Raw genomic sequence first — 278860 nt, forward strand, 5'->3', positions numbered from 1 at the left:
AACCCTGTAGACACATTTGCTTGGAAGGCATTTGCCAAAGTTGCAGAGTTGACCTTTGTTTTTTTTTTTATTTTAATTTTTTAAAATTTTTATTTATTTATTTGGCTGTGTTGGGTCTTAGCTGCAGCATGCGGGATCTTCGTTGTGGCATGCGGGATCTTTCGTTGCCGTGCACGGGTTCCTCATTGTGGTGCACGGGTTTCTCTAGTTGTGGTGTTCAGGCTTCTCTCTAGTTGTGGTGCACGGGCTCCAGAACGCGTGGGCTTAGTAGTTGCAGCACGCAGGCTCTCTAGTTTTGCCGTGTGGGCTCAGTAGTTGTGGCGCATGGGGTTAGTTGCCCTGCAGCATACGGGATCTTAGTTCTCTGACTAGGGATTGAACCTGCATCCCCTGCATTGGAGGGCAGATGCTTAACCACTGGACCACCAGGGAAGTCCCCAACCTTTGTTTTTTTAATGTATTTTTTGAACTCTTTTTAAAATTGAAGTATAGGTGATGTACAATATTATGTAAGTTACAACTGTACAATATAGTGATTCACAATTTTTAAAGGTTATACTCCATTTACAGTTATCATAAAATATTGACTATATTCCCTATGCTTTACAATATATCCTTGTAGCTTATTTCATACATAATAGTTTGTATTTCTTAATTCCCTACCCCTATATTGCCTCTCCCCCTTCCCTCTCCCCACTGGTAATCACTAGTTTTTTCTCTCCATCTGTGAGTCTGCTAGCTTGTTGTATTTTTTGGATCCCGTATATAAGTGATGTCATACAGTACTTGTCTTTCTCTTTCTGACTTATTTCACTCAGCATGATACCCTCCAAGTCCATCCATGTTGCTGCAAATGGCAAATATTCATTCTTTTTTATGGCTGAGTAGGATTCCATTGTATACATATACCATGTCTTCTTTATCCATTCATCTGTTGATAGACGCTTAGGTTGCTTCCATACCTTGGCAATTGTAAATAATGCCGCTATGAACACTGAGGTGCACATATCTTTTTGAATTAGTGTTTTTGTTTTTTTTTCATATCTATACCCAGGAGGGGGATTGCTCTATCGTAGCTCAATTTTTAGTTCTTTGAGAAACATCCATACTGTTTTCCACAGTGACTGCACCAGTTTACATTCCCACCAAAGGTGTACAGATTTGAGCTTTGTTGATGTGCTTTTGTTTTCTAGAGGATGGGACAAAAGGTCCACTAGAGGTGGAGACTCTGAGAGAAAATCCTCCTGGTAGTGAACCTGTCCCCAGGTCCCCAGCTCCAGGGAACTGCAAGGAAGGTTGCCTCAGTGCCAAACAAAGGAGAATTTGTAATCACAAGTAGGCCCTTAAAGAAATTTACAGACCAATTTCACAACATTTAAATGGTTTAAAAAAAATTCAAGCTGTAAGTTTAGATTTAAGTGGTTCCGAGGAGGAGAAAATAATGGCCCAGGCACTTGGCAGAAGCAAATGCAAATCCACTCTGGAAAAATATCCCCTTCATCCCGGGCACCAAAGAACTCCTACAAATCATTTTCCAAGGGAAGTTAGTAACTCATAATGAAAAATAACTAAACCCAAAAGGACATAAGACACTGTGAATGAGAACCAGAAGAAACAACAGCAGAAACAGAGCCCCAAAGAATTCAGTATTGTAATTACCTGACACTGATTACAATTATGCTTACTATACTTAAAGAAATAAAAGAAATTTGAAAATATATCAGAAAACAGGAAACTATAAAAATAATCTAACATATTTAAAATAGAGTTTCTAGAAATTAAAATATAGAGTCTTAAATTAAAAACTAAATAAAATAACTAAATAGTTTAAGAAGCAATTATTCTTCAGAGAAGAATTCCAGCTAATAAGAGCAGAAGGAATGATATACTGTCATCATTTTATAATCCTAACGAAATAATTGATCGAGGCAGTAGTCATCAATGACTGTCAGAAACATTAGCTAAGAGGCTTATAGATGAATCAAGCTGACACCATGTGCATATACTGATAAAACTTAACACCATGAAAAGAGGAACAACCAGACCTTATGTGCTTCTTGATGGGATACAGTAGGAAGTACAGAGCATTATCTACAAAGGCTTCTTGCCAAAAAACCAAGACTCTGCATATAACTACCAGTTTACAGGAAATATGAGAAACAGGACAATATGTTAAACAACACCATGAGAATCAAGAATAAAAGAGGATCAACATTCCAGTTTCTGCAACAAATACATTGCAAGAAAAAAAGGGGGAAGAGAACTGTTATAGGTTAAAAGAGGTTTAGGAAATGTATCAGTCAAATGCAATGTATAGCCTTGTTTGGATCCTGAATCAAACTACCTAGAAAAAGACTTTTATGAGTCAACTAGGGAGATTTGGACACTGACTGGATATTATATGATATTAAGATATCATTGTCAATTTTGCTGGATGTAATAATGGTATTACAGTTATGTTAAAAAGATACTCCTTATCTCTTAGAGACACATACTCGTGTATGTATCAGTGAAAGAGTATAATGACTGGCATTTGCATTAAAATAATTCTGTGGGAGTCTGGGAGAAGTGGTGGGAGTATAGATGAAACAAAATTGACCATATTTTTAGTTGAAGCAGCATGAAAAATACATGGAGATTCATTATACTTTACATTTGATTGTATTTGAAATTTTTCATTTAAATTTTCTTTTTAAAAACTCAAAGAAAGTTTAAACTTAGCTGAAGATAGGATTAGTGAAGTAGAAAATACATAAGAAGAACATACCCAGAATGAAACACAGAGCAACAAAGAGAAAAATATGGAAGAGAAAGTAAGACATACAGAGAGTAAAGTGAGAAAACTGGTTAGAGTCCTGGAAACAGAAAGAAAGAATGAAGCAAAGATAATTGTTGAGCATATCCTAGAACTAATGAAAGATACAAAATCCACATATTCAAGAGGCCCCCCAAAATTTAAAGCAGAATAGATGCAAAAGAAGTCTATACTTAAGACATATCACCATGAAATTAAGTGACACTAATGAATAACAGCAGATATTAAAAGCATCCAGAGTATGGGTTGGATGGGTGGATGCATGTGTCAGAACTCATTGACCTACAACACAGGCCCATGCATTTCACTGCATGTACATTTACCACAATAAAAATAAAATTAGGGCTTCCCTGGTGGCACAGTGGTTGAGAGTCCGCCTGCCGATGCAGGGGACACGGGTTCGTGCCCCGGTCCGGGAAGATCCCGCATGCCGCCGAGCGGCTGGGCCCGTGAGCCATGGCCACTGTGCCTGCGCGTCCGGAGCCTGTGTTCCGCAACCGGAGAGGCCGCAACAGTGAGAGGCCCGTGTACCGCAAAAATAAATAAATAAATTAAATTAAATTAAATTAAAAGCTGCCAGAGAAACAGATCACCTTCAAAGAAGTAGCAGTTGGACTGAGAACTGACTTCTCAAATGACACCAATGGAAGCCAGAAGACAATAAATGATATTGTCAGTGTGATGAAAGAAAATAACTGCCACTGGGAATTTTATGGCTAGTGAAAATATCTTTCAATAATGAGGGGAAAATACAAATATTTTCAGACCAAACAAACAAAAAAAAACAACCCCCCAGGAGGGTTTGCAACCAGTAAAGATATACTTCAGAGGAAAGGACAGGGATACAAGATGGAAGGTCTGAGATGTAAGAAGGAATGAAGTGGAGAAATAGGTAAAAATCCTACATGATTATTGACAGTAGAAAAAACAGTGCTAATATTTTCTGGGGTTTAACTATTAAGATGGAATCAAAACACACCAAAGCAATAACACACATTGGGAACTTGATGAATAAAGTAAATTGTTCAAGGTTTCTTGTATTGTCTGCATGGAGAGTATGCTGATTATTATGTCTTTTGGCTTCAAATCCACCCTTCTATATACCACTGTGATGTTGGAGCTGGTATTCTGAAAACCACATTTCATTTTTTTTCTTTTAAACAGACTTTATTTTTTTACAGCAGTTTCAGGTTCACAGAAAAATTAAGCATAAAGTACAGACAGTTCCCTGTCCTCACACATGCAGAGCCTATCCTACTATCAACATCCCACATCAGGGTGGCACATTCCCTATAATCACTGGACTTACATTGACACGTCATCACCCAAAGTCCACAGTTTACATTAGGGCTCACTCTCGGTGTTATACATTCTATGAGGGTTTTTTCTTTCTTTTTTTTCCTTTGGCCATATTTGCTGTGCACCAGTCTCACCAAGGGGCCCTGGCTGTGCTAGGTGTACAGGAAGAGCCTCTCACCCATGTCAGTGGTTACTTGGTCGACATGGAGGGCCAACAAAAGCATGGCTGCAGGCCAGCCCAAGTGTGGACCTGCCCTATTGGCCACGGGTGCTGGTGCCTCCCTGGAGACCTCCTTGTGGTCCATGGGGATCTTGAGTTTCATCATCTCATACTTCTCAACCTCATCCTGCTCACTCTTCACCAGCAGCACCAGTCTCCTCTTGCATCTCTTCCTCCTCTTCCCCCTCCTGTTCCCACCTCCTCCTCCGTCTGCTGTTCGCCAGGCATCTTAGTGTCCTTCAAGGTCTCTCCTGTGGCCGACTGGGAGGTCTCTGCTGTGGCCAAACAATCCTGCCTCACCTGAAACCAGCCACCTGTGTTACCTCCACGGCCAGGGCCTTTAGTTCCCACGAGTTTTGACAAATGTATAATGACATATATTTACCATTAATAGTATCGTACAGAATAGATTGACTGCCCTAAAAATCCTCTGTGACCTGTCAATTCATCCTTTCCTCTCCATTAACCACTGGCAAACACTGATCTTTTTATTGTTTCCATAGTTTTACCTTTTCCGCAATGTCATACAGTTGGAATGGTACAAGCTGTAGCCTTTTCAGATGGGCTTCTTTCATCTAGCGATATGCAGTTAAGCTTCCTCCATGTCTCTTTGAAATGCCCACGGTCACGAGACCCCTCCACAAGACCACCAGAGACAAGAGTCAAAGCCAAACGGCAAGGGTCATTTATTGCAGGTTCGAACCTGGACCTCCGCGCACTCGTTGCCGGTGACGCTAAGAGGTCCCGATGGAGTTTAGTACAGCTCTTTTATAGACAGGTACAAACAAGCTCGCGACCTTCAGGGGTGGGGGGTACTGATTGGCTAACTTTTAAACAAAGACATTAGTCACTGATTGGTTAACTTTTAAACAAAGACACTAGTCACCGTCTGATTGGTTGGATGGTTGCAAAAGGGGGTTCAGCAAGCATAGTTACAGAAGCGAGAGCGGCTGGTTAAGTTTCGGTTTCCTGAGGCTTTGTTTTTCAATTAGGAATACTTAAGATGGGGCCATAGTTACAAACAGTACAAACAGGAAGATCGATGCAATCCTAGCAGCGCTACGGCCTAATGGCAGGGCATCAATTCAGTCCTATTTCTACCAAAGTAGAACATAGCCCTTCATCTTCATGGCTTGATAACTCTTTTTTTTTTACTGCTCAATAATATTCCACAGTCTGGAGGTACCACAGTTTATTTATCCATTCATCTACTGAAGTACATCTTTGTTACTTCCAGGTATTAGCAATTATAAATAAAGCTGCTATAACATCTGTGTGCAGGTTTTTGTGTGCATGTAAGTTTCCAATTCACTTGAGTAAATACAAGGAGCATGATTGCTAGCCTGTATGCTAAGAGTATGTTTAGCTTTGTTAGAATCTGCCAAACTGTCCTTCGAAGTGACTGTGCCATTTTGCATCCTCAACAGCAATGAATGAGAGTTTCTGTTGACCCACATTGGCATTTGGTATTGTCAGTGTTCTAGATTTTGGCCATTCTCATAGGCGTGTAGTGCTATCTTGTTGTTGTTTTAATTTGCAATTTCCTAATGACATATGATGTAGAGCATTTTTTCATAAGCTTATTTGCCATCTGTATATCTTCTTTGGCGACGTGTCTATTCGGGTGTTTTTCCCAATTTTTAATTGGCTTGTTTGTTTTCTTATTGTTGAAATTGAGAGTTCTGGGGTATATTTTGGATAACATTCCTTTATCAGATATGTCTTTTGCAGATTTTTCTCCCAGTATGTGGCTTGTCTTCTCATCCTCTTGATAGCATCTTTCACAGAGCAGAATTTTTTAATTTTAAGGAAGTCCAGCTTATCAATAATTTCTTTCATGGATGGCGTCTTTGATGTAGTGTCTAAAGTGTTATTGCCATACCCAAGATTATCTAGATTTTCCCCTATGTTATTTTTTTTTAAAAAACCTCTTTATTGGAGTATAACTGCTTTACAATGGTGTGTTAGTTTCTGCTTTATAACAAAGTGAATCAGCTACACATATACATATATCCCTATATCACCTCCCTCATATATCCCCATATCCCTCCCACCCTCCCTATCCCACCCTAGGTGGTGACAAAGCACTGAGCTGATCTCCCTGTGCTATGCGGCTGCTTCCCACTAGCTACCTATTTTACATTTGGTAATATATGTAAGTCCATGCCACTCTCTCACTTCGTCCCAGCTTACCCTTCCCCCTCCTCGTGTCCTCAAGTCCATTCTCTACGCCCCACGTTGTTTTTTAAGAGTTTTATAATTTTGCGTTTTATACCTAGGTCTATGATCCATTTTGAGTTAACATTTGTGAAGGGCGTAAGGTCTGTGTCTAGATTCATTTTCTTTTTGCATGTGGACGTCCAGTTGTTCCAGCACCATTTGTTGAAAAGATGGTGTTTTCTCCATTGTATTGCCTTTGCTCCCTCCTCTCTCTCTCTCTCTTGTTTTTTTTAGCTGTGCCTCGCAGCTTGTGGAACTTAGTTCCCCAACCAGGGATTGAACCCAGGCCCTCAGCAGTGAAGTCGTGAAGTCCTAACTACTGAACTGCCAGGGAATTCCCAGCCTTTGCTCCTTTCTCAAAGATCAGTTGACTATATTTATGTAGGTCTATTTCTGAGATTTCTTTTTTTTTAAAATATATGTATTCATTTATTTGGCTGCACCAGGGCCTAGTTGCGGCACACGGGATCTTTAGTTGCAGCATGAGAACTCTTAGTTGCGGCATGTAGGATCTAGTTCCCTGACCAGGGATTGAACCCAGTCCCCCTGCATTGGGAGTGCAGAGTCTTAGTCACTGGACCACCAGGGAAGTCCCTGTTTCTGAGATTTCTATTCTGTTCCATTGATCTATTTGTTTCTTCTTTCACCAATACCACTATGTTTTGGTTACTGTAGCTTTATAGGAAGTCATGAAGTCAAGCAGTGTCCGTCTGCAACTTTGTTCTTCTCCCTAATATTGTGTTGGCTATTCTGGGTCTTTTGTCTCTCCATATAAACTTTAGTATTGGTTTGTCAATATCCACGAAATAACTTTCTGGTGTTTTGATTGGAATTGTGTTGAATCTATAAATCAAATTGGGAAGAACTGACATCTTAACAATATCGAGTCTTCTTATCCATGAACATGAATATCTCTCCATTTACTTAATTCTTCATTGATTTCTTTCATCAGAATTTATAGTTTTCCTCATAAAGACGTAATATACATTTTGTTAAATTTATACCTAAGTATTTCATTTTGGGGAGTGCTAAAGTAAATGATTGTGATTTAAACTTCAAATTCCCCTTGTTCATTGCTGGTATATAGGCAAGCAACTGTCTTAAAGGACTTTTTTATTGTTTGGAAATACACATAATATGAAATGTACCACCTTAGCCATTTTTAAGTACACAGTTCTGTGGTGTTAAGTACATTCACGGTGTTGTCACCATCACCAGCTATCCTGTAAACACTTTTCATCTTATAAAACTGAAACTCTATGCCTATTAAGCAATAACTCCCTATTATCCCCTATCCCAACCCCTGGCAACCACCATTATACTTTTTGTCTGTATGGTTTTGACTACTCTAAGTACCCCGTAAAAGTAAAATCGTATAGTATTTGTCCTTTGGTAACTGGCTTATTTCACTCAGTATAAAGTCCTCAAGATTCATTTATGCTGTAGCACATTGCAGAATAATATTCTGTTGGATGTATATGCCACATTTTTCTTATCCATTCGTCTCTTTTTTTTTTTTTCCATTCATCTCTTGATGGACACTTGTGTTGCTTCCACATTTTGGCTCTTGTGAATAATGCTGCTATGAATATGAGTGTACAAATATCTCTTTGAGACCCTGCTTTTTTTAAAAAAAATATTCTTTTCCATTATGGTTCATTGTAGGATATTAAATATAGTTCCCTGTGCTATACAGTAGGATCTTGTTGTTTATTCATTCTATATATAATAGTTTGCATCTGCTAATCCCAAACTCCCAATCCATCACTTCCCCCATTCCCTCCCCCTTGGCAACCACCAGTCTGTTCTCTATGTCCGTGATTCTATTCTGTCTCATAGATGGGTTCATTTGTGTCATATTTTAGATTTCATATATAAGTGATATCATATGATATCTGACTTACTTAGTGTGATAATCTCTACTTGCATCCATGTTGCTGCAAATGGTATATATGGTATATATATGTGGTGTATATGTACCACATCTTCTTTATCCATTCATCTGTTGATGGACATTCGGGTTGTTTCCATGTCTTGGCTATTGTGAATAGCACTGCTATGAACATAGGGGTGCACGTATCTTTTTGAATTATAGTTTTGTCTGGATATATGCCCAGGAGTGGGATTGCTGATCATACGGTAATTCTATATTTAGTTTTCTGAGGAACCTCCATACTGTTCTCCATAGTGGCTGCACCAACTTACATTCCCACCAACAGTGTACGAGGGTTCCCTTTTCTCCACACCCTCTCCAGCAACTGAATGTTTATTTGATTGCTTATTCAATTGAGATGATCATGCGGTCCTTTCCCTTCATTTTGTTAATGTGGGATATTACATTGATCAAATTTTGTATATTGAATCATCCTTGCATTCCAGAAATAAATCCCATTTGCTCATGGTGTATGATCCTTTTAATATGCTGCTGAATTCTATTTGCTAGAATAGAAATCTTTATCAAAGATTTTTGCATTATGTTCGTACAGGATACTTGTCTGTAGATTTCTTTTATTGTAGTTCTTTGTCTGGCTTTGGTACCAGGGTTATGATAGTGGAAGTGGTGTGCTGCTGTAACAAAAACCAAAATATATGGCACTGACATAGCAATCAGGTGGCCAGCAATGAGAAAACTATACTGGAGGCTCAAAGGATGGCAATCTATTTGTGTTAGTAGACAAGACAGTAAACACTGTTCTGTTAGGAAAACAGAAACAATTCTGGGTATTTCAAATAGAGAGAATTTAATATAGATAATCATTTACAAAGTGCCACGAGGGGTGGAGTAGAAAAAAGGGGTAGATAAGGTTACTCAATGATTAGTAAGTGCAGGAAGTCACTAACTCTAGGGCCAGTGGAGCAAAGGGCGAAATGGTGTTACCTAGAATCTACCATTGCTGAGCACTGAGGCTGCTGCTGTTGAAACCCAGATGCCTGAACAGGAACTCAGAATCACATTGCTACCAATGTTACCACTGCAGCTCCCTCCAGCAGCTGTTAGAACATAACAGGACACCACATGATTAGGAAAGTAGTCCTACTTGACATTGGAGAAGATGTTCCAAAAGGGTAAGTGTGGAGCTAAGAGACCAAAGGCACTATCTGGAACATCATGTTCTACAATGACAAAATACTTGGTAAAATGATGCCTGTAATAATTTGGAAAACACAGTATACGCTATTGAGCACAAAGGGAAGAGGTTGGAAAGAATCAAATGGCCAGCATGCACTGGAAAATTTTGGATGCATTACAAAAAAGAGATGGGCTCAGGCGAGTACTGGCTTTTTTTGCAAGCAAATATTAAAGGGAATTACATGTCCAGAAACATTAGGTCTTAAACTGTTGGAAAACTCTATTGCTTTAAGACTTAAAACAGTGAGAAATAAAATTGAGAAGGCCCTGATCAAAAAGTCTTACTAATATCCAGCCTTGTGGCAAAACACAGATTAAGAATGTGTCCTCTCTTGAATTAAGAGACAGCAAAAATCTCCTCTAAGTTTTTGCAGCATTGCACTGCAAGGAAACCACAAACTGTCTCTGACAGTTCAAATGTAAAACCACTATATGGCTTCCAAATTTCTACTATAGAAAGTTGGCTCTAAAACTTGTATGGCCCCAAGGAGGGAATATTCTCCAAAGCCTGCGTGAGATGCAATCATGAGGATAGAGAATAACTAAACGTCCCACCCCATGCCAAAGGTGGCTCCTTGGAGAATACAGATAACAAGGTTTATTCAAATAGCAGACGCCCCACCCCATGCCAAAGGTGGCTCCTTGGAGAATACAGATAACAAGGTTTATTCAAATAGCAGAACCAGAGTCTAATCAGAGGAATTCCCTGCTGCACAGCAGGAAACTTCACTATGCCTGCCCTGCAGGATGCCCGTATCACTAAGAGCCACTGACTGCAGCGGGTCTTCCTTCCCTTCTTTCCTTTTCTGAGTGTCAGTGTTTATTTGCAGCTCTTCTGTACCTATAAGTGAGGGGGTGGGGAGGCATAGAGGAGCCACATCTGGAACTGAGGAAGAGGATTTCAAATCACTCTGAGATTTTGGGTTGAACTTGATGCAAGAACTAGATGGGAATTTGGGTTCTCTCACTTGAGGTGAGTGTGTTAGTATACACGTGTGAGTAAAAATAAAATGAATATTTGGTGACTAAAAGGATAGACTCTGGTAAAAGCCATATCATATGTTCACCAAACCGATTTCATTTTCTTCCTGATCCTACAGCTAGACTACATTTCCTAGTCTCTGCTGCAGTCAGATGGAACTGTATGACTGAGTTTTGTCCAATGGTGCATGAAGTGATGTACACTACCCTCAGTTCTGGCCCTATAAATATACTGTGTGATCACCCATGTTCTCTTCTGTCATTTGTTTGTGAACCCATGGTTCAAAGTAGAAATCATAATGTAACTAGAAAACATTTATAATTTATTGATAATGAAAATATTGTTATATCAAAACTTGTGGGATCGGGGACTTCCCTGGCCATCCAGTGGTTAGGACTCTGCACTTCCACTGCAGGCGGCATGGGTTCCATCCCTGGCTGGGGAACTAAGGTCCCACATCCCACATGCTGCGCAGTGTGGCCAAAAAGTGGGATCAACAAAAAAAGAAAGAAGAAATCTGATCTGATCAATATTTAACTACCAATTTACGGAAAATACAGGGGGACTGAAAACATTAAAAGACACCTGGGGATGCAATCAGCAAAAGCAGACTATGGAAAACAAGGGGGTAAACATCTAGTTTCTATAATAAATAAATGGGGCTTCCCTGATGGCACAGTGGTTAAGAATCTGCCTGCCAATGCAGGAGACACGGGTTCGATCCCTGGTCCGGGAGGATCCCACATGCCGTGGAGCAACTAAGCCCGCACGCCGCAACTACTGAGCCTGCGTGCTCCGACTACTGAAGCCCACACGCCTAGAGCCCGTGCTCCACAACAAGAGAAGACACTGCAGTGAGAAGCCTGCGCACCTCAACGAAGAGTAGCCCCTGCTCGCCGCAACTAGAGAAAGCCCGCGCAGCAACAAAGACCCAACGCAGCCAAATAAATAAATAAATAAAATTAATTAATTAATTATTTTTAAAAAAGAAAAGAAACAGTTCCTGGACTTAAAGATTTGGCCATTGGTGATATTGGTGGATTAAAAATGATCATAAGTTCTTTGCATCCATATCCACTTATGAGTGTAGCCACTCCTTGAATCTGAGATGGCCTGAAAATTTGCTTTGGCGCAGAAATATATTTGAGAAATATATGGAGAGAGAGGAGAGAAAGAGAGAGAGAGAAATAATGTTATGTGAATTGCAAGCAAGGCTTCAAGGGACCATGCAGCTTCCACCCTCACCCACTTGCTCCCCTGAAACTGCCATGTAATGAAACCCAGGTTAGCCTCTCGGAGGATGAAAGCCCACAAGGAGAGAGAGGTTCAGCTAAGAGCCAGCACCAAACTCCCACCATGTGAGTAAAGGCAACTTGTATCACCCAGCCCCCACTGAGCTGCCAGATGGCTACAGCTACATGATTGACCCAAGGTGACTAACAGAAGAACCACCCCACTGAAATTGGGTGTACTGCTTGAAGAAAAAAGCTTCTGAATATTTTCAAAAGCAGATTACAATTGTTGTTCTCACATATTCTTTTTTTTTTTTTGGTCTTTTTAAGTTTTAATACATATTAGACATCCACGTGGAAATGTCAAGTTGGCCCTTAGACCTATGGTCTTGAAGCATAGTGTGGAAGATTGGGGTTATTCTTCTGGAAGTCATCAGCAGATAGGTGGGCTTTAAAGCCATGGGCTGTGAAGGGGATAAGAGGATGTGACCCCAAAATATGCAACTTTGGCATAAGGATTATTTTGAGCTGGAGGCAGCAGACTCAGGAAAAGCTCTCTACCCTTCCCCTATCTGCCCAAAGGTAGGGTATAAATTTTCCTTTGTGAAGGTGTCCCCCCCTCTCCTCAACTAGACCAGGAAAGAAGAACAACTCTTAATAACCAGAGACACTTCTCACCCCACGACTGCACAAATTGGAGTCTGCACAACAAATCTTACTAAAATAACCCTTACCTTCCTTTCCCCCATATTTTTACCGTCTCACAATTTACCACTCCTAGAAGCCCAAACCCATTTTGCCTTTGCCTTATTACTTCTCCACAATTTACTGCTCTTTGTTAAAATGGTATATAAGCCTCAGGCTTAACTGCTTCTTTGGATCTCAGTTCTTTTCTATGAAGCCCTCCATATGCATACATAGTAAGACTTTTCTCATGTTGATCTGTCTTTTGTCAGTTTAATTTGCAGTACTCCAGGTATAAAACCTAAGGGCATAGGGGAAAAAAGGTTTCTTCCCCTACAGGCTAAGTGACATTGTCTGGTGAGAGAATCCAGGGAGAAAGGTCTAAGGACTGAACGTGGGGCCCTCTAACAATGAGAGATCACACAAAGGAGGGGATTCAGTGAAGAAGATAGGATAGCAGCCAGTGAGGATCAAGGAGAGCATGATGTCTCAGAAGCCAAGAGAAAAGAGGATTTCAAGGAGGAATGGCCAGTGGTGTCAAATGTTGCTGAGTTGCTCAGTAAGATGAAGACAGGGAAGTCATCACTGGATTAGCAGAAAGGAGGCCATGGGGGATCTTATAACAGCAGACTCAGTGGAAATATGGGGTAGATTCTGGATTGCCGTGGATCCAGGGGAGGAAGGGACATGTTGACTACTCTTTGGAGAAGTTTTCCCATAAAGAGGAGCAGAGAAATGGGGAGGTAGCTGGAAGGTGATGCAGGGGTCAAGGGAGGGGTCTATTAAGAAGGAAGAAAAGACAGCATGTTTGCATGCCAGTGGAGGACAGACTGACAATGTACGGGGCGGGTAATGGCAGAAACAGTCTTTGAGAAAGTTGGAGGGGATGAGACCCAGTGAAGCAGGCATTTGAAAGTCTCACATATTCTTAAACTGTGTATCCATGTACAATATACATACAGAAAAGTATACAGATTACAGGTATACAACTCTGTGTATTTTTACAAATTAAGCACACTTGTGTAATCAGCACTCCAATGCAGAAACACAACTTTACTAGCACCCAGATTCTTTTTGACCCCTTCTAGTTACTACTCCACCCCTCAAAGATAATCAAGATTCTGACTACAAACATCACAGATAAGTTTTGCCTGTATTCTACTTTAATAAAAAGAATCACACGGAATGTAATCTTCTGTGTTTGGCTTTTTTCTTTCAGCATTATGAGTTATCGTGTATAGTTGCAGACCATTTCTTCTCCGTCTATACAGCTGACCCTTGAGCAACACACGTTTGAACTGTGCGGGTCCACTTATATGAGGATTTTTTTTTCCCACTAAATACATAGTACAGTACTACACGATCCATGGCTGGTTGAATCCGTGAATGCAGAACCCCAGATATGGAGAGCTGACTGCGGATTTTCTTTTCTTTTTTTGGCTGCACTTCACGGCACGCAGGATCTTAGTTCTCTGACCAGTTCCCCAACCAGGGATCTAAACTGTGCCCCCTGCAGTGGAAATGTGGAGTCTTAACCACTGGACCACCAGGGAAGTCCCTATATAGATTTTCGACTTGAGGGTTGGTGCCCGTAACCCTCTCATTGTTCAAGGTCACTTGTATAATATTCAGTATTCGTTATCTATTGTTATGTAATACATTACTCCAAACTTGGGGGACTTAAAACAGCAAACATTTATCTATCAGAATGATAAGAGAGAATCATTCTATCACCAATAAAATTCTGCAGATACAGCTCTCTTAAAATCTTTATAGGTTTTCTGTGAATCTTTTTTTAAAAAATAAATTTATTTATTTTATTTATATTTATTTTTGGCTGCGTTGGGTCTTTGCTGCTGCACGCAGGCTTCTCATTGCGGTGGCTTCTCTAGGTTCGCAGGCTTCAATAGTTGTGGCGTGCTGGCTCAGTAGTTGTGGCGCACAGGCTCAGTTGCTCCACGGCATGTGGGATCTTTCCGGACCAGGGCTCGAACCCGTGTTCTCTGCATTGGCAGGCGGATTCTTAACCACTGCGCCACCAGGGAAGCCCTCCTGTGAATCTTATTGAGATTAACTACATCAAATGAAAGCCATATTCACAAATACTATAGATAAGGCTTTCTCTTCCTTGAGCTTCTCCTTTGATCACTGAGAGTCCTATTGTTAAACTGAACTATTCTCTGAGGCACTGCCTTAACTCTTTCTTAACAAAGAATTTATGTTCACCTCCTTGGCTTCATTTTCAGACCATGTTTTCTTGAGCATTCCTTAGATATGATCTTTGCCTGCAAGCCATTTTTTAAATATTAGCTTCATTTGTCCTTGGAGAGGCTAGGAATTTTCAAACCCAACAATCCCCAGATCCTTTTTGTTAGCATTCCTTCCTTTAGCTTATCTCTTTCTTTTCATATTTTACTATAAGCAACAAAAAGAGGGACTTCTCTCGTGCTCCAGTGGGTAAGACTCCACACTCCCAATGCAGGGGGCCTGGGTTAGATCCCTGGTCGGGGAACTAGATCCGGCATGCATGTCGCAACTAAGAGTCCACATGCCGCAACTACAAGCCACATGCTGCAACTAAGACGCAGAGCATAAATAAATAGATAAATATTAAAAAAAAAAAAAGAACTTTCCTGGTGGTGCAATGGTTAAGAATCCGCTTGATAATGCAGGGGGCATGGGTTCAAGCCCTGGTTCAGGAAGATTCCACTTGCCGCGGGGTAATTAAGCCCATGCGCCACAACTACTGAGGCTGTATGCCATAACTACTAAAGCCCATGCGCCTAGAGCCTGTGCTCTGCAACAAGAGAAGCCACCACAATGAGAAGCCCGCACACTGAAACGAAGAGCAGCCCCCACTTCACGCAACTAGAGAAAAGCCTGCGCGCAGCAACGAAGACCCAATGCAGCCAAAAATAAATAAATAAATTTATTTAAAAAAAAAAAAAAAAAAGCAACAAGAAGAAACCAGATGGCACCTTCAACATTCTGCTTGGAAATCTCCTCAATGAGGTCTGCAATTCATTAGTATAGTTTCTACTTTCCACCCCACTGCCGGTGACAATGTTGCTAAATGTATCTCAACAACAAGGACCCCCTTTCCTTCAATTTCCCTACTTTCCTCACTTCTCTTTATCAGCAGCCTCCTTAAAGGACATGAGGCTTTTACTAACATGCTCTTCAACATTCTTAGGTCTTTCACTAACACTCCTCAAATTCCTTCCGGCTGCTACCCAAGACCCAGTTCCAAAGTCTTTCCCACAGTTTTAGGTTTTTATTATGGCAGCACTTCATTTCCAGATTTTGGACAAACCCAGAAGCTAAAACCCACACTCAGGAGCCAACTATATATGCTGTTCTGTACCTTGTTTATTTTGCTTAACAGCTTTGGGTATCATCCAGTATCAATAGATATAGATTAACCCAGTGTTCCATTGTCTGACTGAACCATATCTTTAAAATGTTAACTTACTAATATTTAAAATTTAAATGATTAATATTTTAAGTGTTAATAGATTGGCCAATTGCTCTAAGTTGTGTCAGTTTACACTCACAGCAATGTATGGTAGTGACTGTTTCTCCAAATACTTGACCACTCAATGTGCTAGCAAGCTCTTTGACCTTTCCTAACTTGGTAATCAAAAACCATTTCATTGTTATTCTAATTTGCATTTTATTTATTATGAATAAGGTCAAGTATAATTTCATATATTTTAAAAGCCATTTTCACTTTTTCTGTCAACTGCCTAATCACAATTTTTGTTCATTTGGTGGTAATTGATAATTTTTTCTTTTCTTTTCTTTTTTTTAAGGTTTCTTTTCTTTTTTTTTGATGTGGACCATTTTTAAAGTCTTGATTGAATGTGTTACAATACTGCTTCTGTTTCATGTTTTGGTTTTTTGGCCCAAGGCATGTGGGATCTTAGCTCCCTGACCAGGGATTGAACCTGCACTCCTGCACTGGAAGGTGAAGTCTCAACCACTGGACCGCCAGGGAAGTCCCCATTTTTTCTTACTGATGTTTTAGAGCTCTTAAGAAAAGCAGACCTTCATCTGTCTTACATGTTGCAAATACTTTTTCACAGTTTGTCATTTCTCTCTCAAGTTTGTTTATACAAATGTTTTCACTCGAGTTTTTTATATATCTTGATATTAAATATTTTTTATATTTTTATATATCTCTTCCCCACTCCAAGACCATAAAAAACAAAACAAACGCCATGAATTATTTTACTGTTCTTTGTGGTTTCACGTTTAATACTAAAATACTTGATAGATCTGGAATTTATTTCGGTGTAAGGAGGGTGAGAATCGCACTTTTTCCCCGGCTGATTAGTCATTTCTTTGTACACAATTCATCCAACAATCCATCCTTTCCCTCTCCCCGTCCCCACATTTTCATTATTTTACATTTCTTATTATATCTTTTTTCCCTATTAAATCGTGACATCTTTTATTAGAACCGTGGAACCACGGAACTTAGGGCAGCGTCAAGAATCCAGCTACAAAGAAGGGAGTCTACAGGTCTGCGGCTTGCACGCAGAACTACAACCAATCTAGCCACTGTTTGGCGTTTCTTTCCTCCCGCAAACCTGCAACAAGGAGCAGTCAGGAGAAGCAGGCCCTTGAGTTGCCGAGTGTTTGGTACATCACTGAGTGTTCGTAAGATAACTGGGGTTGGGGGTTGGGGGGCGGGGGAGGAGAGCATGGGAGGGAGGCTGTGAATCTATTTTTCTTAGCCAGGCATTTTTTTATTTTCCAGAGTCTTGTCTGTCTTCCTTTATCTCACCCTAAGTACCCAAATCTTCCATGAAATGGGGTTACAGGGCGTCTCCGCCCCAACTCTTCCCGAAGCCCTTGTCGCCTGTCCTTGCCTACAGTCTAGACGAGAGGGCGGCTCCGAACGCATAGGGAATAGAGTGACTGGGATCGGGGGCAGGCGGGGGAGATGCCAGGGTTCGGAGGCGAAGGGCTGGAGGGGGAGGGGGGGTGGAGAGAAGGACCTGCGCTCGGCGCGGGCTTGGCGCCCCCGCAATGTCCTCGGCGCCCACCAGAAGGCGCCCCAGCGCTCTCCTTCCCCGCGCGTAGCCGGATCCTCCGCCGCAACCAGCCCGGGAGCTGAGCCGCGCGGCACCGCGAACTGAAGAGCCGGGCGGCGGCCCGACCTCTCCCGGCCCGGCAAGTGGAACAGGGTACCGGGGAGCCCCGGATTTGTTTCTGGGACTGGGGTGCGGAGGTTTCTGGACTCCGATCTCCACCCCCGCAGGAAACGCCCAGAACCACCCCAGCGCCTTGGTCTACAAAGCCCGGAGAGTCCGAAGGCGGGAGGGGTCGGGCGCGCTCGGGAGGCAGGAGGATCCCCCTCACTCTCAGCCTCACACCCGACTCCTCCATCAGGCCGCCTCCAGCCCCATGAGGACCCCCAGGCTGGAGCTGAGAGCCTGGCGCAGCCCGGACCGAAATCTTGCCGCGGCCTCAGAGCGTTAGACAGGTCAGTGCCCGGGCGGGATGAGGGGCCGAGCCGGAGGCGGGAAGAGGCGCGCACGCCGGTCCACCTTGTCCCCCCGCACAGCTTCCCGAGGCCACTCACGGGGTCACCTCCGCCGGGGCCACCCAGTAGCGCGGGCGTGATTCTGCATTTTTCATGACAGGCAAGGTGTGGCGCTGCCCTCTGCAGCCCAGCCGGGGCCAGGTGATGCTCGGACTGAGGGGTTGGGGGATGCGCGGGCCAGGGGAGGTGGCGGGCTCGGGAACACCCGCTGTTCTGATAAAATGGTACTCTTCTACTTATGAGCCTCCGCATCGAAACCACTACCTCCAACGTTCTCTTGCTTCAAGATGCCCGGCCTCAGGCGTGAGAGGAAAGCAAGATGCGGGAGAGGGAGAGAAGAAAGGAGGCCGGGAGACCCGAGGCCCGGGAAGTGAGGGGAGGGGACAGGGGTACCGATTCGCTATGCAAATCCTGGCACGCGAGATGTGGAAAGCCCCGGGTGGCCGGCAGGAGCCTTCGGAAGCGCGGGGGCCCCAACCCACGCCTTCGCTCCCCACCTTTCTCACTCTCCCATCCCTACCGCCCACCCAGGATGCGGCTGGGCCGCCGGGCCCTCTGTGTGCTGGTCCTGCTGCTCGCCTGCGCCTCGCTGGGGCTCCTGTACGCGAGCACCCGGGTCGCGCCGGGCCTCCGGGCACCTCTTGCGCTGTGGACGCCCCTGCAGGGCAACCCCAGGCCAGAATTGCCAGGTCTTGCCCCCGAGCCCCGGTACGCACACATCCCAGTCAGGATCAAGGAGCAAGTGGTGGGGTGAGTGCAAGGAGTCGTGGTACCGGCACGGCACTCGCTGGGGGGCTGCGTGGGAAGCTCTTGTTTCCTCCACTGCTGAGCTCTGATGCCTGGGCTCCCCACGACTGGTTGCAGAGGGGTGAAGTGGGAGGTGGAGGGGGCCACTGAGTCTTGTGCTGGCGGGGGGACAAATCTGTCCTCCAAGAACCTTGTCACGGTATGAGGAAGGGAGGGTGTGCCGTCAGGGGAGGGCCCTGACTTTCTGAGTCCTGGTGATTCCCTATGAAAGGAGAGTCCAGGTGGGGTCCTAATGGCGTGTAGGCAACTCTGAACACCTAGCAATTGGCCCTATTCTACACCTCTGTAAAATCCAGATTTAGGGGATGCGTCATTCCTTTGGTGGTTCCTCCTCCTGGGGACTATTTGAAGAGCAGTGTTTAAGGGGACAGATTTTGGATGGACAGGGTTGAAAGGCCAAGATGTAGGTCCTGTGTAAATGTTCTGTGGGATAAGTGAGCTGCATGGCTGGGCTCTGAGGACCCTTCCTCCCGGCTCCAGGCGGCTGTCCACGAACAATTGCAGTTGTGAGTCCAGTGGGGGGAGCCTTCACCTCCCCTTCCAGAGGCAGGTCCAAGCCATTGACTTCACCAAGGCCTTTGACCCTGAGGAGCTGAGGGCTGCATCTGCCTTGAGGGAGCAGGAGTTCCAGGCCTTCCTTTCAAGGTACCGGTACCAGTGGGAAAGGAGGGCATGACTCTTGTAGGGGGAGAGCAGGGGGAAGCCTGGAGGGTGGGTGTGGCAGGAGGGAGAGCCCGTCTCCCCCTGACTGCTCCTCTGTCCTCCCCCTCCTTCACTGCCAGGAGCCAGTCTGCTGCTGACCAGCTGCTCATAGCCCCTGCCAACTGCCCACTACAGTACCCCCTGCAGGGTGTGGAGGTCCAGCCCCTCAGGAGCATCTTGGTGCCAGGTGGGGAGAACGGTCCTAGGGGATGACCTAAGCCACGGTGGGGGGTGGCAGAGCCCAGGTTGGGTGAGGAAGAATGAGGGAAGATTGGAATGGGAGGTGGGAGACTTGAGGTCAGGGAGGGCTCATGAGGTGGGAGATGGGGACAGAAGGGACTCTAAGATTGTCAGGAATTATAGAAGACAGTGACTGGAGAGGTTTGGGGAGAAGGGTCTATTCTTGCTGACTGGCCAAAGTTAGGTGGACAGGTAGGGTAGGCCACAGAAGAGCTACTGCTTTGATGGGAAGGAGTAAACAATAAGTTACTCTAGGCTATGCCCCGCAACGTGCCCTGCTGTGGCCTCAACAATGAGGGATGCATGAGAAATTCTGTGCTGGGTGTGGTGAAAGAGGGAAGAGAAAATGAGGAATTCCAGATTGTCTGTGATTTTGATCCCCTCTCCTTCCTCCCAGGACTGAGCCTGCAGGCCACTTCTGGTCAGGAGGTATACCAGGTGAGAAGAAACAGGAGGGCGAGGAGGCCAGGTGGGCATTAAGGATGCCGGGAGGGCAACAAAGCTGCCAAAGGAGGGATGGAGGAACCAGGGAGGCAAGAGGTAGGTCTGGGGCCTCACTCTGCACTCTCCAATCCCCTCTCCCAGGTGAACCTGACTGCCTCCTTGGGCACCTGGGACGTGGCAGGGGAAGTGACTGGAGTGACTCTCACTGGAGAGGGGCAGCCAGATCTCACCCTCGCCAGCCCAGGGCTGGACCAACTCAATCGGCAGCTGCAACTGGTGACTTACAGCAGCCGAAGCTACCAGGCAAACACAGCAGACATAGGTGCGAGGCCCAGGTGGAGGTAGTAACAGGCTGGGTGAACACAGGGAGCCCAGAAAGGCAGGAGCGAGCAAGTGGCAGAGGGTGTGGGAGACACTCGGGCCATGGCCAGCGCTGCCCAGCCACACAATGGGCATTTCAGCTGGGCCAGCAGGGCCAGGGAGGGAGAGAAGGGGCCTTTGTTCATCTGGGGCTGGAGCAGGCCAGAGGGAAACCCGAGCCTTGGGTGTGTCCCCCCTTCAGGCCAACCATGGGGGCCCCAGGAAGTGACCTGCCCCAGGAGCCAGAAGACTCAAGCTCTATTCCCAGCCCACCACTTACTAGAGGGCAAAGGGCTTTATCTCCCAGAGCCCCCATTTCTCCTCTAGCAAAAGGGGCATAACACAGTCCTCCTGCTTCTCTCCAAGGCTTCTGTACCAAACCTACTCCCACTTTGGAGCCTTTGCACTTGCTGTTCCCTCTGCCTAGAATGCTCTTCCCGCAGATTTTTGCATAGCTGGCTCCTTCCTATCATTTGGATCTCAGCTCAAGTGGCTCCTCTTCACTATCACATTACTTGTCTTATTTTCTATTCAATACTTACCTGTATCTGAATTTTCTTACTTACTTAGCCTGGAACCAGACTGACTAGGTTCCTATCCCAGCTTTGCTGCTTAGCTTCTCTGTGCCTTCTTTCTCTGTGGTAGGAATCTACTTAATAGGGCCACTGTGAGGATCAAATGAGTTCATAGATTTAAGGTAACTTTAAAAGTGCCTGGCACATAGTAAATGCTCAATAAAGGTTAGCTTTTTAATGAACTCTTTTATCATCTTTCTCCCACCCATTAAAATGTAAGTTCCATGGGGATAAGAACCTTGCATTCTTGTCTAACAGGGCCGAGAAAAGTGCTACACAGAGTAGGCGCTTAAATATTGTTTTACTGAAAAGACAATGTTGTCCAAGCCCTAGGGGCCACATCTCATGTCCTTTCTTCCCAGTCCGGTTCTCCACCGAGGGACACAAAGTTGCCTTCACCATACGCATAAGACACCCACCCAGCCCTCAGCTGTACCCACCTGGGTCTCTACCCCTGGGAGGTGAGACTGGTATGCTCAGGGACATAGATCCAGCCCTGATGGGGAGCAAGTTGGGAGAGGGCGACAAGTTGGGAGACACCCCTGGGAGATGTCTTCCTGCTCTTCACTCCCTACTCTCCTCTGCACCTAACCCTGCCCCTCACTCCCAGCCCAGTACAACATCAGCGCTCTGGTCACCATTGCCACTAAGACCTTCCTTCGTTACAATCGGCTACGGGCACTCATCGCCAGCATCCGCCGCTTCTACCCGACAGTCACAGTGGTAATCGCCGACGACAGCGACAAGCCAGAGAGCATTAGAGGTCCCCACATCGAGCACTATCTCATGCCTTTTGGCAAGGTGAGCAGCCAGCGAGGCTGAACTGTGCGCCACAGGGCACCGGGAGGGGGCGCACCCTCAGTCTGCAGTCTCCACCATAGTGATTCCACGATTACCTGCCTCAGAATCGCCGAGGCGCCTGTTAAGCATGAGGATTTCTGGAATGTAAACTCCACGGGAGCAGGAATCGTGTGTCTTACTAGCGCTGCGTTCTGAGAATGGTACTTAGCACCTAGTGGGGGGCTCGGTAGACAGTTGATGAATGAATGAACGCATGAATTAAATGCATTCCGATACCTTCCCCCAGAACACTGACTCAGCGCCTCGCACAAGTGGGAAATGCATTTTTTACCTAGCTTCCGGCCATTCGTAAGCACTCGAAAGTTTGGAGAGGGGCATAGGCTGTTGAGAGGGGTCAGGAGTGAGGAGAAAAGGTGGCAGAGGGCTACGTTCTATCTCGACAGCATCGCCAACCGTACTTACCCCTCCCCAGGGCTGGTTCGCAGGCCGGAACCTGGCCGTATCCCAAGTAACCACCAAGTACGTGCTGTGGGTGGACGACGACTTCGTCTTCACGGCGCGGACACGACTGGAGAGGCTTGTGGACGTGCTGGAGCGGACGCCGCTGGACCTGGTAGAGGAGGGGCCTTGAGGTGTAGGGTGGGAGGAGAGCCTTCGGCAGACTAAGGCCGCGGCCGGCCAGTAGACCCGATTGAGGGCCGCCAGCCCTGGGACGGGAGGGGACGACGAAGCGGAGCCTGGGGCACTATCTGGGTCCTGCAGGGGAGAAGCGGGAAAGGACAGGGCAGGAGAGCCGCCCTGGGGGGGGGAGAGGATCCCCTTCCGGTCCGCGCCCCGCCTGCAGCCGTCCTCCCGCCCCGGCAGGTGGGGGGCGCGGTGCGCGAGATCTCCGGCTTCGCCACCACCTACCGGCAGCTGCTGAGCGTGGAGCCCGGCGCGCCAGGCCGCGGGAACTGCCTCCGGCAGAAGCGCGGCTTCCACCACGAGCTCGTCGGCTTCCCAGGGTGCGTGGTCACCGACGGCGTGGTCAACTTCTTCCTGGCGCGCACTGACAAGGTGCGCGAGGTCGGCTTTGACCCGCGCCTCAGCCGCGTGGCGCACCTGGGTGAGTGGCGCCCCCTCCTGGCCGGGCCCGGCAGGGATCCCGCGGGGCGCTGGGCTGGGCTCGGTGCAGTAAGGCGCCAAGGGCCCTGGGTACTACTCCCCGACCACCCCCGCGGAGCCCACGGCTGCTACCGGGGCCCCTAGAGCAGTTCTACGAAGATTTACCAAGACCTGTGCCCGGGCAAGAGAGAGAGCTTCCACCCTCTCAGCCCCGAGCATCATTTAAACCTCCACAGCCAGTACAACTGCTGGGTCCGTCTTGAGCTTCCCCACCACTGCCACCTGCACCTTTATCTCGCTCCCAGCCGTATCCCTTGGTTCAGACCACCTCGGAGCAGCCCATTCGGCATTTATTGAACCTCTGCGTGTGTGTGTTGGGGGCGGGGCAGGGAGGGGCGGGGAGTGGGGCGGAGGATCAGTTTTCAAAGCACAAGGTAAGGATATTGACTCCATTTTATACAAGAGTAAAACTAAGACTCAAAAGGGTTGATTTACATGCCCAAGGTCCTTAGAAATGGGGTCTTTGCATATGCACCCAGCATATCCCAAATCTCAGTTCTCCTTTAACGGTGGGGCCTCTGTATCCTCAAGACCCTTCATTGTGTACTCGCCTTTCCTCCACCCCCAGAATTCTTCCTGGATGGACTTGGTTCTCTTCGGGTGGGCTCCTGCTCAGACGTTGTTGTGGATCATGCATCCAAGTTGAAGTTGCCTTGGACATCAAGGGATGCTAGGGCAGAGACTTATGCTCGGTACCGTTACCCGGGATCACTGGATGAAAGTCAGGTGGCCAAACACCGCCTGCTCTTCTTCAAACACCGGCTCCAGTGCATGACCTCAGAGTGACGGCCACTCGGGGCCTTCCAACTGTCAGGCTGGGCCTATCTCCTTGCACCTGCCAGGAATATCTAGCAAAGCCCACCAGCCAGTGACCACTCCACTGACTGTCCCCAATCTCCTTCAGAACTTGATCCCAAATAGGGGCTTGTCCTGGTGACATTCCTCCTTTCTGCGAGTGCCCAGGGGCATGATGGAGCCATAACTCATCCCACAGCCAGTGCCAAGTCCTCCTCCCACCCCCTTCCCATAGGGCAGGAAGTGGGGGGTTGCTTTCCAAGTGCCAAAGAGCCCATGGGGACTCTAAAAACCTAAAGCGGAAACACTCTCATCTCCTTGGGACCAAGGGGGTGGGGAAGCCCCCAGTATATATTCCCAGGGCTGGGGCCTCCCTCGCATCCCTGGATCCAGGACTCTGTGCAGCGACTGCAGCCCCACCCCATGGAGAGAACTGGTGACGGGAGCTGGTGTGGGGACCAGTGAACATACAGGTGAAAGCCATTTTCAGTTGTGTCTCTGCAATGCTGTGCGCATGGAGGAATGGGCACCAAGGGTCTGTGTGCAGACTCCCAGACTCACTTCATGAACCCCAGAGACTCTCAGCTTCATTTTATTAGTTACATTAAGTAAGGGGGCTCAGGGACCCTGGCCCTCCTCACACACATGCTTTTGGGACCCTCCACACTCCACAGGACCGGGTCAGACCCACACTGTGCAAGTCTTTGGACCAGTGAGCTCCTGGAAGAAGGAAGGGACATGTCAGAAGTAGACTAGGTGCCCCCCTCCCTCACCCAAGATTTGGCAGACCTCTCAGGGGTACCCTGCCTGCTTTGGAACCTTAGTTCCTCAGTTCTTCACCCACAGCTGGGCCCAGTCTCCCTGGTTTAGTCTTATATAGACTAATCACTTCATCCCCACCCCTTTCCTTCATCTCCCTCCTCAGCCCCCTTCACAAATCCCTCTGCCTGGATCTTCAGTCACTGACTCACACCTCCTTTGCCATAGCCCAGCACCTCCTGGCTTCCACTCCCGTTGCTACTGCCGCCTCACCAGTCTCTCCAGGGCATATGCAGCTGCATCCTGGACACTCACAAACAGCTGTTCTGGGGTCACTCTATCCAGGAGTCCTGCCTGGGTCAGTGTCCCCAGCACTGAGGCTGTGTGGAGAAGGGGTCAGGCTCTCAGGTCCTACAACTACACCGTGTCCTCTTCCTTCCCCACAAGCGTCCAGTCACTCCCCACTCTCCAGATCCCTCCATCCTCCACATCTCACCATTACACTGAGCCAGGAGAAGGTGGATCCCAGCATCTCGGCATCGGCTGGCCAGCTACGTGGGGCGGGGCAGGGGGGGGAGGGCAGGGGGTTAAATCCTATATCAGAGAGTATTCGTGGGACAAGGGGACTTTCTCCTTAACCTACCCTCTCCCTCACCTGAACCACTTCTCTGGCCCCTGCAGCATCTGCAAAGGTGACACCACTGCAGTCTAGGACTACCACTCTGACAGGCTCAGCAACTAGGATGGCAGAAGGCAGGAGTACCCAGATGCCTCCATGGGTCGTGCCCAAATCTCCCTCATTGTCATCCCATCTCACCTGCATCAGGTGGGCCGTCTGTCTTTGGAGCCTCCTGTGAGTAGAAAAGGGTAGTCACCATCTCTGAGACACGAACATGCACCCCTTGAGCACAATGACCCCCCCCAGAACACCCACCTGTCTCCCACCCCCAAAGAAGCCACACGCCCCTTTGACCAAGTCCCTCACCTTGCCTCCTTCTCCAAGCCCCAGGTGCCACTCCAGGATGCGGCGAAACTGCCCACGGGTCCCGAAGTAGAGCGGTGTTGGATAGCTCAGGATGCAGAGCCCTGGGACCTGGAGGAGCTAAGGGGTCAGAGGGTCAGTGAAACATCCGGGTCTAATCTTCCCTTCCTTCTTCGGCTGTAGCCCACCCACCTTGTGACTCTCTCTGAGTGGCCTGTAGAGCTCTGTCCCCTCAGCCAGTCCAAGTGCCAGGCCCTGTACCCTGGGTGGGAAACTGGGGTCAGATTCCCAGCCTGACCTGGCTGGAGAGTCACCCCAAGCACTCTTTTCTCTTCCCTCCTCTCATCTTGACTCCCCTCATCTCTACTCCCACCTCTGGGTGCGGCAGACCACAGTCATCATGGAGAAGACCACACCTACAGCCAGGCCCAGGTCCACACTCAGGGTCACGACAGCCACCCATGTGACCATCCACACAGCCTGCAGGACATGGATGGGAGCGAAATGACCAAAAGAAATGCCAGGCCATCCCTGCCAGGGAAAGGGGTCCAGGGGCAGTGACTGCCGGGGCAAGTGATGGGGAGGGATGGCCCGGGAGAAAGTAGAAACAATGACAGAAGGAAGGAACGGGATGGACCTAATAGGGGATACACACCAAGTGTAATGACCCCAGACCTTGAACCATCTGGGGAGTTACAAATATTCAGGTCTAAAGAGGTTCAAGCTCCACCCTTCACCTTGTCTCTGAGTAAAGGGATTAGGAGGTATACATGTTGGGGGTGGGTGGGTTGCAGAACTTAGGACTGGGACAATTAGCTTCGATCAAGGGCAGAGGCTGGGGATGCTGGTAAATGGGAGGGGGCATCCGAGGGTAATGCTGCCATTTCTCACAAAGTCCACGCGGCTGATGCGCCATAGTTGTGGAAGTTCTCGCATCTGGAAGAACATCTGGCGCATGCTGGAGATGTTGATGCAGGCCAAGACAGCCTTGGGGCAGAGGAGGTAAGCTGACCACCCCAGTGTGGAGGGATGTCGCCACCCATCCCAGCCACCCCTCCACCTCCTCTGCTGCTTACCTTGGGCAGATAGTAGAAGAAGGGCCCCAACCACAGCAGGACAGACAGGACAACCATACAGGAGAACAGCCCTGCCAGCTAGCGGGAAGGAGGAACGGAAGCAAAGAAGGGAGGGAACCTCACCTACCCCCGCGTGAGAGTTGGTCTCCCTGCCTACTCTGCCTCATCCTCCTTGGAAGTCTCCCTCCTCCCAAATCCCCTTCCACACTGATACTCCTCACTCCTCAAGCCCCTGCTTGATATTCTGCCGCTCACACCTACCTTTCCCCTCCCCCAATTAAATGCCTGTCATTTGCTGGTCTGCCCCAAGATGCAGTTCAACATCCCTATTTTTGTAGCTGACCTCCATCTTTTTCTTAAATTTTATTGGAGCATAGTTGATTTACAATGTTGTGTTAGTTTCTGCTGTACTGCAAAGTGAATCAGTCATACATATATATATCTCCATTCTTTTTTGGATTCTTTTCCCATAGTCATTACAGAGTATTGAGTAGAGTGCCCTGTGCTATACAGTGGGTCCTTATTAGCTATCTATTTTTATATATAGCAGTGTGTATATGTCAATCCCAATCTCCCAACTTATCCCTCCCCCACCAGCCTACCTTCATCTTAAAAGCCACTGTTGGATGACCCTAAAAGCAGGTTAATCACATGCTTAGGGCACCAACAAAGTACAGGAAACCAAAAATATTAGGGAGAGACTTTGATAGGTGATATTTCTTTTTAAAAGAAAATGTCCTCACAAGGAAAAACACCAGAATTTTGTTTCTTAAATTTATTTTCCAGATTAATAGTGTTCTTATTTTGAACTACATATAGGGCACCATAAACTTTTTCAGTGCTTAGAATCTACAAAGGTCTTAATGTACCTTTCTTCTCTTCTATGCCTCCTACCCAGGTAATCCCATCTCCTCACTCACCTTCCCTCACAGAATTCCATCCTTCTCTATAGAGCTGCCAACTGGGGATCTGCCAATCTTCCACTTGTTCCACCACCACCCAACCTGGATGCCCCTCTCCCCTTCTCCTCACCCAAGGACGTGCTCTTACCTGTGTGTTCCCACCAGCATCCACTAGTAGGCTGGTTGTGGCCAATGTGGCCGAGTTGGGAAAGCAAGAGAAGAGGGAGGAGATGAGGTTGGAGACACCATGTGCAAAGAGCTCCTGGAGGGATGCAGGGAGATGAAGAGGAGACAAAGGCATGGCTGGGAGGGGGGAATCACATTAGGGGGCTGTCCCCTGAATGAGGTTGGGGTCCTCACTCAAAGTCACACCTGGTTGGAATCAATAGTGTAGCTGTACTTGTCTGCATAGATGGAGGCCAGGGAGGCAGACACTGCAAAGGTAACCAGTGCCATGGGCAACGAGTCGGCCAGAATCCTGGGCAGCTCAGCCAGGTTGGGGAGGAGAGGCTGGGGAAATCTAGAGAGAGAGGAATCCGTGGTGAGGATGGGTTGGGTATAACAAGGATACGAGCAAGAGAGAGGAAATGGCATAGGGCAGGACAGGGGAAGGCGCTGGGTGGGAGAGTTGTGAGAAAAGAAAACGGGTGCCTTTTCATTCTCTCTTACCCTCCGGGCAGCAATCCAACTATCTGGATGTTGTATCTTGTGTCCAGGGAAGAGGTGAAGCAGAGCACGGAGGCCAGAAGCACCTGGGAAAGAGAGCAAATTAGAGCATGGGAGGAGACAGGCCCCTGGCAGACGCCGGAAGGAGCTCAACATGAGAGGGGATTGCAACGCAGGTTAGGTGGTTGCAGGGGCCCAGCAACTGGGGCAGCTGGGATGTTTGGGGGATGGATGCCTAACAACTGGTTTAGAGTGAAGGAGATTGGGGATGGGAAAGAAGAATGATGTATGCCTGGAGCTATGGAGAGAGATGGACAGGAAGAAGTAAGGGGGGCTGCTATGAGGGATGCTGGATATCAAGAGGTACAATCGAGCCATTCTAAGCAGGGAAGCTGGGTTATATCAAGGGATATATGGGGTATCTGTGGAGACGAGGAGAGCCTGTTTAGTTGGGGCGGGAGAGAGAAATGTAGGTGGACGCGGGGAGGAGGATAAACCGTGAATTACAGTGCGGGACCGGTGAGGGGAGAGACGGGAGCGAAGGTGCCGGTGCCGTGGCGAGCGACACCGCAAGGGGGCGCTGTAAGGAGGAAGAAGGCTTTCTAAGAGGCCTACAGCCGGCTTTTTGAGAGAAGGGGGGACGTTTGGGTGGGGGATTCCCGAGGGTCAAAGTGTTCTGGGAAGAGGCCTGGGAAAGTACACGTGTAAGCAGGACCTCTCATCTGTGACCTCTCTGCACTCCATGAAGGGGCGGCAGCGGCCAGTTCCTACAGGACGGGCAGGGTCTGTGCGGTGCGCGGGGCTGGGACCCCATCCTCACCATGACGATTTCCCCTGGGATCGGGGTGGGTAGCCTGTCTCGGAACCTCACGTTCAATTCCTTGACGGGCACGAGCAGCGCCAGGCTGAGTGCCGAGACGGTCAGTTCGGCGGGACTGCTCCGCGGCAGCGCCGTCAGCACGGCGGCCAGCGTCTACGGGCAGGGGCAGTGAGCAGAGGGCCTGGGGCCAGGGTCGACTGCCCCCAGCGCGGACCCGCCAGACTGAGGCGAGGCCTCTCCTGGGTCCCTTCAGGGCTTCCACCTCCTCAGCGACCCTCATTCAGCCACGTGGTTCTGACCTTTTCTCCGCCCGTGCCACACACTGTCCCTCCACTCGCCCCCACTTCCTTTCTTTACGGGTTTCCCTCTTCCCGGGACCGCTAGAAGCCTCTTTGCTCTTCTGCCACCCTCACCTTGAAGAGAGCGAAGCAGCCGATCTGACGCGGGAGGGGCAACCCCAAAAGGCTAGGCAGTTGGGACACGAGCACGTGCAGGGCGGCCCCACTGGTCAGCGCCTTGACTACAGGCTCCGACAAAAAGGTGGCCAGGACGCCGAGCTGCAGCGCGAACATTCCCAGCTGCAGGGGAGAAGATGCGCCATCACCACTGGAGAAGGAGCAGACCAGCCCCGGCGCAGTGCACCAGCTTGTCCGCGCACCTCTCCCGCCTAGACCGGTGCTGGAGACTTGTCCCTCCCTCTCCCCTGGCCCAATTCTCCGGGCCCCCAGCGTGGATTCCCTCAGGGTCCTCCCCCAAGGTCCTCCCTCACCATCAGTGCCCCGCTACCGAAGGCCATGGCCGCAGCCGCACCAACCCGCTGAGCATCCAGCTGTTCCCTCTCAATGCCGCTCAGGTTCCCCTCGGGGGGTTCAGGCACCAGCCGCTCCACGGCCGAGCCCGTCATAAGGCTGAGTACCGCGAAAGTTCCTAGGGCCGGGGGACGAACGCAGAGATCACCAGCTGTGCCACCTGGGGCGCGGCGACAGCCCAGGCTTCGCGCTCTCCGCCCAGGATGCTGCCGTCAGACGCCCTCTCCTAGAAGGCTTGCTGCTCAGGTGAAGACTCTGGGGCCGAGAGCTGGTGCAGCAGCCCGGAACCAGCGGTGAGGGAGGAAAGGAGGGAGCACCCGCCGGGAAAAAACGGCTCCCAACTGCGTCACTGCCCCCTCCTGCAGACGCCCTGGGGACTGCCTGCTCCTTTGGGCGACAGAGTATCTCCTCTCCCCTCTTCCAAGTCGTAGAGACGTTCATTTTAACCAAATTTCATGGAGAGGAAAAGTCCGAGTAAACTCCCGCCTCTTTGCACCCACTCAGCACCCGCGGCGAGCACCGTCTAGGTCAGAGGTTCACGGCAGTGTAGCGGCAGAGGCGGAAGGGAAGGTGGGGGGCGTGAAGACGGGAATAAGGGCGAGGGAGCTTACAAGAACGGAAGCCTCAAACCCCTGTCCTTTCCACCCCACAGAGAAGGAGAGGAGTCACTGGGTCACTCACCGGTGGACAGGTGTCTCCCAGTACCCAACAAGGTGTAGATGAGGACGGGAAAGAAAGAAGTGTAGAGTCCGAACACTGGGGGCACAGAGGTCAGGAGGGCAAAAGCCATGCCTGGGGGAGCAGTGGAAGGAAAGGTCTCCGGTGTGTAGGTTAGGGGGCAGGGTGCCCAGCCTCCAGGACTGTCCTTCCCTTCCCGCACTCTTAGAGGCTGGCCCGGGGACTCTAAATCCCGCCACATGAGGGAACTGAGGGGTTAACGGGCCTCGATGGGAGGTCGTGGGGCGCACAAGGTCAGAGATCTGTGTCGGCCGCGTCCTGGGGGGCTGGCGTCCTGCCTCTCTCCAGTTCCCTGGGCCGGACCGTGTCCAAGACTTCGCGCAGAATTGCACAGATGAGGGGAGCTGGGGGTGGGGATCTGATGGAGCTCCACTGTCCTTACCCAGAACTTGGCCTCAGGTCCATGTCGCCGAGCCCTCAAGCCACACTAACCCACCACTTCGCTCCCGGTTCCCAGGCCCCGTGCCAACCCGAAGCCCTCTAGAGCTTGGGCCCCTGACAGGCTGCTGCTGGCGCCGCTCACCCTGGGGCACGTGCACGATGCCCACGGTCACTCCGGCCACCGCATCCCCGAGCAGCCAGGCCCGCCATTGGTAGTGGGGCAGCCAACGCAGCGGGGGCAGCCGCGCCCGCAGCAGGGGCCACGGCCCCGGTCCGGAACAGGCGCGGGCCCGCCTCTTCCAAAGCCGGCGCAGCCGCGACCAGCGGGGCTCCGCGAGTAGCTCGGGCTCCTGCTCTGCGTCCCCGAAGAGCTGCTGAAACCGGGCCTCGGTAAGAGGTTCCCTAAACTTGGCGCCCAGGGGGAACTTAAGGTCGGAAGCCTCTCCCGGACCTGGGCAGGTGCTGGCACCGGGTAGCCCACTCATTTTGCCCTCTGCCACCTCCAACTCCGCCCAGTCTTAAATACCCCTCCGCCCGCGGGCCCCGAGTCCCGCCTCCGCGAAGCAGGGTCCAATCCCGTCCCGGAGGGCGCCCTCTCTTGGGGACCTTCTACAGTCAGGAGCCGGCTGCGCCTTGGGGAGGGGGTGTCTCTACGTTAGGCGTTTCCTCAGACATCCTTGGCCAGATCGCTCGCTCTGCAGCCTGCTATGGGGGGAGGGATGGCCGTGGAAAGGGGTAGGAGCCAGAGAGGTAGGGCGAAAGACAAACGCGCCCCATCACCCAACACCCACTATTTACCGCTCCTAGGTCTTTTGACTCCCGCCTTCTCGCTCCCGGTTCCTTTCCGCATCTGCACCTTGGGCGAAGACAGACGCTGACTCCTCTAGGGTTGCTGGTCATTCCCAGGGCCGCTGCATTGCCCACAAGAAAGTTCAGCGGCGTTCCAACTTCCCTTCCCCGCCCCCCCCAGACCCAAATCCTCATGGGGCGCAGCTTGTCCCCAGAAAGTGTAAGGGGCTCCATTGGCCTCAGCTGTTTCACAAACTATCTAGATGGGAAGCAGCTGCTATTGGATACGGATGGATAGAGAACCGCCCTGCCACACACACACCTCTGCTGGGAGTGGCTGGGCCTAAATTCCCGGTTCAGGGCCTCAGGGGGAACACTGAACAGACAGAGAACTTTGATTTTATTTCTCAGAAGCCAAAAACACTGAAGCACTGTTTATTACATTCCAGTGCTATTCACAAAGTAGGCACTCAACAACACGTATGTGGTTAAATTAAGTACAAAAGGGTCACCCACCCACCTCATGTACCCCTGTGGTCCCTAAAGAGATACAAAGGTTCCGAGCTCCAGAATTCTGTTATTTGCCCCATCCCCTCCTCCTCACATGAATCCTTAGCAGCCCTCCCCAGTCCCTGACCCCAAAGCCCTGGGGGTGGGGTACAGTGAGGGTGGGTCTCCCCTCTTCAATTCCTCCTATTGTTCCCCAGAAGTCTTATCTGGGCTGTACGTCCTGTCCCCTCCACCTTAGAGGTCCCTCCCCCCATTGTGGCCAGAGAGACCTCAGGCCCACGGGGAGACTCCAGCTCTTCCTCACCCTCCCACCCCAGCAGTCTATTGTCTGCTGAGGAAGCTCAAGTACACGTGACTGGGCCCAGGGGACGGATGGACACAGTGGACACACCGATGCCCAAGGACCCAGGACAGGGCATCTGGACACAGATCTCTGCACGTTTGGCTCTCTGTCCCAGGGGCTGTCCCAGAAGTTGGGAGAGGTGAAGACCCCTTTGGGCTCTCCGCTCTTGGGTCTGTGGCTTGAAGAAGAATCCCTTCCTGCTCAGTATGGATATGCCTTACAACCTCCCAGACAGCAAAAATAAGGACACCCAGAGCCAGAAGGGGACACAGCACCCCAGCATCCTCTCACCTCCCCATGTTCCCTGAGCTGAACATGGTGGCCCCAGAAAGAAAGGTACATTGGGCATTTGGAGCTTTAGAATCTGGGTGTTGGGGGGAATGGTGGGAAGTCACCCCACAGCGGGCTTTCCAGTGGGGTCTAGAACAGAGACCAGACGGGAGGGAAAGAGGGGCTGGGCAAAGGGGAGGATACGTCAAGGTTCTAGGGTTTTCCAGTAGCCCTAAGCTCCAGGTCTAGACTGAGAGTTGCTGCAACCGCAGGTGAGGGACAAAGATAATGACATCTTTTATCTTACATCCCGCACCCTTCTCCTTTCACCAGGCCCCTCCTCAAGTGACTGATTTGAGGGGCCAGCTGATCTCTTCCGTACCCCTTTACCCCACTTACCCCTACTTCAGCTTCCCCTTCCCTCTGCCAAGACAGCAGCTTTAGTGATATAACAAAACCTTTATTCTCAAAAAACAGAAAAAAACAAAATCAAAAACAAAACCAATAGTTTCTGTCTGGCCCTTGCCCCAGCCCTCCTACCCACCCACATTTCCTCCTTTTGGGGGGGACCTGTGATGCATGCATAGGGGTGGGGGCTGAAGGAACCTATGTTCCTTGGGCAGAAAGAAGTCTTTCTGAGTCTAGGTTCCCTCCTCCAAGTTGACACTCCCAGCCTTGCCCACCCTCCAGATACACCAAGAGGGAGGAATTCTGGGGCGCTGCCAGAAGGATTGCCCTGAAGTTCCTGGGGGAACAGAGTGGCTGAGTCAGCACCACCCCCATGGCCTTCACCAGTTACAGCTCATCTTCATCCAGCTTGGCAAGTCTGGCTTGGCAGGGAGGGGCGTTTGGAATTGGTAGAACTGGAGGAGAGTCATGGAGAGCCTGGGGGATGTCACTGGAGGCCTGAAGAGAGACTCAAGTCAGAGGATCAAAAAAGTTCAGGAATCCACCCTCACTCCTCTCTTGTCAGTGTAAGCCCTAGTCGAGCCACCCCCTCTTGCCAGACATCTCAGATTATCTGAGACCATCAGCTTCTCTCAGGGTTAAACTGGAGTGGGGGAGGGCAAGAGATGGGAAGTAGGAAGGGGCAGACAAAAGGAAGGTGGTGGAAGAAAGGAATGATACGGGGGAAGGAGGTTTGGGGATCCTGGAACAAGAGAGGACCTCCCCATTCTGCCCTTACAACCAGGGAATTCCATTCCTCATACCTGTGTGTCCAGGGACAGGGGGACTCTGGCCACCTGCCCTTTGGGAAACAGCAGCAGGGAGGGAAGAGAGCCATTGATGGGTGTGTGTGTGCTGACCTGGGCCCGATCTCCAGGCCGAATTCTCCCGGGGCTCCCCACCCCAGGACCTCCTGGCCGTCCCAGGCTGTTTGTCTGGCTCTCCCGTCTCTGGTACTCAATGGGTGACTGCAGTGCTGGGGCAAACAAAGGGACAGAAGGAGGGTTACAGCAGAGACACGCCCTTTCCCAGGGGCTCTGCTCTCAAGGACTGTCGGCCAATGTAAATCGCTTGAGGCTTTAGGGGATTCTGAGTTACTAAATCTTGAGCTAGTACTAGAAAAGTGAGGATGAGGGATGGGGAGAAGCTGGGGTGAGGGCAGGGACTGGAGATTGGGTGGTGAGGGATTCAGGACATCCAAGGACCAAGGGAGGATGTCGGGGAGGGAGGGTGAGAGCTTCACCATTGAGAAAGTCCCGCTGGCTTTCCAGGATCTGAGCCACTTGCTTGATCCAGGCCTGACTGACCGCAGGGTCTGCAGTCTGCAGGACATAGCGCTGGATCCCACCCTCTGGCCCTCTGGAGGTCAGTGCAAAGCGGCAAGGGTCGCCTTGGAGGTTCCCCTCCAGTCCCAGGCAGCTCACCTGGATTGGCAAATAAGAGGTAGCCCCCAAATTCTTCAGGCCCTCTCTGGTCCCTGTCCCCTCCAACAAATCCAAAGAGGATCTGAGGGGCCACCATCCTCTCAGAGGCCTCCCCTATCCCAATCAGACCTCTCCCTTGGGACACCCTCCCCACCTTGATGCTGCTTTTGTACACATATCCAGGCTGCGTTCCACCTCTCACTCCTCCTCCCAGGGCCTCGCTGAAGATGATGATTTGCTCAAAGAGGAAGACACGTCTCTCTCGACCCCGAGAAGAGAGCAGCCCCCCAGCCTCAGGCTCTGTGACCCAGAATGTGTCCTGGCCCAAGAGCTTCCCCTGAGCAGTCAATTTGCCCTGAAACCAAAGGAGAGTGGCCTTTGAGAAAAACAATAAGAGAAAAGGGGCAACTCTCTGCTCCTCCCTCCTTCCGCTGACACTCCCAACCAACCATCTCCTGTCAGCCCCAAGAGAGTACAGTTCCCTGTAAGGATCTCCTGAGTGCTCAGCCTGGGGCAGAAGAGCATTGCTCCATCCCTGTACCTCAAAGCCCCGCAGTCTCCCCAGGGTCATCATGTCATTACAGCGCTTGGGTACGAAGCACATGACCTCCACGGCTTGCTGGGACACAAGTGAAAAGAAGAGCACTGTCATCATTGGGAAAGAGGCGTCTTCAGACCATGTCTCTATCGCCAACCAGCCTTCCCCTTCACCACCCGCGGAGCTGGAGGAACCCAGGAGACTAAGAAGATGAGGTGTGCGTGGTGTGTCCTGTGAGGTCTGGGAGTACTCACCTCCAGCTCTTCAGTATCCATCCCAGCTCTACTATAATACTTGAGAAAATCCTAAGACACAGAGAAGAAATGCTCAGGGAGGTTATGAGAACATCCTCAAAAGCCCTCACATCCTCCCCTGAGGACACAGGTGAGGGCCCCCCGGAAGTCTGGGTGGGGAGCCTTAGGAACCCTGGGGAGACGAACGAGGAAAGGGCCATCCCAACCAGCCGTGCCCCCAGGAAACAGGGGGCCCCGACCTTGAGCAGCAGCTGGTATTTCATGATCCTCTGCACTGGTTTGATGAGGAGGTCGTTGAGCTGCAGGCGGTGCCCCAGCTGCTGCCGGAGCTCCTGGGGACAGGGACAGATGGGGTGGTGTTGCAGCCTGGAAAGCCTGCTCATGCTGACGATTCTGTCCCCCTTTCCCCGAGGTATCTCAGCCGCTGACCTCAAAATAGCTGTCCCCAAATTCTGATACCACATGCTCTGACTTGGGCTTATTCTGACAGTACACCACGTACATATGCAGGCGGCGCTCCTAACAGGAGTCAAATTCAAGGAAGAGCAGAGTGAGTGAGGAGAGAGGGCACATCTCCAGAAAGTCCTGACCCACTCCCAAGCCCCTCCCCTCCTGGGCCCCACTCTCTCAAGCCTCACATGTTTGATGAATAGCTGAGCCAGCCAATCAGGATCCTTCAAACACCTCTGTAACTCCCGCAGGAAATAGCTGGAGGGGTAGGGAGGGAAAAGGTTGGTCAAATACCCCTACTCCAAGCAACTCAGAGCTGTCTGCCCTGGTAGTGTTCCCCGCGAAGTCTCTCCAAACATTCCTCGGGCAACAATGGGCCCGTGGGTAGGATACAGAGACCACCAGACATACGCCCCTTCCCCTCGCTCTCAGGGATCCATCACTCACTCTCGATGCCACTCGTAGATTTGCTGGATGTTCCCAAACACAATCCTGTCACGACCTCGAAGATTCTCGGGTACCCCCTGAGCAGCCATGGTGGCCATGTAACCCTGTGGGAAGGTTGGGTGGGAACATGAGTGTGTGGAGCCAGTCCTGGTGGGAACCTCCCCTCCCCAAGAAGTCCAGGATGTAGGGGAGACTGGGAAGGTGGGACAGAGGAGCAACAAGGCATCTCCTAACATTAGCCCTGGAGAGAGGGAAAGGGCTGGGCCAGGGCTGGGAAGGGAAAAGGGAGCTACCTCTACAATCTGCCCCAAGTCGTCCACGTACATTTTCTCTGTCTCTACCAGTTCACTCAGGACGTACCTGGGAAGAGAACAGGTTTAGCCACTTCCTCCCTCCTGGACTAGAAGCCCCTTCATTACCACAGCCAACCTCAGGGGAAATTCCAAGTCTCAAATCTAAAATGTGAGAGACAATCCTCTGGAAGTTGCGCGACTGCGGGGGTCAGGGATAGAGAGTGTGTGGACACTTACATACTCATTTCCAGAGCCTTCTTCTGGTCCTCTTCACTCTCAGGGGCTTGGGACAAAGTCTCCTCTTCAGGTGGCTGTAAGGAAGAACATCCCAGAGTAAGCAAATGGATGCCTCTTGGGTGAGGGGAGCCACGCCAGACTCATTTCTTCATACCTGCGTCTTATCCCCAGGGCCCCCCAACAATGTGGTCAGCAGGGTCAGTTCTGGCAGCTCCTCTCCTGTGGCTAAAGCTGGTTCCAGCATCCAGTTCTGGGGGCCAGAGGTCAAGTCTCAAAGGTCAGGGACAGTAGCTGTGTCTCCCCAGTGACCAGTGGCCCCCTCAAACTGCCCTCTCCCAGCACCCTTCATGGATGTCCTACATGCTTCTCTGGTGCTCCCTCCTCACCTCATATGGTCCAGCCTGGCCACCTTCTGCCTCAGTTTCCACACTGAGACAATGTTTAGAATGATCCAACCATCTTCTCAGGCCACTGACTGGCCCTGGGGGTCCCGGGGAACAGGGGCCAGAGCTGAGGCCAGAGCTGGGGCCAGAGGGAGCAGCCAGACCCGAGGCAGCTGAAGCCGAGATACTCCCCTCACTGCCAGCAATGGAATAGGATTCTAAGGGGGTGGGGTAGGGGGAGAAAGGGGGTGATAAATTTTGCTTCAGTTCCAGATTCAGGGTCCCTAGGGAGCTCCCAGAGTCTCTGCTCTGTGATGCTCAGCCCCTCTCCCTCAGGGCTCACTTTCTTGCCATCCTCATTGGAGTTGGCCAGGAGAGAAAATTTCACCAGGACACCCTTGGGAAGAAGGACAGAAAACACCTGGCTCCCTAGGCCTGGAACCTCCAGTTACATGTGGGGGTTCCCCCATATCTGAGCATGGCACCAATATGGGGGTGAGGGCAGCCATCTGGGAAGACACTGGAAGCTGGGGGTGGCCATCTGCTCTCCTACAACCCTCCCCCTTGCAATGGGTACAGACCATTCTCTGAGAAGGGTGGTGGTGGGGGGGAGAAAAAGAGCTTAAGAGCCCATCTGCCACCCCCAGACCCCTCCTCCACCAAGTGCACTAGTCACTATAAAAAGAAAAGACTTCTGCAGCCCACCTTCCCAGCACATGCACAAACCCAATAGAGGGGGCAAGTGAGGAGAGCTCATCGGTGTTATCCTTGGCCTGGGCTCAGGGACAGAGGAGCTGTGATTTGGGAAAAAGTCCCTGGTAGACCCCCCTCATCCCTCATTCCTCCATCCCCCTGTCCTTCTTCAGATCTGAAGTAGATTCTCAGCAAAAGGATTTCAGGGAAGATGTGGTCTAGGCATAAGGGGATTGTGGATGGGTTTTTCTCATACTCAGTTGAGAGGAGTCCCCTGCCCCTTCCCCAATTTCCTTAACTTTTAACTGTTAGAAATTTGAAGGCAAGAGGGGATCTTAGAGATCATCTATTAGGTCACTTTCCTGGAAAACACAGGTATAGTCTCCAGCCTCTAAATCCCTAGGGCCGGGACAGACACAAGTCCTGAACCCTCAGCCCGCCCCCCACTCAACACTGGGCCCTCGCGACCTTACACTCACCATGTCCCCCCCGGGCGAAGCAGCAGACGCATTTTGCCAGCACTTTTCGGATCACGCGGGGACAGGCACAGCGACCCCCCTTTTGCCCCCCCCGCATGGCGCCCGGGCCCCCCCACACCCCCGACCCGGGCGGGCCATGCAGGGGGAACCACGGGGGGCGGGGACGGCGCAGGGCGCACACCCCCCCTCCCTCCTACCCCGCTCCAGGCTGGGGGAGGCGGGGGGAGGGAGGGAATAGGAAGGGGGGGGTCCAGGGGTAGGCGGAAGTCTGGTCTGGAAAAGGGCTGGGGACTCTGCAGAGAGGGCGGCGCGGGGCCGGGCCGCCGAGCTGGGCGGGGAGCGTTTCCGGAGCCCAGTCGGTGCGGGGCCCAGGGTCCAGATGTCCAGCGGGAAGGGGAGGGATGGTGGAGGAGGCTGGGCCGGGATGCGGCAGCCGCTCCGGCCTCCCGAATTGGGGGTAGTTCTAGGCCTGGTCAGGGGAGGAGGCGGGGGCCGACTCCCCGAGTCACTGGCGCTGCGCGGGTCCCCGCCGAGCGGTGAGCAGAATAACAGGCCCCGCCGCCGGGTCGCCGCGGGGAGGGGCCTCTGCGGCCCAGCTCCGCCTTCTCCCTCGCTTTCCCCCTTCAGCCAGTGCTGGGTTCCCGCCCCAATTCCCCTCCCCCAGGCACCACCTCGTACCCACTCCAAGTCCCCAGCGCCTCCGCCCCTCCTCTCTAGCCTGGGCTCCCCAGCCCCGGGTTCCCCCTCCCTCCCGCATCTCCGGCTCCGACTGCGGAGCACTGGCGTGGGGGTTAAGCCCGGCGGCGGGGTCGGCTAGGGTCGCCCCTCGGCCTCTGCGGCGGAGAAGGGCGCGGCGGATGGGGCCTTAGCCTGTGCGAAGAGGTCCTGGGGTTGGGACTGTCTCTAGCCGCGCAGGGGTGGACAAGGTCCCCCAGTAGGGGATGCGTGAATGGGGAGCTCTTTGTGGGGAACACAGCCCGGGTGCCGCCCTCTCGCCGGACCCTTCTTTCCTCCAGGCCCCGGGACTCCAGCTGAGGCTAATCACCAATTAAGGATAAGTCCTGGAGACTCGGCTGGCGAGGGGCCAGGGGTGGGGCGCGGGGACACTACGCCAGCGGGGGCTCGGGACCCGCTGAGGTGGGGGACACACAGCAGGCTAGAGGGCGAGAAGAAGCGTGGAGGTCTCAGCGTCTATATGGGTCTCATGCAAATTAGATGCGAACCTTTATACTAATACGAGCAGCATATTTTTTAATTCGCCACTTTGCGCAGGATGGCAAACTGTGCCCCACCCCACCCCTAGCTTCTTACCGGGCAGCGGAGCCCAGGCGGGGACCTCGCGTTCGCGCTCCCCTCTCTGATTCCCCTCCATACAGTTAGATTCTGGCTCGGTCCCCCCCAGCCCTAGGGGGCTTCTCTTCGGGGGCTGCGGGGACAGAGTGATCGTAAGAAACCCGCCCTCCACGCCCAGCCTAGACCTCCCGCTTCCCCTTCTCCCTCCTGTCAAAATCCACTTTGTTATAAAAGGGTCTTCGCCAAGGCTGGGGTGGAGGGAGCAGTTTACCCAAGAACGTGCCTATGATCCTCTTAATGGAACTTTTGGATTCCTGCGACTACCCCCGAAGAATTCTTGTTTGCGGGTAAATTGAGTTTGTGGGGTGCAGCCATCCTGAAGCCCCCTAAAGACCCCCGACCCCACCGTGGTCCCCCTTTCTTACCCCCTCCTGCCCGGGTAGGGCGCATGCGCGCAGCATGCCCCCCATGACCCCCAGTATCCGGTCAGTGCGGCCAGGGGCGGGGCGGTCCGGGGGCTTCATGCTGGACCCCTACCCTCCTCCAAGTTTCAGAGCCGAGGGGGCACGGAAGCTGGGGGGCTCTGAGGCCAGCGTGCGTCCGGGGAGTTGCCGCCGCGGAATCCGCCCCCTGCCAGGCTCCGCCCCCACTCCCACCCCAGCCAAACTTTTCAAAAGGGGTAGGGTTGTTCCTTTCTCTGCAACTGTAGTTCAGCAACAAACCCCACTTCATCCTGACTCCGCTGTCGAAGCACGATCCAAGGCTTCGCAGTTTTTTATCTTGGAGCCCACTAAGTACCTGCCGTTTTCCCAGGCCCTCTGGAGGCAGAGAGCCTGGGGAGGCGCCCAGGGAGTTCCCGATCACCACCCCCTTCTCCCTCTCAGCAGGTCCAGCTCCTCACCCCACCCCCCCACCCCCCACCCCGGCCCACAGAACAGAACGGGTGTGGCATAGAGAGTTGCATATTTTACTTTATTTTTATTAAATTAAAAGCTACAGTCTGGCGGCGATTCCAGAACAGGGTAAGGAGGCTCCTTCTAGGGGGCAGAGAAGAGTGGGAGAAAGACTGACAAAGACAGAGACACAGGAGAGAAAGGACAAGGTTAAGGGAGAAGGGGTATTGTTTCTGAAGAATATATGCGGCCGGCTCTGCGGGGGCTCACAGCAGCCTGACCCCCCTCCCCGAGCAGAAATTCAGCAGTGGAGCAGTATTGGGGGGGGAATCAAGAGACCCTCCCCCCACCCAGGTCCTTTCTCAGCTTAGTCACTGGAGCACATCGCAAACCAGAAAAAGCCAAGGGCAATGGGGGGGCAGGAAGACTGGGAGTATGTACAGGGGAGGAGGGGAGCAGAGCCTGGGACGTCAGACTCTGCCAGAAGGGAGTGGCTCACACTGCACTGAAGCACTCAGCCTGTGGGGCACGGGGGAGGGGATCGCCCCTCCTCCTCTGAACCCCTTCCCCAGTCAGACAGTCCCCTACTTGAGTGATGAGGGGGACAGAGGGAGAGACAACAGAGGCTCCCACTGGGTCCTACTGAAGGAGAACAGCAGGGGCCTCCCAAAGGGGATGTCCTTCAGTCATCGGTGATGCCCTTGGCTCTCAGCTCCTCTTGCACCCGGGTCAGGTAGGTGGGGTCCGGGTACCCAAACCTGGGAGCAAAGAGAAATGAGGGTCGGGGTTAGACGTTCAGGCTTACTCATATTACCCCCAGGCTCACCCTCATTCTGGTGCCCCATTCTAGCCCCTCCCCACCTTCCCTGAGATTATCCAAACCCAAGATAACTGAGCCCAATTCTGCTTATTTTTGTAGGTTAAGCTGGGCACATTAGGACCAGGATGACTATAGGAGAAACTGGGACAGGCAATATGGTTGAATAGTTTGGGGGTGGTCCTCTCCAGTTAGGAGGCTCCCAGAGAGAAATGGGGAGAAGGGGTGGAGCCAAGGTAAGGGAAGAAGGCGTTTCGCACAGCTGTGGTCCCCCTGTGCAGCTGGTCTTGTGGTGGATGTCGTTCCAGGTGATGACATTCGGTCTCCCTGTGGTCATGGACGTGCCGATAGTGAAGGTGAGACGCTGGTCAAATGCCTTGCGGAACAGGGTCAGCACCTTGTTGCCCTCAGGGCAGTCCGGGAGGTAGGCCACCCGTGTGGTGCCAGGATACCGAACTCCTGGGTTTGGGTGTTCAGCCTGGGGCGGGGGAGGCAGAGTGGGCAGTGAGCAGCTGGGCATCTTAAGGGTCATTCTGGCCAGCCTTCTGGCTGTACACCCCCAGCTAACGCTGATGGGGCAGCGACAGCCTTCCAGGGAAGGCGCAACTCTAGGGTCTGGGCAGCAGAAGCCTGTTTCCAGACAAAATGCTCATCATTAAGAGGTTCTTTCTGCTGTCCCGATCCCTCAAGCCTCAATTCAGCAACAAATGAATTCTCAAAAGTAGCTAGGCCTTACTCTCCAGATAACTCAGCAGAAATGTGAAGACTGAGAATAATTGGTCTTTCAGCCTTCCCTTCTCCACCTGAAAACACTCCCAATGCATCTTCCACTGTCTAACCTGTTCTATTTTTCTATTACTCTCCTTCAGAGCTTCCTCATCACTCTGCAAACCCAAACTGGACATTACTCTTTGTCAAGCAGGAAGACACCTTTACGTTCTTGACCGCTCCTATTTTAACCTTCCACTGTCATCAAGGTTTTCCCTCTCATAAATCTGGGATGGAGTAACGCTCCCAGCACTGTTAAGGGGGGTCAGACCCTTCCCACCGTGCCTGTCCGCACCTGAGCCACCACGTCCACAGACTTCACCTCTGCCAAGAATAGATGTCAACATCCAAGTTCATCAAAGAAATAGAATTCAATTCCTTTCTCTCATACCTATTTTCACGGGTGCCTTGGGGTCATGGGGATGGAAAAGCTAGGCTTCAAGGGGGCCTCTAGCTCCAGGGCACTTGAGTGGGAAGGCATACCGGGAGACAGCAAGACTGTATCACATCTAACAAACATACTCCCCCTCCCCCAGTTTTCCTAGGTCAGAGAACAAGCGCAGGGAAAACCAAAGGGTAAGGGCAGGCCATAGGCTTCTTACCCCCTGGACACCGGGCGGGAAGACGTACTGGATGACGATGGTGCCGTACTTCTCATAGCTGGGTAGGAGGAGTGTGGCATCCTTAGAGACCAGCATCCGCCCATTCTGGGGCTGGTTGCCCACCAGCTGCCCATAGAAGCGGCCACACATGGGGCAGGCCTTTTTCACCTGCAGGGCCCGGGTGATGCAGCCCTCGCAGAATGAGTGCCGGCACTTCTCTAATGTCTTGGCATTCTGGATCTCCCCCAGACAGATGGGGCAGGTGCTCTCCTGCTCTTCTGCCTCCTCCCGAAGGCGGGGGGGAAGAGGAGGGGGCAGGGGGGGAGGAGGGGGGGGCAGCCCCCGTGCCCCTGGGGGCAGGAGTGGGGCTGCTCGGAGAGGGGGCGGGCCTGGGCGGTGCAGCTCAAGGTGCTCCCCCCCGCCCCCCAAAGCCAGGCAGCCCATAAGCTCCCCCTGCCTCTGAGCTTTCTTCAGCTCTTTCTCTGCCTCTTTGAGCAGCCCCTTGAGAGCCTTCCGGGCCAGGTAGAGCCCATTGGGAGGGGCTGGGGGAGGGCCCTGAGGGGAAAGCTGGAGGACATAGATGTCAGAAGTCTCGCCGTCTATGAGAATGGACACACGGTGCTCCTCCCGAAGCCGGGCCAGCCGGGCAGGGGTCTCCTTGCTGAGGAAGTCCCACACAGGCTTGGAGACAGTCACTTTGTTCTTGCAGGTGCCTCCACAGGCTGCCATTCTGGACAGGACGAACGACACTGCCCCCAGGGTGAAAAGGACTCAGGGTGGGGGGTCCCCATTTGACAAATATCAGTGCCTCCTACTTCCCGTTCCTTTCCAACCCTATATTATCTCCACTCACTCAGAGGTCAACCCCCAACTCCTCCCCCAAGTTCATGTTCTGTTTCCTCCTATCTTTCAAACTCCAGCACCCACTGAAGAGCAAGAAAGCTTCTATATCTTTATTATCATCCAAGCCGAGCATCAATCTTGGTCCTCCTATACTGCTCCCAAGATCACAGAAACAACCTGCCCCTCCCCCCACATCAGGTGAGAACTGAGTTCTGTAAAAAGGAAGGGAGATTTTTGCCCTCCTTTTTGCTCACTTTGATCCTGAAGAGCTTAGAATTGGCATGCAGGCTCTCTCTCTCTGTTCCTGCTCCCTACTTGTAGGTTGTGTGACCTGGTGGGTGGAAAGGGAAAGGAGGGAAAATGAAAAACCCCTTCTCCCATTTCCACAAGCCCCAACCCAGCAGCCCACTTAACAGAGACAGGATCTGGGTGTAAGTTACTGGGAATGGGATTACTTGGAACGTGGAATAGAGGCAACCAATTTAAAGGTGAAAGTTGAGGTTCCCATGAAAGGCAGATACCTGGAAAGCCCATGGACGATGAGAGCAGCAGAAATCCCTCTGTTTCCACACTCAGCTGACCAGGACTGGGGCAGGGGGAGTGGGGTGGGGGGACTGGGTTAGGATGACAAGTGTTACCATTTTCCCCAGTCTGCCCAGAAACAAAACCTCCTCTTTCATTTCCTCTCCTTGTCTCTTGCAGAATTCCATCCCCAGCCACTCTCCAAGTTGCTAAAGAAGGAACTTCAGCATGCTAACTTTCCTCTTCCTCAGCTCTGAGGCTCTTAAGAAAGCCTAGGGGCACGGATAAGAGAAGTCTGGAAGGGAAAAGCCCACACAGATAGAGGTCTTTTTTGCCACCTCCCTCAGGTCACAAGGACAAGAATATTTCCTTTGCTCCCCAATTCCTCGCCCTACTCCACATTCCCGAATAATTCAGCCCCTATTGCTAGGGAGCCTTCCTTGAGAGTTAACCCGGTCCCTTCTGCTGGAGTCTGCTTGGAATGCCAACAAAGTGGCAGCAGCCCCTGCAATAAGAAAGTTCTCGCTGTCGCCGTCACCTTTTAAACCCAGCACGTGAAGTCCAAGCCTGCCAGCTACCTAGGCTACATTTAGGGAGGGGTGGGGCTCAGGCAGAGGGATCCGCTGGACCAGCCTGATGTCTCCCCGGAGTCTTGCCGTGTTCAGCTACAGAGCTATCCCTACGATACCTCCAAATGCAGCCCAAATAGAAAGAAGGGCCATTAGCGTGACCTCAATTCCTTGACTGATCCATAGGGGAGCAGCTCTCCGTTTGTGCCTCCATCATAGTCCCCTCAAGGCCAGATGCAGCTCAAGATTCAGAAAGTGAAATTGGAACCCTAGAGCCTCGGCTCATACTGTCCATCCAGGTGGAACACCCTCTCCCCATCAGAGAGAAGCCAGGACCTAGGTGTCCTTTGCTCCGAGTCCTGATGGCACAGAAAAGGGAGGCGGGGCCACAGTTTATGCTGGGTCCGATTCCTCTGGGGCAACCCAGGCCGGACACGGGGCCAGTCCCTCTCGCCAGACAGAGGCCTCCCACAGGGGCAGCCAGGAAGGGCCAGGGTCCCTGCGGGCATCAACTGAGGCTTCTCCACCCCTCCCCCCACGACCCCTGCAAGACCCGACCCGGAACCACCTCCCACATGGCCCGCTCGGCAGAGCCCCCGCAGCCCCACAGCTGGGTGGGGTGGATGTCGGCCCGATCGCGGGCCCCAGAACCCCCGAACGGAGGCCAAGGCTGGAGGGTGACAGAAAGAGCATTAGCGGGGCCTGGAAGGGGGCCCCGGCGCCGCGCGCGGGGGAAGGAGGCGGAGGAGGGGGCGCAGGGGGAACCGGAGGGCGCGCGGGGAGGTGTGAGCGGGGCCCGGGGGGCGCGCGGCGGGTGTGGGGGGCGCCGGGCTCACCTACCTCTTGTCAGCGCCGCCATTGCCGGTCACATGACTGAGGCTGTTGCTGGGATGACGGTCTGGGCCTTAGCAACCAGGGTGGGGGGGAGACCCCGAGAAGGTGGCGGGGGGCGGGGGGGGAGTTTGCAGGGGGTGCAGACTGAGGGAAAGGGAAGGAAGAAGGATGGCACCCCCACTTCCCCTTCGGGTAATAATCACCGTTTGCTTTGACCCCTTCTATCCACAAGCCCCTGCTCTTCTGCCCCAAACAAAAATGGAGGCGCCGTCCCAATCTTCGGAGGCTTGGGGTGGTATCGTGGAACCGAGGGTGGGAGGTTAAATCTCTTAGAGACGCCACCCTTCTCGCTTCCCCCTCCCGGGAGGGGCCCCTCTCCCTTTTCTTTCCCAGCCAGCTTCGTGGCAGCTTCTGGGAGCTAGTGGTGGATGGGTGGGTGAGGAGTGTCGCTTAGGTAGATGGGGAAGAGAGGGCAATTTCTCTGTGATCCTTTTTCTAGAAAGGCCTTTGAGGAATATGGAGTAGGAAGAAGAGTAATAGTAAAAAGCATTGGTTCTAAAAAATAAGTCCAGGACTAAACCATTTCAATCCCCTGCCTCATCGCTTGCCTTTTCCCAGATTGTTACCTTCTGTGACCCCGCAAAACCTGCTCCCAGATGGGTATTGGTAAGTGTCTCTGATTTTTCTCTTTACACAAACAGGGATACTGAGGCTGGTGCAGAATGAGAAGTGAATACATCTTTTTTTTAAATGCCTTGGAGTGATGGTAGTATCAAGTCTATGGTTGAAATAGAGTTAAAAACTCTCAAAGAAAAAAAAAAAAAAGCTCTTCTCTCTTCTGCTTCCCACATCAGAGCAATCTCCGCCCCCAGTCCAACTCACTTCCCTGGGGCCACATCAAGCCAGGTTTTTCCACCAGCCAGAAGCACCGATGGATCTCCCAGCCTGGCAGCGACTTCTGATAATCCACCCCCTTTTCTTTACTCCCTCTCCATCTGGATGGTTGGTCACTTTCTTCTTTACTTTCCCAGGACCCTGCTGTACTCTTCCTGCCCTCCAGACAGAGGACTTCTTTCCAGGAAGCCTGCAGGAACACTGAATTCCTTCTCCTTTAGCTCATGTGTGCTTGGTGCTCACCTTTACAGAGATGGGAGTGTGATCTAGCCCAGAACCCTGGGGGAAGAGGGAGGGTCACATCATCTCAGCTGTCCCTGGCCCCCCTACAGCTAACTCCCACAAAATTGGGGAATGTTTTCCATTCCCATGCACACTCAACACCTTTTTAAGTTCACAGCCATCTATCTTGAAACCCACATCCTTAGGGACCCAACACCTTAAAGACCAATCAGAATTCTTCATCTGGTCTCTGCATCCCTAAGCCCAGGCTTCCAAAATAGCAAGAGGGAAAGAAGAGGCATTTCTGTGAAGGAATTTGGATTCAATAATTTATTTTCTATATAGTGACAGTAACGGGAGTAAATACACAAGATCTTTTTTATTAATTAATAAAACAAAAAAGATGAAAAAAAAACAGAAGCAACAAATGAAGAAGACCATAATGCTTATGATATACATCAGCCACATGGTCAGAAAACCCATTTCTAAAGAACAGTTGCTGGTGTCATGGAGTTTTATTGCATTCAACAGGGGAAAGGTAGATGGTTGGAATGAAAAAGATCCATCAGCCTCCTGACAGGAACATATTATAGGGACTCTAATCCTTAACTAGGGACTCCTCTTGTCACTTCCTTTGGAGCAGAAGATGGAGGGGCAGGAGGAATTCTCCTTTATGACCTCATGACTTCTTGTGAGACAGATCAGTCCAGGCAGATACAGAGCAAGAGTCTTTGTACCCCACAGGCCACGCGCTGGTGCCCATCTTTATGTTTTAGAGAAGTGCAGAAGCCTCAGGGGGGATGTAGGATCACAAGAAGAATGGCTGCCTGAGCCCCAAGGGCATTGCGGGGAAGGGAGTACACTATCTCAGCTCATCAGGGTCTGCTACATTCTGAGAATATCACGTATTAACTATCTTTGGAGGGGGCCGGGTTATGGCTCTGACTCCTCTCTGGGGGTGGAGAGTGAAGATGACAAAGGCGGCCATCTGTCCCCTGAGAGACACAGTAGCAGTATAAGACGAACAGAATAACAAATCCAACTGGAAAAAGGGTTTGGGAAGGAGAGGGGAAGTAAGTATGCTATGGGCACACTTCCAGAGAGTAGAGGAGGTTCCCACACGTGAAACTTCTTTTCTCTTGAAATAACCAGGGTTAACCCAGGTAGAGATATTCCCTTCTGCTCAGTCTAAAACCTTAGGGGTGGCTAGACATGAAGAAAGGAAATTTAACATAGGGAGTGAACCTTATACCCCTGGCTCATCCTCCCAGCCTCCAGAACTGGCCACACCCCCAATGAAGGGTTCTAGCTCCAGGAGGGACGTGAGGTCCTGGTGAAGAGCAGCGACAGTCAAACACCTTCACCCAGGATTCAACACTGTGGCTATCTCTGGTGGGGGTGAACGTGGAGTGAGGGAAGAGCCTGGAGAGTAGTCAACCCTCAACAGAGACCTCCAATTCCCTGCATAATCACAAGAGTCCTCAGAGGTCCCACCTCCATGAGCTGCCAGCCCGCCCACCATTCTCCACCCCAGCCGCATAAGATTGGCCATATCCCATCGTATGTGTGCATGCCTGCACCCACATCTGTAGTATTTTGAAAATCTTCCATCCCAGGGCCTACGGGGAAGGAAGTGTGCCACAGTGAGCTCTATAAAGTTATCAGCAAAATTCAGACACTCTTAGTTCGTCCCACACAGCAAAGTGCATCCACAGTAGCAGCTTGAGCCAGGTCCATCTGTCCAGTCAGGTCCTGAAGACGGCAAACAACACCCTTCCCCCAGCTCCTCCTATGTTATGGAAACAACAGGACATTTTACAAAGATCAAGGCACTTGGGAGAGAGTCAACAGTAACACTAATGAAGCAAGCAGACTTGTTGGAGGGGAAGGGAGAAGGAAAGGAAGAGGAGAGAGGACAATGTATTTCTGAGGGCCAGGAAGAGCCTACTCAACAAGACTGAGTTATCTGGATGGAAGAAGCCTGTAGCCTGAAGTTAGCAAAAGAGAAAGAGCAGAAGTAGTGGCCAGAATACCCACAATTCCCCCAAAGCCTCTCAGAACCCCACCACCTGGAACACACAGCAGCAGTCACCATGGAGTCAGGCAGTCTCTTAGGCAAAGATGTTGGTAATAAAATCCAGGAATCGCTTAGCATACTGCTCAGGATGGACAGTAGAAATCTCTGCCCCCGCCTGTGAGAGGAGGTATGGAACATGGTGTCAGGCCCCGCACCCCTCCCCGACTCCCCACTCTCAGTTCCACTCCAGATCATTTCCATACCCAACCCTTCATCCTTCTGCCACCCCACTGCTCTGGCACAAGAGGCTCTTGAATAGTCAAGACAAGAAAGGAAAGGCTTTAGAGAACCCTCACCCCATGCTTGACAGTTTTGGCTGCGTGAGCTGCTTTCTTCTTGGCATCATACTGTGTCAGGATGTCAATGAGGCCCATGAAATACACCTCCTTCTGAGGGGCCCCTGCAGAGAGAGACCAGCAATGAAGAGCAAGTACAGTCCCAATTCCCTCTCCCCAGGAACCAGTCAGATCTGTTTTGAAAAGCTAAACAGCCTCTCCACCCACCACCCTGGTCTCTGTCATCCAGGGACCACCCTCCCCACCCTTAAAATTTCCAGGCTCTTTCTCACCCTCAGCACTCCGGATGGCATAGACATCAATGAAGGATTCAAACTCTCCAGGGCCCAGGGGCCGGTGGGAATGGATGTAGCCGCCGATACCCTCAGGGGAAGTGCCATAGGAGCCCACCAGAGCAGGAGGTCCGGTCAGGGCACAGTCCCCATCCCCCTCTGACTCCTCCTCCCGCACAGGCCCCTCCTCCTCTGGTTCAGAGCCGCGAATGATGTCGTGGATGCCCAGCAGAAGGCTGTAGTCCATGATCTTCAGCTGCACTAGGAACTGAAACCCCACTGACAAATAAGAAGCCCCAGATCTCCCTCTCCACTCCCAGGTACCACCCTTATACCTCCATCCCTGAATTTCCGGGGCCCTCCTGGGGAAAGGAAGTGTAAAAATTGAGGGTTGGGAGTATACCATTGTCCTTTATTACCTAATTGTCCTGGGTATCTAAGAGCATTCTTTTAGCTCAAGCCAGCCACCCCCTTCATAAGTCACCTCTAGAGGATTTTCATGATTCTTATCCAACTCCCCTACATGCAGAGAACCCAAAGGGAAGGGGAGGAGTTCCCTTGTATTGTGAATGGGCAATTGCCCTGTGGGGAGCAAAAAAGGGAAACAAAGCCACTTCCCACAGCACCCCAACCCATCACCTCCACATCTCTCTTTAGCTTCTCTAGAAAGACTTTCTTCTCCTCTTCAGCAATATAAACTTTCTGGTTCTTGTTGAGAAAGTCCATATCCTTAAGGGTGGGCAATTCTTTAACCTGAGAATAGGTAAAGGGACATCTTGGGAATACAGCCCTTACCCCACGCTCTCAGAAAACCCTGCTCTATGTAGGGCTTTGTCTCTGACTGGGGGGGCGTCTAGGGGAGACAGATTTACAGCCCATCTCTCATCTGACTTGACACTACGATGCTGCCCAGAGCCTGTTCTTACCTCTGGTGGCTTCCCCAGACTCAGCCACTGCAGCTGTACCCCAAATCACATCCCCCTACTTTCTGCCTATGGTTTCAGTCCAGAACCTCCATTCTGACTTTTCTTTCTTCTGAAGCAAAAACAGCTGCTTGAAAACAGAGCTCAGAATGGGAGGCGGCTGGTAGGCATTTTGCTCTTGAAGTCTGACATTTTCACGCATCCCCAAACCTTCCACATGGACTAACCCATGCCAGTGACAAAGAAGCTCTTCCCACTGCCCCTTCCAAACAATCCCTGGATCAGGAAAAGTCTACATCTCTCTTCTTTTTGGTGGTTTAAGATAAGAGTAAATAGCTGGGGATCCCTACCTCTTTATCCCAAGAAGGTCCCTTTGAACTGCCCTCCCCCATCCCTCACCCTATCATCTAAAATTATATCACCTTCTCCTTATCGCTGGCTTCCCGGGACACTAGGGAGCCCTGTGGAGAAACCCAAAGACAAAGTCAGCAGAAGTGGCTAAAAGAACAGTCAGGACCCAGCTCCTAAGACAAGTCCTCGAACCCACAGCCTTCTTTCCTTTAAAATGCGTCATCCAGTGCCCTCCCTGGCCATTCCCCTCCCTCAGGTCATCAGGAGTCTCCCCTTCAGCCCTCACCTCCTCTCCTTACCTTGAGGTCATACTTCCTGTGCACAGGGAGACGGTGGCTAAACATGTTGCGCATCACAAGCATGTAGCTGTCTTCGTTGTCCACGCTAACCCGGTACATCCCCAGGAACTGGGGCAGCAGTGTGTTGCCATGGCACTTCACAATGTACTGGGGTGGAAGGGAGGAAGGAAGGGGAAGAGGCTGAGCAGCTCAGGGATGGGAATTCAAATGCTACTATTCCATAGGGATTCAAGTAGAGAGGTTACAGAAGCTCCGAAGGGGTGTGGGGACTTTCTAAAGATGCCCCTGGTATCTGTGCAGTTTCTGAATCATCATCTCCTTTCATTTATCCCATATGTATAATGTCTCTTAAATTTAAAGTGGGGCTTCCCTGGTGGTGCAGTGATTGAAAGTCCCCCTGCCAATGCAGGGGACACGTGCCCCGGTCCGGGAAGATCCCACGTGCCGCGAAGCGGCTAGGCCCATGAGCCACGGCCGCTGAGCCTGCGCGTCCGGAGGCTCCGCAACGGGAGAGGCCACAACAGTGAGAGGCCTGCGTACCGCAAAAAAAAAAAAAAAAAGAAAAAAATTTAAAGCACCATCTCTCCTTTCGTCTTTATTATTCTTTGAGATGGGGAAGGGTATGTGTTATTATCCCTCTTTATACTCAAGTAGTCACAGAACCAGCAGTAGAAATTACATCAACAAAATGATTTTATCTAGACCAGGGGTCCCCAACTCACGGGCTGCGGACTGGTACCAGTCCTCGGCCTGTTAGGAAGCAGGCCGCACGCAGGAGGTGAGTGGCGGGTGAGCTCGCCATCGCTCGCATTACCACCTAAACTATCCCCCGCCCCCGGCCCCAGCTCCAATCGGTGGAAAAACTGTCTTCCACGAAACCGGTCCCTGGTGCCAAAAAGGTTGGGGACCACTGATCTAGACCAATGTTCTTTGGTGGGCTAGACTCCCACAGTAAAATTGTTTGCAAAATGGCCTATAATCTGGATTCTTAAAAAAAATTCCTCTTTCAATGCTACAATCTCCCTCAGTGTTGCTGCCTACTTCTCTTCATAGCCAACCTTCTCAGAAAATTAGTCAGCCATGAGTCCACTGCCTCTGTCTCATTCATACCTCAAACGACTGAAATCAGATTATACCCTCATTTCTCCTCTGAAATTTCTCTACTCCTCACTGCCTCAAATCCCTCAGTTGCCAATCTCATGGGTATCTAGTCATCATCATATTTCAACTGGCTAGCACTAGATACTACTGACCAGCCTCTCCTTAAAACTCTCTTCACTCTGAGCTCCCATCATACCACTCCCCTCTATCCTCAAATCCTGTGTGGAATGCAGTAGGGCATAAATCATTAAAAGCATCTGACAACTCTCGCCAAAAAGACCCTGACGTGGTGCTGGCCCTTGGGGCTTCAGTCTCAGCCTCACCGTCAGCCACATCAGGGGAAGAGGTCTCTAGATCTGTCCCCTGGCAGGGAATTCTGGGGCAGAGCTGGGGATAGAGGCCTGTGGGAAGGAGGAAAACACAACCATAGCAGAGCCTCTAGGCAGCGGTGACTACACGGCCTTACTTTTGTTCCCATCTTCCCTGCTTGGGGCCGTGGGCATGGCTTTAGAGAGCCAGGGTAGTCTGGTCACTGGGAGGAGCAGAAGAAAAAGTTTTTGCTCCTTTGAACCTGATGGGGGAGGCCATTTGCATGTGGAAAATGCTCTGTACATTGGGGACTGCCTGTATTTGGAAGTTTCATTAACTCTTAGCATCCTGTTCTCAGCCTCCAAGCTGTATTGAGAAGTTACTAGTCTGTATTTTTATTAAGCCTTAAAACTTCTTTTATGTGCATTTGGTGCCAACTTTTTTGTAGAGCTGTATTAAAAACAGCAAACTTGTGCTCACGTCTCTATGTAACTTTGAGAGGAGCATTCTGTTATTTTTACAAGGCAGGAGTGTGTATAGCTGTTGAATTAAACTTAGCAATCACGTTAAAAAAAAAAAAAAAAAGCGTCAGACAACTCTTAGTCTCCTTTATGGGCTCTTTTCTTTTCTTGCTCCGGAGGGTTCTTTCCTCAACCTTCTTTTCATTTCACTCGACACATCCATAATCTTAAACCTGAACGAACTTTTTGGCCAACCCAATATAATACATTCATGGCGATAATTACCATCTATTCACCTATAGTTCTGAAATCTAGACTTCTAATCTAGTCCTCTTTTCCAAACTCCATACCCCAACCACTTATGGGACATCTATATCTGCATGAACTGAAGAAACCACAAACTCGACATGCCTAAATCCGAACTGTCTTCTTCCAAAAACCTGTTTCTTTTTCTGCTTCCCAACTCTTGGTCACTGGGCACCCAGTTATCCCTAAGCAGGAATTTGGAGCGCCTCTGCCTTAATTCTCACAATTCTCCCAAAGGTCTTTCCATCTCCACTGCATCATCCCTCCAGGCCCTTGTCATTTCTCACCTGGACTATTACAATTACCTCCTAATTGGTATCTCCACTCTCAGTATTTCCCTCCTGCAATCCATTCTCTAAAATGCTGACACAGGGATATTTCTAAATAACATATATATCACTCCCCTGCAAACCACCTTCAGGATAAAGCCCAAACTCTTCGTGTGGCTTATAAAACCCTCACAGCCTGGCTCCTGCCTAACTGTTTTTCCACAATACCTTATCCCAGCCACACTGAATTTCTTGCAGTTCCACAACACCAAGCTCTCTCATGGCTCTGTGCCTTTACAAGTGCTGTTTTCCTTTGCCTAGAGTGCTCTCTTCCTCCTTGTCCAATGGCTGGTCCCTACTAGTCATGCAAGAATCAACTTCTAGGATACTCCCTCTAAAAAACTCTCTTTGAGCCTACCAAGTGCACCTCTTGCCCCAGGTGAGTTGGGATGCTCTTCCTCTGCCACCCCAGAGCATCCCCTAGATACCTCTACTCCTTGCACGCAGCTTGCTGTGTGCTAACGAACGCTAGCTTACTGGCCTCTGCCATTAGAACAAGAGAAACTCAAGGGCCACGGCCATTTCATTCACCTCTTTCTCTACTGCCTCACATAAGACCTAATAACAACAGACATCCAATATTTGTTGAATAACCAAAAACTCTTTTAGAATCTTTCATTTATTCCTTGCTCATTGATTTTGGTGAGATTTTTCTTCAGTAGAAAGATATTCAGGCATGTTTTTACTCCCAAAATAGTCCAGAAACTTCACATTCCAAATTCATCTGATCAGATAGAATAGTTTCCCTAATCCCACTTAGGACTGGATATGATCATGGCTTCTCTCCTCCAATCTATCCCAATTGTGCACTTATCCTGGTTTTCTCCCCAAACTGCATTTATTCCTGATAGTACATTTGGCGTTAACACTTCATCTAATTCTGACTTAGTCTAAAGTTTATACTTTGCTATACATGTACCCTTTATGTATCTATCAGTTCACAGCGGTTTTAGATTAGAAGTGCCAAATACGAAGGAACACGAACTCTTCTATTTAATCAAACACAAATCGGTATGCAGAGGCTCTCTTTTTGAAATGCCTTGTTTTCAAAAGTATGATGTCAAATGCTTCTTGGGGATCAAAATGGGCTATAGGGAGAAAGAGGGATAGGAAGTCTCCCAAGTGCTCTCGAGCTGAGTTATGAGTAGGGAGGGGAAGAATGAGGCTGGAGAGAGACCTGACCTGATGGTAGTTGGAGAGGTTGCTATGCATGTCAGCAATGTCCTCACTGGATACTTCTTTGATGACCAGAGTCCGATCATAGGAGATAAGGAAGCGACCATCACTGCCTTCACTTTCACTCGGGGGACTTCGGGTAAGGGACACCTGGGGACACAAAATAGGCTAGAAGCTCTTTTCCTCCCCTTTATATGGAGATGCAAGTCTAGGACAGTGGCCAACTGAACACACCTGAAAGTGGATAAAATCTTGACGTAAGAGGATGAGCAAGGGTTCTAAATTTGGTGTCCATATATGGACTAAATGAAATTGAAAGCAAAAATTTTAATGTATCTACATTTCCCCCCAAGGACAGGGTTTATAGCTTTCTTCAGATTTTTTTAGATGCCTGTGACCACAAAAAAATAAAGAATACCTGTGAAGGCCCTCATTTCTCCAAACATGACTGTCCCACGGATTCCCCAGTTGTTAGGGAGAAAGGACTATCCTCACCCAATGGACTCTCACCAAGTAATCCTGGTCATCAATACCAAATCGATCACGCAGGTTCCTGAAGACCTGGGGACAATACTCCTTGAACTTGAAATGACTGGGCAGATTTTCCCTGCAATAGGGGTTTTCAAGATAAGAAACAAAGTAACAATATTACCTTATATTTATGTAGGGCTTGACACTTTACAAAGCACCTTCACACATATTACCTTATTTGACTCTCATAAAACCCTTGTGAGGTCCTTTAAAGGTGTATTATTCCCATTTTATAGAAGGGGAGACTGGCTCAGGGTGGTTGAGTGACCTGCTGAAGTCACATGACTGGTAAGTGGCTTAAGCAGAACCACGACCTACTGCCCATCCAAACAGCAGCATTTCCCAAATCTCAAGCAAGTCAGAGACATCCCTAAATAAGCAATAGGTCTTGAGTGGCATCTTCGGATACTAGGAGGGCTTACAGGACTCAGGTATTTCTTTCAGGGAGTCCCTCTCAGAAGCTAATGGTAATGGCATCTAAACGTATTTATTACTTTGTGAATCTCCAGGCTAGAGGAGAGGTAAACTAGTACACATAGATAAGGGTGTAAGGAACATTGGAAATTATTTCAGTGGTTTCTTTACAAAATACTGAATTTCTGCATAGGAAGGAAGGTTAGACAATACAATAACAACTTGTAAGTTGTCTTCTAAATCTAAAACCTTCAACTCATTCAATCCTAACTCTTAAAATTATTTATTCTCTCTTCTAGGAAGGCTGACATGAGAAGGGTGGGGATTCCCACATACCTGCGGAAAAGGTGATTGTTGACCTTGATCTTGGAGCTGGCCTTAAAGTCATCTGGCAGCAGCATGACCGGGGGAGGCACCTGGCTGAGCTCATTGATCTGATAAGCCAAAACAAGAACAGGAAGGCAGTGAGTAGGGGTGCGGAGAGCTACTTATACAGTGTGTCTGGGCAAGAGTCAGAAAAGGGCAAATCCAACCTCATTCCCTTAAAAACGCTGGTTATGCATATGCTTGACAAAGGTGAGAGTATGTGTCTGCCATCTTCTGCTGCCCAAGGCCTGCAGTGAGCAACCCTTGCACACAGCCCCTCACACTCCCGCCCCCATGGAACTTCATGCTCACAACAGTCATTTTATATCAGGCAAACTCTGTAAGCGACTCTGGACTATTTTTTAAAGCTGTGACAAATTCTAGAGAAAAAAAAGACCCTCAGCAGACTCAAGACATTCAAGACAAACAGTTCCATGCTCCACTGGAAACAAAAGGTGTCTTCAAAGTACAAGGAGAGTTAAGGGGACTCTGAGGGGTCGACAGCAGCGAGAATGAAACGTCCATATCCTGAAGGAGGCATCTCCTTACAAACAGGACCAGTCCTTCCAGACCACTCTGACCCAGTTCTCTGTAGTAGGTCCCCACCTGCCTAGGTGTAAGATAAAAGAAAAACAGCTGATTTTAGAGGGAATGCAGGCAGGCAAAGGATATGAGCTCATTAGGCATCTGTTCACTGAAGTCAAGCCAACCCACAGCCCAAAGGATGCAAGCATCACATGCGCTCCTCAGCCCCAAGAATCAGCAGTCTGCTGATTCAGGGTGGAAAGGGGGATCTTGCACTAAGAAGTGCCCAGAAGATGTGCCTTCTCCCCACTGTTGCCACAGTATCTTTCACGCACCCTTATCACTTGACTCTAGCCTCTAGTTTACGTGAGTTCCCCACCTGGGTTGTGAGCTCTGGTAAGGACCAGTTCTAGTCGTCTGCATCACTCAGGTGCCTAGCTAGCACAATATTTGGCCCACAGTGGTCCTGAAGTGTTTATTAACTGAATAAACAGATGCCTTGCCTATCCTTACTTGATCATTCGACAGAGGTTATGAAGTGTAGTCTAACCTAAATCCCATACACTGCAATGAAAAACCAGCTCCTCTCATTCTCAGTAGAAAAGGAGGACAGAACATATTCCTCCAGAGGAAAAAAAAAAAAAAACCCACTAGAGATTCCCAGCCTAAAATTCAGCTACAGTTCTTTATGCCCCCTCCTCGCCACCTGCTGTTAAGCAGGCTGAATCATCACTAACACATATGTTCAAGGAATTTCTCCATTCCAGACCCTTGAAGTAAATGTGTGCTGGCTGGAGGGTGGGGTATTGGGGCTAAAGTATATATACCTAGGGAAGCTGAGGCAGGTCTTATGTGTAATTCCCCCATCTTACCAAAGGAAAACCCTCCTTCTTAAGTTTCCCAAAGGGATGGATGGATGAGTCATAACAGAGGCAGCCCACCTCCATCAGCCTTGCCCATACCAAGTGCCTTAGACTGAGCTGGGAGCAGTCCACAGAGCCACAAATGCGAAAGGGAGCTGACACACCCCCAGATGACTTTCTAAGCCACAAATAAAAATGTGACAAAAACTGTATTCCTCCTCATCCCCTTCCACCTCCACAGCACTACCATGACTATAATGTTTCAAGGAAGTTGAGTTTTTAAAATATTGCTTGGGGGCTTCCCTGATGGTGCAGTGGTTGAGAATCTGCCTGCCAATGCAAGGGACACGGGTTCAACCTCTGGTCCAGAAAGATCTCACGTGCAGGGGAGCAACTAAGCCCATGTGCCACAACTACTGAGACCACGTGCCGCAACTACTGAAGCCCGCATGCCTAGAGCCTGTGCTCCACAACAAGAGAAGCCACTGCAATGAAAAACCCGCGCACCGCAACGAAAAGTAGCCCCTGCTCCCGCAACTAGAGAAAGCCCGCGGGCAGCAACGAAGACCCAACACAGCCAAAAAATAAATAAATTTAAAAAAATTTTTAAAAAAATATTGCCTGTCATATTCAAGGTTACTGCATCCTTCCAATCCAGATCTGAGGGAAGGGGGGAAATGGCTGTGCTTCCTTCACCTGAGGTATCCTCAGGAAAGTAGATGCGCCAGCCTCTTTTGGCCTCCTCCGGATTCCCAGGCCAACCATCGACAGCAGTTCCCCGATTCTAAAGTTCACCACCATAATGTCCCCATGACCAGAGCTCCTGAGCCAGCTCTTTGGTCAAAGATGACCCCCACTTACACCAAATACCATTACTCCAGCCAGCAATGGGTTGCAATTAAGACCAAAGGCTTACATACATTAAGTGCTGAGTAAGTGCAACCACTAGGCTCAGGGTGGGGTAGCTTCTCTGAAATGCTGTACCTCTGGAAGGGAAAGAAAGGGACATGCAGGATTAGAAGGTCCAGGAAGCCTGGAGCTTCCCCCAAAGCCAAGGTTCCAACGTCACTGACGGCGGCTGTAAAGCAAGGTGCAAAGGAGAAGTGAACGATTCCCTTCATCCAGTTACCCTCTCCGCTCCCTTTCTACACTTACACTCTCACTGGAGACCTCACCACCACCAAGCCAGAAGAGCTACTCTCCCTAATGTCCTTCCAGACGGAGCCGGGTCCCGGCCGGTCTCCGTGGCCTGAGGCTGGAACGGACTGGAAGGAAGCAGGGAGCTGGATTTCAGTTGGGGAAGATGGAACCAGAGTGGAGGAGTAACGGGCGAAGGGAGGGACAAAAGTCTACGTTAAAAAAAAAAAAAGGTCTAGAGCGAGAAAGTACGCTGGGTGAAACACCTGAGGGCAGGTGGGCAGACCAGAACAGCCTGGGGGAGAAGTGGCAGCGCTAGGGGCTCCGGAGGCGGGAGCCTGGAAACAGACAAGCCCGGAGGAGCTCAGGGATTCGGACAGGGCCTCCGCTGGGCCGGGGCCGGGGCCGGGGCCGGGTCTCACCGAGTGGGCTACGCCCCACAGGAACACGCCCATCAGCGGGTCGGCCGCCCGGAACACCTTCACCTTCTGCTGCACGAAATGCTTTTTCTTGGTTTTGGAAGCGAAGCCGAAACCTGTGCCGGAAGCCGCTGTCGGCGCCGGTACAGTGGCCGGCGGGACCGAGGAGGACGCCATAGTCTCCCGCACACCCAACCAAGTGAAAGCCAGAGCCGGCCGGCCGCGATGTACTCTCCCGACCCCGGAAGCGGCGCTCACCTGCGCCTCCGTCACGTGACCGGAGGCTGGCCCGCAGGCGTGCGAGTAGGGCGGGGCAGGCTGACTCCGCCCCCTGGCGGCCGCACGTCTGCCCCAACGCCCGCGCGTTGCCTGGACTCACCTGGCGTTGGGGAGTCGCACCGAAGCCTTTTGCCCTGAGGGCTGCGAGCAGTCCGCGAGGCCCAGACCAGTCATCCAGGCGTAGGGGATGCTGCCTGGACTGGCCTGATTTAAACCCTCGGTCTAGGACTTCTTTGCTGCAAAGTCGCCGCCTTCCGGTTTTGCCCAGTTTCTAGGAATAACCTCCGCCCTGAAGCTAACCCGAAAGCATTTCTTTACGAAGTAGGAGATCCCTTAAGTGGGTTTCGTGCGTTTAGAAAGACCTCTCAGGCATCATTCTGGAGGGTGACCAGAGTACTGCAAGAGTCTAGGCACGAGATGAGGAACTAAAACAATGATTATTGGGATGGAAAGAAGGGGCTGGCATCTAAAGGTATAGTTTGATGTCAGTTTGTAAAATCCGTAGTGGATGTGCGATTTGAGGGAAAGGGAGACATTGAGAATGAATCCTAGGCTTCTGGCTAAGGTGTAGAGAGATGGCGGTGACATGAAAAAGGAGCAGTTTTGGTTGAAAACAAGAGTTCAATTTGGACCGTGTTTGAGGCACCTGAGGGCAGCCGGACATATGGGCCCAGAGTTCAGCAGAATGTCTGGGCTGGGGATAAAAGTTTAATTTTTGCGAAGAATCCGTAGGTGAGGATGACACCTCCCAGGGAGGGCAAGGAAAGGCTGGACCCTGGTATAGGCCACCATGTGAGAGGCTAGTGGGAGAAGACTGAGAAGGGGTGGCCAGAGAAGTAAAAGGGGCCAGGAGAGCAGGGTCACAAAAGCCAAGGGAGTTGAATTTCGAGAAGGAAGGAATGGAGAGCAGTGTCAAATGTCATGGAAAGGTGAGGCAAGACATGGAAGGAGCAGTGCCCATTGTCTTTGGCAACTAGTGACCTTTGGAAAGCACTTTCAGCAGAACAAGAGCCAGATCCAGGTGGGCTGCGGGATGAATAGGAGGTGAGGAAGTGGGGAAGGGAAGCCTGGGACTTCATCAGGAAATTTGGTTGTGAGAAAACAAGGTGGGGAGTGGCTTATAGAGAAACAGAGTAAAACACACTTTTAAGGGAGACCTTACCAAGGACAAGGGAAGAAATCACTGAGACAGAAGTTAACAAAGAAAATGCAAACTGCCCAAGTCTGCATCACTTTTAGTTATTTTATATATTTTTTGTTTTAGTTTCTTTCTTAATTTTTATTGGAGTATAGTTGCTTTACAGTGTTGTGTTAGTTTCTACTGTACAGCTATACATATACATATATCCCCTCTTTTTTGGATTTCCTTCCCATTTAGGTCACCACAGAGCACTGAGTAGGGTTCCCTGTGCTATACAGTAGGTTCTTATTAGTTATTTTATATATTGAGTCTTTGTAAGTACCTCAGGAATGAAGATCTGGAAGGGCCTTGATTTAGTCCAGAGAAGGGAGATTTATCACTTGTCAGACGGGAGAAAGCAAAGGGGTCTGTGTAGACAGAGGTAAGTGTGTAGGTGGGGGGGGGGGGAGGTGAAGAATTTCACACACTCAGTCACCTTAATTTACCCTTTAAAACAAACAAAGTTGTTGCCTAAGAGAGGACGGTGAGAAGGGATCTTGAGGAGTGAGGGTTTAGACCAGTTGCTCTGGAGAGTGGGAGAGAAAACAGCGGGGACACACAGAAGGAACAGTTAAATCAGCACCAAAGGTCAAGTTACCTCTGGGGCTCTTTGTTTTTAATTGCCCTAGTGTTTTGGTCGTATGGTTTTCTCCACTTATCTCAGAAACTCTGAAGTAAGAGCAGAGAAGACAGGTAGGGCTATGCTCTAAAATGGGGGTTAGAAGGGTGATCGTGGTAGACAATCTTGGGACAAGAGAGCTGAGCTCTTGGCGAGGGAGGGTTGCAGACACACTAGAGGGATGGAACTGATGCTGGGGCTGAGAGTGGTCTGGGGAAAACAGTGAAGAAAACAGGATACCATTTTTTGTTAAAAATTACGAACAACCTAGATCCATGGATGTCCACCAATAGTGGAATGGTTGAATAAATTATAGGATACGTTTATGAAAAATCATGTATTTTTTTAATGAGGTAAATATGTATCTTGACATGAAAAGATCTCTAGGACATATTGTCAAGTGAGGGAAAAAAGCCTGCGTGTAAATATATGGAAAAACACCTGGAAGGATATATCCCACACTGTCATAATGCCATTACATGCAGGGAAGGGAGTGAGACTGGGGAGGGATAAAGACTCACAACACGGGAGAGCCATCGTTGAATTTATTTTATTTTAAAGGTATCTATGTACATCAAGTAAATACACACTGGGCTTGGTGCAGTTTGGTTTGTCTTTCACGCTGGCATGCAACATTTTGGCAGATGTGAGGGGGCAGGCCAGGTGCCCCTCGTGGAGACCCTGGCTCTCTGAAAAAAATGTGGTGAGGGGGGTGGGAGGAGGGGGATGTGGAGTGAAGCTTCTGGTGAAGGCTTTGTGTGTGTGTCGTTTCTTATTTATGTAAGTGAATTACATTTCCCTTACATCTTGCTAAAGAGAAGGCTGTTCCCTCTGTCACCTCTCTCCTCATCTGCCCTACACCTTCACATTTTCTTCTGTGTTTTAAAAGAGTCATTTGGTGGCAAGATTACATAAAGCTCACTGGATTCTTGGGTGCCCTGCTGGCCGACATTAGCACAAGTCTCCAGGTGCACAGGTATCTTCTTTCCTCTCCACTTGCGTCTGGAGACAGCCGTGGCTCACCAACCCCACCCTTTCCCTCTTTGCTTGGGGCAGGGGAGCCAGATTGAACCCGTTTCCTCAGAGCAGTGGTTTTCAATCTACTCTACAGAATCCTTGGGGTCTCTTAAGGACTGTTCAAGGGCTCCTCAACTAGTGAAGCATTTTCCACCAAACAACAAAAATGCAAACTGCCCAGGTCTGCGTCACTTTTAGCTATTCTTTATGTCAGGGTTCTATATAAGATTGGTTCTGAAAAATGTTTGAGTATCACCGCCTTGGATTTATGCTACACCCCTCTGGTATTTTTTTTTTCCCCTGCATTTCTCCTTAATTGCTAAAAAGGGCCTAACAGGTAAAGGGAGAAAGGACTTTTTTGCTTGAAGGAGTCACAGGCCAATACAGGCTGTATTTACCAGCTGACACTCACACTGAGCTTTCTTTCCTGACTTAGAAACTAGGTGATGGGTTGCCCTGCTACCCTGTTCTTCCAACCCAGATAAGACTGGCTATCTGGACACCAGGTTATATTTCTTGATTTGGACTGGCTTGTGACCTCCACTCTACATCCCTGCAGTTACCTGGAAAGCCACCTTAGCACCATGTGGTAGGACAGGATATGAAAACAAAACAATAGTCCTGTCAATTCCATAGGGAGTGGGGGTGCCCCCTGGGTCAAGCCCTTGGGCTCCTCCACCTCTGGAAAATCTGCCCTGCCCTTTTCTTTAAAGTGCACTTAATACCAGATGAGGACATTACAGAGGGAATTCTTTTTGGAAAAAAACATTTTTTAATGTGTATCATCGGGGAAAAGTCAGGCTCCAGCTTGAAAGGAAGGCATTTCGAGATACCTATTTTGCCAATGAACTGGAAGCCCCCAAACCAAAAGGTGGAGACGGGAAGAACATGCAGCCCAATATGGGACAGAGAAAGGAATCCAGCCCATCACTGTGGCAAAAAAATACTTAGGAATTTTCCAGTCTGTTTACCCCCAAAGCCAAAGAAGGACTCATTTTGCTTACGCTTGGCTATAACTTTCACCGTGGACAGATGAGCAACCATTTGACAGATTGTTGGAAATGGGTTGGCCTCCTCAATGTTTCAAAATAATTTTAAGCAGCTTTGGGTTCTGGTCATGAGCTCCGGGGTAGAGAATATCAAAAGGAGTTTTGAGGAGAAAGGGAAGTGGTCCCTTGAGCAATTCATGTTCTTGGTTGTCCAGGGGGCACAGGAAGAGGGAGGCAAAAGGCAGACTTCGGGGGGCAGAGGTGCACACCCAGAACCCCTCCGTTGGGGTGAGGGGTGTCTGAAGAAAATTCACCGTATAATTTAAGCAGTCCTTCCATTTCACCCTCCCCTGTGCTAAATGTGGAAGAAGAGGGAGAAAGAGTCTATTTCTGTATCTTCTCATGACGCCAAGACATTCTTCTGCTTAAGGCTTTGTGTACGTGCATGTGTGTGTGTGTTTGTGAAGGATCACAGCCCTCTAGCTCCCATTTTCCTTTTATCATCTCTGTGACTAACACCATTCAGTGTGAGAGATGCATATAGGAGAGGAAGAAGAAACACTGACCCTCCTCCCTATGGCCCCAAATGAGGAGGGTATACTATGCTTAGAAATTGCTAAATACATCATTAGATACTAGAGAGTATGACAGAGAGAAGAGAGAAACATAGCAGCAGCTTTTGATATATAGATACAGAGTACAAAGAGATACAGAGTAAGAGAAGACATCATACACAGTACAGTCGGACAACAAGGATTGGGGAAGGGAGTTAGTATCAGAGACCACAGGTTTGCAGCATGCTGAGAGAAGAGGCCTCAGTCCCTCTTAGAAACTGGGGAAGAAAGAGAAAGAGGTTGTGAGGAACCACCTTGCAGCCCGGTCACTGAAGAGGAACAGGGTGGCATCTGTACCAGCTTGGGTTTACAGTCCTGTTCCTTTGATATCAACAGCCAGACGCCACCCTGCCATCTCCTGCTCCTCCACCCACAGGCCTTCCCTAACTCTCCCTCCCCCATTCCCACTGCTTGCTTCTCATGCCTTTCTGCCTACGTGTGCCTGGCCTATTACTCTGGAAAACCCCTGGAGAGGGCTCAGCTTGGATGCCGCCCACTAGGAGACTGGCCATGTTCTCTCGTTTCTCGTTCTCCAAGGATCCAAGGTGGACAATAAAACAGGATCCCAGTGCCCGTTTTGAGCCATAAAGCAACCTGGCAAGAAGCCTGGTGACACACAAGAACCAGGAAGGTGCCTGTGCTGCTAGGAGAGCACAGGGAACAGGGGAGAGGACCCAGGACAGAGGTGAAGGTGGGGCTTGGAGGTGGGCACACAGCTGTTTTCCACCTCCACTAGCAAGATTGGAGGGGAGTACTGATACAGCAGCTAGAAGAACAAAAAGTTAGACTTCCTGGGGCATTTGCTAAAGCTCATTGGTGACATATACAGATATGAGGAGTATAGGACACAGAGATCTCCCAAGGTCTCCTAATAACCACTAGGTTCTGTGACCTGTGTTGCGGCTCTAGATGGACACTGCCCTTGCCCACTTCTTTTGACGTGTTGCAGCGACCCCTAGTGGCATAAAGGCGGTACTGTGGTTCCCACTACGGCCAAGCACAAGGGGGGAGGGGAGGCCAGTGCCTAGGGGACACCGGGCAGTTCTGATGTAGCCCCTGGGAGGGGACAGCAGGAGTTGAGGGACAACTATATAGTAAAAGTTTTGAGATGATTTTAAAAAAAGCAGGAGAAACAAAGAAGCTGAGGGCAAGAAAGGAGGCAACCTGAGGCTGGTCAGAGGAAGCGGCCTGAAACTACCTGAAAGTGCAGGTATGCAGCAGCCCGTGTGGGAGATTAGCTGGCTGCCGTCTCTTGGTGGAGAGGGAACAGCTTGGCCTGGTCTTCAGCCTCGTAGCCGCATGGCAGGTCACTCCTGGAAGAAGAGACCCAGCATAATCACAGCATTGTCAGCTCCGTATAAATGACAGCATTCCTGTCACTTTGCTCTCTCAGCATCCCTGTGAGATAATGAAGGGCAGGAATACAGGGCAAATCAAGGCCAGAGAGATAGAGCTGACTTGCCCAAGGTCACAAAGTTCCCCAAAGTAGGAGGGAAACCCAGGTCATCAGACGTCCATGGCGTTTTCTCCCAGCCCCCATAGCTGGCATGGGGAGGAGCCACAGGGAGAATTGGAGGCGGGGACAGTGTTCTACACCAAGGCTGGGGGTGACTGGACCTCCTGGACAACACAGTGATGGCGAGAATGGTTCTCATTTCCTCCTCCTTTCCCCAAAGTCTCCAGCGAACCTCTAAGTAAGGCATGAGGGAAATGTAACCATTTCTTCTGGTCCCACCCAGAGAGCCCAAGAGCAGTGGCAACCGGCGTACCTATTGTCATTGATATCTGTGGCATTTCCTGAAGAGAACATCATGGAGAACACAAGATTGGAAGAAGGAAAAGAGAGATTGCGTGTTACTAACGGTCTCCTCAAACCCTCTCTCATCCTAATCCCTTGGAGAAAAAGGTAAGTGTCTTGGCAACATAGCTGCCATCTGGGTCTGTGGCACTCGTCTTCAACTACCCCAAGCTGCATCATTATTTTGTTTGAGAAAAAGCCTCCCTGAGCCCTCACAGAGGAGAGGAGAAGGGGAAGGGAAGGGAAGGGTTGGGACAGGCACGTGACCAGAGGAATCCACTTCTAAGCGTCCAAGACCCTGAAGGGATGCAGTGTTTGAGCTGTAGGTGCAGGGTCACTTACTTTTCTGATACTTTTCAACTTGCCCTGGGGATCCCACAGGCTGGTAACCCATCTTTTTCACTCACCATTGTCCATGTTGGCCTTCTGGTAGGAAGCCAAGGGGCCTCCAGAAGACGTGGCCCCACTGCTGGTACAGGAGTTTGCAAAGCTGGATGGAGCAGAGGAGAGAGATGCAACCTCTGGCACCCACCTTCCACTATTCCGAGGACCACTGATCCACACTCACCCTCAGGGATGAAGCCATCCACCCCTCCCATCCCCAGAGACCAGAGGACAACAAACATGGCCTCAGGCTGGGAGGGCAGATGCCCACCTTCTAATCGAAGGTGTGAAGTTGAGAAAGGGTTAGACATGAAGCTACTTAGGAAAAGAACTAAGTCTCACCCAGTAATTAACCCAGTCTTATGCCTTATAGGGTGCAGAGAGCCTTGGGTTGGGACTTCAGCCCGCCCATGGTCACTCACTACATGTCTGAGGTGGAGCTAGGTGCAGCCTGCAGGTACAAATTCTGGTAGTTCTGGAAGAGGCTGTTGGTGTAACTGATGCACTCAGGGCTCCGGGTGCCATAGGCGTTGGTGGGTGAAGATGCTGGGTAGTGGCCAGGCCGGACGGGTTTGGCTGCGGCAAAGAAAGGAAAATGACCGTGAAGAGGCTCTTTGTTACCTTGCAGTTGTCCTGCAAGGTCATTTAGCTAGAGCTGAACTGAGTTGCAAGTAAGGTAATTCACTTTTCTACTGTTTTGTAGTGGTGGTGGGGTGAGGCTGGGGTGGGGTTACACTGAGGAATTTGCTGGGTTCCCCCAGGTGGTGATCCCTCCCGTACGCCTGCTGACGCCCACTCCCCACTCACCAATCTGGGCAGAATGGCCCCGTTTGCCGGAGCTCTTGTACCGAACGGCCTCCTTGATGCGGTCTACCTCCTGCTGGTACCGGCGCTTGTCCTTCATGGCGCCCTCCTTGGCCTCCTTCAGTGCACCCTCCAGGGCCTTAACTCTCTCAGCCGTAGCCCTAAGTCGTTTTTCCAACTTAGGAAGCTCACAACGCAGATCTGCATTGTCACGTACCAGCTGTGGGACGAGCCCCGGCGAAGAGGCGGGGAGAGAGGCGAACAAGGCAGCGGAGTCGGGGGTGCGGGGGGCGGGGTGGGGGGGAGAGAATAAGGAAAAGTCATGTCAGGGAAGGTGGAGACCATGTGGTTTCCTCCAAAGGCCTCATTCCCTTTACCTAATTGCTGTTCTGGCCAGTTCTTTCCTTCTCCCTTTAGCAAACGGTGGTCAGGCATTAAAAAGTTCCATCATTTTCTAGGCAGCAAAAACATGCCAACTCCTCTGTAGCCCAGAACTCTTGGGAGAGCAAGAGTTCCAGTCTCCTCCTGGCCTAAACACCACCAACCCCCCAATATCTCACAGCTGGTGCCAGACCAACAGCCCCAGGGCAACCATGGGAATGAGGCCCCTCCCCCTCCCCCAGAGATGGCTCTGTGGGCATGCACAGGGCGAGGCAGCAAGAGCACAGTAGCAGTTTGGAGGGTGGAGATGGTGTTGAGTGCAGGTTAGGTGCAGTGTAAAGCAGGAGGAGAAGCTGGAATACAGGAGCCCACGCACCACACACACACGCACACACACACAGACACAGATACACACACACACATGGCCGCCCCATAGGAAGGAAAGAAAATGTTTTGAAGTCTCACAAACATTTGTGCTCATTACCTTCATGTTCAAGGATTTCCTGGGCTGTCCCTCTTCCCATTTAAATTAAGCTACAGCGTGGTATTAACCACCTTGCATCCAGAAAAGACTTCCTGATCTTTTTACAAGGTTTCACACAATGACTAGGGCCCTACAAATTGCAGAAGGAGCCGGCCTTGGAAGATACCAGGTAAATCAGTGCAGCAGGGAACACTGGGAGAATTGTCCCTTTAATTTTGGACAATCTACAGATTATAAACAATGTTTTGCTGTGACAATAACTTAGCTTAATTTGTAATAGGGTTATGGCCCTGGCTATTTAAGATTCTGTTGACTGAGAGGTTTCTACATCACTCATGTTTTCCTTTCTAGTCTTGTGTCCCCTGAGGTAGGATATTAGGAGTCCTCTCTCCTATAGGTGAGTAGCTTTTGGTCTTTGAGACTTAGAACAGAGGCAGACCCTTCATGGGGGAAAAGGAAAACAGCCTGTGATTTCCTGAAATGTGCCACAATGTGGATGAACCTGGAGGACATTATGCTAAGTGAAATGAACAAGTCACAAAAGGACAAATCCCAGATGATTCCACTTAGGTGAGATTCTTAGAGTAGTCAAAATTATAGAGACAAAGTAGAATGGGGGTTGCCAGTGGGTGGAGGAGCAGGGAATGAGGAGTTATTATTTAATGGGGATGGAATTTCAGTTCTACAGGATGAAAAGACTTATCTCTGGAGAGGGATGGTGGTGATGGTTGCAAAACATTACAAATGGATTTAAGGCCACCAAATGGTGCACTTAAAATGATTAAAGGTCATACATTTTATGTTATGTGTACTTTACTACAATGAAAAAAATTGGGGTAAAAAAGCAATGTAATATGCATTTGGATTAAGAAGGAAAATGAACACAGAAATTAAAAAGAATGACAAAACCAATTACAAATGTTTCTTCCCTTTCAACTTTTCTATAATGTTGTTCACACTGTTTTATAATAGGTAAAGGGGGAAAGATGGTACTAAAGCCCTCTGTAGGTCAAAATAAAATAAATAAACCCTGTGGACTACCACTGGGCCACAGTTCTAGGATTTTCTTCATTATTTAAAAAAATTAGAAGATGTACTGGGTATTTACTATATATGCTGGGTATGGCACTGGGAAGAAAAGAAGTTTAAGCTGTAGTTTAATGAGAACATGAGTTTAAAACGAATTTTAAGGTAGATTCGAAAAGAAGGGAGTGAAGCATAGGTTAGGGTTTATTTTACAAGTCAGTTAAACCCTAACCTATGCTTCACTCCCTTCTTTTAAAAGAGCCAGTTAAAAGAGCCAGTTGACAGTCTGTTGCATCTGTCTTCAAGGCTCAGCTATTTGGCACTAGCCAGGGTGCTCCTGCTATGTATGCACCAAACATTTCCTGTCCTGACTCCTTTGGACTGCCCCTTCCACCTCCCCACCCCATACCTTTGAAACCCAGTCTTCCACCTAAGGAACCGCAGCAGCAAGGAGGGGGATAGAGAGGCAGCAACTTAATACACAGGAGTTTTCACTGGCCCTGACCAGGGTCCAGTTGGGCCGTCTGAGGACATCATGTAATTGCCCTGTGTGCCTGCCCCAGGCCTAGGCAGAGGGAGTCCTCTCCATGAGAGAAAGCCCAGCTTCCTGACTTCTTGTCTCTCTGCTCTCTGTCTCTGGCTAACGTCTGACCAGTATCCCTTGTGTACGGTCACGGCCCCATGCCTCTGAAACCTCTATCAGTTTCAACCTTTCCCTCCAACAGCGTAGGCCTGGGGAATTCCACTTTGAGCAGAGGCAGGCTGGGAGCTTTGGGAAAGGGAAAACAGGCATAGAACCAAGAACAAGGTAAAAGTGGAACCAAATACGGGATAAAGAAGGGATTTGTAGGAAAGGGAAAAGGGAAAAGTAAGGAAAACATGCAAGTAGATTTTCCTAAATCCAAGGGCCTCCAAAGATTTAGGTATCCTAGGCTCTCGGCCTCAAGAGTTCTCTTCACCCCTTACCCTCACTCTTACCTGTTTGTGAACCTTTGTAAGCTGTTCCAGGTTGTTCTCAAGAAAGGAAATCTTCTGCTTTTGGGAGTGAATCCCCCCACTGTCCTCGGGCTCCATTTCTGCACTCTGATGAGAGACAGAGGCAGGGGAAAGGTGTGGCTGTCTTCAGGCCAATCAGGTCCCACCCAGACCAGGTCAAGCCAGCCCCACTGAAGGCCACAGGGTCTGGAGAAGCCTGGGGAAAGGGGGAGGATACGGCGGCTGGGAAGACCCCGAGACGGCACTCACTTTCTTGACTCGAGTCGTGACGTCTTGAACGAACAGCTTGCGAAGGTTGTGGAGGGTCTGGAGTTCCCGGGCCTGGAAACAATGATGAAAAATTGGGGTCCTCCAAATACCCAGTCACCGTTCCCCCTCCAAAATTACTGGACCCTTCAGTCTCTCTAGACAAATGAGTCACTCATCCTTCAGGAAAAGGTGCATCCTGATCATGCCACAGACTGACTTTGCAGAGAAGGCAAGGAGGAATGGGGTTAGGAAGAAATCGGGAGGAAGAACTGAAGCCCTCCACCCATACCCTGTTAACCTGGCAGAGAAGGAAACCACTCACAACTGTCTCCTCCAGGCCCTTGAGGTCCTGCTTGGACTGCTCGTGTCGCTCATACAGAAATCTGGAGGAAGAGGGAAACAGAAGAATCCCTCAGGGCCTCCCTGCCTCCCTCTCTCCTCCCTCCTCCATTCCTTTGATCTATATTTTATTATTATATATTACACAAGTTACCCATGTTCACAGTGCAGAACTTAGAAAAGAAAAAACAAAGATAAGTAAATGAGTTCCATAAAAAGCCCATGATTCTACTACTTACAGATCAAACCACCGGGAACATTCTGGTGTCCATCTTTCCAGACTCTTCCATGCATGCATATCCCACATAACTGTTATGGGATTATACCATTCCTACTGTTTGTAACCTGCTTTTTACACGTCACAAAACATCCCCCACATCCTTCCGTGTCTGCTAATATTGAACAGAAGCCTCCCCTTTTCCCCCTTCCCCACCCCATCAAACTGTTCTTCTGAGGCACTTGTTTCCTGTGGTCACCATATTCACATCTAGATTGTGTCTTGCCTCTGCAGTATGTCTGAGTAGGGTCTGCAGGCAGACCCGTCACTCACGTCAGCTCCTGGAGTTTGGTGCTTTTCTCATGTTCTTCATTCTTTAGCTTCTCATAGTCAGCCTGAAGCTTCTCCAGCTCTAACTGGAGCTTCTGATTCAGGCTGTGGGGGGCAAGGAGGTATTGGGGAGAACAAAAAGACGTCAGCAAGAGGCAAAGGGAAGCCCAGCTCCTCAAACACTTTCCTTCTTCTATACCTTCGGGTATCAGAGGCAGACTCAGGCCACTGCTTCCATGACAGGGTGAGGGGCCCTGAGCTATCTAATCAGAATAGCCTTGCAGGTAGGGACTAGTCCTCACTCCTGGTACCTCCTGGAATTGGGCTGCAAAGTCGTGTCATTGTCAGGGGAATGACACATGGAAGTTAAAGAACCGGATCCTGGTACAAGAGGGAGCATCTGAGTAGGCACAGCAAGGGGAGGGGACCAGGTGGAGACGAGCCTCCCTGGGGAACTCTTACTCTTTGAGCTCATCAATGGTCTTCTGCTTCTCATTGATCTCGTCCCGGAGCCGGGCCAGCTGCCGGTGATGGGCCTCCCGGTGGCTGTCCATCTGCAGCTCCAGGGCCTTCTGCAAACAACCCCACCCCAAGCTCAAAGCTAGACTCTCAGACACCCGCTCAGTGAGGACCAGCACAGCCCTGCTGGGCTCCGGTCCTCCCCACGCCTTCCCCACTCACCTTCACATCTTCTGAGTCCTGTGTGTCTGGCTCCTTATCCTTCAGGGCCACTTCATGCACAGTTTCTGAGGGAGAGAGGGGAAGACAGCTTACATCAGACCTACCTCCTCCAGACAGAACTTCACATTGTGACCAGAGCTCCAGGCAGAGCAAGGCACGTCTACCCAGAATGGGCCCACAGGGATGTTCTTCTGGGTGAGGATGGTCCAATTTCATACAGCAGGGACACAGAACAATGCAGGGTTTATGGTTCATGGAAGCTGAGCTACGTGCAAGAGCGTGCTAAGGAGCATGTGAGCTGGACTCCACGATTTCAGTCTAATGCTTTGGTGGGTGTGCTGTTGGGTGGTTTCCTGTGATGTTTGTCACCTTCCCTCCCTGTCCCCTCTGCGATCTTAGATCCCAGGATGGGGGGTTGGACGTTTAAGAGGGCCTCACCCTGGGCTTGGAGCTTGGCCAGCTCATCACTCAGGGAGTCATAGGACTCTTCCAGGTGCCGCTTCTTGAGCTCCACGCTCTGCATGTATTCCGTCAGGGAGCGGATCTTGGCCTCATGCTGGTGGGGTGAGGGTTCATGAGAGGAAGAACATGGATGCAGCAAAGGACCCAATTCCAGGCAGTGCAGACCTCCATAAGCTCCAGCTATCCTCCCTTCCTGCTACACCTCCCATGGAGATGCAGGGTCGAGGGACATTCCTCTGGAGACCGGTCCTTTAGACCCTCTTGGATCAGAGGGCAGTATCCCCTGATCCTTCACTTATCTAGCCTGGACCCTCTCATGCTTCCCCCCAGCTCTTCTGTCCTTGACTTCAGTTGACCCTAGGCTCTTGACATAAACGTGGGTGCTAGGAGTTATCCCATAAGCACAGAGTTGCCCGTCCTCTCCCATGGCACCCAAAGGCTCTGGACCTCCGCACTCACCTGGGAGATGAGAAGCTGGCAGGATGAGAGCTCCCGCCCAGTCACTTCCATCTTGCGGTGACATTCGACCTGGAGGTTCTCCAGCTGCCGGCACCGTTTAACCACAGACTTGACTTCGGATTTGATTTTGCTGATGTAGAGTCGGGCCACAGTGAACTCCTCCTCGATGGCCCCGCTGATCTCAACCGGCTGTGGGAGAGCAAGGGAGGGAGGAGGTGCCTCTCTGCTGCCCGGAAGCCCTTTATCCATTTCCTTCTACTTGGCCTAGCCCCCAGGCACACACACCCAGAGACACAGGGACTTGGGTGGGACGGGTATGTTCCAGATGACTTCTAGCAGCTCTGTATCACCTGTCATTTCACACTAAATCCCTCTCTCTGTGCTTAAAGATCCAATTCTGACAGTCACCTTCTTTCATCCTGTAGAGCAATAGGATATTCTGTAGTCAAACTGACCTGCTTGATCACCCAGATGGGTCACTGTCACTGCCACAGATCTGCATATATCATTCCTAATTGTGTGCTCCCATCTCCAAATCCTGCTATAAGCACATCTCCACTGCTTCTTTATTCAGCAATGTGAATTTCAGTTGGTGTGTGGATTTAGACTGTGTATTTCAGTTGAGTCTATGCAAACCTCTACCTGCTTTCCTGTGTCTAGTTTGCAGGCGTGTTTCCTGGATCTTTGGCAACCCCACTTCCCAGTATCCCTGAGGACCTGGATTGTCTCACCGGCACCTCCCACCAGTGCCCAGAACGAGAATGACCTGAACAAGGCTGCCGCCCCTTTCTCCACTCACCAGCTTAATCTCCCCGTTGCCCACGATGACACTGAACTCACTCAGGTCCTTCATCAGCCCGTTCAGCACCTCAGCAATTCGTTTTCGCTGGTGTCCACTGACCTCCTGTAGCCGCTGCAACTCAGACTCCAGGGACAGCATGGTGGCCTGGGGACAGCCCTTCAGGTCATCCCATCGCCATCTTCCTGCTCCCCTCCCCAGCCCAGGCGGAGGCCTCTCCCTTCATGCATGACCCTGATGGCTGCGATGAAGAGAACACAAGCCCTGCAGAAGGGTCTGGAAGAGAGAGGGGTCAGAAGGGCCAAGTGCAGTGGCGTGATGGGGGAGTGTCCCACGACACACTGAACGGCAGTGCAAAGGTGCAAACGTGATCCTGCCCCATCAGGAAGCAGAGGTCCCTTTGGATGTGGAGGATGTTCTGAGGCCAGGGAGCTCCGAGCCGGCTACTCACCACCTTCTGAGACAGCTCATCCACCAGAAGCTGGTTCTGCTGGCTCTTCTCCTCCACCTCCTGGGACTTCTGGTCGTAGTTCATGGCCAGCTCCTCCAGTGCCTGCAGCACTTCCTTCACCTCATCTTTCGCGGCGTCGTTCTCCGACTGCAGGTGGCTCAGCTCCTGCTGGACCTTCTCATTGTCTCCTCGAGTGGACACCAGCAACTGCAAGGGAGGGGCGAGCCACGTGAGGAAGTCCTCTGCCAGCGACCACTTCGACGACCCCTTGGTCTGGGGAAGCTGAGCCCCCCACCCAGGTATAGGTCTAGGAGAGAAGCAAGGGCCAAAGCAAGAGTCAAGAGGAAGTGGGCTTTCCGCTTCACAGAAGTAGGGCAACAGAATGAAGAAGCACCCAGACTCCGGCATCCGTGCTTTAAGCAAAACCCCAATTAAGTTTCCAGATTTCTATAGTCTTGGAGGGTGACTCAGCCCTAAGCAGAATGCCCCTTCTTCCATCTTATCAGGAAAAGGTCTTTTTGATGCCTTTCAGGGATGAACACACAACCCTCTCCTCTCGTGTCTTGCCCTCCTTCCCATTACCTCTTCCTGGTCCAGCATCTGCTGCTTGAGCTTCTCTATGAGTTGGCTCTGCTGGTTGATCTCATCATCCTGTTGGAGGCAAAAGGGGTAAAGGCGGGGTGAAGGGAGCTACTCCTTCCAGTGTAGACTTACAGGGTTGGGGTACACGTGGATCCTGATACAAATCCAGTTAGTTTAGGCTTTGATTTAGAAACTCCACATCCTAAAAAAAGAAAGGGGTCTTTCCCTCGGCTTCTTTCCTTGACCCCTGCCCTCATTTTTTAATCCCTTTCTTCCTAGAAGTTGGTATAACCTTGACAATGCACAGCAAAAGCCTTTAAATGTTCATATCCTTTAACTGAGAAATCCCACTCTAGCGCTCCACTCTAATCAAATCATTCCAAAGCAAAGTCTTACGCACAAGAGACAAAGATAGTCATTTCAGAGCGATTTATAATAGCAAAAACAACCAACCAACAAAAAAACAAACAAAAAACCCTAGAAGGCTTGTAAATAAGTAAACGGTTAAATACATTCTGGTAAATGGACTGTTAGGCAGCTATTTTAAAAACTTTTATGAAGAATTGTTAACAAAGTAGGAAATTGCTCATTATATAATGAGGAATGAAAAAATCGGATGCAAAGTTACATATACAGTATAATCTCAATTGCATGGCTTTATTTCTGAATGGTGGGAGGAGATGATTTAAATTTTCTTCTACATATTTTTATTTATCTTCCACATTTTCCATAATGAACATTCATCTCTTTTAAAATCAGAAAAACGGCAGGATAATCTACTTCTTTAATCCCTCACTTACCATCCCACTGGGCTCTCACCTCTGTGCCCTGCCCGACTGTCCTTACCTTGTCATCAAGCTGCTTGTAGAGGCGGCGGATCTCCTCCTCGTACTTCTGCCGCTCCTCAGGCGCGATGCGCACCACGATGGATGAGTTGTCGTTCACGGGCGTTTCCTCACAGAGCTCAGCTCCCAGGGCAGCATCCTCCCCAGCCAGGCGCTCCGTCTCTGGCACGTCCTCTCCTGGCAAAGGGGTGGAACAAGGTGAGGGATGGGAGAAGGGACAGCTGCATCCGAGGGTCCTTCCTCCCTCACTGTACAATGCGGAGACCTCCAGGCCTCCATCTCTCTTGCCAAATGGACCGTCAATCTTTCGGGGGGTGGGGGTAAAGGCAGTCAAGCCGCTCTCGCTTTCTCTCATGACTGCTCTACTGCACCCCTCCGGAAACGCAGCCCCCCCTTGGAGATCGTAGGAGCCCTCTCTGGCTCCCTGCACCCACTGGACCCGTTGCTAACCACTGCGCCACCGGCTCAGCTCTGTCTCCAGCTTTGCAATCGTCTCCTTCTGAGCCTTTGTCTTCTCCTTCTCCTTCTCATATTTCTTCTTCCACTGCTCGGCAGTCAACTCCAGATTCACGGAGGCAGTGTTCTTAATGGTCTTTGCCCTGGAGAGGAGAACGAAGAGATGAGACCTCCATTAAGGCTCACAAGACCCTGAGGGGAGAGCGCTGCAGGGGCTGCGGCAGGGAGTGAGGGGACCCTGCCACCGACCGCTGTCCGAACATCAGGGTGGACTTGGTCTCCGCATCATTGTAGTTGGACGGTGAGCAGCAGATGAACATGGTTGTCCGGCAGTTTCCTCCCAAAGAGTCCTGGAGAATCCGTGTCATTTTGCTGTCACGATATGGAACGTAGCTTTTCTGGGGGAAGAGAGAGGCCGCAAATCAGAAAACAAAATTCAACGGGGGAATCAGAAAGGATGGTGGGGGAGTTCCCTGGTTGCCTAGTGGTTAGGCTTCCGGGCTTTCACTGCTGTGGCCCGGGTTCAATCCCTGGTCAGGGAACTGAGATCCTGTAAGCTGCATGGCACAGCCAAAAAAATTAAAAAAATAAAAATAAAGAAGGGACGGTGGTGCTGACTAGGGGCAGAGCAACCCATGAATTGGCATGATGAGGTGGGGCATTAGGAGAAGGCAGAAGATGGGGTGGGGCTTGAGGGCTGCGGACACCTAAGGAGCACTTACTGTGCCCTCAGCCAGCGCAGAGATCACGTTCCCCAGGGCTGACAGGGACTTGTTGATATTCTTGGCCTCGTCCAGCACAGCTCCCTCTGCTCCAGTCTTGCTGACCTACCAGGGCACGAAGGGGTGAGTATGTCGTGAGCGGCTGCAGAGGGAGTGGGCTCTCCCCACCTCTTCTCCACGTAAGGTGGCTTAGTCCAAGGAGACGGGGAGAGGGAAACAGGACAGAGAAGGCCCTTCCTCTGTTCCCCTAAACACTCTTGCTACAGACCTCAACACACACACACACACACACACACACACACACACACACGTTATACGATTCCATTTATGTGCAATGTCCAGAAAGTCAAATCCAGAGTCAGAAAGTAGATTAGTGGTTGCCAGGGGATGGGGGAGGGGAGAAGAGGGCACGACTGTCAACAGGTGGTGAAAATGTTCTGGAATTAGTGGTGATGACGCACAACCTGCCAATCATACTGAAAGTCACTGAATTATACGCCTTAAAAGGGGGAACTTTATGGTGTGTGAATTCTAGCTCAATAAGAAAGTTATTCTGATTTACAGAAAGGCCACCCCCCTCCAAGGCTTCCTTCCTTGCCCACCCCACCCCGACAGGACCCCCAACCTTCTCGCTCCCTGCCAGGTCCACTAGATACAGCTTCCCACTGAGCTTCTGCTCAGTCTCCATGTTCTCCTGCTTGATGTTGATGAGGAAGATGCTATGGCTTCGAGAGCTGTGTTCATTCATGTCTGTAGGAGGGAGGGTGAAACAGTCCCTGTACCACGCCCTGCGGAACGGAAGCCCTCAGCCCCGGCTTCCACGGACCACTGCCTCCACCCACCAAGAGAGGGGGTGTCCGTCGGGACTAGTCTCCCCGGCAGCAGGTCTCAGGGTCACACAGACAAGCGTCCCTCCTCCTCTGGAGGACACAGCCTTCCCTTGCTCACTTCCGCGTCCCTCAGCCCCAGAGGGCACAGAGGAGAGGCAGACCCCACGGTCAAGATCCCCTTGTCTCCCCACTCACTGGTGACAGCCACATGACGATTTGATTTCCCTTCATCAATCACATCTAAAATTTCTTCTGGGCTGGACACAAAGCGCTCAGTACAACCCTGTAGGGGGCAAATGGACAGTGACCCATGCACTTTGATCTGCAAATTAAATTACCTGCACAGTGACCAAATGACCTCTCCAGATGGTGCCTCTTCCCGGGCTCCGGACTCTCCCCAGCCCCTTGGCATGTCTCACCCCACCAGGATGTCCGCCCTCCAACTTCTGGGTGGGCCTTTGGTCTACCGTCCTCCTACACCTGCACTCTCAGTACACTGGCCCCACCTGGGTGTCCCATCCCCACTCTCACCTTGACAAACGGCACTCGGTTCTTGTCCTCATGCACAGACAGATTTGTCTTGGTCACTGAATCAAGACAATTCAGGGTGAGCAAAGCCAGCACTTCCAGCCCCTCACCACCCCAACCCCTGCACGCTGCAGTCTACTCGGATGGTGGATTCTTCTATGTGCAAGAGGGAGGAAGACTCCCCTGTGAAGCTTAAACCCCCTGCACGCGCTGAAGGCTGTTTTTCCTCCTGCAGGATTCCAGCCCCAGGGCTGCAGCTAGACTCAGGCTGTTTATATGTGGGCCTGGGCATCTAAGCTCATCTTCTGACCCTTTCGGTTTGGGGAAATTCTTGGTGAGTGGAGGCAAGGGACATGAGTACAAGTGTGTGTGTCCTTGTGTGCCTGCTGCATCACTCACCAAACAGTACCAAAACCCAAGAGCCCAAAAGCAATGTGATCTTTCTCTTCCTTGCCCTCCTCACCCCTACCCACCCACTGGGGTTAAACACCACTCACCATCCAGAAGGTCGCGGATTTTGTCCAGGTAAATCTCAAAGTAGGAAACCTGGTTGGGGAGAAAAGAGAAGTATGAAGTGAAGAGGGCCTATCTTAAATCTGATACAGGGATCTCAGGCTAACGCAACCCACTCAAATTGTGGTGGTGGGAGAGAAAGGGCAGAAGAGACTATGTTGGCAGAGAAGAACTTAGGTAACCACGGTGGAGAATAAGTTGGGGCGCCAGGATCTCAGTGTGTTCATACTAGATCTTCCCCTCCCAGTCCCATAAGAGGATGCCCAGCGGTCATGCCCTGATCACCTTGATGTGGAACTCAAGGTTCTCATCCATGGAGTAGATGTGGTTGAAGATGTCTTGGGCAATTCGAGGAATGATTCCCATCAGCTGAGGGTCATGCAGCTTTCCCTGGGGAGTAAGGGTATTCTGGAATGAGGCTGGGCTCAGGAGGGATCAGACAACTTGGAGGTATGCAGATGAATACAGAGATAACAGCTGCTAAGAAGACTATCTTAACTTAGGGGATGGTCACTACCTTTTAGTGGAAGGAGGAGGGAACTGAGCAGCTCTCTGGACTTTCATTGCTGCTGCTTTTCCAGGTGAAAAGAAGAAAACTGGAGTAGTGGAAAGGAGGGTGAACTGCAGCAGGCTGAAGGGATTCCATTAAACTTCCACTATAACGCTGCCCTCCGTTCATCCTCTGTACCAGGCAGCCCTCAATTTCTAGATCTTTCCCTACTGAGATTCCTTGGCCTCCTATTAACACTCCCAGCTCCTCATTCCCATAAAAGTCAGAACCCTCACCTCCATAGTATGTGTCTTCCCTGAGGATGTCTGTCCATAAGCAAAAATGGTGCCATTGTAGCCAGCAAGGACATCTGAAGAGATGGCAGAGAAAGAACACTGGTAGAGAGAAGTGAGGTAGGGAATGAGGAGCCTGAAAAAAATACATTCTAAAAATACATTCATTACCTTTGACAATCTGCATGGCACACGCATGATAAACTTGCTCCTGAGTCGTGTTTGGAGGGAATACACGGTCAAAGATATATGGCTTCCCCTGGAATGGAAAAAAAAGATGGCAGACATCAGTAGGCAGGTATGAGGGAGGAGAAACACCCGAAAAGGCACCCGTTCTTCAACCTTCTGTACACATGGACAATTATGGGGATGAGGGAAACCAAAGAGAGCTAAAATTTAGTACTGACATCAGGAGTTGTGTCTGTGGGGTAGAATGTCATTGAGGAGTGTCACACAGCGAGACTGCATGAGTGGATCTCAGTCTTGGTGTGATGATTTAGCACTCACCATCCCAGACCCCCAGCCTGGGAAGCCAAATGGGAAAAGACAAGAGGGCCACAGGCTGTGGAGAGTGAAGAACAATATATTAACATTAAAAAATCTACCACTGGGGGCTTCCTTGGTGGCACAGTGGTTGAGAGTCCACCTGCCGATGCAGGGGACACGGGTTCGTGCCCCGGTCTGGGAGGATCCCACATGCCGCGGAGCGGCTGGGCCTGTGAGCCATGGCCTCTGAGCCTGCGTATCTGGAGCCTGTGCTCCACAACGGGAGAGGCCACAGCAGTGAGAGGCCTGTGTACCGCAAAAAAAAAAAAAAAAAATCTACCACTAAGTTAAAAAATATCTTCCTCAGTAGATCCACATGTCCTGATATGAAAAGGCGTTGAAGATGTATTAAGTGAAAGATGCAAAGTTAGGGACAGATGTATAGTATGTTGCCTATTGTGTAAATGAAATACACAAATACCGAACTACTGAGCTGTTGTGGAAATATTAACACAAGCTCTCTCTTTGTGAAAAGAATACATGAAATCAGAAATACTAGGTTTCTGACTTCCCTGGTGGCACAGTGGTTAAGGATACACCTGCCAATGCAGGTACACAGGTTCGATCCCTGGTCCGGGAAGATCCCATATGCTACGGAGCAGCTAAGCCTGTGCGCCACAACTACTGAGCCTGCGCTCCAGAGCCCGTGAGCCACAACTACTGAAGCCCGCACGCCTAGAGCCCGTGCTCCACAACAAGAGAAGCCCGCACACTGCAATGAAGACCCAATGCAGCCAAAAATAAATAAATAAATTAATTAATTAATTAATTTTTTAAAAAAGAAATATAGATCTCCCTTTAGGGAAGCAGCTTTAAGTAAAGAGAAACTGTGAAGCAAGTCACTCAGACCTCCAAGTACTTTGTTTAATTCAGATAATATGTTATAAATCACATGTGCTGATAAGAATGCTAAAGATACAAAATATTTACAACCCAGGGAGCCAAACAGAATATATTTGCTATCTAGTCATATTAAAGGGAAGATCTCTGGTAAGATTAAATGCGACTATGCTTGTTCTCCATCATAAGTGACAAACTACTCAGTCGTGCTTTCCCGTCATTCGGTATAGACTATGACTTAGTTGTCAAATTATTTTACTAGAGTCCATCTTTCTTCAACTGATATGTAAACCTTCAGATCTATGGACACCAGAGTTTGGGAGACACGTTTTAACTAATTAAGAAAAGTCATACTTTATTATAAGGTGTATTTTTGGATCCTGGGACATAACAGGTCCTTCAATTTATTCATTTTCTATCCAATCACATTATAAAATATCTTATTAATGTTATTAGCTTCTTTGTTCAGTCTTTTGAGTTACCAAGTATGAAATCATATGCATGTAATAGTTTTGTCTCTTTCTTTCCACTGTTAATACCACTTATTTTATTATTTTATCTTAGAATCCCCCAAACAACATTAAATTGTGATCACTGGTTTCCTTTTTACTATGATATATGCTATTGGTGTCAAATAAACAGTCTTTGTGGTTCAAAAAATGAAATCATAAAAGTTGGCTAAAGCTGAAGATGTGGGTCTAGGTATATCTACAATATTGCATCAATATGTGTAGAATTTTTTTCCAGAAGGAATTATATAAAAGTATTAACAGTGGTTATTTGGGGGAGAGAAACTGGGAGAGAGGAGGCTTTCATTTCTCAGTCTGTATCCCGGAAAGTTTACATTTTTAAACCATGTACAAGTGTTTTGTTTTGTCTTGTTTTATTAATGCCAAAGAGAGTGAGACGATAGTGTATTATTTTGTTTCCTTCTTTTTACTTCTCTGCAAAAAGGAAAATATTATTTATACTAATAAATATTTTTTAACATTAAAATTTTTTTAAAAATCTGGCTTATGATAAATATCTACCTGGAATATTTTATCTGGTCTCTGTGGTGAAAGATTCTGAAGCCCAAAAAACAGAATCCACAAAGAGAAAGAAGTTGTGAAGGTGCTCTCTACAACTAAGGGAGTACTGTAAACTGATAGAGGCTTTCTGGAGGACAATTCTATTAAATATTTAAAAGTCCATGCTGGTCATACTCTGTCCCAGCGATTTCAATGCTAGGAATTTATTTTATGTGTGTAGCACACTTGCTTAAGCACTTAAAGATGTGTGTAGAAGGATGTTCACTGCAGCCGTTTGTATCCAAGAAAAACTAGAAACAATTCAAACATCCATCAAGAAGATATTGGTTATGATTCCTCCATAATCTACCCCCATTAAAATGAGCAAGGTTGGGGCTTCCCTGGTGGCGCAGTGGTTGAGAGTCCGCTGATGCAGGGGACACGGGTTCGTGCCCCGGTCCGGGAAGATCCCACATGCCGCGGAGCGGCTGGGCCCGTGAGCCATGGCCGCTGAGCCTGCGCGTCCGGAGCCTGTGCTCCGCAACGGGAGAGGTCACAACAGTGAGAGGCCCGCGTACCGCAAAAAAAAAATGAGCAAGGTTGGTTTACATATATTGACACGTCCAAGATTGATCATGTGAAGAAATAAAAACAATTTGTATAATGTGATTATACATTTTTAAAAAGCATATGGATAGAACAGTCTTAGAAAAAAGATACGGAAGACTGTATATAGATCTGTTAATGGTGGTTATGACTGGAGAGCAGAATGACAGGAACTTATGCTTACTACATTTTTTCTGTGATATGTAAATATTTTACAATGACAACATATTGCTTTGAAATTAAAAAAAGAAAATAGAATAGGTGATGTTACAGAAAAATGTGTAATGACAAGTTACGCACAAAATAATTTTAAGAAAAAAGTGGTTTTTAAAATAGTATGCAGTATAAAAAAACACACACAAAAGAGTATATGAAGGATTATTTCATGTCTGTAAAAAAATTATATATATGTATATATGTATAGCTTGCACAGAAAAACGTATTAACAGTATCTATCCTTGGACAGTGGGATTTTAGGAGTTTTTGTTGTTGACTTAGATTAAAACTATTCCAAAATGAAAATACATAATTTTTAAATAAGAAAAAAATTTAAACAAAGATATTAATATTCTTACTACATAAAGAACTCTCATAAGTTAGTGACAAGGGACAAAACTAACCAGAAAAATATAGACAAGAGTTAGGTACTAACAACAGAAGAAGAAATACAAATGTTCAATAAACATAAAGATGATCAACTTTTCTGAAGAAAAAAACCGTAACATCATTTTTCACCTATGAAACTGGAAAACAGAAACTTAATTGTAATATGCAGTGTAGATGAAGGCTCAAGGGGGTACAACTTCTTCGAAAGGAGCATGCTTATTCTTTTCTGGTAGGACAGTACATCCACACTTTTAAGGGGCAATTCAAAAATGCATAATCAAAATCCTTGGATTGTACATATCCATCGACCCAGATATTCTAATCCTAAGAATTTGTACTAGGGAAATATTTGTAGCAAATATTTAGCTACAAGAATGTTTATTATCAACACTGCTTATAATAATGAGAAATTGAAGACAACTGAAAGGAGTTACATTTAGGGGACTGGCTAATACAAGGAATTGATTACACTACGGCATGTACATATATTTTATTCTTTGCTGCTATTTAAAATGATGTCATACATATATACACTACTATGTCTAAAATAGGTGACTAATGAGAACCTACTGTATAGCACAGGGAACTCTACTCGGTGCTCTGTGGTGACCTAAATGGAAAGGAAATCCAAAAAAGAGGGGATACATATGGCTGATTCACTTTGCTGTACAGCAGAAACTGACACAGCAGTGTAAAGCAACTATACTCCAAAAAAAATTTTTTTAATTAAAAAATAAAATGATGTCATAATAGAACACCAATAAATCTCAAAAACGAGTTGAGTGAAAGAACTGAAACTCAAAGAGCACATACTGTATTATTCCTTTTATATAAAGTTCAAGAATAAACAACACTTATTTGTAGTGATAGAAGTCAAAGTAGCAGTTGCCTTGGGGTAATATTGACAGGAAGAGGGCAAAAGGGAGCTTTCAGGGGCAATCAAAATGCTCTAGATTTCAATCTGGGTGGTGGTCACACAGGTGTCAAAATATGTTATAAAATTCATCCAGCTGTTTGCATAAGATTTGTGCACTCACTGTATGTAAATTATACCTCAGTAAGTGCTATCATAAAATATCACATCACAAAATGATGTGATAATGGCTCTTAAAATATGAATTACGCACAACCTCATTGTTTATAAGAGAAATGAATATTAAGACTATGAAGTAGCATTTTCACCTATCAAAGTGGCCGAAATAAAATAGTTTGACGATGGGACTTCCGTGGTGGTCCAGTGGTTAAGGCTCCATGCTTCCACTGCAGGGAGCATGGGTTCGATCCCTGGTCAGGGACTTAAGATCCCACATGCATGCAGTGGCCAAAAATAGTTTGATGATGCATTGCACTGGCTGGGCCCTTAAATATACATAGGGTCGTTCAATTGTTTGTAATAGCAGATGACTAGAACGACCCTAAATATCCATATCCATCAATAGAGACCTGGCTAAATAAATTATGGCATATCCCTACAATAAATTATACAGTTGTTAAAAAGAATGAGATAGATATTTCTGTGCTGATATAGAAGGATCTCCAAGACTCATTGCTAAGTAAAAAAAAAGCAAGGTACAGAACAAAATGTATAGTATGCTATCATTTGTGTTAAAACAAAGTGCATGCATATATATATGTATTTGCTTGTAAATGTATGATATTCTTTTAGAAGGATCCACAAGAAACTGGCAATAAGGCTGCCTTCTGAAAGGGGAACTGGGTGGCTAGGAAAGAGGAGTAGGAAGGAGGCTTACTTTTCATTGTATATCTTTTTATATCATTTGAATTTTGTCACATGTGCATGTAAGACATTAAAAAATTAACTTAGTTTTTTTAATAAATAAAATTATGTAAAATATTTAACGATGGTGAAATAGTCATGATATTTTGTTGGTGAAAAAACAGGTTACAAAACAATATAGTTTATGATACACTTTTATTAAAATTATTATATGTATATATGCAGGAAAAAACTACTGGAAACAAATACATCAAATTGTTAACAGTATTTTTTGGGGGGGTGGGATTTTGAGTGAGTTTTAGTTTCTTCTATGTGATTTTCTTTGTTTTTAACTTTGTCAACAATTAAAATATATTAGTGTTGTAATCAGATTATGATTATGTTTAGAATTATTAAAGAAAAATCTACCTTGATTTTTTTTAAGATTTGAGTGAGTTTATGAATTGTTCATAGGACTTTTGTGAATTTTTCACCCTTTTTATCTATACCGTTCATCATTACACTTCATTACAAAGAGTAAAATTCTTATTACACAGAATAAAAAATCATACAGTATTACAATAAACAGATTTTATGTGGCCTTGACGCCTCTCCTTCTAAGTGGTAATATCTTTCTTTCAATTTGTTTTAGTCTATAATTGATCCTTGATTCTTGAATTGTAATCTAACTCAATATTTCTCCCATCCAGTGGCCAAGAAATAGAAACAAACAAAACATGTCCATCTCAGGCCAGTGACTCTCACCTCTTCTCCACCAATGATGTCTATCCGTGCTTCTTGAAGCCAGGCATGCAGCCAAAGGGGATTAAACAGAACTCTCAAGCCAACCTCACCCCTCCCTTCTTCCCTTCTGGGAACGTGGGGATTAACTCTCTCTCTCTCTTCTCTAACGCTCCCAGTTACAGGATTCCAGAGGGTGCTGTGGACTCAATGAAATGGAGGGCGCTCTCCAAGTGCTGAAGGCAATTATTGCCCGAGGAACTCCTTTTCCTCAGCCTAGGCTGGGAGGAAGGAAGAGACCAGAGAGGGAGGAAGGGTGGCATTCTCGGAACCATGAGGATAAAAAATATCCAAGAGCTAAAAATGGGTGCACTTAGTAATCTCGTGAGCAGAGAAAGCCATGGATACAATTCTAGGGTTTCTGGGAAGGCCTTCTACCACTTCCCTACTCTCAGTTGAGCCCTTGAGTCCCAAATCTAGTTCATTTCTTAAGATTTTTATATCTGTTGAAGTACAAATGTCTTTTAATTTTCTATTGATTACAGCCATGGTGAATTCGTTTTGTCAGATCTTTTTATGAGAATAACTAGACCAGCGGTTTTCCACTTTTTCCACTTCTAGACTACTCACATGGGAAGCATCACCATTATTCACATCTTTCATGACACATATTTATTCTAAGTCAGACGGTAGTACATTGTGGGAGATTTCTTATCAGAATCTGGGGAAGTGTACGTACAGTTAGCAAAAGCCATTTCTGATGCCCCCTCCCAGGACTCTGCCCAGGCCACTTTTCAGCCTGGATCACTGTGTAGACCAAGTGTTTCCTGAAAGCAGGGATTCCCTCTAAATCCCCAACATCAAGCATAGTCCCTGGCCCACAGGATGCTCTTCGTAAATATTTGTTGAAGAAGCACAGATATTGATGGAAGAAGAGAGCAAGAAGATACTAGGGACCTGGATGTTTGGATGAAACAACCAGTAAGAGGGGAAAATGTTAACCACTGCCCAGTTGTGTCAAAGGCTAGCTTGTGTGGAGACAGCACATATAAAATGATAATAACATCTAACACTTATTGGGAGTTTATTATGTGCCTGTCATAGTGTGCTAAGAAGTTTATATGCATTATCTCATTTAATGCTCACAGCAATCGTAGGAAGTAGGTACTATTATTATTACATTTTATAGATGCGAAAACTGAGGTTCAGAGAGGTAAGGTAGCTTGCCCAAAGCCAAACAGCTGAGAAATGGTAGAGCAAGGTTTCAAACCCAAGCAATCTGATTTCAGACCCACACTGCCAAAGTGATCCCAGAACTGACATACCAACACTGCGTCAGATCCTTATCGTGGCTTTTCCTTCCCCTACCCCACCCGCCCCCCTCCATGTGGGCATTTCTCCAAATGTTTCTGGACAGAGCTAAAGCCCTTCATCACTCCCTTTTGGCAACCTCACCCCCTTTTTCAGAAGAATGCAGTTCTCCCACCCATCCTCTCCAAGGAGCCTCCCTCACCATCTCTACCTCCAGGTAATAATCCAAGACTCTGTGACCCAGTACAGAGTCAGGGACTAGAAGACTGTTAGGTTAGAAACACTCAGGGAGACCCTCCACCTTCAAGGAATGCCTCTGAGCTCCACTATGTCTCCACCCACAGCAGTCTAAGCGCTCCTCAGTGCCTATTCCAGAGGGCTTCTCTTCAGAGTCCCCCAACCCAGGACTCTGTTCTCCTCTGACCCACTTCAGGCTACCTTGTCTCCTGTTCAACTGTGTTTCCCAGCACTTTCTGGAGTTTTCCACTGTGTGTGCTGACTAAAGCTAATGGGAGGGCCTAAGATCAGGGGTCCAAAGACGACCAACCTTTTCAACCTTTGCTAAAGCACTTGGTAGAGGCTGAACTTCAGAGCACCAGGACTGATTTCCATAGTGACACCCCTGGGGATTGTTGCCATGGTAATGCTGGAGAGACACTGGCCACAGTGAACATTACCTCCCCTCTCCATTTTCCTTTACAGACTCGCCCAAGGCTAAGGGGAGACTACTCCCTCTCTTCAGACATCAAAGGAATCCTGAGCCACCTCAAACAATACTGACCCTGTTCCAATAATCCTGCCGGTCCCAACCTGGCTCTTCCAAATGAGGTACTTGGTGACCCTGCTTTTCTGCCTCCTTAAGAACGCACTTAACCATCAGGAGACCTAAGGGAGGTAGAATGTGGTAGATACTTGAATGAGGGAGGGAGGGAGGGAGGGAGGAAGGGAAGGGGAGGGACAGAGGAAATTGGGGGGGCGGCGCGGAGAGGTTATGTGTTTCCCTGCTGTCGTGTCTGGTATAGATGCAACAGCTCAGACAGCAGGCACTCTGCCCACCAAGACCAAGGCAGAGAGACACTTAAATGGGTCCACTTAAAAAGTCACAGTGGATTCTGAGTGACCCAAAGAGCAAAACAAGGTACATAGCACACACAGACAGTGACCCAGACACCCTTCTACTATGACTCAGGCCATTAACTTGGGCAAAGCTCCATCCCCCAGATTCCTGGGAGAAGTCATGGGGGGGCGGTGTGGATAAGGCTCACAGGGCTGTCTTCCCAGCTTATTCTCCTACATTTTGCCAAGCAGAAAAAGCCCATGAACATTAGGGACTCTGTAGCCCAGAGCTAGCCGCAGTGCAGAGAGGAGAGCCTCCAGAGAAAGGAGCAGGGGTTGGGCTTGGAGAGATTAGCCTCTCCCACCTTCATCCTGCCCTCACCTTCCCAGACATCCTGAAGCTGCTTGCTCCATGAATTCCTCAGTTTCCCACACACTGGTCCCCAAAGGGAGCTAGAGGAAGACAGAAGAAAGGGAATGGGAGATTTCTTTCCCTTGTTGGGACCCTCAAGGCACTCCTCAAAATCACTTCTCCTATAGCCCTCATCCTCCGGAAGAAGGAATGAATATAGAAAGGCTGGGAAGGCAAGCTCCAAGGATGCTGCCTGAGACAAAATGGCCCCCCCATAAGCACTTATCTTGGCAGAAGAGATTGACAGGAAGGGCTAGGGCATGGGAAGATACAGAGCGAGACAAAGGTACAGCCCTGCAAACATCAGGCAAAACAGATAAGGAAGAAACAGCTGTGGAGTAAGATACAATCTGAATTGGCAGGGGTCCCTGGGCCTCTCTTCATCTCTCCTCTCTCCCAACCTCCACCATGTCTCTCCTGTTTAGCTAGGCAAATCAGACAGATCAACACAACTCCTCCCAACATCACCCCATGCCCTGCGCCCACCGTGCCAGGATGGATGGCCCAGAGAGCCTAAAGGAGTTGGTTCAGATTTACCTAAAAAACCCAGAGCAAGGAAGCTAGCCTTAAAAGTGGAAGCCTTTTGTGGATTTGTTCCTCCGTAACTACCTTTCTCCTATTTCTCAGCCTTTATGTCTCAGGGGGCCCTCAAGCTCTAACTCTCACAGCTAACGCCCACTGTCCAGACTATTCAGAGAAGAGGCCCCGAGGGTTGATCCAGGCATTATTTTAGCCTAGCCAGACTGACCAGACTGCAAGGTCTAACGTCCCTGAGACAAAGAGAAGCAGGGGCCCTCTCTATGTGGCAAACACACACATACATAAGCACACACACAGGGTGAAAGCACCCATTTGAGTCCATAGTGTGGGTGAGAGAGCCTGGTGATGGACTAGGGCCCTTAGGGACAGGACATGTAAGCAAGTCTCTTCCTAAGGCATGTTTACTCAAAGTCCCAATCTCACTGATTCAGAAGGCCCAGGCTCCCTCCCTTTTTTTTCCTTCATTCTTTTAACAAGCATGCTCTGTGCCAAGCACTGTGGATGAAAGACACATAAGAAGTGCCCCTGACCTTGAGGATGGTCCTTATATGGGCCTCTCCCTTCTCAAACTGGCTACAGTTTCCTGGCCCAGCACCCCTTAAGCCCGACTCCCTATTGGACTGAACCCCAGATCTTTTCACCCCATAGCCTGACAGTCCCAACCAATCTAGGAAAGGAGGGGTAGGTGAGGAATTCCCTAGGAATTCCTTTGGAGCCATCACAGATAAAAGCCCAGAACAGAAAACCGTGGAGGCAATGTGATACAGAAGGAAAGACGTGAGCTTTGGAGTCACAGATTTAGGTTCAGATCCGTGAATTAACAGTGTGACCTTGAGAAAGTCATTCAACTTCTTTGGGCCTCAATTTCCTCATCTGTAAAGTGGAAATATTAATACCTTCTTCAGAGTGTTGTTTTGAAGATTAAATAATATATGTAGAGTAACAAGCACACAGTAAATACTAGTTCTCCTTCTTAACAAGGTCTCTTCCATGGGTAGGGGCTGTCATGATGAGGTAGAGGAGATGGCTTGCTACTTTTTATTGGATCATCAAGAGAAAGGATGAATACGCAACTACTTGTTAGGATCTCAGGGTTTGGTTATTTTTATTTGTTAGGGTGAGCTGGGGGGTCTGAAATCCTTCTCCTACTGTACCTGGGAGAGAAAGGCAGACATTTCCTTAGGACCCAGAGGCTCCCCCACCAAACTGGGTGTGGCACCAACATATTTCTTTCTCTGAAAACCCTTCATCAGACCTGTGCCCTCCCCCCAAGTCCAGGCTGTAACTACTTCAGGGAATGATGGAGGCCTTGATCCTAGAGTCCACTCTCATTTATACCTCCGCAGAGACCCTGGACTGCCCACCTCTCATCTAGCCCATCCACTAGTCTCCCCCTTCCTGGGAGGTAGGGGTAGAGATCTGAGCCAATAACAAAGGGAAGATGCGCTTTCCCTAGGGAAGAAGGAAAACATCAGAAAAACATGGGACTGGCTCTAGGGGTGGGGACGCTGCAGAGTGCAGCAAAGGGGAACCCGGTCCCCTGATCGCGGGAAAGTAGCCCCCTCTCGCTCTGCAGAGACTCGGCCGCCGGCCTGGCCAGGCCACACCCAGCCATCCTGATGCAGGGAGAGGAGGGGCTGCGGCGAAAAGGATGGAGGATGAGCGGTGGAGAGAGGGCGCAGAGACAGGCAGGGGCTGAGGCTCGGCAGGGGAAAAGATTCAGCCTCCCGCCCCCTCTCCGAAATTCCCTCCAGGGGCGGCACTCACCCCAATAACGACGCTGTCGTCCCCTTGGAAAATGGGGATGAACTTGTCCCCCCGCAGAATCTCGGCCTGGTTTAGGGGCCGAAATCGGCAGAGCACCTTGATGCTACATTCGTTGTTGGTCTCGGCCATGGTGGTCGCCGGTGTGGGGCTGGGGCACTTCTGCTGCAGGGGTCGTATGTGCTCCGGGGGAGAGGGGCTCAGCTGAGGCCCAGGCGGAGGACAGGTGCTCGGTCTCTGGGGCTCAGAAAGGCGCGGCGGGCGCCTGGACGAAGGCTGGGGAACAGGGCCGAGGCGCGCTTCCTCGCTCCTGCGGCACCGGGATGCGGGAGACCTGGGCGTCTGGTCCTCTCTCGGCGCTCTGCCTCTCCGCCCCTTGCGCTGCAGCGCGGCGCTGCGGGCCTGGGCGGGGCGGCGATGGAGGAGCGGGGCGGGGCTTCCTTCGCTAGGGGCTGCCACTCCGCGGCGCCCACCGCCGAACCGTGGCGCCTCTGCTCTTTTCTCGCCTCCTCTCCCCACTCCTAACCCTCGGAGATTATCTGGTCCTCACCCCTTCCCCACCCCAGTCACTCACTGCGTCCCACCCCCTGCATCCCGGACCCGTCTGTCCCTCGCTCGGACTCCACCCCCCCGGAAGGGCTAAGGGATCCGAGGTGGGCCTGTCTACTGTCCGAGGAAGCGAGTCAATAGTGCTTACACCTTTATTCCAAGGCATCCTTCACCCCCATCACAATCCTCTCTCCAAAGTGGGGGCACACTTCTCCTCCCCTCTCCCCACAACCCTCGCAAAGATTCCCAGCCCACCACTCAGCCTTCAAGGGCAGCTGCCTGTACCCCTATGGAGGTGGGTGTCCAGGTCCCATTTTTTCAGAGAGGAGTGTCAAGGGAGGTCTGGGTCTTCCCTTCCCCTTCTACATCCAAAGGTGCACTCTACTCTCTCCCCAACATACACAATAGGTCCCCAGTTGGAAGGAAGAAAAACTCCTATTCTGGCCTATTAGAATTCAAAAGCAGGTAAAATTCTTATTTTTGCCTCATAGGTTGGGGTTGGGATGGAGGTGGGCAAGAGTAATTTTGCAAGAGAAAGGGAGTCAGAAAGCAGTGATGGAGGGGTGATGATGGCGGTGGGTAAGGCCAGAGGGGATTTGAGAAAGGACCTCTAGAGCAGACATCTGCATTTGGGCTTCAGGCAGGTTTAGGCACCTACGTGAGTGTTTCCTGTCTCAGTACTGTTGGACAGAGTCCCAACACACCAGCCCCTTTCTCAGGCCCTTCTTCTGTTTCTCTCCCTTCCCTGGGAAAAAAAGAGCCAAGGCTAGAGATTCTGTGTCCTTCCTCCCCTCAGGTCAGACTCCTGCTGCAGCCCCTGGACAGAACCACCTAGAAACTGGCCAGATTGATTTTTCTCCACGTCACAGGGCCTCTGCTGGCCAACAGAGTTAGACTGCAGGAGTTGAGGCTCTAGGCCAAGGGGAGGAGCAGGGTGATGGGAGAAGAAGGGAGGAGGGGATGGAGGTTCTGCCTAGCAATTGCCTGGTAAGTGTCTAGGGTCACTTAGATACTATACTATGAGGCAAGGAGGAGAGAAAGATGGCCTGGCCAGACAAGACCTAACCACTCGGAAGGCAGCTGAAGGGGTCTCCAAGTTGGACATATACCCCTAACTCACCTTGAATCTTAAGGAAACTGAAGGAAAAGGGTTCAGCATAAGAAGCTGGATGGGTAGGCAGTAGGACTATGGAGAAAGAGGCTTGGGGAGGAGCCAGGAGAGGACACATAGAATGACAATGAGTTCCTTTAAACTCAGAAATATAGGCATCTCTTCAGTCACTTGGTCTGGCACTATTTCTAATTGTTGCAGCATCCTGCAAGCTCAGGAAATAGCCCAACCTCAGGCGCCCAAGCGTTCCAGGATGGCATCCTTAGTGAAGGAGTTTCAAAATGCTAGTCCATAGAGGGTCACTGGCCAGAGAAAAAAGTTCATGTGTATGCATCCCTCCCCCCAAAAGCCACCACACAATGTGGAATGTGGTAAGTTTTTTTAATAAAGCTGAATTTGTTGTTTCAAAGGACTTTTATTCTGAGAGTACTGTATGTCCTTCCATACTTTTCTACTAAGTAATGATGGTAATAGTAGAGAGTAGGTTTTTTTTTTTAAATGTACTTACTTGGCAAAATAAAAAGGTAGCAATACTATGCCTATCTTCAAAAATGTTTTTTGTTGTTTTAATTGTATTGAACTGTGAAATTCAAAAGTCTGAAAACCATTAGTGAAGGGATTAAGAGCACAGAAGGTATTCAGACAGACATGGTGCTGCCAAGTGCCTATTCTATTTGAGGTAGAATTGCCAGATTTGAAAAACAAAAACAGGAAGCCCAGTTAAGTTTGAATTTCAGATGAAACGCTAATAATTTGTGTGTGTTAGTATGTCCCATACCGTATGGGACGTACTTATACTGAAAAGACTTAGTTGTTTATCCGAAATTCACATTTAACTAGGTGCTCTGTATTTTACCTGACAGCCCTAACCTGAGAAGTTTACTTAACTTTCTCATTCCTAACATGACTAAATCTTTACCAAATTTTACTTGTTATTGTTTCGAAGCCCTGGCTGTGCCACAGCATGCCTAGTTGTGTTATTTTTACCTAGTCACTTAATTTCTGGGAGTCCAAATTTATTCGAGAAACAGGAATTATAAAAGCTCTTTCACAGACTCGACGTAAAAACGAAAGAAAATAAGTCGTACGAGGTAACTCCCAAGGCGCGTTATTGTCAGTCACCCGCCCAAGCCGGATCGTCCAAGACTACATATCCCACAATCCTAGGCGACGCTTCCCCGCCACTACGTCATTCCCAGGTCGTGTTCTCGCCAATCCCTGTCACTCCAGGGGTGTGGTAGCGGGTTGTTCTCGCGACTTTTGCTTCACCCTTCCCCTGTACTACTCCTGTCGCGAGACTTCCTACTCCTCCGCCTCCTCCGCCGCTCCCTTTGCGGCCGCCTTATCCTGGACCCGGACCCAGCCTCTCCCCTACCCGAACACCGGCCCCGGCTCCACCGAGGCCCCGGTCCCCCAACCCCGCCTCGCCGCCGCCATGGCGGACCCTAAATACGCCGACCTTCCCGGCATTGTGAGTACACGGCCGGCTCTGGCTCCCCAAGACCGCGCCCCCGACCTCCTAAGGACCCCCAACAGACAGCAACCCGTGACCCTTCCCGCCTGAAACCCCTCCTCCGCCCCGAGGGCTCCCGCCGCTAGCTCCCCGACCGGCCGCTGCACCCTCCGGACTCCTTCGACCCGACTGGGCTGGGCCGTGGGACGGCCTACAAGGCCCCTTTCCGGCAGTCGCCGGTTTCTCGGCTCAGAAATCATCTCCAGGCACTTAGCATTGTGCTCGAGTGCTTCTGCCATCCGTGTCAACACCACCCGTGTCTCCCCAAATCTTCCCATGAGCCCCCCACCCCCTCCCGAGACACACATACCACCAGACCATTTGGTGATGGCCTTCACCCTGGCAAGAGTGAAGAGGTTACCGTGACAGAACCCCTCTTGTGCCAGATGGAGAACTATGTCCTCTGGGGAACCTCCTTCCCAAACCACCCCCGCACAGGCCGGCATGTACCCTCCCTTTGTGCTGCCCTGCCTGCATTCTCGGGGTGGGGGTTGGGATAGGACCTTGGGTACTAAGGTCCTGAGTCACTCTCAGCCCTTGTGCCAGGGTAGTGTGTACAGGGCCTAATGATAGCTTCTCTCCTCCTGACATGAGTGCCGAGGACCCGCCCCCCTTCAGATTCAGGGTGACATCTTTGTCATCACTTAACATTTACCGTTAACCATCAGATGTCCCCACTGTTATCCCCACCCCTCTGAGACATGGGAACTGACAGGCAGGTCACGGGGCAGGTGAAAGAAGGGGCAGAATCGTGGCGTCACAGCCTGCTTTCTCTGTTAACTCGTTCAAATGGAGTGGGGTCAGGGGTGTTGGTGGATGCTGGGTAGTGAGGTTGGGTGGTCACTGCTTCTACCTGCAGGCCAGGAACGAGCCAGATGTTTATGAAACCAGCGACCTGCCTGAGGATGATCAAGCGGAGTTTGATGCGGTAAGACTGTGTGCTGCCTCAGGACTCCTCTGGACTCTGATCTCTCTCCCCCAGGCAGGCCCTTTCCCTTTTCTGGTGAGCCACCCACAGCAATAAGCGGGTATGCCAACCCAGCCTGGGTGGTATGTATGTCGCAGGGCTTGCAAATGAGCAATGCCAGGAAGGAGAGTCAGGTCAGTGGAATTACAGCTAAGAGGCCTGGTACTTGGGCCTTTTAAATACAATTGAAATATCTTAAAACATGTTGGGGGCTAGTGACTTAGTTAGGGCTCTGGGTACTAGTCCATGGTAATGATTCATGAATCCTGAGCACTTAAAAACTGCTTGAGGTTAAGACCTAGCTAGGCCTTCTATTTCATAAAATATATTGCTCAGTACATGTTTGTTATTATCCTAACAAGAGCTAGACTTTGAAGTATTGAGGAATACTCTTTTATGTGAATATACAGTATCCATTGGCCAAGGAGCAGGAAAATGAATTCGAGATTTTAGAAAGATAAGGAACCTGGTTAGAGCAAAACAAATTTGAGGAAGCACATAAATCTTTCATATCAGCAGAGGAGAGGCCCTGGTAGCACTTTCAGATTCAAGAAGAACTCAAGGGGAAAGAATTAGTTATGGACACATTTTAACCATAAGGGAAACCACTTAGCATTATTTATTGAATGTGTTCATTCTCTGTTGATTTTTGTGCAATGCAGAGGAAGAAATGTCCCTGCCCTCAAAAATCACCCAGACTAATGGGGGAGTTAGGATACATGTAGGAAACATGAAAGAAAAAATTGAGTGAGTGAAATCAACATAGTAAAAATTCTATATGTAAGTGCCAAGAGGAGCAAAGATCTGTTAACATGTCTTATAGGATGTGTTTTAGGTTCTGTAATTTCCAAGGAGAGCTGGGCTAGGGTCACACTGATGGTGTGAGATCTCAATAGAGTTGTGACCAAGAGTCAGTGGGAACAGGCTCAGTATGTGTGTCTGTAAGTCCTGTGGTTATGTCTGTGGGGCTGGTTAGTTCTGGAGAATGCTGGTGGCTGGCTTATAATGTATGGCTTGGCGTACTCACTTATTCCTTATTTGATTTCCCCCATGTGGAAGTGGTTCCTACTTTGTGGGGAACACCTTCCCTGTCCCCTCTCAGAGTGGTGTGTTCCTTGTTGCTTCTGTACTTGCTGGCATGTCAGTCTGTCCCCCAAACTTGAGTATCTGGAGATAATGCAGATGTTGTCATTGCTCAGGACCTAGGTGTAGACCTGTCACTCTAAGAGGTATCTTATTAGGGAGCAGTCTCTGACCTCAAAGGGCAGGAGTATGTATGCTGAGGACTCCATTCTACTACCATAGTTCAGAGACTGTTCAACTCTGGCCTAGGCCTCTGCCTATAAAATATCAAGCCTTCATGGTGAGATAACGAGTGGAACTTTGTCCCTTTGTCGCTGGCTGTGATACAGACAGGTAATATAGCAGTCCCCTTTCCAAACGAAAAAATACATTGTAATTCTCCTTTTGAAGTTATGGGCTATCTCTTAATGAAAAGAACATGACCCTCATCCCACGCATGGAAGAACTGAATGTGCATCCCTGATTGGCTGTTCCTCCCTGCTGAGCCTGAGCAGCCTATTTTAGTAGCATCTAGTGGGGTGGCTGATGGGGAGAGCACACCGTAAGTGTTCATTTCCTGCAGGATGTAGCCCAGAATGCCAGTATAGAAGTATATAGGAACTGGATGGTAAATACAAGAGGAGCTAAGTTGCCTACGTCACCTAAGGCTCAGCTAAATGACTCTCCATCACTAGGGAGGAGTAAATGGGGTGGGGAGACCTTCAGCTACTTCAAGAGCCCTGGCGGGAGTGGGAGAGGCCTGAGATGTTTCCTGATGTCAGCTAATGTCTCTGGCCCCTGCATGTCCCTGTGGGCCTTAGGAGGGCAGCTTTCGGGAAGTCAGCTGAGTAATGGTTCTGCCACTGCTCTTAATACTGACGTATATGTGCAACTTGAGGAGCAGTGGGTTGTACTTAGACAATCCAGAAACCTCATTTCTGTGAGGCCTGGATTCTCACTAGCAGCCTGTCCCCTTCTCACTTACCTTCCCAAGACCTAGTACAGGTGACAGTGCACATCACCACTATTGTGGCTGAACCATGAGATTTCAGTCACCTTCTTCACTCCTGGCGAGAGCATGTTCTGCCTTAGTTTCCAGATTATTTTCAACTTTAATTTTATTAGTTTTTGAAGTAGGTAATATATGCACGTAGAACAAAAAGTGTCTCTTCCCACCGCTGCCTGCCACTGCTTAGTTCCATTGCCTGGAGACAACCAGTATGACCGGCTTCGTATGGAACCTTTCAGGGCGGTCTCCAGATTTTTATTTGAAGAAATAGTCAAGGGGTATTGACCTTCACTGTCTTTTCACTTGCTTTCTCATTGCTCCACTGTGGAAGAAATTGGGCTGCTGAAGGAAATAATATCCTATAATAGCCCCTAAAGATTGTAATTGCTAGTTTAACTTAAACATTAAAGTTTGCGATTCCCATGGTGGGGAGGATGGGGGAGGAAAGTAGTAGAAGGTTTTATTTTTGGTAAACATAATCCTGATTTTCCTGCTATCCCTTCAAAACAATTTTAGCAGGAACTAAAATATTCTAAAGTGAATGGGCCAGAAAACCGCACAGTCTAGCTCTTAACTCCTCAATCTAGGAGGATCCCCTCTGCATTTCAGACACTCCTGGGTTGATTGGGGTGATGGGCTTTTTGGAAACTTCTTAAAATGTCTTGTCAGGAAAGCAAATTCCCAATTGGAATTTCTTCCCCCCCTGGGCGCACAGCCTACCTTTGGGTCTGTGTGGCATTCTGCTCATGGCTTTTGAACTGCCGGAACAAGGGGAGTAAATTTAGAAAACTCACTAGAAATAGGATTTAGTTCCTCCCTTTATGCTGTAACTATCCCTGATGCATGTGAAAGGGAAAAAGTGATCTAGCCTTAGTTTGGTGGGTCTGTGGCAGAGACTTCAGTTCTCCAAAGGGTAGATAATGCTGAAAACTCCACCAGCCTGAGATGTGAAATAGTAGATTCTTTTCCTTACAGTTTAGGATATCACAGAGTATGCTTGATTGTATTCATTGACTATTGGCGCACTTGAACTTATCTGAGTTTTTCCTAATGCTTCCCCCATCCTCCCTCCTCACCACCTTGCCTGGACACTAGTTTGCACAAGTAAGACCATTCGATGCTTCTTCTCTGCATGTTTTTTTCATTTGCCATCTCGCATGCAATGCTCTGTCTCTGTGCTATTGTTGCAGCTAATTGTTTTAAATTCTAATGCATCTCTAGCTGGGTCACTAAGGGGCCTGCTGGCCTCATGGTTAAAGATCCTTAATCAAGGTTTAGAAGCACAGCTATGATTCATGGATCATTGTCTCTTCCCCTTGTGAGGTGTGCAGAATACAACTGTCCAATGGAGGATGGGATAGAAGCATGGAGACTAAGAATGCTTCTGGACATAAGGCATTTAAGAGGTGGAGTTGGAAGGGGGTTGCCTTTCTCCTCCACAGACTGAGTTAAGAGAAAGGGAGTGACTTTTAGCCATTCTGGACAAGGGTGGAGAACAAGGGGGACAGCAACAGTCCTCACTTCTTGACTGTATGTGGATTATACCTGGTAAAAACCTCATTTTAATATTCCCCTATGCTAAGCCTTTAGAGAAAAGTAAATGGGATAGGAAAGGGGTGTTTTATACATTTTTAAGGTACTAGCTTGGGTTCTTTGTGCTTTCGTGAGTCTTTCTGTTTCTGTACCCTTCCTTTAGAAATGGTTGGATGGTCAGCACTGTGTTGGTCCATCCTGGACAGTTTTATTCTACAGCACTATCCATCTTCCTTGTCATCATGGTTCCGAAGTGCCCCTGGCTGCGGTGTTGGCACAGAGCCTAACAGGCTCAGAGAGCAGCAGTGACCTCTTCCCGTGTCTGATCTGGAACCTCAGGTCTTGCCCTCTGAGGCATAGCCACTTAGCCAAACAACCCTGGGGCGTCTGGGAGGTTATTAGTGAGAGGGACTGAGAGTCCTGTACCAGGTAAACTGGTACCTGGGATCAGGGCACTTAGAATTTTCTAATCAAGTTGGCTGGTGTAATAGGTTCCCATGGTGACTATTACTACTCCAGGTTACAGAAATTATCCCTAAAATCTCATTTCCCAACCCACGTGTAGGTCAGACCTGGAGGTGGTATATACTATTTACAAACAAATATACCACTTTTCCTTTTTTTGATTTTCTTTCCTCCTCCATTCTGCTTGTTCCTCATGATTTGGACTTGAACTTATGGCCCATTGTCCTCTCTTTTTCCTTGAGTTTTTCTCAAGCTGGTTTTAGCTTGGTGAGGCAAGTAAGAGAAAGGTATAGTGTGTGTGCCTCCCCTTGTGTGTTTGCATGTGTGCACCTGTGAGTGCTTACACCCACTCTGCAGAGACATCCCAGCCTAGACCACAGGACCTGGATCCACCTCTCCCCTGAGCTGAAAGAGGAGTCTCGGCTGGGCTGGACTCTGGCATGAGACGGGAATGGCGAGGTTGAAGTTCAGATGTATCTAGCTGAAATCTCTGGGAGAGGATGCAGTTGTTTTTGTCCCATCGTGTGTTTTCATATACATATAACCATCCTCGACTTCCCACACTTCTGTCTGCCCATCAGTAGAGATCCTGGACAGGCTGTGCATACAGCTGGATTTCCTCTCCTGGCAGTTCTTCACAGTCTTGCCTGGAAGTGGAGCCTTGTCTACTTTAGTGGCCTGAACTAAAATACAGCCTCTTTGAGATACTCTCACCTTTCCCCCTTGTGTACCCTCCAACCCCTGTGAACCTTGTGAACAGAGGGTTGAAGAAATATGTTCTGCACATGTCTGGTAGCTGTGAATCTTGGTGTCTTTTGGACTCTTTGTGCTAGCACATCATGGCAGAATTGCTCTGGATCCCTCAGAGCTGTAGCGTGAGTTCCCAGCCACTCAAGATGGATGCAAATAATATACCAGACTACGCAAGGGACCAGGATTTGCCCTGCCTCTCCTCTGGCAACAGAGAATGAGGATGGGGCTTCAATTAGGTACCTCGGATTTCCTTAAACTCACCATCTGTACCTGACATATTTTGTTCTGCTTAACATAAAGTCATATCAAACCACCCACATGAGCACCCTCATTATGACTGATTCTGCCATCCAAATGCCTAATTCTTCAAAACTAGAGAAACCGAGAGATAAGAAGACTTGAGCCATGAACTCCCCCTTGAGAATCATGGACCTTCAATCAGCTACACGTTCTCAGAATGTCTTCCCAGCCTCTGCTTCACATTCTGCCATTTCTCCAGCTTCCCCTCCATCTCAGCCTTCTCTCCCCCCACTGTCCTCTTCCATGCCACCAGCTTGCAGCATCTAACTACTAGTTCTCAGATGATCCTGAATTGCTGCTGTTAATGGCAAAGCTTCATGACATCCTCACCACCAGAGAGGAAAGGGTCCCAAGCTCTTCTTTCTCTTGGGGTATGTGGTGACCCCAGCTGAAATTTCTTGGCCCCCAAATTTTGCTAGGCTCCCCTGGGCCCTGTGGTGCAGTATGTTTGAAGACTATCATGTAGTGCATGTGACAATTTGCTAATAACAATTTTGTCTTTTTTTTCCCTCCCTCACCCCCATGTCCCCACTCCCTTTCCTTTTAACTCTTTTGATTTTCTCACCTCTGGGGAAACCACAAGGAGCTGGTAAGAAGCCTGACCTTTCATGTGCTTTTTAACGGGGTGTGCTATGATGGGCAGTTGTTTCTCTGTCCTTTTATCTCTACTAAATCTTTTGTCCCTCTATTCAGCCCCAGCCCCAGCTGACCTTTTCCCATCTCACGAATCACTGTAATGACATTACCTCCAGCCCATGCCCCCAGATCTCCGAGTCACTGGCGGAGTAGGTGCCACCGGAGGGCTAAAGTATGCTGTCGACCTGAGTCTCCGGGGCCACACCCTCGGAGAGGCTCCAAGAGGATGCCAGCGTCGGGCAGCCCTTCTGCCTCAGGATGTGCTCCTGCAGCAGGAATAGTGAGATGAAAGCACTGACCATCCCTGCTACCATCCCAGAACCTCTGAGACTCATGCTCTGTTTGTTGACCCTTTCTTATTCCACACCTTCCCTATTTAGGAAAGCAGGTTCTCATCTGCATAGTGCCTGGCTTATAATAAGGGCTTAATAAAATGGTAGCTGTGATTAATTTCTTTCCTTGGTCTGTAGACTCTGCCTCCCAAAGAGGTTTTTTTTTCTACCTCATTGGCCTTGATCGGGGCACTCACAGGAGGAGAGGCATATTCTTGAGGGGGAACTTGAGAGAGGGTGATGTTCCTTCCTGAACATGAGTCCTTCTCAGACAAACACTTTTTAGAGGCCAGAGACCACACAATTATTTGGCCAGTGTGTGCTCTGGCCATAACATTTCAGAGAAAATTAAGGAGAGAATAATTTGGGACTCAGTTGTTTCTTCCCCTAGACACTTGCATATGGGACATTGAACCCTTTTATTTTCCCTTAATCTTTAGCTCTTGCCCCTCTGCCTAGCACTTCCCTGAAGAGGTAAAGGTCGAAGTTGATATTTTCTCCTTACCCCCCTCCTCCCTATTTATAAAGCTGCCACTCACACTTGTTCCTTCTGTAATAGCAGAGCAGAGATGAAGGACGGAGCTTGTGTCTGCTGCTCTTTCTCCATGTCTCTCCATCATAACTGCTCCCCCACCAATCAACCCCTACTACACACACACAGACAGAGACTCTCAGTCGTGGATACATATTAGAATGACCTGGGTAGCTTTTAAACTGGCCCACTACCCTGGCCCTACCCCAGAACAATTAAATCAGAATCTACAGAGGTGAACCCAGGCCTCTCCCCCGCCCCCCCCCCCTTTTCTAAGTGATTCTGTTGTGCATGCAGCCAGGGTTGAGAATCATTGCTCTGGCTAAAGGAGGGAAGACTCTCTTTGCCTTCTTCCTGTGGAAGGTGGAGATGTCCACCCCAACAGAAAAGGATTTCTGGTCTCCTTCCACTTCCTTCAGTAATGTAATGAGACCTGTTGGACTGCTGACAATTGAAGGAGAGACATGCAGTCTGGAGGGCATGGTCTTGGTGCAGTTATTAGAATCTGAACAGCTAATAGATACCTAGTAAGGAGGGAACCTTTCTCCGTCCATTTTTAGGGTGAAATCTCTTTCACTTTCTTTACCACCTCCCCTCTTTATGGAAGAGCTTCAGTGCTTAAGAAACAGCAGAAGGGTCAGGGAGAAGAGGCAGGTACTGCAGCTTCCCTGAAAAGATCCGGGGCTATCTCCATTTCAGGACTTAAACGTGGCCTTTGCCCGTGGGTACTCTTGGCAAACAGATACAGCTTATGCTTGTTGCTTCTAAGATGTCCCTTAAAAAATAATACAGTGGGCTTCCCTGGTGGCGCAGTAGTTGAGAGTCCACCTGCCGATGCAGGGGACACGGGTTCGTGCCCCGGTCCAGGAAGATCCCACATGCCGCGGAGCGGCTGGGCCCGTGAGCCATGGCCACTGAGCCTGTGCGTCCGGAGCCTGTGCTCCACAACGGGAGAGGCCACAACAGTGAGAGGCCAGCGTACCGCAAATAATAATAATAATAATAATACAGCAAGGAACTTCCCTGGCACTCTAGTGGTTAAGACTCCACGCTTCCAATGCAGGGAACATGGGTTCGATCCCTGGTTGGGGGACTAAGATCCCATGTGCCGCGCGGCACGGCCAAAAAATTAAAAAGCATTTGCCTCTTCTCTGTATCCCCTGAATTCCCTGACTTCACGGCAGCCTGGAAACAAGGCTTCTGGTCAGGCCTTCTGCCAGCCTTCCCTTTGTATCTAAGAGCTGGTATCTTCCCTTCAGCAGCTATGAAAGGCCTGATATTCACTCTCAGAGTTAGTAGCTTGATTGTCTCCTCTTTCCCTCCAGCAAGGATGGGAAGTTAGCTTGAAAATAGACTTCCTCAGCAGCAAGGAAATTTACTTTTAGGAGGGGGAGGTTAAAAGAAGTCAAGTTGATTTCTTGCCCTGAATGCATGGTGTGTGCCAGATAACTGGGAGGGCCCAGTTGGATTGGGGAAGGGGAGGGGATAGGGAGGCTTATGTACAGAATGGGCGGGGAGGTTATGCTGCCTCTGTTCCCAGTTGAATCAGGGTGTTAATATTTATACAACTGAGACTCCAAATTTACCAGGAAGCTTTCATTTCCTAGGTTGAACCTGGGTCTGTAGCTTGGAATGGAGCCGCCCTTCTTTCCCCTTGGGAAAGTACAGCCCAGTCTCCCAGTGGTTTGGGGATTTTGTGGGGTCGGGGAAGTTCGAGGGTGGGAATGAGTCTGCCCCTGGTCTGAACTACCTGTTCCTGCAGGAGGAGCTGACGAGTACAAGTGTGGAGCACATCATTGTCAACCCCAATGCTGCCTATGACAAGTTCAAAGACAAGAGAGTGGGAACAAAGGGACTTGGTGAGACCCGGTTGGAAATTGGATGGGGAAGCCTGACCTCAGGCCTTACTGACTTTTGCTTTGGGCTGTCTTATGGAAGCCCTCACAGTCATCTGAGACCATGACTGCCGTGTGTCTTGATCAGGCCCTCAATTCCGTCTTCTTTTCTTGGCAGATTTCTCAGATCGAATTGGAAAAACCAAAAGAACGGGATATGAATCTGGAGAATACGAGATGGTTTGTTGTGTGTGTGTTGATGGGAATGGTGCAGCAGTCCTACCCAGCGGGCATTTAGGAGAGAGATCAAGGGACGTAGTTGGGATTCCAAGTTTCTCTGTGGTTGGGGGCCCTGAGGAGGCCAGCAGGATGCAGTTGAGGATGCTTTGTCCCCCTGCTCTTTGCTCTGGAGCGTCTCCAGGCCTCCAGCCATCTCCAGTCCTCCTGGACTAGGATGGTGTGGATTCTGAGTTGGGCGTGATACACTTACAAACTAGGCCTGGGGTTTGGACAAATTCTTGAGGTTCCCTCTACTGGGAGGTGTAACATCACCATCTGTGCTTGCTCTCTAGCTTGGAGAGGGTCTGGGAGTGAAGGAGACACCCCAGCAAAAGTACCAGAGACTGCTGCATGAGGTCCAAGAGCTGACGACTGAAGTTGAGAAAATCAAGGTAACTCTAAACTCTCTTCTCCCCTCTCTGCTATGACTTACGTAGCAGAGGAAGACCTCCCAGCAGGAGGAGAAAGCTTCCCTAAGCTCCTGCATAAGGGGGCTGAGGTTTTCAGAGTTTAGAAATGCACATGAATTTATATTCGGTGCTATAGGTGGGTAAGGACCATCCCAGTGAGTTTCAGCCACAGCTATTTTTTTTAAATATAAATTTATATTTATTTATTTATTTTTGGCTGCGTTGGGTCTTCGTTGCTGCACACAGGCTTTCTCTAGTTACAGTGAGCAGGGGCTACTCTTCGTTGCGGTGCGCAGGCTTCTCATTGAGGTGGCATCTCTTGTTGCGGAGCACGGGCTCTAGGCGCCCAGGCTTCAGTAGTTGTGGTTCGTGGGCTCTAGAGCACAGGCTCAGTAGTTGTGGTGCATGGGCTTAGTTGCTCCGCGGCATGTGGGATCTCCCTGGACCAGGGCTCGAACCTGGATCCCCTGCATTGGCAGGCGGATTCTTAACCACTGCGCCACCAGGGAAGTCCTCAGCCGCAGCTATTTTTAAGGGTCTTGATCTATTTTTTTTCCTTGACTCACTCTTGCCACCCCTCACTGTCTGTTTGTTTTCATACCAGACGACAGTGAAGGAGTCAGCCACTGAGGAGAAGCTGACCCCGGTGGTGCTGGCCAAGCAGCTGGCAGCCCTGAAGCAGCAGCTGGTTGCTTCCCATCTGGAGAAGCTGCTGGGACCAGATGCCGCAATCAACCTTACTGACCCCGATGGAGCTCTGGCTAAGTGGGTGCCAGACTTCGCTGGGAAATCATTGGTGACTGGGGTGTAGAGGGACTCAGCCAGGTACTGACAGGGATACGAAGGGGAGAAGCGGCCTAGCTGTTCCTTAATGCTGACTGTGAGGCAGAAACGAGAGTGACTGGGCTGACCCACATCCTTCAAGTCATGACATTGTTTCTGGTTTCCTGACCTAGGCGCCTACTGCTGCAGCTGGAAGCAACAAAGAACAGCAAAGGGACTGGCTCAGGGGGAAAGACCACTAGTGGGACACCCCCAGATAGCAGCCTTGTCACTTACGAACTACATTCTCGGCCTGAGCAGGACAAGTTCTCTCAAGCTGCCAAAGTATGTATGTATGTATGTGTGTATGTATGTATATATGTATGTATGTATGTAATGTTGGTTGAGGGGCCAGGGAGATGTGGCTCTAGAGACTTGCCTCCCTCCCTCCAAGGGATCACATCTGGGGAGAGGGTGCTGGGAATGCTTGATTCCTCTTGATGTCTCATTCTCCGTGTTTGCCTCACCATCTACTTTCAGTGAAGACTTTGACTAGGGATGTGTTCCAGGGAAAGAAGTCCCTTGGCAGAGCGGTGGGGAGAGGGTAGGGGAGTGGTAAGCAGACAAGCAAAGAGCAGGATCTTACCTCCCACTGCAGCAGCAGGGAGGTGGACGGCAAATCTCCCCTCCTTCCTCCCCCTAGGTGGCAGAACTCGAGAAGCGCCTGGCGGAGCTGGAAGCAGCTGTACGCTGTGATCAGGATGCTCAGGTCAGGTGCTCTCCTATACTTAGTCTAAGTATATAACCCGCATATCCTGCGCCCTGAGCCCTGAGGTCCACAGCATTCCACAGAATCCTGGGAGGAGTCAGGAAAGGGCTCCAGTTACAGGATCAGCCAAGGGTTGCCCGCTAGAACCAGAAAGGATGGGAGAAGGTGGTAATCGCATGGAGAGATAAGAACCACTGACTTCTTTCCTGCTTTTCCCCATCAGAATCCCCTTTCTGCAGGTCTGCAGGGAGCCTGCCTTATGGTGAGTGTAAAAGGAACTGGAGTGTTTGGATTACAGGGGGGATATCGGGATTGGGTTTGCTTGGAACGTTGGTTTTGGATCTGTAGCTATTTATTAATTACCTCCAGTGGAATATGGGGTGGCCTTTTCTAGTCTGATTCTTCCCCTTCATGAAGCTTGTCCTAACTCCCGCCCCCAGGAGACTGTAGAGCTGTTGCAAGCAAAGGTGAGCACCCTGGACCTTGCAGTTCTGGACCAAGTGGAGGCTCGGCTACAGGTATTAAGTGGGGGGCAAATTGGATTACAGGTAGCTTGGGACTCTGGAAGCCCTAGATGCCCTATCAACCTTAAAACCTGTGCTTTCAGAGTGTCCTGGGAAAAGTGAACGAGATTGCCAAGCATAAAGCTTCTGTAGGGGATGCAGATGCCCAGAGCAAGGTCAGGAAATTCCCTTTCCTCCATCTTCATACCCTTTCCTGCTCCCTTGTGTACTCTTCTGGTGGTGAAGAGCAAAGCATGAGAGCACTGAATCCTCAGGTCCCTGTCTTCATATGCTCTTAATAGCAGAGAAAAGGCAGTGCTTCCCTCTTGCCCCACCAAGTTGACCTTTCCCACCCTAGTGAATGGTGTGTACTTCGCTGAAGGTTGGCCACTGTCTTGTCCGTCCAGGTGCACCAGCTGTATGAAACCATACAGCGCTGGAGCCCCCTCGCCTCCACCCTTCCTGAGCTGGTGCAGAGACTTGTCACCATCAGGCAGCTGCACGAACAAGGTGGGAGGCCAGCTGCCAGGGGTGCTAAGAGGAATTAGAAAGTGGGCAGCTTTTGTTCCCTTCCCCTCTGGTCTTGGATTCTAACGCCACACATACCGTTCTGACCTTCTTTCATAGCCGTGCAGTTTGGTCAGCTTATGACACACTTGGATACCACACAGCAGATGATCGCCTGTTCCCTCAAGGACAGCGCCACTCTCTTGACCCAGGTGTGTGCCCCTTTACTGGTCGGCTACTTCCCTTCCCCAGCACACACAGGCTAGGTTCTCCAGCTTCATCTCCATAGGGTTCTGCCTTAGCCCATTTGGTGGCATGGTGGTATGGCAGGGGCTTGGTTTGAGTCTCCATACTGTTTCTCAATGGTTGTGGGACGTTTGACAACTTATTTAATCTATGAACCTCCATCTTACCGTCTGGAAAATTATACCTATCTCAGAGTTTTATGGATTAGGTGAAATAATACGAGTGAATTGTTAAGAGTTCAGTAAACCTCAGTTTTTCCTATAAAACCTACCCCTTCACTCTGTAGTCACAGCTTAGTTTTACCCTCCCTGGGTCCTCAAACCAGATGCTTCTGAGCACAGCACATCGGATGGAACGTGGGCTTTGAAATCAGGAGCTGGGCTCCCACCTGATTCTGCCACTTCCTTCCTGATGCTGGGCAGTGAGCCTCGCCTCTTTCTTCATTCTCTTAGCAGTGCCCAGCACATAGCGAGTCCTCGGTTTCTGTTGGGGGCACTGTTCTCAGAGCTGGGAGAAGCACTAAAGTTGTCTTGTATCATAGGACCATCAAGATAAATTAAAGTGCTTGGTATATGTTCTTCCTCCAGAGCAGTTTTCTAAAACTGGACCTGTGAAACCCTCATGTCAACAAAATCTTACTTGTTCCACATTACATAAAACAGATAAAAGAGCTGTTCTGGTTAAAGTTAGGATGGGAATTCTTAAGAAGCCTGCCTGCTTGGCAGACCCTGTGCTAGGTCCACGGTATTCCAGGGCAGCCTGGAAACTGGTGCAATAACCTTCCCGCTCTGGGGCCCATCAACTTGTTTCCGTTTCTTTTTTCTTTTTTTTTAATTTGGCCATGCCGTGTGGCTTGTGGGATCTTAGTTCCCCAACCAGGGATCAAACCGGGGCCCTGGCAGTGAAAGTGCTGAGTCCTAACCACTGGACCACCAGGGAATCCCCCTCCATATCTTTTTTGCCTTCTGTAAGAGAATTTCTTCAGGTCCTCATTCAGGTAAGCACCCGAACCTGACAAAGAGTAAAATAGCTCTGTCACTTTTCTAGGTGCAGACAACGATGCGTGATAACCTGTCCACAGTTGAGCGGAACTTTGCCAACATTGATGAACGGATGAAGAAACTGGGAAAGTGAGCACCTTTGGGAGATGGAGAACAGGGGTAATCCCTACCCCTTTGAACTCTGTTAACACCTTACACAGGGTTTCCCCTTAATCATAACTCTCACATCCCATCTGACACTGGGGGCAAGGGGTTCTTCTTGCATGTGGGGCTTATACCCCTCCTCTGAAGAGTAGTGGAACCTGGGGGATATTAGCTGGTGGTCTCCCCTCAGGCCACGGGGATGAGGACGTGGGCCCAGCCACATGCCAGCTCCTGTCCAATACTGCTTTGCCTGGTGTGGGGAAGGATTGGATCCTGTCCTCCAGCACAGCTTCTGTGACTGATTGTAATACTGTACAACTGTTTCTGACCATTAAATGCTGTTGTACTCTGTGTGGCCTCTGCTGTTTCCTGGGGAAGAGGCAGCACTAGAGAGATAGACATTCACAGTGTAATAGACAGTCTAAGCCACTCTCTACTACAAGAGAAGGATTTAAATTGTAACATGTTCTTACAAAAGAACTAAGGAAAAAATGAGGACAGAGTCAGAGCCAGAGTTTCAAAATATTCTCATCTGTTAAATTAAGAGTGTCTCCCATAGAAAAGCAGTGGAGGCCCCAAAGGGCAAGTACAAAACAGAATTAAAACTCCCAAAGGTCTTGTCTTTACAAAAGAAAAGGCAGGAGGCAGCCCCTGGACAGCTGGTCATGCTGGCCGCTCCGGCTGGACCACGTTGCATAATCCTCAGTCGCATCGTCACAACGTCTCTGAGCGTTTTGACGGGGGGAGAAGGGGCAGTGTAGTGTGTATGGGAGGAGAGACCAAGACGGCTCTCTTTGCCCCCTTACCCCCTTTTTATATCCCAGAGGAAAGTAGAGGGAAGCTGGCTACACCTTGAAATGAGGCTATGTGTTTCAAACCTGGGGACGGGGTAAGAAGGGATCTGTGCTTTGAGCAACCTGAGCCAGAGGCAGAGGGGTGTGTAGGGGTTAGGGGAGGGTGCATGATGCTTATTGCTTTGTACCTTTCACTGGGAAGGAGGGCAGCAGCCAACAGTAGCTCACAGGTTTGTAAACTGAGCCTGCTGGCTTCGAGAAGGGAGGCAATGAAGTCGAATTAAATATAAAAGAGTCATTTGTGCAAAAATAACTTAAACAAATAAAAGACCTGGGGAAAGGGGTGTTCCCCTTAGCCTGGTGGGGAGAGGGCCATATACCCCCCCCCAGGCCTTTTCAGTGACATGGCTTTGGGGGGGAGGGGGTGACCTCCCTACCCCCTGCAATGGCTCAGGATGGGATTGTGGGGAAGGGGTTGCATTTGTGCTCTGAGTGGGGAGTAGTGCCCCCACCCACTGTCCACAGGTGCACGTGGCTGGCAGGGGCTCCCAAGGCTCAGCACTCAGCTCTCCCCAGTCAGGGTCAGATCCAGCTCCAGGTATGGCTGCTATGGGGCCAGTTTCCTCCTCTTGTTTTTGGCAGGACGGCCAGGGCGGGCCCGGGGAGGCAGAGGGACAGCCGCCTATACAAGAGGGGAAGTTGAAAGAAGTGATCAAACAGCTAGGTATCAGGAAGTCCTTTATTTTCTCCCCACTCCCACTGACCTTCTCCTCCTGCCTCACCCCGTACACGCACTCGCACCTGCACCCACCCACACAGGGACGCACACTTACGCGGGTTGTGGGGCTGGGGTCCAAGGTAACGTCTTGGCGGGAGCTGTTGCTGTTCCGGGTAGGGCTGCAATAAGGGGCACAGATGATCAGGAACACCTCCCCAAGCACCAGGTGAATTTCAGAGTTTGGGTGGGAAACTTTCTACGTTTGGATAGTAAAGGCGTAATATCCTTATTCATATTCAAGCAAGTATCTGCCTTTCTGAAAGCCAAGTCACTCTTGAGCTATTTCTATAAACCCAAAAAGATGTGGGGAAAGGCCAGTATTGTGGTGGGCCCAATACTCACTTGTATTTTCTCCTCCGGCCACGACGAGACTTTCTGACTACCCCTGGGGGCACCTGAGAAAAGACAGACTGTGTGTGTAGGAAAAGTTAGGAGAAGGCGCCTCGGCCTCAACCTTTCCTCAGAGTCTTTGTGCCCAGACCACCATCACTCTGCATTCACCTTAAGGTCCTCAGAATGGGGCCCAGAAGGGGATGGATCCTTGGGCTCAGCACCCCCTTCAGCCAGCTCCCCATTATGCTGCCAGTGGTGGGTCCTTCTTGGGGACCGTTCCATTTGTCCATTGAAGCCACCACGTGCCCCCCACTTGAGGGCCAGTCGGCCAGGCTCCCGCCGGCTGCCAGGCTTTCGGCCCCGGCCTGGCCTGGCCTCACCATTAATGCCCCTAAGTCCCCCTCCTCCCCTCCGGCCCCGTTTCCCTGACCCCCTCCCAGTGAGCAGCTCAGGGACTGGGGGGTCGGGAGAACCGTGGGGTGGGGCTAAGGCACTGAGGGGAGGCCGGGCAGGCTCCGGTTCAAGGGCTGAGGTGGGGCTCTCAGGGGGCAGACAGGGGGCTTCTGGCTGCTCTGGAGGGATCTGCAGACAAAACAAAATCTCAGTCAGTCTCAAATGCAGTCCCTCTGCCACTGTAACTCAAAATGTCTATACTTCCAGTTTGGGAAAAACTTCTCTCCCTAACGAACACACCCACACCCATACCCTCACCTGGAGACTCTGTAGCAGGCAGGCTAGGGGACTAGAAGCCTCTGAGAGGGGTGGAGGAGCTCCCCCCACAGGGAGGAGCTGCAGCCCCAACTGGCCAGAGAGAAGAGGGCCAGGAGGCTGCAGCAGACTGGGGAGGGTTCCAGGGCTGCTGGTCAGCGAAGACAGGTCACCTGTTGAGGAATTGTAAAGTCAAGGGTCTCCCTAGGCCAACCAGCTAGGCTGAGCAGACCCTATTATTCTTTTAGCCTTTACCCGGTGGTCAGAGACTTTCTTCCCTAATTCATCCAGCCTCTACTCTCAATTTTTCTGCTTCCTTTCTTCTCTCCCACACCAGAGTCTTCCCTCAGACTCACCCAGCAGGCTGGCACTCAGCAGAGGGCTAAGGAGTTGGGGGGGTCTCCCTGAGTTGGAGGGGGCCTTGCCCAGAGAGGAGGCCCCCGGGTCAGTAGTTGCCGTGGTGACACTGGAGGTAGGTGGTCCAGGTTGGGGGGCACTCAGGACACAGGGCTAAGGAGAAAGAATAGTTATTACATTTACATGTGTAAAGTATTCAATAAGTTTAGAGTACTTTCATATGTACAATCCCACTGAAGCCTCACATGAAGTAGGCCATGTTTATTAAATACAGACCCAGCTGTTGCAGCCATCCTACCCCCAGCCAAGAATTAAGCCCTCCCCAAAGACCCTGAGGAAGAGCTCAGACATGAAACTGAAAGCCTTTGATTCCCAGCTCCTATCTCTGATTCTACCTCTGGTTCTGTCCCACCCACTCATCCTCATCCTCACCTGGGGGGGCGCCCCTGACGGGGGATCCAGGCTGGCAGCCAGCAGCGCAGAATTTAAAGCTATGAGGGTGGGGGGGGCTGAAAGTGGGGGGAACAGCAAGGGGGGCAGGTCTCCCAAACCTGAAAATGTCTCCCCACTCGGACCCCCGGCTCCCTCTGCAGATCCCTCTCCATCCCCAGCTGTGGGGCCCAGGGCCAAGAGGGGCAGGAAGGAGGCAAGGAGGTTGCTAGGGGGTGCAGAAGGGGGTGGAAGAAGGTCTGAGGGGGGTGGTGGAAGCAGGGAAGCCACCAAAAGCGAAGGCCCTTCGGGCTCGCCTGGGGCTAGGGGAGGGCCAGGTCCCCCTGGTGGGGGTAGCAGGGGTTCCGGGGGAGGTTGTCCCCCTCCCCCAGCCAGCACGCCAAATAAACTGTGGCTGAGCAATGGAGAAGGCGGAGGTTGCCCCAGACTCAGAGGGAGAGGCAAGGTCCCTAGCATCCCCGGGAAGCCGGCTCCACTCAGTGCCAGGCCCTGCTCGGGGCTGGGAAACGGGAAAGCCTCCCCACCAGCCAGGGGAGGCAGAGGGCAGGCTGGGCCCGACCCCATCCCGAGCGCTTCGGATGGGCTTTGAAGCACAGGGCTAGGGACTAGGGGGGCTTTGGAGGCAGCTGGTGGGGCAGGGGCACCTGCAAAGAAAAAGAGAGGTTCAGCTCAAGGGAGGTCCTTCCTCCCAGCGTCCAAAGAATCCAACCTCCCTGCCCCCAACCCAGAAAACCACCACAGAGCTCTCTCAATTCTCCGTAAATGCCTTGGCTGTCTCTCTCCACCCGAAGGGAGGAAGGGCTCCATCACACTCATACCTGGCACACTGCTGAGGCTGCCACTGGTGGTCCCAGGCAGGGAGGGCGGGATGGGGTGCCTGGGCTGGGGAGGGCTCCCTGAGGAGAGGGTTGGGGGAGGAGGAAGGTGTGCGTCTGACCCCAAAAGGTTAAAGCTTCCATCAGAGTGGGGAGGGCCAGGGGTGGGGAGTCCCAGCAGGGACAGCACAGAAGGGAGAATCGGTTGGGAGGGCTCAGGGAGAGGAAAAGGCTGTGGGGCGGGAGCGGGGGCCCGAGGGCGGCTCCGTCTAGGGGCTTGAGGACCTCCCCCTTCTAGCAATCGCAGTACAGTTGGGGGGCGGCGGGGACGACGCTGAGAGGGGCGGGGTGATGATGAGGAGTGGGAAGCTGAGGGTGCCTGGGCACGGGGCCTTCGGCCCTGTAAAGTGCTGGGAGGGGGGAGAGGGGGATGCTGTGCCTTGGCCGCCGCAGAGAGTAGGCTGCTAGCAAGGAAGGGGGGTGCCCCGGGCCCCTCCACTGTGGGGGCCCCTCCTAGGGGCCCCAGGACCAGGGGCAGGTGCATAGTGGCTGAAGACACTGGTGGCTGAGTGGCAGGACCAGGGGGGCCAGGGGGACCAGGGAGATTATTGCTTGGGGGCAGGGGAGGGGGAGTTAAGGCATCACTACAGTGGAAGAGAGGAGGGTCAGAAGGTGGTGAGGAGGAGGCATGGGGGGCTGGAGGAGAGCCCAAGTCAGGGGGCACCAGGCTGGATCGGAGAGCAGCTCCCCAGCTATATGAGGGGGCATTGAGGCTGATAGCAGGTGGAGGAGGTGGAGCTGGAGAGGGGGCATTGCCCCTTGGCAGGAAACAAGGGCTGCTGCTGCCTCCAGAGGGGACTGGGTCGGGAAGCCTTGGCTGTGGGAAGAGCCCCCCAGGGCCTGCTAGAGGGGGGAAAGCCTGTGGAACTGAAGGTGGTTCTGGGGGAAGGGAGCCAGAAGCCCCATTAAGCGGAGTTGTAGGAGGAACTCGACAGGGAGGGCGGGCAGAGGGAGGCCCTGGGGACACAGTGTGGAACATTTGGGGGCTCGCTCCCTCTCCTGCAATAAATGAGAAACAAAGGATCAACTTGTGGCTCCCCTTCCAAGAACTTTCTTTTGTCTTCTCCATCCCTTCTCCCATAAATCCCCAGCTTCCCTGTACCCTCCTCTCACCAAGCAGCTCCCCACTCCACCCTTCTCCTTGCTTCCCTCTCACAAAGCTCCTCCCACCATCCCTCTTCCAGGCCCTTAAGTTTTCCTCAGTCTCTGTAAAGTGGAAAAGATTCACCAGGAGAAGAGTGTGAGCAGGTGGTCTCCATGCTGCGGTACAGAGTTGCCATGGCAACGGCTTTCCGCCGGTGGTTGCACAGCTTGGTCATGTCCTCCTCTGATGCTGGCCCCACCCCAGCCCCACCCGGGGTCACCGGGGCCAAAGGGTCAAAGTTGAAAACCTGCAAGGTGGAAGCATGGACAGGGACCCTGAGGGAACAGAATCTGTGAGAAGCGCTACCACAGTCAGTGATTTGCATTAAGTCTCTCGGCTTATCCCTATACTCGCTGGCTCCCCTCACCACTCTGACCTTGGGGACATTGAGTGGACACTCCAGACCGCACTTGCAGGTCCCATCGCTGAGGAGGTAGCTCCGGGTTTGCTCCAAGGAAGACAGCTCTGTGCCACTTGGGCTGGGAGAGGACAGGGTCAGAGAGTATGGGATTAGTTGACACTGAATTGGGAGAAACTCTTAAAGAACAGTTCATGAGTCAAAGACCTTCCTAGGAAGAGCAGAGTAAGGAAGAGACAGAGAGAAGAAATGCAAAGGGCCAGAGACAAAGAGTGCAAAAAGGCTGAGGAAGGAGGAGGAACAGAGGAGAGCAACAGGGCACCAGCAATCTGGACTTTGAGAGGAGGGAATGGGAGAAAACTCAGGCAATTGAAGGGCCTGGGGATAGAAGCTGGGGAATTCTGGGGAGTCATACCTGATATAGAGCACAGCACCCTCTCGAACACAGCGCTGCCAGCCGATGGGGACAGATGTGGCCACAGGGCCCCCAGCTCTGTCTGCTCCACTGCTCTCATTGCCCCCATTCATTGTGTGTAATCAGCTCCCACGTGCCTAATAACACAGACATCCATGTGGCGTTAGGAGGATTAAACTGGGCTGGGTACCTGACGGAGTACTTAAGAAAAGCAAAGATGTGGGGAGACTCAAGAGGACTCGGAGGCAAGGGGAAACCCTCGGAGAGCTGGGAGAGAGAATGAGGGGGAACCCTCTGCCATCCCACCATGGCTACCTGAACATCTCTGCAAACATTGTGGGGTCCAGTCTAAAGCCGGGGCCGCCGGCTTAGCCCACACCTGCAACACAGGAGAGAGGAGGGACCGTCAGGAATCTGCCCAAGCTAGAGAAGTACCACAGCCCAGGAAACTCTCAAGGGAAAGATCCTTAATAATATGAGGTAAGTACCCATAAAGATCTCAGGGATCTGCTGGCTGAGTCCACAACCATCCTTTCCATGTCCAGTCCCTAGGGACCAGAGGGTCAAAGCCTCAGCTTCCAGGGACCAAGGAATCACAGCCCAATCCCTAGGCATATAAAGGGTAAGGCCCCTTTGTCCCACCAAGGAGAGAAACCTTCAGCCAAGAGTGTGGGCTAATTCCTATAATACCAGGCCACTAGGAAGTTTCCCAGAGAGTCTGGCCCCTGCTGTTCCCTCCCCCTCAGGAAGATCATATAAAAAGTAGATTGCCCCACAGGTCACCAGGCAATTGCCCAACTGCCCGCTGGGGTGGTACCAGCATAACTCCCCCCATGCCTGGCTCCACTAGACAATCACTAATCTAGTTCATTTGGGTCTTCTCCCACGATTCTCAGAAACTCCCAATTTTCCCCCAAGCCTAAGGCAAGGGGATTCAGCACCTCCTGTCCCACTGGCTTCAAACTACCTCCAAGAAGAATTCTCCTCTGATGTACATGGGGACGCCCCCCAAACCTGCAAGTATCCTCTCCAACCTTACCATCGCTCCCACCCCACACTGGCGGCTTCTAAACTTTCCCTCTCATAACAAGGCGCCTGTCACCCAGCCTGCTTCCCTCGGCTTGGGGAGGAGGGGAAGGCGCACGAAGTAGGAAGGAACTTGGGGAGAGGGCGGGCGGAGGGTGGGCGAAGCACTGAGGGGAAGGAGGTGAAGAAGGCAAAAGTCAAGCAGTGAGAGGGAAAAACGGTGGGGGCAGGTGAGGGCGGGGGAATGGGGATGGGGCCAGGGAAAGGGGCCGAGAGGACGCGGAGGGGGCAGAGGGTAGGGACGGGAGGGGAGGGGAGAGGAGGGGAGGGGAGGGGAAGGGAGGGGGAGGGGGAGGGGCGGGGTGGGGGGGCCGGGCCCTGCACTCACCGCGGCCCATGGTTCGGCCGGCCCCGCCCTGCGCAGTCGCGGCCCAGAGGGTGAGTGGGAGGGAGTGGGAGGAGGGTCGGTGGAGCCCGAGCCTCCGGTACGGCCCCGGCCGGTCCTAGCAGGAAGCGCCGCTGCCGCCGCCGCGGATCACCGAGCGGCCTCCCGCGCATGCGCCATGGGGGCCAGGGGCAGCCCTGGGGATTCCGTTCCCAGAAGGCACCGCGCAGGCTGCTACCGCCGCCGCCGTCGCTGCCGCCGCCACCGCCGCCGCTGCCGCCGCCGCTGCCCGGACGGGAGAGGGGCGGGGCCGGGCCCCCGCCCAGCGGACAAGGACGAGCCAACTGGAGGGGCCGCAGTGCGCATGCGGGAGCGCGCCTACCCCTCCCCCACAACCCCCCATTAATCCCCAAGAGAACAAACACCCCACGCGGGCCCCACCCCCCCGCGCCCCCCCGGCCTCAGCGGAAGGATCCGAGCCTCTTCCCAGGCCACTGGTGGCCAATCCCAGCCCTCCCCCGGGAGGGGCCCCTTCCGAAGCCACAATCTGTTGGGGTAGCCAGGAATGCCAGGTCCGGGAGGAACCGGCCCCAAAAGATGAAAGTCGCGACTTGCCCTGCCCCGCCCCCAAAGGCTTCCCGGGTAGTGTGCTGGGACTTGACCCGCCTCCCCAGGTCAACAAGTCACAACACGACCCCGGCCTGTCAAGTCACATGACCTCTGCCTGTCACTGACAACCTGGTCATGTCTTCGGGCCAGGAGAGACCATCTGCTCCAACCCACCCCCACCCCCATTTACAGAAGGAGAAATGGAACTCTGGAGCAATGGTGCAGGCCTGGCCAAAGACCTGTCACCGTCACACCACCGCCTGAAGCTGCCACCCAGCCACAACCAGCTTTGTTGACAGTTTCTACTTAGGACAAACTCCGGCTGCCCCCATGAGGGTATGACAGGATATGTAACAGGCCACCATATGGCCTCTGTTTTCTACCTAATGGCACTAGAAAAATACTTTGCATTTTCCACGGTGCTTTTCACTTTTGTTCAAGCTGCCTCCAAGTTCATAATTCTCTCATTTTACTTCCATAACTCGTTATCTTTTATTTACTAACAAGAACGGTGAAGCACGGGGAGATTAGATGGCAGGCAGGCCTGGGATCCCTGGGCAAGTGAGGGACCGCTGAGGCTAGAATCTGAGCTCCTGACAACCTAGTCCAAGGCAGTCGTGCGCTCATGTGCACGCAGTGTTCCAGGCAACACAGCCCTACTGTAGCCCAAACACCTAGAAAGCAGGAGGCCTATGCCCAACTCCTCACAGCAGGGAGTCACAGGACTTGTAGGTCTGGTACACTGAAAAGGGCGGGCCTGATCTTTGGTGAAGGGCACCAGAGCACCACGGGGGAAGGTGATAAGGGAGAGTGGGAATCGGGGCCACCCGGCAAAGAACATGAATTCTGGCATGCCAAGGGCTCATCAAAAACTTTATAAAGATAAGAGTTTAAGGGTGCTCTTCAGCGAGGAGGAGCTGAAAATGACTACCAAGGGGATTCGTTACTTGGCCTCTTTTGACGGAGCCAGGGAGCTAAAAGAGAGGACCCCTTTAGGAAGACTCAAGAAGATGCAAACAACCCTGGTGGTTGGATGCAAATTTTCAAAGGACGGAGGTTTAAAAGACCTTGTGTCCATTAGCTGGGAGGGGATGAGGGGCAAAGAAAATGGGAGTCTCTTGTGGAGGAGGTAAAACTGGGGCTCAAGTCAGGTGGGCGGAACAAGTGCTCTTGAGGGAGACAAGCCGCAGTAAGGCTTCACACCGCAGCCTAGGGGCAACCACGGTTGAGCGCTGTTGGGGCCGTTGGGTGCCGCGAGCTGGCGCCCCGCCCTCTTTCCTCTCCCCCACCCCCCCCCCGCACCTCCCACCACCCTTGTAGTGCCCTGCGCGTGCGCGCGCAGACACCGGTTGCCAAACATTGCATCATCCCCGCCCCCCTTTCCTCCCCTCCCCCGCCAGCTCTCCCCTCCGCGCGCGCGCATGACTCACCTCCTCCGCGAAGCCTCGTGACCCAAAGCCACTTCCGGGTCCAACACTAAGTCGACCCCCAAGCGGGAGGGAGCGATGGGGGCGGTGCCTTGGGGGCTCCTGAGTGGCGGATGTAAGGTATGAGGCGGGGCCAATTCCGGCGTGCCGCTTTATGATTGGTAGGCTTCTGGATCCTCCCCCGGAGAGGAGGGCAAGGCCCTATTAAAAGATCTCAGCTCCGCGCTATTCGGGTCAGAGGCTTGAGTCTAAGGCATAGAGTGTATCATGTTGAAGATGAGCGGGTGGCAGCGACAGAGCCAAAATCAGAGCCGGAACCTGAGGAGAGAGGCGAGTACTGATTCCCCCATTTACCTTTTACCCTCCCATCCTCGTGAACACCAGTTGTCCCCGTAAAGTTAGGGCATCCGCTCTTAAGGATGTGGTCCCACGCCCTCCGCAATGAAGTGAAGTGACCATCTGGGGGAGGGATGAGAAGCCTTCATTCAGAAGTAGTGCTTACAGACCCCTCTTCCTTCGCACGACAGCAGCATCCCACCACTGCCCGGAGCATAGGCCTTGCTCTGTGCTGTTCAGGGAAGGAGCCCCAGCTGCCCTAGGAAGATTTTTTCTCTCCCGTTGCAGACCCCAGGCCTCCTCGTTAGGCCTGCCGGGTGGGAGGCGGGGCAACAGGACACATCCCCGCGCCGAGAAGGCTGGTTGACAGTGGTTCAGGCCGCTGCCGCCACTTTGCCACTAGCGTCCTCCCCCACCCCACCCCCAATCCTGTCTCAGCCGCAGCGTCTCAGGGCCAGCATAGCCACGTCAATAGATGGGGCTTTTGGACCCTCCACAGGACATTCTTTCTGCACCTTTGCAGAGGAGAGAATCTTAAAAGAGACCGACACAAGCCTTTGGGAAGAGGGGTGTCGATGGACGGGGAGCAGAGATGAGTTTTCCTTTTCCCCAGAGGTCCCTAAGCCTTCTGCAGAAGAGAGCATCCTGGATCTTTTAAGTGTAGGAAGCCATTTGGAGGTCTCCCCAGTGGATTGTCCTTCCCCTGGGATTGGTCCTTGCCTTTTTCCCCTTGTCCTGTCTCCAGCTAATCTCTGTGTAACCATTGCATCAGGTCAGCCCCCTGCTTGGCTCTGCAGCCCTCTGGCCCGGGGCTCCACTGCTGATGAAAGCTATGTCCCACACACTGGAAAGCAAGGAGGGTTCCCCAGGGAGGACAGCCCTGTACAGAAGCACCGAGGACGATATTGCGTCTACAGTCCCCAGGGATAGGCAGCTGCTGCTCTGCCTCTGGACTTCGTCCTCCTTTCCCTATGAGAGATCGGGGAGATTTAACCATTGATTCCTAACAAATACTTAACCAGCACGTACTATGCTGGTTAAGTTTGGGGCCCAGCATTTATCCATGAACAAGAGAGAAAAAAATCTCTCCTCTCACAGAGCTTACATTTTAGTGGGAAGAGGCATACAGTAAGCAAATATGTGCCATAGAAAAAAACTAAAGCATGGAAGGGTAGAGAATGCTGCGAGGAGGTTACAGTTTACACTGGGTGGTCAGGGATTCCCCCACTGAGGTGATATTTAAATGAAAGACCTAAAAATAGGCAAGGCAGTAAGCCATGTGGTATGTGGAAGGAAGAGCTTTCCAGAAGGAATAGCAAGAGCAGAGGTCCTAAGGTGGGAGCATGCATAGTATCTTTAGGGAACAGGAGGCCAGTTGGCTGGACTAGAGTGAGCAAGACGGAGAGTGGTCAATGAGAAAAACAGAGCAAGGAAAGAGACTGTGGAGGGCCTTCTAAGCCATTTTAAGGACTTTAGCTTTTAATATGTGTGAAATGAGAAGGTTTTGAATAGAGGAATGACACAGCCTGACTTTTTTTTTTTTTTTTTTTTTTTGCGGCACGCGGGCCTCTCACTGTTGTGGCCTCTCCTATTGCGGAGCACAGGCTCCGGACGCGCAGGCTCAGCGGCCATGGCTCACAGGCCCAGCCGCTCCGCGGTACGTGGGATCTTCCCGGACCAGGGCAGTGGACCCGTGTCCCCTGCATCGGCAGGCAGACTCTCAACCACTGCGCCACCAGGGAAGCCCTTGACTTAAGTTTTAAAAGACTCACTTTGGGGGCTGTTGTGAATAGACTCTGGGAGGGGTTGCAGAAGCAGAAACTGGGAGACCTGCAGCCAAGAGGTTTCTGCAGTCACCCGAGAGATGATAGTAACTCGATCTAGATTAGAAACAGCGGAATTGGTGAGACGTGTTTAGATTCTGGGGTTTTGAAGAATGACTCAAGAAGTTTTGCTGGTGGTTTGGATTGGATTGTGGGGTGTGAGAGGGGAGGAATCAAGGATGATACCAAGGTTTTTGGCTCAAGCAACTAAAGTTGCCGTATACCGAGATGGGAAAGACCTTGGAAGGAGAAGATTAGCAGGAGTTTGTCTTTGGGCATGTTCAGTCTGAGATACATATTAGATATCCAAAAGAGAATGGCAAGTAAGCAGTTAAAGCTGGAGGTCCCAGGAGAGGTCTAGACTGGAAATACACATTTGGAGGATGTCAGTGTGGGAATGGAATTAGGAAAATGCCACTTGATTTGTTCCCTTCCCTGTAGTCCAGTCCTTACCCTGGCAGATTTGAGGACTGCCTTAAATTTAGAGAAAGCTGAGTTGGCCAGGCTTTTGCTATTATGTAATCAGGACTACAAATGTCAGCAACTAAAAATAAAGGAAGTCAGGTTCTTCTCTGTCCTTAGAAATGGCTACAGGGACCAATAACTAACTATACTCTATAAGACAAGAAGTAAGGAAGGAGCAGTAGGAAGCTGGAGATAAAAGAACCTGCCTCTCTCGCCGCTTCCAGAAATGGCTAACATTTATCTTTGATCCCCACAGTGTTCCAGAAGGAAGTGTATCTTCATACATCACCACACCTGAAAGCAGGTAAACTTAACCAACCCTTTCCCAAAACCAGCTCCTAAGAATTGCTGCTTAGGCCCCGTTTACTGGGACCCTAAGAAATTATGAAAACACCTAGAGAAGGTGGGAGAGGACAGTTTGAATCTGAACAGGCTTTTGCTGTTAGGCCACATCCATCCTCCTGACCTGCCCCTAACAAGGTGACCAAATCACTATTCTTAGAGCATGTCCTAATTGAAAGCTGGCCCTGAGTGAGCAGTCAGGTGAGGTCTCACCACACCTCCGTCCCCAAGGTTAGACTGACTCAAGGACTGTTTGCCCAAGCTCCCCACACAGGAGGAGAAAGGAGCACAGATGGTGGACACAGCCAGTGGAGTTCCCCAAGGGGGGCCGAAGACTTTTACTAGGAACCCATAAGAATGCACATCCAGGCACTTGCTTCTTCATGTGCTGGGCAAAAGCAAAGACGGAATATCATTCTAGATCAGGGGTTGGTAAATTTTAAAGGGACAGACAGTAAGTATTTTAGACGTTGAGGGCCACACAGACTAGTCTGTCACAACTGTGCATCTCTGCTGTTGTCTCATGAAAGCAGCCGTGAACAGTATGTAAATAAATGGATGTGGCTGTGTTCCAATAAACTTTTATCTACCAAAACAGACAGGCAGCAGGCCAGTGTGCCAACCCGTAGACTGACGGCTTTGTGGAGCTTCTTCCCCCACCCACTATCCTGACTATGTCCTTTCCCAGAGCCTGATCCAGCCACAGAGATGGCAGCTGAGTCACTGCCTTTCTCCTTCGGGACACTGTCCAGCTGGGAGCTGGAAGCCTGGTATGAGGACTTGCAGGAGGTGCTGTCCTCAGATGAAAATGGGGGTACCTATGTCTCACCCCCTGGAAACGAGGAGGTAAGAATGCTAGGCCTAACGCTGGGCGGGGGGCGGGGAGGGAACGGGGGCTGCCCGTCCCTTCTCAGCTAATTAACACCTACTCTGCCTTTCCTCATTCCTTTGAAGGAAGAACCAAAAACCTTCACCACTCTTGACCCCACCTCCCTGGCTTGGCTGACCGAGGAGCCAGAACGAGCAGCGGTCACGCGCACCTCCCAGAGCCCCAGCTCTCCGGATTCCAGTCAGAGCTCCCCGGCTCAGGAGGAAGAAGAGGAAGACCAAGAAAGACCCAGGAAACGGAAACACAGTGGCCAGTCCCCGGCACGGGCTGGAAAGCAACGCATGAAGGAGAAAGAACAAGAGAACGAAAGAAAAGTGGCACAGCTAGCTGAAGAGAACGAACGGCTCAAGCAGGAAATCGAGCGCCTGACCAGGGAAGTGGAGGCGACTCGCCGAGCCCTGATTGACCGGATGGTTAATGTGCACCAAGCATGAACGGCTGGGACCAGCACTTCCCCCTCGGGCCACTTCCGACCCTTCCTGGAAGTATCTACTGACCACCTTCTCACCAGTGCCAACGATGGACCCCTCCCACCCCCATCTATTCAGTAGGGGGAAAACTTAGGGTAGATGACAGGAGAGGGTCTCGGCATGTATATAGAGATTGTACATTTATTTATTACTGTCCACATCCATTAAAGTGACTTTCTAGGAGCCAAGTTCTCACTTTCACTTTTTCTTCTTGCCTTTAGGGGTTTCAAGGGGTTTCCCCTCAGCCAGAGCCAACTGTTTCTTCAGATCCAAGAGTTTCGCCACCTCTGCAGCAACCTGGTTCTTGTCTGCCTTTTGTGCTTTCAACTCCCGGACAGTGTTGCCCTAAGAGAAGAGGGGATGGGGGAATCACAACAGTGAGACCAGAAACGACCTATTTAGGATTCAGCTTTTCCAGCCTCCCATAGGGCTTAAGCTCCGTACCTGCTTGGTCACTTCATCCATCAGCACTTGTATCTGCTGTGGTCCAGCTGTTGTCATAGTCTCTACAGCTGCTGGCTTGGGGGGTGCTTTTGCCTTGAGATCAACAACAGAGTTAGCACCTGCTACCATATACATCCCCCGACCTCAAGTTTTATATAACATCTCAGGGGGAAAGTGATTACCTTTAATGACAAGGACTCTTCTAGCTAAGACAGTAAAGAAAAATGAAGTGAGGAAGCAGCAGGGCCAATAGATGGAAAGAGGGATGAGTGAGGGCTACTGGAGGATACTAACTGTTGGTGGGTGAGGCACAGTCTTTAGCTTTCTCACCTGGCCCCCGCTGAAGCGCTGCCTCAGACTTTCAATCTGGTCATTTTCCAGTTTTTGGAACAAGGGACTGACCTGTGAAAAAAAGAATTCCAGGATCATTCACTGATTAGGTATAAACTCTACCAGACTATATAGAGGGCCTCTCCACCCCAACTTCTGACATTTAGGAACTCAGTGGTCTAGAAAAAAACTTTTATAGAGTGTAACACTGAGCAAATACCTGATTTCAGTAAAGAATCCAGAAAAAGCATTCACTAGGGTCAAAAATTATTTAAACTATTTAATGATGCTAGGTTGATGCAAAAGCTTAGAGGTGTACATACTTTTATCCCCTTGTGTTGAGGAAGTGGTTACTTTGTATTCTCCCTGCCCCTTGGGTCCTGGCATGAAGGACAGTGAGGATACGTGAGCTACAGAAAACATTGGGCTTGTAAACCAATACTCAGGACTTTATATTAGAAACAAGCCTAAGTGAAGAGTGGGGATGAGAGGGGAAGCAGTTCGAATAGCTATGAGAGTCTCATGCCCAAAGTTAAGTTCTTCCCTGACCCCTCCCCAGAGGCTGCTTGGCAAAAGCAGGAATTTTGAGAGAAGCTGGCTCTTTCAAATCTAGAGACCTACTGTGCCAATCTGGTGTCCTGCTGGTAAGGTGCACAGGAAGTTTGTGAGCAGGATGCTGCAGGCTGGAGGTGGGAGCTGCAGCTGGGCCTGGATGGTAGCACTAACCGTGGGCATGTAAGGCTGGAGCATGATGGACAGCAAGGCAGCTATATTCACTGCCAAGCCTGTCACTGTCCCTGCCCGCTGTCTGAGGAAGAAAAGATATTAGTCAGACCCCCAGGAGGACGTAGCCTACCAGCCACTTTATTCCTAGAGCCAACCGTACCTCCTTACCTACCTGTCAGCCTCGCTGCCTTTAATCCGCTTCCAGGGCTCGTTCACCTGAATGTACTGGTTGCCATGGCGAGAGATGGTGAGGATACTGCGTAAGGCATCCCGGATCCTGGGAAGGAAGGATGCAGGCCAAGGTGTAAGGTTCTGAGGGGACCAGTATGGGGCTCTCAACATGCCAGCAGATCACTGAGTTGAGACAGAGGTGTAGCTACTTACCGAACCTTCTCTAGCAGCTGGTGATAATGCTGGAGCTCCAGGGTGACGTGGGCCAGCAGGCGCCGATCATCAGAGGTGAGCACCATCTCAGGCACAAAACCCCCAAAAAACTTAGACACAAACATCCCAGCTCTGGATGGGAGGAGGGAAGGAGAGGGGAGAGAAAAGAAAAGTTACTGCCCAGTCTCCTTAGAGAAATTAGACACGATTTTCCTAATTCTGCATTTTCTCAGAACTGAAACCACCTGGCTCCCTCAAGCTGGAAGGCAAAACTTAAATTAATTCCTTATTCTCCCTCTCCCGTAAGAATATGAGTCTGCACATAACAGACGTTTTATATACAGATATCCCTTATATAAAGGGAACTAATAAAGTTAAGCAACCGTTTATTTTTAAGAAGTTAAAAACTCAGAATGATCACGTTGAAATATGCATTAATTGCTGCCAAACAAATAAATCCTCTAGTAGGGACTATCTGTTCAATGTGGTTAATGAGCAAACCTGAAAGCGTGTGTAAGCCATGGAGGATATTTCTTTAGGTTGCAGAGTAACTGAGATAGGGACCAATAATGGGATGTGAGCCTGAAGTAACAAAACTGAAAAGTACAGCAGAAGTCTCCTACCCCTATGCTAAAATAACCCCCTTCTTCAGCCAAACTTTTCAGTGGTCTGCAAGTGAACCTTTTTGCTAGGAAAGAACACATTTCCAGTTCTACAAAGAACATTAATAAGAAAATAATTCACAAAAATTCACTTTGTGACCAACTCTGCTAAATCACATCTCTACAACTAACTTGCACCAAGCATACGTGGCCTACGAGCCCCACCCCAGGCTCATCTGCTGACTCTCACCCCTCACCAGGTCCCACCTGTTGATGAAGTTGCCCAAATTGTTAAGCAGCTCAGAATTATTCTTGAGCAACATGTCTGTCCAGGAGAAGGCACTGTCCTGACCCTCAGGCCGAATGTACAGCAGATAGAAGCGCCAGATGTCAGCAGGGATCCCTGTGTCCTGGGCCATGTCCCCAAACACTCCTACACCCCGGCTCTTAGAGAATTTCCCATCCTCGTAATTCAGGTATTCTGGACAGAGAAGGAGAATGAGAACCATCTGTTCAAATCATGTCCTTCCTCGTGGGATGAACTGGGAGATTGGGATTGACATATATACACTAATATGTATAAAACAACTAATAAGAACCTGCTGTATAAAAAAAAAAATCATGTCCTTCCTCTCTGACCCACTAACTCTTCTTTCCTCTCCCTCAACCTCAGTTCTAGAGTAGCTGGCCTGCACAGAACTTGGGAGATCCTTCCTCTGCATTCTCGTCTTCTGTTTACTTCTACCCATTACAAAATTTAGCTTTGGACTTTTGCTCTCTTCAGGTTCTTGTTTCCTTTTTCTTTTTTTCTTTTTCTTTTTTTTTTTTGCAGTACGCGGGCCTCTCACTTTTGTGGCCTCTCCTGTTGCGGAGCACAGGCTCCGGACACGCAGGCTCATAGGCCATGGCTCACGGGCCCAGCCGCTCCGCGGCGTGTGGGATCCTCCTGGACCGGGGCACGGGCCTGCGTCCCCTGCATCGCCAGGCGGACTCTCAACCACTGCGCCACCAGGGAAGCCCTTGTTTCCTTTTTCTGCATTGAGCTTCCATGTTCTAATTGTTTCCTATTCCATCTCAACTCCTAACTCAAGACCTAGCACCTCTCCAGGAGTTTCTTCCAAGTACTGTCTTGGCCCTCATTCCCTAAGAACATCCCCCTCTCCAATCTCCCAGGGTACCTGTAGCAATGAGGTGGCTGACCAAAGTGTAGTTGTCCTCAGCTCCTAGGGCTGAACAAGGAAAGACTAAGCCGTGGAAGGGAACATTGTCTTTGGCCATGAACTGATACAGGCTCACCTATGGAATATAATTGGGAGACAGAGCTCCTGACATCCTCTTCAAAGGCCCAAGAAAGATCAGCTACCCACCCCTAACCACCCCCACTATACACGCACCCTCCCCAGGTCTTTGACAGGCTAACAAAGAACTGCTCACTTGTTCTGGGTTCTTCCACCATTTCTCCCACTGGTCTGTGTAGTTGGCTGTGATGGACAGGTAGCCTATGGTGGCATCAAACCAGACATAGAATACCTGGAGGGTCAGGAGGGAGGAGACACAGTAAGATGCAAGAACACTGGGAAAACCTTGCCAACCCAAAGCCTCAGACTGAATCAAGACACAATCAAGTCTGTTCTGCTGGCCCAGGGTTTCAATCCCAAGGCTGAATAATATGAGATATGAATAAAGCATAGCGTTTTTACCTTGTCCTCAAAACCTTCTAAGGGCACAGGGGTTCCCCACTTGAGGTCTCGGGTTATGCAGCGTGGCTTGAGGCCATCCCGAAGCCAAGAACGAATGATGAACCGGGCGTTAGGTGTCCAGTCACTGCCAGGCAACGTCTTCTCCAACCACTCCTCCAGCGGCTTTCCCAACTGAGACAGCAGAGAAGCACAGAGAGCTGATTTAGGACAGTCGCATGTGTGGTCACCATAAGGATAAATATGTACAACCATTTTGGAGTAATTTGATGATATATAATTAAAATTAAGGATTCATGACTTTGCCATAGCAATTCCACTTCTAGGGATTTTTTTCAACAGAAATATTCACATAAGTGTGTACAGATGTGTTTATAAAGAAGTGCACAGTTCACCACAGCAAAAATTAAAACTAATTCACTTGGTTCCGTAGAATTTAAAGAAATATGGTATATCCACATAATGAAATACTTATAAGCTCTTTAAAAAAAGTGAGGAAGACCTATATGTATTGATATGTAAAGATCTCAGAAATACATTAAATAAACTGCTAAACAGTAACATATGATATAATCCTATTCATAAAAATAAAGAATAGTAATACATAGATTAACATAAGGCCAAAAAATTTTTGAGGAAAACTATATCTCAGTGCTTTATTCTCACATGAGATTAAGGGGAACATCCACTTTTACACCATGTATTTCATTCTGAACATTTTTTTTTTTTGGCCGCACCGCGCGGCTTGTGGGATCCTAGTTCCCCGACCAGGGATCAAACCTATGCCCCCTGCAGTGGAAGTGCAGAGTCCCAACCACTGGACCGCCAGGGAAGTCCCTCATTCTGAAATTTTAAAAACAAGCGTATATCACTTCTGTAAGCAGAAAAACAAAGATAAATCTTTTGTAAGGGATGGTTCATGTGATTCATCCACATAAATACTGTAGCATCCAAAACCTGACAACACACTCTACTGGTGAAGCTCTGGGCAAACAAGTGCACACACACACTACTGGGAGGAATGTAAAATGGAATAACACCTATTGAGAAAAATTTGGCAATAAACTACATATGCATTTCTCCTGGACACAGCAAGTGATCCCTTTTAAGGAATTTATCCTGAAGATACACTTCCCACAATACAAAAATACACATGCACAAGGTTAGTCACCGCAATAGTATTTTTAACTGCAAAATACTGGAAACTACCTAAATGGCAAACACAAGAAACTGGTTAAATAAACTATGGTACCCACAGGACTTCCCTGGTGGTCCAGTGGTTAAGACTCTGCACTCTCAATGCAGGGGGCCCGGGTTCAATCGCTGGTCAGGGAACTAGATCCCTCATGCCACAACTAAAAAAAAAAGATCCCACATGCCACAACTAAAGATTCTGCATGCCACAACTAAAGATCCCGCATGCCGCAACTAAGACCTGGTGCAAATAAATAAATATTTTTAAAAAACAAAACAAAAAACCATGGTACCCACACAAAATGGAGTACTATGCAGCTCTTTAAATAAAACAAACAAACAAGCCTGAGTAAGGAGGATCTCTATGATCTGATATGGAGTAATCCTGATATGGAATCATTTCTAGAACATACTGTTAGACGGAAAACACAAAATGCAAAAGAGTATATACAGTATGCTCTATTTTGTATAAGAGGAAATAACATACACACACACACACACACACACACACACAGGCTTATCTTTACAAAAATAAACACACTAAGACTAAATCGGAAAACAAAGCCAATCACCTACAGGAGATGGGAGAACAAGGTAGCCTGGACAGGAAAGGGAATAAGGGAATGACACTTCTCTGCGTATACCTTTCTGCATGGTTTTGATGTTTTAGAAGCATACTGATGTTCTACATTTTCAAAAAATTAAGTTAGTAAGTATGAGGAGAGAAAAAAGAACTAGAAGCAAATGAACCAAACTTATTGGCTTACTTCAGTAACACAACCACACTAAAGGGGGAAAAAACTAAGCCAGGACAATTTTGAACATATTTGATTATATACCCGCGCTTGGGGGGGAAGGGGCAGGACTGCCAATAAACCCTAAACTCATCTTAGTAGGTTTTTTGATAGTGGTATGGGTGAAGCAATTCTGAAATTTTTAGGTGTATTGTAGAATCGAGCAAATGAGTAAATAATGTTGTTGGGAACCAGAGTACTTACTGTTTGGAAGAAGGGAAATAAAAATATGAGATGAGGGAAAGTGAGGAAGAACGCCATGGGGCTGGCCTGGAATTTCAGGTGTCAGCGTGAACCCAAAACAAATGCCTAACTCTCTGCTGGCAGGGCCTAGAAGCAAAGACACCCCAGTAGCAATGAGCACACTTAGATCTTGGTCTCTAACACTGTTACCTACTTAAAAAAAATACAGGGCTTGGTAGAGAAATGGTTGAATCCCAGGCTGGAACAAGATGAATCTAGAGTATCCTGCTACGCTAGAAAATAAGGAAGTGCTTAAAAATTGATGGGAGACCTCAGAAACACCCAGAGAAACAACCTTGAATAGGCTCCCATTGGCCAAATAAGGGACAATTCGAATATGAAAATTATTTAGGACAGGAATCAATTATAAACCATTGAAAAAAATTGGCATCCATGAGTTGACACTGATAATAAATGAGATAAATGAATGAAGGAGAAGGGTAAATGTGGAGGGAGTGGCAGTTGGCAAATCTTAACAAAAACTGGTTCAGGTAAGAATGATTAAATAAATGGATGCTAAATTTAGAGGGAACCTTTCAATGAAGAGCAAAGTACTTGCATGGTCTTAAAGTGTATTCCCACAGACTGCTTATAAGCTGCAAAGGGGAAAATATTAATTGTACAGTGGAGAAGCTGGGTAACACCCTGACCGAGCAAAATTAACATCACCAATGAGGGGGAAATGGCCACGATGTGAAAGAACAAAGTATCATCTGGAAAGAACAAAGTATCATTTATGTAGTATTCCAACTGAGGATGCATAACCTGAATCTAGCCATGCGGAAAACAGCCAACAAATCCAAAATGAATATTCTATTTTAAAAGGGGGAATCAGGGCCTATAATTATTAAAAACTGTTAATGTCATAAAAGATAAAGAAAGGCTGAGGAACTGTTTCAGATTAAGGGAAACTAAAGAGACAGAAAAACTAAATGCAATACATGATCCAGAGCCAGATTCTACACTATAGGAAAAATGATGCTAGGAAGGATATTAATGGAATAGTTGGCAAAACTGGAATATGGCTGGTAGATCACACAACTATATCAATGTTAAATTTCTTGAAGTTGTTAACCATACTGCGGTTATGCAGGAATGTGTCTTTTTTCTTAGGAAACACACAAGGCAGCATTCAAGAGTAAAGAGATTATATAAGTATACATGCATACATGTATGAGAGAGAGAATAAGCTAAACCAAATGGAGCAAAATCTTAACAGCCAGTGAATCTGGGTAATGGGTACATGAGGTTCTTCTGGGTAAAGAACATGAGGTTCTTTGTTCTAGCAACTGCTTATTCTTGCAACTCTTTTTGCAAGCTTGAAATTATTTCCAAATAAAAAGTTCAAAAGGAAAAAAAAAAGTGAAAAATTGGTTAAGACACATTGTGAAGTAAAAGAAAGAAAGCAGACTGAAGAATATGAATGACATGATCTAATTTGTATTAAGGAGAAAAAAAAGGCATTAGAATACTTTCATATGCAAGTGCTACAAAGGAAAATCAGTAGTAAATATCTCTTGGCAGATGGGCCTGGACCTTTCACTTTGTGAAAGGTCCTGTTACACCTTTTTACCTTAAGCATAATTTTAAAATGGAAATTAAAAATATATGAGGGTGATTTGGTACAAATTTGCCTCTGCCTGTGGCTGAGGCAGAGGGGGCAGAGGAGGCCATGCAGACTGGCTTGAGGGAAAGGCCCACTCACCTTAGGCAGGTCCAGAAACAGGTGCCGAGAGGATTTCACCACAGGGCACGATCGGCAGACTTTACACTGAGGCTTCTGTGAAGGGAAAGTCAAGAGAAGGGGTGACCCAAGGTACGACAGTCAGGATCAGGCTGCATGCCAGGAGCTGTCCAGGCGAGGGGGGAGGCACAGAGAGATGAGGTCCCCCGTGTGGCACCAAGCTTAGCCTCACGCTCACACCCCGCCAACTCACGAACTACTTACTTGGGTCTTTTCTGAACTTGCAGACTCAGGTTTGCATAGCACAACATTTGCTACTCAGAGTTTCACATCTGTGTCCTTTCACTCCAAAGAATAGGAAAAAGCATTCTCTTAGCACAGGCTAGACCCAGAGCCCTGCACTGTACGTAGCTGTGTGAGGAGCAGAAAGAGCAGCGAAGAGAAGACACACGGTTCCTCTCCTTGAGGGAGTTACAATCAATCAGGGAGAGAGGGCTTGCGTGAGAAACAAGCACAGGCTTTCACACGGCAAAATGTCAAGAAATACTCATTTTCATGGCACAACTTGACTATACAAACACTGAAGGATGATGGCGAAAGGAGTAAACAGGTGGAGCTAACCAATGAAAGCTTCTGAATGAGTTATGATCTGGGTTTTTGAAGGTGAGAAATTATAACTCTCAGTACCTCTCTCCTGAACTCCACATGCCTCTATCAACTGCCTACCTAACATCCCTCCCTGGATGTCTGAGGAGGCACCTCAAACTTAACAAACCCAAATAGTATCACTGCATTCTACAGGAAAGCTCTTCTTCACCCAATCTTGCCTGTGTTCATAGATAGTACTACCATCCGCCCAAGCTGCTCAAGCTAAAAGCATACAAGCCGTCATTCTCTTGACTTCTCTACCACCCCGAATTGCAGTCTATCCAGTTCTACAGAGTCTGCCTCCAAAACATATCTCAAATCCTTCCCCCCTCCCACCCCGCTATTTCTACTGCTATTAACCTAGTCCAAGCTATCGTCATCCCATTTCTGAGCTACCACTGGCCTCCAGACTGGTTTCCCCACTTTCTCTCTCACTTCCCTCCTACCCATTATCCACAGAGCAGCGTGCCATTCCACTCCCAGATGGCTGACTGGGCCCTGGAAATCGGGTCACTGCCTACCTCTCTGACCTTGTCTCAATCCACCACCACCCATCCACCCCCACCCCGACTCACTATGAGCCACACTGGCCTTTTCAATTCCCCTTTTCAGCGCTTTGCTGCCTCGGGCCTTCGCATTTCCTGGTCCTTCTGCTTGGAACACTCTTAACACCACTCATCACCTCCTGGCTCCTTCTCATTCTTCAGTGAAACTCTCATTTCAAATGTTACTTCTGAGAGGCCTTCCCTAATCACCCAGCTTAACTCTTCCCCCAGAAGTCACCCTTCACCACATCTTCCGGGCAGTTTACCCTGGAGTAACTCTATTCTATCTTTAGTGTTGGTTTCCTCCCGCACTAGATAAAAATCTGTCTTGTTCACTGCTACATCCTCAACACGTAGAACTGTGACTACCCTAAAGACTCAAAAAAGTTTGTTGAATAAATGAATGAATGAATGAACTACCAAATGAATAAACATGGAGTAGAAGTAAAGGTGGTATATATGGAAGAGAGAAAGAACTAAACAAATGCAGATCAGGTGGTATGAAGCAGGAGCAAAGGTAGGGTAATATGAACTCAACTTGTCGATTTTCCAGCACAATGCCAAGCACATAGTAAATGCTCAGTAAGTATTTATGCAGTGAACTGAGTGATGAGTTGCCAGGACAGAGTAGGAAGAGCCACTGGTGAAACATCTTGAATGCTAAAACAAAAATCCTATGGACAACAAGCTCCTACTGTATAGCAAAGGGAACTATATTCAATAAGCTGGAATAAACCATAATGGAAAAGAATATAAAAAAGAATGTATATATTTGTATAACTGAGTCACTTTGCTGTACAGCAGAAATTAACACAACACTGTAAATCAACTATACTTCAATTAAAAAAAAAAAAAAAAAAGGAAGAAAAAAAAGAACCTGAGGCGGACCAGACTGGGACTCCCTTAAGATTAGAGACTGTCTCCTTCCGGGTTCCCAGGAGACCCTCCTCTCACCTTGAGCTCGATGGCATTGATGAGCTTGCCACACTTGTCACACTGGTCACCCCGGGCCTCCTCATAGCCACAGAAGGGACACATGCCCTCCACAAAGCGGTCAGCCAGGAAGCGGGCACAGTGCTCACACCGCAGTTGCTCCACAGTATCTTGCAGCACAAAACCTCGGGCCACCAACCGCTGGAAGATATCCTGGGTAATTCTGATGAGGTGAGCAAGGGACAGGGGAGGGGTGGACCGGGGGAAGTCAGAGGAAGTGGTGCGCCCCTCCCTCCTGCCACTCCACCCAGGATCCAAACCCATTCGGTCCAAGAGCCAAAGAAATCAGTCAGAGACCACTCAGTCATCTGCAGGGAGTTCACTGACGAGCCCAAACACCTCACATCAATTGCCCAACTCCCCACACGATCTCGTTCCTCACCGCTCTAGAATTTATTTTTGTAAAATACAGATCTGTTTTGTATTCTTCAATAACAAAAGTCTCCAAAAGGATAATCGAACTGTTTAGTTCTCTGGTTATGTCCTAAAAATTAAAATTAAATCAGAGTGCCGCCAAACTGCACAGCACTCTCAGCTGGCAGCCTGTCTACTATGCAGTTTTTAAAAGGACGATAATCAGGCAGAGGAAAATGAGTGTATTTGCTATAAACACAGGAGCGAGAGGGGCTGTCCTGAGACGGTGGCGGCCAGGAAGGGAAGGGAGGCGGTAGAGGGAAGGCAGGTCCTTCCCGTGAGCCTACGTCCTGTCTCTTCCCTCCCTCAGTTGCACCTTCAGCCCTGGTCAGGCTTCTGCACACAATGAATCCCCGTAATAATGCCTGGGACACATTTCAGGACAATATCCGGACGTTTGGGGGTGGGGGACGGGGAACAACCTTGGTTCCTTCTTTCTGTCTCCTAGATATTCCCACTGCTCCCACTCTCCATTTCTGCCTGATTAGAGGAAACCTACTTGGTCTGCTGCGGAGTGGTTGTCCGACCAAAAATGTCAAACGAGATATTAAACCAGCGGTAGATGTCGGCGTGGATAACATGGTACTTGTCACAGATCTCCTGGGGGGTTAGACCCTCCTCCATAGCCTTGGTCTCCGTCGCTGTACCATACTCATCTGTCCCACACAGATAGAGGGTGTTCCACTGGCGGAGCCGGGAGTACCTGGGAAGGAATGTGGTGATCATGAGGCCCCATCTCAGCCCCTCCCATGTACCCAGGATCCCTCCGGCTTCCCCCCTTGAGGCCTCCTATTCCCTTGGGGCCCACTGCTCCCTCAGGGCTTTCCCCCAGCAGCTGGCTCCACCTGGCAAAGACGTCAGCACTGAGCACGCAACCGATGATGTTTCCAAGATGGGGGACATTGTTGACATAAGGGAGGGCGCTGGTGATGAGCACATTCTTCTCCCCAGCCACAGGCAACCTGGTAGGGAAGAGAACAGTCCAGGGGGGAGAAGAGAGGGTCAAGAGGGACCCAAAGTGCACAGAACACCCAGATGCATCTGTTCTACTGTAACAGGCTCACGTCCGTCTGAAGTCTTTCCTCACATGAATCCACTGGAGCATAAACTCACCCAAAAGCCATGAGATCCCTACGGTTGCAAATACAGGGCCCTGCCCACAGCAAGCAAGCCTCGTGTACTGCTCCTAAGAAGCCTCATTCTGACACTGAGCTCTGTCTCTCTTTACTACCCTAGGTACTCCTTTTCCTTTAGCTCATCCCCAGGCTCCAAACTCTGGGGTATTGACAACTCTCCCCAGGATCTGTCCAACCACCATCATTTGCTGACTTCCTAGATGCCAGTGCCACCCAAAAACGCTTTCCCAGCACTGACCTCTTCCCTTCTTTCCAAGTGCTATGTTAACATTACCTCTACTCACTCCCTGAAATGTTTACAGCTCGCCAGCCCATACACAAGCCTTCCCAAGTCCTCTCATATCCCTTGACTCTTCCCTAACCCGTATCTGTCACTTCCTCACGGCCTGACTCAAACCAGCAGGAACCAGCCGTTGCCTCCTCCCCACTTTCCCAGGATCATTGCTAGTCTTGTCACTCAATCTGCTGTCAGAAGTCACTCAGCCTGCTCTTCTCTTTTCATGCTTCATCACCAGTGAAAGCTCAGCTGCATACATCTTGTATTCACCCCCCTCCCTGGCACTGACACCTCACCAGGTTTCCTTTCATCTTTCCAACCATTCTTTTCTTTTTTCAGTTTTAATATTTTTTTTTATTGAAGTATAGTTGATTTACAATGTTGTGTTACTTCCAACCATTCTTAATCTACAATTGCTGACTACCATCACTTACCGTGTCCTTCAACCCTGGGCATCCTGTGAGCTCACCAAGTCCCATAATCTCTTCTGCTAATAGAGACTCCAATGATTCCCTCATGTTAACCTTACCCTTCTTCCCAGCTGCATGCTATATATCCAGTTAGATGTTCCATCTACTTCCTGGAGCATTTTACAGCCCATTTCCTTGAGAAAGATCTCACTGTTTTCTCCTGGATTAACTGACTTTTCTCCCCATGACTGAATACCATAGTTTTCTCTGAAATCCAGCTTAGAAATCAGCTCCTTCAGGAAAGCCTTTCTTTACTGGCAACCGGCCTTCCACCCAGTCATCCTTGTATCCCGAGTCCATAAGCATCTTGTACCACACATTCTGTGGTGCTCCTTTTGTGTCACCTTGTAACGTCTCTCTTATCTTGAGTGTGCTTACTACGGTGGCAGATATGCACCACCACAGAGTACGCCCAGGGTTCTGCCCTCAAGAGGGTTACGTTCTATCAGACAACTTCTAACTGGATCAGTGCGATGAGGGGTACAAAGTGCCCAAGGAGCTCGAAGGAAGGCAAGTATCTCCAGCCTAAGACTAAGACTTCACAGAGGCAGAACTACTTGAGTTGGCCCTCGAGAATGGGTGGGAATTTGCCTGATCAAGACACTGGGGATGCTCCATATAATTTCTTACAACTGCATGTGAATCTACAATTATCTCAAAATAAAAAGTTTAATTTTTAAAAAAATTAAAAAAAAAAGACACTGGGGATGTCCTTCAGTCAGAAGGAAAAGCACAGAATATAGCCTGGTTTGGCTCTAGGGTCTTTAGTCAATTGTCTCCTCCTCTAAGTACACATTTAAACATGTTAGCCTGTATAAACACCTGAGAAAAATCTATCTCCTATTCTTTTTTTTTTAATCTCCTATTCTTTATTACATCTAAAACAATCCTCAACAGGTACTCAAAAGAAATACTCAAAATCAGTGAATGAACAAACTTTCATTAATTCATTCAAATTTTATCATAATCTACCAAATGCTTGGGCCTGTGCTAGAAAATGTGTACCATAAAAGAAGACAGAGGCCCTGCCTTCAATAAGCTTACAGATTAGCGAGGAGACAGACATGTAAAGAGACAATTATAGGGCTTCCCTGGTGGCACAGTGGTTAAGAATCCGCCTGCCAATGCAGGAGACACAGGTTTGAGCCCTGGCCCGGGAAGATCCCACATGCCGCGGAGCAACTAAGCCCATACGCCACAACTACTGATCCTGGGCTCTAGAGCCCATGCGCCGCAACTACTGAAGCCTGCATGCCTAGAGCCCGTGCTCCACAACAAGAGAAGCCACCGCAATGAGAAGCCCGCGCACCGCAATGAAGAGCCGCCCCCGCTCGCCACAACTAGAAGAAAGCCTGCGTGCAACAATGAAGACCCAACGCAGCCAAAAATTAAAAAAAAAAAAAAGTTTAAAAAGAGACAATTACAACATAATATGACGATGGAAGCTCCCAGAAGATGAAGCACTTAAGACTCTCACAAGCTCTACAGAGAAAGAAATGATAGAACTGGTCTCTTGAACAACTGTACAGCAGGTAGGTAAGATGCAGGCATTCCAGGGAGAAGGAAGAGCATGGGCAAAGACACCAAGGTGTGAGAGTATATGATCTCAGCCTGCCTTCCTCTTAAAACTCACCTTGACCCAACTGCCCCTTGACTGACCAGCCTCCAGCCACTAGCCTTTTAGAAATTCCTTATAAAGAACCAAACACGATGCTTGCTCTGAGACACCCTTCCCCCAGACTTACCCTTGCCTAACTCTACTCATTTTGCAAGTCTTAGTTCCCTATTATTTTTTTTTTTTTGTGGCCATGCTGCGCGGCTTTCGGGATCTTAGTTTCCCACCCGGAGACTGAACCTGGGACCTCAGCAGTGAAAGCGTGGAGTCCTAACCACTGAACCCCCAGGGAATTCCTGCAACTCTTAGGTCAAATGCCATTTTTCTAAGTTAATCTCCTGTGATATTTTCTCATAGCATCCTGTTCTTTTCCTTCATAGTACTTACCAAAATTTATAATTATACCTTTGTGTGACACGTTTTATTTAACTTTTAATTTTATATTGGAGTATAGTTGATTAACAACGTTGTGTTAGTTTCATGAGTGACAGTTTTTTTTAAACACCTGTCTATACCACTAGACTCAAAGTGGTACGAGAGCACAGTCTTATCTGTTTCGTTCCCCTCTGTAGACCCAGTTCCCAGCACACAGGGCCTGACAAGGAGTGGACACTTAAATCTTTATTGAACAACATGTTCAGAACTACAGACATTTCATTTCAACGGAAAAATCTACGTATGTGTGTGAATATTATCTTAGCGATCAGGAGAGTAACAGAATATGATGCTAAGCATATAGGCAGGGGTCAGATCATGAAAGGCCTTGTGAACTACACAGAGAGACCATCTGCAGAATTCTGAAAAGGAAGGTGAGATGATAACCTGGGCAGTTTTAAGCAGCCATTCTGGTGGCAGTGTGGAGCACGGGATGGCATGGAAGGAGAAGGTTAAGAGATGGTGAGGCCCAATCTCAGGTAGCAGCAGTGAGGACAGGGAGAAGGGATGGATACAAGGACTCTTTAGGAGTTAGAATCAATAACCTGGTAATGGAACAAATGACACAAGCAGAGATGAGAGAAGGGTATAGATAGACGACACCAAGATTTCTGGCCTGGATTTTTAGGTGGAAGGTGGGAGTCATTCACTAAGACAAGTGAATGAAGGAGAAAGAGAAGCTGGCAGGGAAGGTAATAGGTTTGGTTTTGTACACGTTGAGTTTGCAATGCCAGTGGAGGTGGAGGAATCTAGGAGATAGTCTGACAACTATGTCTGGAGCTCAGAATAGAGATGTGAACTGGAAAAAACAGATTTAGGTGCAATCAGTAGACAGAAAGTAGCTGAAAACATGGGTGCAGATGGGACTGATGGACAGTATACCCAAAGTATTAGCCAAGAGGTTGAGAGAACAGAAAATCAAAGGTCAGCAAAGAGAATTCGACAGGCAGGTATTGGCTCTATCAACAATTTCCACGTAAGAAACCAAGCCCCACTCATGTGTGCCTACTCACACTGGATTCTGCTGTGGCTGAACAGGGGGCAAGCTTTCCAGGCCCTTCTCCCAAGCAGCTACAGCCATGGCAATCTCCTCCTCAGATAGGGTAGCCAGCTCCTCCTCCTATGAAGAGTTGACAGTATCCCTCACCAGGTGAGGGGGGGGGGGGTGCGTAGAGTAAAGAACTCTTCTCCTTGCTCTCCATGAACTGAAAAAGTTAGCAGTCATGCTCAAAGTCCCTCTCCAAGCCACCCACCACCTCACGCATTGAGGCTCTGTGGGGACCCCTCTGCTCTGTTCCAAACCTCAGGCTCATTGCTGACAGCCCTCCCCTCAAGGAAGCTGGGCTGGGGCTGCTTTTGGAGGTAGGGCCGGAGGGCCAGGACACCCTGCTGCTTCAGCACAGTCTCTGCAGCTCGCTGACATGGCTCCTGAGAACTCAGTGTCTGGAACCAGCTGTGCAGGGCACCCAGCTCCTCTGTGGCATGGAAGAAAAGAGGCAATCAGTAAGACCGAGAATGGGCAGGCGGGAAGGGACCTCCTCCCCTTCTTCACAAAGTTTCTCCAGCTGCCTTTCCCAGTTCCCTCAGCCATCTTTCCGCTATAGCTGCCCTGTCAAGCTGCACATCAAAATGGGTCCTCAATATTCTATTGCCCACTCTGTAACCCCTACACCAAGCTCCTGGGGTTGGGGCTGGTGGAGAAGTGATATGCACAGTTCTCACCAGGGAGGTATGCCGGGTCTTGGAGTAATGGATATAGTGCTCCCCACAAAACAACGTCAGCTAGAGATTCTGTCTCCTTTGTTGAGGAAAGAAAGGAAGAAGTACACAGGTGAGACACTCAGGTTCTTCCCAATCGACATCACAGTATCGTACATTTCCTAAGCGCTTACTGTGTGTCAAGCACCATGCTAAGCATTTTAAATCACCTCTCTTAATCTTCACAAAAACCCACTGAGGTGGACAGTAACACATTACCCTCACTTCAAAGGTGAAAAAAAGAAGTTTAAAGAGTTTTTGTGAGTTTTAAAGTTTACACTGCTAGTAAGTGGCAGTTTGGAAGTTCTGAACTCTGAATACAGTCTTCCCTCTTAATTCGTATATCATACAGCTTTTCCCAGTACCCATCTCAAGGCCCAACTCACCCCAGCCAGGAACGGACAGCTCCGACGACTCAAGCTGTGGTCAATATGAGTCAGGGCTCTCCGGACCGGGCTAAAAACATCTTCTCCCTTCTTCCCTTGGACCACTAAATAGTACAGGGCAGCGGACAAAGCTGGCTAAAATGCAGGAGACACGGGTCAGGGCAGCCATGCAGAGCGAGAGCCTGCCTGCCATTCCCCACATCTCAGTCCTACCTGCAGCTCTGTCGCTTCCCATTCCAGCCACTGGTTGGTGAGGTCATCTTGCTCCCAGCCAGATAACAGAAAGAAGTATCTACCCAGGAAGAGAGCAACAGAGGTAGAATTAAAGGGGCCCATTTGTCTAGCCCATTTCTCACCCCCCAGTGAAACAGTGGTTGTAAACAAGGCTACCCAGAGGACAATAATCCCTGATTCTATTCAGCCACCTCCCTGCATCAAGAACCAGTACTGACCGACAGATTGCACTGGTGGAGAAGAGGTAGTTGCCACTATCCAGTTGCAAGACAGGAACCTTAGGCCGGGTCAGGAACGGGACCACACACTCTGACCCGGGAGAGGAAGATGGGTGAAAAACAGAGAAAAGAAAAGAAATGCTTTGTCAACCTAGAGGGACAACTTCACGGGGATGGGGGGGGGGGGCGAGGGGGATGGGCAGTCTCACGGAGAGGGTCCAGGATAGGAGCACTGAAAGGGGGTGGGTCCAGAATGAACTGGAGAGACCAGCAGGTGTTCAGCTAAGAAGGCCAGCTGGAAACAACAGATGGGGACTGCAGCGAGGAGGTGGTGGTACTGGGGTAGTGCTGCAGCCAAGAAGTGGAACAACTGAAAGTAATCAGGATATCTGAGAATGATCTGAGCTACAGTGGGAGAACAAAATTAAGAGAACTGGGAGGATTGACAAGAGAACCGCTTAAGAGTCACCCAAACAGATGGCTGGGAATGAGAAGAGGTAAACCGAAGAGAGTATGTGTGTCTCTGTGTGCTTAGGAGAGGAAAGCAGGGTTTCCTAAGAACGACAAAGGAGAACCTGGTGGTTATCATGTGAGTGACGTGTGGTGGTGGGGTTGCCAGATAGGGGTGGGAGAAGGTTGGAAAAGGGAAAGAGGTTCACTGGAGTGAGGCGAGGTCCTGGAAGAGGAAGGAGGGGAGGCAAGAGAAGGGTACACTGAGGGTAATTAAGGGAAGTGACGGATGAAAGGTACGACTGGGAAGAAAGAGGGGATGGGGCGCCCAAGGAGAATGCGGGAGAAGGTTGACGGGAGTGCGTGACGGGGGCGGGGTTGACGAAGACAACTGTAGGGTGGTCGTCGGCGTGTTTTCAGTCCCGCCCGGCTCATCCACCGCCCACCAGCACCAGCAGACTACCTTCCGGGCCTACAGTGCTGATAAGCAGCTCCGCTCTGCCCTGGGCCCTCCCGGCCGCGGCCAGCACGGGCAGGCTCCCCGGGGCGCCCTCGCTCACGAACAACCTCATTTCGCCGCGGATCCCACGCTGATGCAACCGGAACCGGTCTCCCGCCAGTGGGATGAGCGACCGCCGCGAAGCACGCCGGGAAATGGAGTTCCGAATGTGGCCTTTCCCCTGGCCAGACTCCCGGAAAGTAGACTATTTCTCCCATCATGCAACACTAGGAAACAGGAAAAGAGTGTCATAGAGACGGAGAGGCAGTAGATGCTGTGCCAGAGCAGCACTTTTTTGGTGGGAGGGCCGAGGAGACCTTATCGTGTGGGGCTCGGCGCGCTTTAATCCTGTAACGCAGCCCAAGGGCGGTGACGGAAACCGAGGCCCCCAGTCATCTTGCTGAAGTGGCGATGTCATGATAGCGGCTATTCGCAATGGCTGACTCTTGATTCGAGTTCATAAGAATCAGAGTTTTAGAGTTGAGAGTTATGATAAACTTACGTTAGTGACACAATAAAAATTAGGGTACATATCCTATTAACAAAAAAGAATGTGACAATTAAATATTAATTTAATACCATTCTAAAGCTAATATGCAGCCAGGCAATCTCATTTAAAGGGAAGGGAGCGTGTAAAGGAAAAAGGTAAGTTGAGGAGGAGTAAGAAGGCTAAGAGTTTGTCAATAAGTATACGTTATTCAAGGAAGCACATGTCAGTAATTGAGAAAGGGACCCTTCTTAATCATCTTTGTATACCTTTAAGATTAATTAATACCTAATTGTACTTACGAGCTGAGGTACAGAGAGGTTACTTTGTGCTATACAATGCATTGAAGATACGATTATTCACAAAATAGATATAGGCTTCTGCCTTAGCGGAGCTCACAGACTTCCTGGGAAGTCAGAAAGTCAAATAACCTTTAACGTGTCATGAAAGTTATAATGTGGGAATGTGAAGTCTGCTGTAGGGTCTCCTAGTTAGGACCCCTACCCGACTCTAAGGGGTTGAGAGGCCTTCTTGTGCAAATGGCCTTTCAACTGAGATCTAGCTGATGAGAAAGAGTTAGCCAGGTGGAGGTTGGTAGGAGTGGGGAAAGGAAGTGTTTCAGGCAGAGGAAACAACTTATGCAAAGGACCAGAGACCTCAATGCTGTTTAGGAATGTGAGGAAGTAGCGTGTGGCTGGAGTATGGAGTTTGTGGTGGGGAGTGTGAAAACACTGGGCTGAAAGGAGAAAGTCTCTGTAAACCACACTGTAAAATTTGGACTTTACTCTGAGGAAAATGGGAAGCCTTTGAATGGTTAAGTCAGGGGAGTGGCAGGCCATTTTTATGTTTTAGAAGCATCACTCTGGCTGCTGTGCCAGGAATGGACTGGAGAGGAGTAGAACTATATGCAAGGAGACTAGTTCAAAGGTCATATTATCTGGGCTGAAAAGGGCGGTAGTTGTAGGGATTAAAGGAAGTAGACAGGTTGGAAAGATTTAGTAATCAATTAAATGTGAGTGGTGAGGAAACAAGAGAAATTAAGGTTGGCTGCCAGGTTTCTGGCTCGGGCAATTGGGTACATCCTCTATGTACTCCAACAGATGGTAGTATTTCCCCTATCATAGTGATTATCACACTGTATTTTAATTGTTATGAGAGGGCATCTTTTTTTTTTTTTTTGGCTGCGCCAAAAAATGAGAAATCTTAGCTCCTAAACCAGGGATGGAACCCATGCCCCCTGCAGTGGAAGAGCTGAGTCCTAACCACTGGACCGCCAGGGCACTCCCCAAGAGAGGGCATCTTAATTGACAATGCCTAGCACATGGTCCTTGCCCTGGCACGTATGGTAGTAAGCATTCAATAAATATTTATAAATTTAAATTTAACTTGGGAGTTCCCTGGTGGCCTAGATTTTAGGATTCCGGGCTTTCACTGCCATGGCCCGGGTTCAGTCCCTGGTTGGGGAACTGAGATCTGTCAAGCAGCATGGTGCAGCCAAAAAAGAAATAAATAGGGACTTCCCTGATGGCACAGTGGTTAAGAATCTACCTGCCAATGCAGGGGACATGGGTCCGAGCCCTGGTTCGGGAAGATCCCACATGCTGCGGAGCAACTAAGCCCGTGCGCCACAACTACTGAGCCTGCGCTCTAGAGCCCGCAAGCCACAACTACTGAAGCCTGCGTGCCTAGAGCCCATGCTCCGCAACAAAGAGAAGCCACTGCAATGACAAGCCTGTGCACTGCAACAAAGACCCAACGCAGCCAAAAATAAATAAGTATATTTAACTTAATAGTTGTACTAGAAGAGAAACAGATTTGGGGGGGAAGCTGACAAGTTCAGTTCAGAACATACTATGTTTGTAGTACCTATGAAAAACCCAAGTGGAGTTTTTCAGTGGACAATGGATTAGACTGGAGCTCCAGAGAAAGATCTGGACCAGAGATATGGTGCCAGCAACGTATGGAGGTCATTTGAGCTGGGGAGAGAATAAGATCACCTATGGTGTATAGAATGCAAAGGGTACAGGATCTCAGACAGACTTCTGGAGTTTAAGAAGCAAGCAAAGTCCTACCTTATGCAACGGAGAAGGAACTGCTGAAAAGGTCAACTGTGTTGGCTGTTGCTGAGATATCAAGCAACATAAGGACTGCAGAGTGTCCCTGCAAAGTTAGGGGTGACCCTATGAGGAGTGAGCTTGCAAAGGTGAGGGAGTGAGGGGAAAGGAAATGGAGACCCCCATTTAGGCAACTTTCTCAAGAAGTTTGACTGTAAGAAGGAAGACAGAGATAGGGTGGAGAGTACAGTAAAAGGAAGTTCGTCTAAAGATGGGAGAGACTTGGATATGTTTAAAAGCTAACGGTAAGGAGCCAATAAAGAGGAAAAGGATAAAGTGCAGGAGAGATGGCAGAGAAGGCAGAAGAGGATGAGATTTGAGCACTTAACAACCACCAGATGAATGGATAAATGAATAAAGTTGGTCACTATTTTGGAAGTGGAAAGGGAGAGTTGAGAGGTAAGGTTCTCCACAAGTTGAAAACAGAGCAAACTAAGGAAGACATCACTGAGACAGAATCCCAATACTGGCAGCCCGGGCCTCAAGGCCTCAAATCATGTGTCGGGAGGAGAGCTGGCTCTCTGATGTCACCAAGGGGGTGGGGCACTCCCTACCCAACATCTCCAAAGCCAGACAGAAATCCTCACATCTCGAAGTGGAGAGACTGAGAGAAGGGGAAATGAGGCGTGGTCAGGTAAGGAGGAAGCACAGGCGTGGGGTTTAAAGCTCTGGCAACCGACAGCGGAGGTCAGTTCCCACCTTCCACCAGGGAGAAGCTAACGTTAGTCCCCCATTCACCCCCATAAGCTGTCAAAGCATCCTGTACTACTTGTCCATAGTCTCTGATTCAATTGTAATTAATAAATTTATTATGTCATCAGTTAAGATCTGTCTTTAAGCTTCAAGAAGGCAAGGGCTATGTCTATCTCCTTCCCTTCTCTTATCTCCAGTAGCTGACACTGTTCTTTTCACGCAGGAGGTGCTCAGCCAATCCTTGTTAAGAGCATGAATGAATGAACCCACACACTAAAGTATGGTCCCACCCAAGAGGCTTATGTACAGACGATCATATCAAGGCTGCTCAGCTCCCCAAAACACATCCTAAATTGAGAGGATGGTATTTTCACCTCTTCTTCAAACTCGGAACCCCTCTGTGTTTCTCCCAGCCACTTTCTCTTTCTCTCCAACTTGGTCTTAGTATTTCTCTGGCACTCTGTTTCTCTGTCTTTGTGTTTTTCTGAATCTGCACAGGAAGCACGCAGTTTTAGGTCTGAGGTGATTGGCAATAGAAACATTGGTGCTTGTGTAAATTTAATAAAGAGTCACACATTTTTGTATCTTTGTCATTCATTAACTCCTGTCTCTTTGCCTGTGTTCTGTCTCAGACCTGATTCTTTCTCCTCATCTTCTTGTGTCCAGCTCAAGAGTCCCACCACCACCCAGGACCAGCTCCTCTTGTCCCTGGATCTTCTGATTGGCCCCAGAAGGTACTTGGAGGAAAATCACCCAGCTAGACCCCCTCCTCTGATTTCCTGCCTTGCTGGTCTCGAAGCCCTGCTGACCACATCCTCTGTCACCTTACTTACATACTTCCTCATTAGTCACATCAGCCAGGACTTCTCAGCCCCCAAAACCTCTTACTGACCCCCACTCAGGCCCTCTGCCTTACCCTCTCCTCTTACCCCAGGCTTTCTATTCTTCCCCTCTACCCCACACTGCTCTTAGAACCATGTCTCTCTGCCTGCAAGCAGCCACTCCTATCCTTTTCTGGATCTCCCTCACCCCTTTTTCCCATAGGTGACAGTACTGGCAACAATGCTATCGAGCGGGTGGTGGCCAAGTACCCGGGGAAACCTAGGGCTGGGGACCCGGAGCGCTTCTCAGGGATCCCAGCTCTGTGCCCTGTATGCCTTCACTTACACTGGGGCAGATGGCTGGCAGGTGTCTCTGGCTGAAGGGGACAGGTTCCTACTGCTTCAAAAGACCAACTCAGACTGGTGGTTGGTAAGGCACCTGGGAACACCCTCCACCTCTCGCCCCATCTTCATCCCAGCTGCCTACATGACAGAGGACTTCAGCCCTTCCCAGAGCCCAACAACAGTCACCCCCCACCAATCCCTCTGGACTCCTGGTGAGTAAGTCCTCCCCCCGTCACCTTCCTACCTCCCTGGCTTCTGGGAATTATTGGAAAGATCCCCTTCTCTGAAGCTTTTGCTAATCCTCTACTCCTACCCCTCATCCCCACCATGGTGTCCCTATCGCCTCTCCTTCCTAGTCTCAAGCCTTCTACATCTCATGTAATTTTCTACCTGCTCTTGTCTTCCCTGTGAGCCCCCAAGATCAGGGACCCAAGCCAAGACCCATGGGGGGGACCCTGCCCCCAACTCTTCCCATTTTTCTGTTTCCAGGGCCAAAGTTACTTCCTGGCTCCCTGGAGGAGATGCACCTGTGTCAGGAAACCCCAGGCAGAGCCCAGGCTACATCTGAGCAGCCTCCTCCTCTTCCCCCTAAAATGTGTAGAAGTATCAGTGTTAGCAACTTGAGGCCAAGCCTCCTGCAGCCCTTCCAGGAAGGACCAAGTAGAAGGTCCCTTTCCCAGGAAGACTTGCTGACAGAAGCCGATGCGAACATGGTGAGTCATAGTGCTTCTTCTGAGCAGTCAGTCAACAGACATTTACTGCTGGGCTTAGTTGTAGGCACATTAGCAAACAGGACAGACAGAATCTCTGCCCTCAAGGGATTCCCATGGGGATGATGAACACATAAATAAGATAGCCCTTGGTACTAATAAGCACTACCATGAAGCTAAATGTGGTGGAGGATGAATGCAGTGGTCTAGGAATGCATCTCCGAGGAAATGACATTTAGTTGAATCTGAATAAGGAGAGACAGCCCTGAAACAAATGAGGAGATGAGAAGGAATTCTAGCTGAGGGACAGCAAGTAGCAAAGATCCTGAGGGTACGTGGAACCTGCAAAATGATAGAGGGACTGAAAGGCCAGCTTAGCTTTGCTTTTGTCTCTCAGCCTCTTGACTCCTGGCCCAGGGCAGGGTTTTTTGCTGTGTCCTGTCTTGCTAGCTCAGGTCACCGGCAAGTTTCCTCTAGAGATGGAACTCCCTTGATCTTCCTGAAGATTCAGCCCCTCCCCTCTCTCTTACTTACTAGTGGGTGAAAAATGGCCCCTCCTCTCTCACACTCCGCTAGCAGGGGCCTCTGACCCCTCTCTGTCTCCTTTTACTCTGGAAGATGTGAGGGTGGGACGCTCCTCTCGACCCCTCCCTCCATACACATGGAAAGCCTGTTCCCCTTTCCTGAGGTCCTCTGGTGGGGGTGGGGTGGGGGAGGAGGGAAGTTGGCAACAGGAAGTGAGGAGAAAAGCAAAGACTGTGAGGGAGGGAGTCAAAAAAAAAAAAAAAAAAAAACCAGAAAAAAAACAGCTGCAGGAGACTAGCGTTTCTTCCTCAGTACCTGGGTCACCCCAGCCAGGAGGTGGTGGTGAGAAAATGGTGGGGGAGAGAGGAGGAGATGGTTAGGAGAGAGAAGATCAGGGAGGGGAACAGGTAGAATAACTACCTCTTTCTTCCCCCTTTCCTTGCAGGCAAGACCCCAGACCTTCATGTCAGAGCCCCCTGTGTACTGCAACCTGGTGGACCTTCGCCGCTGTCCCCGGTCCCCACCCACAAGCCCTGCATGTCCCCCGCTGCAGAGGCTGGATGCCTGGGAGCAGCACTTGGACCCCAACTTTGGACGCTGCTTCTACATAAATTCGCTGACTGGCTGCAAATCCTGGAAGCCTCCACGCCACACTCGTACCCGAGAGATGGTGAGACCTTCCCTCCTGCTTGTCCCTTCAATCTCCTTCTTTCCCCTACTGATCCCCAAAGTAGTATGTTTTCTCACTGGGACTCTCAGAAGATCAGACAAATCAAAAAATTGTTAAGAAGGGTGTCGAGAGCCTATTGAGGTGGCATCTGGATGGAGTTTTGCCTTTCCCTCTCCCCAGAACCCTGGCTCCATGGAGGGGCCACAGACCATGAATAAGGACAACGGTGTCCTGCAACCTCAGGCAAAGGACTCAGAATCTGGCACAGGGACGCCAGGACTTTTCGACTCCCAGGTGAGATCCCTCCCCCATCCTGGTCACATGCAGGAAAAGCCATCGTTTTAGACTTTCTCTTTTATGCAAGACATTCTTCTTCAGTACCCCACCACACCCCCTGACTCACACCCCCACATCCGCACCCCTCTTCCCCCTACAGCCAGGGACTCCGAAGTTAAAGTTTCCTTCACCTGTTTCTCCAATCCCCTCCCCCAGGATTCACCCTCCCTCTGCAGACTCGCCTCCCAGCTCGACCCCTCAGACCAGCCTTCAGCTCTGCAGTCCCCTCGGCCGCTGCCGCAGGTCCTGGACGACCCCCATGTAAGTCTCCCGTTTCCTTGTGAACGCGAAGATCCTCCCTGCCCAGCCCCCAGTTCTTGCTCCTTCAGAAAGGTCTTCCTCTTTCTGAGCGTTCTCTGGGTATCCTCTCTTACCGAGCACCGCCCGCTCAACTGTAAAGGACCTCACTCCTGGGAGATCCCCTGGGGAAAACCATGGTGACTGTGGGGGGCTCTGGGTGGCTTATTGTACCTTTCCTTCCTCTTGCCAGGAGGTGGAAAGGTCGGGCATGCTCAACATGACGAAGATCGCCCAGGGCGGCCGCAAGCTCCGGTGAGAACTGGGAACACAGCAGGGGCGGGGACTGTCGGATTCCGCGGGTAGCGCCAAGTGTTGGGCCCTCGCGGACGCGAATGTAAATGACCTCTGCACTATTATCACTGACCCCGCCGCCCCTGCAGGAAGAACTGGGGCCCATCTTGGGTAGTACTAGCGGGTAACAGCCTGGTGTTCTACCGAGAGCCACCGCCGACCGCCCCCTGCACCGTCTGGGTGAGTGTGAGGGAGGGGAGCAGCGGGGGGCACGAGGGGTTCCGGCACAACTTCTACAGACGTCAGGCCTACCGGGGGGGGGGGGGGGGAAGGAGGAGGGCACGTCGAGAGGAAGGAGCGCAGCCTCCCGTGTCCTCGCAGTCCACCGGGTGAGAGGGAGGCCGTGAGGGAAACCGCCGTGGCCTCAGTTTCTCCCCGGATCGCCAGGGACCAGCGGGTAGCCGACCCGAAAGCAGCGTCGACCTGCGCGGGGCCGCCCTGGCCCATGGCCGCCAGCTGTCCAGCCGCCGCAACGTCCTACACGTGAGCGCTCTCCCGCTCATCCCCGAAGCCCCGCCCGGCCCGAGGGTGCGCCCCCAGTTTCCGTCACGGGTCTCCCGCTGGGCCTCCCTGCTCTTTATGCTCCTTCCCGCTGACTCAAGCCCTTTCCCCGCGGGCCCCTCAGATCCGCACGGTCCCTGGCCACGAGTTCCTGCTGCAGTCAGACCAGGAGGCCGAGCTACGCGCCTGGCACTGCGCACTGCGGGCGGTCATCGAGCGCCTGGTGAGATGGGTGGGAGGTGGCGGGACAGTGACCCGGGAGAGGCTCGGACGGGCAGAAGGAGTGGAGAAGGAACTGTAGGATGTGGGGTGGTGAGGGACAAGGTGGCAGGTAGAGCCCTGGGGTGGGCCTGGGATGTGTGGGACCCCAGCAGCCGGCAAGGGGGGTGCAGATTTCTCTCCTAGCTCTCTTCCAACCTCTGATTCAGCCCATCTTGCTGTGTGGATATAGGATCGAGAAAACCCCCTGGAGCTGCGTCTGTCCGGTTCGGGACCTGCGGAGCTGGGGGAACTGAGCGCGGGGGAGGACGAAGAAGTAGAGTCCGAGCCGGTGTCCAAGTCACTGCTGCGGATCAGCAGCCGTCGGAGCTCCAGTTAAGGGGCAGGCCTGGTGGGCGGGGTCTGGGGGCTTTTCCCCGCTCCTCGGAGCCCCAGTCGCCGCTGCTCTCATGCTCAGATTCCACTTGCTTCCGCAGGTCGGTGTCCGGAAGGAGCTGAGCAGAACCGGGTACGAAACAAACTAAAGCGGCTTATCGCAAAGAGACCGCCCTTGCAAACCCTGCAGGAGCGGGGTCTGCTCCGAGGTGAGATGGGTTGGGCCACCTAACGCCCTTCTTCGTGCCTGCTTTAGTGTTTTTGCAAGCACTTTTATTTACATTCCGGATCTCGGCATCAGCCCATTTCAGGGATGAGAAAACTTCAGCGAGGCTCAGAATAGAGCTTCCCAGAACTAGATCAGCAGACTTCTGAGACCACTGCTTTTCCCCCCTGCAGCTGATTGTTGGGGGGAGGGGGTATACTTCCTTGCCCAGACCTGGAACAGGCAGGCAGGAGAGCCAGCCCAACTTTGGGGCGAAGACCCGTGCTAGAAAGAGCTTTCATGGGTGACGCTGTCACTGGCTTCCCACCTCACTCTGTGCCTCCCCAGACCAGGTGTTCGGCTGCCAGTTGGAATCACTGTGCCAGCGGGAAGGGGACACTGTGCCCAGCTTTGTGCGGCTCTGCGTTGCTGCTGTGGATAAGAGAGGTCACTTTCCCAGAGACCCCAGAATCTCCCCTTCTAACAGGCCAAGGCCCAGAACTCCCCACCTCTCCCATCCTAGTCTTCCTTCTGCCCTTTTTTCACTCTACCCTCAGATCCCTCACCAGCACACACTTTAGAGCACGAATCCTTATCTGCTCCCGGCCTTATCTCCTAGGTCTAAATGTGGACGGCATTTACCGGGTGAGCGGGAACTTGGCAGTGGTCCAGAAACTTCGCTTCTTGGTGGACAGAGGTGAGGTGGCTCTGGGCAGGTGTGGTACTAAGAACTTCATGTATCAGAATCACAGGTGGTTCTGAGTGAGGGAGCTGGCAGAAAAGGGACGTCTTCTGTCTTGAGCTACATGTCTTTGTGCTTGATCTCTTCTTATACATGTTGCAGAGCGGGCGATCACCTCCGATGGGAGATACGTGTTCCCAGAACAGCCAGGACAAGGTACTTACATGGAGGGCCCCTCAGACCCTTAAAAGTCACCCACATCATCCCTGCTCCCCGTGGATTCCCCCGTGTCCTGCTTCTGGGGGGTTGTCCCCATCCTGATTTCTGCTGTCTTGCCCCACTGTGGACCCCTTAGGCATTCCTGTGGTCTGCCTTAACTGAATCTTTTCTTTTCCCAAACTCCTGATCTCTCAGTTTCTGGGTCCCTCTGGCCATTTCTGAGCCCCTCTGTACCTCCTTCTCCTTCCAGAAGGCCGATTAGATTTGGACAGTGCTGAGTGGGATGACATTCATGTGATCACTGGAGCCCTGAAGCTTTTTCTCAGGGAGCTACCCCAGCCTCTGGTGCCCCCACTGCTGCTGCCCCATTTTCGTGCTGCCCTTGGTAAAGGATGGGAGCTTTGGGCAATACCCTTGATATGGGGTGGAGGGGAAGTGGGGGGAGCATGAGTGATAAAGAATAGAGTAGAGGTTCCCTTATACGCTTCTGTCCCATCCTGAGCACAGAGATGGAAAATAACTTTCAACTAATGTGCCAACTCCAGTTGTTGTTTTGGTGAGTGTTTAGAGGGCTGAGTTTAAAAGAATTCTAAGGTTGCAGTTGGGCTCAGCAAGAAAGAAAGCTGTGATAGATAAATGATGTCTTCACCGAGCAAGGGAAAGAGTAGTGAGTTTACCCACCCTGCCCTAGCGCCTTCCCTAACCTCACTCCCATGCCCTTCCCATCACTCTCTCTCTAGCACTCTCTGAATCAGAACAGCGCCTCTCTCAAATACAAGAATTAATAAGCTCAATGCCGAAGCCCAACCATGACACTCTACAGTACCTCCTGGAGCATTTATGCAGGTCAGGAAGACTGAACATCTTTGTTCATGTTGGGAGAGGGTGGGATGGGGCCTGCAGCTGGGACTCTGTGTTCAGATGGGGTGAAGGTAGGGAAACACCTAAGTTTAGTGGGTGATGGAGGAAATAAGCAACCTCTGTGCAGAGCACATATCACCAGAGTCAAAGCCTTTTTGCTCAGTCAGCATCAAATGGGGAACTGGGGACCAAGACAAGCCCAGGGATGCTGCAAGAGAAATAAGGAAAATCTCACCCTCTCCCTTCCCTCTGCTTCTTCGTCTTTCACTGGGACAGTAGGGATGACTTATTTGGTGGAGTTGGGCCTGGGCAGTGACCTCTGAGAGAGCATAGCCATTTGAATTAAAGCCTCCCAAATTGTGAGCAGAGAGGATTCTAGGGGCAGTTTCTGAAGTTGGGAAGAGGTGGGTGTATCCTAGGTTGTATCTTCAAGTTGTATCCTGAAGGCTTCTCCATTGATTTCATCTCCGTCCCCCTGGAGGCTCTCTCCTTGATTGATTTTCTTCAGCCACCGCATGGAGGGATCCCAAAGTGAACTCTTCCTCAAACCTCTGAAGGGTTAGATTTATTTGCAGTGGCAAGGCTGCTGCCCTATGGCCCTGTCTCTTGGCCTTTGCCCACAGGGTGATAGCACACTCAGACAAGAACCGCATGACCTCCCACAACCTGGGAATTGTGTTTGGACCAACCCTATTTCGACCGGAGCAGGAGACATCTGACCCAGCGGCCCATGCCCTCTACCCTGGGCAGCTCGTCCAGCTGATGCTCACTGACTACACCAGCCTCTTCCGCTGACTGGGGCAAGGTAGAAGAGAAAATGTGTTTCTGGTGATTTCTGTTGGATAGCCTTTGGTGGGGGTTGTTCTGCTTTGAGGATATCCCTTTAAATCCTGTGTCTACCTGATGACTGTCTCCATCTTTGTGAGTCTGACCTGAGGGGTTGGGAAAGGGTGAGGAAGCTTCTCTAAAGAGGGAAGTGGATGGATTAACCCCTGCTTCTCTAGTTCCCTGTCATCACCCCTCCCCCAAGATAACATATAAAGCAGGGCTCTTTCTGATGCAGTTCCTTTATTATCAGGAAACAGTGTCATTATCAAATTCCTCCCCAAATATAGTTAGACTGTGTACAGCCCCAGCCCATACCTCCCATCCCTGGGGTATTCCAGGGGGCTATGGCTCCTCCTCCTGACTTCTTTGTAGGGATGGAAACCCCTTAGGAAATGTGGATCTGTGATTCCCCACTCCTTAAGCACTAGAGTTGAGGAACTGTGTCTCCCCAGGCAGGGATCCCAGTAAGACACTCATGTTGCCCACAGCCATGTTGGGGGTCCCAGAAGGAGGTGGGGTATGTTCAGAGCTGTCCCTCTGATCATGGGAGGGGGGAGGACTCAGCCCCTGGGGCTCATCCAGAATAGCCACAAAGTCCAGCTGAGTGTTGTCGAGATCAAGAGAGTCCAGAGGGTTACACACCTGCCCCTCAGGAGGAGGGTACAAGGCTGGGCCCCCTCCCAGCCTGCCCACCTCAGGATGGCCACAGCTGGGGTTGGTGCCCCCTGCCTTGAGGGGCCCATAGCAAGTGGGTAGTGGGGGCAGAAGTCGGGGTGGTGCTGCTGCCCTATGGGAAGCCTTGTTTGCCCCTACTGCAAAATTTTCATGGCATGGTGAAGGGGTAGGATAGGAGCCTGACTTGTGATTGGGCAAGTTAGGTACAAAGCCAGGTCCATATGTGGCCACTTGTGCCTTGGCAGGGCTCAGGCTAACCTGGGAACCCCCCAGAAACTTGGGACTCTGGTAGAGAGGGTCCTGGACTGGGGGATCTCCCCTGCCCCCTCCCTCCCACATCAGCTCCTGTTGAGACTGAACATAATTACACACAAGCTGCGCCTTGAGCTGTCCTGTAGAATGAGTAGGGGACTCAAAATCCAGGCTGGGCCTGGGTTCTGAAGGAAGATAATCGGGAGGTGGCTGGGTATAGGTGCCTGACTGGGGATACTGGGGAGGGGGAGGCTGGGGGTAGTGGGAGAATAGAGGCTGTGAACGTGGAGGCCCCTCACTGGGGTGGGCATTGAGGCAGGGTGCCAGTCCTGTGGAGTCAGAACCCACTGGACACCCCTGTTCCGGCTTCACCTGCACTTGTCCATAATGTTCAAGACGAGGACACTGGCCGTAGGCCCCAGCTGGAGGCTTGGGGCCTGGGTACAACCCAGAGTGGGAAGGGAACTCGCCCCATGTTTCTGGGGTGGGTTCAGGATAGGAGACCTGCTGGGGACAGGGGTTGGGGCCGTAGTTGGTAGGCGGACCAGGCCCAAGAGGCAGGGAGCCTGGACCTCTAGCTCCATAAGGCTCAGCTGCTGCCCCCTCAGGTCCCCCATATCCCAGAGTATCAGCAGGCGGGAAGTCCATATAGGGGTTCAGACCACTGCCCATCATGGAGGTCCCAACCTCTGGCTCCTCCCGTAGCCCTCTGGTATCCATGGCGACATTCTCAGTGATGCTGGGGGGCTGTGGGGAGTAGACAGAGGTTGGGAGTTGGGGATCAAAGTTCCGTCCTCCTCCTGCCACTGTGGGGGGTGTGTGGACACAACCCAAGCTCTTGAACCGCTGGACTCTGGCTGGGGCAGGGCGGTCTGCAGACCGGGCTGGGTCACTGGCCCTCCGGGTGACCCCTGCATTGGGGCTGTATCCTGGATACTCGGCTCGGCTTCTCCAGGGAGGTGCAGGAAGACCCCCCATCCGATCCAGGCTGGGTGCTGCAGTGGGTGGGGTACCACCTCCCCTGGCTGAAGCGTATCTTGCCCGGAGCAGGTAGTGCTGGGCAGGCGTGAGGCCAGGCAGAGAGGATGCCCCGTTCTCTGGTGGGGAACCAGGGGGGAAAGGGGAAGCCAGGGAGGAGCGGCGGCTGACAGTATAGGCTGAGCTGACGCTGCTGGAGCTGCTGCTGCGGCGGTCAAGAGATACTGGGGGGCCCAGACGGCGAGACCCAGGAGTGCCTGCAAGTGATAGGTAGAAAAGGCCGGGGGGCCAGGGAGCCCTCTGAGTCTCACCCTGCCTCCCCCAAGGGATAGCCTTGTCCTGGAATCCCAAGGAAGGCTCCTTAACTCTAACCACTCAGTTTTGTCTCCTCCTTCACCCATGCCCTTTCTGCTTCTGGGTCACCAGGGATTCAGGGTCGCTGTGAACAGTCCTACAGGCTGTACACTGCACAATCATAGGGGACCGCATTTGCATCGTAGACTTTGTATGTCACAACAATTTTCTGATAGATGGAAGGAAAGCGTCTTGAGGAGGGAGGACGTTTTTCTAATTGTACAAAGGAGCTGTATAGCAGCCCTGAAGGGTGAAGTCCTCCTTCCAACCCCAGGGAAGGTCCAGGTCCCAGCCTAGCAACCACCCCCAACACCCATCTCTCACCGGTGTGGGTCAAGCTGGGCAGTTTGAGGCCCCGGGGCCCTGTTGGTCGGAATTGGTGTAGCTGGTCCAGCCTAAGGTTCTCAAGGCGGCGAAGAGTAGACAGACCGGTGCCAGCAATGCAAGGCCCCTCGTCCAAGCTAGACAGGTCCTCAGTGCTGCCCCCTGCATTTCCAGTCATTTCCACACCACTGTCTGTATTGGCTGCGCTGCCTGCTGGGGAGTGGTCACTGCTGCAGGACGACTGGGCCCCAGGGCTTGGCTGTGGCTTCTGTGGGGAAGATGAGGGCTAAGGGTGGCACCTATCCCCCTTCCCCACAGTTCCCTGAACTTGGTGAGTGGCTAAAGCCTGTGTCCCAGTGACTGCCTGAGGGTATAGAGAGGGCTGAGCAAGTGAAAGACGAGGGCAAAAGGTGATGAGAAGAGCCTAGACTACCTTGACTCAAATTTGGGCTCTATGACCTTGAACAATTTCTCTATGCCTGAGTTTCCTTATCTGAAAATGGGGAGAGTAAGTTCCTTTCTCATGAAGTTGTTGTGAGGAGTACGTGAAATTATACAGGCACAAGGCCTAAAATAATATACTAATTCCTATATATGAGTTTGTTGAACCCATGAAATAATTAATTACACTAAAATCCCTAGATCTGAGGTAGCCCAAGGAGCAAAACTTGGATAAGAGACTGGGGGACCGGCCACAGAAGAGAGATTTGCACAGGAGGCAATGGACCAGTTGGGAGGGGACTGGAAAGATGTCGGCAGGGCAGGCGGGGGTATGGAGGCAGGGGGTTGCCTCACCATGGCACCCTCCGGCACAGCCAGTCTGCTCTCCTCCCTGATGGGGCCTCCGTCCCGCTCCCTCTTGGGCTCCACTGTGGAAAGAGCTGGTGCCCGGGGCAGGGGGCCATCTCCTCGGTGCCGCTTGGTCACGTGGGCGTCAGGACCATGCACTGTCTTGACATGTTTCCGGAGCGAGCTGGGATCTGTGTAACGTTTGGTGCAGCCAGGGAGCTTACACACATAGGGCTTCTGTTGAATGGAGAGTGAAGACAGCAGGCAAAAGGATCAAAGCGGGAGAATTCAGAAGAAATGGGAAAAAGTGGTGGTAAGTGAGGACGAGGGGGGTCAGGGAGAATGCATAGCACCCAAGGAAATAAGGAGAGTAGGGCCCTTGGAGTAAAGGATGAAAGGATCAAGGGGAAGATTAGGAAAACTGACAGCCCAGGCCTGGGAAAGATGAGGGGGTGAAGCCAGGTCTGTGAGGCCTCATAAATTCAGGGGTTGAAGGGACCAGGGGGTCTCTTCTAGTTAGAATGTGTCTGTTTTAGTTTAGCCCTTTGGCTGGTTAGAGGAGGGGTGGTAAGTGGAAATTCTTGGTTTCAGAAAGACCTTCTTCAGGTGAATTATATGGGTCGGGGATAGGGGGAACTCACCTCTGTGGAGTGGGTGCTGGGCTAAGGGATTTCTTATGGGGGAACCTCCCCAGTAGGTGGCTTCTTTAAGTGGGGAGGGTCTCTTGAGTGGGGCATTCACCTCATTGGAGTGGGTCCGATTCTGGTGCTTGGCTCGGTCACTGGCATTGCTGAAGGCTTTACTGCAGCCCTCGTGTTCACACATGTATGGCTTCTCACCCGTGTGTGACCGCAGATGTGTCTTCAGATTTTCCAGGCGTGAGTATGACTTCCGGCATCCCTCAAACTAGGGGACATGGGGGTCAAAGGATCGCTCTCAGACAGAAGGACATGGAGATTAGTGGAACCCTGAATCTCAAAAGGGACATACATCAGAGAATATAACTCAGGATGGGAGAGCACTGGGGCTTCAGAATTCCCCAAATTCAGGGACAAGGGCAGGCAAGAGCTGGGGGAACAGAAGTAGCTGGAGGAACTCGGCCTGCAGGGACATGGAGCTGAGGCAGCGAGCAGCCCCTGGTCAAACCAGGGCACGTCTCCTGCATGGGGAGCCCGGACTGTCTTAGGAGGGGTCATCCGGGGAGTGTGTGTCCTCAGTGAAGGACTTCCCCATTAGGCAGAGTTCCAGACCCAGTGCCTAGGGCCCACTGTACTTCTAGGGGCCCACAAAAATGTTTTAATTTCTTTTAAAAACAAGGGGAAAAATTAGCTTTTAGGTCCAAGAAAGTGTTCTAATATATAATATCAATATGTTCATCTTCATACCAACCTAGTCATAAAATACAATTTTTGAATATTTGTTTATGGAGGAAGGGACCTATGAAGGCAAAAGTCAGACTGGGCCCTGCCTTGGTGGGGAGCCCCGATTTAGAAAGGAACCCTGAGCTTGGGGAGGGGGTGCCTCACCGTGCACTTATGTGGCTTCTCGCCTGTGTGTCTGCGCATGTGCACCACCAGCATGTACTGGGCTTTGAAGGGCCTCAGCTCCCTGGAACAGCCCCCCCAATGGCACACAAACTCCTTCCGCTCTCCGTGGATGTGCTCGCTGTTGATGTGCTGAGGGAGAAGATGCGGAGGTTCTCTGCGGTTCCCTATGCCCCTGAGATCCACAACAGACCTTCCCTGGACCTCCCCACCCCACCATATCCCTCCATGGCTTCCCATCATGGGGGAAGAAGAGGCAGGAAGAACATCATAGCCCACAGCTCCGTTCTTCCAAGTTTCTGAAACAAAGCTACACCTCCTGAATTTCTGCCTACCCACTGGGCACCCAACCTCTGACCTCCTGCCCTTAGCCTGATTCCACCATGTCCCACCCAGAACGTCCTACAGGCTCCAGCCAGCACTCCTGTTACCCCCTGCGGCTCACATGCACCAGCTGCTCCTGGGAGTCGAATTCCTGACTGCAGCCATCCCAGCGGCAGTCAGTCTCATACACAGAATCGTGCTCAGGCTTCTCCTCTCTCTCCAGGTCTTCCCGCCCATCCAGCATCCCCAGCAGGGGATCCTAGGGTAGGAGAGAAAATTCTAGTGTCACCTGGGTGACAGCTTTTGTTTCGCTCAGGTTGCAGAGGTAAAGCTCCCCGCTCCCCCTTACCTGTGTGCCCGTGGAGTTGGGGCTGCACATATCACCTTCCAAGGGCTCCTCTGGGCGCTTGCTAAGCAGTGCATCCAGCTCAGACTTCAGCTTCCCCGAGGGCAGAGGTGAGGATGGTGAAGGGAGAAGTGAGCAGGAAGAAGGGAGAGCCCAGCCAGGTCTTCCTGCCCTGAGTGCCCCCACCCAAGCAGCTGGAACCCCTGGGTTTGGAAGAGACTTCCTCCTTAGACTGCACTGGTGAGTGGGATGGGTGAAAGGTGGGATCTCATTTGGAAGAGACTGATTCAACCCCAAGGAGCGAATCCCAGCACCCATACCCCTTAATTTTTCTGGCACTGAAAACTTGTACATCCTCTGTTCTTCATTCACCTTTCCTCTAAAAAGTCTACCACCCACCTACCAGGAACTGAGGGAAATCAGGTGACAATATGAGGACTCTCACCTGGCAAGTTGAGAGGGGTCCCCGGGACTGAGGATGTGGCATCATCCCACCCTGGGTGGGCTCATGGGGACCACAGGGCTGGACCCCGAAGGAAGGCGAGGTCCCTTTTTGGTGATTCATCTGGGGTGAGAATCCCAGAGATGGGCTGAGGAGGAGGAGGAGAGGCAGTTACTTAGGACTATCATCTCAGAAAGCCTCAGGAGTGCTTGAGCTCTTTGGAGGGTTTCTGGAAGACGGTATGGGAAGTGGTTGAGGCAGTCCCAGGGAAGTACTGAGCAGGGCTTCCACGCCTTTGAAGTGATAAGGATTCAAATAGGGTCAGGTGGTTTGGAGGGCTTGAGGCTTTTAATGGGATTTGGTAGGGCCTTTAGGGGCCTCTTAGCCCGAGGCTGTCTGCACCTCATGGTGCCGATGGAGAGGTGACCATAGGAGCCCCCCGGAGATGCACAGCGTGAGTTGATGAAGGCCACGAGGGAGCTGGGTGAGGTGCGGATAACTGTCTGCAGGTCCAGGCTGGCGTCTGACAGAGGTGAGATGGAGAGAGCCCGCTTCTTGGTCAATTTGACTGCACTCCGGGGAGGAGGAAACAGTGGGGCTGGGGCAGGAAACAGGGGAGATAGATACGGTAAAGGAGCATGTCCCCCATGCATGCAGCCCACGGGTCCTGACTCTCAGCCAAAAGAAATGACACCAGACTCTGCCCTGTTGACCCCATCTGTGACCTCTTGATCATGCTCTGATTCCTTGATCCCATCTCCAAGCATTTCCTCTTCCAAAGTAGATGCCCTGCCCTCCAACTTTCTCCCTCAGGACAAGTCCCAAAGAGGCAGAAAGGAAAGAGATGTTGCCCGAAGCCTCACCCTCCGTGCAGCTGCTGGTCTCTCTGGCTGGCCCGTAACTGTGGGGGCCAGACATGAGGGTGGCCTGGTGGCAGAAGGGCAGACCAGGCAGTCCTAGAAAAGAGATACAGCTGGAATGGGGGTTGGGAATGGAGGACACATGAGGTCTCACCTTGAAACCCGAGGTAAGGCCCGATCCCATATTCCAAGCACCAATGACATGGGGCCTCAGATCTTTTTGTATATGGAAAACTGGCATGGGGCTGGCGATAGACGAGGGATCCCTGGGACTGGGTGAGAGATCTGCCAGTCATCAAGGTCCGGGGATTGGTGTACGCACTGACCTTCTGTCCCCATGCTGGGGGCCCCCTGACTGGGGAGGGGCCGGAGACAGCAGGGCTCGCCATAGCTACTGACTGGCGGTGGGGTCATCGAGTTGAACATGGTGTCTCAGAGGAGAGTGTGGGGACACTGCAGGAGGGGAAGGGAGATCTGCAAGTTATAAAGGCAGGAGAGAAACATGGAAGGTCAGATAACTAAGTCAGGTGCCGAACCCTGGGCAGAGCACCTCCAAGACATCTGCCATGGGAAATCAAGTTGAAGTGAGCTTCACTCAGCCAGGGGAGGGTAAGGAGAGAAGTCCTATAGAGGTAGAGGCAGTCTTGGGGATCTTTGTGGGAACCGGGTGGGAGCTTTGCCTGGGTGGGGTGTGTGTGTGTGTGTGTGTGTGTGTGTGTGTGTGTGTGTGTGTTTTATACCATGGGCCCTCTGTTTCATCTTGTTCTGACCATGGGCCAGCTTTGAGGGTGTGGGATGGGGGAACTCAGGAGGAGTGACTGACCTCAGGCACTGGGCTGGCTGCTCAGCCTGAGCCCCTCTCCCTTTCTTCATTTGTTGCTCGCTGCCTAGGGACAGCCCGTCTACAACCTCTCCAGTGTCCAGCAGAGGGAGCCCTCGCCACAGCCCAGAGAGGCTGACGGGGCCAGGAGGGAGCCCAGAAGATCTGTCCTTTCCTCTCTAAGGCAGAAACTGTGTGGAAGGGGATAAAGTTTCTGAGGAGAGCCTCCAGGGTCTGTTGGGTACAAAGGATGGAAGCTGGTGTTATTCAGGGGTGGTTTGAATCTGGGCGCCCGCCTAACTCTTTTGGTCTGTTTTGCGGGAACAGGAAAGGGGCTGTGAGGGAAAACTTTGGGAGAATACAGACACACACACACACACACACACACACACACACACACACACGTCATCCATTAGAGAGGAGTAGTGAGGGAGAAGAGGGTGCCGCTGTCCGCTTTTCTCCTCAAACTCCAGTTTTTACTCCACCCCGGGTTTTCCGGTCTCCCAGGACTGAGGGTGGGGTGGGGCGGGGTAGGGTGGAGAGCGACTGGGAGCGGGCCGGCCGGCGCGGTGGGTGATCCCAGGATGCTGGGATTTAGGGTGAGGGCGGGGGTAAGATGGGGAGCGGAACCCGGACCCCATGACCCAGCCCGAGCCCCGCAGCCTGGGCTGTACTCTTCCTAACTCCTCCTTTACCAGCGGAGATCCGGATCCTGCAACCAAGACCTCCCAACTCGACCTTGGCACTACTTTAGGGGGGGGCACAGCTGGCTGGCAGCTGGATGGGGGGACACTTCTCCCGCCTCTTTCCTCTATGACTCACCCAGGGGAAGGAGGCGGGGGCTAGCAAACGACCCCCCCAAAACTAAAGAGACTCCCCCAAACATGCCTACTCAGTCATCTTCCTGCCCCAGTGCCCAGCCATAGGGGAGGCCGAGATGGAAATTGGGCGACATCCCTCCTCACCCACGCGTGCCACAGCCCACCCACGTCTCCCCTTCACATTAGTGAAAGGAAGATTTCGCCAACTTTTCCAGCTTCAGAAAATTAAGTTTTTCTGGGGTGTGGATGAGAGCGCAGGATGGGGCAGGGAGCTCCAGGGTTCCCTTGCTGGAGCCCTGAATCATCCTCTGTGTCTCCCAATTTTCCAGAGTCCCCCCTCGCACCCCCGCTCCCCAACTCCCAGGAGTCGGCCCCGCCCCCCTTCTCCCGGTCCCGCCTTCCCCGCCCCCGTGCCTCCTCGGCCCACCCAAGTCGCCGCCGCAGGCTCTGGCTGCAGACGGCTCCGCTTCCCCCGCCCGCCCCGGGAGCCCAGTCGAGCGAGCTGCAGCGGAGTGGAGGGAGGGTGGACTGAGAGGCGGGACACATTCTTCCCTCGTCCCCTCGGTACATCCAGAGAGCTGGCATTGGCGCCCGTGGGAGGGGGCACTCTTGGAGAGTGGGAGTCCCCTTGGTGGGGTGAAAAAGAAGAATCCAGAAACTACAGGGAGAGAAAGTGACTAGGGTAAATAAAATAAGGTGTGTCTGGGGAGGGGGAGGGGCCAGGACACCTTAGGTTCCCGGGTATCCCAGCTAGCTTCCCAAGGGTTAACCCCTCCAGACCCCCGGGAACCCCCTAGTGACGTCAAGGGCGGGGTCTGTGCTGCCTGGCAGGGGATGCCTGGGAGATAATGGGGGGGGTGTCTCTGGACCCCGCCCCCCAAGGAAAACCCACCCTTATTCCGGCCCTTACAACTCCCCCCCGGGAAACTGCGCTGCCTTCTCCCTCTACTGGACCGTAAAGACCTATCCTACGAAGACCGCAGTTCTCCAGCGCCCTAAAACCTTCAGTCCCCAGTGTCTATAGGATCCCCTTTCCCTAATCCTGTCCCCAAAGCTAGCTGCCCAGGACGGATTGTTTCGGGGTCATGGGGCCTGAAAGAGGCTTCAGAGCGGGGAGCAAGGGCAGGCAGGGTGGTCTGAGCCAGAGGAGGGGCCTCGGTCCCCAGCTCCCGTTCGGGAGGGGGGCCAACGGTGATGCACAGGCAGGCAGTGGCCAGTGGTCCCACCCCATCCCAGTAGGGGTCTCCCTGTGGCTGGCCCCAGCTGCCCTGGTGGTCCTGAGGTCAGAGGGTCAAGACAAGGTCTCCTCAGCTCCTCCTTAGCACCCTGCCCACAGCCATTGGGACCCAGGAGTCCAAATTCCTTGGGGAGTCTTCCTAGGGCCTAAACTAGACACTGACTCCACCAGCCCCCTTCCTACTACAGAAGACAATTCTTTTTCCCCAAAATACATGCACCAGCAAGCACATCTGTCACAAGACAGGTCAGAGCTTTAAGCCCAGCCGCCCCCCAGTGGTTTTGTCACCTCACACACCCTATCTAGGAGACTCTCCATCGCTGTTCCCTCCTTTCAGAAACACTGATGTCTTCCTGCCCTGCGCTCACAATCACACCTGGAGTCCCCTCTACCACGCAGACCTCCAGCTAACCGTCCTTCCAACCTCTTCATCCCAACCTCATTAAAGTGAGATGTTCCTAACATGTGGGAGAGGCGGAGACAAACAAAGAGATCCACGGTTGCCTGAGACAGAGACACACAGACTGTCAGAAGAAAAAAAATACAGAGAAAGGGAGATACATTTGAAAAAACTCTCCAAACTTTCTAATATCTTATCCCAGGCTCTCCCACTCTTATTTTGCCTCTATGCCCTAGGTCTCCCGCTTTGGCTGGGCAGTGTCCCTTGCAAGTAGAGCATCCCCTCAGGTCCCTTCCCCCACCGCTCCCAGGTGGTCCCCCTCCTGCCCCCCTTCTCACCTCCGTCTGGGCGCAGGACTCGGGATGCGCGGTCCAGGGCTGGAGTCTGGGCTGGGGGGTGTGCGGTGGGGAGGGGGGGGGCGGACAGGGCTACAGCAGCGCAGCCTCAGGGCCACCCCCACCCCCCAACCTGGCCCCCAGCCCTCCAGCCGGCCCAGCCCGCCGGGCCGCGAGCCGGGACCACCCGCGAGAAGCGCAAACTTTTTTTTCCCTTTTGCAAAAACTTTTTCTCTAGCCGCTGGCGCGCCGCCGCTCTTCCCGCTCGCCCCTCACCTCCCTCCTATTTCCCTCCCTCTTGCCGTTCCGGAGGATGAGGCGGGGTAGCTGGAAGCAAGAGAGGGGGTGCCGGGCTTACTGCACCCCCAGGACCCCCAGGATCCTCCCCCTCCCTTGAGGCACCCTATACTGCCTAACACACACACCCCCCCCCCCGCGCTGAACATGCTGCTGGTAGTGGGCAGTAAATCCCGGCGTGGATCCCTGGATCGGCTGCCTACGAAGAGGCCCTGAATCAGAGCCAGAAAAAACAAATTGAGAAATATATTGGGGGGCGGAGGGGTGACGAAAAAACTCACCCGAGAAAAATAATATTGGAAGTAGGGTCGTCGACTTTAGTTGGTGCTAACTGAGCATTCCATAACTATCCTGTAGTTTTTCTGCCGGCCTCACCCTTTGGATAGAACATGAAGGGGATGGGACAGATTTGGGGTAGAAACAGGATTGGGATAGAGTTGGGTTGGGAGCCCTGGTCGGAAGGTGAGGGGTCCATGAAGCATAAAAGGGAGGAGCAGCGGCTGAGGCTCTGGGTGCAGCGCAGGGCCTGTGTTCACAAAGGTGCTAAGGAGCCCTGAGACTGAAGCACTGTTCCCGGAGAACTCCTACTTTCCTTCATCTCGGAGTTCTGGAGACTGGGGCCACCTCTGCACCTCTACGCGGCACTCTCTTTCTGCTCTTCAAGGCTGTCTGCTCCCTCTGCTGGTCTTTCTGTGACATGACACCTTCTTCGAGTCTGACTGGAGGCAGAGGAGACTGGGGGGGAAGTGAAGGAGTAGGAGGCTTAGGTCCCCCCACCAAAGCCCAGCTGGGAGCCCATGCAGGGGTTGCATAAGCCCAAAGAAACAGAGGGGCACACTGACAGAGGCTGCTGCTGCAGAGTGGTAGTGTCTGATAGGGGAGTGCCCTGTCCCTTTGGACTTGTGTTGCCATGGTTACCGGATGCAGGGGAAGGGGCAGCTATTTTAATCTCTCTGAACTTTCTTTATGAGAAAGGGGAGAAGGCATGGTGGGGGAAAGGAGCCCCTTCTTTTTCTGTCACCCCTCAGATAGCCCTCCCACATCCGAGTTCTGCTTCCAAGAACCACGCCTCCTTGGGTCTGGAGAGTCAGTCAGTTAACTGTTCAGTGTGAGGGTCAAGGGGAAAGGTGAAGCTAGGAAGAGGTCTGAGGCCTGAAAAATATATGTATTAACTGTGGGAGGACAGATAAGGAGTCCTATTTTAGCCTCCCTCCCCCACATGACTTTGACCCAGACAGTTATACCCAGAGGGTCAGGCAAGATCAATGATAACTGGAGAAGAGACCTTACACATGCCCCTTCCAGGGAGCTCTTTTTTTTTTTTTTTTAATTTATTTTTGGCTGTGTTGTGTCTTTGTTGCTGCTCTCAGGCTTTCTCTAGTTGCAGCAAGCAGGGGCTACTCTTCGTTGCAGTGCGCGGGCTTCTCATTGCAGTGGCTTCTCTTGTTGCGGAACACATGCTCTAAAAGCGCAGTCTTCAGTAGTTGTAGCACACGGGCTCAGCAGTTGTGGCACACGGGCTCTAGAGCACAGGATCAGTAGTTGTGGCACACGGGCATAGTTGCTCCACGGCATGTGGGATCTTCCCAGACCCCACGGTATCAAACCCGTGTCCCCTGCATTGGCAGGTGGATTCTTAACCACTGCGCCACCAGGGAAGTCATAGGGGAGCTCTTTAGAGCGCATTGCTTTCTCCTCCCCACCCAGGACTCTAGATCAGCAATTCTCAAACAATTTGGCTTCAATGTCCCTTTACATTCTGAAAAATTACTGAGCTTTTGTTTATGTGATTTATATCAATTTACCATATTAGAAATTAAAACTGAAAAAAAAGTTTGTAACACAAGAATACACAAGCACACATCCCATTAACAAAGATGTCAGGAATGTGATGTAATCTCATGTCCTACAGTCTCTGGAAAACTCCACCGGAGGCTGTGGAGATATTGAAAATTAAAAAGGCATATAACATCTTAGTTTTATTATGAAAATCGTTTTGACTACATGAAAGGGTCTCAGAGACCTCCTGGAGGTTCCCAGGCCACACTCTGAGAACAATGGCTCTGGACCATCATCCCAGCCCTTCTTTATGACTCACACTTGTTGATTTTTTTTTCCTCATTTTTATTAGGAAAGTATAAACATTTGCCTCCCTGCTGGGTCCTGCCCCCCCCCCCAAGAAAAACCAGAGAACTTTTCAGGCTCAGCACTCCTCTCTCTGGACTCCCGTTTCTGGGGCTCTCCCAAACACCTCCCGTCAGCCCCTTTCCCAGCTCCCTCTTGAGCCTCCCTTCAAGCACTTCCACAGCCCTTACACTTGGCCAGCCTGTTTCCCCCAATCCCAAGCCCAATGGGCCCTTGGTCTGCTTCTTCCTTCCCTCACTTGAGGACTTTCCTCTGGAGAGACTAAGTGATTTTTCTCTGCCTTCTCTTTCCCACCCTCCCTCCCTCACCTCTGCCATCTTCTCAGATGGCTTAGGGTAGGAAATCATACTTTCTGGGTAGACTCCTTTAGAGGACACACTTTCCCCATCTCCCCACACATCAACCAGCCTGGGATGTGCCAGAGTCTGGACAAGAAAATGCCCATTTAGGTCCCAGAGGGGTCAACCCATTCATATTGCCAGGTGACCCACTGGATGAAGGTATGGGTCAGGAATCTGATGCCTCCAGACACAGATGCCCTTTGCCTAGGAACCCCTAGTTTGATCTCTTCACTCCAAACCCCCAGGTCCTCTCGCTAGCTGCAGCCACAGGCCTCTACCACCATATCTGGCACATCTGTCTTGACCACGTTGCCATCACGGTCAAGGTAGAGGAGAGAGAGAGGCCTTCGGGCAGTAGGGACACAACAGGAAGTACCCAAGGGCCAAGGGTTGTTGGCCTTGAGGAGGCTGAAGACAGCAGAATGGAAGGAGGCAGCAATGCCTGGGCTGCCAGCCAGGTGCGGGGGACACTGCCCACTGCAGTAATTCAGCTGGTACCCCTCAGGCTGCAGGATCCAGTCCCGCCATCCCAGTTCCTGGAAGTCTACATAATGGTCTCGCCTACAGCATAAGGGGGTTTCAGGCTCACAGCTGGGGGTCCTCCTCCTGGCCCGGCCTGCTCCAGCCTCTTTGGGACGGGTCTTCAGCTCCAGGAAGGGCCGCTGCTCTCCCGCTGTGTCCAGGAGCTGCTGAGTTTGGGGGGCAGCTGTGCTGTTGCCTTCTAACGGTCTGCAGTCCAGTAGGAGTCTCAAGACACCAGACTCCTCATGCCTCAAGCCACTAGAGGGCAGAGTCAGGGCGTGCCAGCCCGGGGCCGTCAGTTGGTGCTCAGCCAGGAGGACGTGGGACCCTCGGCGTCTCCTCCTAGGGCCCCATCGGAAAATCCTCAAGGAAAGAGTGCCAGGAAGGGTGGGGAGCACGTGCAGCCAGAGGCGAGCGTGGTACAGGTGGTGGGACCGTGGAGTGGACAGGTAGAAGGTGAGCGTGGAGCTGCAGGTGGAGGCGGAGGAGTCTACCGGGAAGATGGAGAAGGGATTGAGGACTGCAATCGGAGATGTGCTGTCCCCTGACGCTCCCGCAAACCCTGCCAGCTGCTCCCCCTAGCTCCCACCTTTAGAGGAAGCAGGGACTCCGAGGCCAGTCCTGCTCCAACTCTTCCTCTTCCTCCTGTGCCGCGCTCCCTCTGCTTCTGCTGTCATTCTCCCCTCCCTTCTCCCTTTCCCCGCCTGCTCTCTGCCTGTCTTTCCCTCACCCACCTGTGATGGCAGCAAAGCTGATGACCTGCTCCCCATTCGCTGGAACCGCACTTCCCCGCTGCAGTCTCCGGAGGGCTCTGGTCAGCGCTGCCTGGGGTAGAGGATGAGTTATTATGGGACGACCGGTCAGGTGTAGCCCTTCGAGGATCTGCTGCTTGGCTAGCTCAAGGACCAGAGCTCGTTCTGCTTGGGGTGCCAGTGTGGGGCCTCCACAGGAGGGACACACAGACCCTGCCCTCTGTGCCCACACCAGTGCCCACAGCAGCACCAGCTGGAGCTGGACATCAGAGAGTCCCATGCTCCTGGTGAATGGCCCTGGGTCAGGTCGGGAGCCTCGGATGGCTGTAGCTTCTGTTGAGTCTGTTGAGTCTGGTTGCGTGGAGGCCAATAAGGGCACGGTGGCAGCAGACAGCAGTGCCACACCTACCCTTGGCCAAGGGTAGAGCCACCTGTCTTCTGTTGCCTGGGACTCAGGAAGGCAGACAGTGGACGGTCCGATGGGTAGCTGTGTTCAGTGTAGTCTGCCAGTTTGACCCTCACAGCTCATGTCTGGCTACTGACTGGGGCCTCTCTAGAGCCAGCAGCCTAGGGCTCCCTCACCTAGTGGTCAGCAGGCAGACCTACCCTCTGAGCCCCAGGATTGGCCAACTGTGCTGCCCATCAGGTCCCTGCAGGGGGTGGAGGTTCCCCCCTGGAGCTCAGGTTTCACCATCTGGCCCTGGTCACGGAGCTTGAGGCAGGGGTATGGGGGTGGGGGGGCTATGTGGACACGCATGATGCAAGAAGGAGGATGATTTCACATGCTCAGTCCCCAAGGTCTGGGGCTCGGGGGAGGGAACTCCATACGAGCAAGGTGGGAAGGGCAGTTTCCCCCATACCTACAGTCTGTCTAGGTTGCCCATCCACCACTACTGCAGCAGTTTCCACGAGGCAGCTGGGAATCCCAGTGGTTATTTCTCTGGGCTGGAAGGTGAACTCTGGTCTTTTTATTTCTAGCAATGGGGCTGGGACAGTGGTGAGAGGCTGGGGGTGGGAGGAACGGAGTCCTCTTGCCCAGGGCAAGGTGGCAGTGCCACGGGGCACAGAAGTCACCCCCTGACCTTGCCTGTGCTGACCGCCCAGAGTCCAGTTGGACTGGAGCACAGTGTGGACGAGGGCTGGAGCATTGGTGGGGGGGGGGGTAGCATGTTACTGTGATGTCTGGGGAAACCTGGAGAGGTGGGGGTAGTGGTGATGCAATCTTACAGCAGGGCAGAGTCCATCAAGGATGGCAGAGGGGCATGGGAGTTGGAAGGGCCTGTCCCCAGCTGCTGGTTCTCTTTCAGGGCACTGTAAGAACTGCCTAGATTTGGGATATCCTAGAAGTGGTGCCAGCCTCTGTTCATGGTGGTGGGAAATGGAAGGTTTATGGACTTTTTCTTTTTAATTAATTAATTTACTTTTGGCTGCATTAGGTCTTCGTTGCTGCGTGAGGAGGCTACTCTTCATTGCAGTGCGTGGGCTTCCCATTGCGGTGGCTTCTCTTGTTGCCAAGCACGGGCTCTAGGCATGCGGGCTTGGTAGTTGTGGCGCACGGGCTTAGTTGCTCGGTGGCATGTGGCATCTTCCCGGACCAGGGAACAAAGCCGTGTCCCCTGCACTGGCAGGCGGATTCTCAACCACCGTGCCACCAGGAAGCCCAGGTTTATGGACTTTTAAGAACAAAGCATGACCAGTACAGCAACCTTAGTCCCAACCCCAGCCCTCCTTACCACACTGCCCGCTGGCTTTCAATGGCCTAACCAAGGCCTCATGCCAGCCTTTCTCCTTGTGCTCAAGTCTCTTCAAGAAGCTGGGAGGAAGTGAGTGTGATTTGGAAATGTGCCCCTATTCCAATTTATTAGTCTCCCCACTATTCAGTCAGTGGGGGCTGTCAAGAGAGACTGCTAGAATCTGGCGCAGGGGGAGAGGTGGTGCCTTGTGGGCTAGGGCTCAGTACCACCAGTGTCCACCATGTGGCAGTGCTGAGCCACTGGACAGCAGCAGGCTTGGCGCTGACCAGCTTCCCAGGGAAGGGGCTGCTCTGGGGAGTGGAGAGATTCAGAGCACTTCCCAACCTCTTACTCTGGGGACCCTGCCTCTACACCAGAAGACAGAGAAGCTGGTCCCTCAGCTCTCTCCCCTCGCCACTGCTGGAGAGCAGAAGCTGTCGTCAGGACCACATCACTGCTAACTTCGATTTGGTTTTGGATCTCATCGCTGCTGACACGTGGCAATGCAGCGTGGTGATGGGTGCCAGGCTCTTCCTAGAAACTTAGGGCACCTGTGGTGGGGAGGGGGCCGAGGAGACTTTTAGATGCTCCTCTCCACCCTAGGTCTTGAGTCATATTCAAGCCCATCTGTCCAGGGCTCTCCCCAGCTCCCTCTCTATCGTGAGTGACAGCCCTCTACCCCCTGGGGTCTGGACCACAGAACTGCAAAGCAGAGGTTTCTGCCCATGGTCTCAGAGGGCTTACCTGTGGGTGAGCCTGAGTCAAGCGAAGCAAGAGGAAGTGGCTGCAGGAGTCATTGACCCCATCTCTCCCCTTCCCTCTGTGTCAGATGCCCCCAATTTCCAGTTCTTCCTACCCTCTTTCTGCTGTGCCTGGCCTGCCCCTACCTCCTTACTGACACTTACGTCAGAACCCAGCTATAAATATGCTCTTAGCATCTTAGTCACTTTTCTCAAGAAGTGCTCCCAGGTTATAAATACCCCAGCCATCTGCCTCCCAGGCCCGCCCTACCACCAACCTGGTTGGGGGCTGGGGGGTAGCGACAGGCTTGAGGGTGGGTAAGGAAGTAGAATGAGGGTGGGTAAGGAAGTAGAAGGAGCCTGAGCGATTATCTTGCCCGAAAGAGAAAAGCCTGACCAAGTCTAGAGTTAGGGGCCAGGGAGCTCTGGAAGAAAAGGTTTGGAAGAAGACAATTCCACTCTTTCTCCTTTTTGTCAAAGACAGAGCCAAAAAGGAAAAGGAATAATACTGATCCTTCTAAATTTAGTTTATTTTAAAATTTTCTATTTTGTTCATCTTGTATTTTTTTGCATTGATTTTGATTTTTTAAAATATTGCATTAAGATCCTATTTATCTTGACTGATGGATTTTTTGGCATCCCCTTAAAATTCTGCCCCCAAGGCAAGAGCCTCGCTTCTCCTCACCTTAGTCTTGGCCCTGGGGACTGAAGCTATAGTTGGAAGGAGGTAGGTTAGATCTGGGGGACGGGTGGATTGGGGGTGGGAGACAGCGGTGGAAGGGGGAGGCAGAGCCACCAGAAGACTTCCTTAGATTCTCTGCTTAGATGAAGATTTCCTCAAGTCAAAGTTGGGATAACTTCCATGAGTTTGGTCCTGAAGCCCCACAGCTCAAATTTGCAGCCCCCCAGGAGGTCTCTTTCAGACTTTCTCCTTTTAGGGTTCCATTTCCAAGGACCTCAGACCTAGATAGGAGGGGGTTACATGCTGAGCAAACACTGACATCATGTTTCCCAAAGGACACATGGGTTTTGCGCAAACTCGGCCTTGGGCTGCAGACAATATTGACCCCATGGTTCAGGGCTGTCCAACCAAAGGGAGGAGATGGTGGGGGAAGAGGGCAAAGGTCTAGAGAGGACCCAGTCTCAGAGCAAATGTCCCCCTCTCCTCACCCCAGGCCTTCCTTTTCTTCTCCTTGTCCCACTCAAACGGCCCTTGGCCAGTTCCAGCTTCCAGACAGGACTCCTGGCTGGAGCCCTGGGGGTGAGTGAAGGGAAGGCAGCCAGCTGGGAGCCATGCCTCTGCCTCCTCCCATGTGTGTGCCCTCAGGTTGTCACCTACTTGCTGACTGAGCAGTGATCTGTCTCATTTCTTGGAGCGAGGACAGAGAGAGGAGAGGAGCAGGTAAAACCCAGGTCTTTATTAGCCATAAGACAAGCAAAGATGGTTCTGGGAGGGAGGAGGGGGGCTAAGAAAGAAGAGGAAGCAGGCTGGCGAAGGAAGAGTCATGATGTGTGGGATGGACGTAATAGCTCAGCCCTAAGGAGGCTGTGAGGAGAGAAAAGTGGGCAGGGCAGGCAGGCTCTGTGTCATCTCGGGTGTCAGTCAGGGTTCTGGCAGGACATAAAAGACCCACTCAGCTGTCTGTGTTTGCATCACTAAGAAGACTTAATGAAGGACTTCTTTACAGAGGTATGGGCAGGGTTAAGGGAACCAAGGAGGGATATTGAAGCACCCAGGGACCGGCAAGAATGGAAAGCCATTATAAGCCCATATCGTGGAAACAGTGAGATCAGAACTTAGGCAGAGCCGGAGCCATGGAGCGGGTGGGGAGCTAGACAGGAGCTGTAGGGACATGGATGCAGCCATAGTCACACAGAACCATGGAACCTAGGCAGAAGGAGGAGGAATAAGAAACACTCTGACCTCTGTCTCCTCCTATCCTTTGATCTTCTGCCTGTGTCTCCTCTTAGTCAAACTCAGCAGGAAGCCAGGGGCCAAGGGAACTCAGGTGAGTCAGACCCCAAGGGTACGGAGCAGGACGGAGGACAAAGAGTGGATAAGAGTGTGCCAAGAGGGCCTTTAGCAGCCCATTGGGCAAGTAAGAGGGAAAGGGCTCAAGACATGGAGAGGATCGAATGTTTGGTGAATCTAAGGAAGGGCCTCTCTGGAGATCCAGAAAGGCAGAGGAAGGGGCTGGGTCAACTCATCCTGGAGTGGGGGACATTGAGTAGAAGGGGCAGGGATGCATAGGGGATTGTGGGCTGGATTAAAGTTGGGCTATGGAGGGCTTCCCTGGTGGCACAGTTGTTGAGAGTCCGCCTGCCGGTGCAGGGGACACGGGTTCGTGCCCCGGTCCGGGAAGATCCCACATGCCGTGGAGCGGCTGGGCCCGTGAGCCATGGCCGCTGAGCCTGCGCGTCCGGAGCCTGTGAGGCCACAACAGTAAGAGGCCTGCGTACCGCAAAAAAAAAAAAAAAAAAAAAAAAAGTTGGGTTATGGGTATCTGTCTGGGAACCAGATGGCACTGCTCATGGTTGGAGGTGGATGAGAGTCCCTAGGGTGGCGGTTGAGGGAGCGTGGAGCTTGGAGCTTGCTGGAGGGACTATACTCTAGGAGAGGGGCTGGTCATTATGAAGATGGTACAGTGACTCTCCTTAGATGACAGTGCTTTGATGAAGATCTCCTCACGTCAAAGTTGGGATAATTCTCATAAGTTGCTCAGGAAGAGGGAGTCCATCTTCTGGACAGAGGCAGTAACGGGGCTGCCCCCTCCTCTCAAGGAAGAGCGCCTCCGTCAGGGCATGTTTGCCTACCCCACCTCGGGCTGCCTGTACCACACACAGACTAACTGCACCCACACGCCTCTACCACCATGTCAGGTATGTCAGTCTTGACAATGTTGCTGTTCCTGTCATAGTAGAGCAGAGACAGGGGACGCCGGGCAGTGGGCACGCAGCATGACCCCCCTCCGGCAGTGCCCGCAGCGGTGTTGGCCTTGAGAAGATTGAGCACCGCGGTGTGAAAGGAGGCGGCAATGCCAGGCATGCCTGCCACGTGCAGGGGGCACTGCCCTGTGCAGAAGTTCATTGCGTAGCCCTCAGGCTGGATGATCCAGTCGTGCCAGCCAATCTCACGGAAGTCCACAAAGAACTCTTGTCGACAGCACATCCTGGACCTACCCTGGCAGTCGATGCCTCGCCGGCGAATGCGGTGCTTGCCCCCAACTCTTACACGGGCTGTCACAAAAGGCCTATGGGCAGCCCCACCCAGGATGACTGGGCTCCAGGCTACTCGGCCTTCAGGGACCAGCTCCAAGGTCAGGTGCCCCTGACTGCAGGCAGCCTGAGCTTCAGGCCCCAGGAGGAGCTGGTGCCAACCACTGTCATCCACCTCCAGCAGGTGCTGAGTGGCCAAGGTGAGGTTGGTGGCACGTGGGCTGAGCACGAGGACCCTCACCTTCAAAGTCCACGTGGTATTGGGAGGGAGCTGCACAAAGAACATGAGGCTGGCCTGCTGGACCTCCAGGCAGCCAACAGTTCTATCAGAGGAGAAGTGGAAATCAAGACGAATCTGGTCGATGCTGGAGAGACCTGTGGATACAAGAAGCCCCAGTCAGTGTGGCTTTCTGAGTCAATTCTACCAACTACATATCTATTCTCAGCATGCTTGAATTCCCTTTGTTCTTTCTCGACCACACTGTTGGCATTAACTACCCCTTCCTTCTTAAAAATCTCTCCTCTCTTGGTTTCCATGACACAACTCTCATGATTCTTCCTTGATTTTCTTTGCTGTCTTTTCTTTCTCTCACCATCCCTCCATCCCTCCAATGCAAGCGTTCTCCAGGGTCTGTCCTTGACCTTCATTTCCTTTTTTTTTTTTCTTGCCATGCAGCATGTAGGATCTTATTTCCCCGACCAGGGATAGAACCTGCGACCCCTGCGGTGGAAGCGAGGAGTCCTAACCACTGGACCGCCAGGGAAGTCCCATTTCCTCTTACTCTACACTGGGAGGAGCTCTGACCCACACTCACAGTCAGCCAACACAAATTTTGTGCTGGTGATTCCCAAATCTGTATGTCCAGTCCAGATCATTTTGCACCTTGGGAATCACCAAGCTTCACGCCTAAACTTCTAACTGCTTAATTTTGCCACGTCCTGCCAGCATATTAAAATCAATTTATCCCAAGTAGAAATCATTATTTCCTCCCTATGTACCTCTCTTTCCGTTCTTAGAACTGGTGGCATCATTACCTTCCTTATCACCTTTAGAAACTCCCCACAACCAGTTCCTCACCACAGTGGTTCTAACGGCTATGCATTTCTTCCTGTACCAGTTACTGTTGCCCAGTTTCCCCTCTTCATCCCTCACCTGACCTATTGAAACACATTAACTGGGTTTCTGTTCCCTCCACTCCTGCTCTTGTCAGGATCACTAACACCTTCCACGTTGCCAAATCCAATGGTTTCATCTCTTTATGTTCGTCTTACCTGACCTCTAAGCAGGTAAGATGACACAGTTAACCATCCCTTCCTTCTCGAAATACTTCCTTCTCTTGGCTTTCATGACTCTGGCCGCTCCATCTTGGTCTCTTTTGCTGACAGCTCCTCTTCCTCTGCCTGACCTCTAAATGTTGGAGGTCCTAAGCTCCCTTCTCTTCTCTATCTATATCTCTCCCAGAAAGAACCCATCAATTCCCCTGGCTTTCAATTTCATCTATATGCTGATGACTCCCAGATATCTATATCTATGGCCCTGAGCCTAGGCTTGGATATCCAGCTGCTGATCTGATATTCCACTTGGATATCCAATGCTATCTCAGACTTTTCATGTTCAAGGAAGAACTCTAGATTTATCCCCTGCAACCCAAATCTGTTCCTTCTTCAATCTTCCCCTTTCCTGTAAATGCACTGCTGAAACCAAGTCTTGCTTGCTGTCATTCCCTTCTTTGAAATTATCTGCAGACCTGTCAACTCTATCTCCAGTTCATAATATAATTTCACTTATCCCCACCTCCTCTACCATACATTAGTTCAACCTGCAATCATCTTTTTCTTGAACTATGGCAATAGCTTGCCAAGTGGTCCACTCTTGCACCCAAAACCATTCTTCACATATCAGCCAGAGTGACCTCTTTTTTTTTTTTTGCTGTGCCTTATGGCCTGTCGGATCTTAGTTCCCCAACCAGGGATCGAACCCGTGTCTGCTGCAGTGGAAGCGCAGAGTCTTAACCACTGGACCGCCAGGGAGGTCCCAGAGTGATCTTTTTATAACATAAATCTGATCAGCTTAATCCTCTCAGCTTAAAACCCTTCAAAGGCTTCCCATTGCTATTTGAATGGGAATAAAAGCTAAACCCCTTAACATAGGAAACACGTATGATTAGGCGTTCTGCCATTTAATGACTATAGTCTACCTATACTGGCTTTTTTCTGTTCCTTGAACTCACCAAACATGGATCCACCTCATGGCCTTTGCACTTGCTATTTCCCCTGCCTAGAATATCTTTCCAAGCTCTTTGAATGACTGGCTCCTTTTTGGCATTCGGCGCAAATTCACCTCTTCAGAGAGGCTTCCCAGACTAACTTAGCTAAAGCAGCCTTCGACTCTACCCTCATGTCTTTAATACATTATCCTGCTTAATTGTCTTTATAGCCACTATCACTCTTTGTAATCATCTTGGTTTTTTGTTCATTTGCTTCTCCTCCCCTCCCCTTCTACCCCTCCCTGCTCCCAGCTAGAATGTAAACTCCATGGAGGTAGAGACTGTGCCTGTATGGTTTACCACTGTATCCCTAGTACCTAGTACATAATAGGCATTCAGTTAACATTTGGTGAGTGAATGGTCTTTCATTCTTTAATTCTTATTTTACACTGATACAAGAATTATTTTCCAAAAAGGCTAGATCATAAAATTCATGGTTTCAAAAAACCTATTGATGAATAAAGCCAAACTCTTTTTTTGGGGGGGCCTCTCACTGTTGTGACCTCTCCCGTTGCAGAGCACAGGCTCTGGACGCACAGGCTCAGTGGCCATGGCTCACAGGCCCAGCCGCTCTGCACCATGTGGGATCTTCTCAGACCGGGGCACGAACCCGTGTCCGCTGCATTGGCAGGCGGACTCTCAACCACCGCACCACCAGGGAAGCCCAAAGCTAAACTCTTTTAGGAGGCAATTAAATGCCATTATGCTTTGGCCTTAGCAACCCTTATTTATTTATTTATTTTAAGTAAAGGATGCTTTATTGTGGGAATGCCACTGATACTCTCATGGGCATAAAAGAGCAGAAAATAAAGTTCATCTAGACTTAGTGTGAATTGTAAGGTCTGGAATAAGGTTGCCCTTGACAGCTCTCAGAGCCAACAAAATCTCTCTCATCTCACTCTCCCTATGTAAGTCTACTCCATTCTTCTCTTTCTGTGGATCTACCTCTTTTGTTTCCCTGTCACCTTCCTCAGGTCCCAAAATGGTGGCCCTAGCTCCTGAGTCTACAGAACCTTTAACTTAGCTCTTCCTAGCTAAGTGAACTGATCTTTCAGTGTTCCAACTCCAAAATCCTAAAAGAAGAGTCTGATTGACCCAGCTAATCTTTTCTTGCTAGGTCACTAGCACCTAACATTTAGAACCTCATAAGTCACCCCAGTTATGGTAGGCAGACACAGGACCAGCAGGGGCTGTGATAGACCATTACAGTGTTGACCCCCAGGGAACAACACCTCCCAATATTCATGGTCTTGTGCAATCCCTTCCCATATTAATTCTGGGCTTGGCGTGTGACTTGATTTGCCCAATGAGATGTAAGCAAGCATGACGCAAGCAGAAACTTAGTAAGTACTTACACTTTGAGGTAGGAAAACTTTAATGCTTTAAAGAAACTTGGGCTAGACTACTGAATGATGAGAAGTCATATGGAGAGAGACTTCGGAGAGACAATCTTAGATGTTCTAGCCCCATCTGAGTTCCTAGCTGAACACAGTTGCTTGAATGAACTCAGTTACACCACATGGAGTGAGAGAACTGTCCAGAATAAGTCCAGTCAAATCACAAAATCACAGAAACTATTGAACTTTTTTGTTTTAAGACTCAATGTTTGAGCTGATTTGCCATATTAATGGATAACTAAAACAGAAATTAGTATCAGAAGTGGGGTACTCCATAGCAAAGACCTAAAATATGTAGCATTGGCTTTGGGACTGGATGACAGCCAGAGGATGGAAGGACAGCAGGGAGACTGTTAGTGAAGTCTGGAAGGACAGTGAGGAAATTGCTACTGGAAGCTGGACAATGGGGAACCTGTGTTATGTATTAGCTATCGTCTCTGGTAACGGAAGCTAGAAATGGTAACTAACAGAATTGTGAATTTAGCTAAAGATATTTCCAGGCAGAATGCTGAAAGTGCCATTTGGTTTATTTTAGCTGCCTATGATAAGGCATTTCAGGAGTGAGATGAACTAAAGAACGAACTGTTCAATTTTCAAGCAGAATTTAGAGAAAACATTTCCAATAGGACTTGCTAGCTGGAACAACAAAATATTTTTTTTCATCCCTCAACTCTCTGTCTGGCAAAAAGTTTATCAAACTAAGAAATGGTCTCAGGGCAAAACCCAAATCCAGGGCACTGCCAGTAAAACATAGTTTCAGAGCGAAGATCAAAATAATAAAGGGGGAACTGTAAGACCCTCTGTTAAGATCTAACATCTTTGTTAAGATCTAAAACGTAGGATGTTCTGTAGACCCTCCCAACTAGACAGAGGGCTTCTAAGAATCTTAAGAGTGTTATCCCACTTGTAAGAGGGTATCCTGACTTGTAACCTAAAGAGGAGGGTCTGTCTTGATAAGAGTGGAGTGCCTTTTGTCTGAGTGAGTAGACTGTAATTTATCATTTAGAAGGCTCACAGAGTGTTAAAGAGAATTTTAATAGTGAAAGCGGCACCAGTTTGGACTAAAAGGGACAGAGATGATTCAAAATGAAAAGAAGTCTCCGGGCTCCCAACTTCTTTGGGCAACATGCAGGCTGAGAAAACTACTTAGCCGCAAACACAGGTCATTTCCTATTTAAAAGGAAAGACATCTCAGAGGGTGGCACTAAGAGCTGAGAGAATGAATCTAGAAGTCTAAGGGAGCAATGGTAGGCTCTCCTTAAGAGGAGAGGAAAATCCTACCAGTGGGCAGAACCAGGCCCTAACCAAAGGAATTCTGGATTTGGGGTAGACTGAGATATGTGCCTGGCTGGATGTCAGAATTTTCATGGACCAGTGACTGCTCTGCGTCTCCCTTCCCCATCCGCCATTTGGAACAAAAGTATCTATTTATTCCGTCCCTGAATCAGCATTGTATGTTAGGTATGTGGGAGGCAGATAACTTGAATTTGTAGGTCGTAGGCAGTGTTGTGTTGGTAAATATTTCACAACTGGATTCCAGAGGGGGGAAAAAAAAAGGCCCTGATTTGTAGAGTTTGCCAATTTCTGCGGTATAAATTCTCCCATCCCGGCCAATTTCAAACTATCAATGTGATGCCACTGGATGCACAGTTGGGAGATGTTCACCATCAGCTCTCATGAGACAGTATGAGCCAGTTTCAGGACACCATTGAAGGCTCCTACCCTAGTTTCCCCAGGGCCCCAAGCTCTCTCTCTTCATACCTCCAGCAAGAACAATTCTCAGATCTTTCTTTCACACGATGGTGGAGATGATAGCTTAAATTGGAATGAAAACTTCAAACTGAAATATTTAAAGGTAAAAGATAGAATCCAGGCATCATTCTCACCTCCAAGTTCATTTCAGGTCACGCCCCCTGCAGCCTAAATGTTGTATTCATTCATTGATTAGCAAATATGTGGAAAGTATATAGACTTTGAAGTCAGAGAGAACTGTGTCTGAATTCTGCCCCTTGTAAGCTGTATGACCTTGACCACGTAAATTATCTTCGAGTCTCAGTTTCTGCATTCTTAAGTTGGGAATGATAAAGTCTACTTTATGGAGTGATTGTAAGGATGAACTGAGAGGAGGCAGGTACACTAAATACCTGGTAACTGTCGTTACTGTCACAATGTGCCAGGAAACTGGGCTAAGTATCAGGGATACAAAGGTGAAAAAAAAAAACCAACCAGGATTTTGGTGTTCACGGTCATTTGTCCACCTTCTGCTCATCCACTCCAGACTACTTTTTAACTCTAAATGCAGTCCATTTCTTTACGCTTTTACTCATGTTTTTCCATTTAGGATGTTGCTTACCATTTTCTACCCGCTGAAGTCAAACTTACTCTCCAATGCCAGCCAATTTGCAAACTTCTTCTGAAAGACTTCCCTGACTTACCAGGTCCTAGTGAATTACTTCTGGCCCATTAAGCACTTGTGCCCTCATCTAGCATTTATTTCACTCTGCCTTATATTCTAAGTAATTTATTCCCAGCAGCAACAACTAAACCCCTCATGGGCAGTAGCTGAGTTTTCTACTTTCAGTTTCCTCCCACCTTATCCTTTCTAAGTACATTACCTGTATTAGCTCACTTAATTCTCTCAACTATCCTCTCATTATCTCTGTTTTGCAAATGAGAAAACTGACTATTAACAACCCAGGACACATAGTAGTAATAAGTGGCTGAGCAGGGAGTTGAGCCCAGTTTATCTGGCTCCAGAGTTTGTGTTCTTAATCATGAGCAGAAACCCCCCCCCTTTTTTTTTTTTTTTTTTTTTGCGGTACGCGAGCCTCTCACTGTTGTGGCCTCTCCCGTTGCGGAGCACAGGCTCCGGATGTGCAGGCTCAGCGGCCATGGCTCACGGGCCCAGCCGCTCCGCGGCATGTGGGATCCTCCCGGACCGAGGCACGAACCCGTGTCCCCTGCATCGGCAGGCAGACTCTCAACCACTGCGCCACCAGGGAAGCCCAGAAACCCCCTTTTGAACTAGAATAGGGTCTCATCCATCACTGGGGACTCTAGACATGGTCGAGCTGAACTACAGAATGGTTTAGCTGTTTATTGAGCATATACTATGTTTGCAAGAGGCAGAATGGTAGAGTGGTCAAGGTCATGGATTCCAGACCCAGGCTGTCTGGCTCTACCACCTACTGGTCATGTGACCTTGAGCTAGTTACTTAACCTCTTTGTGCCTCAGTTTCATCACCTCTAAAATGGGGTAACAATAGTATTTGCCTCACTGGCTTGTTGTGAGGCTCTCAAGGAGTTAGTATATTTAAAAGGCTTAGAACACAGTAAACACTATATAAGTGTTATCTATTTCTACTATACACTAGCCTCTGATGATAAGGTGAGGAATAAATGACAGTTCCTGACCTCAAGGGGTTGCATTCTATGGGAAGACAGACTTCATAGAAAACCTGGAAACAGGCAATTCCATAAGGAAGGTCCAGGTTCAGGGTGAGCATGTGGGGGCCACCAGAGAGTGAGCCCCTCACCTTCAGGTCAGGGTGGGTTTTTTCAGGATGGGAGTGTTAGATCTTGAAGGGAGTAGATGCTGACCAAGGGAAAGGGGCCAGGAATGGGAAAGGCCTTCTAAACCTAAGAGAGAAGAACTTGCAAGAAGCTCAGAGGCCAGAGAGATCACTTGTTTGCGTTCTGGTTCTCAGATCCTGTCTCTGAATTCTCTCTCTTTTTTGGGGGGGGGGCCGCGCCTCACAGCTTGTGGGATCTTAGTTCTCCGACTAGGGATTGAACCTGGTACTGTCCACGGCAGTGAGAGTGTGGAGTCCTAATGACTGGCCCACCAGGGAATTCCCCTGTCTCTGAATTCTTGATCTTCTTTCCAGCTGCCCACTAAATTCTCTAACCCGTCTGCCCTCTATGGAAGGAACTTTCTCGTCTTTATCCTCTATCCTTTAAATACCTTTCTGAGTCCCATTTTGGTCCTGTTCTGATGCGGGAACCCGAGGTAATCAAGGCAAGAGGACAGGAGTAGGGTGGAGAGGTATTGTAATGCCAGTGTTTTACTTTTCTCCCTTTTACCCAAATGATGTATCTGGGGGAGTGGGGTACAGAGAGGCTGGATCCCAGGGCCAGAGGAGGGACAGACTCTCTAGCTCCCAGACCCTGGTCCAAGCCCAGGAAGTGTCTGGGCTCACATCATAGTCTGTGGAAGTGTGTGGGCCTGCAGAGAGAGGAGCCATGGGAGATAGGGGCAGGCAGTCTCAAAAGAAATGAAACGTACCCACTTCCCAGGTGCCCATTGGTCAAGTCTAAACTACAAAGAGAGAGCCTGGTGGTGGGGGTGAGGGGGGAGCCTGGGATTGGGAGATTACATGCTGTGGGAGGCAAGAGTTGGGATGGTTTTGGGGAGAAAGTCAGGCGTTAGATTGGGGAGGAAGTTTTTCCCTTCCTTAAGAGACCGGGTTTGGGGGAAGATCTACAGACCAAGAACCCACCTGTCTCAGCAAAGCTGATGATCTCATACTCCTGTCCCCTGTCTGCTTCTGGAACCGCCCCCTGTGGGGACCCATGGAGGCGCTGCAGCGCAGTCCTCAGAGCAGCTCGGGACACAGGCCGGCTCAGTGTCGGGCGCTGGCTGAGGTGCAGCTTGTCCAAGATGCTTCTCTTGGCCAGATTAAGAAGCAGCTCCCGCTGGCTCTCCAGGTCCAAGGCGGGCCCCCCACATGCCAGGCACTGACTGTCAGCTCTGGGAGTGGCCACTGCGTCTGGAGCCAGGAACAGGAAGGCCAGGAGCAATGAGGAGGTCATTGCTGGGGGAGGCCTTCCTTGAGCAACACAGTTGAGATAGAGCCGCAAACCCCGGGGCTCAGGGTCTCCACAGCTGTGGTCTCAGCTCCCTCCCAGCCGCCAGGGGCCCCGGAAGGAGAGTGTGTCCAGCTGGCATTACTCCTGGTTGCAGGATATAGAGCAGTCAAACATCCAACTTGAGAGATGAAGCCAGTTACAGGTAGAACTTGGCAGAAGCCATAAAGTCAGTGAAACTACAGAGTGGGGGATGTGAGGGGAGGTTGGTTTGTTTGGGGAAAGAAATGTCCCTGGGCCAACTTTGGGAGATAGTGGGTTACCCATGTGAGCTTCCAGGCCTGGGAACAAAGGTTAGAGATGAAATTCCTCTTCAGATCAACAGCCTTGCTCGGAAGCCTGGCAGTGGGGGGTGGAGGTAGGGTGCGGAGATCAGAGGTTTTAAGATAGAATGTTAAAGAATGACCTTCAAACAAGAGGGGGGTCATTGGCAGGACTCTTTAGGTCATTGTCATGCAGGTTGTTGTTTTTTGTTTTTAATTTATTTTTGGCTGTGTTGGGTCTTCATTACTTGGTTATGGGATGCTACCCCTAGGGGTGTTATATGATATACAGTATACGTACCATTTTACCTTTCTTTTTCTTTTCTTTTGGCCGCGCTGCGCGTCTTGCGGGACCTTCCCCTCAGCTTGTGGGATCTTAGTTCCTCGACCAGGCATTGAAACTGGGCCCTCGGCAGTGAAAGCGCAAAGTCGTAACCACCGGACCACCAGGGAATTCTCCATTTTTCCTTTCTAAAAGTTGAAATTTTCTGAATTCTGAAACATGTCTGGCCCTATGGATTTTTAATGTGTAATTATAGATCTGTAATGATTATCTGAGAGTTTTGAGATTTAAATAATTTTGTAAAGCGCTTTACGGTGGCTGGAACAGAGTTAAGTGGCTTAATAAAAGTATATTATTATTCTTGTTACATAGGTTTGTTTGCGGGCCAGAGTACCCTCACCTCTAGATGTGCTGAAGAAATTCTGCCAATATTTGCCCTTCTGGACTCTCCTTTCTTAGAGGCCATGCCCCCAGTCACCATCTGTAGTACAGTTACTTAAGTCATCTCTGCTGCTGACCACTATATTCCTAGTGTTGCACATAGGACCTACAATATAATATAGGTGTTTAAAACATATTTATTGAGTGAATAAGTTCTAGAATACAGGCTTACAGGCTGGTTATAAGAAGTTACACTCAAGTCACCTTGATTGTATTTTTGTGTGTCACAGTTTCTTAGCTCTCTTCAACAAGGGCTGATCTTTTTTCTTTTTTTCTGCCGAGTGGCATGTGGGATCTTAGTTCCCCAATGAGGGATCGAACCAGAGCCCCCTGCATTGGAAGCACAGAGTCTTAACCACTGGACCGCCAGGGAAGCCCGTCTTTTTTTTTAAGCACTGTGATAGAAGTAGATTTATTATTCAGTTTCTAGTATAAATTTATTTATTTATAACATAAGGGTTTTATTGAGATATAATTCACAGAACATAAAATTCACCCTTTAGAGTATATAATTCAGGGGTTTTTAGTACATTCACAGAGTTGTGCAATCATCACCACTAAGAATATTTTCATGATCCCCAGAAGAAACCCTGTACCTATTAGTAGTCACTCTCTAATAGTTTCCCAGCCTACAGGGACTGATCTTATATCTAACATTTTAATATTCCTAGTTTCATTCATGCATATAACCTTATCTTGAGGTTGGGGGAGGTAGTTATACTGCTATTTGTTTCATGTCTTAACTACAGTATGTAGTTCCCAGACCCTCCCACATCTGAAGACTTCAGTTGCTCCCCTTCTCCCTGGCAAATAGTTGGGGAATAAGAGGTTAGCAAAAGTGGGGGAAACAGAGGAGGGCTTCTCTTAGGGCTGGATGCCTCATGTTTCTGCCTTAGCTGTTCTTCAGTTACTGCATTTGTCCCTAAAAGACCCAACTGTTTCACTCTGCATTATGACACACAGGTCCTTTGAAACCTGCCCTTTCCAGTTACATTTCTAATAATGCAGTGATTGAGAGCAGGCTTCGAAGATAAACTGTCTCAGTTCAAAATCTGGGACTTTGGTGCCTCAGGGTTCCTTACCTTACAAAATGAGCATAACAGTAATACCTATTGTTTTGAGGATTAAACAGAAATAATAGATGTAGAATGCTACATATTCTATATACATACATACATAACACAAATATTAGCCATTATTTCCTCCTGGCTGTCATTGTCTCCTGCCTCCAACTTGAAAACCTAGAACTTGCTGATTCTTGAAGGAAAGGAGAAGTTCTTACCTCTATGACCTTTCTGGAATCTCCATTCTTGCCTTTCTGACGAACTCCTACTTATATTCTTCAAGGTTAACTGAAATTTCACCTTTAGCTTCTCTGTAGCTTACTCAATCTCTGTTACATCTAGGAACTAATTGCTCCTTCTTGTGTTTCCACAGCACATTGAACACCTCTCTATTATAGCACTTACATTATACTATAATTTTTTTGTTTCCTACTGCAGTTCCTGTCACATAGTAAATATATAATGCTTAAATAGTTAATACAATGTATTAATACATTGTATTAATATTTAATACACTGCTTCTTTGAGGGAGTTGGTCAAGAAACGATGGAAATACATGTAATTAGTAGTTAGATTGATTCTGCCTAGAATGGTCAGTGTGGGGAGGTTGCAAATTTTTCTTTTTTTTTTAAACATCTTTATTGGAGTATAATTGCTTTACAATGGTGTGTGAGTTTCTGCTTTGTAACAAAGTGAATCAGCTATACATATACATATATCCCCATATCTCCTCCCTCTTGCGACTCCCTCCCACCCTCCCTATCCCACCCCTCTAGGTGGTCACAAAGCACAGAGCTGATCTCCTTGTGCTATGCTGCTGCTTCCCACTAGCTATTTTACATTTGGTAGTGTATATATGTCCATGCCACTCTCTCACTTCGTCAGGGAGTTTGCAAATTTAAGATGACTTTTTAAAAGAGAACTGTAGGTTAGAGGGTGGTGGCGGGAAGAAGTGATTTTAAATAGGATGTACTTAAACCTACTTTATCTAGCATTAAATTTTTACATCTGGAAAAAATGGACATTTACCCACCACATGATCTTTATCCATTTATACCACAAATATTTACTGCATATATGCTGTTTCGGGAGCAGGAGTCACTGTCCTAAGTGAAAGGCTACTTTGAAAGTGCTCTGTAAACTTAAATTACAGTTATTAGTATTATGTTTAAATCAAGGGTGAATCTGACAGGCTTGATGGGCTTCAGGTGACCTGAGGGTCGCAGTGGATCTGTATTGGCGGCTGAAGACCCAGGTAACGCGGGGGCGACAGAGAAAGCGCGTGTGTTGGACAGGACAGCGTGTGCGTGCGGGCTGGGGAAGTGCGTGAGTAGGCAAGCGGCGTCTGCAGGCGTGGAGACAGGCACAGGAAGCAGGGACGCTCCGGGCGCAAGACGCGGTGACGATTACGCCGGACGTGGTGACGTAGCGCGCAGGCCGCAGCGGGGGGCGGACTCTGGGCCTTTCTTCCCCTTCTGATTTTCCCCCTCCCCCCTTTTCTCCCTTTCCGGGTTTGGTTCCCCCCTTTTCTCCCCCTCTCCCCCCTCCTTCCCAAGCCCTTTCCCCTCCCCCGCCCCAGTCCCCCCTACTCCCCCGCCCTGGGCCCCGGGGAAACCCCGGCCGAGAAGAGTCCGCCCCCAGAAGCGCGCCGCCGCCGGCCGTCGGGGCCGAGCCGCAGCCGAGCGGCCGTGAGCCCGGGCGGCGGGCGGAAACGCGGGCGCCTTCCCGGCTACGGCCCGCGTGAGGTGAGGCCACCTCCCGGCCAAGGGGGCGGGCAGCGCGGGCGGCCTATGGGGAGGGGGCGTGGCGGCCGGGCGGGCGGAGGCCCCCGGTCTGGGTCCCCGAGCTGGCACTTCACGGACCCGCGGGCTGTGGGTCAGGGCCCGAGCTTCCCGTGAAGGACGGCCCCGAGGCCAGAGACGCCCCAAGTGTGTTCGGGGAGCTCAGGCGAGAAGCGAGGGGCGCGGGGCGGAGGGTGTGGGGCTGGCGCCACCTGTGGCCTGTGCGGTGGGACCTAAAAACTGTTGCGCCCTTGTGGTGCTCGGGGGTGACTAGCTCCATGTGTTTCTTGGGTCTCCGTTTTCCTTTGAGCCTTGGAAAAATGGGAGGGAAAGGTGTTGGAGTGTTTCAGATTATGCTGGTGTCCGAGTTCATTACAGGGACAGTGATTTGAGTTGGAACGTACAGGGAGATGGTTCTGGAGCTTAAAAGTTGGGCCTACGCTAAGCTCGTAACTAACTCTTGAGGCTAGTTACTCTGAAAACTCTTCTCGATTTCGGTTACCTGTGGAACCCAAAATTTCAACGTTTGTGACCATTAGCCTAGTAAGTCTTCAGAATATTTATTCACTCAGAGTGAATTGTTCTTGGATAATGATGAGAAATGATCGAATAACAGTCCCAGAGGTTCATTAAATCAAAGAGAGGTGTGGGAAAATTTAAATTCAGCTCTCAGTTGGATGAATGTCCTTTTATATGTATTTTTTCAAATAGACTTAACCAAAATTGAGAAGCCTGAGCCCTGTGTTGGTAGGCAGCATGGAGACGGGAGGAGGGAGGTGACAGGTTCCACTTCAGGAATGTCACACATTCCTTGCCTTTTTATTGTATTTTTGGATAGTCAAATTGGCACTTGAATCAGTTGTTTGTGGCTCCTCTTTCTTCCTAATGCTTTTTTTTTTTCACCTCTCGTTTTATTTCTCCTATTTTCCCCCCCTTTTTGGAGTCTGGGACATCAAGACTAAAACGGCTTAAATAGTGGTGGAAAGTGGTAGTAGTTAGTCCATTCAGTTCACTTTTAGTTGTATTTTTCCTCCCTGTTGCAGTTCTCCACAGAGTTGAGAGAACAGAGAATCTTTATTGAAGGTCTGATAACTGTCAGCGAAAGTTGTATTTAAGAGTTTAAGTTCCAGTTTCGCGTCCACTCTAGGATCTACACTGTAGATCTTCAATTTAAAACAAAAACTTTAAAACTTGCACATATAAGAATAGGGTGCCTGATTTTTTTTAATTGAAAGAAGTCTGAAGAGGAGTTGGTTACCTTCCTCTATCAGAATAAAAATCAGAGACTTTACAGTCGTCTTTAAATTCCAAGATATGTAGCAACCTCCCCCCCACCCCCCGCACCACGCTGCAGACATGTTCACTGGTCTCCTCTGTGTTCCTTGAGTACATCAGGTACACTTCTGCCTCAGCAGCTGGCACTTGGATCTTCATGGATCACCTTTTCCGTGTAAAGCTGCATAGCCTTCTACCCTCACCTTCAGGGCTTTACTCAAATGTCACTCTAACAGTGACATTTCCTCGGCTATCTAAATTCCAAAGCCATTCCTCCACATATACTTACATAAATTCCTATGCCATTTTGCTTTATTTTCCTCCTTACCCCTTATCAACCTATAACATACTGTACATATTTAGTCTCCCACATTAGAGTGTAAGTTTCATGAGGTTTAGATGGTCTTGTTTTGTTAGTTGCCGTATCCTCAGCCCTTAGTATAGCCCTTGATATGCAGTAGGTGCTCAACAAATTTATTGATTGAATAGGTAAAGAAGAGTTTTTTTTTTAAAGATTTATTTATTTTATTTATATTTTTGGCTGTGTTGAGTCTTAGTTGCGGCACGGGGTGGGGGGATCTTTGTTGAGGTATGCGGGCTCTTGGTTGTGGTGTGTGGGCTTCTCTCTAGTTGTGGCGTGCGGGCTCCAGGGTGCGTGGGCTCTGTAGTTGTGGCGCACAGCTTCCAGAGCGCGTGGGCTCTAGTTGAGGCGTGCGAACTTGGTAGCTGTGGCACACAGGGTTAGTTGCCCCGTGGCATGTGAGATCTTAGTTCCCTGACCAGGGATCAAACCCGCGTCCCCTGTGTTGTAAGGCAGATTCTTTACCACTGAACCACCAGGGAAGTCCCCAAGAAGACGAGTTTTATTCTTGAATTCTCTCATTGCCATAAATGAGAGACATGTATTTCCACTAGGATTTTGTAAGGCATTTACTGGAAGAACTTGAGATTTTTTTTTTGTCAGTTCTTGCCACGTTTCTGTTTTGACAGAAGTCTTGTGCTTTCAGGTCATTGAGTGAAAGCACTTTGAAGGCAGAGAGGAAGGAGTGTGGTGTTGGTGGTCTCCGAGGAAGATTATCTCAGATTTCATGTGGCTAGAATTTTTACTGTTGCAGGCTCTTGCCTTGAGGTTTGTTCACATCCCCGATGAGACAAACATCACCATCCTTACCTCTTTGGCCCCAGAGAACTGAGTAGGCAGGTTCCACTTTGAATTTTTTAGTACACTGAAGATGTTAATATTTATGGTCTGGGCTGTATGGGTTAGATTTTTTCCCCCATTCACGTGGAGACAGTTGAGCTTGAAAACTTGTAAGAATAGCTTTCTTTAACAATGGTGGAGTGTTCGGTTTTGGGGAACATCTTATCCTTTTTTCTACAAATCCATTTGTGGGGTTGTTTTTAGCAAGTAAATTATATTAAGTCTGAGGGTAAAAGGAGCAGGGCTCCTGAGTTGTGTGGTTTATCCCTCATTTATTTTTTCCTTTCTCATTTCTTGATTGGTATATTTGTTACCTTCATTGATCTTCTGGCTAGAGTGGCCTGGATGAGATTTCTCTTTGGGGCAGTCCTGGCAACTGTTCCAGCTTAGGAAGGCAAAGCGGGCGAGGTAGTGCTTTTAACACTTTGTAGGAATGCTGGTTGCAAAGCTAGGTTTTTGTTTAAACTTTTGCCAGGACATTGAAAGCTTCCAGGCCCATGAGAGAATGGTTTGAGTGGGAAGTGGGAGTGGGAGAATTGGGGCACTTGTATCTATTGGACTGGATCTGGTTCTGTTATTATTATTGTAAAAAGGTATATTCTCGTTTTGTGAATAATTTCTGACATAATTTTGGCACATTAATAAGGCTTCTACCTCATTTCTCTTGTCTCTTTTAAAATCCTTTCACAAAGTTTCTAGGAAGTCTTTCTCAGGACCCAGAGACATTCAAACATCTCTATGCCATGTTCTCACCTCTTAGAGATAAATACTGTACTGAGTACTGACAATGTTTCAGTACAGGTAATGGTTTCTGAATGATGCATTGCTTATTCCTCTCTTCATGAACTCAAGGAAAGCTTTCAGGAAAAAGCAGATTTTGAGGAAGGGATAAAAAGTGTTGCATTTTTGTTACATGGTCCCAGGAAGTACAGAGGAGAGAATTTTGTGAAATTGTGTGTGTGTAGTTGTCTGTGTGTGTTTTGTTTTGTTTTGTTTCCCTATGCCTACTTGTAAGATGGGATAAAGGACTCTGAGTGTCCCTCTGTGGAATGTGCTGCCAACTTACAAGTAGGAAAAATAAGTGGACTCATGGCTTGAATATGTGTGCATGAATACAGTTGGTGGGTCTAATTTTAGAGGTATTCTTCATACACAGTGGCTTTAGTATTTTCCTCCAGCTGTATCCTTTTCACTGTCTAGAAAATATGCCACTTAATTGTCTTTTAGTGGTTACCTTTTGTTCTTACCATGATTGTCACTTTAGCAGTGTAGCACTTGTTCCATCTCTCCAATAAAGTTACTCTGTCCATTCCTTCTTAAGTTTGAGTTTATTTCTGAAAACAGATATAGATAGGAAAGATTTCTTAACCTTGATCTGTTTTGACTCCTCTTTGAGTTCCCTTAGATTTCCTTAGTGTGTATCTATTTTCTCTAACACTTAAAAAAAATTGGTGTTGGAAGCCCTAATTACAATAATCTGCAGTGGTTTCATCATTTTTACTTAGGCAGTATGAAAGGAAAGATTCTGGGATGTTTCCTAAATCCAGGTGTTCTTTTTGCTTTTCTTTTTTTTTTTTTTTTTTTTTAATATTTATTTATTTGGCTGCACTGGGTCTCAGTTGCGGCATGTGGGAACTTTGTTGCGGTATGCGGGATCCCTTAGTTGTGGCATGTGGGCTCTTAGTTGCGGCATGTGGACTCTTAATTGTGGCATGCATGTGGGAGCTAGTTCCCTGACTAGGGATACAACCCAGCCCCCTTGCATTGGGGGCGTGGAGTCTTAACCACTGGACCACCAGGGAAGTCCCCTCATTTTGCTTTTCTGCAAGATCTCTTATGAGTTGTTCAGTCCAGTTGTTTGAACCTATACTGGGAAAGCTGTTTCAGTTTTATAGTTTTGACAGTAAGTTTCCCAGAGTACTTAACTGTGCTTTTAAAAAAAAAAAACTGATCAAAGTGGGAACCCCAGCCTCGAGATGAGAGAGAATAAGGAGAAAAGGTAAAAAAGCCTCAGGCGGTCATGTCTCCCAATAGTCAAAACACTTTTGGTATTTTTAAGGGACTCATTTTATTCTATTCCTTCTTAGTTTGTATACCACAAGAAAATAAAAAATCTTTTCAGTTCCTTTAACTGCTTGCTTGCTTTTCTAAATTGTCAAAGACTTTGATTTTTCCTGGGAGATACTTTTCAGGCCTTTCCCGGTATTTTCTTGGGGGAAAAAATGAAGCTAGTGGTTAAATGCTCTTGTAAGGTCTCTTCCCTGACTTAGCCCAATGCTCTAAAGGCGTTAATAGATTGTTTTGCAGCTTGTTTTTGTTTTTCATTGAAGACCTCAAAATCTTTTGCAGGCAAATAAAAACTATAGGTTTGCACCCACACAATTACTCAGGTCCCAAAAGATCTCAGCTTAAGTCCTTATCCTGTAGAGCTAGAAGTGTAAAGATAAGTGAGGTAATCAGCAGGGTTTAAAATAACTCAGTTTCTTTCTCTTTTTTAAAAAATTAATTTTTATTGAAGTATAGTTGATTTACAGTGTTGTGTTAGTTTCTGCTGTACAGCAGAGTGAATTAGTTATACATATACATACATCCACTCTTGTTTAGATTCTTTTCCCATATAGGTCATTACAGAGTATTAGGTAGAGTTCCCTGTGCTATATAGTAGGTTCTTATGAGTTATCTATTTTATGTAAGTGTGTGTATGTCAATCCCAGCCTCCCAATTTATCCCTCCCCCCTCTTTCCCACTTGGTAACCATAAGTTTGTTTTCTGCATCTGTGACTCTATTTCTGTTTTGTAAATAAGTTCATTGGACCCTTTTTTTAGATTCCACATATAAACATATGATATTTGTCTTTCTGTGTCTGACTTACTTCACTCAATATGACAATCTCTGGGTCCATCCATGTTGCTGCAAATGGCATTATTTTGTTCTTTTTTTATGGCTGAGTAATATTCCATTGTATATATGTACCACATCTTCTTTATCCATTCCTCTGATGATGGACATTTAGATTGCTTCCATGTCTTGGCTATTGTTAATAGTGCTGCAGTGAACATTGGGGTGCATGTATCTTTTTGACTTATGGTTTTCTCCAGGTATATGCCCAGGAGTGGGATTGCTGGGTTTATTTTAGTTTTTTAAGGAACCTCCATACTGTTTTCCGTAGTGGCTGTACCAATTTACATTCCCATCAACAGTGTAGGAGGGTTCCCTTTTTTCCACACCCTCTCCAGCATTTATTGTTTGTAGATTTTTTGATGATAGCCATTCTGACTGGTATGAGGTGATACTTCATTGTAGTTTTGATTTGCATTTCTCTAATAATTAGATGACGTTGAGCATCTTTTCATGTGCTTTTTAGCCATCTGTATGTCTTCTTTGGAGAAATGTGTTTAAATCTTCTGCCCATTTTAAAAAAATTAATTAATTATTTATTTATTTTTGGCTGTTTTGGGTCTTTGTTGCTGCGTGTGGGTTTTCTTTAGTTGCGGTGGGCAGAGGCTACTCTTCGTTGTGGTGTGCGGGCTTCTCATTGCAGTGCCTTCTCTTGTTGCGGAGCATGGGCTCTAGGCGAGCGCGCTCAGTAGTTGTGGCTCACGGGCTCTAGAGCACAGGCTCAGTAGTTGTGGCGCAAGGGCTTAGTTGCTCTGTGGCATGTGGGAATCTTCCCAGACCAGGGCTCGAACCCGTGTCCCCTGCATTGGCAGGTGGATTCTTAACCTCTGCGCCACCAGGGAAGTCCCTCTTCTGCCTATTTTTTGATTGGGTTGTTTGTTTTTTTGATATTGAGCTGCATGGGCTGTTTACATATTTTGGAGATTAATCCCTTGTTGGTTGCCTCATTTGCAAATATTTTCTCCCATTCTGAGGGTTGTCTGTTTTGTTTATGGTTTCCTTTTCTGTGCAAAACCTTCTAAGTTTAATAAAATAACTTAGCTTATTTCTAATTGATATTTATTGGTTGTGAGTCTGTAGTGGGAAAAGAAAGAGAAAAAGCTGGTTTGCAGACTAGTCAAGTGCTGTCTTGATCTTTTGGAGGTAATTTTGCTCCCACTGTTAGTCTTCCATACAATTCTTGTCTAGTGTACAGAATAGAGATAGACTTTTAACATTAGCTAGTTTCCTTTGCCACTTGATTCATTATCTTCCTTGTATGGATGTTTTTGGTATATTTCATGTTGATAACAACATTTGTGCTTCAGTGTTTATTGTTAATAATGATCAAAACCGTATTTCATATCTGCAAAGCACCTTTCTCTTTCCTAAAAGCTGATCGGACCTTAAAGTGGTCAACATTCATATTAAAAGACTAGATTTTCCAGATATGCAGTTCATATTTTTGTGGGGGCTGTGTTTTTGTTGGATGTGCCAGTTGTAAGAATTTGTGCGTGGTTTTGGCACGTGAGCAGCATTATGGGGAATGCTTCCTTGGAGAAGGGTGGTTCAAACTTGTGTAAGCTTTATAACAGAACTAGGAGGAAAGTAATCAAGGCAGTGACAATCCAAACTTAATAAGGGATACATTTGAAATACACCTTTCCTCCCTATACTCACAAATTTTTTATATATATATATATATATATATATACTTATATATATATATTTTTTGTGTGTGGTACGCGGGCCTCTCACTGTGTGGCCTCTCCCGTTGCGGAGCACAGGCTCCGACGCGCAGGCTCAGCGGCCATGGCTCACGGGCCTAGCCGCTCCGCGGCGTGTGGGATCTTCCCGGACCAGGGCACAAACCCGTGTCCCCTGCATCGGCAGGTGGACTCTCAACTACTGCGCCACCAGGGAAGCCCTCTTTTTTTTTTTAAAATTTATTTATTTTTTTATTTTTGGCTGCGGTGGGTCTTCATTGCTGTGCGTGGGCTTTCTCTGGTTGTGGCGAGCGGGGCCTACTCTTTGTTGCGGTGTGTGGGCTTCTCACTGTGGTGTCTTCTCTTGTGGAGCACGGGTTCTAGGTACGCGGGCTTCAGTTGTGGCATGTGAACTCAGTAGTTGTGGCTCGCGGGCTCTAGAGCGCAGGCTCAGTAGTTGTGGCACACGGGCTTTGTTGCTCCGCGGCATGTGGGATCTTCCCAGACCAGGGCTCGAACCTGTGTCCCCTGCATTGGCAGGCAGATTCTTAACCACTGTGCCACCAGGGAAGCCCATATATATTTTTAAAATCTGGCTGCTTTATCTCACCTGCCTTACATTTTGCTGTTTTCCCTTTGCTTTCAGGGTTAGACTTTAGCTACAGATAAATTACTTGTTCTTTCACCTGCCCTGTTGTCACACCTTGCTGCCCTGGGGTATACCATTGTTTCAACTGGACGCCTCTCCTCTGGAAAACCACAGAAACCTTCCTTCGTTTAGGTGTAACGTTCTGGAACCCTTCAGGGCATCCCCCAAACTCTCATTTTGTCTGCCTCTTTTGGACCAGTTTCCACAAAGCTGGGTTCCTCTTTGTCTTTACCATGTTTCCCTCTGTACATTCCATTCTAAGTTTTCTGCTCACACTGAAGTTAAATTTGCTAGGATCTTGATCTCTCCAGTGCCAAAAGAGCTCTAGAGCATGTGATTTTTGTCTTATTCCTCTACTAGCTGTAAGGAAAAGAGAAGGAAAGAAAAATAATTAGATAATTTGAGGCATATGTTGTAGAGGTCTGTGTCTAGATAGTGATTTTGTCAGTTTTTTTTTTTTTTTTTTGGGTGCCCCACGCGGGATCTTAGTTCCCCGACAAGGGATTGAACCCGTGCAGCCTGCAGTGGAAGCACAGAGCCCTAACTATTGGACCACCAGGGAATTCCCTTTGCCAGTTGTTTTGCCCCTCCTAGCTAACACTGTACCCAAGAGAGATCATTGTTAGAGTCTTGATTTGGGGCAGAGCTATACTAAGGCCAACAACTGAAATCCTGAACTAAGATGTGCCTGTACTACCAAAGTTTTACCTTTATCATGGTATCTTCAGCCTTAAATTAGTTATCCCCCTTTCCAGTTCTCCTTATTTTCCCTTCAGAGTTATTTGGTTTAAAATTTATTCTTTGTGTTTTACTCTCTATCCTAGCAGTATTTTTTTTAATTAAAAAAATTTTTTTAAATTTATGGCTGCCTTGGTTCTTCCTTTCTGCACGCGGGCTTTCTCTAGTTGCGGCGAGCGGGGACTACTCTTTGTTGTGGTGCGCTGGCTTCTCCTGTTGCGGAGCACGGGCTCTAGGCACGTGGGCTTCAGTAGTTGTGGCACTCGGGCTCAGTAGTTGTAGCTCACGGGCTTTAGAGCACAGGCTCAGTAGTTGTGGCGCACGGGCTTAGTTGCCCTAGCAGTATTTTTGACAAAAAGAAGAGGAAGACGAAGAGGGTTTGCACTTGGAGTATTTTCCCTATATGATAGTGCAGAAATATTTTTTCTTTCTTTTTAACTGAATGAGTATGATGGCTGAAAAATGAAGTGTGATTGACTGGTAAGATAGGACTACTGAAAGGAATCAAACCTGTTTAGTTTCTGTGTAGGTTTTGTGAGGGAGTAAAATCAGAGCCAGTGCTTGAGACTTGAATTTTTAACCCTGTTTGAAGTTCTCTGAGGCTGTGCTGAGTTTACCCTCATGAACTCTGCTGAATCAGTGTCTTTATATGTAAAATAGAGTTGTTGGTCTGTTTCCTTTTAGGGTACAGGAAAATTGACTTTTGGAGGTATCACAAGGTTAAATACAATAATACCTCCTGATACATTTACTCATTTAAAATGTAAACACTTGAGATTGAAGCTGCGCTTGATGAATTCTTAGGCGAGCTTCAATATTTTACTTCACCTCTAGTTTAGTAGATAATACAGAAGAGAGACAGAAAGGTATCTACAGATATTAATGAGCACACTTTCCATGTAGCTGGGATGTATTTACATCTATTTGGTGGCCACAGTCAGCAACATAGCCTACCTCACAGAAGGACAGTCTATATTAAACATGATCAAATTACTAGTCTCTAAATAATGTTCTCTAGTGCTGTTAGATAACAGAACAGCATTGAAGTTATATTGGCAGAGATAAAATGGTGCTTTATTTCTGTGTGCTTTATTTTTCTCTTTTTCTTCCTTTTTTTCTTTGGAATTAACATTGCTTTCATAACTGTTTTTCTGCCTATTAGTTTCTTATAGGTTGGGAAATAGCAATTGTCTTTTCAGTTTAGCAGTCTGACTGGATTCAGCTATAGGATCTGTTCAGATCCATAATGTGTTTTAGGCCATGAGTCTCTTCTTTTCTCGCTGTTCTGTCCTGTACTTTATTGTTGACTTGTGCTTTGCTCATTTCCCACAGTAGGGGACACAAATTTAGCCATACGCACACACGCACACACGCAGTCTGCCACCTGAGGCCCTCTGAAAAGATTATAGATTTTCAATTAAGAATTATAGGCATTCACTTGCCACTGTTTCATCTTACCAACCCAGCTTTTGCTTTGGTGCACTATGAACCTGTCATATAGTACTAGCTTAGAAATCAGAGAAACTCAGTTTATTATTAGTCTTTGTTAAAATAAACATCACCTATATGTTTTCTTTCCAGGACAGTTCTTTGTCAGAAGGTCTTCTCTTAGTTTCTGGTTCTTCTTTATTTTTACAATACAAAGTGATCTTCAAGGCAGGTAATACCTCAAGAAAATTTATGAAAAGAGCAACTTACTCATTTACTCAGACATTTAATAGGTGCCCGTTTCTTGGTTAGATATTGTGTTATATGCTAAAGATACCAAGGTAGATGCGACATTGTCCCTATTGTCAAGGAGCTCATGTTTTATTTTTATACATTACAAAAGAGTGAATAAATTACAAGGTCATGAGTATTACAAGGTGGTAATAAAATATAATGTGAAAGCAGGAGGAAGAATGCTTAATTCTAAATGATAGTTTCAACTTTTCAGAGAAGGTAAAGTTTGAATTGAATCTCAGTGGATTCATTAATTCAACTAGCATATGAATAGTTACGAAGTATTAGGTGCTGGGGGTGTAAAAAAACAAGACATAGTCCTTACCTTCAAAGAACTTAGACCGAGAAGTCAGTCAGGATACTGCAGGCTGATGAGCTCTGAGCTAGAGGAATGCGCAAAGTGCTTTGGAAGTACAGTGGAGATCTGGAAAGACTTTCTGTCAGGGGATTATGAATCTTGAAGGGCCGACAGGAGTTAACCAGGTAGACAGGTATAAGGAAGAGAGCTCTAGGGGAGGAACTACCTACATAAACGGTGGAGGTGTAGAGCAGAGCAGCATGATGCCTTTGGCAGACTTCAAGGACGGGATATGCCTACACATGGGATGTTTATGGGGATTATTTATAGAAAAGGCTAGAAAGGTAGGTAGGGGCTTGATTTTTTTTTTAATATATTGCATTTAAAAAAATTAATTAATTTATGGCTGTTTTGGGTCTTTGTTGCTGCGCACGGGCTTTCTCTAGTTGTGGCGAGCAGGGGCTACTCTTCGTTGCGGTGGCTTCTCGTTGTGGAACATGGGCTGTAGGCGCACGGGCTTTAGTAGTTGTGGCACGCAGGCTTGGTAGTTGCGGTGTACAGACTCTAGGGCACGCGGGCTTCAGTAGTTGTGGCACGCGTGCTCAGTAGTTGTGGCTCGTGGGCTCTAGAGCTCAGGCTCAGTAGTTGGGGTGCACAGGCTTAGTTGCTCCACAGCATGTGGGATCTTCCTGGACCAGGGATCAAACCCATGTCCCCTGCATTGGAAGCGCAGAGTCTTAACCACTGGACCACCAGAGAAGTCCCAAGAAGTCCCAAGAGTTTTTGAAGATGAGAGACTTGAGCATATTTATATGTTTGGGGAATTAGCAAAAGACATTAGAGAGTGGTGATAATGGAGTGAAGTCCTTGAGCATGAAGAGAAGATGAAATCCAGAGCAGAGGTAGAATTATTATCTCATTTATTAAGATAGAGGAAAAGGTCAAGAAAGGGGTGGGGACAAATGTTTGGTAACTGAACAAAGGAATTTGAGGGAGCTCCTACCTTAAATCCCTGATATTCCTTGTGATCTAGGAGACTTATCCTTTTGGGTTAGGGGGCTAGTGTGTTCCAATAAAGAGCTTTGGCAAAATAGGGTCATTGAGAAGAGACACAAATTTGAATAGCTATTGAGAAAATGGGAGGGACAGTTGCCAAATGGTTTGTTTGGCTAGGCAGGCAGAGGTAGGGTGGGGTGGTATAGGGTGGGAATGCATTTCAAGCAGATAGACTAGCCTGGGCAAAGACTCAGGAGTATTAAAAACTATGGTATGTATGGAGAGGTAGTATTATTTTGAATGGCTGGAGACAATGTATATAGAGCCTAATTTTGCGGTAGGCTTTAAGAGGTATATTAAGGATTTTGGAATATTTCTGGAATATTTTGAGGCAAAAAGGAACCTCTGAAGATTTTCATCAGAGAAATGGAATGATTGTTTTATAAAGGTAACTCTGGTAGCACTTTGGAAAAATACAGGGGATTTAGAGTGGAGGGAGAGACACTTGTTAGGGGGCTGTTGTAGTAGTGCAGAAGATGCTGAAATCAGGATAGAGATGGGTAAGAAACAACCCCCTTAATATCTTGAAACAACGGTTTATTTCTCACTCACACTACATGTTCATCAAGGATAGGTTAGAGATTTTATTTATTCAGGGATAAAGGCTGATAGGCCAACAGAGCAGTCATCATGGGAACATAGCCAGTTGCTCTGCTGGAGGCAGAAAAGAACTCTGGAGGTCTTGTCCCATTAACTAAATCCTCTGCCTATCAGTGATGGGAGTGGAGAAGAGAGGACAGGAGCTGAGAAGATCAAGTGGATCCAGGAGATGGTGCCAGAGTTTGGAAATTGGCTAAATATGAGAGGAGAGGGAAGTAATTGTGAATAGGTGATTCTCAGTTTCTGTTTTGGGTGACTGGGTGGTATTGCTAACAGAGATGAGAAAGGGGGCAGGTTTTAGGAGCACTTGAAGTAAATATTAACCGACCTAAAGGGAGAAATAGACAGCAATACAATAATAGGGGACCTTAATTCCCCACTTTCATCAATGGATAAATCATGCAGACAGAAAATCAGTAAGGAAACATTGGCCTTACATGACAAGTTAGACCAGATAGACTTAACAGACATGTATAGAACATTCCATCCAAAAGTAACAGAATACACATTCTTCTCAAGTGCACATGGAACATTCTCTAAGATAGAGTATATGTCAGGCATGAAACAAGTCTTAATAAATTTAAGGAGATTGAATCATATCAAGAATCTTTTCTGACCACAGTGGTATGAAACCAGAAATCAATGATAAGAGGAAAACTGGAAAATTCATAAACATGTAGAGCTTAAACATATGCTACTGAATAATCAACAAGTCAAAGAAGAGATAAAAAGAGAAAATAAAAAATACCCAGAGACGAATGAAAATGGAAATACAATATACTAAATACAAAACCTATGGGATGCAGTGAAAGTACTTCTAAAAGGGAAGTTCATAGTGACAATTGCCTACATTAAGAAATGAGAAAGATTGCAAATAACCTAACTTTACACCTCCAGGAACTAGAAAAAGAAGAACAAGCTACACCTAATGTAAGTAGAAGAAAGGAAATAAATATCAGAGTAGAAATAAATAAAATAGAGAAACAATAGAAAAGAACAGTGAAACTAGGAGCTAGTTTTTATTTTTTAAAAAAAGATAAAATAGGGCTTCCCTGGTGGTGCAGTGGTTGAGAGTCCGCCAGCCGATGCAGGGGACATGGGTTCGTGCCCCTGTCCGGGAAGATCCCACATGCTGTGGAGCGGCTGGGCCCGTGAGCCATGGCCGCTAGGCCTGTGCGTCCGGAGGCTGTGCTCCGCAACGGGAGAGGTCACATCAGTGAGAGGCCTGTGTACCGCAAAAAAAAAAAAAAAAAAAAAAAATAAAGATAAAATAGACAAACCTGTAGCTAGACTCACCAAGGAAAAAAGAGGACTCAAATAAAATCAGAAATGAAAGAGATGTTAACACCTGGTACCTCAAGAGACTACTGTGAACAATTATATGCCAACAAGTTGGACAACCTAGAAGAAATGGATAAATTCCTAGACACATACAACCTACCAGGACTAAGTCATGAGGAAATAGAAAATCTGAGGAATCCCATTAGAAGCATACCTCATTTTACTGAGCTTGGCTTTATTGCACTTCACAGATGCTGTGGTTTTTACGAATTGAAGGTTTGTGGCAACCCTGCATTGATCAAGTCTATCAGCCCTATTTTTCTAACAGCATTTGCTTACTTTGTGTCTCCATGTCATGTTTTGGTAATTCTTGTAATTTTTCAAATTTCTTCATTATTTGTTACAGTGATCTGTGATCAGTGATCTTTCATGTTACTATTATGTTGTTTTGGCATTTTTTAGCAATAAAATATTTTAAAATTAAGGTATGTACATTGTTTTTTTTAGACATAATGCTATTTTACACTTAACAGACTATAATATAGTCTAAACATAACTTTCATGTGCACTGGGAAGCCAGAAAATTTGTGACTTGCTTTATTTCGATATTTGATTTATTACAGTGGTCTGGAACTGATCCTGCAATATCTCCAAGCTATGCCTGTACTAGTAAAGAGATTGAATCAGTAATCAAAAACCTTCCAACAGACAAAAGTCCAGGGCCAGGTGGCTTCACTGGTGAATTCTACCAAACATTTAAAGAAGAACTAATACCAATCCTTCTCAAACTCCAAATTCATTTTATGAGGCTAACATAACCTTGATACAAAAACCAGACAAGGACACACTACAAGTAAAGAAAATTACAGGCCAGTGTCCCTGATGAATATACATGCAAAAATCCTCAACAAAATATTAGCAAACTGAATTCAACAATACATTAAACGGATCATACACCATAGTCAAATGGGATTTATTTCAGGGATGCAAGGGTGGTTCAACATCTGCAAGTCAATCAGTTGTGATACACCCCATTAACAAAATGAACGATAAAAATCATACGGTCATCGCAATGGTGCAGAAAAAGGATTACAAACAAACTCTCAACAAAAGTGGGTGTAGAAGGAATGTACCTCAACACCATAAAAGCCATATATTACAAGCCCCCATCTAACATTAAACTCAACTGAAGCTGAAAGCTTTTCCTTGCCACTTTTATTCAACATAATATTGGTAGTCCTAGTCACTGCAGTTGGCAAAAAAAGAAATAAGAGGCATTCAGATCAGAAAGGAAGAAGATTTGCAGATGACATGACATGATATTATATATAGAAGATCCTAAACACTACACCAAAAATGGTTAGAACTAATGAATGAATTCAGTAAAGTTGCAGGATATAAAATCAATATACAGAAAACAGTTGTGTTTTTATACATTAATCACTATCAAAAAGAGAAATTTAAAAAATGATTCCAGGGCTTCCCTGGTGGCGCAGTGGCTGAGAGTCTGCCTGCCGATGCAGGGGATATGGGTTTGTGCCCCGGTCTGGGAAGATCCCACATGCCGCGGAGTGGCTGGGCCCGTGAGCCATGGCCGCTGAGCCTGCGCGTCTGGAGCCTGTTCTCCGACAGGAGAGGCCACAATAGTGAGAGGCCCGCATACTGCAAAAAAAAAAAAAAAAAAGATTCCACTTTTGATTGTAGCATAAAGAATAATATATCTAGGAATAAGTTTAACCAAGGAGGTGAAAGACATGTACACTGAAAACTGTAAGACATCAGTGAAAGGAATTGAAGAAGACAAATAACTGGAAGGATACTCTCCGCTCATGGATTGGAAGAATTAATATTGTTAAAATGTCCATACCACCCAAAGCAATCTACAGATTCATTGCAATCACTATCAAAATTCCAGTCGCATTTTTCACAGGGAACAAACAATCCTAAAATTTGTGTGGAACCACAAAAGACACCAAATAGCCAAAGAAATCTTGAGAAAGAAGAACAAAACTGAAGGTATGATACTTCCTGATTTCAAACTATATTACAAAGCCATAATAATCAGCACAGTATGGTATTGGCATAGAAACAGATACATAGATTAATGGAACAGAATAGAGAGCCCAGAAATAAACCCATGCACATGTGGTCAATTAACTTATGACAGAGGAGCCAAGAATAAACAATAGGCAAAGGATAATCTCTTCAATAAATGGTGTTGGGAAAACTGGACTACTATATTACACCAAACACAAAAAAATGGCTCAAAATGGATTAAAGGCTTGAACATAAGACCTAAAACCATAAAACTTGTAGAAAGAAACATAGGGAGTAAGCTCCTTGACATCAGTCTTGGGGATTCTTTGGATTTGACACCAGAAGCAAAGACAGCGAAAGCACAAATGAATAAGTGGGACTATATCAAACTAGAAATCTCTGCACAGCAAGGGAAACCATCAACAAAATGAAAAAGCCTACTATATGGGAGAAAATATTTACTAATCATATATTTGAAAGAGGTGCAAACTATTATATATAAAAAAAGCTACAAGGATATATGCTACAACACGGCATATAGCCAACATTTTATAACTAAATGGAGTATAACCTTGAAAAATTATGAATCACTATATTGTACATCTATAACTTGCATAATATTGTACATAAACTATACTTCCAAAATATCATATATTTGTAAAAGGGTTAATATCTGGAATGTATAAAGAGCTCATGCACCTCAATAGGAAAAAAACCAATCTGATTAAAAAATGGATAGAGGAACTGAATAGACATTTTTCCAAAAAAGATAACGAGATGGCTAACAGGTACATGGAAATGTGCTCATCATCGCTAATCATCAGGAAAATGCAAATCAAAACCTCAATGAGATGTTAGCTTACACCTGTTAGAGTGGCTATTATCAAAAAGATAAGCAATAGTAAGTGTTGGTGACAATATGGAGAAAAGGGAACCCTAGTGCACTGTTGGTGAGAATGTAAACTGGGATAGCCACTATGAAAGCAGTATGGAGGTTCCTCAAGACATTAAAAAATAGAACTACCATGTGACCCAGCAGTCCTACTTCTGGATATATATTTGAAGGAAATGAAATCATTATCTTGAAGAGATACCTGCACCCTGATGTCATTGCAGCATTGTTCCCAGTAGCTAAGACATGGAAACAACCTAAGTGTCCAGCAACGAATTAATGGATAAAGAAAATGTGGCTGTATACAGACACACACACACACACACACACACACACACACAGGAAAAAGAAGGAACTTCTGCTATTTGTGACAGTATAGATAGATTAGATAGACGCACCTTGAGCGCATTATGCTAAGTGAAATAAGTCAGAGAAGGACAAGTACTGTATGAGCTCACTTATGTGGAATCTCACAGCTACAAGAGAACAGATTGGTGGTTGCCAAAGGCAGGGAGTGGGGGATGGCTGAAATGGGTGAAGGTGGACAAAAGGGTACAAATTTCCAGTTACATATATATGTTTATATACACACACATATATATAAATAAGTCTTGGGGATGAAATGTACAGCATGGGGACTATAGTTAATACTGTATTGTATATTTGAAAGTTTCTAGCAGAGAAGATCTTAGACATTCTTATTACAAGGAAAAAATTGTGAATATGTCTGGTGATGGATGTTAATTAGACTTGTGATTATTTCACAGTATATACATGTATTGAATCATGTTGTATACCTGTAGCTAATATATGTCAATTATATCACTAAAGGGGGGGCAGGTTTTGCCTTAGAGGAGTGTTGGTAAAGTTCACTTTTGGAAATGTATAGCAGCTAGTTGTCTAAATGAATCTGGAGCTCTACAGAGAAGCAGGGGTATTTAGGTTTTTGGAGTACTCTGTACCTGAAGGGTGTTCAATCCATGATAGGAAATGGGATCATGCAGGGCAAACTTACAGAGTGATAAGAGAGCTGACATGAAGCCCCAGGATATTCCAGAATGTAAGAGGCACTTCTAGCCTGAGGGCATTGGATTTTTATGTAAAGGTTGACATTTTTGGGACCAAGGCAGCCTGTGTCTGTTCCTGACAGGTGACCCTCTAGTATTTTGAGGAAGGAGCAAATGTAAGCTGTGAAAAGCTACTGCTTTGATGGGTACTTTAGAGTATGTTAGCTCTGTCATTTGTGCTAATGGTGGATTTATTTTTTTTGGTCCTTAGATGGAATGCATTTTAATTCTTTTATTTGAATTTGGATATATTTGGCAATTCACAAAATTTTAATAAAGTTATTATAGCTTATAAACTAGTTGCCAAGTCAGAGAAAGGCTAAAAATTGGTCCAGTCTCCCCATATACTTACAGGGTAGTTAAGTGAACAAAGAATGTGATATCACAGAAGTATAATAACAGAACATATTAGATCATTTAATTCTCAGAAGATAGTCCCTATGGAGTAGTACTGTGTTATCCCTATTTACAGTTGAGGTTTAGGGAGTGACTTAATCTGTTCAGACTGCTATAACAAAATACTAGGTGGCTCATCAACAAAAATTTATTTCTCACAGTTCTGGAAGCTGAATAGTCCAAGATCAAGCATGGTCAGATTCTGCTGAGGGCCCTTGTCCTGGTTAATAGCCAGCATCTTACTGTGTCCTCACATGGTGAAAGGAGCTAGGGATCTCTCTGGAACCTTTTTTTTTTTTTTTTAATTTTTATTTATTTATTTATTTGCCGTTCACGGGCCTCTCACTGTTGTGGCCTCTCCCATTGCAGAGCACAGGCTCCGGCCGCGCAGGCTCAGAGGCCATGGCTCATGGGCCCAGCCGCTCCGCAGCATGTGGGATCTTCCCGGACTGGGGCACGAACCCGTGTCCCCTGCATCGGCAGGCGGACTCTCAACCACTGCGCCACCAGGGAAGCCCTGGAACCTTTTTTATAAGGCAGTAAGCTCATGACTTAACCACCCCAAAGGCCTCACCTCTTAATATCATGTTTGGGGGTTAGGATTCAACATATAAATTTTGAGAGGACACATTCAGACCATTGCAGAGAGGTTAGGTTAGGTTATTTGTCCATCATCGTGCAGCCAGAACATAACCCAGAACATAACTTCATGCTGAAGTCTGCACTTGTAATCATCACCTGGAATTGCTTTTAGGACACAGCAAAATTTATACTGGATAGCCAAGAGCTTGAGTTAATGTTGCTGCTTGTTATTTTTCACCCCCATGTTTTTATGTGGAAGAATTCCAAACCTATAGAAAAGTTGAAAGAGTGATACAGTGAGCATCAATATGACTTTTACCTAATATTTATTGAATATTTTGTCACATTTGTGCTCTCACACTCTTTCTTTACCCCTTCCCTCCCTCTCTCTCACTTTCCACCTCTCTCCCTTCCCTCCCTATACATATATACATTATTTTTTATTGTGTATTAGGAAATTACACACATCAGGAAACTTCACCTAGAATTTGTTAAATATATATCACCTAAGAACAAGGTATTTTCCTGTATTAGTATAATATTGTTATCAAACTCATTATCACATTTAAATATTTTACAGTGATATATATAATTATTTACAGTCTATAATCAAATTTCCTCCATCATCTCAATAATTGAGATATTGCTTTATAGCTGTCCTTCCAATCCTGGATTTATTCAAGTATCATGAATTACATTTAATTTTCATATTGTTTTAGCCTTTTAACTCAGAGCAGTTCTTTCTATTTTTGTTTTTCGTGTCATTGATATTTTTGAAGAGTTCAGGCCAGTTATGTTGAAGAATGTTTCACAATTTGGATTTGTCATGATTAGGTTCAGATTAAATATTTTTGGCAAGAATACTATTTAGGTATTGTGTGCTTATTGTGATATAAGTTTGGTCACTTAGATAAGTTGATATAGGCTACATTTCTTCTTTGTAAAGGTGCCTTTTTCCCTTTGTAATTAAGAAACAATCTGTGGGATGATACTGTTAAGATGGTATGACTCTTCCTCTGCGTTTTGCCCAGTAGTGGTAACATTCGTTGATGATCCTTGTCTGAATTAGTTATTACATTGGTGGTTGCAGAATGTTGAGTCTGTCATTCCTTCTACATTTACTAGTTGGCGTTATTCTACAAAGAAGAACTTTATTTCTCCCGTTTTTGTTTTTGAGGATCACTATAGGTTTGGTATTTTAAAAAATTCAATATGTTACAATCCTTTATCAATATTACAAATATGTCATATATGTGTAAAGACTTTTTCACATGGGATATACATCAGAAGCTGTTTGTGGTATAGCATCAAACATTATTCAGTTCGCTAGTGTCAAAATTTTAGCCTTTTTTTGGGGGGGTGGCTGTAATGTGCAATGATGTGTTTTCTTTTTCTTGATGCTTAACATGACTAACAATTGCAAAAATAATACTGAGGAACACTGCTTGGCATTGTTTATAGTTGGGTTTTTGGATGCTGATCATATATCATGAACCTGGTTTGTTAATGCTTAATTTCAGAGCTTTGGGGTTTGTGTATTTTTGTTCTTTTCCATTTTTTTTTTCAGTAAGGAAAAGCACTTAAAAAAATACTGACAATACTTAGTATTATACATAAAACAATTGTCACTTTGGTCAGTGGGAGCCCCTTCAAACTAACTCCTATGTCTTTTTGACTTGTCTCAGTCAAGTTTTGAGGACTTCCTTACATCCTGGCACAACAAGGTATTTTGGGCTCGCTTTGTACTTTACAAACCTGGAATCAGTCACTTCTGCAAGGAACCCTGATACCTTTAGTGGGGAATGGTTCCTTTAAAGGGGAACTGCTTCTCATTCTTACTTATCTACCCTTTGCTATCTTTATGGGATCAGTTATTTCCAGTACAAAAAATAAGAGTGGATTCCAGATCTAAGACCCTTCTATGTCTTCCCAGAATTATTTGATAATAAAGTGTCTGAATTACTTCTCAGAATGAAGTGAGTTATATATAGGCAGTGCTGATGACTTGCCATAGGAGATGGGATGTTTTGCAGAAAATTGGCATTGTATTGTTTTTTCTTCTCCTAACTTAGTGGTGACATGTGAAGGTGAAAATAAGTATTCGTATCCTTCTTATTACTCTTATGTAATCCAGGCTTTTTCTTTCTGTGGTATAGTCACTTGAGTTGTTTCCCTCTGTTATTTTCAACTCTGTGAATTAAAATCTCCTTAGATAGGGAAAGTTCTAATCCAGGTCTTTTATACTTTGAACCTGCATCTTATATTCATCTGCACATATGTTTTACACGTTGATCTGTAAACACAGTCTAGGAAACTGACATGAAATTAAGGTGTTTATTGTATTGAACATTTATGCTGGAGTATGGTTTTATGGCTCCTTATGAGGTCTGATGTTTTAGAAAATGCAAACTAGATCCTTAGAATTGGGATCTGGTATACCCTGGTCACTTATGGTCCAACAGCTTGAGAATGTCCTGCTCTGGGACTCTACATGAAATGAGACATGTCGGTCCTTTCTACAAAAACTTTTTTCCCCCCTTTTTTTGTTTATTGAAGTATAGTTGATTTACAATGTTGTGCTGATTTGTGCTGTATAGCAAAGTGTACAAAAACATTTTGCATTGAAGGTGAAACTCCTTAAACCTATCTATATGTTCCTTTGAAGTAGAAACATAAATAAGCTGTAAGGAAAGTGATTTGCTATTAACATGGTATTGTTGTTGTTGGCTGCACCGCACGGCATGCAGGATCTTAGTTCCCAGACCAGGGATCAAACCCACGCCCCCTGCGTTGGAAGCATGGAGTCTTAACCACTGGACTGCCAGGGAAGTCCCATGTTTTGTTGAAATATTTAAAACTCTATCCCTGTGTAAGAAATATAGAATATATTTTTGGAGGGGTGATGTTGGCCACTTACAGAAGTTATAGGTAATATTTTAACACAATTACTAACCTATCAGTTGATTACATGGCTTATATATTTGTTCTTTTATGTGGAGGACTGCTCTAAGACTACTTTAAAAATTAGCTGCCTGGCAACATAAAGGTGCAGATATTAAAATGAATTGCATGCCTTCCAACTATTTCTATTACTTGGCTAAATTTAGAACCATGTAGAGCTCCTGCAGAATTGAAATCTCTGGGGATTTGAATAGTTAAGACAGACAGTATTTGGCTTTTTGGAGTAAGGAAGAAGAAAAGTAGCTTCAAATTAATTTTTGCGCTGTCACTCAGACTGCTTAATTAAGACACAGAGTCCAGTGAAAAGTCAAAACTGTTCTGAGAATTTTATTTGACTGTTGCTGAAAACTTGTTAGAGCCTAGACTCTGGGTGGTGAAAGGGATAATTTTTTTCCCCTCCTAGGTGAATTGCTGGAGGCTATCTACTCTGCTTTCTCCAATGTCTCTTCAAATTATACTTGATAAGTACAGTTATCATACTTCGCCTGGATGGATGAGGCAGTACATCTGAGTTAGGGATCCAGTGAGCGTTACAGTTGGGTACTTGTGGGTGAATTTCATGACACTAAAATTGTTTTGCATATGTGTAGATTCAGACTAGTGTAGGATATTTTGAGGAGAAACTTAGTTATTCAGTGTACACTTAACTACATGAAATAAGAAAAATCTGTTGATGGAGTTGGGTAGGACCTCAACATAAGAAATAACAGATAAATGGAATGGTACTTTGAGTAACTAATTTAAATATAAGTTAAAATAGAGACAGACTTTACATAGAGTGAATATGAAATGTTTACTACCCAACTTGCCAATTCAAAGTGTAAGACTTTGCTGCTGCTATAGTAAGAAATTTTGAGGACACTGGAAAAAATGCCCCCCAAATTATTATAAAGCAAGAAAATTCCATAAGAGTGGAATGTAATTTTTTTTTTCTGACCCTGGATTTATATAAATGGTGAAATGTAAAAAAACCTGAAAGACAAATCTACGTGTTACTCTCATTGAATTAAGCCCATGGGTTTTTCCTCTTTCCTTCTCCTTAGGGCTTCCGTAGAGAGCTGTAGAACACAATTTCCTGTGTTGCTTGGGGAAATGAGCTGCCCTCAAAGGACTTACTGTTTAGTGAAACAAAATGTTATGAAGGAGGTAGTGGGATGGTTTTTATTTTCTTTTTTGTTTATTTATAAATAACATGGATTTCTTTTATGATTAGAGGGAAAAAATCAATTATTTTAAAACATTTTTGGGGCTTCCCTGGTGACCCAGTGGTTAAGAGTTTGCCTGCCAATGCAGGGTACATGGGTTCAATCCCTGGTGCAGGAAGATCCCACATGCCACGGAACAACTAAGCCTGTGTGCCACAGCTACAGAGCCTGAGCTCTAGAGCCTGCGAGCCACAACTACTGAGCCTGTGTGCCCCAACTACTGAAGCCCATGTGCCTAGTGCCTGTGAACAAGAGAAGCCACCGCAGTGAGAAGCCCATGCACCGCAATGAAGAGTAGCCCCTGCTCGCCTCAATTAGAGAAAGCCCGCATGCCGCAATTAGAGAAAGCCTGCACGCAGCAACGAAGACCCAATGCAGTAAAAAATAAATAAATTTATTTATTAAAAAAATTTTTTTTTAAAAAGGATAAAGGGCCTGTAAATCAACTCTTAAAACTTGTAAGTACTCCAGTAGACTTGTTCTCCAGTGCTATTGGTCGCCAGTTAGGTAGTGAGTTCTTATTTTCCTGGGCTTTGTGACTCTTTCTTTGGGTAAGCTCTCTTTTTACATTACAGCTGAAGCTTTTATTAAGTAACTTCAGTGTATTTAATCAATCACTTAGATAATAAAATTTCTATTTAAACCTAGTTAAGTATAATTTTGTTTCTGTGAAAGAGTATAAATACTCAAGTTCCCATTTGAACTCTGGGAGGAAAAGCCTGTGCTTATTAGCTTGCCCTGACTTGCTGAAGACTTAGCATTTTGATGTTATAAAAGGAACCCCTGTTAAATTTGAATAAGATAATATTATATTCTTTTACTATGGTTAAAACTTAAATTTTAGCACAAAGTAGCCCTTTGAGTGACAAGGAAGAATAATGCATTTTCCCCTAGGTCCCAGGGTTTTTCAGAGACACCATGAGTGTCAGATTAGGTACTTGGGACCATTAGAAGGCTTAGCACCATTGTGGGTTGTGGGATCAAAAATATTTTGTGTGCATTAAAAGACCTTACTGGCTAGTGGTAGAGATAAAACTTGAACAAAACAACAGTAGATATAATGGATTAGATTCTGTATTATAGATGGAATGCTGTAAAACTTAGTTACATTTAATTGTGCAGCACAAACAAATGTAAAAGAAAAGAAGAGAGAAATCAATATAGAAAGGTAGGGATGAGGTAGGAATTGAACTGGGCTCCCCTTTCCTGATTATCTTGAAGGAAATCTGATGTCATATTTCATCACTAAATATTTCAGTATATACTCTGAATAATAAGGATTTTAAAAAAACATAATATCAATACCATTTATTTTTTAATTTTTATTTATTTATTTATTTATTTTGGCTGTGTTGGGTCTTCGTTGCTCCGCGCGGGCTTTCTCTAGTTATGGCGAGCGGGGACTACTCTTCATTGCGGTGTGCGGGCTTCTCATTGTGGTGGCTTCTCTTGTTGCGGAGCACAGGCTCTAGGTGCGTGGGCTTCAGTAGTTGCAGTGCGTGGGCTTCAGTAGTTGCAGTGCGTGGGCTCAGTAGTTGTGACTCGTGGGCTCTAGAGCACAGGCTGAGTAGTTGTGGCACACAGGCTTAGTTGCTCCGCAGCATGTGGGATCTTCCCAGACCAGGGCTTGAACCTGTGTCCCCTGCATTGGCAGATGGATTCTTAACCACTGTGCCACCAGGGAAGTCCCTCAGTACCATTTACACTTCTAAAACAATTAACAGTAATTCCTTAATATTAAATATCTGGTGTTCATATTTCCCTGATTGTATCATATTTCTTAAACAGCCTGTTTGTTAAAATAGGATCCAAATAAAATCTGTACCTTGTAGTTGGTCGATATATCTTTAAAAATCATTTAATCTGAAAAATTTCTCCTCTCTCCTTTTTTTCTTCCCCCGGTGTATTTGTTGAAGAATCTGGGTCATCTGTCCAGTAGTTTCCCACTAGTGGATTTGGTGATTGACATCATAGTGGTGTCATTTAACATATTTCAGTGTACTTTGTATTTCCTTCAAATGGGCAGTTATATCTAGAGACTTGATCAGATTTAGATTCAGTGTTTTTGGCTTGAATACTTTATGGTGTACTTCCATTAGGAGGAAGTGTGTGATGTCAGTCTAATTTTCATGATGTCAGCAGTCATTAATGATCATTGTCTACATCCTTTATTGAATTTCATTAGTGATTACAAAATGGTGATATTGAAGTTGTATTATTTTAAAATTTATTTTAGGTGGAATACTTTTATAAAGAGATACTTCCCTCATCACTTACTTGGTTACTTTCAGGTATATCTTGCACAGGAAAGGTGAGACAAATGCTTTGAGTCTTTATTTTAATTAAGTCATTGCCATTTTCAAAATAATGAATTTGTTCACTAACATCCTGCAAAGGTGACTGATTAGTTTTTTTTTTTAATTGTCATTATGAACTCACCAATTTAAATATATTTATGGGTTTCACTCAATTTCTTTTTTTATTCTTATTGACATCTCACTGATTAACTGATAATGGCAAATGGGGACCTCTTCAAGTTGGCTCCAATGTCCTTTTTTTAAAAAAGTAAATAATTAATGTATTTATTTATTGGCCATGCTACGTGGCTTGTGGGATCTTAGTTCCCCAACCAGGGATTGAACCCGGGCCCTTGGCAGTGAGAGCATGGAGTCCTAACCATTGGACTACCAGGTAATTCCCTGCAGTGTCCTCTTGGTATGATCCTCCTAGTCTTTGATTGTTTCTTTGTCTTCTGGTCTGACCTGATATTTTGAGATCCTCTTTTACATTTCCATTCCTGGGCATCTAACAGCCATTGCCCCTTTGTTGGGAAATGATGTTTAGAGGCCTCAGTCTGGGTGCAAGAGGTACTCATTGATTAGTGGGTTGTTCATTGTTTCTTGCTGTTTTTAGTGAACAAGGCTAGGAAAATGGTATCTTTTTTTTGAAAGAAAGTGTATCACAAGTTCATATCAACATGTCTAATTCAAAGTCAGGACTGAGATTTTTAAGTTCCATATCTTCAATCTTACAGATTTGCATTTTTCAAATTGCAAAAGTAATACGTAATCATTGTAAGAAATTTAAATAATTCAAAAGTATACAAGGTAAAAGGTGAAGATACTGACCCTACCCTAGAATCACTAGTTAACCACGTAACACAGTTAATTTAAAGGCTTCTTAGTGGGTATCTTCTTTCTTTTTTTTTTTGGCTGCGTTGGGTCTTTTGTCGCGGCACATGGGATCTTCTTTGTTGCAGTATGCGGGATCTTTCTTTGCAACGCATGGGCTCTTCGTTGTGGCACACAAACTTCTCTAGTTGTGGCGCACGGGCTCTGTAGTTGTGGCATGTGGTCTCCAGAGCATGTGGGCTCTGTAGTTTGCAGCACGTGGGCTCTCTAGTTGAGGTGTGCGGGCTTAGTAGTTGTGGCGCACAGGCTTAGTTGCCCCACAGCATGTGGAATCTCAGTTCCCCAACCAGGGATCAAACCTGTGTCCCCTGCATTAGAAGGCAGATTCTTAACCAGTGGACCACTGGGGAAGTCCTTTTGTTGTTGTTGTTGTTGTCATATAGTTGACTTACAGTATTTTATTAGTTTCATGTGTACAGCATAGTGATTCAGTATTTTTACAGATTATACTCAATTAAAAGTTATTACAACATAATAGCTATAATTCCCTGTGTTATACAATATATCCTTGTTGCTTATCTATTTTATACATAGTAGTTTGTATCTCTTAATTCCCTACCCTTAATTTGCTCCTCTCCCCTTTGGTAACCACTAGTTTGTTTTCTATATCTGTGAGTCTGTTTCTGTTTTGCATATACATTTATTTCTATTATTTTTAATTTTAAATTTTTAATCGGAGTATAGTTGATTTACAATATTATGTTAGTTTCTGGTGTACAGCAAAGTGATTCAAGTATACATGAATATATATTCTTTTTCATACTCTTTTCCATTATGGTTTATTATAGGATATTAAATATAGTTACCTGTGCTATACAATAGGACCTTGTTGTTTATCCATTCTGTATAATAGTTTGCATCTCCTAGTCCCAAACTTCCAATCGAACCCTCCCCCACCCCCCCATTTGTATTATTTTTTAGAGTCCACATATAAGTGATATCATACAGTATTTGTCTTTCTCTCTTTGACTTATTTCACTAACAATATTCTCTAGGTCCATCCATGTTGCTGCAGATGGCAGGATTTCGTTCTTTTTTATGGCTGAGTAATATTCCATTGTGTGTACGGTGATATGATCCAGCAGTCCCACTCCTAGGAATATACCCTGCCAAAACTATAATTCAGAAAGATACATGCACCCCTATGTTCATAGCAGCACTATTCACAATAGCCAAAACATGGAAACAACCTAAATGTCCATTGACAGGTGAATGGATAAAGAAGATGTGGTACACGTGTATAATGGAATACTACACGACCATAACAAAGAACAAAATAGGGCTTCCCTGGTGGCGCAGTGGTTGGGGGTCCGCCTGCCAACGCAGGGGACACGGGTTCGTGCCCCGGTCCGGGAGGATCCCGCAGGCCGCGGAGCGGCTGGGCCCGTGAGCCATGGCCGCTGGGCCTGCACGTCCGGAGCCTGTGCTCCACAACAGGAGAGGCCGCAGCGGTGGGAGGCCTGCGTACTGCAAAAAAAAAAAGAACAAAATAATGCCATTTGCAGTAACATGAATGCAGCTAGAGATTATCATCCTAAGTGAAGTAAGTCAGAAAGGGAAAGACAAATACCATATGATATCACTTATATGTGGAATCTAAAATATGGCACAAATGAACCTATCTACAGGACAGAAATAGACTCATAGACATAGAGAACAGACTTGTGGTTGCCAAGGGTCAGGGGGAGGGATGGATTGGCAGTTTGGGATTAGCAGATGCAAACTGTTATATATAGGATGGATAAACAGCAAGGTCCTACTGTATAGCACAGGGAACTATATTTAATATCTTGCAATAAACCATAATGGAAAAGAATATGAAAAAGAATGTATTGTAAAAAGTAATTATAATAATAAAGGTAAATAATAAAAAAGCAGAATGTATTGTATGTATATAACTGAATCACTTTGCTGTACAACAGAAATTAAGAAAACAATGTAAATCAACTACACTTGAATAAAATAAAGTTTTAAAAAATTTTAAAAATTGGGGATTGACTTTTTTGAGGCTAGAAAAAGAAAGATGAGAAGTTATTCTTTATGTGAAATGAAGATTCTTACATATTTTTAGATTTACTTTTTGGATTGGTGTCACATTTACATGGTACAAAATTCTAAGTATAGAAAAAAGTAGAGTGAAGTTTTCTTCTTGTTCCTACAATGAAAACCAGTCAGTTCCTCATTCCAGGGGCAACTAGTATTACCAGTTTTTGTGCATCCTGTGTGCTTATAAGCATAAAATATACACATACATGTAAATATGTATGTATCTTCTTTTCTTCCTTTTTACAGAAATGGTTCTGTCTTACTCTTTTCTTACACATACATCAAGTTATATGTGTTGTTGTAAGTTGAATTTCCTTATTCTTGTTTATGTCTGTACAGTATAATATGGGCTATGTATTGTTTATCATTCTTCTATTAAAGGGCATTTTGATTTTTTCTCAGTTACAAATAGTACAGCATGAATAACCTTGTACATATGTCATTTTGCATATTTGTAATATCAGTAAGATAATTTTCTAAAGGTGTATACTTTGGAATTTTTATAGACATTATAAAAATGCCTTCCAAAGATATATGAAGTTTACATTTCCACCAGTAGTTGTTTCAAGATTTGAGAGTGAGGTTTTAGTCGTGGTGGATATATACAAAATAACAACTTTGAAATGTTTTCGTACTTGTATATTTGGCAGCAGGTGCACCCAGCCTAGCCTTGTTCATTCAACAGTTAACTGAGTGCCTATGAACCAATATAGTCTTTTGTGTTCCACTGTAAGCAACTGTAGCAGATTAACTTTACCTAAGCTCTCAGGGAAGGCTTTCTGGAGGAGCAGAGCCTTGAAGGACAAATGGGGCAGGGGAAGTTCTAGATTAGTAGTTCTCAAATTTTGGGTGTCTGATCTTTTAACTCTACAAAAAGTTATTACAGACTCTAAAGAACTTTTATTTATGTGGGGTTATATTTGCCAGTATTTACTGTGTTAGAAATTAAAACTAAGAAAATATTTAAATGTTTATTAAAAATAATAAACTCCTTACATATTAGTATATATAACACACTAATTTTTTATACAATTTTTAAAGGTTACACTCCATTTACAGTTACTACAAAATATTGGCTGTATTCTCTGTATTGTATGATACATCCTTGTAGCGTATCTTACACCCAATAGTTCCTACCTCCTGCTCTCCCACCCCTATATTGCCTGCTCTTGCCCACCCCCATCCCCCCTACTGGTAACCACTGGTTTGTTCTCTATATCTGTGAGTCTGCTTCTTTTTTTTTTTTGCTTCTTTTTTATGTACACTAGTTTGTTGTATTTTTTAGATTCCACATATAAGTGATTTAATATAGTATTTGCCATTTTTTTTTTTGTCTGACTTATTTCACTTAGCATAATGCCCTCCGAGTCCATCCACTTTGCTGCAGATGGCAAATTTTTGTTCTTTTTTATGTCTGAGTAGTATTCCTTTGTGTGTGTATGCGTGTGTGTGCGTGTGTGTGTGTGTGTGTGTATATATATATATATATATATATATATATATATATATATATACATTCACACAGACACACTTTATCCATTCATCATTTGATGGACACTTAGGTTGCTCCCATGTCTTGGCAGTTATAAATAATGCTGCTATGAACATTGGGGTGCATGTATCTTTTCAAATTAGTGTTTTTGTTTTTTCCGTATGTGTACCCAGGAGTGGAATAGCTGGGTCATATGGTAGTTCTATTTTTAGTATTTTGAGGAACCTCCATACTGTTTTTCCACAGTGGCTACACCAATTTACATTCCCAACAACAATGTACAAGGGTTCCCTTTTCTCCACATCCTTGCCAATATTTGTTATTTGTGTTCTTTTTGACGATAGCCATTTTGACAGGTGTGAGGTGATATCTCATTGTGGTTTTGATTTTAATTTCTCTGATGACTAGCGCTGTTGAGCATCTTTTCATGTGCCTGTTGGCCATTTGCATTTCCTCTTTGGAAAATTGCCTATTCAGTTCTTCTGACCAATTTTTTTTTTTTTTTTTTTGCGGTATGCGGGCCTCTCACTGTTGTGGCCTCTCCTGTTGCAGAGCACAGGCTCCGGACGCGCAGGCTCAGCGGCCATGGTTCACGGGCCTAGCCGCTCCACGGCATGTGGGATCTTCCCGGTCTGGGGCACGAACCCATGTCCCCTGCATTGGCAGGCGGACTCTCAACCACTGAGCCACCAAGGAAGCCCCCGCAATTTTTTATAATGTACTTTTTACTGAAAAAACTAAGTTTTTAATAGTTCTGTTATTTCTTATTTATTTATGGCTGTGTCGGGTCTTAGTTGCGGTACGTGGGATCTTTGCTGAGGCATGTAGGATCTTTCATTGCAGCATGTGGGCTTCTCTGTAGTTGTGGCGTGCAGGTCTTCTCTTTTCTAGTTGTGGCGCACAGGCTCCAGGGCACATGGGCTCTGTAGTTGTGGCACGTGGGTTCCAGAGCACGTGGGCGCTAATAGTTTGTGGCACACAGTTTCTCTAGTTGAGGCTTGCGAGCTCAGTAGTTGTGGCGCACAGGCTTAGTTGCCCTGTGGCATGTGGGATCCTAGTTCCCCAGCCAGGGATTGAACCCACATCCCCTGCATTGGAAGGTGGACTGTTTACCGCTGGACCACCAGGGAAGTCCTAAAAAAACTAATTTGTAAAAAAAATTTATTGAAGTATAGTTGATTTACAATGTTGTGTTAATTTCTGCTGTACAGCGAAGTGACTCAGTTATATACACACACACATATATACTTTTTCATATTCTTTTCTATTATGGTTTATTACAGGATATTGAATAGAGTTCCCTGTACTGTACACTAGGACCCTGTTGTTTATCCATTCTTTATATAATAGTTTGCATCTGTTAATCCCAGGCTCCCAGTCCATCTCTCCTCCACCTTGGCAACAACAAGTTTGTTCTCTATGAGTCTTTTTCTGTTTTGTAGATAAGTTCATTGTGTCATATTTTAGATTACACATACCAGTGATAGCTTATGGTATTTGTACTTCACTTAGTACGATAATCTCTAGGTCCATCTACATTGCTGCAAAGGGCATTTTTTTCATTCTTTTATGGCTGAGTAGTATTCCATTTGTGTGTGTGTGTGTGTGTGTGTGTGTGTGTGTATGCTACATCTTCTTTATCCATTCATCTGTCAGTGGACATTTAAGTTGTTTCCATGTCTTGACTATTGTAAATGATGCTGCTGTGAATATAGGGGTGCATGTATATTTTTGGATTATAGTTTTTTCCAGGTATATGCCCAGGAATGGAATTGCTAGATCATAATGCAACTCTATTTTTAGTTTTATGAGGAACCTCCATACTGTTTTCTGTAGTGGCTGTACCAATTTACATTCCCACCAATAGGACAGAAGGATTTCCTTTTCTCCACACCCTCTCCAGCATTTTTTTTTTTTTTTTTTTGCGGTACGCAGGCCTCTTACTGTTGTGGCCTCACAGGCTCCGGACGCGCAGGCTCAGCGGCCATGGCTCACGGGCCCAGTCGCTCCGCGGCATGTGGGATCTTCCTGGACCGGGGCACGAACCCGTGTCCCCTGCATCGGCAGGTGGACTCTCAACCACAGCGCCACCAGGGAAGCCCGAAAAAACTAATTTTTAAAACAGAAAAGATTTAGTGAGAAGGAGGGACATTGTTTTATATTTTTACAAGTCTCTGATGTCTAGCTTATTGGAAGGTAGCTGTATTCTTGTATCTCCATCTGCATTCAGTCTGTTGCGATATGTCATTTTGGTTGAGGTATATGAAGAAAATCCAGGCTTGGAGATATGTAGTTGAAAAAGACAGAAGTATTTTAATATCTTCTTTAGGTAATTGTGGGTATTTTTTGATATTATACCCAAACTCAACAAGTGGTAGTTTCTTAAAGGTTAGTTGCAGTGTAGGTTAGTTGTATGGTTTCATTAATATGAAACCATATTAATGAGCATTTGTACTTGATGACATTAAAATTCGTTTGTCTAGTATGTTGAATGGATCTTTTACCCATGTATGATTTTGAAACATCATAAATTAATCAGTTGGAAAATATTGTTTCATTTGGTTATTCAGATCTTCCAAGTGTTTGATACAGTTAATTATACAGTTTTTAAAAATCACATTCATTAATACCACTACCATTTCATCAGGAAAGTCTTAAAGTATTGAGAAGCCATCAAGCTCATAGGGGATACATGTTTTCAAAATTCTGACTTTAGCTAAAGTTTGAATTTTATCATTTGCAACAAATACTTTCATTTGTTTTCTTTGAAGTCATAGGCTCACTTTGTTCCTTTTCGTGAAAATATTGTACATACTCAAGTCTGAATAACCATAGTTTGCCTCTCAGTTGTTTACTTAAGAAATAATAGGGCTTCCCTGGTGGTGCAGTGGTTGAGAGTCTGCCTGCCGATGCAGGGGACACGGGTTCGTGCCCCGGTCCAGGAAGATCCCACATGCCGCGGAGCGGCTGGGCCCGTGAGCCATGGCCGCTGAGCCTGTGCGTCCAGAGCCTGTGCTCCGCAACGGGAGAAGCCACAACAGTGAGAGGCCCGTGTACCGCAAAAAAAAAAAAAAAAAAAAAAAAAAAGAAATAATAGTAACACAACATTGTAAACAACCATACTGTGATAAAAATTAATTTAAAAAAAAGAAATAATAGTATTCCATGAAAAAAGCAGCTAGTTCAGCTTGTAGCTCAGTTGCTTTTCCTTGAGACAATTATTGTATGATTATTATAAAGCGGGAGAAGTGCTTTATACTTACTTCCCATTTTTTTTTTTTAATTTTATTTATTTATGGCTGTGTTGGGTCTTCCCCGCTGCGCGCGGGCTTTCTCCAGTTGCGGCGAGCTGGGGCTAACTCTTTGTTGCCACGGCATGTGGGATCTTCCCGGACCAGGGCTCGAACCCGTGTCCCCTGCATTGGCAGGTGGATTCCTAACCACTGCACCACCAGGGAAGTCCTTACTTCCCATTTTGACACTTAGAATATTAAAAAGACGTACTCAAAGTTGGAAATTTAATAAAATTATTAAATTTTACTGGTTTATCAAGGATATTCACAAGTAAAATTTATATTTTCCTTTTTAAACTCCAAATGTGGAGTGGTGGAGAAGATGATATTACTAGTATAGTTTGATGCCCCTGCCTTGATTTATGCTAAGGCACTAGCAGTTATACCTGTATTGCTTTTATCACCGTTGTGAAAAAGGCAAATAACATCTTGTTATTATGAAAATACTTTCACCTCATAGACCTCCTGATACCACATTTTGAGAACTGCTGTTTCAGATAGAGGATGCATTACATAGTTGAGCCTTGAACAACATGGAGGTTTTTCAATAGTAAATACTACAGTGTTACATGATCTGTGGTTGGTCAAATCTGTAGAATCCCAGATACAGGGGGGACTGCGGATACTGAGGGCTGATTATAAGTTATACTCGGATTTTCAACTGTGGGGAGCGTTGGCGTCCTTAACCTCCTCATTGTTCAAGGGTCAACTGTATACCCAAACATACTGAGATGAGGTGCTTTCCAGTTCAACTATAAGTAATTTGTTATGGAACTCAGGAGATATATATATATATATATATATATATATATATATATATATAGAGAGAGAGAGAGAGAGAGAGAGAGAGAGAGAGAGAGAGAAAGGTAGTCAGGGACTAGATTATAAACGAACTTAAGTACCCTGATAGGGAGTGCAGAATTTATAGGCACTGGGGAGTCTTTGAAGGATTTTAAGGAGGAGGAGGGGTGTGTATGTATGGTATGGGTGTGGGAGAGTGATGCTGTCACATTTGTATTTTTCAAAGATCACCCTTGTCACAGTGTGTTTTGTGGTAAGTGCAGTGGAAAATGATGAGGTTCTAAACTAAAGGCACTGACTTGGTCATGCAGCCACAGAGGGCCAGGCTGTACAAACCAGTGCAGGGGTTAGAGCATGTCCTTCCTAAAGTAGAGGTAAGCCTCTGTTTGGCAGCATCTGTTTGGCTGGATGGGCAGGAGCACAATTAGCTGCTTCCATCACCATATCAGTTATAAGCTGTCCCCTCAAATACTCTTGTCATAGACAGTTTTCTCTGGAAACACTGAATATGCTCTAGAATCTCTTTTGCAAAAATGACTTCAAAGATAATCACTGGGGACTTCCCTGGTGGTGCAGTGGTTAAGAATCTGCCTGCCAGTGCAGGGGATGCGGGTTTGAGCCCTGGTCCGGGAAGATCCCACATGCTGCGGAGCAGCTAAGCCCGTGAGCCACGACTACTGAGCCCATGCGCCACAACTACTGAAGCCCACACGCCTAGAGGCCGTGCTCCACAACAAGAGAAGCCACTGCAATGAGAAGCCCGCACACCGCAACAAAGAGTAGCCCCTGCTCGCAGCAACTAGAGAAAGCCCGTGCACAGCAACAAAGACCCAACACAGCCAAAAATAAATAAATAAATAAATTAATTAAAAAAAAGATAATCAGTGTTCTAACTTGTATTCCCATACGTTAGTTTTATCTGTTTTTGAATTTCATATTAATAGAATATAGTGATATGCTTTGTGTCTTTTTTTGCTCAGCATTGTCTTTGAGACAACGTGGGGAAATGAGCTCCACTTCTTTTTTTTTTTTTTTGAATATTTATTTGGCTGCCCCGGGTCTTACGCGCGGCACACGGGATCTTCGTTGCCCTTGCGGGACCGTCTTTGCGGCATGTGGGATCTTTTAGTTGTGGCATCTGGGATCTAGTTCCCTGACCAGGGATCGAACCCGGTTCCCCTGCATTGGGAGCGTGGAGTCTTAGCCACTGGATCACCAGGAAAGTCCCAGCTCCACTTCTTGATGGGAATTGCTGCAAATAATCTGTGGCCATGTTTAATCTACAACACTGGGCACTACGCTTCCTTGTTCCTTTCTTCTTTCTCTCTCCTTGTTTCTCTCTTTCTCCCTCCTTCCCTCCCCTCTCTCCCTTCCTTCCTTTTATTTATTTATTTTTATTTTTTATTTCTCAATTGTATATATTTGGTTTTTTCTACAGAGGAAGAGGACAATATGGTATTATGAACTGTTATTTGTATAAGTTTGTAAATTTTTTTAAGAAAGGACTTCAGAAAACAAGGCAGAGAATACGTAGAACAATGACTACTTCCAAATAATTCAAATAGAATCAAACTTTGATTATAGGCTTGGTCAAATCAGTGCTAAACAGCTTCTCTAAGCAAAGTATTCAATTGATTTATCTACTTTGTTTTTCACTAACTTGTCAAATAAACTGTTTTTAATCTTTATTTTAATTATAAAAGTAAGACAGTGCACAAACTCAAATAATCCCCAGGTGTATAATTTAAAAAGGAGACGTCCACCACACCATAACTACCAAAATTCCCATCGCCTAAGATAATTGCTGCTAAAAATTTAGAGAATCTCTCCTGACATTTTTTGAGCACATTTAGAAATCAAAAGCCTTTTCAGGTTCAAATGATGGCTTTGAATTTTCGTTAGGTATGAACAGTGTGGGAATTCACATTATTGCAGCAAATATCAGGTGTGAATTTACTCGAAATTGTTTTGAGATGTTACTTGGGGATCATAATAGCCAAAAAATGTTGGAAAATGAAAAGGGTTTTTTTGAGGGAGTATGATTAGAAGAAAAATCATGGAATGATGCTGAAAGCGATCTAAAGGACCATGGAAATTAAAAGGTAGAACACTTGACAGAACAAAATTTGACGTATGGAAAGATCATTTTTTAAAATATTTAAGACTATAACAAAATCCAAACTGTTCCCATGATTTCATCCTTTGACGTCATGTCTATTTCTCAGGCTTTTCTCAAGCTCTAAAGCACTGGCTAAGTGAATACTTACAGCAGAGGTCACACATGGATGGCTTGGACTTTGTGTCTTGCCACGTTTGCAGATTTTTTATTTACGCTGTAGTTGCCAGCTAACATAACCCATATGTCTGTGGACTGAACGTAATTCATGTACATGTGGATTATATATACATACAATTATGGTCCCTAAATACAAAAGTGTATGAATTTCTTTCCTTGAAAATCAGAAAACTGGTAATGCCTTGCCAAATTCCCACATGGCAACAATCCAGACAGGACCCAGCAGGAGTTCTCCCCGTCGCCCTAATCCTCCCCAGTCTGGTCTTAGACCGATCCCTGCCTGACCGTGCAGACCCCTGCCTCAGCCTCCTTGTGTGTCACTCTCTCAACATGTTTAAGGACATGTTATGCTGCAACTCCTACAGCATAACATGAAACCTGTTTAGTTTTAATCTGGACTAGGGATCAGGAAACCTGGGTTTTGTTTCTGTCTTATTCACTTTGGATAGTTAAGGGTGGTTAAGCTGTCCCATGTCCCTTATCAAATGGGAAAAATACTGTTTTAGGTCAGAGTAATTGGAGATGTAGATTCTGTGGAAAATGAAAATACTGTTTGTAATTTAGTTTGAACATTGAAACTTGTGTGTGTTTTGGACCTTAATTTGATCTGGTTTGCATGCCCGCTATTCATCTGATGATAGATGATTGTCATCTGTTAGTAATCTGATCGTTGCCCTACTCCCATGTTGTTACGCAGAACAGCAGTAACCACCCTGGCTCTCCTGGCACTTCCAGCCTGGACTTGACCACACTAACCAGTTCATCAAACTCCGTGCTCTGGAAATGGCCACGGTCAGTGAATCTGTACAATTTGGCTTCCAACCTGTTGGCCACTTCTTGTTGTTCCTTCCAAGGAAGGAAAGGATTGTCAGTGGAGCCAAAGTGCACAATGTGAGGGCAGTTGGCTTTGATCTTCTCCCACTGCCAGGGGCGGCTGAAGTATCCGCTTGCCCATTCATTGTCATCCCCCAGGTCAGACGTGTACGCAGACACTAACACAATAGCACACACCCGGTGGGTCTCTGCGTACCTCATGGCTGCAGTGGCCCCGGAACTGTGGCCTATGACGATGGTCTCCTCGTCACAGTGCAGCCCCGTCTGCATGAAGGGCAGCCAGATGCTCTCTCGAGCTGTGATTGGGTCAGGCATGTTTTTAGCCAAACACTGGAAACCAGGCATCTGCTCCAGCCCCCTCTTCACCCAGCTGTACCAGCCGTGGGTGGCCACATCCCTGCCCCCCGTTCCCGGGGATGATCACACCGCCTTGCAGGGCGCCGCCATGAGTGCAGCCGACCTCCCTTCCTTCCTTTTAAATTAAGGGGATAGTTTGTGGATTTTTAAAATTGCCTCTCCTTGTCTTTCTTCTTGAAATTCATGTTAGAACACAGCTTACTTGGTTAAAGGGTGTCTTCTGTGATTTCTTGGTATGGCCAAGGACCAGATGTTTTCAGGTCTTGACTTTGTTACTGCTTTTCAAATTAAGTTAATAGTACCAAACATCTGTTAATGCTGGAGAGATCAGTGTCATCTCTAGGAGATTTTGGTCTTTTTTTTAAATCCTTTTTTTTTTTTTGTAATTGCTGAGACTTAACGTTCTGGTCCTTTTCTGGGCTCTCTTCCTGGCCCTTCAATGCCTTGTTAGTCATCCACAGTTACTAAAGTGGGCCTGAAATGACAACTTTTTTTCCAGGGTGCTCAGTGAAGTCAGGAAGGGAAAGCCTCCCTAACAGGAGAAGGTGTCTGGATTGCAGTTGTCTTGAGTAGACAGTATTTTTATATGTGAAGTAAATAAGAATCTTGGGCAAGGTGCAGATCTTAGTGACCTGTCAGCCCATCAGGATGAATCAGCTCAAGTCCTAGATGAGGTGGCATCGTCAGCACAATGAGCCCCTTACCCTGCGTTTATTGGGCCTCTCCTAAGGTAGCTGTCATAGCCCTTATTTTAGAGAAAAGTCAGAGTCATTCTTCAAGGTTCAGCTGACTTTAAACGTTATTTATTTTGGAGGGGGAAGTCACTTTCAGTATAGTTGCACCATTGGAAGTGGCATGTGGCCGTTTTTCGCATTATAGCCATTTTGATGTGCCGAAGTGTTACAGTTGTTAGCATCTTAAAACTTGTCTCCAGGTGACCTGAGGCTATTCTGCGTCTCTAAGTAAGTTTAATTAATTGTCTTGGGTGCCAGACAAGTAGATTTGTTAACTGTAGTTTCTGATTTATCTATTGCTCAAACCAGTGATAATTTGATAGGAATAGGAACTCAGAGGTGGCATTTTATTGCAAAAGATGGATGTTGGTTGCTAAATGCAGTTGATTAGAAGGCTAGGACAAAGTATTTGTTTTTCTGGTGACAGGGTCATTAAGGCTTTGTAGAATGTGCCACTAGTCAGATGACTGAACTAAATCTTCCTACTCCTGTGAGGTAATCTTTAAGGCGTTGGGAGTGCCTCACAGAACTCTTATTAACTATGGTACTCTCACAGGTGTTTGCAGCTTCGTCAGATTAGCCCGGTGGTTCTGGTACGTGAGGCACTTCTCAGTGCAATACTAGTAGCCAGAGTTCTGGTAATTGCTGCTGCCTGAGAACATTGGATCTGAAACCCACAGACCTAGAGAAGTGTTGCCAGATAAGATTGCCATCTTAATTTTCTGAGGGCAAATTTTACCTTCAGAGAAAGGAAGGGAGCTTTCTGAGAATACAAGGCAGATTGTTAGAATGAGGAAGAGAACATAGGGTTTTGAAGCCTGGCCATTTTATTGGCTGTAGAAATAAGTTTTTTGGTTTTTTTTTGTTTGTTTGTTTTTTTGGCTGCGTTGGGTCTTCGTTGCTGCGTGCAGGCTTTCTCTAGTTGCAGAGAGCGGGGGCTACTCTTTGTTGTGGTGTGCGGGCTTCTCATTGCGGTGGCTTCTCTTGTTGCGGACCATGGCCTCTAGGCACGCAGGCTTCAGTAGTTGCAGCACACAGGCTCAGTAGTTGTGGCTCATGGGCTCTAGGGCACAGGCTCAGTAGTTGTGGTACACGGGCTTAGTTGCTCCGCGGCATGTGGGATCTTTCCGGGCCAGGGATTGAACCCTTGTCCCCTACGTTGGTAGGTGGATTCTTAACCACTGCACCCCCAGGGAAGTCCCTAGAAATAAGTTGTTGTTTTTTTTTTTTCGCCACACGCGGGCCTCTCACTGTTGTGGCCTCTCCCGTTGCGGAGCACAGTCTCTGGACGCGCAGGCTCAGCGGCCATGACTCATGGGCCCAGCCGCTCCGCGGCATGTGGCATCTTCCCAGACTGGGGCACAAACCTGTGTCCCCTGCATCGGCAGGCGGACCCTCAACCACTGTGCCACCAGGGAAGCCCTAGAAATAAGTTTTTAAAAACGTAACACCTTAGAGGTATTACCTGGCTTTGTAAATGAAGCAAACAATTAGAAAACTGTTACAGTGCTTATTATGTGTCAGACACTATTTGGCATTGGAGGCACATATGAACAAGACACATAAGATTTCTGCCCTCAAAGAGCTTACATTCTTGCTTGAGAAGATAGACTATTTTCAAATAAATAAATAAGATAATTATAGAGTATAGTGCTATGAAGAAAATTGATATGATGATGTGATTTGAGAGTAAGGGAGAAGGGGATACTTCGCATTGGTTGGTCAGACCTCTTCATAGTGACATATGAACTCTTAATTGAAGGGAGGCAGAACCAGCATTTCCTGATGAAAGACAACTGTTTTGGGCAGGAGGAAAAACAAACACAAAGGACTTGTGGGAAGTATGTGGTTTGGGATGTTCAAGAGTAGGCAGGGGCCAGATTTTATAAGGCTCTATAGACCTTGCTTGGGATGATGGAAGCCACTGGTGGAAGGAAACTGGTTGAGCAAGGAAGCTAAGTGATCGGAATTACATGTTAAAAAGATCACTCATAACATTGTAAATCGACTATACTTCAATTAAAAAATTGGGCTTCCCTGGTGGCGCAGTGGTTGGGAGTCCGCCTGCCGATGCAGGGGACGCGGATTCGTGTCCCGGTCCGGGAGGATCCCACGTGCTGCAGAGCGGCCGGGCCCGTGAGCCGTGACCGCTGGGCCTGCGTGTCCAGAGCCTGTGCTCCGCAGCGGGAGAGGCCGCAACAGTCAGAGGCCCACATACTGGGGGGGGGGGGGGAAAGAAATCACTCTTGATTCTCTGGGGAGAACAGATAGCAGAGTGCCTAGAGCAGAAGTAGAATGATTAGTTAAGAGGCTATTGCATTTCATTAAAAAACTGCAATTATATGGAGGTAAAAGAGGATGGACGGCAGAAGGGAATTCAACTTCTTTCAGAAAGCATTTCACTTTTAATTTGATAAGGTTGCAGATAGGGCAAGAAAACCATTACAGCAATAAGTACTAGTGTGTGCTTTGAATTACATTGTTCTTGATTCTCTGACTCAGAGCTGGAGAGTGACTTTTTGGTGTGGCAAGGCTCTCAGCCTGAACCTACTTTGCTCGCTTAAAAATCCCACACATCTGGGCATGACTTGAGGGCCTGTAGGGAAAGGCAGCCCAGCCAGTAATTTCTTTGCATGAGGGAGAACAAGGCATTTCCTGGGGAAAAAATTCACCATGCAGCCATGTTTCAGGACCAAGATTGGCAGTGAAAAGGGGAAGGGCAATATCCTTTGGTCATGCCTCCCAGTCCTAACCAAACTACCATACGTCTCTAATGCCAAAGCCCTGAGAGGAAGGGGCCACAAAAAAACTAGAAGAGCTTCTTCATAGAAATCTGTTTAAGATATTGGGAAGGTGGACTTCTGATGTGATATCCACAGGATAGAGTTATAAGACAAAATTATAAGTTAGGGATACTCCTCACTGTGTAGAACGTAGTGAAGCTTAGGTTTTTTAGGGCTTCCAAGAACACAGGCTGGCTTGCGCATATTAAGGGTTCTGGTGGTAGCACTCTGGGTTGCTGAAGTGGATTAAGCAGCAGCCAGCCCTCAGAGTCCCGTAAGAGCAATAATAATAAATATTGCAGTTGGAGTGAGGAGATATTAAATTATGTGTTTGTGATACAGAATTTTCTTCTGTGAATAGAAATAAGTCTCTGGCCTCTCGACTTTTGCTTTGCACCTACGAAGAGATATTCTAGATCTGCTAGCTCAGTTTCTAGATTTGTCTTGTGTGGAAGGATATTGGGTAAAAAACAGCTGAAGAATTTCAAGGAGTAAGACTGGATGATTTGTTTGTATTAGAAAGTGGACCAGGAACTGCTTATAAGTAGAGGGGATCAACAGAGGGGAAAAGAGCCAAATGAATAGTGTTTTATTGTGAACTGAGAGTAGGGATGGATATAGAGGGTTCAGCACAAGATGTAGGGTTATAAGAAATATTGTGAGCAAAAGGAATTGGGAAAGAAGATATTAAGAAGCTGATTTGAAATAGATCTCTTTTTATTTTCTTTGAGAGTCTCAATATATTAAGATTGAAATTGCTTTTAACTTACCTGTTTTTTTTTTTTTTTTTTTGGAGGTTAGACTTGTTACTTATATGTGACGTCATTCCAGCACTGGACTCATGGAGGCTGAACATTTATTCAGGTAATAATAGGTAACATTTATGGAATACTTCTTATGTGCCAGGCAACAAACTAAGTGCTTTACCCTTGATCTCATTTAATCCTCACACAATCTCATAAGGTTGGGAGTGTTACTGCACCCATTTAATAGATGAAGAGATTGAGACTCACAGTATATCAAGATTGAATTCATCTGAATTAGAAAATGGAAAAAGGTTACTCTAATAGTCAAAGTGAGAGATGATGGTAGCTTGGGTTAGGTGATGTCATTTCTTACCTGGCATAAATATCATGAATGTAAAATGGTTTTGATTGGCTGTACTTCACCCTTATTTCCATAACTTTTCCTCATTGCTGAATACATCATGCTTTTAGTTTGTCTTTTTGGCTGTGTTGGGTCTTCATTGTTGTGCATGGGCTTTCTCTATTTGCGGTGAGCAGGGGCTACTCTTCGTTGTGGTGTGGCGGGCTTCTCATTGTGATGCCTTCTCATTGCGGAGCACGGGCTCTAGGCATGTGGGCTTCAGTAGTTGCAGCACATGGGCTCAGTAGTTGTGGCAGGCGGGCCCTAGAATGTGCAGGCTTCAGTAGTTGTGGCACGTGGGCTCAGTAGTTATGGCGCGCGGGCTCTAGAGCACAGGCTCAGTTGTTGTGGTGCATGGGCTTAGCTGCTCCACAGCATGTGGGATCCTCCCGGACCAGGGATCGAACCCTTGTCCCCTGCATTGGCAGGAGGATTCTTAACCACTGCACCACCAGGCAAGTCCTTTTAGTTTGTCTTTAAAACAGTGGAAATATCTTTTGGTAAAGAAAAATTCAGCTTAGGGTTTTTTTTTTTAATTTTATTTATTTTTGGCTGTGTTAGGTCTTTGTTGCTGTGCGCGGGCTTTCTCTAGTTGCGGCGAGCGGGGGCTACTCTTCATTGCGGTGTGCGGGCTTCACATTGCAGTGGCTTCTTTTGTTGCAGAGCACGGGCTCTAGGTGCATGGGCTTCAGTAGTTGTGCCATGTGGACTCAGTAGTTGTGGCTCGCGGGCTCTAGAGTGCAGGCTCAGTAGTTGTGGTGCATGGGCTTAGTTGCTCTGCAGCATGTGGGATCTTCCCAGACCAGGGCTCGAACCCATGTCCCGTGCATTGGCAGGCAGATTCTTAACCACTGCGCCATGAGGGAAGCCCCAGCTTAGGGTTTTTAACCTTAAAGTTTTTTGAACTTTTTAGAAAGTGGATAAAAAGTTTTGCAATAGTTTATATTTTTTGAGTAAATATCTACAAAAGGTAGATATCTATAATTGGGGAATTCTTAAGAGGTGATTAATATAGATAATAGAGGGTTTTTTGTTGATTTCATCACGCTTGAGATACTATTCACAAGTATTTTCACGTTTAAGGAACCTTATTAGGGTTTCTTATAGGAGCTTTTTTGGTGTATCTAAATGCTTGTTTACAGATTACATTAATTGTAGTACTTGCCGGAACTGGCAGGGTGTCTAGCACTACCGACTGAAAATCAGTCAGAAATGAAGATTGAGCATCTCTGAAATTATACTGTAGGTTAATGGAAGTTTCTTTTTTCATTTTATTTATTTATTTATTTGGCTGCATTGGGTCTTAGTTGCAGTGTGCAGGCTCTTCGTTGCAGCGTGCGGGCTTCTCTCTAGCTGTGGTGTGCAGGCTGCACAGCGCGTGGGCTCAGTAGTTGTGGTGCGTAGCCTTAGTTGCCCTGTGGCATATGGGATCTTAGTTCCCTGACCAGGGATCGAACCCATGTCCCCTGCATTGGAAGGCAAATTCTTAACTACTGGACCCCAGGGATGTCCCCCTTGGAAGTATTTTTGTTTAATTTTTAAAAATTTATTTATTATTTCTGACTGCGTTGGGTCTTCGTTGCTGCATGTGGGCTTTTCTTTAGTTGCAGCGAGCAGGGGCTACTCTTCCTTGCGGTGTGTGGGCTTCTCATTGCGGTGGCTTCTTTTGTTGCGGAGCACAGGCTCTAGGCACGCAGGCTTCAGTAACTGTGGCAAGTGGGCTCAGTAGTTGTGTCCCGTGGGCTCTAGAGCACAGGCTCAATAGTTGTGGTGCACAGGCTTAGTCATTCTGCGGCATGTGGGATCTTTCCGGACCAGGGATCGAACCCGTGTCCCTTGCATTGGCAGGCAGATTCTTAACCACTGCACCACCAGGGAAGTCATGGGAGTATTTTTAAGTTTACAAAAATTCAAATTTATATGCTACTTTGAGTGGTTCTCCATGTTTAATGTTGCCAAGAGTTGCCTGTACACTCAGCAAGGTAAAGTAAAACCGCTTTATTACTACCTTATCAATTATTGAGTTGCCAGCATGCGTACATTGCCCTGTCATATTTTTCAAAAAAGAGCTTAATTGAGGCTTTTAATAATTGACATACAGTAAACTGTACATATTAAAACGTACAATTTGTTAAGTTTTGACGTGTGTTCACTGTAAAACTGTCGCCCCAATCAAGACATAATGAAGGTCTCACAAGCCCCTCGCCCCCTCCCCCCTCCCGGCCCCAACACCTGGGACCCGGACTCGCTCCGGGAGGAGAGTCGGGCCGAGTCTCACCCCTCCCTGCCCCCAGGCTCCCACTCCCTGAGGAATTTCTACACCGGGGTGTCTCAGCCTGGCCGCGGGGAGCCCCCCTTCATCTCTGTCGTCTACGTGGACGACACGCATTTCGTGCGGTTTGACAGCGACGCCCCGAATCCGAGGATGGAGCCGTGGGCGCCATGGGTGGAGCAGGAGGGGCCGGAGTATTGGGATCGGAACCCACGGATCTACAAGCACCACGCACAGACTTTCCGAGTGAACCTGAACACCCTGTGCAGCTACTACAACCAGAGTGAGGCCGAACCTCTTCAGCCCACCGTCCTCATGGCATCATTGTTGGCCTGGTTCTCTTGGTGGTCACTGGAGCGGTGGTGGCTGGAGCTGTGATCTGGTGGAAGAAGCACTCAGGCAGCGACAGTGCCCAGGGCTGTGATGTTCTCTTTCACCAGTCCTAAAGGGCTGTTTCCTGGATTATTCTTTCCATCTTTTCCAAAGAACCAAAAACTGGAAAGGAACAAGGATTAACCCCTGGAAGTCCCAGTGCTACGTGGTCTGATCAGACCACACACCTCAGCAGACTGCAGAGTTTTGGCACTGCGTCTAGACAGCACAGAGACCAGGGAGTCCTAAACTTTAATTTGCATAAGAATCATCGGGACATCTTGGTAAGATTCAGAAGGTCTGTAGTAGAGCAAGGGATTCTGTATTAAAACAAGGTTGGTGCTGATTCTGCGGACTTTCAGATCTCATTTAGTAGCAAGAACGTAGACCAGGATTCCCACATGGCTGTGCACCAGCCTCACCTGTAGGGCTTGCTGAATAAGCAAGTCTTGGGCTCCGTGCCCAGCATTCTGAGATGGTGGGTCTGGGAAGAAGCCTGAGTATTTTGCAGCAATCCTTAGAAGCAATCTTGGGATTTAGCCAGATAGGGAACGACTGAGGTCAGTGATCAGAGAGCGCTCAGGATGGGGAGGAGCCTTAAATCCACACTTAAACCTTGTTTTTTCCTGGGAAGAAAAGGGCAAGACGTATGCTGGAGACACATGTTGGTTTTTCTACCCTGGGGTATGTAGCCAGGTGGAAGACTGACGAAGTGTTATCAGCTCAAGATGAAAAGCTATGAATCCTTGCTCTCTGAAACTATTCCCTGGATGGATTTCTCACTCATTCCTTGGTATAAACAATGGAATACAAAAAAAAAAAAAAAAAGACATAATGAACATATTTATCACCTCCACAAGTTTTCTTATCCCCATTTGTTATCCTTCTCCCAACCTCTGTGGTCTCCTGGCAACCACTGATCAATTTTCTGTCACTATAGAATAGTTTGCATTGTCTAGAATTTTATATAAAGGGAATCATAAAGTGTATACTCTCATGTTTACTTATTTTTGATTTGGCTTTTTTTATCAAGCTAATTATTTTGAGATTCATCTGTGTTGTTGCATGTATCAATAGTTCATTCCTTTTTATTGCTGAGTAGTGATCTTTTGTATAGCTATAACACAATTTGTTCATTCATTCACTTACTGATGGACATTTGGGTTTATTCCGGTTTTCGGCAGTTACAGATAAAGTTATGCTATGAATATTTGTGTACAAATCTTTGTATGGACATATACTTTATTTTTCCCTCCAAGTTAATTTCTTTCTTTATTTTTTTTCTTTTTTTTTTGACGTGAATTCACGTAGCATACAATTAACAATTTTAAAGTGTACAGTTCATTAGTATTTAGTATACTTACAGTGTTCTGCAATCGCTAGCACTTTCTAGATCCAAAACTTTTTCATTATTCCATAAACCACCCCATGTCCATTAACTAATCATTCCCCATTCTCTCTTTCCCCCATCCCTTGGTAACTTCTAATCTGCTTTCTGTCTCTATGGATTTTCCTAGTCTGGATATATAATATAAAAGGAATCAGACAATATGTGAACTTTTGTGACTGGCATCTTTCATTTAGCATAATGTTTTCATGGTTCATCCAGGTTTTAGCATGTATTAGTACTTTGTTCTTTTTTTTGGGTGCGCCAAGTGGCTTGCAGAATCTCAGTTCCCCCTCCAGGAATTGAACCTGGGCCATGACAGTGAAAACCTAGAATCCTAACCACTAGGCCACCAGGCAGCTCCCAGTACTTTGTTCTTTTTTATGGCTGAATAATATTCTGTTGTGTGGTGGATATATCATTTTGTTTATCGATTCGTCAGTTAGTGGACTTTTAGGTTGTTTCCACTTTGGGGTACTGTGAATAATGCTGCTACGAACAATTATGTACAAGTTTTTGTGTGGAAATATGTTTTCATTTCTCTTGGCTATAAACCTAGAAGTCTAATTGCTGGATCATATGGTAACTATGTTTAACTTTCTGAGGAACTGTCAAACTGCTTTCAAAGTGGTTGCATGATTTTACATTCCCACTGACAGTGTTTGAGAGCACCAATTTGTCTATCATCATCGAACGTCTTATTGTCTGTCTTTTTGAGTCCAGCCATCCTAGTGGATGTGAAATAGTATCTCATTATGGTTTTGATTTGCATTTTCCTGGTGACTAGTGATGTTGAGCATCTTTTCACGTACAAATTGGCCATTTGTATATCTTTTTTGGAAAAATGTATATTTAAATCCTTTGCCTTTTAAAAAGTTGGATAACTTGTCTTTTTATTATTGAGTTGTAAGAATTCTGGGTACAAGTTCCTTATCAGATGTATGCTTTGCAAATATTTCTTCCATAGGTTGTTTTTTCACTTTCTTGATGGTATTGTTTACAGACAAAAGTTTTAAATTTGATTACGTCCACTTGATCTATTTTTTTATTTAAGAGTTTTATGGTTTTAGCTCTTACATAGGTCTGTGATCCATTTTGAGTTAATTTTTGTGTATGGTGTGAGGTATGGTTCCAACTTTTTCTTTTATGTATAGATATCCACCTGTCTCATTACTGCATGTTGAAAAGACTGTCTTTGGCCTATTTGATTGTCTTGGCACCCTTGTCAAAAATCAGTTGACCATAAATGTAAGGATTTATTTCTGGACTTTCAATGCTATTCCACTACAATACTGTTTTGATTACTATAGTTTTGTGTAGTTTAGTTGAACTCGGGAAATGTGAATCCTCCAGTTTTGTTGTTCTTTTTTAAGATTATGTTGTTTATTCTAGGTCCCTTGCATTTCCATGTGAATTTTAGGATCAGTTTGTCATTTTATGCAAAAAAAAAAGCCAGCCGGGATTTTGATAGGAATTACTTTGAATCTGTAGATCAGTTTTGGGAGTGTTACCATCTTAGCAATAAGTCTTCCAATTGATGCACATAGGATGGATTTACTCTTATTTAGATATTATTTCATTTCTATCAATAATAGTTTGTGATTTTCAATATACAAGTTACATTTTTTAACCCTACACCATTACACTTCTTTTGTTAAATTTATAACTAAGTATTATTTTTGTTACTATTGTAAATTTTTCCCCCCTTAACTTCACTTTTGAGTTATTCATTGCTTGTGTATAGAAATACAATCAATTTTTGTATATTGACCTTGTATCTTGCAACCTTGTTGAACTTGTTTATTAGTTTTTAGTGGATTCCTTAGGATTGTCTAGATACAAGATCTTGTCATCTGCAGATACAGATCTTTTTTACTTTTCCAGTCTGGATGCCTTTTCTTTCTTCTTAGTGCTTCATTGCCTTAGCTAGAAGAATCTCCAGTGCAAAAGTTTATGTCTTTGTCTTGTTACTGAGCTTAGGATAAATGCATTCAGTCTTTAAGTAGGATGTTATTTATGGGCTTTTGCAGATTCCTTTTATGAAATTGAGTTATTTCCTTAGTGGTCCTGGGGATTACAATTGACATCTTAATTTATAACAATGTAGTTTAATTTAATACCAACTCAGTTACAGTCGTGTGCAAAACTTTGTGCCTGTATAGCTCTGTTCCCTCTTCTCTCTTTTGTTCTATTACGTACAAATTACATCTTTTTACATTGTGTGCCCATCAACACAGGTTTATAATCATAGCTTTATTTAGTTGTCTTTTAAATCAGATAAACAAAAAGAGTTACAAACAAAACATTTATTTATACTATCTTTTACATTTACCTATGTAGTTACTTTTACCAGTACTTTTAGTTTTTTTGTTTGGATTTGAGATACTGCCTTAGAGTCCTTTTATTTCAGCCTGAGTGACTCTCTTTAGTATTTCTTATAGACTAGATCTGCTAGTGATGAGTTCTTTCATTTTTATCTAGGAATGTCTTAATTTCTCCTTTGTTTTTGAAGGATAGTTTTGCTGGAGATAGAATTCTTGGTTGATAGTCTTTTTCTTTCAGCACTTTGAATAAATCTTCCCATTGCCTTCTGACCTCCATGGTTTTTGATGAGCTTCCTGGATTTGCAGATTTAGTGTTTGAGAAAAATTTGGCCATTATTTCATTAAATATCCTTTCTTTCCCTTTCTCTCCTGTCAATTCCAATATGAATTGTTAGGCTTCGTTCTGAGGCTTTGTTTATTTTTCTTTATTCTTTTTTCTTTCTGTTCCTCAGACAGATCTAGCCTAATTGACCTAGCTTCAAGTTTGTTGATTATTCCTTCTTCCTGCTCAGGTCTTGTGTTGAACTCTCTACTGATGTTTTTCATTTCCATTATTGTAGTTTCCAACTCCAGAATTTCCATTTGTGGCTCCTTTTTGTAATTTCTGTCTTTCTATTAATATTCTATTTTTGGTGAGATATTTTTCTCATATTTTTTCTTTAGTACTTTAGTCATAGTTATCTTAACTTTTTTTCCTCCCTCCCTCTTTCCTTTTTTGATCTTATTTAAAATGGCTGATCTTATTTTAAAAGTCTGTCTAAATCCAATGTTTGGGCTCCCTAAGTGTGTTTCTGTTGACTGCCATTTTTCCCTGGGCTGTACATTCTGCTTCAATGAAATGTTATATTGCTTCTTGTATAGTATAAGATTTTACAATACTATACTTCTGTTTCTTCCCTCCTGGTCATACATTTAATTGTATATATAAATTGTACAATATATTTTAAATTATTCTTGCTTTGAATAGTTGAGTATTTTAAAAGATATTTAAATAACGAAGAAAGAGTTTTTTCTATTTACCCACATTGTTACCACTTATGCTCTTAAATCCTTTATGTAGATCCAGATTTTCATCTGTTATCATATTCATTCATCTTGAAGGACTAGTACAGGTGTGCTGGTGATGAATTCTTTCAGCTTTTGTATGTCTGAAAAGTTTTATTTATTTTAAATAAAAAAGTTTTATTTTATTTACTTTATTTTGCCTTCTTTTTTTTTTTTTTTTTTTTTCTTACGGTACGTGGGCCTCTCACTGCTGTGGCCTCTCCCGTTGCGGAGCACAGGCTCCGGACGCGCAGGCCCAGTGGCCATGGCTCACGGGCCCAGCCGCTCTGCGGCATATGGGATCTTCCCAGACCGGGGCACAAACCCGTGTCCCCTGCATCGGCAGGTGGACTCTCAACCACTGCGCCACCAGGGAAGCCCTTGCCTTCATTTTTGAAAGATATTTTCTGTGAGTATAGAATTTTTGGTTGACAGTTTTTTTTTCTTTCAGTCCTTTAAGATACCACTCCATTGTCTTCTGACTTGAATAGTTTCCAGCGAAAATTCTGTTGTTATCTTCATCTTTGTTCCTCTATAGATAATAAGTCCTTTTTCTCTGGCTTCTTTTTTTAAATTATTAATTTATTTTGTTTATTTTTGGCTGCATTGCGTCTTTGTCGCTGCACACGGATTTTCTCTAGTTGCGGCGAGCGGGGGCTACTCTTCGTTGCAGTGCGCCGGCTTCTCATTGCGGTGGCTTCTCTTGTTGCAGAGCACAAGCTCTAGGTGCTCGGGCTTCAGTAGTTGTGGCATGTGGGCTCAGTAGTTGTGGCTCGTGGGCTCTAGAGCACAGGCTTAGTAGTGGTGGCGCACGGGCTTAGTTGCTCCATGGCATGTGGGATCTTCCCGGGCCAGGGCTCGAGCCCAGGTTCCCTGCATTGGCAGGCAGACTCTTAACCACTGCACCACCAGGGAAGCCCCTTCTCTGGCTACTTTTAAGATTTACTCTGTATTACTCGTTTTAGGTAGTTTGGTAATAAGGTGTTTTGTTCTTTGAGCTTCTTGGATCTGTGTATTTAGAGTTTTATTCCAATTTGGAAACTTTTAAGTTATTGTTTCTGTAATTTTTTTTCCTCTCTCTTCTTTGGAGATACCACTGACACATGTATTAGGTACTTTGAAATTATTCCATAGTTCACTGGTAATTTGTTCATTTTATTTAGTTTTTTCCCCTGATGTATTCTGTTTAATCTGCTGTTAGTCTTACATAGTGTAGTTTTATCTCTAACATATCAGAGATTTTTTTACTTCTTCTAACATGCCTACTTTTTCCTTCAGATTTTTGCATATATGGAATACAGTTATAATAACTTTCTAAACATCTTTCTTTACTATTTCTATAATCTGATTGTTTCTCAGTCATTTATCTTAACTTTTCATTAGGAAATAAGTATAATTTATAAGACGCTGCACATGTTCCATGTGTTTTTCACCCATTTTCTCCCAGTGGTAATGCTTGTATAATTATAGGACAATATCAAAACTAGGAAATTGATATTGGTACAGTCTTCAGAGTTTATTCATATCTGACCAGTTTTACATCTACTCCTGTGTGTGTGTGTGTGTGTGTGTGTGTGTTTCTATGGAATTTCATCATGTGTGAATTTGTATATCTACAGCCACCATCAAAGTACAGAACAGTTCTATTCAAATAAGAATTTTTCCTGTTGCCCTTTTTTTTTCTTTTGGCTGCACCACACAGCATCTGGGATCTTAGTTCCCTGACCAAGGATCAAACCCGTGCCCCCTGCATTGGGAGCGTGGAGTCTTAGCCACTGGACCACCAGCAAAGTCCTTGTTGCCCTTTTATAACCACTCCTATCCTACCTCCCTCCACCCCACTCATAAGCTTGTAACCCTGGCAACCACTAATCTGTTCTCTATAATACTGTCATTTCAAAATGTTATTTAAATGGAATCATACAGTATATAACCCTTTAAGGTTGACTTTTTTTTGCCCCCACTGAGCATAATTCCCTTGAGGTCCATATAAGTTGTATATGTGTGTGTATGTATCAATCGTTTGTACCCTTTTATTGCTGAGTAGTGTTCCATGGTATGGCTATCCCAAGTCTGTTTAAGCATTCACCTGTTGAAGGACTTCTGTATTGGTTCCAGTTTTGGGCTATTATGAATAAAGCTACTGGGAACATTCACATACAGGTTTTTGTGTAAACATAAGTTTTTGTTTCTCTGGAATAAAGGTCCAAGAGTACAGTTGCTGGGTGGCATGGTAATTGAATATTTCATTTTATAAGAAACTGCCAGACTTTCTTCTAGAGTGGCTTTGCCATGTTACATTCCTACCAGGTATGTATGAGTGATTTAGTTTCTTTGCATCCTTGCCAACATTTGGTATCGACAGTTTTTTTGTTTTGTTCTGTTTTTTCTGGCCATGCTGTGCAGCTTGTGGGATTTTAGTTCCCTGACCAGTGAATGAACCCAGGCCCTTGCCAGTGAGAGCATGGAATCCTAACCACTGGACCACCAGGGAATTCCAAACAGTATTTTTTATTTTAGCCATTATGATAGGTGTGTAGTGATAGCTCATTGTGGTTTTAATTTGTATTTCTGTAATGGCTAATGATTTTGAATATGTCTGTTCATGTCTTTTGCCCATTTTCTTTTTTTTTATTTTATTAATTAATTAATTTTTGGCTACGTTGGGTCTTTGTTGCTGCATGGGCTTTCTCTAGTTGCGGCACGGGCTTTCTCTAGTTGCGGCAAGCAGGAGCTACTCTTCGCTGTGGTGCGAGGGCTCCTTCTCATTGTGGTGACTTCTCTTGTTGCGGAGCACCAGCTCTAGGCGCGCACGCAGGCTCAGTAGTTGTGGCACACGGGCTTAGTTGCTCCGCGGCATGTGGGATCTTCCTGGACCAGGGCTCGAACCCATGTCCCCTACATTGACAGGTGGATTCTTAACCACTGCGCCACCAGAGAAGCTGCCCTGCCTTTTTTTTTAAATTTATTTATTTGATTTATTTTATTTTTGGCTGTGTTGGGTCTTTGTTGCTGCGCGCGGGCTTTCTCTATTGCGTTGAGCAGGGGCTACTCTTTGTTGCGGTGTGTGGGCTTCTCACTGCTGTGGCTTCTCTTGTTGTGGAGCACGGGCTCTAGGTGCACGGGCTTCAGTAGTTGTGGTGCATGGGCTTCAGTAGCTGTGGCTTGAAGGCTCTAGAGCGCAGGCTCAGTAGTTGTGGCGCATGGGCTTAGTTGCTCCGTGGCATGTGGGATCTTCCCGGACCAGGGCTCGAACCCATGTCCCCTGAATTGGCAGGAGGATTCTTAACCCACTGTGCCACCAGGGAAGCCCTGCTCTGCCTATTTTCTATTTGGATTGTTTGTTTCTTTACTGTTGAGTTTTGAGAATTCTTTATATATTCTGTATACAAGTCTTTTGTTGGATATGTGGTTTGCAGATATTTCTCCATTCTGTGGCTTACTGTCTTCTGTGAGCTCTAGACTCCTTTGCTCTCTCAGACTTTCACTCCTGTGTTCTCCACTTAGGGAGCATGTTGGAGCATGTCTAGGTTCCCCTTAGACTCCCTCTTTTGACATTTTTTGGAAACTCTCCCTAGGCATTAAACTTTGGTAATCATAGAGCTTACCTTATTTGTTTCCCATCTCTGAGGAATCATTGTCCTTCATTGCATGTTGTCCAGTGTCTTAAACACCAGTGTTTCACACATTTGTCTGGTTTTTTATTGTTTCTTCCAGGAAGATAAATATCATTCCTGTTATTCCAAGTTAGTCAGAAGTGAGATCCCCACCCCAACCCCCAGAGTTTTCAATAACATTAGAAACATCCACTGTTATTAACTACTGTCCCAAAATTCCTTCCTTTCTTAAGTTGTTTTAAAAAAAGGGTGGGGTGGGGGATGAGGTGGGAATGGAGGCTAAATATAACTCAGACAAAAAGATACTTCTGATGTCCTTCAGTGTCTCTTGAAGCCCAGCTACTTTCGGAGGTTTGCCAATCAATCAGATAGATACAGGCTTAGAGCTAGAAATAGGTCAGCTACCGTAGCACACAATGATGGTGGGAAAAGATTTTTGTGACAGCTTGTGTGTGATGATATATCCTTTCCTATTCAGGATTCTCTTTGAATTTAAGGCTAGATTCTGGGTGTTTTCAAATGCCTTTTCTCTATTCTTATCTTTATAGTCCTTTCCTTAAAAGAATAACCATATTTTAAAAATTACATTTTCCTTTATTTAAAGGGTAGAGTTAACCAGTTAAAGCAGCCTTTTCCAGCCTAGGTACATCTAGCTAGGTTAATTCTCCTTTGACCTTTATTATTAGTTTTGGAGCTTATCTCAGAGTTAATGGTGATTTAATATGTATACAAGTGTTTCTTAAAGATTTCTCTCTGCATTTCAAAGCTGTGCTTATCTATGTAAAAATTCAGAGAGATAAGTATTGCCACAGGATCACGTGGCTAGTAGCTGTCAAACACTTGAAGAAAATATTTCTTTGGAGTTATTTTGTAGAATTAGGACACATTTCAGTAATTAGGTAACTGAGCTCTGGGAATCTGCTAGAGCCACCTTTAGAATAGAGCTGCCTCTGCTTATGCTAGTCTCATCAGGAAAGTTTTATTTCTATTCCCAGTCTATTGTTTCTGCTGATGAACAAGGGCATAGCTTGGTATATTATTAGTCAGCTGTTTTTCAGCAGTGTGTATCATGATGCCTCGCACAGAATGGTTACTCACAGAGTATTTGTTGCATGAATGAATGAATGCCTCTTCCTTGAGTCACTGCTTCAGTCAGTTCCCTTCATATATTTCATCCAGGATCTTTCTTTTCTTTCCATCTCTATCCTTTTGGTTATTTTTTTGTTTGCATTTCCTCCAGAGGGTGAACAAAGAAGGCAAAGAAGATGAACTTGAAATCATTTCATTCTTTATGAGTAACTCGGATAAGAAAAAAGTATTGTATGAGAAGAAATTGAAACTCCTGGCTAAAATGAGAGTTTTGAGTTAATACTGGATTTCATTTATCTTTTCTGTCTTTCCTTGGCATTACTAATGATGGATTGGTGTTCTGCTTTTCTTCAAAGCCCTGAACAGCTTTCTCTTCAATTATATAGCTAGTGATATGCTCCTTTAGTTTTCATTTTTATTTCTAATTTTTCTTACTTTCCCTCTGTATGGAGTTCTCTTCCTCTTCTTTATTCCTTAAATATTGGTGTGTCCTGAGGCCTATGCTTACCTGTCTAGTCTTTTCTGCAGTTAATCTGACACTGTTCTCACCATGCACTCTCCTTTTAAAATCCAAGGTTTCAACTGCTGTCACAGTTTGGTGGTCTAGATATCCAGTTCCATCAGTGTAACTGCCTGTTGGGCACTTTGATTATGTCAGCTTGTAGGCACATCACATTTACCATGTTTTAAACAGAACTTTATTATCTTTTCTTTTTCCAAACTGGTTTCTCCTTTAGTATTCGTATCTCAGTGGTGGAAATGTCCACCTCAATTGTTCTCAAACTTTTTGGTATCATAATCTCTTTGTACTCTTAAAAATTACTGAGGCCTCCAAAAGAGCTTTTGTTTTATGTAGCTTATAACTATCAATATTAATGTATTAGAAATTAAAACTGAGAAATTTAAAAAACATTAATTCATTTAAAAATGATAATAAATCCATTATATGTTAACATAAAAGTGAATTTAAAAAAACTTATTTCCCATAACAACAGCAACAAAATTTATGAGAAATGTGTCATTGTTTTTAATTTTTGCAAATAATTTAGTGTTGGGGTTAATAGAATACAGATGAATTCTCGTATCTGCCTTTCATTCAGTTAGTTGTGATATTACATGTCATGTAGCTTCTGGAAAATGCTCTTGTGTATCTTTGAGGGCATGAGAGTGAAAAGGGTAAATAAGGTCTTAACATTATTATAAAAATGGTTTTGACCTTGCATATCCCATGAAAAAGTCTTGGAAATTCCCAGGGGTCCTAGGCCACACTTTGGTAACTCCTTTTCTCTCTGGTTGCCTGGGTGTTCTCTTAGACTTCTCTTCTCCCAACCATCACACATATCTCCTGTGTCACCAAGTCTTAATGATTCTACCTCCTTAATGCCTCTTGGGTCAGAGTCCCCTCATTCTACAGCCAGGATGCTTATCTCATATTTTCCCTACTTGGTATCTCTGCCTCTATTTTATCTTCTTTCTAACCCATCCACATTGTAGCAAAAGTAATCTTTCTAAAATAGAAATATGATCATATAACTACTTTCTGAAAGTCCTTTACAAGTTTCCCATTGCTTTAGTTAGTACACAAGATGTTTTATGATCCTGTTTCCACTAACCTCTAGTTTCTTCAAACACTTTTCTGTGAGTACCTTATACTATAGCGTTCTTTACGCAATACTTGCAGTTCTGAGAAAGCATCATGGTGACCCATACATCTGTGTTAGTGATACGGTTGGGTTCACACTATGTTCCTGACACTGTTCTAAGTACTTTACATATATTATCTCATTTAATCTTTACACGGTCTTCCAAAAGAAGTACTTTTACCATTTTCTTTTGTAGATGAGGAAACTGGGATTTAAAGAGATGAAGTAACTTTCCTCAAATCATCCACTTGTTATATATGGAATCTAAGTCTGTTTCTCCACTTCTCTATTTGGCTAAATACTGTTTGTCCTTGAGGATTATTAGGCTTAAGCATCCCCTCCTGGAAGCATTTCCTCCAGTGTGATTTAGATGACTGTTCCTTCTTCCATTTAACCTTGTGAGCAGCTCTAGCTAGCATTTAACATATTAGAATTTACTTATTTGTCTCCTGCACCATTGATTTTCCTGGTAGGTACAGGAAGGGAACTTCATTCCTCTGGCACAGGAAAATTAGTCTGCATCCCAGAATATTTATTTCTAAAAGGAAAATGCATGTTGAGGGCCTTAAAACCTAATGTCACTCTGGACCTACTTATTCTGTTCATTCTATGTAAGCAAAGACCTCAGTTTCAGAGAAACTATAAAACAGATAATAATATTTCTATATTAATTCTTCCAAATTTAAAAAATAGTATCCCCGATCTTGTATTGGTTTAGAGGAGACTAAATAACAACAACAAAATAATAGCTAACATTTATTTAAAATATTTTCCATGTATCTAAGCATTTTACCTGTATATTAACTCAATTTAATATTTACAACCCCATGAGATAGTTATTATTAACCTTTGTTTTACAGATAAGGGAAACTGAGGCACCAAGAGGTTAAGTAACTTATCCAAGATCACACAGCTTGTAAGTGGCAGGTGGGGAAATCAAATCTCTAAAAACTATACTGTGCAGAATACTGAATCTTTTTTACCCAGGATCCCATATTTATAGTCTTTGTTAAGATAAAGGTAAGTGAGGATTAGAGGTAAAATTATATGGCACAACTCTAGTGTTGTGATCTTATAGAAAAAGATGATTTACTATAGATTTTTTAAAATGTGTTTTCTTTTAAAACACCATCTTTTTAGTACGAATGAAAGGATCTTTCAATGTTATCATTATTATGAAATTAATATCATAGTTCTGAGCTTCCTGCCCAATTAATTCCTGCTTTCCCAGTGAATAATAGCAACAAAAAGTTTCACGTTTTAGTTGAGACTTAGGAAGCTGATAATCATTTTTATTCTCCTAGCAAGTTACATTGGTTAATTCCAGAATCCTGTTTTCTTTATTTGTTAGATACATCTGCCCTCCCCCCATCCCTTAAGCATTGCTGTGGATGTTTAATTTTGAGAATGCTAATTAGCTTTAGTAATTACACACCTTGAGGCATGTCTAGACATTTATAGGTTTGTATTTTTGGTCTAGAATAGGTTGTGTTGGAACTTTTTGGCTTTTGTGTCTTTCTTTTTTTTTTTTTTTTTTTTTTTTTGCGGTATGCGGGCCTCTCACTGTTGTGGCCTCTCCTGTTGCAGAGCACAGGCTCCGGACGCGCAGGCTCAGCGGCCATGGCTCACGGGCCCAGCCGCTCCGCGGCACGTGGGATCTTCCCGGACCGGGCATGAACCCGCGTCCCCTGCATCGGCAGGCGGACTCTCAACCACTGCGCCACCAGGGAAGCCCAAAGAAAGCTTTAAATTTAGTTTAGGGAGGAGTTATGTTAATCTAAGTTCAGTCATGGAATTTAGGGCTATTGCGAGTTTATTTAGCCAGTATCCAGGAATATCATACTTGTCTTTTGCTAATAGTATTTTGAAGTCACCAAAAGTAGTTTTTCTTTAAGATGATGCTTTATGTTGTAGATGGAATCAGACCAATGTGGAGGATATAATTTTATTAAAATAAGCACCCAGCCTAGTTTGGGGATTTGTGTGAATCAGAAAGCACAGCCACAACAGGTCCCCCTTGTCGACACACTTTTAATTCTCAGTTATGCAGGATATGCTGCTGAGGTGTCTTTTTACCAGCCATCATTCTGTCTATCTGAAAGTGTTATGTATAATGTTGTCAAAGTTGTTTCAGTCTGTTTCAGAATAGAAGATTACATACTTCTGCTACAATGTTCTAACCCTTAGTTTGAAAATGAGCATTCATCAGAGAGATAAATGGATTGATTTAAGAAAATTTAAAAACCATAATAATGTTTTTGAGAACGTGATGGGGTGTAGGATATGGTTTGTAGACTTGCTTTGAAGTTCTTAAGAGTTGATAGGATCGACCTATGCCAGATTCAGTGGGGTTGCGGATAAAAGCATGAGAGACATGAAGAAAGGTGCCTTTTCCCTGACCTGCTCTTTTGGATATCTTTCTATTATATCCCATCATATTTGGAGCCTAAAACAAGAGCTTCAGTATAATTTAGTTAATTGAATTATCCTCTCTGGTAGGATTACGTGTGAAATTACTGAGTATTATTAGTATCTCTGTGCAGGCAGGTAAGGAATCAAAGTTGAAGAGAGCAAAAATATCCTTACATTAAAGACATACTCTAATGTTTCAATTAATTTCATTTTTAAGGAAACTTCTGAAATTAGAGGGAGCAGCTAAGTGAAGTAGCCATATATAAATAATACACTTTCTGGTTATACCAGGCTTGCTTACATATGATATTGATGTTGGGGTATCAGATAACCACTCCATACTTGCTTTTTGTGGTTAATGGTTTATTAACAATGGTTTATTCGTTGTGCCAGGAACTGAGAATAAGTGATATAGCAATGAAAAGAAAAGGAAGAATCCCTGCCCTTATAGATCTTACATTTTTTTTCCGGTTTTATCGAGATACAGTTGACATATAGCTCTGTATAAATTTAAGGTGTACTGCACAATGACTTGACACATATATCGAGAAATGATTACCACAATAAGTTTTGTTAACATTCATCTCCCTGTGTAGTTAGAAAAATGGAGCTTACATTTTAGTGGGAGAAGTGGTTATAAGAAAAATAATCAATGCCATCAGACTTCCATGGAATTAATGCAGAATTCCTTAAAATGAGACTTACAGATGGCTGTGTTTCGATTGTAGTTTCTCAGAAATTGGCTCTACTTCTTTGTCCTTTTAGTACCTACGTTGCCCATACTAGGGAGAAGAGTGATAGAAGAGCATATAATAAATAATAGTTTCAGTTTGTCACAGATTTGCTGTGCATCAGGCACCCTGATAAATAATTTTGAAAATTATTTAATTGCATTAAAATCCTGTGAAGGAGATTTTAACTTGCTTATTTTACAGGTCAGTAAAGTGAGGCTTACAGAGGTGATAACTACTCTGAGATCACATAGCTGGTGTGTGATATAGCTATAGCAGGCAGACCTGCTCCTAACAGTTTTAAGTCCCAGGGCAAAAGCATGAATGGAAGCACATATTCCATGTGTCTAGATATTTAAGTTATAAATCAGGATGTTAAAAACAACTGTTAGAAAAAAATTCTTTCCTCCTGCTTAGATATATTTTCATAATGACCTAGAAGGCCACAATTCCTGGACTCCCCAAAGTTCTGAGATAGGATGGGATAGTACAGGGATACCCTCTAGATCTAGTCTCCATCTACACCCCTCTCATTATCTGTCCCTTGCCCACCATTCAGACCATGGAATGTGAACAACAATGAGTATTGCCTGTCGCAAACAGAGTTTGAGAAGAGATCCACTGAAGGCCCTGGAAGTGAGCTTGGGACTTCTTGGGCGGGGCATTCTAGAATCCAGAGAACATAGTTGCAGGTGACAGAGTCGGGGGCTTCAGGGAGTTATGGCCCCTTGGTCCCATGAGCATCTTACCCTGAGGGGATAGACAGGTCAGAAGAGGGTCAGAGTGGATCTGTCTAAAGTGCAAGACCCAGAATAGGCTTTCTTTACCACAGCCAAGGGTGGTACTAGCACCAGGACTCAAACCCAGGTACATTTGACCATACTGTCCTTTGTCAACAATAAGAAAGTGTGGATTTACAGAGAAAGGACGTGATGGCTTACTGTCTGCTGAGTGGAGCAGGGATGGAAAACAGCTAGTCTGACTATGTTATGTCATGCTTGGAGAAGTGCTTCAGTTGGATCTTGTTTTCAATGAGCCAGTCTGTTTCTCCTTTGAAAATACTATTTAGTGTTTACTCTTAGACTCTAGGGAATTTAAGAATTGAAAAAAAGGGACTTCCCCGGCCCTCTAGTGGTTAGGACTCCACACTTCCACTGCAGGGGGCATGGGTTCGATCCCTGGTCAGGGAACTAGGATCCCACATGATGCATGGCCAAAAAAAAAAAACCAGAAAAGAATTGAAAACAAACAAACAAACAAACTTCATCTGTTCCAAGTGCATTCTGGTCTTTCTGTAGTTTAGGTTGAATGGCACAGTTATGAAGAGACATATACAATTTTTCTTCTAAAGATGGGTGAGGCAGAAGCATATTGGTCTGTTTATGTTTTGGGCTGGAATTTACACTGAACAAGAATTTCTTCAGTACTGTTTGTTTTGCTTAGTTAGAATGAAGCATTTATAAAAGGACTAGATTATGGTTTCTGTTGTATTTTATATCATACGTTAAAGGTAGATTAGGCATCATTATATAGTCTTAAAATTTTCAGTTGTCTGAAATTTATCTCAGAATTAGGAAGAAAGTGATATATATTTTGGTGGCTGTGAGGAAATGAAGTTTGGATGTTATATTTTCATCACACAGATTGTTGAGTTTGTGGAATACGTCTGGGTTCTGATCATTCTTATAGTCCTCAGGACACCGGTTTTTTGTTTTTTGTTTTTTTGTGGTACACGGGCCTCTCACCGTTGTGGCCTCTCTCGTCGCAGAGCACAGGCTCCGGATGCGCAGGCCCAGCGGCCATGGCCCACGGGCCTAGCTGCTCCGCGGCACGCGGGATACTCCCGGACCGGGGCACAAACCCGCGTCCCCTGCATCGGCAGGCGGACCCTCAACCACTGTGCCACCAGGGAAGCCCAGGACACCAGTTTTAAGGACGACTGTCCAGCTATACTATTCATCAGACCCCATACTTGAAGCATTCTTGAGTAGGTTGAAACCTGCACAGTCCACATGAACCCATGACCTTAACTATCCTCATCTAATTATAAATTTTTTTTTTGTTTTTTGTTTTTTTAATTTTTGGCCGCGGGATCTTAGTTCCCCCACCAGTGATGGAACCCCGGGCCTCAGCAGTGAAAGTGCTGTGTCCTAACCACTGGACCGCCAGGGAAGTCCCAAATTCATCGATTTTATCAGACTTGGAGTTTAATTTAAATATGGAAAGAACATAATCATGGCTTCTGTTCAGTTTTCAAGGTACCCTTTTTGTTAACAGGTGAGAATCTTATGTTTGCATGTGTTGCGTGATCAGCTCTGTTAGGGGTGGAAAACTGAATAGTAAAATCTTGAGTGCTATGTACCCTCAGTACTAGGGGCATAATTAGTAAGTCTAAATTGATGTTAGACCTAGAATATAATGGTGTGAAAAACAGAATTTTAACCCCCCTTCTAATTTTTTTCTAAAAAACATGTCTTCCCTATGTCATTTGGATTTGCTTTTTTTATGATACCTACTGTTGCCAAATTGTACTATTGTTTATTACCTTTCTTGTTACTAAATTTGCCAAGTTCCTGAAAAATACTTGTTTTTTGAAAAAACAAATTAGAATTCTGGATCTGTTTTGAGTGACAGTTTCAGCAGCATCCTGTATTGCAAAGGGCTTGGGAATTTGTTGACGTACATCTATTTTCTCCGACTCCCAACTCCTCCATCTAGGCTTTATAGTCTATTTTTAAGTCTTGCTGCTGTGCTCTATATTGCAGGAGCTCTTTTCCTGAATTATTTATCATTGTTTGGAGCTGAATGGAGCAGTATGTTTTTTTACCACTGCTCATTAGAACCCATGTGTCTGTCTTCAACTTGGTTGACAGATTTGGTTCATGTTAAATCCCACTGGTCCATCCTCGCAAAGCTGCAAGGCAGTGTGGGAACAGGCCACAATCTGTGATACATTTTAAGATCATTCAGGCTTTTAGATTATTGTTATTTTGTTTTGGCAGCAGTGGGAAAGACAGAAGCTATGCAATGTTCTTTCCTTAGTCTCTGCTCAAAGGTAGAGATTGTTATGCTGATTTTTGTGATGAAGGCTTATTTTATGTTGTTTTTTCTTTTTCCCTGCCCACCATCCCTCCCTCCCTCCCTCTATTTTATGTTTTTATAGTTGTATTTTCAGGAAAGATGAGGGAGGAATCCCTACAAAAAGCACAGCATTAGATCAAGATTCAAATTTAGTTATAAATATGACCCAGATACTTAGGGGCACTTTGAAATTCTCTGGTCTTGGGGTATGGGTTTTGGGGAATTTGTTTGTTTTGTTTGGGACTATTTCTTCTCATTGCCTATTCTTTCACCGTCTTACAGATTGTAGGCTTGGAAGAAGGATGGCAAATCTAAGAGTGAGGCAATTATTTTGAATATTTCTTCCCTTTTCTATTTTCCAGTGCATCAGAACTGATGTTTATCTTTTGTCTCCATCCAGTGTTTTTTCCTGCATCTTTTTTTTCTCTGATGTATGAGCACACTACTATATGTATATTCTTTACTTGTAAAAATGTTTTCCCCTTTCATATCATTGTAGGCAGAAGTAGGTGGCTGTCACTCACTTGGGCAGAAGAGTAATCTTGTTTGTCCCCACTGCCCTGTTGTCCATCTCTGAGTTTGCTTGTACCTTTTTAAAAAAAGTAATGGTATAGATTTGGTTCCCATTCTTGGAGTCATGATGAAATGCTTTTATATTTTGAACCAGAACAAGCATTTTGGCCTTCTGTTGCTGCTTTTGGTCAGTGCTACTGGCTGAGAAACTGGTATCTCACTGCTCAGTGATTCCAGTTTTTATCATTATCATTTCACTACCCTGTGATAGTGGTTCTCAGTTACATAAATCCCACATATCTCAGCAGGACCTAAGGACAGCCCCACTCACTGACTGTTTTCCTGACATTTCATTAAACTTTCTTTGGACTGTGTCAGCCAAGTTGAACTAAACTAAATTTACTGTCTTTCCCCTTGTGCTTTTGCTCTCCTCCAAGTTATCCTGACTCTCTTCTTCAGCAATACATTTCCATGATTTCTTGAAAAATCCAGTGCAAAACTGTTCTTTAGGAAACTTTCCATGGTTCAAACTACCCAACTCTTATTAATTTGTATGTACTCCTAGTTTTTGTAGTTATTGGGGCTTCTATTTTCAAGTTACTGATGATGTAAAGTATAGTCCCTGAACTCTAGGAGGTCTAATCTTAGGGGGGAATCAGAGATGAATGGACTTATTTTTCTAATTATTTTGAATTCTTTTGGTTTTAAATTTCACATATATATTTTTAAATTCCAGATTCCAATTGTAAGAGCAAGAGCAAGTGTCTTGTTTTCCATAGAAGAAATCTGCTGAACTGTTCCTACTGTTCTCAGCATGTAGTAGACAGCCATCTGCCTTAACATGAGGCAGTCTCATTAGATAATAGGTATCAGTATAGGGAAGGAGGGATCCTAAGTATTGGATATTCTCTCTTTTGAATCTTTTATAATGGTAAGAATACTAAGACTTTACAGTCTTACTTGGAATTATATTTTGGAGACTTAAATGACACAGATTACAGACTGAATGTCCAAAAGACATGCTTGGTTTCTGAAATAGCCATCCAAGTTTTGTCTGCATAACAAAGTTAGAGCCTACTTATTACTGGCATGCTAGAAGGGTGGCTTACCTGAGCAAAACGTCTATCCCTGACAGTCCTGTGGTATAGCTGTACATTCTTAATAGATTTGAGTTTGTATTAGTTTACTGTGAAAGTCTTTTAGGTGACATTCAAACCCAGAATTGCATATTATCTGCAGGGCTGTTAACCTCATTTCCAACCCCCCCATGACACTTTGCATGAGAGTTGAGTTTACCTTAGAAATCTTATTTCAGATCTAGGGTCCCTGACCTTTCAAGAAGTGGAGCTATGTTTCATTTTCCTGACGCTTCTTAGATCATTTGATGGTGTTAAGGTGCTAGGGTAGGGGTAGGGGGTAGGAGAGTGAGATTTGGTAGCTTGAAAGTTCCTGGGTGAAGACTAGGAGGAAAGCTACTTGAGGATACTTATTTGCTTAACCCTTCTATATGAAATCATCTCCTGACCACTTATCCTGCCTTCTTAGCCCCACCACAGCCACATCAGCTGAGATCTCATTCCCAATGCTGCTGTGTGCAGAGTTAGGGAATGGTCTCCAAGCCTGCCCTTACTTCTGGCACCAATTTCAGAGTTTGGGGGTCCCCAGGACCACTCTTGGGTTCAATAATTTGCTAGAAGAACTCGCAGAACTCACTAAAAGGTGTTCCACTCAAAGTTATGGTTTATTTCAGCAGAAGGATGAAGATTAAAATCAGCCAATAAAAGAGACGCATGATGCAGAGTCCAGGAGGGTTCAAAATGCTGAGCTTCTGGTTGTCCTCTCCCAGTGGAGTCATGGACAGCATTAACTCTTCCTGGCAATGATGCGTGACAATACACATAAACTACTGCCGATCCAAGAAGCTCACCCAAGCCTTGGTGTCCAGAGTTTTTACTGGGACTCCATCATCCCATAGATGTGGTTGATGGCCTATGTAGTCAACCTCAGTCTCCAGCCCCTCCTCAGATGGAGTTAATACTATGTGACAAAGTATTGTACAAAGTCCCCACCATAAATCACATTGTTAGGCTATCTGGCACAGCTCAAGGCCCCCCAGTGAACAAAGATTCTTATCAAGCAGGACATTGCAGCAGCTTAGGATTACTTCCAGAGTTCTAAAGGCAAAAACCAGAATTCTTCTGGGCAAGGTTAAATTCTTTACGACGTACTGTGCCTTAGGCCCAACCAAGAAAAAGGGGAAGGGAACTAGTTTAAATTTTTAATTTTTTTTTTTTGGTTGCATGGCACGTGGGATCTTAGTTCCCCGACCAGGGGTCAAGCCATGCCCCTTGCAGTGGAAGCGTGGAGTCCTAACCACTGGACCGCCATGGAAGTCCCTAGTTTAAATTTTTTGAACCACGTAGATTTATTTTCTGGTCAAAAAGTTAGATATATATAAATTGAATTTTTTTAAAAAGTAGGTGCAAGTTGATAGAGCTCCCAGGCATCTGAGAGAAGCAAATTCAGATCATCTCTGGTGGAACCTACCTCAACCCTAGCTTCAAAGAATTCCCAGAGATAGATTGCCAACAAATATGAGCTAATAATAATAATATCACAAGTAAACAAGTCACTGTTGAGCAAGTGTCAGCAGAAGCAATTGATCCAGACCTACAGGAACTTCAGATATTGGGATTATTTGCTATCCAATGCAAAATAAGTATTTTTAATGAAATAGGAGTGTGACTAAAAACCATAATGAACAAAGAAGAGGAAAAAAGCAACACTGGTTCATTTGTAAAATAAGCCATTAAATATTTTAGAAGTAAAAAAATATAATTCAAAGTTAAAAACTCAGTGCAAAAGAACTTGTACTACTGGTCATGGTGGAATAACAAGAAGTTGATTTATGCCCCTGCCTTAAACAAATAACTGTACAAAATGTATTTTAGAAACTGCTTTCTGATATTGGACAAAGGGTAGCAGAGAACAGTGACACCTGAAAGAAGGGAAAAACAAACAAGTTGAGCCCTATCATGGCCCCACATTCCACCTAAAGAAAGTTTCCAGGCTACAGCAGCTAGATTGGGAAAGGATACCCAAGCAGAGCTGGCAGTCTCCCTGAATTGAGGAGACAGAGGTAAAAGTTCGGGGAAGCCAAGGCAGCTAGAATTTGTGGGCAGAGGGCTTCATAGGAAAGAGAGCAACAGAGATTTCCCGAGGTTTCCCCTGAACCTTCATGGTCCAGTACAGTAGCTACTAACCACATGTGGATATTTAAATAAAAATTCAGTTCCTCAGTGCAGTAACCACATTTCGAATGCTCAGTAGCCATGATTTCATCACCACCGAAAGTTCTATTGGATTTTAACTGCCTTAGACTCTTTAGCTGTCAGTTCATGATTAATGAGGAAACTAACCCACGGCCAGAAAAAGATCATTAGAAAGCATTAGTCAGAACTGGAATACAGGGCCATGAGTATTTTGTTTCCACTAGCCAGCACAGAAGCCACTCTGACATCTGGGACATTGAGTGGAGTCCTTAGAAGGGTATTGCCGTAGTAATGGTGCCAAATTAGCCACAGTTTAAAGGATTTTCCTAACAAAGCAAAAGAGCAAGCTTCAGAAGGATCAGATTGTTTTCAAGTCACTTATTAGTAGAACAAAGTTCAAAGTTAAAGAAATTTAAAGAAAAACTCTAGCAGCTAACAATGCAAAATTTACAATGTTTGGCATCCAATCACAAATTGTCAGGCCGTCCAAAGAAGCAGAGAGTATAGTAAATATTGAGGAAAAAAAACTGTCAATAGAAATAATAGATGACAGACTTAGACAAGGATACTGTAGCCGCTTTAACTATTCCATAGGTTCAAAAAGCTAGAGGAAAGATTGCACATGTTAAGTAGAGACATGGAAGATATAAAAATAACTCAAATAAAACTCCTGAAGATGAAAATTGTAATGGCAGAAATGAAAAATATAGTGGACAGGATTAATAACAGATAGGCATTGCAGAAGAAAAAAATTAGTGAACTTGAAGACATAGCAATAGAAGCATCCAAAATGAAATATAAGAAAAAGATTGAAAGTATAAATATACAGGGTTAAGAGAATAATACGTGAGTGGTGGGACAACATCAGAGAGCCTAAGAATACATATAATTGGAGTCTCACGAATGTGGGAGTGGGCACAGAGAAAATATTTGAAAAATAATGGCTGTATGTTTTCTAAATTTATTGAAAACTATAAACTCACAGATCTAAAAGCTCATTTAAGGTTTTCTCTTCACTGATTTTAAGCAGTTTGATTATGATATGCTTTGGTATAGCTTTCTTCATGATCTTTTTGTTTTGGGTTCTTTGAGAACCCAAAACAGAAGAATCACGAAGAGAGCTGTACCAAGGCACACCTTAATCAAATTGCTCAAAACTAGTGAAGAGAGAGTCTTCAAAGCAGACAGGAGCAAAACCAAAGACAAACCCCTCCCAAAACACTATATACAGAGGTGTTATGGGCTGAATTATATCCCCCCAAATTTGTATGTTGAAGCTCTAACCACAGCACCTCAGAATGTGACTGTATTTGGAGAAAGGACCTTTAAAGAAAGGGCCCTAATCCAGTCTGACTGGTGTCCTTATAAGAAGAGGAAATATGAGCACTCAGAGGGACACCAGGGGCATGGAGGCACAGAGGAAAGACCGTCCGAGGACACAGTGAGAAGGTGGCCATCTGCAAGCCAAAGAGAGAGGCCTTAGGAGAAACCAAACCTGCTGACATCTTGATTTTGGAGTTCTAGCTTCCGGAACTGTGGGAAAACAGATTTCTGTTGTTTAAGCCACCTAGTCTGTGGTGTTTTGTTATGGCAGCTCTAGCAGACTAATAAGGTAAGAAATACGGCAAAGTTTTCATCAGAACCATTGCACGCTATAAGATATGGGAGTGATAACAAATTTCTAAATGAAAAAAACCTGTAAACCTTTGGAGTGATAACAAATTCCTAAATGAAAAAAAACCTGTATACCTTAAATTGTATATGCAGTGAAAATACCTTTCAAAATTGAAGAGGATGGACTTCCCTGGTGGCGCAGTGTTTAAGAATCTGCCTGCCAATGCAGGGGACATGGGTTTGAGCCCTGGTCCGGGAAGATCCCACATGCTGTGGAGCAACTAAGCCCGTGTGCTGCAAACTACTGAGCCTGCACTCTAGAGCCCGTGAGCCACAACTACTGAGCCTGCATGACACAACTACTGAAGCCCGCGCGCCTAGAGCCCGTGCTCCACAACAAGAGAAGCCACCGAAATGAGAAGCCTGCACACTGCAACAAAGAGCAGCCCCCACTCGCCACAACTAGAGAAAGCCCGCACGCAGCAACAAAGACCCAATGCAGCCAAAAATAAATAAATAAATAAATAATAAATATAAAAAAAAATTGAAGAGGAATATGTGCAGAATGGGCAAATCTCCAGAGTCAGAAGATACATTCATGGTTGCTTGGGGCCAAGTATTGGGAGAAAATGGGAAGTTATTAATGATGCATATAGGGGTTTCTTTTTGGGGTGGTGAAATGTTCTAAAATTGATTTTGACGATGGAAGCACAACTCTAAATATACTAAAAGTCATTGAATTGTGCACTTTAAATGGTGAATTGTATGCTATATGAATTATACAAAATACAAATAATGAAAATGAAATAAAGGCTTTTAAAAATATGCAAGAGCTGATAGAAGTAATCACCATCAAACTACCACTATAAGAAATGTTAAAGGCAGGAGAAAAATATGCCAGTTGGAAATTTAGATCTATGTGAGAGAATGAAGAGGATCAGAAATCTATGTAGAAAATATTAGAGTTCTCATATTTGAAAAAGGTCACTTAAAAGATAATTGGCTATTTAAAACAAATAATAAAACTGTGTTGTGGGATTTATGACATATAGAAATAAAACATATGACAGCAATTGCCCAAAAGATTGGGAGAAGTGAAATAGAAGTATACTGTTCTAAGGTTCTTAAAGCATGCAAAGTGGTATATTACTTGATGGTACACTGTGATAAGTTGAAGATGTATACCCTAAATCCTAAAAAAAACACTTTTAAAAAGAAAGCAGAGAGGTATAGTAAATAAGCCAGTAAAGGAGATAAAACTGAATCATAAAAATGCTTAATTAATATAAAAGACGTCCAAAAGGAGAAGATGAACAGACTGGACAAATAGAATACAAAAAGCAAGATGGTTGATTTTAATCCAACAATATCAATAATCACATTAAATGCAAATGACCTAAACACTATAATTAATAGGTGGAAATTATTAGATTTCATTTAAAAGCAAGACCTGATTGGGTGCTATCTACAAGAAACCCACTTTAAATATATTTAAAGACACAGACTAAAAGTACAGGGATGGGAGAAGATATATTATGCATACAGTAATCAGAAGAAAGCGGGAGTTACTATATTAATATTAGACAAAGTAGGTTTCAGAACAAGGATATTACCATGGATATAGAGGGGTATTTCATGATGGAAAGAGGATCAGTTCTTCAAGAGGACTAACAATTGCAAATATTTATGCATTTAATAACAACTTCAAAATACATAAAGCAAAAGTAATAAAACAAAGGAAAAATAGAGAATCCACTGGTATAGTTGGGTATTTCAACACTACTCTCTCAATAATTGATAGAACAGTTAGACAAAAAATCAGTAAATAACTTGACCTAGTTGACATTTCTAGAACACTCCACCCAACAACATCATGATACATGTTTTCTAGTGTTCACATAATGTTTACTAAGGTAGACCATATTCTGGGCCATAAAAGTAGTTTCAATAAATTTATGATTTAAATTATACAAAATTGGGCTTCCCTGGTGCGCAGTGGTTGAGAGTCTGCCTGCCGATGCAGGGGACGTGGGTTCGTGCCCCGGTCCGGGAAGATCCCATATGCCGCGGAGTGGCTGGGCCCGTGAGCCATGGCCACTGAGCCTGCGTGTCCAGAGCCTGTGCTCCGCAACGGGATAGGCCACAATAGTGAGAGGCCCACGTACAATAAATAAATAATACAAAATACATTCTTTATCATAAAGGGAGTAAATTAGACAACAGTAATAGAAAAATATCTGGCAAATTCCCAAATATTTGGAAATTAGACACTGAATTAGGTATAGTTCAAAGAAGAACAAGAGAAATTAGAAAAAAAATTTTAAAGAGTGAAAGTGAGAACACGACATAGCAAAATTTGTGGGATGCAGGACTTAAAAGGAAATTTATAGCATTAAATGCTTATATTAGAAAGTAAAAAGATCTAAAATCACTGACCGAAGCTTCCACTTTAAGAAATTAGAAAAGCAAACTTAACTCCAATTAAGCAGAGGAAAGGAAATTGTAAAGATCATAGCAAAAAATCAGGAAACAGGGACTTCCCTGGTGGCGCAGTGGTTGAGGATCTGCCTGCCAATGCAGGGGTCACAGGTTCGATCCCTGGTCAGGGAAAATCCCACATGCCGCCGAGCCCGTGAGCCACAACTACTGAAGCCCATGTGCTGCAACTACTGAAGCCCACACGCTCTAGAGCCCATGCTGCAACTACTGAAGCCTGTGTGCCTAGAGCCCGTGCTCTGTAGCAAGAGAAGCGCACCGCAATGAAGAGTAGCCCCTGCTCACTGCAACTAGAGAAAGCCCGTGTACAGCAATGAAGACCCAACGCAGCCAAAAAAAAAAAGAAAAAATCTGAAAACAAATAGAGAATATCAATGAATTCAAAAGCTGTTTTTTTAAAACAATTAACAAAATTGATAAACTTTTAGCCAGACTTAGAAAAGGAAGAGAGAGCACATTACCAATATCACAAATGAGAAATGGGACATTACTGATGTTTCTACAGCCGTCATAAAGATAATAATGAATACCACAAATCATTCTATGCCAGTAAATTTGACAATTTAGATTAAATGGACAAGTTCCTTAAAAGACATAAATTGCTAAAGCTCAATCAAAAAGAAACAGATAACCTGATATCTATTAGAGAAATTGAATTGTAGTTTAAAACTTTTCCACAGAGTAAGCTCCAGGAGGAGAGGGCTTCACTGCTGAGGTCACCAACAATTTAAGGAAGAATTTATGTACCATTTCTACATAAACCTTTGAAAAACTCAGATGAGGAGGGAATACTTCCCAGCTCATTTTTTGAGCCAAACTTTACCCTGATACCAAAACCAAACACATAAGAAAACCACAGACCAACATCTGTTATGAACATAGATGAAAAAAATTTTAGTAAATTGAAGCCAACAATTTATAAAAATGACAATACAGTATGACGAAGTAGGGTTTATCCCAGAAATTAAAGGTTGGTTTTGCATTCAAAATTCAAACGATGTCATTCACTGTATTAATAGACCAAAAAAGAAAATAACATACGCTTATCTGAAAAGAAATAGGAAAAGCATTTGAGAAAATTCAACTTCCATTTGTGTTAAAAATTCAGCAGATTAGAAGGGAACTTCCTCAATATGATGGACGGCATCTTTAAAAAAAAATTTTTTTTTAATTTACTTATGTGGCTGTGTTGGGTCTTAGTTGCAGCATGCAGGATCTTCATTGCGGCAGTGTGCGGGCTTCTCTCTAGTTGTGGCGCACGGGCTCCAGAGTGTGCAGGGTCAGTTGCCGTGTGGCATGTGGGATCTTAGTTCCCCGACCAGGGATTGAACCCGCGTCCCCTGCATTGGAAGGCAGATTCTTAACCACTGGACCACCAGGGAAGGCATCTTTGAAGAACCTGCAGTTAATACTATACTTAATGATGAAATACTGAATTCTTTGCTCCTAAGAACAAGAACAAGGTGTGAATTTTTGCTTTCACCACTTCTTTTCAACATAGTACTGGTGATTCTCGCCAGTGCAATAAAACTGTTTTCCCACTGCAGAGGACATCATCATGTATGTAGGAAATCATAAGGAATTAAATTAAATTTAGGATGGTTGTAGGATACAAAGTCAGTATATGAAAATTGTATCTTTATATACTTGGAAGAGCAATCTGAATTGAAGTGGATGAAACATACCATTTACAAATAACATAAAAATATGAAATTCTTAGGGCTCAATTTAACAAGACACATGTGATAGCTGTATACAAAACATTGCTTATGGATCAGACTCAATATTGTTAAGATTTCAGTTCTTCCCAGATCTATAGATTCAACACAATCCCAGTCAATTGATAGGCTGACTCTAAAACTTAACTGGAAACACAAAGGGTCTAAAATAGACAAAAGAAATTTGAAAATTAAGATCCAAATTGGAGGACTTTTACTACCTGATCTCAAGACTTATTATAAAGGTTTAGTAATTAAGATAGTGTGGTACTGGCGTGAAAGTAAACATATAGATCAATGGAAGAATATAGAAGTCCAGAAATAGATCCACGCTTCTATGGTCAGTTGAGTTTTGATAGTTCCCAAAGCATTTCAGTGGGGAAAGGGTATCTTTTTAGTAAGTAGTCCTTAAATAATTAGGTAACCATTGTAAGGGAGGAAAAATCTTTTTTCCTTCTACTCTTCTAGGTTCTCAGTTGGTTCTCACAAAAGACATATTAACAAGAGAAAAATACGTTCATTAACATGTGTATCTCGTATATATGTGGGAGAAGCTCTTGAATCAGTAACTCAAAGGTTCAGTTAGAACTTAGGTTTATATAGCTTAACAAAGGAACAATAAATTTTTAGAGATGTGACAAGACAAAGAAAAGGACCTTGAGTCTCTGGGGGTGGCAAATTGTGGGAAAGCAAACACTAGTTAGTGAAGATTGTTTTGTAGAGTCTTCTGGTGCCATCTCCAGACTGGTAAGGGTTGTCTCATGTGATTAACTTTTGTCTTCCCTGGTAGAGAGGGGAGGAGGACACCTTTGTAAATTTAACTCCTGCTTTTAGGCAAATACAGGGAGGGTGGAGAGCTTTTCTTGCATCTGTTTTTCAATTGCCTTCTCCTCAAAATAATCCTTAGAAGTGGCACATTGAGGGGTGGCAAATTCTGCTACCTTTCACCACATTAAAAAAAAAACAAAAAACATACAAAAAATTCTAACCTTAATTGACACCATCAAAAAATTAACTCAAAATGGATTATAGACTTATATGTAAGGGCTAAAACTATTAAATTCTAGAAGAAAACATCTGAGAAAATCATTGTTTTCATAGATTAGGCAAAGATTTCGTAAGATGAACACAAAGTATTAAAAATTTGGTAAGTTTGGGCTTCCCTGGTGGCGCAGTGGTTAAGAATCCGCCTGCCAATGCAGAGGACACGGGTTCAAGCCCTGGCCCAGGAAGATCCCACATGCCATGGAGCAACTAAGCCCTTGCGCCACAACTACTGAGCCTGCATGCCACAACTACTGAATCCCACGCGCCTAGAGCCCATGCTCAAGAGAAGCCACTGCAATGAGAAGCCTGCGCACTGCAGCAAAGAGTAGCCCCCACTCACTGCAACCAGAGAAAGCCTGCGCACAACAACAAAGACCCAACACAGCCAAAAATAAAAATAAATAAATCAAAAAAAGTTCAACAAGAGTCATTAGGGAAATGCAAATTAAAATCACAAGATACCACCACATAACTATTGTTAGCATGACTAATCTTAAAAAAGTATGACTGGGGACTTCCCTGGCACCACAGTGGATAAGGATCCACCTGCCAGTGCAGGTTCGAGCCCTGGTCTGGGAAGATCCCACATGCCTTGGAGCAACTAAACCCATGCGCCACAACTGCTGAGCCCGCGTGCTGCAATTGCTGAAGCCTGCGTGCCTAGTGCCCATGCTCCACAACAAGAGAAGTCACCACAATGAGAAGCCTGCGCACTGCAGCCAAGAGCAGCCCCCGCTCGCCGCAACTAGAGAGAAAAACCCACACGCAGCAATGAAGACCCAACACAGCCAAAAAATAAATAAATTTTAAGAAAGGGGGCTTCCCTGGTGATGCAGTGGTTAAGAATCCACCTGCCAATGCAGGGGACACGGGTTTGAGCCCTGGTCCGGGAAGATCCCACATGCAGTGGAGCAACTAAGCCCGCGAGCCACAACCACTGAAGCCCGTGTGCCACAACTACTGAAGCCTGTATGCCTGGAGCCTGTGCTCCGCAACAAAGAGAAGCCACCGCAGTGAGAAACCTACACGCCACAGGAAAGAGTAGCCCCCGCTTTCTGCAACTAGAGAAAGCCCGTGTGCAGCAACGAAGACCCAACGCAGCCAAAAATAAATTTATTTAAAAAAAAAAAAAGCAAAGGGGAGTGTGTCAAAACAAAGAAGATACAAAAATAAATAAATAAACAAAAAACTAGAGAATGGTCTAATGAACCACCATGATTTCAGTACCCAGTCAACACACTTTTTTTGTTGTTGTTATTATTGAAGTTGGACTAGAGACTTCCCTGGTGGTCCAGTGGTTAAGAATCCATCTTGCAATGCAGGGGATGCTGGTTCGATCCCTGGTCAGGGAACTAAGATCCCGCATGCCGTGGGGCAACTAAGCCCATGCACTGCAACTACTGAGACCATGCACTCTGGAGCCTGAGCCCACAACTAGAGAGAAGTGTGCGCGCTGGAGCGTTGCATCCCGCGTGCCACAACAAAAGATCCCGCATGCCGCAACAAAAGATCCCACGTACTGCAGCTAAGACCCGACGCAGCCAAAAATTTTTAAAAGAACAAAAAAATTCTTATACAGGTTTTGTATGAATGTAAGTTTTCTTTTCTCTAAGTTAAACAGCTAGGAGTAGGATTGCTGAGTCATATGGTAGGTTTATTTTAACTGTATAAGAGACGACCAAACTGTTATCCAGAGTGGCTATACCAGTGTATGAGAGTTCCAGATGCCCCGTATCTTCACCAGGAGTATCAGTATTTTATATTGAAAACGTTTACTCATTTTAAAGTTGGGTTATTTTCTTATCATTGAGTTTTGAGAGTTCTTTATATATTCTGAATACAAATCATTTGCTGGATACATAATTTGCATATGTTTTCTTCCATCTGGTAGCTTGTCTTTTTATTTTAGCAATGTCTTTTGCAGAACAAAAGTTTTTAATTTTGATAAAGTCCGACTTGTCAGTTTTTTTCTTTTTTGGATTGTGCTTTTGGTATCTTATTTAAGAACCCTTTGCCTAATCTCAGGTCACAAAGATTTACTGCTCCTATGTGTTCTTCTAAACATTTAAAGTTTTGCATTTTACATTTTGATCAACAATCCATTTTGAGTTCATTTTTGTGTGTAAGTATACAGTTTAGGTCAATATTCATTTATTTTTGCATATGGATGTCCAGTGGCTTCTATACCATTTGTTGAAAAGACTGTCCTTGCTCCGTTAAACTGCCTTTGCATCTTTGTTAAAAACCAGTTGGTATGTTTGTATGGATCTGTTTCTGGACTTTCTTTTTCTATTCATCGTGTGTTCTTCCCTTCACCAATTCTATACTATCTTGATTACTGTAACTTTATAGTAAGTCTTAAGATTGGTAATATAATTCCTACAAATTTGTTCTTCAAAATTGTTTTGGCTATTTTGCGTCTTTTCCTTTCCATATACATGTTAGAATTAGTTTGTCTATATCTACAAAGAATCTTGCTGGGATTTTGAGTAGACCTGTACTAAATCCATAGATCAATTTGGGAAGAATTGACATCTTTGCTGTGTTGAATCTTCCAGTCTGTGAAAATGGTGTATCTCCCCATTTATTTAGGTCTTTGTTTCTTTCTTCAGTGTTTTGTAGTTTTCAGTATACAAACCCTGGCCATGTTTGGTTAATTATATACCTAAGTATTTAATTTGGGGTGACAGCAATCATAAATGATATTGTTTTTTAAGTTTTGGTTTTCAGTTATTCATTGCTAGTATATGGAAATTTCATTGATTTGACAGTGTTGACTTTATGTCCTGTGATCCTTCTAAACACATTTACTACTTCTAGTTGGGTTTTTTTTTCTTTTTGGTAGATTACTTGTATGTTGTCTGTGAAGCAGTTTTTATTTCTTCCTTGCCAATCTGTGTGCCTTTTATTTCTTTTTCTTGGCTTATTGTACTAGCTGGGACTTTCAGTATGATTTTGAATAATAGTGGTGGTAGTGGACAACCTTGCCTTTTTTCTGATCTTAGGAAGAAGGCGTCAGTCTGTAGGTTTGTTATGGATGCCCTTTATCAGACTGAGGAAATTTCCTTCTATTCCTGGTTTGTTGAGAGTTTTTATTATGAGTGGGTATTGAATTTTGTCAAATGCCTTTCTGCATTAGTTGAAATGATCATGTTTTTTCTTCTTTTGACTCAATATAAAGTGGATTACATTGACTGCTTTTCAAAAATTGAACCAGCAGGACTTCCCTGGTGGTCCAACGGTTAAGATTCCGTGCTCCCAATGCAGGGGGGCTGGATTTGATCCCTGGTCAAGGTACTAGATCCCGCATGCTGCAACTAAGAGCCTGCATGCTGCAACTAAAAGATCCCTCATGCCGCAACTAAAAAAAAAAAGATCCCGCACGCCACAGCAAAGATCCCGAGTGTCATAACTAAGACCCAGTGCAGCCAAATAAAAAAAAAACAAAAAAACTGAGCCAGCTTTGCGTTCTCAGAATAAACTCCACTTGGTTGTCAGGCATTGTCCTTTTTATGTTTCACTGAATTTCATTTGCTCATATTTTATGGAGATATTTAGCATCTTTGTGAGGATATTGGTCTATAGCTTTCTTGTAATTTTTTTTTTTTTTTGCGGTATGCGGGCCTTTCACTGTTGTGGCCTCTCCCATTGTGGAGCACAGGCTCCGGACGCGCAGGCTCAGCGGCCATGGCTCACGGGCCCAGCTGCTCCGCGACATGTGGGATCCTCCCGGACCAGGGCACGAACCTGTGTCCCCTGCATCGGCAGGTGGACTTTCAACCACTGCGCCACCAGGGAAGCCTGTAATTTTTTTAATATTAAAAAAATTCTTTTAATTGAAGTATAGTTGATTTACAATGTTGTGTTTATTTCTGCTGTACAGCAAAGTGATTCAGGTGTGTGTGTGTGTATATATATATATATATATATATATATATACACACACACACACACACACACACACACACATACACATTCTTTTTTTTAATATTCTTTTCCATTATGGTTTATCATAGGATATTGAAAATGGTTCTCTGTGGTATTCAGTAGGACCTTGTTGTTTATCCATTCTATATGTAATCGCTTACATCTGCTAACCCCAACCTCCCACTCCATCCGTCCCCCAGCCCTCTCCCTCATGGCAACCACAAGTCTGTTCTCTATGTCTCTACATCATTTTCTTGTAATATTTTTGCCTGGTTTGGATATCAGGGTAACATTGGCCTCGTAAAGTAAGTTGGGAGTTGTTTCCTTCTCTTCTGTTTTCTAAAGAGATTATATAGAATTGGTAGTTTCTTCTGCAAGTGTGTTAAAATTTACCAGAGAAAATATCTGGACCTGTAGATTTCTTTAATAGTTATGGGGTTATTCAAGTTATCTAATTCATCTTGGGTGGCTTGTGATAATTTGTGGTTTCCAAGGAAGTGGTCTATTTCAACTAAGCAATTGAATTTGTGTTTAGAGTTGTGTGTATACTCCCATATTATCTTTTTAATGCCTGCAGGATCTGTAGTGATATCTTTTTTTTTCATTCCTGTTATTATTATGTGTGTTTTCTTCCTTTTCTTTTTTGTCACTGTTGCTAAAGATTTGTCAATTTTACTGATCTTTTCAAAGAACCAGCTTTCGGTTTCATTGATTTCCCCCCGCCCCCGTTTTCAGTGTAGTTGATTTGTGCTTTTTATTATTAACTTCACTCTGATTACATTGAGTTTATTTTGCTTTTTTTTGTTTGTTTGTTTTTTAGTTTCTTAAGGTAGAAAGTTAGATTATTGATATGAGACCTTTCTACTTGTATTAGTCAGCTCAGGCTGCCATAACAAAATACCACAGAATGGGTGGCTTAAACAACAAAAAATTATTTCTCACCGTTCTGGAGGCTGGAAAGTCCAAGATCAATATGCTAGCAAGGTAGGTTTCATTCTGGGGCCTCTAGTCGTGGTTTGTGGGCAGCTGCCCTCTAGCTGTGTGCTCACATGACCTCTTCTTGTGCATGCCAGCAGAGAAAGAGCAAACTCTCTAGTGTCTCTTCTATAAGGGCACTGATCCTTTTGGATCAGGGTCCCGTCTGTATGATCTTGTTTAACCCTAATTCCTTCCTTAGAGGCCTCATTCCATATATAGCTACACTGGGTTAGGGTTTCAGCATTTGAATTTTGGAGGGACACAAATATTTGGCACATTACACTACTTTTCTAATATAACAATTAGTGCTACATATATCTTTCCCTCTAAGTACTTCTTAAGTTTGCATCCCACACATTTTGATATGTTTTATTTACATTTTTGTTCAGTTCAGAATATTTTCCAGTTTCTCTAGAGACTACCTCTTTGACCCATGGATTATTTAAAGTGTGTTGTCTAATTTCCAAGTGTTTGTAGATGAACGTGTCATATATTTATTATTGATTTCTAATTTCCATTATGGTCAGAGGAGATACTTTGGATTATATCAGTTTTTAAAAATTTGTTCAAGCTGTTTTATGATTCAGCATATATGGTCTCTCTTGGTGAATGTTCCATGAGCACTTGAAAAGAATGTGCATTAATGTTTTTAGTTGGAGTGTTCTATAAATGTCAGCTAGATCCTGTTGTTGAACGATGTTGTTCAGTTCTTCTATATCCTTGCTAATTTTTGGCCTAATGGTTTTATCTATTCCTAAAAGAGAGGTGTTGAAATATACAATTGTAATTGTGCATGTCTATTTTTCATTTCAGTTCTTAGTTTTTGTTTTCTGTATTATGAAGTTCTGTTGTTAGGTGCATAGACATTTAGAATTGCTGTCGTCTTGGTGAATTGTACCTTTTTATCATTATATAATGCTCTTCTTTATCCCTGGTAATTTCTTTGCTCAGAAGTCTACTTTGTCTAATATTAATTTAGTCCTTCCAGCTTTTTTTTGGCTAGTGTTTGTATAGTGTATCTTTTTCAATCTTTTAAAATTTAAACTAATAGACTATTATTTAGAACAGTTTTAGGTTTACAGAAAAATTGAGCAGAGGGTATACAGAGTTCCCATATGCCACCCTTCACCAGTACACATACAGTTTCCCCTGTTACTTAACATTTTACATTACTGTGGTACATGTGTTGCAATTGATGAGCCAATATTGATGCATTATTATTAACTAAAGTCTGTAGTTTAAGTTAGGTTTCACTCCTCGTCTTGTACAGTTCTCTGGGTTTTGACAAATGTATGTCATGTATCCACTATTATTCTGTTTATTCTGTTTGCTTTTAATTCACCTCTATCATTATATTTGAAGTGACTTTCTAAGTTATTTGGACAATCTCTTTCTTTCAATTGGCATTTTTAGACTATTTACATTTAATATAATTATTGATATTTTAGATTTAGATCTACATCTAACTTGTTTTTTCTTTGCTGTTTCTATTTTTAAACTGATGATTCCCTCTTCCTGCCTTTTGAGTTATTTGAACATTTTGTAGTATTTCATTTTACTCATTTAAATTTATCTTTAAGGTTTTGACTATCTTTTTGTATAGTTTTTTAACTGGTTGCTCTAGGGGTCTCTCTCTCTTTCTTTTTCTCTTTTTCTTTCTCTCAGCATATACAGACAAACACAAATATACATATGTGTATGTGTATGTGCATATACACGCACCTAACTTGTATTTACAGTCTACTTAGAGTTACTATTTTGCCATTTCAGGTGTAATGTCAAAATCTTTACACCATATAGGTTCCTTTCCTTTTCCCCCCTTAATATTATAGTTGTCCTGTCCATTACATTTATCTACATACATTGAAAACTTCATGAGATAATCTTACAATTTTTGTTTTCAAACATCAGAACATATTTTAAAGAACTCAATAGGAGAAGAATGTTATATGTAACCAGATATTTAGCATTTTTGTTTTTCTTCCCTCATTCCTGGTATTCCAGGTTTTGTTGTATTGTTTCCCACCTTTTTGAACAACTTTCTTTGGTCATTCTTTTAGAATAGGTCTGCTGACAATGAGTTCTTTTAGTTTTTCTTCATCTGAGGATGTCTTTATGTCATCTTTATTCCTAAAGGTTATTTTCTCTGCACACAGAATTCTGTGTTTATGGATCTTTCCTTTAAGCACTTTAAACATGTTATTCTGATTCCTTCTAGTCTTCATCGTTTTCTGATGAGCGATATGAAGTGATTCAAATCACTGTTCCCTTAATAAGTCCAGCATCATTTTTTTTTTTTTTTTTTTTAATTTTTTTTTTAAATTTTTCAGTACGCGGGCCTCTCACTGCTGTGGCCTCTCCCGTTGCGGAGCACAGGCTCCGGACGCGCAGGCTCAGCGGCCATGGTTCACGGGTCCAGCCGCTCCGCGGCATGTGGGATCTTCCCGGACCGGGGCACGAACCCCCATCCCCTGCATCGGCAGGCGGACTCTCAACCACTGTGCCACCAGGGAAGCCCCCAGCATCATTTTTGACTTGTTACTTTTAAGACTTGTTCTTTGTGTTTAGTTTTTACCTGTTACATTGTAACGAATCTAGGAGTGGATTTTATTGTGTTTATCCTGTTTGGAAATTTCTGAGCTTCTTAACTCTAGGTTTATGTCTTTTGTCAAGTTTGTGAAGCTTTCAGCCATTATTTCTTATTTCACCACACTCTTTCTCCCCTCCTTCTGGGATACTGATGGCCCAAATATTAGACTTTCTGATATTTTTTACAGGCCCTTGATAATCTGTTCTCCCCCTCCCCATCTTTTTTTCTTTTTATTGTTCAGATTTTTTTTTTTTTTTTTTTTTTGCGGTACGCAGACCTCTCACTGTTGTGGCCTCTCCTGTTGCGGAGCAACAGGCTCCGGATGCACAGGCTCAGCATCCATGGCTCACGGGCCTAGCTGCTCCGCAGCATATGGGATCTTCCCGGACCGGGACATGAACCTGTGTCCCCTGCATCGGCAGGCGGACTCTCAACCACTGCGCCACCAGGGAAGCCCTATTGTTCAGATTTGATATTGATTCATATTTGATGCTTCTACTGAAATTTGATTTGTCTTCAATTTGAACTTGATCAGTCTTCAAATTCACTGACTCTTCTCTCATTTCTGTTCTGCTGTTGGACCCATCAAGTGAGTGATATGTTTTTGTTGCTGTATTTTTTAGTTCTAAAATTTCCATTTGGTTCCTTTTTATAGCTTCTATTTCTTTCTTGAGACATTCTGTCTTTCTGTTAGTTTCAGGAGTGTTTTCCCTACATTTTGGGAGCATATTTTATAATAGGTTTTTTAATAGCTGTCAGATAATTTCTACATATGTGTCACCTTCACGTTGTATCTGTTCATCTCTCTTCCTGCAGATTGAGATTATCTTGGTATTTTGGATGGTAATTTTGGATTATATCCTGAAATTTTTGAATATTATTAGGGTCTGGGTCTTGTTAAATGCCATGGTGAATGTTGACTTTTATTTTAGCAGACACTTGACATGGTTGGGTTCAGCTTGCAAATTCTGTCCAGCCTTCAGTGGATGGTGATTCCAAAGTTATTTCAGTTTTCTTAGCCTTTACAGTGCTATTTAGATCTGCTTTGCATGTGCACTACCCATTAACTCATATGGGACTTGGCTGGTGGCTATTCTCATAGTTCAAAGTGACCTACTATTAGGAGATACATGGTGAATTGTTTTAGGTGTGAGAGGTCATTATGAGAACATCTCAAATAGTTCTGAGAAAAATGTATACATACATGCCTGCATGTGTGTACTAAATCTGTATGTGAATCTGGGTGACTGTTGTACTGTTTTTGCAAATTCTCTGTATATTAAAACTTTCTCAAACAAAAATTTGGAGGCCAAAAATATATATATAGGTCAGAAACATGCCATTCCTCTGCTTAAAAACTCCCAGTGGTCTCTCATCTCACTAAGTAAAAGCCAGATTCCTTTTAGTGGTCGTTTGGCCCTTCAGGATCAGCTTTCATACCGCCTATTGGCTTTTCGTCTCATTCAGAGTAAAAGCCAGAATTCCTTTTTTTTTCCTTCTTCTATATGACCCTTAATTTATTTATCTTATATTCCTAGAACTTATTGTAGTGTTTGGCCAATAGTAAGAACACAAGCACACAACAAACGTGTTTGAATGAATGACTGGTTGTCTTTGTGACAGGTTTTATTATTTTCCTCGGGATGTCTGAACCCCACCTGTATGCTACTTTGTGTTATTGCAGGCCTTGTACCACCTGTAATGTCTATTACTTGCTGTAGCGATAGAGATTATTACTGCCTCTCCTTAGGCTCTTAAAAATTAGGACCTGAAAGTCATTTTTAAGTCCCAGAGCCATGCATACTTTGAAGAACTATTACTCTCCTTTCCTGGTGTCCTTTGTACCACTTTCTTCATTTTAATCTGTTTATCCTCATCCCCATCCATATGCTCTATTCTCATTCTTTTTCATCAGTTCTATCAGTAAGGTACCTTCATGGTTTCCTCATTATCCCGTTTTATAACTAAAGTGTTCTCCCCATCATTCTGGGGGCAGATATGGGAGGAGGAACAGATAGCTACTGGTATCCTGTGTTCAAAATGATTCTATTAAATATAGCTTGCTGGAAAGAATTCTCTGTAACTAGATTTGCCCTTAGTTTCTAAAGTTCAGCCCAGTAGCTTTTAGGCAAAGACCATTTCTCTGGCCTCAATTCTTTTGCAGGAGAGAAAAAGGCAAAAGTAAATTTAAACGTGAACTTTTAATTCAATACACATCCACAGCTCGTTATTCTTCTCTAATAAGACTCTATTTTGGCATCTCAACATATATAGCAGAAAAGAGCTGGTGCTGTGTCTTTAAAAACTATCCAAAGCAGTGTGGAGGCAGGCTTGTCACTGAAGAGCTTGAATGAGAGCGAGAAGAGGAGGTGGAAGGGGGTGCTTTTGTAGCGTGTGTGTGTTCCCGCACACGCGCGCTCACACATGAGTGTGACTGTTGGCAGAGCTCTAGGTGGCATCCTTCTGAACAGCTGGACCATGGTCTGCTTCAGAGCTGCTTGTCAGAGCAGTTAGCTTGCTAGAGACGCAGCAGCAAGGATCAGTAGCGTTTCATTCAAGGGTGATGGGGGCGGGAGGGGACTGTGGGCGGGGGAAGAGGCACAGGTTTCCCAGAAGGAATTTCTTCCGGCAAAATTCCTGCAGAACAGATTCTTACAATGAAGTCTCCATTAATAATGTGAGCTCGCTGTTGGTTTAAGTGCAGATCCATCTGGGGTGAGTTTTGGATAATTTTCTCTCTTTATATAAAAGTCCTTGAACTTCACAGACTGGGTAGGGAAGAAGCTAGAAAGATAGATATCTTTTGTATCTTGGCCAATTTAACTGTATAATACACATTTGGGAAATTAGATAATTTTCAGGTGTTAAGCTTGTGAGGATTTTGTGGGCATTTTTGTTTTTTATCTTTAAAATATTTTTAAAATTAGGTGTGCTAGAACTTTTACTCTAGTCAGATTCTACCTCTTCTATGGCTATTTCAAGTGATGCTTCATTCAGATTTAGCTTATAAGAATAGTGGTGATTTCTGTTCTTTTTGGTGATGCTGTTGACACACATTGCAGGAAGCAGGGAATCCCCTATAAATATCCTTCACTGTGTCATTCCACACCCGGTTGGTGAATATGTCTCTCTGTCCTATGTCTTTACGTAACTGTCCCCTAGTCTTTAAATGTGTTAAGAAGAAACATGTCACCTTTGCTGTGTCTAGGAAGCTTTTTTGATTATGAACATCTTAGGAGGAATTTATTCAGCCTTTTTACTGAAACATGCCTTTTGACGTTGAGGTTGTCATAAGAATTTCCTGTGGTTTTACTGCTTTTTATTTTGAATTACTTGTTTGTTTCTTATAATTGGTTTGTTTTTGTTTGCTGGCCTTGGTTTCTAAAGAGTGCAGAGATGGGATTCCCTCTGCCTCCAGTGACGTAGTGATTTTGTTTGCAGTCTTTTCTTCTGAGAGGGAGGGAACAGAGAGAAGGAAGAAGAAAAATCCATCCAAAGTGGTGCGTTCTCCCATCTATGCCTAACTGGGTACCTTTGAACAGAGCTGAAGCCAGAGTGGGATGTTGTTAATGATAGGGATGCTCTTTTGTTTGTTTCCTTTTTGAATAGGCTGAGGCCAAAGTCAGGATTGCTGAAGCAGAGTGCCTGAATTAACCCTGTATGTCCTGCTGCTAATGAATTTTACTTAATTGCTTTTTGTAAATATGGAATGAAAAAGAGCTCTTAGCAGGTTTCTGGAACCTAGCAAACATGAGTAATTCTAGGTTGGGTTTTGGAGTTTGGAATTTTTCTACCTTATTTGCACTGGTCCTGAGCAGGCAGTTTGTACGCTCTTTCTCAGACCTCAAAAATAGGTAGCTATATAAAATTCCTTGCCACTGTAGTTAGAGTGAAACCCTCATTTTTGAATGTATGAAGCTAAAGTAAAGCTTAGGAAGAAATTGTTATATTCTTAGGTGTGGACTTAACTTACCTCTTTTGGATTAAGAGTTTGGGCTTCCAGTTCCTTTTTATGCAACTCCATATTAAGAATCTGATCTCTGGAGGACTGCCTGCAGAGGCCAGTGTGAAAAATTCAGTAGACGAGAGCCTAGGAATATTTTAGGTTTGCCTGTGGATGTGTTTGGATAACATATGTTGAAAAGTGCCTTTAAGAACTTGCTGGTTTATTTTCTGTCCTGATACTCTTTTCTGTTCTGTGCTCTCATTTATTCTAAGTTCTCTGTGTTAAGTGAAAAGAGTAATGTCTGTTTTTTAGCTTACATTATGCAGTCCTATTGTTATGGTAGTTCAATTAATATTTATTACAGCCATAAATATTTCCAACTAACAAAATTCTAGTTTTATTTGGGGAGAAGGAGGGGGAAGAAAAAGAAAGACAATCTTAGGGTAAACCAAGAGCATTCTGGAAGAATAACCTATTTAGAAGGTTGCCAGAAACCAGGGCTATAAAGGTTAATAGAAATTCTACTGCATCCTTGCATCTCAATATTGCAGCAAATATGTGGATAATTTCTTGCTAGCTTTTCAGGAAACCCCTGTCGTGGACAACCCTCATTAATTGTTGCTGGGAAACTGCTCTGACGTCACTGGGAGCAGTTTCCCATCTGCAACGAGGACAGGAATAGCCTTTGAGGGGGAAGAAAACTGCTGTGAAGTTAAAAGATGATGGTTTTGTTAACTTGGTTTTCCTTCCATTTGGGAGTGGGTGGGATAGACCTAAAGACTTCTTAAATGTTTCAGTCATTAGCAATGGAAAAATTATTAAGAGGTGTTTTAGTTTCAGCTGAAAGTACGTTTTTTAATCTTCATTTTCTAACCATCAAGGTTTTAGAAAAGGTCAAGGAAAGAAAAGCTGTTGAAAGATGTTGGAGAAGTAAGATTTGTTTCTTTTTATCCTTCCTTTTTTTTCGCTTTTTTTTTTTAAAGGAAAAAGAAAAGATCAAGGACTGCTTTTGCAGAAGATGTTTAGCATCACCTTGTTTGGGATAATTAAAAATGTGATATATGTTGGAAGCACTTTCTGGCAAAATTGATGGGGACTATTTCTGTGCCTAAAAGTTACCATAAGTACTTTTCTCCAAAGTGCTCCTCTCCTAGCCCACCTACTCTCACTGATTTATAGCCTGTTTAGGAGCTTCTTTTTTGGAAAAGCACATATAGTAGCTAATAAATGTTTGGACTCTGGATTTAGGCTGCCTGAGTTCAAATCCTAGCTATGCCAATTGCTGGTTCTGTGACCTTGGACAAATTACTTAACCTCTCCATTTCTTCATATGTAAAATGTATGAAATGAAGATAATAATAGTATCCACTTCCTAGGATTGTTTTGAGGATTAAGAGTTAATACATGTAAAGCCTTTAAGATAGTTCCTGGTTATCTTAAAGGCTTACTTCGCATTAGCTATTGTTAATATTTAGAAATTAAACAGGAATATACGATTTGTATCTTCAGATCACCTGTAATTTTTGAGGAAGCCAGAAGAGATTTTCAAGCCATGTAGGATGTTGCATGTTTAAAATGAATATAAGTATAATCTAAATATTTCAGCTTAAAATTGACACTCTTTTTTTTTTTTATATAAATTTATTTATTTAGTTTTGGCTGTGTTGGGTCTTCGTTTCTGTGCGAGGGCTTTCTCTAGTTGCGGCGAGCGGGGGCCACTCTTCATTGCGCTGCGCAGGCCTCTCACTGTCGCGGCCTCTCGTTGCGGAGCACAGGCTCCGGACAGGCAGGCTCAGTAACTGTGGCTCACGGGCCTAGTTGCTCTGCGGCATGTGGGATCCTCCCAGACCAGGGCTCAAATCTGTGTCCCCTGCATTGGCAGGCAGATTCTCAACCACTGTGCCACCAGGGAAGCCCCAAAGTTGATCCTCTTAGGCAGTATCTTTTCTAATTTGATGCTTATAGGCCAAATTGTAAACACCTTTCCTCAGATTAACAGCTCTGTTTTTCTTTCTTTGGCCATCATTGATCTTTTGACTTCTGTAGATGATGACTGTTTTTTTTGTTGTTTGTTTGTTGTTTTTTACTTTCTTCCATTGGTTCTGATCTACTTTAAAATCTTAGGACACTTGGGCTTCCCTGGTGGCACAGTGGTTGAGAGTCCGCCTGCTGATGCAGGGGACACGGGTTCGTGCCCAGGTCCCGGAAGATCCCACATCCCGCGGAGAGGCTAGGCCCATGAGCTATGGCCTCTGAGCCTGCGCGTCCGGAGCCTGTGCTCCGCAACGGGAGAGGCCACAACAGTGAGAGGCCCACGTACCGCAAAAAAAAAAAAAAAAAAATCTTAGGACACTTGCCTTTGGTGTCTACCTCTGAAACTTTGTGTTCTGCTTTTCTCTATGTACGTTGATGTGGTGGTGTTCTTTCTCCATATATTTATGAGAGTATAAGATTTATATGAAGTCCTATGTATCAAGACTCCTTAAATCAACTTGCTTAAAAGATCTAGACTCTTTAATTTTTGTCAGTTTGATTACTATGTGTCTTGGTGTGTCCCTCCTTGGGTTAATCCTGTATGGGACTCTCTGCACTTCCTGGACTTAGGTGACTGTTTCCTTTCCCATGTTAAAAAAATCTAGGATCTTAAATGGACCAAATATCAAATCAAAATTTTAAAATATCCAGTATCTCCATGCCCTTTTACCTTCTTTTAATTTCATATTAAAGACGTAGAATGTTACTCTTTTGTGGTTTTTGAGGCTTCGCCTTTTGGATTGCTGTCTAAACTACGAAGGTACACTGACAAGAGCTAGTAACGTGTGTAACATTTATAGTGAAGAAAATACCTTTCTGTGTAAAGTTTTATTCTTTCCTCCCTATTAATTTTCTTAAGCCAGTGAGTTTTAAGGAATACTGGTTACATATCTTTTCCAGTGGAATATATGGGGAAAGAGAGTTAATATTATTAAAAAGAAGAGCATAAATTGAAGAAAAATAAAAAGTAAGAAGCACTACGCAGGTGAATGTCCTTAAAGTCTAGGTAGGCACTGCCAAGGGATGTGCTAAGTGGACATTATGTGTTGCTGGGGAAACGTTGAGAAACACTATGATTAGATAATGCGACTGGCCTTGCTTCTGGAGTGAACTTAAGGGGAAATTTTTTATCTCCAAAACTCTTGAACATATTTATCCTAGGAAGTTGATGAGAAATGTGAATAAAGATTTAGGTACAAAGATACTCATTACAGCATTATTTTATTATAAAAATTAACAGCTTCCTGAATATCCAGTAAGAGGGAAATGGTTAAATAAATTGTGGTACATATATGTAGTAGAATATTAGATAGTTATTAAAATGACTTTGGTAGAAGTAATTAATGGGGGAAACGGTCACAGTTCTAGTAGTAGAAAAAAGCATGGTAAAAAAATGTTCTGTATAATGTAAATTACATAAAAATTATTAGGTATGGAAACATCCAAATGGATACAATTTCCATTCGAATATGGAAGCAAAGTTTAGAAAAACATATCTCAGAACATTGGTGTTACTAATAGCAGTTATCTCTGAGTTACAGAGTATGGGTAATTTTTCTTTTCTACTTCTACTTGTGTGTGTTTTCTGTAAGTATAAAGAAGCCTATAGTACTTCTCTAATCATAAAAGCCTTTCTGTTAGTATATGAAAGTAGAATTTCAAAATGTGTTAAAGTGAAAACGAATGTGATGACATATAAATTCCTAAGCATAGTGTTTGGATCACAGTAAATGCTTAATAAATGATAGCTCCTGTGTACTGAGGAAGATCGCCTCCTATGATCAGAGCCCTTTCATATTGGGAGGCAACATCACTGAGATAGTATCCTATTCATGCAGCTTTCTGTCTTTCTGAGGTCGATAAATATGTTGTTCTTCTATATGTACTGGCCCAGGATATTAAAAAAAAAAAAAAGTTGTAGGACCAGAGTGAAATGTTTTGGTGTTCTCTTATGAAGGTATAAAGGAAACTGATGTAGAGGGGGCCTAGTAGTGATTTTCTGCAGTGACTTAAAAAAAATTTTTTAGCTTTGATATAATTTATTTTTTTAATTAATTTATTTATTTTTGGCTACATTGGGTCTTCGTTGCTATACACGGGCTTTCTCTAGTTGTGGCGAGCAGGGGCTACTCTTCATTGTGGTGTGCAGGCTTCTCATTGTGGTAGCTTCTCTTGTTGCAGAGCACAGGCTCTAGGCACGGGGGCTTCAGTAGTTGTGGCTCACAGGCTCTAGAGTGGAGACTCAGTTGTTGTGGCGCATGGGCTTAGTTGCTCCATGGCATGTGGGATCTTCCCGGACCACGGGTCGAAGCCCTGTCACCTGTATTGGCAGGTGGATTCTTAACCACTGCACCACCAGGGAAGTTCCTAGCTTTGATATAATTTATGACTCCCACTGTAAGTTGCTTTTATCCCCCTTTCTGGGTTGCCCCCTTAAGAATTCTTGGGAAATTTGAAACAGTATAACAGAAAAGATTTTCTTTGTTCTAGGAATTTCTGTTCCTTCTCAAGTTAGTCTAACTATATGGGCCCCTTGGAACTCAGTGCTGATAAAAAAGAAAGGTAGATTTCCATCTACTTTGGACTTGCTTGGGAACTGAGTTGTGCATGTAAGAAACTATCAATACTTTCAACACGCGAAAAACATACTGGAAATACATGTCAGTGGCTATTTTTACTGAGCAGTAGTGTCAGATATTCTTTTTTTTTTACTTTTTATTTTATATTGGAGTATAGCCAATTTACAATGTTGTGATAGTTTCAGGTGCACAGCAAAGGGACTCAGCCATATGTATACATGTATCCATTTTCCCCAAAACTCCCCTCCCATCCAGGCTGCCACATAACATTGAGCAGAATTCCCTGTGCTGTACAGTAGGTCCTCATTGGCTATCCATTTTAAATATAGCAGTGTGTACATGTCGATCCCAAACTCCCTAACTATCCCTTCCTCCCAGCCTTCCCCCCGTGTCAGATGTTTTTAATATTTGACAGTTTATTCTTCATGATCACTATAGTTCTTAATATATAACTTGTACAGTAAATACATGTTTAGTAAGTAGGCATAGACAAAAAAGACTATAGTCTCTTAACACCATGACTTTTGTGCCTGAGACCATTTTCTCTTCCAGAATGCAAAATAATGTGAATGTACTTAATACTATGGAAATTTACACTTAAAAATTATTGAAATGATAATTTTTATGTTATATGTATTTTACCACTGTTAAAACAAAAAACACAACAGTGTGAGCCAGATGAAAACGTGCAGTTTCCAAGCTAATTATGACCCTGACACCTCAGATTCTGTCTACTTCTCAGCATTCACTTACTACCATATACCAGGAGATGGGGACCAAAGTTACTTGTTACAGCCAGAGATATATCAGTTATTGGCAAAAAGCATGCAAGGAAAGGGGAATACCTTGTAATACATCAGGTGGATTTTAGAATGTTAATGAGCACCACTGAGGAGAAGGATGGACTTTTTGGTGTAGTCTCCTCATCTAGTTTATAATTATCTTGAATCCGCTTTGCTTCAAGAAGATCTGTAGCTGAGGGAGAAGGAATTGGGAATTGAATGTGAAGAGCAAAGGTATTACAGTAGCTCTTCCCTGTCCACGGGGGATATGTTCCAAGACCCCCAGTGGATGCCTGAAACCTGGATAGTACCAAGCCCTGTATATACTATACTTTTTCCTATGCATACATACCTATGACAAAGTTTAATTTATAAATTAGGCACAGTAAGAGATTAACAACAACAGTAATAAAATAGAACAATTATAACAATATATTAATGAAAGTTTTGTGAATATGGTCTCTCTCTCAGAATATCTTATTGTACGAATTTAATACCTTTTCCATCTTAACTAAGCACTAACCATGCACTGTGGCCATAAGTTTTACAGTTTGAGGTGTGACCGCAAAATTAGCACAGATTTATTTTTTCTTTTTCACAATTTCACAGAAGATTCATTCTTAGCAACCTCAGCATATGATTTTTTTTCTTTCCTTATTAAGTTGAGAACTTTCACCTTTTCACGTAAAGGAAGCACTTTACGGCTTCTCTTTAGCGTATCCAAATTGCCAGCATCACTACTTGTGCTTTGGGGCCATTATTAAGTAAAATAAGGCTTACTTGAACACTAGCACTTTTGATACCATGACAGTTGATCTGATAACTGAGAAGGCTACTAATTAACTGACAAGTGGGATACGGAGAGATACGGAGGGACAAAGGAATGATACATGTCTTGGGCGGGACTGAGTGGGATGGCACAAGATTTCGTCATGCTATTCAGAACAGCGCTTATGAATTATTTCTGGAATTTTCCATTCAGTATTTTTGGACTTCAGTTGACTGTGGGTAACTGAAACCAAGGAAAGCAAAGCTGCAGAATTGGGATGGGGAGGCACTACCGTATTTCCTCATTTAGACATAGCAATTTTTTCTCTAAGCACAGTGGAGCATGATGGGGGAGGGGGGTGTAGAAAAGAGGACTGATATCATAGAATTACAGGAACTGTATGAGCTGATTGTGATTTGAGAATATGGAAGATAAGAGCCTGAAATCTGTGAGTTTTGATGAAGATTTTAACATTTCAAAGAAAGTTATGGGGGCTTCCCTGGTGGCGCAGTGGTTGAGAGTCCGCCTGCCGATGCAGGGGATGCGGGTTCGTGCCCCGGTCCGGGAAGATCCCACATGCCGCAGAGCGGCTGGGCCCATGAGCCATGGCCACTGAGCCTGCGCGTCCGGAGCCTGTGCTCCGCAAAGGGAGAGGCCACAACAGTGAGAGGCCCGCGTACCGCAAAAAAAAAAAAAAAAAAAAAAAAAGAAAGTTATGGGAAACTTACAAAGGTTAGCAGTCTTAAAACATTTAGCTTTTTCCATATACTGTAGCATGGGAAGCTTCAATATTGGGATTATAGCTGGGCAGCACTTTACTTATACTAATCCCACAATTTATCCTAGTGATGGTTTTTCACGGTGCAAGGATTCCCGAATTTCTCCTTTAAAATTAAACAAGGGAAGATTTCTGGAGTTTGGAGGATCCCTTGTTATTTGCATAGATTCATTGTCATTGCTATTCACTCTTTCCCCCTACTATTCATTTTTAGTATATCAGAATGGCAGCATTGCTTACTTGTCTGTACAGACTATTCTTTGATAATATTTGCAGCAGTTTCTGTGGAAAGTGTTTTATTAAAAAACAAAAAAAAAAGAGGAGGAGGCAAGGGGAATATCATCTTGTAGCTCTTAGTGATAGAGCCTGTTGCCATGGAGTCCTGGATCAGATTGGCTGACCTGGGGGCCAATGAGCAGTTAGAACATAAACACATCATCATTTAACCTTGCAGAATTCATTTACTCAGTGATATATGACATTAATACCATAACTGTATATAAAGCTGTGAAATAAAATGTTTCAAGAATGGTATAAGGTGGTTTTCTCTTACTTTTCAAATTTTGCTGCTTAATATAAACAATGTAATAATACATATCTTCTTACTTTGATTTGATTGGGAAAAGATATGGTGGGAAATACCTATCACCTGTCTGTGAATTGAGTTGCTGCTGCAGTCAGTTGGGCTTATGCCAAGTCTAAGTCAAACCCTGGCCTCTAGACCAGAGGAGATTTGTCTTGATATCTGAAGCTGCCTTGCTTATTTTGGTAGCTTTAGAGCTGAGTCAGAAATTGGCAGCTTTTTTCTTACTTGTTTTTCCTTTTTTCTCTTCCACTCTGATATGGTAGTCCCTGTAAATGTTATATTTGCACACTATTGGGTCTGGAGTTAGAGGATTAGCTGGGATTAGCTTCTGTATTCTCCATCTTCAGTTCTCTAGCTTGTTCATATTTATTGACATACATCTGGGAGGTTTCACTTAACTCATTGTTAGTTCCTTGTCATAGCAGATCATGGCATGTATCTTCTCCTGTACCTTATTGCTTTAGAGACTGAGAGTGATTCATTCATACAAAGAAAATACCCCTTCTAGATCTTGTAAATGAAAGAAGTCAAGAGTATTGTTTTTCTTCTTACATTTTATGTCAGGGATACTTGAGAAATTATGGTGTGTCCTGTTCTCCTCTCCTCCAGTGTTTCCATGCTTGGCTATTTACAGATTTGAAGGATTGAAAGAGACTTCAAGAGATCCATGAGTTTGTTCCCCTCTTTTGAACTATTCAAGTCTCTATGAGTGAGATGCGAACTTCTCATTATACCATCACTTTCTGTCTCAGAGGAATAAACCCAAACTTCAGATTTACCTGTTAAGCAAAGAGGAGCAAAAAGTCTGTTTGGTATCTGGCTAACTTTTTGTGGGGGAGGCCTTAGAAAAGTAGGATAGGAAGTGTTTGGGGTTTTGTAATTTTAGTTATTTGACCAGAAAAAGGCTTCCTGAGATGGCATCTGAGTAAAGATCTGAAAAGACTGAGTAAGGAAGCCATGCTGTTATCTGGGAGAAGACCATTCCAGGCAGAAGGAAGGAACAGTAAAAGCAATCACTATAAAGTGGGTTTAGGGAACAAGGAGGAGCCAATGTGATTGAAACTGCATATATTGGAGAAATAGTAAGAGATGGGATCAGAGGGCAAATTAGTGGTCAGATTATTTAAGGTCTTATAGGTTATTTTAAGAACTCAGGTTTTGCTCTGAGTGAGATGGGGATCCATTGGAGAGTTTTGAGCAAAGCTATAACATGATCTGAAACTGTTTTTACACAATTACTCTGGTTGCTATGTTTAGAAAATACTGTAGGGGAGCAAGATTGGAATCAGGAGACCAGTTAGAAGGCTATCAGCCAAGAGAGATGGTGGCTTGGACCAGGGTGGTAGCAGTGGAAATGTAGGAAGTCACCAGATTTTGGTTATATTTTGAAGTCAGAGTCAACAGGATTTGCTCCTTGATCATTTTGGTCTTCAGTTTACTCTTCTATAAAGAGAATGGTGATATCTACTTGTAAAATGTCTAGCCCTGTACACACAATAGAGTGATCAATGATAAACTTTCTAGAAGTGAGGCCTCTTTAGGATCTGAGCCATCAAATGTTGTGTGTTCTTTAAACATCATGAGTAACATGTCTGAAGGAACCAGCTACTCTTCATTGATTCATCTCTTGCCTTAGGTGTATGCTTACAGCTATATCAAACATTGGAGCTCTTCCTTTTGAAAGAAGCATTTACCTAAATCGACTTTTTAAAAACAATTCTTAAAATACCAAAGTATCAAGAAAAGTAGGAAACCAAGTACAGTAAGTGGTAAATAGGCAGTAAAAGACTGCAAGTAAGGAAAAAGATAAGAATTCTAATTCTCATTAAATTAGGCAAGGATCTCACCTATGCAGAAAATGTGGGTTCAATACTGATTGGGAAATGGGTGTATACAAGGTGCCAATTCCAAGTGGAAATATGTGTGCTCATAAGAGAAAAACAGTACCACTGAACAGCCAGGAAGAGGGGTCTCTCAAATATCTTTCTTTACCTTCTTACTGTAAAATAGGATTAGGAGGAACTAACATTTACTTGAGCATACTGTGTGTAGGCACATTACATTTGCTATGTGATTTTCCAATGACTCTATGAGATATATATCATGTCTAACCTTACAGATAAGGCGGCTGAGGCTTACTTACATGTTAATAAGTTGTAGAAACATTAGTCTTATAGCCAAATTATGTCAAACTACAAAGTCCATAAACTTATCCACTATAACATGCTTACTGCCCTTTATACTCTAGAGATTGAATGTTCTTTATTTTGATGGGTGCCGCCCCTAACTCACCCTTTAGTGATGCTCAGCCTTTTCCTTGTAACAGAGGTAGTATTGGAGCACGAGGGTGATGCTTTTATATCCTCTGTAAAAGTACCAAATTTTCCTTATTTTACCTCTTGCCTCCCAAGTACATATAAGCTCCAGGTTGTTGCTACAGGATTCCTTGCTTATAGGAATTGACTAATTGTGTACTGTTATTTTCATCATTATTATTATTTTGAGTGTGTGCATGCTGTGAATATATATTACAGCAAAACTTAAATAATATCTTAAACAAGACAGAAGTATATTTTTCTGTCACATTTAGGAAATCCAGAGGGAGCCAGTGCAGTCCAGGGTTGGTCTAGTCAAGGACTCAGGTTTCTTCTGTTGCCCCACTGTCTATGGTTTTCAATCCTACTATCACCTCACAGTCTCAGATGGCTGCTGAAGTGCCAGCCTTTACTTCTCCATTCAGGCCAGCAAGAATTAGGGATGACAGAGATAAACCCACGCACATATGGTCACCTTATCTTTGATAAAGGAGGCAAGAATATACAGTGGAGACAAGACAGCCTCTTCAATAAGTGGTGCTGGGAAAACTGGACAGGTACATGTAAAAGTATGAAATTAGAACACTCCCTAACACCATACACAAAAATAAACTCAAAATGGATTAAAGACCTAAATGTAAGGCCAGACACTATCAAACTCTTAGAGGAAAACATAGGCAGTGCACTCTATGATATAAGTCACAGCAAGATCCTTTTTGACCCACCTCCTAGAGAAATGGAAATAAAAACAAAAATAAACAAATGGGACCTAATGAAACTTCAAAGCTTTTGCACAGCAAAGGAAATCATAAACAAGACCAAAAGACAACCCTCAGAATGGGAGAAAATATTTGCAAATGAAGCAACTGACAAAGGATTAGTCTCCAAAATTTACAAGCAGCTCATACAGCTCAATATCAAAAAAACAACCCAATCCAAAAATGGACAGAAGACCTAAATAGACATTTCTCCAAAGAAGATATACAGATTGCCAGCAAACACATGAAAGAATGCTCAGCATCATTAATCATTAGAGAAATGCAAATCAAAACTGCAATGAGGGGCTTCCCTGGTGACACAATGGTTGAGAGTCCGCCTGCCGATGCAGGGGACACGGGTTCGTGCCCCGGTCCGGGAAGATCCCACATGCCGCGGAGCGGCTGGGCCCGTGAGCCATGGCCGCTGAGCCTGCGCGTCCAGAGCCTGTGCTTCGCAACGGGAGAGGCCACAACAGTGAGAGGCCCGCGTACCTCAAAAAAAAAAAAAAACAACAAAAAAAACAAACTACAATGAGATATCATCTCACACCAGTCTAATGGCCATCATCAAAAAATCTAGAAACAATAAGTGCTGGAGAGGGTGTGGAGAAAAGGGAACACTCTTGCACTGTTGTTAGGAATGTAAATTGATACAGCCACTATGGAGAACAGTATGGAGGTTCCTTAAGAAACTAAAAATAGAACTGCCATATGAGCCAGCAATCCCACTACTGGGCATATACCCTGAGAAAACCATAATTCAAAAAGAGTCACGTACCAAAATGTTCATTGCAGCTCTATTTATAATAGCCAGGACATGGAAGCAACCCAAGTGTCCATCAACAGATGAATGGTTAAAGAAGATGTGGCACATATATACAATGGAATATTACTCAGCCATAAAAAGAAACAAAATTGAGTTATTTGTAGTGAGGTGGATGGACCTAGAGTCTGTCATACAGAGTGAAGTAAGTCAGAAAGAGAAAAACAGGTACTGTATGCTAACACATATATATGGAATCTAAGGGAAAAAAAGGTCATGAAGAACCTAGGGGCAAGACGGGAGTAAAGACACAGAGCTACTAGAGAATGGACTTGAGGATATGAGGAGGGGGAAGGGTAAGCTGTGACAAAGTGAGAGAGTGGCATGGGCGTATATACACTACAAAACGTAAAATAGATAGCTAGTGGGAAGCAGCCGCATAGCACAGGGAGATCAGCTCGGTGCTTTGTGACCACCTAGAGGGGTGGGATAGGGAGGGTGGGAGGGAGGGAGATGCAAGAGGGAAGAGATATGGGAACATATGTATATGTATAACCGATTCACTTTGTTATAAAGCAGAAACTAACACACGATTGTAAAGCAATTATACTCCAATAAAGATGTTAAAAAAAAAAAGAATTAGGGATG

The 278860-nt window shown here is 46.4% G+C and overlaps 15 protein-coding genes, 1 non-coding gene and 1 pseudogene across 31 annotated transcripts; 6 read left to right on the top strand and 11 right to left on the bottom strand.

Moving 5' to 3' along the window:
- Window positions 1-17698: 17698 nt before the first annotated feature.
- On the top strand, window positions 17699-24321 carry B4GALNT1 (beta-1,4-N-acetyl-galactosaminyltransferase 1). Of its 4 annotated transcripts, none has more exons than XM_065886891.1 (11): window positions 17699-18073; window positions 18665-18883; window positions 19421-19585; window positions 19723-19829; window positions 20280-20320; window positions 20468-20648; window positions 21624-21731; window positions 21872-22062; window positions 22535-22675; window positions 22927-23167; window positions 23795-24321. In XM_065886891.1, the coding sequence occupies exons 2-11, from the start codon at window positions 18666-18668 to the stop codon at window positions 24010-24012; spliced, it is 1611 nt and encodes a 536-aa protein (XP_065742963.1). In that variant the 5' UTR covers window positions 17699-18073; window position 18665; the 3' UTR covers window positions 24013-24321. The 4 variants fall into 4 exon arrangements, with proteins under 4 accessions (XP_065742963.1, XP_065742964.1, XP_065742962.1 ...); XM_065886892.1 differs by having other exon boundaries at window positions 17704-18073; window positions 21624-21722; XM_065886890.1 differs by lacking the exons at window positions 17699-18073; window positions 19421-19585 and having other exon boundaries at window positions 18453-18883; window positions 21624-21722; window positions 23795-24012.
- A 278-nt stretch (window positions 24322-24599) lies between these two features.
- Window positions 24600-31641, bottom strand: LOC136130379 (solute carrier family 26 member 10-like). The gene is made up of 18 exons (XM_065886628.1): window positions 31297-31641; window positions 30717-30827; window positions 29996-30153; window positions 29640-29804; window positions 29227-29379; window positions 28410-28492; window positions 28113-28260; window positions 27889-28002; window positions 26839-26916; window positions 26654-26749; window positions 26136-26242; window positions 25955-26024; window positions 25766-25882; window positions 25598-25631; window positions 25436-25518; window positions 25277-25331; window positions 25054-25160; window positions 24600-24741 (listed from the first exon to the last, which is right to left on the bottom strand). Exons 1-18 carry the CDS (start codon window positions 31637-31639, stop codon window positions 24703-24705), a joined length of 2061 nt encoding a protein of 686 aa, XP_065742700.1. The 5' UTR covers window positions 31640-31641; the 3' UTR covers window positions 24600-24702.
- Window positions 31642-33505: 1864 nt separating this feature from the next.
- On the bottom strand, window positions 33506-40578 carry ARHGEF25 (Rho guanine nucleotide exchange factor 25). 3 transcript variants are annotated; one of them, XM_065886629.1, is made up of 16 exons: window positions 40430-40578; window positions 40023-40137; window positions 37543-37757; window positions 37311-37406; window positions 37157-37230; window positions 36920-36986; window positions 36627-36730; window positions 36368-36437; window positions 36159-36248; window positions 35969-36061; window positions 35730-35780; window positions 35479-35556; window positions 35092-35292; window positions 34757-34937; window positions 34278-34489; window positions 33506-33972 (listed from the first exon to the last, which is right to left on the bottom strand). In XM_065886629.1, exons 1-16 carry the CDS (start codon window positions 40526-40528, stop codon window positions 33862-33864), a joined length of 1857 nt encoding a protein of 618 aa, XP_065742701.1. In that variant the 5' UTR covers window positions 40529-40578; the 3' UTR covers window positions 33506-33861. The 3 variants fall into 3 exon arrangements, with proteins under 3 accessions (XP_065742701.1, XP_065742702.1, XP_065742703.1); XM_065886630.1 differs by lacking the exons at window positions 40023-40137; window positions 40430-40578 and adding an exon at window positions 38712-38808 and having other exon boundaries at window positions 33509-33972; XM_065886631.1 differs by lacking the exons at window positions 36159-36248; window positions 40023-40137; window positions 40430-40578 and adding an exon at window positions 38712-38808 and having other exon boundaries at window positions 33862-33972.
- Window positions 40579-40967: 389 nt separating this feature from the next.
- Window positions 40968-44515, bottom strand: DTX3 (deltex E3 ubiquitin ligase 3). 3 transcript variants are annotated; one of them, XM_065887827.1, is made up of 5 exons: window positions 44449-44515; window positions 44182-44258; window positions 43085-43833; window positions 41975-42192; window positions 40968-41655 (listed from the first exon to the last, which is right to left on the bottom strand). In XM_065887827.1, coding segments are annotated over exons 2-5 (1044 nt in total). In that variant the 5' UTR covers window positions 44183-44258; window positions 44449-44515; the 3' UTR covers window positions 40968-41579. The 3 variants fall into 3 exon arrangements, with proteins under 3 accessions (XP_065743899.1, XP_065743897.1, XP_065743898.1); XM_065887825.1 differs by lacking the exon at window positions 44449-44515 and having other exon boundaries at window positions 41580-41655; window positions 44183-44210; XM_065887826.1 differs by lacking the exon at window positions 44449-44515 and having other exon boundaries at window positions 41580-41655; window positions 43085-43814; window positions 44182-44210.
- A 2768-nt stretch (window positions 44516-47283) lies between these two features.
- Window positions 47284-59384, bottom strand: PIP4K2C (phosphatidylinositol-5-phosphate 4-kinase type 2 gamma). Of its 3 annotated transcripts, none has more exons than XM_065886816.1 (10): window positions 59127-59384; window positions 56150-56247; window positions 55379-55475; window positions 54875-55018; window positions 51187-51333; window positions 50959-50997; window positions 50253-50366; window positions 49614-49881; window positions 49342-49445; window positions 47284-49160 (listed from the first exon to the last, which is right to left on the bottom strand). In XM_065886816.1, exons 1-10 carry the CDS (start codon window positions 59298-59300, stop codon window positions 49080-49082), a joined length of 1266 nt encoding a protein of 421 aa, XP_065742888.1. In that variant the 5' UTR covers window positions 59301-59384; the 3' UTR covers window positions 47284-49079. The 3 variants fall into 3 exon arrangements, with proteins under 3 accessions (XP_065742888.1, XP_065742889.1, XP_065742890.1); XM_065886817.1 differs by having other exon boundaries at window positions 49080-49160; window positions 55379-55444; window positions 56173-56247; window positions 59127-59300; XM_065886818.1 differs by lacking the exon at window positions 54875-55018 and having other exon boundaries at window positions 49080-49160; window positions 59127-59300.
- Window positions 59385-65019: 5635 nt separating this feature from the next.
- KIF5A (kinesin family member 5A) lies at window positions 65020-90446 on the bottom strand. 3 transcript variants are annotated; one of them, XM_065887630.1, is made up of 29 exons: window positions 90093-90221; window positions 81583-81585; window positions 79112-79199; window positions 78944-79017; window positions 78443-78547; window positions 78142-78190; window positions 77648-77703; window positions 77312-77399; window positions 76912-77036; window positions 76287-76391; window positions 75814-75962; window positions 75559-75707; window positions 75110-75285; window positions 74264-74332; window positions 73682-73888; window positions 73231-73377; window positions 72432-72620; window positions 71949-72066; window positions 71511-71575; window positions 71292-71401; window positions 70833-70934; window positions 70266-70326; window positions 69944-70015; window positions 69677-69781; window positions 66811-67027; window positions 66426-66579; window positions 66027-66109; window positions 65591-65618; window positions 65056-65134 (listed from the first exon to the last, which is right to left on the bottom strand). In XM_065887630.1, the coding sequence occupies exons 1-29, from the start codon at window positions 90219-90221 to the stop codon at window positions 65056-65058; spliced, it is 3102 nt and encodes a 1033-aa protein (XP_065743702.1). The 3 variants fall into 3 exon arrangements, with proteins under 3 accessions (XP_065743703.1, XP_065743702.1, XP_065743704.1); XM_065887631.1 differs by lacking the exon at window positions 81583-81585 and having other exon boundaries at window positions 65020-65134; window positions 90093-90446; XM_065887632.1 differs by lacking the exons at window positions 78443-78547; window positions 78944-79017; window positions 79112-79199; window positions 81583-81585.
- Window positions 90447-93010: 2564 nt separating this feature from the next.
- On the top strand, window positions 93011-107657 carry DCTN2 (dynactin subunit 2). Of its 3 annotated transcripts, XM_065886564.1 has the most exons (16): window positions 93185-93220; window positions 94122-94190; window positions 97396-97404; window positions 99935-99940; window positions 102614-102710; window positions 102865-102926; window positions 103259-103357; window positions 103980-104140; window positions 104332-104482; window positions 104841-104906; window positions 105130-105168; window positions 105347-105424; window positions 105514-105585; window positions 105817-105919; window positions 106037-106128; window positions 107210-107296. In XM_065886564.1, the coding sequence occupies exons 1-16, from the start codon at window positions 93185-93187 to the stop codon at window positions 107294-107296; spliced, it is 1227 nt and encodes a 408-aa protein (XP_065742636.1). The 3 variants fall into 3 exon arrangements, with proteins under 3 accessions (XP_065742638.1, XP_065742637.1, XP_065742636.1); XM_065886565.1 differs by lacking the exon at window positions 97396-97404 and having other exon boundaries at window positions 93032-93220; window positions 107210-107657; XM_065886566.1 differs by lacking the exons at window positions 97396-97404; window positions 99935-99940 and having other exon boundaries at window positions 93011-93220; window positions 107210-107657.
- Window positions 107658-108708: 1051 nt separating this feature from the next.
- Window positions 108709-113632, bottom strand: MBD6 (methyl-CpG binding domain protein 6). Its single transcript, XM_065887877.1, has 11 exons — window positions 113520-113632; window positions 113123-113225; window positions 112831-112993; window positions 111546-112601; window positions 110710-111371; window positions 110277-110430; window positions 109924-110093; window positions 109381-109794; window positions 109222-109274; window positions 108935-108998; window positions 108709-108783 (listed from the first exon to the last, which is right to left on the bottom strand). Exons 1-11 carry the CDS (start codon window positions 113630-113632, stop codon window positions 108709-108711), a joined length of 3027 nt encoding a protein of 1008 aa, XP_065743949.1.
- Window positions 113633-117233: 3601 nt separating this feature from the next.
- LOC136131536 (DDIT3 upstream open reading frame protein) lies at window positions 117234-119888 on the top strand. Its single transcript, XM_065888303.1, has 2 exons — window positions 117234-117296; window positions 119847-119888. Exons 1-2 carry the CDS (start codon window positions 117234-117236, stop codon window positions 119886-119888), a joined length of 105 nt encoding a protein of 34 aa, XP_065744375.1.
- A 752-nt stretch (window positions 119889-120640) lies between these two features.
- Window positions 120641-121255, top strand: DDIT3 (DNA damage inducible transcript 3). Its single transcript, XM_065888302.1, has 2 exons — window positions 120641-120778; window positions 120887-121255. Exons 1-2 carry the CDS (start codon window positions 120641-120643, stop codon window positions 121253-121255), a joined length of 507 nt encoding a protein of 168 aa, XP_065744374.1.
- Window positions 121256-121420: 165 nt separating this feature from the next.
- On the bottom strand, window positions 121421-139586 carry MARS1 (methionyl-tRNA synthetase 1). The gene is made up of 21 exons (XM_065888300.1): window positions 139432-139586; window positions 138519-138609; window positions 138280-138358; window positions 138067-138201; window positions 137645-137720; window positions 137225-137397; window positions 136936-137042; window positions 132835-132951; window positions 132489-132692; window positions 131537-131738; window positions 129411-129485; window positions 125478-125648; window positions 125212-125307; window positions 124956-125073; window positions 124045-124258; window positions 123176-123307; window positions 122964-123068; window positions 122687-122873; window positions 122066-122137; window positions 121736-121828; window positions 121421-121636 (listed from the first exon to the last, which is right to left on the bottom strand). Exons 1-21 carry the CDS (start codon window positions 139538-139540, stop codon window positions 121490-121492), a joined length of 2703 nt encoding a protein of 900 aa, XP_065744372.1. The 5' UTR covers window positions 139541-139586; the 3' UTR covers window positions 121421-121489.
- TRNAE-CUC (transfer RNA glutamic acid (anticodon CUC)) lies at window positions 126737-126809 on the top strand. The gene has a single exon. It is a non-coding gene; the product is annotated as a tRNA-Glu (tRNA).
- Window positions 139587-143441: 3855 nt separating the features above from the next.
- On the top strand, window positions 143442-150719 carry ARHGAP9 (Rho GTPase activating protein 9). 2 transcript variants are annotated; one of them, XM_065886842.1, is made up of 18 exons: window positions 143442-143495; window positions 143806-144139; window positions 144417-144640; window positions 145608-145832; window positions 146013-146126; window positions 146325-146429; window positions 146659-146720; window positions 146849-146939; window positions 147147-147242; window positions 147385-147483; window positions 147712-147853; window positions 147956-148063; window positions 148408-148506; window positions 148679-148756; window positions 148904-148957; window positions 149211-149345; window positions 149701-149806; window positions 150445-150719. In XM_065886842.1, the coding sequence occupies exons 2-18, from the start codon at window positions 143824-143826 to the stop codon at window positions 150614-150616; spliced, it is 2226 nt and encodes a 741-aa protein (XP_065742914.1). In that variant the 5' UTR covers window positions 143442-143495; window positions 143806-143823; the 3' UTR covers window positions 150617-150719. The 2 variants fall into 2 exon arrangements, with proteins under 2 accessions (XP_065742914.1, XP_065742915.1); XM_065886843.1 differs by lacking the exons at window positions 143442-143495; window positions 143806-144139; window positions 144417-144640 and adding an exon at window positions 145463-145504.
- A 153-nt stretch (window positions 150720-150872) lies between these two features.
- GLI1 (GLI family zinc finger 1) lies at window positions 150873-161202 on the bottom strand. Of its 2 annotated transcripts, XM_065886873.1 has the most exons (12): window positions 161154-161202; window positions 157864-157990; window positions 157541-157633; window positions 157080-157275; window positions 156681-156825; window positions 156239-156328; window positions 156011-156148; window positions 155548-155697; window positions 154763-154927; window positions 154028-154258; window positions 153233-153500; window positions 150873-152811 (listed from the first exon to the last, which is right to left on the bottom strand). In XM_065886873.1, the coding sequence occupies exons 2-12, from the start codon at window positions 157961-157963 to the stop codon at window positions 151067-151069; spliced, it is 3321 nt and encodes a 1106-aa protein (XP_065742945.1). In that variant the 5' UTR covers window positions 157964-157990; window positions 161154-161202; the 3' UTR covers window positions 150873-151066. The 2 variants fall into 2 exon arrangements, with proteins under 2 accessions (XP_065742945.1, XP_065742946.1); XM_065886874.1 differs by lacking the exons at window positions 157541-157633; window positions 161154-161202 and having other exon boundaries at window positions 151067-152811; window positions 157080-157245; window positions 157864-157963.
- Window positions 161203-164187: 2985 nt separating this feature from the next.
- On the bottom strand, window positions 164188-165762 carry INHBE (inhibin subunit beta E). Its single transcript, XM_065888021.1, has 2 exons — window positions 165190-165762; window positions 164188-164945 (listed from the first exon to the last, which is right to left on the bottom strand). Exons 1-2 carry the CDS (start codon window positions 165485-165487, stop codon window positions 164188-164190), a joined length of 1056 nt encoding a protein of 351 aa, XP_065744093.1. The 5' UTR covers window positions 165488-165762.
- Window positions 165763-170373: 4611 nt separating this feature from the next.
- Window positions 170374-179577, bottom strand: INHBC (inhibin subunit beta C). The gene is made up of 2 exons (XM_065887938.1): window positions 179060-179577; window positions 170374-171271 (listed from the first exon to the last, which is right to left on the bottom strand). The coding sequence occupies exons 1-2, from the start codon at window positions 179370-179372 to the stop codon at window positions 170526-170528; spliced, it is 1059 nt and encodes a 352-aa protein (XP_065744010.1). The 5' UTR covers window positions 179373-179577; the 3' UTR covers window positions 170374-170525.
- Window positions 179578-219596: 40019 nt separating this feature from the next.
- Window positions 219597-220202, bottom strand: LOC136131372 (putative hydrolase RBBP9 pseudogene; annotated as a pseudogene).
- Window positions 220203-278860: the final 58658 nt, after the last annotated feature.

The sequence above is a fragment of the Phocoena phocoena genome, chromosome 11 (assembly GCF_963924675.1).
Source record: "Phocoena phocoena chromosome 11, mPhoPho1.1, whole genome shotgun sequence".
Lineage (NCBI taxonomy): Eukaryota > Metazoa > Chordata > Mammalia > Artiodactyla > Phocoenidae > Phocoena > Phocoena phocoena.

Excerpts from the sequence above, each read along its gene's own strand:
- B4GALNT1 (XM_065886890.1), top strand. The coding sequence starts at position 18,453 with ATGCGGGAGAGGGAGAGAAGAAAGGAGGCCGGGAGACCCGAGGCCCGG. Across the intron at positions 20,649-21,623 it reads GGCAAACACAGCAGACATAG|TCCGGTTCTCCACCGAGGGA; the intron begins GTGCGAGGCCCA and ends CTTTCTTCCCAG. Across the intron at positions 22,676-22,926 it reads AGCGGACGCCGCTGGACCTG|GTGGGGGGCGCGGTGCGCGA; the intron begins GTAGAGGAGGGG and ends CCGCCCCGGCAG.
- MARS1 (XM_065888300.1), bottom strand. The coding sequence starts at position 139,540 with ATGAGGTTGTTCGTGAGCGAGGGCGCCCCGGGGAGCCTGCCCGTGCTG. Across the intron at positions 132,693-132,834 it reads AGTGCTGACGTCTTTGCCAG|GTACTCCCGGCTCCGCCAGT; the intron begins GTGGAGCCAGCT and ends ATTCCTTCCCAG. Across the intron at positions 125,074-125,211 it reads GGTGGAAGAACCCAGAACAA|GTGAGCCTGTATCAGTTCAT; the intron begins GTGAGCAGTTCT and ends TATATTCCATAG.
- GLI1 (XM_065886873.1), bottom strand. The coding sequence starts at position 157,963 with ATGTTCAACTCGATGACCCCACCGCCAGTCAGTAGCTATGGCGAGCCC. Across the intron at positions 156,149-156,238 it reads CCAACTCCACGGGCACACAG|GATCCCCTGCTGGGGATGCT; the intron begins GTAAGGGGGAGC and ends CTCCTACCCTAG. Across the intron at positions 153,501-154,027 it reads CTGTGCCGGAGGGTGCCATG|AAGCCACAGCCAAGCCCTGG; the intron begins GTGAGGCAACCC and ends TCTTCCCCACAG.
- LOC136130379 (XM_065886628.1), bottom strand. The coding sequence starts at position 31,639 with ATGAGTGGGCTACCCGGTGCCAGCACCTGCCCAGGTCCGGGAGAGGCT. Across the intron at positions 30,154-30,716 it reads TGGGAGACACCTGTCCACCG|GAACTTTCGCGGTACTCAGC; the intron begins GTGAGTGACCCA and ends CCCCGGCCCTAG. Across the intron at positions 25,161-25,276 it reads TCTCCTGGCTCAGTGTAATG|CCTCAGTGCTGGGGACACTG; the intron begins GTGAGATGTGGA and ends TTCTCCACACAG.
- LOC136131536 (XM_065888303.1), top strand. The coding sequence starts at position 117,234 with ATGTTGAAGATGAGCGGGTGGCAGCGACAGAGCCAAAATCAGAGCCGG. Across the intron at positions 117,297-119,846 it reads GCCGGAACCTGAGGAGAGAG|TGTTCCAGAAGGAAGTGTAT; the intron begins GCGAGTACTGAT and ends TGATCCCCACAG.
- KIF5A (XM_065887630.1), bottom strand. The coding sequence starts at position 90,221 with ATGGCCGAGACCAACAACGAATGTAGCATCAAGGTGCTCTGCCGATTT. Across the intron at positions 74,333-75,109 it reads ACAAGCAGCTTGATGACAAG|GATGATGAGATCAACCAGCA; the intron begins GTAAGGACAGTC and ends TGCCTCCAACAG. Across the intron at positions 72,067-72,431 it reads GCCAGCTTCTCATCTCCCAG|CATGAGGCCAAGATCCGCTC; the intron begins GTGAGTGCGGAG and ends TCACCCCACCAG.
- INHBE (XM_065888021.1), bottom strand. The coding sequence starts at position 165,487 with ATGGGACTCTCTGATGTCCAGCTCCAGCTGGTGCTGCTGTGGGCACTG. Across the intron at positions 164,946-165,189 it reads CAGCTTTGCTGCCATCACAG|ACTCCTCCGCCTCCACCTGC; the intron begins GTGGGTGAGGGA and ends TCTTCCCGGTAG.
- MBD6 (XM_065887877.1), bottom strand. The coding sequence starts at position 113,632 with ATGAATGGGGGCAATGAGAGCAGTGGAGCAGACAGAGCTGGGGGCCCT. Across the intron at positions 112,994-113,122 it reads GTCCACTCAATGTCCCCAAG|GTTTTCAACTTTGACCCTTT; the intron begins GTCAGAGTGGTG and ends TCCACCTTGCAG. Across the intron at positions 109,275-109,380 it reads CCCATTCTGAGGACCTTAAG|GTGCCCCCAGGGGTAGTCAG; the intron begins GTGAATGCAGAG and ends GTCTTTTCTCAG.
- PIP4K2C (XM_065886816.1), bottom strand. The coding sequence starts at position 59,300 with ATGGCGTCCTCCTCGGTCCCGCCGGCCACTGTACCGGCGCCGACAGCG. Across the intron at positions 55,019-55,378 it reads TTGATGACCAGGATTACTTG|GTGTCCCTTACCCGAAGTCC; the intron begins GTGAGAGTCCAT and ends TTGTGTCCCCAG. Across the intron at positions 49,882-50,252 it reads AGCTAAAGAGAGATGTGGAG|TTCCTAGTGCAGCTGAAGAT; the intron begins GTGATGGGTTGG and ends GTGGGGTTTCAG.
- DTX3 (XM_065887825.1), bottom strand. The coding sequence starts at position 44,210 with ATGCCAATTCTAAGCTCTTCAGGATCAA. Across the intron at positions 43,834-44,182 it reads TCTAAGCTCTTCAGGATCAA|TGTCGTTCGTCCTGTCCAGA; the intron begins AGTGAGCAAAAA and ends CCCTGGGGGCAG. Across the intron at positions 42,193-43,084 it reads TCCCGCCCGGTGTCCAGGGG|GCTGAACACCCAAACCCAGG; the intron begins GTAAGAAGCCTA and ends CCCCCGCCCCAG.
- ARHGEF25 (XM_065886629.1), bottom strand. The coding sequence starts at position 40,528 with ATGAAGCCCCCGGACCGCCCCGCCCCTGGCCGCACTGACCGGATACTG. Across the intron at positions 40,138-40,429 it reads CCCTACCCGGGCAGGAGGGG|CCCCCGAAGAGAAGCCCCCT; the intron begins GTAAGAAAGGGG and ends CTGTCCCCGCAG. Across the intron at positions 34,938-35,091 it reads TGTACAAAAGCAGCATCAAG|GTGAGCTGCCTGGGACTGGA; the intron begins GTGGGGAGGGTG and ends TTGCCAATCCAG.
- ARHGAP9 (XM_065886842.1), top strand. The coding sequence starts at position 143,824 with ATGCTATCGAGCGGGTGGTGGCCAAGTACCCGGGGAAACCTAGGGCTG. Across the intron at positions 146,127-146,324 it reads CAGGACTTTTCGACTCCCAG|GATTCACCCTCCCTCTGCAG; the intron begins GTGAGATCCCTC and ends CCCCTCCCCCAG. Across the intron at positions 147,243-147,384 it reads GCCGCCGCAACGTCCTACAC|ATCCGCACGGTCCCTGGCCA; the intron begins GTGAGCGCTCTC and ends CGGGCCCCTCAG.
- INHBC (XM_065887938.1), bottom strand. The coding sequence starts at position 179,372 with ATGACCTCCTCATTGCTCCTGGCCTTCCTGTTCCTGGCTCCAGACGCA. Across the intron at positions 171,272-179,059 it reads CATCAGCTTTGCTGAGACAG|GTCTCTCCAGCATCGACCAG; the intron begins GTGGGTTCTTGG and ends TTGTATCCACAG.
- DDIT3 (XM_065888302.1), top strand. The coding sequence starts at position 120,641 with ATGGCAGCTGAGTCACTGCCTTTCTCCTTCGGGACACTGTCCAGCTGG. Across the intron at positions 120,779-120,886 it reads CACCCCCTGGAAACGAGGAG|GAAGAACCAAAAACCTTCAC; the intron begins GTAAGAATGCTA and ends ATTCCTTTGAAG.
- DCTN2 (XM_065886564.1), top strand. The coding sequence starts at position 93,185 with ATGGCGGACCCTAAATACGCCGACCTTCCCGGCATT. Across the intron at positions 104,907-105,129 it reads GCTGTGATCAGGATGCTCAG|AATCCCCTTTCTGCAGGTCT; the intron begins GTCAGGTGCTCT and ends TTTCCCCATCAG. Across the intron at positions 105,425-105,513 it reads AAGTGGAGGCTCGGCTACAG|AGTGTCCTGGGAAAAGTGAA; the intron begins GTATTAAGTGGG and ends CTGTGCTTTCAG.